The sequence below is a fragment of the Pogona vitticeps genome, chromosome 5, assembly GCF_051106095.1.
Source record: "Pogona vitticeps strain Pit_001003342236 chromosome 5, PviZW2.1, whole genome shotgun sequence".
NCBI lineage: Eukaryota > Metazoa > Chordata > Lepidosauria > Squamata > Agamidae > Pogona > Pogona vitticeps.
In genome coordinates, this window is record NC_135787.1 from 145,286,653 (window position 1) to 145,566,939 (window position 280,287).

General features: G+C 40.0%; 2 protein-coding genes across 6 annotated transcripts; both read right to left on the reverse strand.

Annotated features, from left to right (window-relative positions):
• Positions 1 to 4,673: 4,673 nt before the first annotated feature.
• PTPRB (protein tyrosine phosphatase receptor type B) lies at positions 4,674 to 90,512 on the reverse strand. Of its 4 annotated transcripts, XM_020786007.3 has the most exons (34): positions 90,374 to 90,512; positions 87,883 to 88,281; positions 79,030 to 79,271; positions 65,532 to 65,808; positions 61,280 to 61,555; positions 60,010 to 60,267; positions 58,390 to 58,653; positions 56,686 to 56,955; positions 52,556 to 52,816; positions 51,005 to 51,271; positions 49,179 to 49,442; positions 47,667 to 47,930; positions 46,458 to 46,721; positions 44,785 to 45,048; positions 43,356 to 43,625; positions 41,201 to 41,464; positions 38,674 to 38,937; positions 36,068 to 36,349; positions 33,075 to 33,353; positions 31,584 to 31,733; positions 29,581 to 29,824; positions 27,195 to 27,301; positions 22,347 to 22,446; positions 21,614 to 21,697; positions 21,504 to 21,521; positions 21,314 to 21,395; positions 20,199 to 20,289; positions 17,248 to 17,324; positions 14,754 to 14,888; positions 12,095 to 12,217; positions 11,359 to 11,522; positions 10,868 to 11,003; positions 8,097 to 8,217; positions 4,674 to 5,739 (listed from the first exon to the last, which is right to left on the reverse strand). In XM_020786007.3, exons 1-34 carry the CDS (start codon positions 90,447 to 90,449, stop codon positions 5,717 to 5,719), a joined length of 6,660 nt encoding a protein of 2,219 aa, XP_020641666.3. In that variant the 5' UTR covers positions 90,450 to 90,512; the 3' UTR covers positions 4,674 to 5,716. The 4 variants fall into 4 exon arrangements, with proteins under 4 accessions (XP_020641666.3, XP_072856480.2, XP_020641667.3 ...); XM_073000379.2 differs by lacking the exon at positions 21,504 to 21,521; XM_020786008.3 differs by lacking the exons at positions 79,030 to 79,271; positions 87,883 to 88,281; positions 90,374 to 90,512 and adding an exon at positions 66,627 to 67,133.
• Positions 90,513 to 92,927: 2,415 nt separating this feature from the next.
• PTPRR (protein tyrosine phosphatase receptor type R) lies at positions 92,928 to 223,191 on the reverse strand. Of its 2 annotated transcripts, XM_020786087.3 has the most exons (14): positions 223,033 to 223,191; positions 203,012 to 203,316; positions 136,816 to 136,929; positions 130,015 to 130,167; positions 126,819 to 126,929; positions 125,738 to 126,000; positions 112,169 to 112,355; positions 111,074 to 111,158; positions 108,877 to 108,956; positions 107,556 to 107,693; positions 102,204 to 102,314; positions 100,831 to 100,988; positions 98,216 to 98,329; positions 92,928 to 94,344 (listed from the first exon to the last, which is right to left on the reverse strand). In XM_020786087.3, the coding sequence occupies exons 1-14, from the start codon at positions 223,091 to 223,093 to the stop codon at positions 94,251 to 94,253; spliced, it is 1,974 nt and encodes a 657-aa protein (XP_020641746.2). In that variant the 5' UTR covers positions 223,094 to 223,191; the 3' UTR covers positions 92,928 to 94,250. The 2 variants fall into 2 exon arrangements, with proteins under 2 accessions (XP_020641746.2, XP_072856479.2); XM_073000378.2 differs by lacking the exons at positions 203,012 to 203,316; positions 223,033 to 223,191 and adding an exon at positions 179,880 to 179,966.
• Between the last annotated feature and the right edge of the window lie 57,096 nt (positions 223,192 to 280,287).

A 280,287-nucleotide genomic window follows, 5' to 3' on the forward strand; every position in this document is an offset into this window, starting at 1 on the left:
ATGTGATGACACCATCCAACCACCTCGTCCTCTGTTGTCCCCTTCTCCTCTTGCCTTCACACTTTCCCAACATCAAGGTCTTTTCCAGGGAGTCTTCTCTTCTCATCAGATGCCCAAAGTATTAGAGCTTCAGCTTCAGAATCTGTTCTTCCAGTAAGCACTCAGAGTTGATTTCCTTCAGAATTCATAGGTTTGTTCTCCTTGCAGTCCAGGGGACTCTCAAGAGTCTCCTCCAGCACCACAATTCAAAAGCATCAATTCTTTGGCAGTCTGGAAAACCCTGAAAACAGTCACGATACATCAGAAGTGACTTGACTGCACATGATTATTATTTATTATTTTTCCTATAAATTGAATACCTTTCAGTATTGCTTATCTCAAATATTCTGCATTGCATGGACCTAGTCAGTGGTTCTTAATCATATACCTATTTCTAGTTATTTTCAGAGAAGCAGCCATATGTTTATTTGTTTAACAATCCAATCCAATTGAAAACAAAACATAACAAATGGACTAAATAAAATAAATTGTTGAATTTTTTTTTATTCAGATCTATTTCTACATGTTGATGATGGGACATTTGCAGGTTCAGCATAGCTCATCAGAAATGTTGGATTGATAAGTAAAGAGCCTCAAATTAGCTGTCATTCACATATTTGTAGAGTCTGCTTAGTTGAGTGTCAAGTGTTTCCTTTTAGAAAAAAATCTGCTTTTTGAATAACACATTATCAGCATGATTAAGTGTTCGGCTTTGAATGCAGAGTGCTGTACTTGCATGGGGCAATTCTGTATTTGTTTTTCCTGTTTTGCAAATTGCTCTTGCAGAGGAGTAACTAGGAATCTTCAACTACCATTTGCAGAGCATTCATACATTTGCAGAAGAAATGAGGGTGGCTCCTTCCTGTGCTTTGTATCATCTACATCTGCCAGAGCTTCTTTGTAACATAACCATCACATTAGAGGTGCTCACTTGTGATAATTTTTTCATGATTTCTCCCCATACCATTTGTAATGGCATGTATTTGTCCTCAAATTCTACTGTATAATTGCAATTCTACAGTTATTCCAAAACTTATCATTACCTCCATTTATCTCTATTCTATGAACATACACATCTGTTTAGAAGATCTAGGGTTCATTCACTAGCCAGCTAGATGTATTCCTACACTATGATGGGGCTATTTATTATCTGATTATTATCTGATACCTTGTATATTATTACAATAGAAAGGAATAAGTTTATGAAGCAATTACAAGTGTCATGCTGTGCTGGCTGAAATAGCTCTTGGTAGCCATGGAACAATGCAGTCTTATTTGTCCACAGGATAAAATGTGAAGAGAGAGAAGACAAGTGGTAGTAATGAGAAAAGAAGTGTCATCTGTATTCTTTGGAGAATGATGAAGTATCATGCTGATAAGATGAATAATCCAAAATGCTTGCTCTCGTACAATATATTACTGAATTGGATCCATTTCTGCAGCAGAAAGATGACACCGTAATAGATAGAAGGGATAATTTATATACTCCACCTGATATTTCTTCACAGTTGCTTACCACACTGTAATTGTATTATTGGTAAGAAATCTCATTTGTTGTGCTGCCAGGAAAACAGGATTGCTGATGAACACCAAAATCTATTCTTCAAAAAGAGACCTGAGACTTTGTTTATTAAAATTAGCATTTCCTTCATTGTCTTGCTAGGCAAACATGGAAGCAGTTACTGATTAAAAATTGTAATCCTCCCAAACGTGGACTTTTCTACTCTCCCTTATATAACAAATCGTAGCTTTTTAAAGATGGGATGGGCAGGTGGGTTAAATCTGGGTTCAGACATGTGGGCAACTGGGCTAAAGAGAATTTCTCTGCTCAGTCCTTCCCATAGAAACCCCTATGAGAGGAGACCCTACTGAATGGGATAAACAGTAGTGTGTATGTTATGGGGGCTGTCCTGCCCATCAGGTGGTGTGACAGTCCATGCATGGAGTCTTTCCAACCCAAGACTTCTTTTTATCTTTTAACAACATAATTGTATGATCCCTGAGATAGTATCCCAGGGGACATTGGAGAGGTGAGACCCCTCTCCCCCAAGTCAGAGACAGATGCCCAGTCTTTGATTACCCATTCTATGTCCTTAGCTCTTCACCATTCTCAAGTGAAAAGGGGAGGATTGGGATGTGGGAGTAGGTGGGCGAGCAGGCCATTTTGTTGGCAGACTCTCTTTGACTATGAGCCCAACACAATTCGGAAACATTTAGATTAACCCTGAATCAGGGGCTCAGTGTTTTTCCTACCACTGCAATGAGAGGACTGTAATAAAATTATAATAGTGAATCATGAGGAAGAGTAAAGCACTCCTACCTCATTTCTATCCCGTTGGAAGAAAACAGACAGGGTTTTAGATTCAATGGAGATTCAAAATTGTAATTGGTGGCTCCCGAAATATCCCTGCTAGCATGGCAGTCTCCATGGAGGTTCTGAAGTTGGCACTTTCTGCAGTTAAGAATAAGATTAATCTGCTGGTGGTCCAGCAATCATAGCTGCAGGTTTCCTCCACGAGACTGAATTTAAATCACGTTTGATTCTGACTCATGGTGACTCTTTTCAGGGTTTTCTAGGTAGAGAGTACTAAGAAGTGGTTTTACTATTCCCTTCTTCTGGGGGTGTCCTGGGACTGTTCAGCTTACCCATGGCTGCACAGGGTGGCTCTTTTCCCTGGAGACATAGCGGGGAATTGAACTCCCAACCTCTGTCTCTGCAGCCAGGTATCTAACCCACTGAGTTAAAACTACTGAAAATTTTTTTTTTAAACATGATGGCGTACTAACTGAAAGCTTCCTACTGGGATTGTCTGATACATAAATTAACTTCCCATACAAAGTGTCGTAGTGCTAAACTGCAACAAACTCTGGAACAAAGTAAAGCTTGCTTTCAGGAGATACAAAATGGCTGGTAAGGTGCAGAGAGAAACCATATCTTGTTTTGCATTAAGCCAAGCAACCTAAGGATAGTGGGAAAACTCTGAAACCAACAATGCAGCTGCTGGTACTTTTACAGGAATTTTTGCTCATCTAGAAGAGCTCTTAGGAAGTTCATTCAGGGAATACCAATAACCTATATTCTCCAGTCTTGATATAGATTACATTTGACACGAGTGCTGTGAGAATTTTCTCCTTAGCATGCATCTTGTTGTAGCAAAACACCTGGCCCACAAAGTGCTAAAAACAACGGGGCACCTGCTTCATATGTCTCCTTGGTGACAAGACTGTTGAACAGGCTCCCAATTTCTACCCTCTAGGATAGAAAAACATTTTGCTGTTTCTACTTACAACTTGCAGCATCCATCAGCAACCATGGAAGGAATGGATATAATGGGAAGCTGGGGCACTCAAGGGAACATTCTGTGCTTCCATTCAACAACCCCATGCTTTGGGAGAATTCATTTGAGGCTTGAAATGTGGGAATGGTTATGCTGAGTTTTTAATTGTTATTGGATGCTAAACAGAAGTAACTGCTCATTTTGTGACATACAATTTATTAAGGGATGTAAGTCCTCCTCTGTGGTGACCTTCTTCTTAGGGAAGTATCCTTACAGTAGCCAACAGGTTCCCTTTTTAAAGGTTGTAAACCTGCCTGTTTTCCTCCAGCAGGACTTAATTTTGATCACATATGTAGAAAATTGCACTGGGAGGTTTTTAAACTAATATCTTTGCTAGTTTTTTTTTCCTGCTCTTGTTTTTATGCTACTTTTGGTGTTTAAATCAGATTTTACTGGTGATGATTTTTTAAAAGCATAAATCTTACGTGTTGCTTTGCACATCGCTTTTGGTATTTTGTTGGAAAGAAGACATACAAATGGAGTAAAAAGCACCAGAGCTTCCTAATGTAAATAGTGTTCAGAAGCAACACTGAATAAATTAATGAACCTGCCCTTTCTTATTTTGGAAAGAGAAAGCAATCTGCCAAAAACAGGAGTTCTAAAAAGATTTTAAGAGATTGTGAAGAAATTACTGAATTTATTTTTATTTTTATTTTTTTGCCTGCAGATCCCTGGCCCTATCAAAACTTTTACATAGGATATTCTGGATTTTGCCTCTAGATAGAATGCCAGTGTCTCTAGGCTTGTGTTCAGTTAAGTGCTTATTCATTGCATGCCCTTTTGAAATCAGTCTGCCTGTTTGTTTTATAGTCAGAATGTGAGTTTAGTGCCACCACTGAAAAAAACTCAGTCTTATCTTATAGCCCCATTAAACAAGAATGTTTCACTTCAAAGAATTCTTTAACATCTTGCATCTGTTCCTGTTGACCCAACTTATTGCAGCATCTTTAGAAAAATGGCTTACAAAAGCATCTGGCTATTCTTAAAGTTGAGCAACTTTCCTACTTTTAGACAAAGTTGCTGCGTTAGTCTGTGCTAGTATGTCAGGCAAAACCAAAACTAAAAATAACAAATTAAAGAAGACCAAAACGTTTTGGTGCCTTGAAGACTAACTGCTATATGTTAAGGTGAGATTTTGTGGACAAGTCCACTTCCGACACCTCTTTCTTCCTCTTGCAGTGGTATACTGGAGATGATTTTTTTATGCTGAAAGATGAGCACAGAACTCTAGATAAATAGCATGTCAACCCTGATGCCAGAAATCCTATTTTTCTGCATAAAACTGGACACTGTAGATGTTTGCAATTTTGCTTTAAGGTTCGAGTTCCGTAGCAAAGGAAACAAAGTAGACAGCCACCATCACCTTTCTTCACATTTCCTTGACACAAGTAAAACTGATCTGATGGGCATGTTTTAATCATCCCCTCCAAATTTAAATACAGTATAACAAACATTGAGCACGCTTAATTATTATGGTTATTATTATTTTGCTTTTTTTTCCTCTTGACTTTATGAAGTCACCAGCCTGGATGACCCACAGACTGAGCAGGGAAGAGCTTTACCCTTGATTTTCAGGGGAAAGCCCCTGCCCCTATCATGAGTTGCCTATGAATACCATTATTATATTTCTTCAGTAGTGAGAAACTAGTTTATGTTTTTATTTACTTTTCTTTTCAAACCACACATTCAAGTATTTTCAGAAGTTGAAAGAACTTGATATAGGCATTATAGAAGCTGGGAACTTGAAATGTGGATATTATATGTCTCTCTCTCACTCACACATACACAAGGAGTGGCCAAACAGAAGTGTGAAAGTTGCCTAACTATGCTTTAGGCCACTGGTTCTTAACCTTGGGTTACTCAGGAGTTTTGGACTGCAACTCCCAGAAGCCTTCACCACCAGCTGTCCTGACTGGGGTTTCTGGGAGTTGCAGTTCAAAAGCATCCGAGTAACAAAGGTTAAGAACCACTGCTTTAGGCTTAAAACAGTTTTGGAGTGTACTGTAATTTTTTCTTTCACATTTAGAAGTCTTCCTACTGTTCCAGCATAAGATAGTTTATAGAAAAGTCTTCATTAAAATAACTTTAGCATGGAAAAATAATATTATCTGAAGCTGAATATAAACATTATAGATAAAATACATATTTACATAGTATCAAAATACAGTTTTATACAACAATATCTATTATATTTAAATTATATACTTTAACATGTCACCAGATCAATAAATTATACACCACTTCAAAGGCATCTGGCACTTTTATAGTGCATACAGTATTTTAAAAATTAATTAAACAACAACAGATATGGCTGCAAAAAGCAGGAATCTGTTAGAGCCTTAGTGCCTTGAATACACAGCATCTGAAAGAAAAAGAAAGCATCAGTTAGAAAAGACACACAGACTGGCTTTGTCTTTGTCATGGAACCACAACACTGATAGAGACAGGATATTGTGTGCAAAAGTGCAGGCAAATGTGTCTTAGAAAAAGGCACAGGATGTTGAAAAAATTCCTAACAAGACGTTTGTGTCTTTAATCGCTACATGGAAAACAGAAAAGTCAGTGAGGGGAACCGCTTGCAGCATGCAAATATTTTGATAAGCAAAAGTTTGCATACTGATATGGTGCTGCTGAAGGCATAGGAGCCCTGTGAGAAAAAAAAAAAAACCTGTGGTCACATATTCAATCAATCAATCATATTAATGATGGACATAGGGTTCTCTGTGCTACAGACATACAGTGCAACCCCAAAATGACTGTACCAAAATTAAGACCCACTGAGTTTAGTAGGATTCATTCCCACCTAAATGTATATACAAGATTGTTTTAAATTGGTCTAAGAGTGTTTCCTTCATTGACGGGAACCCTGGGAAGTGTACTACTGTGAGAGAGGCTAGGTTTCATTCTTTCCTTTCCCCCTTTACAGCTTCCATTTGTGCTGTGACCCGCCTTAGACTCCAGCATTTGAAACATATAGAAAATGATTTCTAATGCAGAATTCTCAGCATTACAGAATTGCAAGAACCCCACTTTCCCTATCCCTGATCTAAATGGAACCTCGTTTTCTGAATGTTTCCAGCACCCCTCTCTCAGCAAGCCTTAAAAAAAAAACAACAGGTATACTGGCTATATTGCAGCAGGATAGTAAAATTCATTGCAAATTCGCCACGTCCAGCAAAGAGAGCTGGAAAGCTGGGTCAGTTTATTCCTGCGAGGATTATCCATTTGGTGTAGTAAATGCGTCCAGTATTTTATTAGCACAATATATTCTTCCTCCTTCAGAAAGTTCACAACTTCAAAAGGTCACAAGGCATGGGAGATTATTGCATAAGAACTTTAAAAGCCATGACTGAGCTCAAGTGCAAAATCAATATTCTTAGAAAAAAATTGCCTGATTTTTCTCCCCTTAGAGACTGTTTAAACAATAGAGATGTTACTGGGTGAGTCTGAAGAAATGAAGAATAAACATCCATGAGAACTCATTCAAAACAATCAGACTGAAATTTTAGCCCGTTTTAGTGGGACAATACCTGGAGATTGCACCACAGGAAGTGTAAGGCACATTTGCTGCAGAACAGGTGAACCTTACTTTTCTGTGATTATAGCTGCCAGGATCTTCCTGCTAGTTTTTGTTAATGCAGGGCTGGTAAAGCAAACCATTTCCCAATTTTGGACGAAGGAGACTGCATGTACAACACCCTCAATCCCCTTGTTTGTGGGGCTTGTCTTCCCTTTCAGCCAATAACGGCTCCCCACACACAGCCGCTGGGTCTGGTCTACATTCCATTTAGCAGAACCTACCGTCAGCAATGGTCATGCTGACCGGAGGGATCCAATCATCAAGGCGGGGCTTTGCCAACTTACCTGGATTAACATGCGACTTTGGGTGGCCGAATGCAAGGATGGCCAAGGGGCGTGGGCAAGTCAGAGGGCATTTAAAGGCGGTTCTCCCTTTGTCCTCCAGCAGCCATTGCTGAACGGGCAACCCACCTGCCCGCCCTATTTTCTAGTGTGAGATTAGCTGGTCGCTCTATTGGGGGCTGGATAGGAATTTTTGGCCCGCCACCCAATTGGCCAACGGAGGCGGGGATTTTTCGCCTATCCCACACTGGACTAGGAGCATTGGCTTAGCGAAGGTGGTAGCATTCGGTCACACGGGGCGGGTAGTGCGGATTCCATTTAACAGAACCCACCGTCAGCAATGCCTCCCTCCAAACAAAACCGCAGGTTTAGCTGCACTTAATGAAATCTGGTTTGCTATACACGGGGAGATGCTAGAGGCTTGAGGAAAGGTGGAGCAATGGCTACAACCATCAGCTCTCATATTCAGGCCCGAAGCTGAAATATGTATGTGGCAAATTACTGTAAAAGAATGGAAATGTTCAGAGAAGAAGGCACAAGGGGGAAAGGGTATGTGTGTGTGGAGGAATCAAAACAGAGATTATCTAAGAAGTAACATGATCCAAAACAAAATGTTACCAGTAGTCACACTACTTATTTAGTAATCATAAATCTTACTAATCTGGAAAATTTCTTTTAAGATGAGTGAATGGAACCTGGATGTTCTTGGACAGCAACTCCCAGAAACCCTGGCTGGCATAACTGGTGGTGAAGGCTTCTGGGAGTTACAGCCAAAGAACACCAGGGTTACCCAAGAGAACCACTGCTCTAATATATGGTTACTACTGCTTTCTTAAAGATTGTTCAGTTCAAGCTTACCTCTGTGATACTCTGGATTCACATTTTCATAGATTGGGAATAAGGGGTTTTCCTGTTCACTCCGTAGCTTTCTTGCCCTTAAAACATCTCTGACACACTGATGTAAATATACGTACTGACACTGCAAGGAATAAAGAGCATGTATCAAAACAAGGAAGTTCTCTGCAAAAGTATGGCATATCCTTCTAGACATGCAAATAACACCTTAAGCCATTAGAGGCCTGCCTCCTTCACAGATCTTATTGGAGTGATTAATTGGGATGTGTGGAGAAATTCCTCCAGTTCCTTTCTCCAGCCCCACTTCTCTCTTTCCTCACCTTTTAAAGCTGTGAATGGGATAAAATTCCTATTAAGGGAAGTTCACAAGGGAAGAAAATCAGGATGTCACCAGGCTCTTCTTTAAACATGGAAATGAGAGTTTAACATCCATTTCCTGCAACACTAGCAACATCCTGTAATTGCACCCTGGCAATTATGTTCCTCACAGCTGGTATACAGAGCTGTTTTTATGCACTTTGCACTAGAGTGCATCATGTGCAATGGTGCAACCAATTGCAAGGACAGCATGCAGAGCAACTACAGGTGTCCTCATCAGTGCTATCACAGAATGTAAAGGACTGCGAATGTGTGAAAGCCCCAAGCATTGTAGGTCAGTATAGGTTAGGCTTCAGCTGTGATGCCTGTTTAGACAGTTCAGAAATGTACGAACTGATTTTCGATTTCGATTTCGATACCTTTATTGGCATATGAACAGACAGGAGCAAAACGTAGATACAAACCAAACAATAATCAAGAGAAAAGTAAAGCGAGAAATACACTCAAAACAGCAAGTAATATCATAGGTTATGGGTTAAAATAGAAATTTCCAATAGATATCCTGCAACGGCAGATGTAATCAAAGGACAGGACAACTACAGGTGTCCTCATCAGTGCTATCACGGAATGTAAAGGACTGCGATTGTGTGAAAGCCCCAAGCATTGTAGGTCAGTATAGGTTAGGCTTCAGCTGTGATGCCTGTTTAGACAGTTCAGAAATGTACGAACTGATTTTCAACCTCTCCTGTGGTTGAACTGATTATGCACCATTATGAGATTCACATCTCTGCCCATTTTAAAAAAAATAAACATCTGCCCACTTAATTTTATTATCCATATTGAAAAAAAAGGATTGAGCTCTTTTTTCCAAACATCATGATAATGAATTATAGGAAGATTTACTTGGTAAGTAAACAGAGTACACAAAAATGTTATTTCTCTGACCTTGCAGCTTCTAAATAGTAAGCTCACAGATAAGTGTCTATATATCCTCAGCTGTGCATCCTTCTTTATCTCTGCCTATTTGTCTGATGGATTTTAAAGCATACCCAGAGCTCCTAAGTACTGTATGTCTTATCTTTTGAACCACAATCTCTTTTACTAAGCCTAATGTTCTGAAACATCAATGCTGTTTCACCCATGGGTGAATATATATATATATATTCCTGTATATATATTCCAGAGTGTCTGTAAATTATATTCCACTCTGGGATATATATATTCAGAGTGGAATATATATATATTCCAGAGTGGAATATATATATATATTCCAGAGTGTCTGTAAATTACTGTCCATATAAATGGATGGTGAAATAAGCACTTTGCTGTAGCTGGTGAAAATTGTGTTAGTGTTTTTCCATTGTACAATGTTGCATTTGTTGTGAGGTTTGTATTACACACAAGCTGCCTAAGAGTTGTTCAGCAAGTAGATTTTCCTCATTTTTGAAAAGTTAAATAACTAAGCATTTCTTTCTGCAACATTTAATGTGTACGCCTCCCCAAACAGAGTAAAGAAGTGGGAACAGAATAATTCTCAGGTCAAAGTGATGGGAGATGAAAGCCACAGTGCTATACAAGCAGCCCTTTGTCATGGCAAGGCTGATTGGAAATTCACAGCTGTTATACAATGGCTCAGCACTTTTCAGAGGTGATGCATGAGGTGCAAGAAGACATAGAAGGATGAGTTTAGGACTTGGAAGCTGAGTAGTGGAGGGGGAAGCGAAGAAAGTGGAAACCCAGAGTCAGGTTGATTACAGGAAGGAGGGAACAGGCTGAGAAATGGAAATTCTGGGCTTGCTAATGATTTTCTGCTCTTCTCCAGAGAATGAGGCATACAGGTCTGCCTCCAGTTGCTGTCTTTAAGCCAAAGCACACATTATCTTAAATGTGCAGTGTAGTAATGTATGCTTAATATTTCTACTTTACATAATGGTTTAATCTGATCCTGGCTGGAGCTGTGTATGATGAATACAATAACAAGAAAATGAAGCATGCGAGGCCAGCCTGGAATTTAAAATAATGTGTACTTTGCCCTGGTGTATTGGTTTTATGTGGCACTTCTTATTTGTTTCACAAGGAGGGCATGAAACAGTGGAAGGTGTTGGCCTATGGGGCTTTAAAACGAACAAACCAACCAACAAATGTATTCTTGAAGGCTCGAACCAACAAACCTTCACTGCTTTTCAGAGCTGAAACCCTAGTTATGTTGCCCCTTTCCCAGTCTCTTGAGTTGGGATGGTGAGGGGAGTACAGTTTGCAAGAGGATGTGCACATTCTCATGTTTGTTTTGTTTACATGCCCTCTGCATCTAGTGTTTAATCTGGTTCCAAGGAAGGCCTGAAGAACAATTCCCACCCGTTGCCCTAGTATATTTGAATGAAAACACTTTTAATGTGGGTTAGAGGTCTCTAGTTATTTTGATATTATAATAAGAACATTCTGCATCTGGCACTTACCTCTGTCTGAACCATGTGGACCCTGTGAAGCCTTAGGTCATACACTGCGCCGTAAATATCTACAGAATCCTTTGAGTCCAACTGCTGAAGAATTCGATCCAATGCGATAAATGTCCCTGTTCTACCAACTCCAGCACTGGGGGCAGGTGAGGGGAGGAGAGGGAGAGAAAATGGAAACACATCAACCTTTTTGCTTCTTTTTGCTATTGTTACATGCAGGCAACTGGGCAACTTTAAGTTCTGCAATTTCACACTAGCTTTGCAGTTTCATCCTATTATAGATTTTGTGTTTTACTAGGAGAGAAGACCACAAATTTACAAATGGCCTCCATTGGGCACTTGGAAAAAGTGGTCTCATGCTGGCAGCTGTTGTGGATAAAACCCAGCTATCAAAAGTCTTACCTTCTCAGTGATCCTTGAAAACAAATTAAGAGCTAATACTGTATGAAGTTCTTCCTATTCTTCATGGAGAACTGCTGTTCTGTTCCTACCTGCAGTGTACTACAGTTGGCCCAGCTTGGGGTGTTCGGTTGATATAATCCCGTACAGTTCTCACAAACTGGATGAGAGACTGGGTGGTTTCTGGTACTCCATGGTCTGGCCACACAGTGTAATGAAACTGTCGGACCAATCTAGAGGAATCAAGCTGCTCTTCCTGCAAGATGAATGAAATTCAGAGGGGAAAATTAGACACAGAGAGCAGACATTTTACAACTTTACAATTCTATGGTATTGTATTGTCCTGCTTTTTTTGGTGATTATTGTAGGAATACGGGTAAGGACTGCTTTCTTTTTTCATTTGTTTGTTCAAATGTGCAAATATCTCTCTTTTGGATGAACAAACATAAATTGATTGAGAACGATCTGGCAGATGGGAAGCTATATTGAAATTTATGGCACCACATTACTTAGCCACACAGCACCACACACTAGTATATATTTGGCAGGAAATGCTTACCTGCTATTATTTAAAGTGAAATATCTGCAAGCTTTTTCAATACAGATATGTCATCTCGGTAGGTTGACTTAGAATGTGGAAAAGAGCTTCCACACAGCAAGCTAAACATGTGTATACAGAAGTAAATTCTATTGGATTTTACTGCTCAGTAAAGAGGTACAGGACTGCAGCCTCCATCTACCACAAGGAACAAAATCACAATGCACTGAAATGCACCACTATGATATGACTTTTTTTAGAAAGCTTGCTAAATAGTTAGATATACTTACACTGCAAACTTTAAACTCTCGTATTGTCCATTCTGGTAGCACTGATTCAGATAACATCTGGACAATTAAATCTCCATAATATAAGGAATCCTGGTCAAAGGGCCAGTAATGGTCACATTTTACCTATAGACAAATTGAAGAATTTACTTAATACAAGAGCATGGTTACTTTTGTATCTATGTTGCTTTTGTTGCTCAGTAAGCAAAAATAACATCAACAGAACAGAAATAAACCTGGACCCTTTGCATTTAACTTCACAAGGCTACTGTGAAGCTCAGCACACTCTTGATAAGTGTATACTTGGATGACTAAATTTGTGATGATACATACACTTTACAAAATATAGTATAGCATCAAAACACAAATTACAGTTGTAAAATGAGCCAGCTGGTGCAGCTGAGTATATATATTGGGCAATTATGCATAACAGAGAGCATGATTACATGCAGAAAAACCCTGCATTTAAATCAGGTTTAGCATGTTTCAAATTTATTTTTAAAAAGATGACTACGTAATGCACATGGAAGCATATATACATATATATTTGCTTAGGATGTGTGTTTTTGTTGGAAAGCAAGGTATTTTACTCATATGCAAGAGTGTAGTTTATTTTAAATTGCTTGTGAAATTGATTTGTAACCATTTTGGCATATGTGAATGCCTCTATCAGTATAAATTGTGTCTGTGGGGTTTGCAACCCACTGATGTGCCTTTCATGCTCCCTCTCCTTCTTCACCTCCTATGTGTGCGTGTGCATGTGTGCGTGCATGTATGTCTCTGTCTCTCTGTATATGTGTTAAGGAGCAGGGAAACCTCTGTTTTATTTTTTTCTTTCTTTCTGACATTCTGTCCTAGCAATATGCCAGACTGCAAAAAATAAGAAATAAATAAAAATTATTAATAATAACACCACAGCAGCAATGGCTAGTGGCTCTGAGAGGCAGCCAGTGCAAGGGCAGGCAGGAGCATGACAAAGCCTCAAAGGCAACAGTTCTAATAACCGGTGTAACTCTCTTGACAGATATATAATGCAGTTTAAATACAGATCAAAAGCTTTCCCAAGAGGACAGACAGGCTGACCCAAAAAGCAAGTGACAACTATGAATTCAAACCCCCCCCCCATTTATTTCAGTCGTGTAAATGTGCCCAAACCCCTACTGCAGGCATAAATCTGTCAAAAGTGAAGCAAGGTGGAGTATGGCAAGCCTGAGCAGAATTTAGCTTCATGTGGTATTGCAGATCAATCCTACAAGCACCTTGCCAGGGCCTGAATTCAGGAAAGATACTGTCAGTACTCCCTGTCAACATGCTATTTGGTTGTGTTGATACTAGAAGGAGAAGAAACCATGTTTTAAAATTATGTCTTTCTGTATTTTCCTCTGTCAATGAATTTACAAACACCAGGCACCAAAAAAGCCTAACAGTGAAGACACTAGAAACATTCACACCTAGCCAATAGTATTTATGGCCTACCTCAAATAACAAAGTAACTCTCTTTTCTGCCCAAACTGCCCATTTGAAGTAACAGATGACCAAGCATTAGAATGCAGGAAGGAGGACAACAACGATTGTTGTAACATTCACCATCTTGAAGGCCATATATCCAGGGCCCAGGAAGAACATACATAAACATATCAATAGATAAGAGAAATAGATACTCTTGCCCCCAGACTTTTAGGCGCATCTTGGATATAGGTCAAGGAAACATGAGGGCAGAAAATGTATATTTTCTAAATGACCAATGGATTAGCTTAGTTGGCATCTCTAACCCAATGAGACACTGGGTCCAAAGTTGAGATATAAATGACCAATAGAATTGTAGTAATTTTATGACTCTTTGTTTGTATCATTATAAAACATGTGTACACTGTATTTTCTGGGCCTTCTCTGCTTTTAAGAGAAGTCCCAGCTGACCTTTTCTTTGCTGCTATTCAAATAAAATTGGACCTTTGGGTCAGTTGTGTCTATGCCTGATTCCTTGACAGAAAACTTTAGAACCCAGATTTGGCCAGTAACAGTGTGAACTGATAACCAATGTCTCAGTTTTCCTTGCCTGTGGTCTAACCTATACAGAAGAAAGAAAAGCTGACATGCAAACATCTGGAGAATCTTTAAGCAGTTACATCTGGTGAAGTGCTAGAAATGAGTGTGTACGTGCAAAGGGCTACTTGCACTGATTTCATTTTTCCTCTGTAGACGCTGGCAACACTCATGCTGTTCCTTAAGATCTTCCAGCTCTCCAGAGCAGTTTCAAGGGGTGCAGAGGAGAGAGAGAATAAGTGAGAAATTGTTCCATGACTGTGACTGGCACTTCCCTCACACAGACTTTGGATTCACACAAGTACACTTGTTGTGTGGATGCAGTGCCTTGAGGAAGTGGCTCATCTGAATATTGAATTCCATTAAGAAATAAGACTGAAAGTAGTAAACATACTTAATGAACCAAATCCTCCTTTCTGCACTTAACACGATCTAGTTAAGAAAGTCTGACTTTCCACATTGCATAGCCTCTCCAAGTCAAAAGGCTTGTTGGATAGGCCTTTTCTTGCATAGATGACAAAACTCCTCCTAAATGTAGAATGCAACAGTTCCTGATTGTTTTGGGGTTATCTTAGTGCCCCCGTCAGAGGAATTAACAACAGAAAAACTATTTACTCACCCGGCCCTTCTCCACACACTGGGTTACCATGACAACATTGTGAACATTCTGTTCCCAAGCCATTTTCCAGAAATCATCCTTTGTGCCAGGCAAAGGTCCTTGAGTTGCAATGTATTCCCTACGAAAATTATTGCCCTGCCAATTCAGAAGACTATGATTAGTTGAGATAGTGCCATAGTAACCAGACACTGCTTTCCTGGGTACCTGTCTCTTAAAAAAAATGTTTTAAGAGTCCTTCAGTGCTGAAGAGAAAAATAGCAGAACTAAAAAGATGGAATGTGTCTCCTATAGGGGCACATAATCTATCTATCTATCTATCTATCTATCTATCTATCTATCTATCTATCTATCTATCTATCTATCTATCTATCTATCTATCTATCTATCTATCTATCTATCTATCTATCTATCTATCTATCTATCTATCTATCTATCTATCTAGACAGACAGACAGACAGACAGACACACACACACACACACACACACACACAGAGAGAGAGAGAGAGAGAGAGAGAGAGAGAGAGAGAGAGATACACAGGCCCTTGCAGATCTATCCATCCAAGTCAAAACACATAATGACACAAGAGGTATTTAAAAAATATTGAAGAACAAATAACTCTGGGCAAGTATATGACTTCATGAAGTAAGTAAATAAATGGTCATTAGTTTTTAATTTTCTTTTGCTGAAATAAGTTAACATTTTGGCCCAGATCATGAGCAAACACCATCCATTAGTTCTTCCCTAGAAAATTATTAGTGTTGGTAGGTCAATTTTACTCAGCACCATGAACTCCTGAAATGCTGGTTAGCTTATTTTGTCTGCGCATAATCTGAATAATCTGAAAGAATGAGGAGCAGTGGCAATCCTCAAACACTCCAGGTACATCAGTCTCTTGCTCTCATTCACTTTTTCTTTTTCTTTTTGTAGTAGTTGCACACTCCCAGGATGGACCCTCTAGCTTTATGTCTTTGTTCACTTTTGCATGGGGCTGCCTGCTGTCATCTGGACTATTGAAAGAGGCTTTGGTAGATGAGGATTCACCTCTTTCCAATCCAGGGACCAAGCAAGCCTGTCAGAAGATGCCTGCCTGGGAATGACTTGATAAATTCCTTCTTGAATGAGGCATTTCTTGGAATACGTTGAGGAACATAGAGAAGAAGAAACCCTCAAAAGCTTCCTGGCAGGTCCAAGGACAGGTATTTTGATATACGTGCCTGGCTGTAATGTGCTTTCTATTTGAAGACAGTGAAAATCATTGATCTAGATGATAAGTTCAAATTCTCCCTCAGGCATGAGACTTTGGTGGGTGATGTTGGGCCATGTCACTCTATTTCTCTCCCTCAGATTCCATTGCTTTTTGAGGACTAAATGTGAGAGGAAGAATCCAAGACCTTTCTGGATCAAAATATGATTAGGATAATAATCTAGGAAGGGCAGAATTGTTTATATGGTGTGGTGTGGGATGGGATATCCTGAGCCAGAATATGGTGACAACAAAGCCATCTAGCTACCAATACAGGAAAACCATTTGAATGATCAGGGTACACAGTGTGGTGTAGTGCAGTGGTCTCCAACCTTGGGCCTCCAGATGTTCTTGGACTACAACTCCCAGAAGCCTTCACCACCACCTCTGCTGGCCAGGATTTCTGGGAGTTGAAGTCCAATAACTTCTGGAGGCCCAAGGTTAGGGACCACTGGTGTAGTGAATACAGTGACAGACTAGGATTTAGGAGACTAGGCTTCGAATCTCCACTCAGCCATGGAAACTCACTGAAGGGTGGCAGTGGTAAAACCACTCCTTAAATATCTCAAGAATCTTGAAAGCTCTGTTAATGACTGCTATAAGTCAGTTCAAACTTGACAACACATACAGTAACACATACTTGAATGATCACAAACATTCTGTATTTCTGACAGCATTGAACATCTTGAAATCAAATGCTCGTCATCCAGCAGATCAGGTATGAAAACAGTCTGGAGAGAAAAATTGTATATGGCTAAGAATCCAAATGATTTGTTTGGTCAGGTAGGGAGTGCATTGTAGATGACATTCATTCGGTGATCTATAGATTTGGAAGGATCCTGCTATTCTTTATAGGAAATGTCGCAATGAAATCTTCGCCAATTTTGCTTTAGTGCAAGGTGCAATAATGCTTTCAGGATGAAATATGTTTTTAGATGCTGTGTGCCAATTGTACTAAATAGTGGTATCTTTTTTCCTTTCTTTTTTTTACAAGTTCCACAAAGAAAGCAATATCTGGAAACTTATCCTTGGATGATTCTGGTGTTGGTGGGTGGGAAAATACCAGGAAGCCCAAGAAGTGCCCTTAAGTAGTAATTGGATTTCAGGTACAGTTTTCAGAAGTTAGTTTGCAAATATGGGTGAATTCAAAGTGGAGACATTAAATTAGAGAAGTCAGAGCTCACTTTTCAATTACTATGCCATGTCCCTATTTAAAAAGGGATATAAATAGAAATAGTGGAATCACTTACTGGGATGTAGCTTGCATTAATATAGTCGGAACATGGGTCATCATCTACATTTGAAAGTTTTACTCTTGTTGTGTCATCTGTAGAAAAGAGTCATCATAAAAATATTATCAGGAGATCTCTATTATGGATTTCTTTTATTTTAAGCAATGCACAGAAATGGAAAAGTGCTGACAGTTCTGTCAAGGTATGAATCAGCATATCTGGTTTTATGTCATACTAAATAGCTCATGTTTATACAGGGCCTTTCATCTAGTCATGTTAACAATCATGTTGACATTCCAAATATTAACAGAGACAAAATATAATCCCCCCCCCACACACACACCTCAGTAGTAACTAGCATTTGGGCAAGCAATGAAAAATATAAAACTCAATACAGTACAGAGGGAAAAGCCTCTTTGTTTTTACTTTTGACACAGCACAACATTTTTGCCCCATCATTAGATCTTTAAATGAAGACTGGAGCAAGCTGGAGCTTAGGAACATAAGAGTGGTCATACTACTTTAGTTTAAAGGCCTATTTAGCCTATCGTTGTATTCCTGCTTAGATGCCCATGAGAAGCTTAAAAACAGCAGCAGAAAAGCAGCCCGCTATTTGTGTTCCTGGCATCTGGCACTGAGGAGCATACTACCTTGATAATGGAAGGGGTATACACCCAAAATCATAATTAGGAGGATGCGCATGGTGAAAAATTTCATTTTTTTTTTTGTTTCAGTTTTTTTCAGAGGGTGCATCTCCACTGATCTTTTCATTTAGCACAAAAGGGACCATTTTGGGTAATTATGTTTCATTTCCTCCCTCATGTTAGTCTAAAAAAAAAACCACACACACAAAAAAAGCCAAAAAACAACAACAACCTTAAACTCTCCTGCAAATGGTCCCCAAAACCAGAGGCAAGGCAAGGAATACCCAATCTATTCCAAAAGGTGGCAACAGTACAACCAACTGCCATCATGGCCAGCAAACAAAACCCTTAAAAACCCTACCAAAATATGCATCTTTAACAGAATAGTATTTAAAAAAAATCAAAAGGGAGCCCCCCAAGAAAAGATAGTAAAATAAACTATACATATAAAGCATACGTATATTTCCCAAAACCAAGAAAAGCGAGATGTACCCCCAAACAAAAAGAACTAGAATATGAGATTTTTGCCCCCCCTTCTCACTTGCTTTCTCCTTTTTGAACCCTACGCAGGCAACAAAATTAAATTAATCCAAGAAAAGAAAGTACGAAAGAACCAAAACAAATCTACAAAAAAAAAAAAAAAAAAAATTAGGGGGGGAAAACACCCAAAAATAATCCCAAAGTGGCCTGTTGGTTTAGGCAGGCTACATGGTAGCAGCAACAAAAATGAACCAAAGAAATGGGAGGAAATCTCCTCAAAAATCAATGGAAAAAAGCAAAAGATCCAAGACAGAGAGGAACAGACAGAGAGGCAAGTAGCACAAGTTGGAAGGACTTTGCATACTGCATGGAATGAATGAAATAAAGAAAAACTTCCACTGGGTTCCAATAAATCTGACTTGTGTATACCTTCAGAATTCCCACTCCTCCTAGATGTTCTGATTGGCTACTGACAGCAGCCCCCACAACATTATTGGATGAAACATTTCCCAGATAATTTGAAAGACAAGGGGTGAAAGAAAAGGAAAATGAAACAGAAAAGCTTAAAAAACCCCAACCTTTGAAGCATTTATGTACCTCCCTCTTCTTAACACAAATCATTAATGTTTAAGAGGCTCAGTTTTGAAAATCAGTGAAAGAACATGGAAACAAAGAAAGAGAGACTCTCTTTGTTTTTTGTTAAAGCTTTAGAAGAGGTGGTTGCTGCCTGTGATAGCAAACTATGGAAAGGAGAGGGGTGCACCTCTGGGATGTACTCTTTAAAATAATAAATTTATCAACTATTTTGGATTGATGTGGTCTTCTTTCAGTGTTGATGGCACCATCTGCAACTCCCTATGAGGAATGGACACCACCTGGACTGTGCCGCATGTCTTCTATGGACCATCATTACATATGACTTCTATGAACCATAACAGCAGATCTGTAAATCTTAGGAAGGTCGATCAAAATTAGAAATAGCAGTTTTACTGCATTACATTCCAATTCAAAAGGAATGTAATGAGAGGCTGAGTATTTACAACAGGGTGCTTTGACACTCCAGACTTTTCAGTTTTCAATTCCCATTATCCCCAGCTATTGGTCATGCTGGGTGGAACCAATGGAAGTTGTCTGAAACATTTGAAGGTGAAGATTCACCACTTCTGGTGCAGAATGGAATTTCTTCTGGTGCATGTTTTTATTTGATTCTCCATATTGTTCCTTTCTATCCTTTCTATCTTGGGGCTCTGCTCATCATGAATACACAACTGCAGATGAAATACACAAACTTTTTGAAACTACAAGCCAATTTCATTTGTTCTGTGAAAGTCATGAGTTTAGCCTTTTCAATAAATTTTAAATTGATTTTGATAAATGAAGAACCTATTGCTTTCCATACAGAAATGTTGGATAAGTGATTTACAAACCTATTTGGTATAAGGTTTTGTTTTTTTGTTTTTGAGACACTGCTAAATAAGGAACTATGCTGTTTATCTTCTGGTGCTGATCATATAAAATCACCCATGCATTCAAAGGTTGCTATTTTATGGTTACATCTGCCAGCCATCAGAAATGACAATTCAGCAAAACTGCTCCAGTGGCTGAAGACTTTCATAACCAGTATGAACACCATCAGTCACTGCACTTTCGCTAATAAAGTGAGTTCTTTTATTGGGAAGGGCGCACTATATACTGAAGAATAACACTTTTTGATGGAAGTGATGTTTTGTTGCCAAGAAAAGGTACTGGAATGAAAAATATAGCACATTTCCTGTCCTTCCAGTACTTGCTGAATAGATTCAGTAAGAGGAAAAGAAAAGCCTGCAGCTCAACATTACTACTTACAGGGCAATATATTATTGTATCGATTTTTCCCTCTGTTTTCTGGTAGAAGTGCTATATCACATGATTGGTTTCGACCCACATCTTTTAGATCCTGTAGAAGGCCAAAAGAAAGAAATCAGGAGGTTAAAATACTTAAATTATAGTAATACATGCCCTCTATGTATCAGCCATCTATCCACTATCCAAGACTAAGGAGTGGATATAGATGCATATGTGTTTGTTCAGCCTTCACACATCACCTCGTTTAGGGCACTTCTAAGGTTAACCTTATAATAGAAAACAGAGCCAACAGCCCTCTCTCATGTGATGCCAAATAACACTGTTGCTTAGAAACGTGAGACTTGTTTAAATATTTGTGAATAGTAAAGGTTGTTTGGAGGCTGACTACATAGGCTACATTCACAAAAAATAACAAGTCAGAAATCTAATGAATTTTAGCAAATTCTGACTTGTTTGGAACAACACAGAATGAAGCTGCTTGCTGATGGAGCTTGTAGATCGTGCCTGCTGCACAGAGGAGCAGCTGAATAAACCACAGACCTTCTCTCCATTACTGTGATATCTAAGTCCAACAATCTGACATAATCCAGAACCCCTTTCATTGGTGTGCTGTGGACTGATCTGCTTGCATGTGGGTACATGGTTGGGTCGATGGGCTGCAGTGCTCAGTACTCCACTGAATGCTAAGCAAGATGGAAGACTGTCCTATACATGCACAGCTGGGTACTGCTGAGTGGAAGCAGCAGAAAGGGAGCAAGCTAGGAAGTACAGACAATGCTATGGTGTTCTTGTTCAGTACTAGCTACCAAGGCAAGTCAAAATACTAACATAAAATGTCAGTATTTTGCTGAGAATAATTGTGTGAGGGCACCTAAAAAAATCCAGACCTGCTCCACTGTTATTTTCTCTTGGAACTTGAAGTTTATCTCCATCCTGCTTTCCTTCCCTCCATGGTGTGTTTACAGAATACAGCTTCCCCTTCCTGTTCTACCCATCATGAAGCTAGTTGCCTTTAATTTGAATGACCTTGGATAAATGTACTGAGGATAACGGCTATGACCCAACAAATCCATTTACAGGGATGGGGAAACTGCTTTCACTCCATCTGCCCTTACCTCATATTCCTTGGACAGGAGGTAGTTGGAATCTGCTTGAAGTTTGGTGAAGTGCATTTCAAACTGATTTACTTTTATTGGGCTAAAATGTTAAGAGAAAGGAGAGGGAGAAGCACCATATATTAAAACAGAAAAGACAAGGCATCAGCAGAAATGATGTTGGCTGCAGTGACTTGGCATTAGTACTTACCTGGATGTTTTCCGACTCCTTTAAATTATTGGAGAAAAAAGGGGAAAAAATGGGTCAGTTGGTAATAAGCAGAATGCCTCATTGTATAATGCCAAACACTTTGACCTTACCCTTTTTGTCCCAAGTTGAGGTGAACTGACAGTGGCCTGTCCCTGCGAATGCTCATCCTTGCTGTTGGTCGTTCATGGCCACTACTGAAATACAAAAGTTGACATAGCATCATATCAGGTGGATTAAAAGGGGACAATGTTCTGTCTCACCAGCAACAGAACCTTTCTGTTGCCATAAACCAACTGTATCTGATGCAAGAGCAGTTTTAGGGTCACTGCAACATTTTTGCTGTCCCACTCCTGCTTTCCATGCTACACATCTCATCTTGAAAACATACTATAGGCATTGAGGACCTAACTAGGGATTGGATTTCTGGATTTTCTGGACCGCAAATAGCATAATTCTCCATACCTACCTTTCAGACAAATTCCTGAATGAGATGCCCTGGGGGGAAAGCCTAAATTGGAAGGCTGTGAGGGTTACCTAGGTCCAGCTCTGCCCAAGCTTCCTGCTCAGAAAGAAAGATCCCAGTGAGCACCAAGGCAGGAACAGATAGCTTGGGTGGAGCTAAGCCTAGCTAAGCCTCAGAGCCAACATTCATATGAATATAAATACACATAAAGCTTACAACTTATTATGCAACCATTTTAGAAAAGATCAACCACAAAGATGGTTTCCATTTTTAAAGCATATCTCTATTGTATCTTTAAATGGAAATTTACGTCTCACTATATATAAATGTCCGTATAGCCTAACCATAGTACAAAGAAAGAAACATCAATTTCTACTCACTTTACTTTTCGTCTGCAGACAAGAAATGCCGTGACGGCTACCAGTGTAATTATTAAGAATAAACTTGCGCTCACTCCTTCAATGATTCCAAATGAGGGCTCTGAAACAATTGTGCATAAAAGACAGACACAATGTACTCAGATTTTTCAGGCTTAAAAAAACACATCTTTATATGATACTTTGCTCTGACCTGCTGGCTGTTTTCTAAGAGAACTAGCAGCAGGGTTATTCTCTTCTACATTCTTTGGAATATTACTTAATAATGAACAAGGTCCTCTGTTCGTTATGCCAGTTTCTACACATTCTGATTTTTTCATATGAAGACAATTGATAAAATGTATACATATATTCCATCAAACACTCATTTGACATTAAACTCTCATTAGACACAATTTTCTTCAGTCCTTTGTGTTAAAAGGTATAATTCTTACATGTTCTGAACAAATCAGATAATTTCTACTTAAGAAAATTAATGAGCACAATTTTGACATCAGAAATAGGAAAATACAAAAGCCAGTTTTGGAATACTTCATTATCCTGGAGTGTTCTGCTACTGATCTGAAACTGACAGTTGTAGAAAATAAAATTAAAAAGGGAGGTTTTGGAAGAAGACAGGTGATACAGGATATATCCACAAATTCTAGTGTGTGTCTGAAGGCTTAAATATAGACCAAGACTCTCTCTCTCTCTCTCTCTCTCTCTCTCTCTCTCTCTCTCTCTCTCTCTCTCTCTCTCTCTCTATCTATCTATCTATCTATCTATCTATCTATCTATCTATCTATCTATCTATCTATCTATCTATCTATCTACAGTGGTGCCTCGCTTAGCGACATTAATCCGTTCCGGAAAAAAGTCGCTAAGCGATTTCATCGCTAAGCAATTTTTAAAAGCGCATAGAAACACATTAAAACTCCTTTAATGCGTTCCTGTGGGCTTAAAAACTTACCTTTCAGCAAAAATCCTCCATAGCACTGCCATTTTCGCTGCCTCTTAAGCGAGGCAAAACAGCGGGTGGCCATTTTGTTTTTCTGGCAGCCATTTTGAAACCACTGATCAACTGTTAAAAAAGGATCACTTTGCCATGATCGCTTTTCTGTGATCATCGCAAAGCGAATTTTCCCTGTAGGGACCATCGCTAAGCGATCGCTTTTGCGATGGCAAAAAGTCTATCGCTAAGTGATTTCATCGCTCAACGGAGCAATCGCTAAGCGAGGCACCACTGTATCTATCTATCTATCACCCAATTAGTGCCAAAGCACTATTATAGGTGGTTTACAAACAGTTAAAACCAACTCCACAAAATGAAACACTAAATTACAAACAATTATAAAGTGTAGCTTAAAATCTTCAATAACTGATGGCACTGAACCAATTCTCAAACTGAAGCAGAACAGGAGGTGAGGCATTCAACTGGGGTCAATGTGAAAGGTGTCCCTGAAAAGTAGTGCTTTTGACTGCCTCCTAATTGAGTACAGGGAGGGAGCCAGGCCTAACTCCTCTGGGAGCTGAATCCATAATTTTGATGCCACTGCTGAGAAGGTCCTACCTCTAGTACATTACTTTCATGCCTCTCTTGGGTTGGCTAGATGGAGGAGCCTGACCTGAGAAGGTCTGGGGAGTCAGGCAGATGACATTGGGGAACATTGCTCCAATAAGTAATGTGGTCCTAAACCATCAAGGGTTTGATACATGAGCATCAGAACCTGGAACCTGATCTGGGACACAATGGGTAACCAGTAGAGGCCATCCAGAACTAGAGTGATATGATTAAATTTGCTCACACCAGCCACCAGTCTGGCCACTATGTTTTAATAATAATATATTATTAAGCCATTTTCATTACAATGTTGTATATAGTTGAGTTATTTACTGTGCCCTCAGAATCAGGCGGGCCTGGCGTGCTCTGGTCCATGGGGTCACGAAGAGTCGGACACGACTTAACGACTAAACAACAACAACAGAACCAGAAGGAAATTCAGAAAACTACAAGCCTCTTCCTGAACCAACATCTTTGCATTTCAGAGGCAACTGCATATTGAACTGGTAGGCAACCTGGCTATGGCGAAGATGTTTTTATAAATCGACTGTCTTAAAGTTCATTGCTTGTGTTAAATACTGTAATGTTACTGTCACTTTGAAACTTCACTTCTGTGAAAAATACTTGGCTCTCCCTCCAAAAGCTATATAGGCATAAAAACCCATGCATTTAAATAAATATAGTAGTCTCACCACCCCCACAGTTGCCTTTGGTGGGGATACATGAGCGGGCCTTCTCCCAGATGCTGGAACTCTTTCCCACAGGAGGGCCAAGCTAGCCCCCTCTTTACTCTCCTTCCACAAGCAGGCAAAGACCTTTCTCCTGAGGCAGACTTTTCTTTAATGACTAGCAGTCTAAAAGGTTTATTTTTTAAAATGGATTGTTGTGCTCTGTTGTTTTTAAATGTGCTTTCATTATCGAATGTATTTACTATTTTAGTATAATGCTTGTTGAATTATTTTAAAATATGTGTATACGTACTGTTTGTAGCTTTTAAATGTTGTATTTTTAATTATGTAAGCCACTGTGTGTCCTTTCAAGGAGAAAGGCAGGGTAAAAATATTTTAAATAAATAAATGCATAATAAATAAATAAATAAGGTGCCGCCCTATTCCTGTTTTCATTTATATTTCCTCTGCAACCTGAAACAGATCAACATGGCTACCTACCTCATGGAACACTGCTTCTAAATGCAAGCTGAACATCTCATCTGTTTTGATCCTCATCCTACCTAGGACTGCCTCCAAAAAGTGCACAGTAACTTAAGAGGGTGCAAGATGTGGTGTCTACAGTTGTTTCTGGAGCTCACTCTGCTGATCATATTATCTCAGTTCTGGTTCTTGTGAACTGGTTTCCAGTTTGTTTCCAGGTGCAATTGATTTCATATGGATGGATGGATGGATTTCTGCCCTTAAAATCCTAAGTGGTTTAGCGATCAGGAAGACATATGTAGGGTTCCCTCCTCCCGTACGATCTTGTCTGCATTCAGCATTAGAGGTTCTGCTCTCTGTTCCATATTTCCCTCAGAAGTATGATTGGTAGGAAGCAAGAGGAACCTTTTTTTAAAAAACCTGGAAAAACACTTCTGAGCACTTTATATCCAGAAACTCCCCCCAAAAGGGCTGCCGTAAGTCAGAATCGGCTTGATGGCACACAATTATTATTACCCAGGATATATAACACCATTCCTAGGGAGGAATCACTACCTCCCTCTCTTTTAAGCTTTAGCAGAATGACAAAAGCCTTTTTATTTCACCAAAGTTTTCATTTGGATTAATGTTCTTTTTATACTCTCTTTTTATATTGAATAGTTCTATCCTGATTTTGGTTTTTAATGTCTGGAATTAATTAAGCTAGGTTGAATTTGTTGTCGCAAACTGAACTGTTTTATTTGTGTATTTGTATATTGCAGTGCCTAGAGAGTGGCAACACTAACAAGGCAGTATATAAAAAACAAACAAGCAAACAAACAAATGCAGACTCTTGAATATACCACCAAAGAGAGAGAGAGAGAGATAAAAAATGAGTTCAATATAGATAAATTAAGCCTCATCAATATATTTCTGTTTACAAAACTAATCAAAACATAATTATAAGAAATAAGAGTTGCTATCTTAAAAAGTAGACTCATTTTCAATTATTATGACAAATGAGTCAACATTACAGCAGAGAGAGAAGTTCCAAATGGTTCTCTTTGTCTTCAAAATTATTATTCCAGAAACATGCATATAAACAAAGACTGTTTTCAAATAAATATATTAATGTGATTTCTATAACAGTTTCTTTTATTTCTACAAAGATAATTTCATTAACAATGCAATACTACACTTTTAAAAAAGCATTTGAAACTCACCAGAATTTGTGATGTTTTGTAATAGGCTGCACTGTACATAGACTCATGCAGCAGCTGTTATATTAAATAAGAATTCTAAACCCAGTGTTTCTATTGTTTTGTTCTGTTCAAAAGGGTCTTTCTGAGTTAAGCTGAAGTACTATATTCCCTTAATGTTCTAGATTTTACTTAAGATTTCTCTCTAGAATGTCCATATACATGAACATGGCTCAAAATGTAAAAATCTGTTGGACAGAGCAATCCTATGGAGGATGGGAAGAGGGAACCTATAGTAATTGTTTTCCTGTTTCCAAAGCCCTGTTGGCTTGCTGTACAGAACTGTTCTCTCCCACTGCAGCTACAGGATCTGTTTGGAGGACGCTTAAGGGACCTATGGATTCATGAAAGTTCTTGACATCCTTCCCAAACAGCCCATTTCTGGTTCCTAGCCTCCAAATGATGAAGGTCTGAGGCATATTAGCAAAATGCATGTTAACACACAACTTTCTGTTTAGTAGCAACTTCTGGAGACCAATTTTTAATCTTTGGAACCTGTTTCAAGCTACAACTCCAATGAAAATATTTTTTCAAAATTTCTCTTCCAGAAGTTGCTGGAGGCTCACTTCCAGTTTTGAAAACTGTCCTCCTACCACAAAAGATCTGAACACTGGTATAAGGTCCTGTGCCCTGCTTTAGAACCTAATTGCTATTCCTGCTGACTGCTAGGACCAGCCATTCTCTTTTAAAGAACAAAACATGTTTTGTTTGTTTGTTTTTTGCAAGGGGTGAACCGGGGTTGCAAACATGAGATAGAATCTCTATGTGGTCCATGGTCCTTATGTTGTCCATCCCTAACCTAGATGGATTTGATGAAAGCCACCAAGCTATTGTTGCAGTTCTACAAATCCCCCCTTGTCCTCCTTCATCTCCAGCCAAAGAACATTTTTCAGATATTCCCAAATGCCTAATGGAAACTAACCTGATTCGGTAGTGATTGGCAAAGAGAAATAGGTATCAGAGAACAGGGGTTCAGGAAGTTCCTTCAAGTCTTCTCTGAAGAGTTGTGTGAAAGCCCGGATGCTGATTCTGAGTGAAATAAAAAAGGAGGGGGAAAACAGATTTTATATATCTTGAGAGGTATCATTTAACATCAGTGCCCTTCAAGAGTGGAGCAGCCATGCTATTATCAAAATACTTATAAGCTATGTAATTTGTTGACACACCTTACATGACCGCCAAGCAGCAACAGACTCTTCAGTAGCCTGATACTAACAGGGAGGCCCTGGTTAGCGGTCCCATGTTTGGCACCCATAATCAGAAAACCAAGCAAGAAAAATATTGCATTTATGTATATGTATTAAATATATAATCCAAAATAAGAGCAAACCTATATTGCATGATGTCACAAAAAATTAGTTCCCTAGCCAGAGCATTGAAGAGAAAAAGGAAATAATATAGGACAGTGCTTCAGAAAAGGATAATAAGCACTCAAATTCTAAAGGAGAATTCTGTGCTTGTCTTCAGACTATTGACTCCTAACGTCCAGTTAGCACAAAATGCTAATCAGACAAGCATAAGCACTTTCACATAGAAAAATGGTAGAGTTGGACCCATTGGTCAAGGAAATAATATGACAGCATCCATGTACAGAATACCTTTAGCTTCTTATTACCATTTCTTTATAGTGGTGAGGTGGGTGGAGAAACTGACAAAGATGGGAATGGAGAAATAAATGACTCATTAAAAAAAACTATTTTGCTTTTGCAATTATGCTTACCCCAATAGAATAAGTTTAATGTAAGGGCAGACAGACATCAGGCTTGATGAAGTCTACTTTTTCTTACTAGAACCTCAAGCTCTACCAACAAGGGCTAGATGCAGGATGATGGTATGGGTGAGGGGCTTCTGTATACTTCTGATTAAACACCAGTATGTTGTTGGAGATGTGCTCTGCAAAATAATGTCATCTCAGGCATAGGCTCATATTGGATAGGGCCTATAAGGCCATTGAATCTAACCCCCTGCTCAATGCAGGAATCCAAATCAAAGCATGTTTGATAGATGGTTGTCCAATTTTCTCTTGAATGCCTCTGGTGTTCCTTCACATGCAAATTCAATCTTGATCAATTTGACAGTTTGAAAATAAAGCATGACATTTCCAAACACAGAGATTATCCAGGAGTGGATTTGTGTTAGATATAACATCATATTTACAATTTGTTCCTTTTTGCAATAAAGAGAGTAAAACAATGTCACATCACAATTGTAACATAACACAGGATAAGCTAATCATTTGGGGGGAGGAGGTTAATGGTAGCAGGTTTTGCTTTGCTTACTAACAGGTAGTAAGAAAGAACTAGCACCATATTTGAAGTGTTTCAGAGCACCTTCTGTTCTTCTGGTGGTATTGAGGCAAATGAGTGATAAACAACAGCACAGAGAGGCCAGAAAACAATGAGGGCAAAGGAATGGCCAGAGTCTAAGAGAGGTAGAATTTAGAGAAGATCAGAGAATGGGGGCAGGGAAGGAAATATGGAGATGTCAAGCATTGAGCAGCTGCATAATAGGTAAGGAGACACATAGCCAGGAGCCCTCAAGGGAAATAACTGGGAAGGATAAACAGAAAGAATCATGTTTGGGGCACAAATCCTAGATATTTTGGAGGATGGGAAAAAGGCAGCTCTGACTACTACAGAAATTTTCTTTGTTTTAGTATTTTTTTAGCCTGTCCTGTGCATGTATTTATTTATTTTTGAACAGCAAGCGAATGCAATTTTTGGTGGTTTGTAGTGAGCAGCAAAATTAATGTCTTTGTTTTTTAAAAGTAACTTTCCAAGCTCTGGTTCAACCTAGGCTGTTTGTTCCTGCAACCTGATTTATGTAAATCATGGGGAATCAGATATTCTTGGCAATGTACAGATCCCTGTAACCAGATCAATCCTGATCAAACCTTTACTCATGCCTAGTCTAGTGCATTTGTCTTTAATATTAGATTTATCCATCATAACTAAATACAGGTATTTAGCTGTTCAGGGTCCTCTGACACGGTGGATGGGAATCAGGAATCCAGCATTTTTCACTCAGGGATTAGCAAATTCATTCTGTCAAGTGAAAGTGACAGAGACTTGCTTACTTCACAGGGTTCAGCACATCATGAGCTGCAGCATTCATAGATATGGATAAACAAACTGTATAGGCATGAACTTTGAGGGAGGGGGATGGAAAGCTATTATAAATGGCAAAACACACAGGTAACGTCACGCAACAGCAGCTATTAATCTATGATCGTTCGGATGCTTCTATAGAGCACTGCTGCAGGCAGCCTGCCACATTTCTTGAGGCATTATCACCACAGTAAATCTGACCTATAGTCAGTCCTGGGTTTTAGTGGTCCATCGCAATACTTCTGATGATTTGGATTGCACTTTCCTCCCAGATTTTCCATCTCTGCTCCAAGCTTAATATCAAAGCTTTTTGAAATGCTGTCAGGGCTTTCAGTGCATTTACTTGCGAAATAATTTGTTTGATAGGTTCGGATGGAATTGTTGTGTTTGTATTCCAAGTAAGATGGCAAAGGATGATGCTGTTCTGGCTTCAGTCCTTCACTGCCTAGAATGAGGTGATTAGAAAGGTTTTTAAAACGTAGAAGTTACATACTGTGTTATTATGATAATAAGCAGAACTTGGAAAGTTACTTTTTAAATTAATAAATTAATAATTAAATTAATACAATTAATACATTCCAAGCCTTTAAAAATGTAGCTACCATTACAGTTGCACTTTTAAAAAGAAGTTGCTTACTTCCCCCTTTTCAAAAAATAAAAATAGTAAAGAAAAAAATATTTACTTTTTCATTACTTCTTTTTAAAAAGAAGTTTATTTTTTCCTACAACTGTTGGACTGTGACACAAAATACATGTAAGCAGCTTATGAAAAGGTAAAGGTTCCCCTTGACATTTAGTCAAGTTGTGTCTGACTCTAGGGCGCGGTGCTCATCCTTGTCTCCAAGCCGTAGAGCCAGTGTTTTGTCTGTAGACAGTTTCCGTGGTCACGTGGCCAGTGTGACTAGATACGGAACGCTGTTACCTTCCCACCGTGGTGGTACCTATTTATCTACTCGCATTTTTACATGCTTTTGAACTGCTAGGTTGGCAGGAGCTGGGACAAGCGACGGGAGCTCACTCCGTCACATGGATTTGATTTTACGACTGCTAGTCTTCTGACCTCGCAGAACAGAGGCTCCTGCAGTTTAACCCGCAGTGCCACCATGTCCCTGTAAGCAGCTTAAGACAGTATTAAAAATAAAGTGTCACAGGAGAGAGGGAAAATATATATCCATACAAAGAATAAGAGAATGACATTTTGTCCCCCCACAAGAGACACCTAAGAAGTATGCCATAAAATTATATTTCAAATGCAGTGCTTAAAAATGCAGCCATTTCCACCTCAGAAGAACAAGTTGATCAAAGAGCAGGAGTTCCCTTCTAAAAGAAGGATCATTTTGTTTAGTTTCTTTTCTGGAAGCTAGCCGTTTTGAAAAGAAGGGCAACAGCAAAAAACAGCGGATCTTTCATTAATCTTCTAGCAATGAAGGCACCAATCATACACACATTTACATGGGAGCATTTCCCATGGATCTCAGTGGGCTCACTTGGTATGACTAATGCTCCAAGTAACAACAAAAAATGATCAAATACTTTTTAGGCCAACTGAAAAGGTAGAAAAATTTCTGGGCACATTTAAGAATAAAAATGTCATGAGGCAGATTTCAAAAAACCTGTTAGACCAGCACAAGCTGCATGCTGTCTTTCAGTGAAAAGAGAGAAAGAAATTGATCATTAATCAATTTGTAGTTACTTTTCACCACAAAAAGAATGACACTATTCCTTATCATGTTAAAATGATTGGAGAAAGAATTAATTACAAATAATTCATTGGCCCAAATCTTGTTCTTTAGTAAATTGCACTAGAGTACCCCCAAGAGTTACACATTACTCCTTTGTAAGTTTCATTGATTCAAATGCATCTACTCTAACTATTACTGTGTGAAACATTACAGTTGCCCATATGAATCAATGGAACCTATAGAGGAGTTGACTCAATTCCCATTGTTTCAAGGACCTACTCTAATTCAATTTACTGCACTAGGCAACAGAACTTCGACCATTGTTTGTAATAAGTTATTTCCAAGCCATGAGAATAAGGCTAATGAGGCCCAAATTTCAGATCTGTGGACTGATGCTGTTCACTTTAATTTACTTTATTTGCAGTTACTTTGCAGGAATACACAGTCATAATGAAATTTTGCAATGACTAATCACTTGAAGAAGACAATGACAGTGTTAATGTAGGCCTTGTGAAAGCTTACCATCAGCTTCTCTCACAACTACAGTAAAGTATTTCACAGCTCCATTGGTATCACTGAACCAACTGCAATTGAAAGTGAAGTGGATAGAAGATTTAGTAATAATTGCATCTTTTTTGCTCACTCGAATATGGTCTGGTGGAGGAGGAGGACCTAAGGGAGAGCAAAAGCAGTATCATCATATATATTGTCAATGTATAACAGAAAAATCTACTGGATATGTTCATTTGTAAGTCTTTTCCACTCTGTTTCCTCATTAGTCTGTGAATTTAAAAAGATGTTAAGCAAGAATTTCAAAGCATTTCTAAAATGAATGTTCTCTCAAAAATGATCTACAATACATATTTCTGAAACATTTTTGAGCCAAGAACTATGCTGTAAAATTAAAAGAAGTGAAAACCTTCAAAGGATGTATGTGGCACAATCTGTACACTGATCTGGGAGGTACAGATCAAGTCACTGTGCTCTGAGATGCAGATCAAAAGAGATTCTTGAGCATTCTTAGCTTAAAAGAATTTCTGTCTCTTGCTGATCTAATGCATGAAGATGAGCACACACAATCTAGAGGACCATAGAATGTAATTAACTCCATTTTTTTAAAAAAAATCCATCTGTAACTTCCAAGTGATGTTCTCAGGTTGAGTTCAGGGCTACCTGTTGGCCATTGTTGCCATTGTGAAACATTTCCTTTCAATCCCACCATAGCCAAATGACAGACAATAAGCAGTACAAAAGAGACCAAAAAGAAGGAGGAGGAGAAGAAGGTTCTAAATAAACAAATAATGAAAACTGTGTGTGAAAGAATTTGTTTTTGATTAGAATTTGTGACCTCCAAAGTGACCTGTTCTCAAAAGCCTTGTTTAGCTTTTGTAAACTCAGGCCTGTGGGTTCTTTAAAGGAGCCAATCCATTTCATACTTTGTCTTCTTTTCCTGATGTCTTCAACTTTTCCGAGCATTATTATCTTTTTCAGATAATCTTGCCTTCTCATGGTGGATTTTTGTTGTTGTTTTGACATATATACCACCTCATAGTGTTAAACTAAAATAGTGTTAGACTCCCTGAGCAGTTTACGATACAATCATGCAAAGAACACTTTGCCCCCCCAGCAAGCTGTGTACTGATTTATTCAGAAGGATAGAAGGCTGAGTCAGCCTTGAGCCGGCTACCTGAATCTGTTGGGATCAAACTCAGGTTCTGAGCAGAGGCTTGACTGCAGTACTGCAGTTTAACCATTGTGCCACAGGGCTCTTCTTGATGATGTGCCTGAAGCATGAGAATTTCAGTTTTGCCATTTTTGTCTTGACAGTTCAGGCTTGATTTGCTAGAAGCTATCATATAAAATATACTCAGTGCAACAAAACAGAGGTTCTGTATTCTGGCTACATGTCATTCAATTCAAATCTTGCATCATAAACTGGAAGCTTTCCTACATTCACCCACATCTGCATGTTGTTATCTATTGCCATGCAACTGAACATATAAAAAGACTTACGATCTATCATAGTGATGGTGTTGCCTTCCACCACTTCACTCGTCATGTCAGCTGACTGCACTTTGATGGACACCAAGTATCTTGTGTGGGGCACCAGCATCATGATGTTATACACAGTTCTTTCCCTGTCTATTCTTCTGGAAAATTCAATCTCTTCAGTGTCCATTTTCTTGCACTCAATGCTATATCCATCAAAATCAGAGTTGGGAGGGAGCCAAGAACATGCAATGGCAGTAGAGTTCTGTGGCCGGCAATGTAAATTTTGTATCTTGTCTGGCTCTTCAAAGAGAAAGAGAAGCAGAATAAAGAGTGTGCATTATGTGTCTGCTCACAAAAGCACACAGATGAATATCAAGAATATGAAATCAACATTAAATTAGGAAGGGCATTAAATTTTGGACTGAAATGTATCAATGCTAGATGTGCAAATTTTGTTCACAGCTAATAAAATGCTGATTATTTCTGCTCCTTTGACATTTGCCTTCTGTACTACACTATGTTCATGTCTTACTTCTGCTGCAGGCTGCATCTCACTTACACTACAACTTCCAGGATGCTTTTTCTATTGGCCTTCACAACAGGTCTTTAGGGAAAGTAGGTAGTTAATCTATGGATGATGAGGCTGGAGAGATATGCCATTGCCTCAAGCCACATAATTATTTTATATACAATGGTAGTATCATCTTGGGTCCCATCCACAGTGAGCATCTGTTGAACTTTCCTTGCAACCATGATACTAGTCTTGTATATATCTTGTTCACACGATGCAAGGTTGAAATTAAGGTCAACTGAGTTAAAACAGGGCAAAACAAAACAACCCTTCTTTCTTTCTGTGTTTTGTACATCACCACAGTGTGGTGTATTTTTGTTCCGACTTGCTCTAGGGCACAATCTCCTCATGTAGACCCCAATCTGATCAGATACGTGCTGATCCATGCAAGTTGTGTGTGTGCATCCTTTGATTATGTTTCCTTATAGGCATGTTTCTGCTGGTCAGCCTCCAATCCAGCCCCCATGTCTCACTGCTGCTCTTGTTTAGTTTTTTTGAGTGTGTGTGTCAGCTGTCAATGTGTTCTGCTTTTCAGTTTTCCTCCTTAATGTTTCACTTTTATATCATAGCACCCCCTCCAAAAAACCCACTGAAATAAAATTATAGAGCACTTCAGATAAGACAAGGAGTAAAGGGAAGAAGACAATGAAATAAGTGACAAGAGGGTAGGAAGGATATTAGCCATTCTTGCCTTTCGCTTTTTTAAAAAAATACCCTCCCTCTTTCACCATAAGTTGGTCAAAAGGTGAAGGATTGTGAATGGGAATAGGGACAAGAAGAAAGAGTGAAATAGATCGGGAGAGGACAGTGAAACTATCAGCTGTTGCTGCATTTTGCTTTTAAATGTTTAAAATGTTATTAGTTTTGCATCCTAGCACAAGATGTAAAAACTAATAATTAAAAAGAATTAAAAATTGAAAGCTTTAGGGTAGAAACTTGAAGGTTTGAGAGCAGTGGGCAGGTAAAACAAGGAGCAAAGGGGAGAGAGAGTGAAGGGAGAGAGAGTAGAAAAGATAGGCAAAAGGATAGCTTGCATTGGGAGAGAGACCTCAAAGAGCAATTCCAGAGGTGTGCAGACAGGCAGTATCCCAGTGCATCCCAGTACAAATACCCTTCCTGGGTGTGGCTGCAAGTAACAGGATGGTCTATTCAAATTTGCAACAAAAATACCAAACCCACCTGAAGCATCCTCAGAATGACTAGGAACAGTGGTACAGTGTGGACGAGCCCCAACTCTTTCTATAAGGTCTGCACTTACCTCTCCTGAGGTCCTACTTATTATATCTTCACAACAGACCTGTGAAGTAGGTACAAGGACATGTTCTAAAGGCACAAAGGTATAGCAGCCTTGCTGAAGTGAAGCAGTTCTTCACTCACTGCCCAGAATTCAGGCAACCCCTTTGAATTGCGGCGTGGCTGGTAAGTGGTGTGGCTGCCAGGGAACATATCAAGCCAATTCTGTACAAGTTACATTGGCTACCAGTTGCTGCCCGGGCCCAATTCAAAGTGCTTGTTTTGACATATAAAGCCCTAAACGGCTTGGGCCCTGGATACCTGAAGGACCGCCTCCTTCCATATGAGCCTACCCGGCAGTTAAGATCTAGCCAGGGGGCCCTTTTGAAAGAGCCATCCCTCAAGGAGGTAAGAGGGGTGGCTTGCAGACAAAGGGCCTTTTCGGCAGCTGCCCCCAGACTATGGAATGCCCTCCCGACTGAGATTCGTCTGGCGCCGACACTGATGACATTTCGGCGCCAGGTCAAAACCTTCCTGTTCCAGAAGGCTTTTAACTGAAATAATATTAACTGTGGGTCTGATGGCAATTTTATATATATTTTAATTGTATTTTAATTGTACATATCTTTATTGTATTTTAAATGCTGTAAGCCGCCCAGAGACCTTTGGGTAGTGTGGGCGGCATATAAATTAAATAATTAAATAAATAAATAAATAAAAATAAAAATAAAAATAAAAATAATAATAATAATAATAATAATAATAATAATAATAATAATAATAATAATAATAATAATAATAATAATAATAATAATAATAATAATAATAATAATAATAATAATAATAATAATAATAATATAGATGTAAGAAACACGGCTGTCACCTGGTTCGAAAGATCTTGCTCAAGCTTAGAACATGATCCCATGCATTTTTGCACAGCAATAACATTCTGCTCAAGTGAGTGTTAACCTCAAATGCCATAGCGCTAATAGCAATCTGAATGTATCAACAAGTGAATAGTTTAGCTAATTCTGTTGCTGTCCATGAATGATGTTTCACTGAGCTCACTGATCAAAGAGACCTCTGACCTTTTCTTGAAATGAAGAGAATGTGTACCATTTATGAACCCCCAATATAAATGAAGCTTTAAATAAAATAAGCTGAGCTTTTTACAGCAGTGTCCTTGTCTTATGATTTTATGGGGACTTACTTGTCCTCACAGTTCCAGAAAGCAATTTGCTGTATGTTCTCCGGATGATGCCACTAACACTTCTGATGCTGAAGTGATATAGCCTCCCTGGATGCAGTCCAGACACAATCCGTCCTTTCGACTTGCTGCTACTGTAAGGATTAAAGACATTGAGGCTATCTCTTGGGGTCCACTGCAGCTCAAAGTCGTCATAATCTGTCCAGTCAGGAGGGCCCAGCCATGTGATGGACAAAGAGATGTTTGTGACATCAGCAAATGAAACAGTATTTGGAGGAAAGGGCACTGGACAGAAGGTGGAGAATGGGACATAAGAAGTCTCATTAGTCTTCATTGACAAATAATATACTTAAGGCAGTAACATCCAAAACTTTAAGGAAGCTCACTCACAGAACTCCAGCTTGTTCAAGACTCACATGTTTGTTTAATTCTTCCTATGGCTCTGGACTCCCTTCATATTCTTAAAATCATCTACTGATAACAGAATGACCACTGTGCCACTGTTTATGATATCTAGCTGAACACCTTGTAATGGCACCAGGAACAAAGCTGATTTCAATGGCTTGACAGGGTGAAACAGTGAAAATAGCATAAAAGAAAAGTCAATGAAATATTTATTGATGGATTTGGATGGGCCTCAATTTCAAAAATGTTATGAAGCACTCCCCTTCACTTTAAGCCCTATGCAGGGACAATCAAGTTGTTCTTCAAAACACAAGGGCAAATATGCTATTGGGAAAAGCCAATGTGATATAGTGATGGACTAGGACTCAGAAAAACTGGTTTCAAAACCCCACAGAGCCACAGAAACTTCATTGGGGGTGCCACTGATAAAACCACTGTTTCAATATCTCACATACCTTAAAATACCTACTAGGATTGCAGTAAGTCAGATGTGACTTGACGGAACATAACACATACACACAGAAGAGCAATTATAGAAACATTTCTGTATTTTGTCAGCAGTCTGCTATGTGCGCTGCTATTCACAAGAGTGTATGAATCAGTTTTGCAACTTGTACATGTCTGTGCATGCAACAGATAGCAGGCAAGATTGTTCACACTGCTTGTAAAATTCCTTTTTAATACTATGCAATCCCAGCAGAATTTTGGCCAAAATCTTCAGATTCTCATCACAGTGAATTCTGTAGCAGTTCTTGTGCTTTGCTGCTTGTTTGATAACTTGCAGAATTACACGTAACCCTGATAATATCTGTGAAGATTCTCAGTCATCCAGGTGAGGTTATCTGGAAGTTGAGTCATGGCAACTGGACTTCTTCCTTATTAGGCTGAAACATTTCACTACTTGGAAATGTAGTGAACTACATTTACATTTACCAATTATCATACCTAATAAGAAAGAAGTCCATCTAGCCCTGATCACATGGGCCAAAACCTTATTCAGGAGTTTGAAAAGGGTTTAAGCTGAACACATGAGCATGAACAGAGTCCAGCCTTCTGCTGTCTTCATGGGGAAAGAGAGAGACAGTCTGAAGTACAGTTGTGCATATGTAGCCTTTGGAGATTCTCTGTCCTGTTTGCGGGAAGAGGAACTGAGGGGGCCATTTCAGTAAATTTCTCAAAGAGAAGGTGACCTTTTCAAACAGTTTCTCAGAGACGAGGCTCACCATGAGCACTGGTCAAAGGTTAGCTTGGTTCCTTTTTCCTCTTCTTTCCCCTTGGCAGTACTTTTGTGCTGGCAACCCAGCCATTGTTTTGTTCTTCCCCAGAATGCCCTACACCTAACATCATTTGAGGGCAGTGTCACATTGGTGGTGGTTTGGCAGTCACTCACAAAAGGATAGTGACATTTTGGAAATAATTTTGCAAAGTTGCCTTCTATTCTGAAGGAACTAAGAAAAAAATAAATAAAGATCTTATAAGAAATTTTGGTTCAGTACTACCTGCCGTTCTCCAGGGTTCAGCACCACCCCAAGGCCTTCTAAATGTTACATTTTTAAGGAAACACTGTACATAACATTTTATGTCTACTATAGATGCTTATGATACAGTTCCTTCACCGTATGTTCTACACTGGGTGTGGATTGACTGAATAAAGGAAGCCATTTTCTTTGGTTTGTAAGACCCAGGCAGGGATGTTAATGATAAGACCTTTAATAATAATCATATGCCCATCAAGTCACTTCTGGTATGAGGACCCTTTTCAGGGTTTTCTAGGCAGAGAACACTCAGAAGTGATTTACCATTCTCTTTATCTGGGGGTGCCCTGGGACTGTGCAGCTTTCCCAAGGCTTCATAGACTGGCTTTTCTGGGATACACAGCAATGAATTGAACTCTTGATCTATTGCTCCATAGCCAGATACACAGCTCACTCAGCTTCATAGAGATTCACAGAGTCACTGCATGTCAGAAGTGACTTGATAGCATATAACAACAACTGCTCTGTGCCATAACTTGTCCCTCAATTTCCAGGAACTTTCAGTTCTCCATGAAAGATGCTACACTTGGAAGACACTGCCATTTAATATATTGGGACTGCATTATATATGGTTAGGACTGCATTATATACCACTCATCAATCACAGTCCAGCATGCTAACTGCAGGCTATAGAAGCAATAATCTACACAAAAGAGAGTTGCTTTTTACCTGTTCTTCCCTCAGTGTTTGCTGTATTGGTCATATCACCACTGTATGTAATTACAACAAGGGTATATTTTCTGCCAGGGACTAAGCCCTGGAAATACCATTCTGTCAGGTCCTTTCCATGCTGTACCTCCTTCTGTGTGCCATTTGGGTGATAAAGATTCAGTTCATAATAGTCAACATCTCCTGCTGCTGGGCTCCAGGTGAACCACAGAGACTCTGTCATATTTTTATTGGATCCTTTGAGATTAGTAACTGGTGCTGGAACTAGAAAAAAGACAGAAGATAGTTATTAAGTTTGTCTGAGATATGGCTCTCTCAATACACCTATATTAGGTCCATCTTATTTACCGGTAATCAAGAGGCAGCTTCTTGCATTAAAATGCCAGTAGTAGTGGTCACTGAAGAGAGACCAAGGGTTGTAAAGGGAACTGAACTGTATATTTGATCATTCAGATTGATGCCTCTTTCTGTCAGCTCTGTAGATTTCCCATACAGTGGCTACAAAGTTTCAACCTCTAGTTTTCAGCCATAAGAACTAAATATTTATGTTCTTGGCAAAGCGTGATTTTTTTTTTTAAAAAAACCTTCTAGTTATGCAGTAGAAAGTGCAGAGACCTACACAGCAGAATAAGCTTCAAGTCTCCTCAGAGACTTTGTTTTCTCATCAGCTGGCACTTACAGTCTTACTAACTCAGTCAGACATCAGTAAGAGAAAGAATAAAAGTTCCATTTTACTGATAGTTCTAAACAGATCAAAATACAGCATATTATAGGGGGAAAAATACATGAACAGGCCCTAACTGACTCATAGCTGCATACTGATTGCACACTAACTATATCATAGCTAATATAAACTGAACACTGACTGGAAAAGAGTAGGAAAAAGACTCTTAAGCAGAGAGGTTTGGCTCTCTTCAATATCAGAGGCAGGGAAGGTTATTTCTGGATTGATTGACAGTCACTCCAGCTCAGAAAGGTCCATCCCAGCTAAACCTCTCCAAGGCAGCATATAAAGGCTGCCAAAACTCCAACATTTTCAATCTCTAGTTTTTAGTCATAAGAACTAAAAATGATGTTCTAAAAATTAAAAGTTGCATTTCTCAGTAGAGGCACATTGATCTGTATTGTTTGCCTGCTGCTCCCAGAATGCTGCCTGGGGAATTCCTGGATTGTAGTCCACGAATCTTCGTCTTTCTGTTTCTCAGTATACCTGATTACTGGCATCACTGTGTGCTACAGAGCTCTCATACACCAAATTCGGGATTCTGTCCAGTCCATTTGTGTGAATACACACAAATACTTCATGTCTTAAAAACTTGTTAGAATAATTGATATTTTTGATAACACTATTGGGCACAGCCAACTCATGTTCCAGCAAAGGGTATACCCTCGCAATATCTTTTGCAATGAAACAACCAGGGCTCCCTTATCAGGAGAAATTAAGTTAATAAGTAAACAAACCTGACCCTTCTTGACCCACTAGATGCTTTCCCCAATACTTCATATTGCCCAGTGTCCATCATATCTTATTTCAGGCCTTAAATTTATGAAATTGACCACGAACTCTTTTTAGGGTTAACCGCACTTCCTGGTCCATATAAGGTGGCAAGCTCTTGTAAATCAATCTTCGAAACCTCTTATTTTATACACATAAAAGGAGAAGGGCAAGCCTAATGTGCCCTCATTGGAGAAGTCCTCAACTGATGAGGATCCACAGCTCCTAGAAAGTAGATCCCATGGGACTTATTGGACATCAGGATTCAGAAGGAGCTGAGATTCTCAAAGCAAGAGATGGAGATCCTCCTCTTTCAACAAAAGGGTTTTTGTTGTCTTTTGTTTTGCAACATAATCTAAAACAGAGCTGCCCTGAAGCTTCCAGGAGGAGCAACATTTACAGAAAGACAGGACTGAATGGTCCTGCTAATAAGAACTGCATGGTGAAGCAGTCCTTGGGGACAGGCAGTTCTGGGTGTAGAATCTCTTTTGTTAGCAACTTCTGACTTGTTTCTGCTATGTGTGTGTAGTAAATTCCAAAAGCTGTTGGAAACAGTGTCTCACTTTGGCTATCTCCCTGGTAAAACTTTAGGTCCCCTGGCATCAGACTCATTACTGGACCTCAACTCTGTTTCTCCCTGTTCATAGGCTTCTTTTTTGTGACTCTGGCATGGCTTTTCACAGACTCCATTGTTTGCTCCTTATCAGTCTTATTTACAGTGTTACCTTGACCTTGGTTTGGTGTCCTAGATTTAGCTTCTGTCTGCTTATAAATCTTTATGAGGTTTGTCAGCTTAACCTGGGCTGGCTTACAATCTGGTCAATACTTGCTGCCAGGAACCAAGGCAGGTAGGATTGCTCGTTTTCATTCAATCCGTCTTTTGGCAATACAGTATCTGAATATGGTCACTGTTAGGTGACACATGGAAAACAAATCTGGGATGTAATTAACTACAAATTGTATGAATGTGAACAGCATTTACAATAGATCATTGAGGTATATCTGATGGATTAGTCTATAAGGCACTCTTACCTGTTCTCCCAAATATAGATGATTCATTAGTAAGTTTGCCACTCTGGGAAACAATCACCATTTTGTACAACCTGCCTTGCACCAAGTTCTGGAAAGAATACTGCTGCAGATTCCGGTTCCCTGAAATTCTGTCCTGCAGAGAGCCATCTGGATTATACAGAAAGATATCATACTTGTCCAGCTCTCCTTGAGAAGCAGTCCAGGTAAATGATAGACGTCCAGTAGTGCTTTCTGTGACTTTGAGATTTGTGACTGCTGCTGGAACTGAAATTAGAAATATGATTGCAACCCTTTAGCAAGCAGTAAGAAGTGGGTAGCAGAATTATCCTCTCATCCTGGGAAATGATGCTTAAATATGCCCACAATCTTTTCTTCTGAATTTACTGATTACTGTGGAAAGAATGCTACTCAAGTACCTAGCTGTGTAGCCACAGAGTGGGATTTCAATTCCCTATTGTGGCTTTTGGGAGAAGAGACAGCATGTGTAAACTTGGCAAGATGCGCAATCCCAGTATACCCCCAGGAAAAGGGAATCACAAATCAAGATGATTACTAAACACTAAAAGAACATAGTGGCTAAAACCCAGTAGTAAGTTGCAACTAGAGTAGTCCCAGGGAATCAATGGTTATTTGAAGATTTAATATCTACATAAGTTCCATGATTCAATTGTCCTACTCTAGTTGCAACTTACTATTGGATTCAGCCATCATTTTTACCATATGCTATTTGCACACTTTAAGAGAAGTTTTGTTTTTCCCATTCCAACATTTATTTGTTCAAACTAGCCTTAGTTCAGGCATGGTTTAATACAGAACACAAAGAATTTTCTGGCAGAAGACAAGAAAAAAGAAAAACACTGTAGCTCTTTAAAGACTAACGGATTTCTAATGATGTGAGCTTTTGTGGATCAAAATCTATGCACTTCTTCAGACACAGGGCATATACAGGTGTGTACGAAGAAGTGAATTTTGATCCATGAAAGCCACAATATTTTGCCTTTCCTTTTCCCTTTTACTAGCATGCTGAGGCAAACACAGCTAGTTCTTTAAAAAGAATGTCTCTAACCAGAGGAGGAAGAGAGTCCCTCCTCCGCACCTGAATATCATATTTTAGACAATGGCAGAATTCAATCATGCTATTTTTGCTGGACTCTGCTGCTTCCGCCAGAATCAGTAACTCCACTCCCTCCCACAGCTCTCTGCATGTCTTCAAAACCTGCTTCAGAGGGCTGAGAAACACTCTGGAGAAGCTTCCTGCTGCAATTAAAAGCTGCAGCAGGAGACAGAAATGAAAGAAATCTTGATTCTGCTGGCATGTGATACAGAAGTAATCCATGGGATCTTTGCCAATGTGTGTTTTACATGTGGGAAATGCTAATTTAAGCATCACCTCTGGTAATGGCTCATATCTGTTACTCCAGATGAATTAATATAGACTCTGGAAGCAACTCCCTCCTGCTATCCAGCTGGCCCTTTGGCTGGTGCCTTTAAGAAGCTTTTAAAAACCTGTTCTGAGAGGCTTTGCATTCCGACCCATCAATGGAACCCAGTGAAATTATTAGTTATTAAGATCATAATGCTGTTATTTTACATGTTTAAATGTGTATCTATTTTATTATGTGGTATTGGTTTGTATACTAATGCTGATGTTGTAGTTTACTCTATAGGGTTAGAAGTTTTGCTTATTGTTTACTGTTTCACATTATGAACTGCCTCTGGTTAAATGGGAGGTATATAAGTCAAATCAATCAATCAATCAATCAATCAATCAATCAATCTTGTTCTCTCAATCACTTGTCTCCATCTTCCACTTATGTGCACATTAATTTCAACTGAAACTTTTGACTCAATGCGAACATGTTTTATAAATCTGCAGTACCATAGGCCACTTTTCTATGCCAAACTAAAGCTAACAGGAGGAAATATTTAAAAGTTAATATATTGGCCTATCTGGTGGACTGATTTTGAAATATTATTCTGCCTTAGCTTAGCTAAAAATCACTTTAAAATAATAGTTTTCATTCTTCCATAAAATTAGAATACAAATATTCATGACACATTTATAAACTGATCAAAAATCAAGCATGTTTTTCTGGTATAGCCACTGTTTACTGCCATAGCTATTTGTTATACCCTAATAACAATATGGAATTACCTGTTTGACCTTCTGTTTCTGCTCTGCTGCTGAAGAAGCCACCACTGACTGTCAGCATCTGTATTTTATACTTCTTGCCTGGTGTTAAATCTTCAAATTTGTGCTGTTTAGCAGTAGCTGGTTCGGATTTGTTGATCAAAAGGTTGCCTTGCTCAGTCAGGAGCAGGATGTCATATCGTTCAGCCACACCAGCTGCACTATGCCAGGATACCACCAGGGAATTACTGCTATATGCGTGGTCTGCATGCAATTCCTGAACAGGAGCAGGAACTGGAAACAATTGTTTAAAATGAGAGTCTCATGTCTTAATATTTCAATCTACTAGATCATTTGACCATGTTAGTTTATTTTATATCCCTGACTCATCATGAAATCAAAACTTTGACTAATTTATCTAATTACGTAATTAGAACCAGAAAGTTCTAACTGGTGCACATGCTGGTTGGGAATTTTGGGATTTGTTGTCCAAAGCTCTGCATAGGATTATTGAAAAGGGGTATAATTTTTTCATTTTTTGGTGTTTCTCTCGGGGGGGGGGGTCAATCTTCTTTCTGTTTCCTATTATGATGATGATCTTTAGTGGAGAATGGGTAAGTTACATACACTACCCATTCTGGTTTTCCCAGAATGTTGTTCACTATTCTCCACATCTCAGTTCTGCTAGATCAAGGTGGCCAACTGAGTCCTCTAGATCTTGCTGGATAGTAACCTAGCAGCCCTAGTCTTTTATAGCCAGTGGAGACATATATAGTCTGATAATATCCATATGGCCATGGTTAACCTCCTATAAACCAGAGAGATGTAATGTGAAAATAAATATTTTTGTTTCCTTTCAAAAGTTGGAACTGCTTATTAAATGGTTTAATTTAATAAGCAGCTATTAAGTTAAGCAAATCAGTGCAAATACATTTACTTTCTGGAAAATGGAGGTGCATTTTCTATTTGAGTTTGGGTAAATATTAGTTTTGGAATCAGACACTACTTATTGCCTGAGAAAGTGATGTTGCCAACATTCATCTGGTTCTCAGAAAATGGATTTGTCCACCTCATAATTCTTGGGAGATTTTTGAAAGATTTTACCTATGCAGAGACAGCATACCTCTGAGTGGGTGCTCAATACTTGCTTCTTCATTGGTACATGTTCAAAAGATCTTTATCTGATTGCTATGAACATAGTATATAATTCCAATTATATTTGATTGCTATGAAATGATGAATCCAGATTTTTTTAGAAAAATATAAACTCTTATTTGTGATGACATTCTAATTGATCATTATGAACTGAAGCCTGAACCTAGAACTTGGAAAGTAACATGCAAAAAATTATAACACAACTAATTCCTTCCATTTTACACATTTCTTAATGCTCCATCAATGGGAAAATCCGAGGGACCTCATCAGCATCTCTTTGTTTTGATGAGAAACTTACTTGTTCGTCCAACTGCTGATGCATTGTTGTGCAAGGTCCCACTCTTTGTCTGTACAACAACAGTGTACTGTTCTCCTGGTTCCAGTTTGTTAAAGATGTGCTCATATACATGTTTGGAAACTGTCTGGGTATCAAGCAGATGGCTCTGATGGAATATTGTAACAGTGTAAGAGTCAACATCTCCTCCTCCAGGGGTCCAATTCACTTTCAAGCTGTTGGTCATTCCACTGGGGGAAATATGGATGTTCTTAACAGCGCTTGGAACTAAATGGGAGGGGGGGAAGGAGGTCAAACAAGAATGGTCAAGGAAGTCAGCAACATTTTGTCTGTAAAGGTGTAGCAAACAAAACTTTGAAAGCCACTTATTGATTTGACTAAAAGATATAGGAGGAGTCAGTTTTTGGTTTAATACACAAATACTGAGATGTTGCCACAGGTGTGAATGGTATGAACAGTTTGGAGGAAGACTGCAGGCACCTGGTCCTGGATCTACAGAAGGAAAATGGAAAATGGACTGAATGCATGGACCTTTGATTTACTCTGAATATGCAAAACCATCTCCGTTTATGGTTGCACTGGATACTAAGATATGGAGGAAAGGCTGAAATAAGCTGATCTAAAACCCTACAACATGATTCAGGTACAACCTGAATGCTGTGATGATATTAGGCAGTTTATATTCTGGGTACTGCAAATGCCCCCTGAGGAAAAGAGACTGTCAAGAAATTGGCAATGGTGCGGCTGAAAAATATTGTAAATAAATAAATAAATAAATAAAGTGAAACAGTCAAGTTTCAGATAGAGAATGAAAATAAATAACTCTATATTATTCCAAAAAGAGCCATATTACTCATAATGCAGGTAGACTTGAGACTTTAAGACACACCTGCTCCAGTCATGACATAGACAGAAAAATGATAGTTCCCTCCATCTGTATCTGACTAGACCAGTTGCTAAATCTTACTTCAACATGGGCAAGAAGTACAGCATCCTTTACCTGAGAAGATAGCAGGGCAGATCCAGTGGGGCACTCTGTTTTAATTGATCACCACTGCTTAGCAGCTATTACCTAGAGAAGCTGCCTTATTCTGCATTGATGATGCTGAACCTGACTGCAACTTAAAGTGAAAAAAAAAGGCAAAGGAGATGCTGAACTTTTTCCCATTTATCCTGCTTCCCAGCAACTACTTTACTCAGATTTGTTTGTTTTTTTTCCACAGAGCCTTACTTCCAGCATGAGAGGATGGCTGGAAGAACAATGAGCTGGGATGGGGTGGGGGTGAGCAAGGTGACATAAGGCAAATGGGCCAGGCCCCATTCTTTGCACCTTATGTTACACCCCCATCTCACACTACGTGGAACTAAGGCAGGCCTCACATAAAGAAATGGGTCTGCCTGTTGTGCGACTCTGGGTTCATCAGCACAGGGCTAGGAATGAAACCCATATCCCTTGATCAGACCTATCTCCTCAACGGCACAGTAGCCTCTGAAACCTGTCAAAAATTACAGTGCAAGCAGCTGTACTTGTTATCAGAACTAGGAAACTTACTGTTTTGAACAATAACTCACACAATTTCCCTGCCATTATAGTCCAGAAATATGATTCCTCCAAGTTCTGCATGTTATATCTATCTTCACAGACAACATCATTGCACAGTATTTTTTTTCCTAACCTGTCAGTCCTTCTATGAAAGTTGCACGGTGTGCTTTCCCACTTATGGTCACAACAAGAATTTTGTAAAGGCGTCCCGGAGTGAGTGAGGTGAACCGAAAATTTTCAACAGTGTTTTCAAGATGATTGGGTGGAAAAACCTTCATATCATTGAAGAGAAGCTGTATTTCATACTGATCAAAATCACCATCAGCTTTGGACCAAGTAACATGCAGCTCTTCAGTGCTTCTTCCACTAAGAGTCAACTTCTTCACGGATTCTGGGACTAAGAGAAAGCAGACAGAACAATGACAGATAAAATTAACAGCCATTGCTGAAAATTGATAGATTGGTCCATCCCTTCCTACTATTAGGTGAAGGGACAGGGGACATCTTACAGGAAATGCACTGTATGGAGATAGAGGCTTATCTCTTCCCTTCTGTAGTGCAACTGTAGCCAAATCTAATTGCCTTGTCACCCCTTCATACCCATGGGAATTGCCCCCTAAGCATTATAGCCATGTAGTGGGGGAGTTTGCTCTGACTGGACTGTGGAGAAATGAGATAAATCTCTTTCTGTCCTGCTACATTTCTTGTAAGGGACCCTTCTCCCAAACTGTAATTAGATAAGGGGAAAAAACAACACATGATATGGAGCCACGTGTTACATTTCAATTATCTTTATGTTTTGAACAAAGCTGAACTCACTTCTAAGTGAATCTGCTTATATTTGTGCAGTAAAAAAAACACATAAGAACTCTCCAGAAGGAGGGGATGATATTTTACAAGTCAAAAAAATGATTCCCTGTGTGATAGCAAAACTCTTTGGTCAGTAGTGTTGCAATTTTATTACTGCTATATGCATGGTCTGTATGCAGTTCCTATTTTAGAGCTGAGAAGAGGTTGGATACTTGGGCATAAAAGAGGATTGCCGCACCATTCACATGGGCTCACTGGATAATGTTAAGATTCAGGTTGGATTCACCTAAATTTTAGCACTTGTGTTGGCTTATTAATACCTTGCTCCCAGCATTAAGCTACAATGGAAATAAATATAGCATTCTGCTGTATGATGACTGAAGAAATGCTTTACACAGAGGTCTTTGTGTCATAATACAGTCACTTGTTTAATTTCAAAAGATTAAAACCTGAATTTAACAAAAACCTATAAACATTTAAGTGGAACTTTAAATCTACAAAAGTAATAGCTGACTCTGGACCATTTACTTACCTGTCCTTTCACTAGCTGTTTCATATGTTCTGTATTTCCCACTCCATGTGTTAACAGTGACACTGTAAAGCCTCCCTGGAACCAGGTTAGTGAATACACATTCGTTTTCATCCTTAGAGACATTTTTTGTTTGGATGAACTCTTTGTTATGCTTGATGATCACTTCATAATTATCATAGTCTCCTGTGGCGTGTAGCCAGGACACCTTTAAATAGTCACTTCTTGCAGAATTGCTCACTGTAAGTCCCTGGACTTTTGAAGGCACTGAAAAGATAGAACATAAATTCAGTGCGTCCTGATTTCAGAAATAATAAAAGTGCAGTACAGGCTGAGACTAATTTGAGAAAGAAAATTGAAGTGTGGAGGAAGGGGAGCCGATGAATGCCTGTGAATAGCTATCTTGATCCAGCAGTACTGTATTTTTCCCTGTATAAGACTCCTCCATGTATAACACTCCTTTTTAAACCCAAAATTAAGAAATCCCCCTCCACTTTCTTGTCAAGGGGCTTAGGAAAAAAAGAGGAAAGCAGTGATCAAAGCAATCCTTCAAGCACTTTGCTCTCTTTCCCCCCTCCTTACTTCCATGTATAAGGCATGTCTAATGATTTAAGACAAAAGTATCATCTCATATATGGAAAAATATGGTAGTTCTCAATAAATGCATTTGACAAGGTGGGCCTGAAAAGTGAACATCTGGGATTTTAATAATCTAAGAATTCCAAAGGTGGAAGGAATCCTGTGGATCAGGAGTGCTAAGTAACAGATCTAGTTCCAGGTTCTATGTACGTAAGTTTAGGGAAGGCAGATCCCACTTGCTCCTCTACTGTCGACAGATAAATGTCTTGGGCCAGGCCTGCGTATGCCAGCATGTGGATATGCTCAAGCACCATCTGAATACATATTTGGTAAGGTATAAATTTATATCCTGATAAGCATCTGACTTTTTGCCAGTGTTTCTTGAGCCAGCACATGATAGCTAGGTCAGTCTCCTGATTTGGATGAGGACTTGTGAATCCTGAGCAGACATTTTACTTCTGCTATAGATCCACTATCTGTCTCAAGTGGTTGTTTATAGAAAAAAAGATATAAATTGCCTTTTGGTGACAAATGTGAATGACCCAAGAAGTGTGACACAGTTTGTGCCATTGCTGGCTTGGGCCTTTTGCTGAGGCGAAGGATGTTCCTTGATCATCCAACCAAATATGCATTCTACCAGAGCCAGTTGAGTTACCTGTCAGACCAGAGGCAGAAAATTGCAAAAGTGGCTGTCCACCTTTCCAAAGTAGAGAACCAACAATGTCTGACTATATCATGACACTGGTAGTTGACTACCTGACACCACTCAAGATGTCTGGAATTGGCTTTTTTCATCAAATGGTAGGTCCAACCTTGGTTTTTCATTGCTGTCACTGGTGCTGAGCCCATTCTAAGAATATTATTTAGCTTACCCAAGAGCCATGAAATATACGTGACGGACTGAGTAGATTTTATATTTTCTTCTGCCATTTTTACCTGTTCTTTCCTGACTGAAGGATCGGTTCTCATATTTTCCACTCTTTGTGGTTACTATCACATCATAGAGTCGCCCAGGGATGAGGGTGTTGAAGGAACATTCACTGGCAGATTTTGCAATGGTGAGAATATGAACAGTTTGCCCTCCATGAGAGAGTGTAACCAAATAGCTATCTACATCTCCAACAGCTGGCAGCCAGGAAACACTTAGGTAATCGCTCCGCCCCGAATTGTTCACTGTTATGCCACTTACACTGGCAGGAACTGTACAATAAAGCAATAAACAAAACAGCATATTTAATAGAAAAAATCATTTTCTATTATACATACTTACCATGTGCTCTCATGTATAGAGGACCAAAATGCAAGAAATATGATCCCTGAAGAGCAAGGCTAGAGGCCAATATTTTGTCCACTTCTTTTAGACAAAAATTTAGTTCACACTTTCAGTGCCAGGGTGAGGGTAACATACAGAACCAGAGAATTCTCATAGTTGGTCACTGAATACAAAACAATCTAACCGAGTCCTAGAAATCTGGACTCATGGTTTGGGATGTGCTAGTTTCCCTGTAAGTTAAGCAGTAAAACATCCAACCACAAAAAAGTAACACGACTCACTACTTTCACAAAAAATTACTGTACATTGAATCCTCATACATGCATCGTCACAAGAGATGGATTCTGTATGGAAATATTTAGTGTTTCCTGCCCTCTAGTGGAAAGAGTTCTAAAAAGAAAAACCTCATTGGTGAGACAAAATTCTTAGCTATCTCTATTACAGTTGGAAATTATGGTTTCTGTACCACCACCATCATCACCACCACCACCACCACCACCACCACCAGAGGAGACACTAGAAGAATCAGCTCTGCATTTAGAAGTGGTGCTCCCTCTCAGTGCTGTATTTGCAAATACCTTTGCCTTGGTGATTGGTCATTGAGAGGCAAACACCAGCTTCATTTGCGTACACCTGAGGAAATACTGTCACTGTAGAAGAGTTTTCAGATTATCTTGCAATGGATCAAGTAATGTGATACAGTCTCAACCAGTGAATTAACATCACTCCTTTAGAATGTTCAAGTACTTCAATTCTGCCATTGCTAGCCCTTGAGTTAAACATTCTAGCTGTCACTTTAAGGATTTTCTAAGATTTTATCAAGTGGGCTTAAAAGACAACCTTACTCAAGTCATTGTTATGGAATGATCAATATTTTCACATGGAAATGGGTGGGATATGAAGGCATACAGAATGAAAATTACTGAATCCATGATGTGATGTAACTATGAAAGTAGCCATTTATATAAAACATGTTGAAGAATTAGTTGATGTGAAGATTTGACAACAATGAAAAATTGTAACACTCCATCCAGTTCTTTAAATAAGCACCCAAATAATGTCAAGGGGGTATGAACTCAACCAATTGATGTAGCATCAGTGAGAATGAAGGGAATGGGACTCAACCCCTAATTTAGGTTCCCACTCTAGCTGAAAGCCTTACTTGTGATCACATCTGCCTTGTGGATTGCTCTGTCAACAGAGACATTTCAGGCTCTATTATAGTACTGTTTTAAGCAATGTGTGAAGATATGCCTCTTTAAGAAAGCACTTGATTAAATGTTTTAAAGATTCTTATGGTTTAACTCTTATGGCTAAAATCCTGTTCTTACAAATTATTACTGTCATTTTTAAACTGGGCTTTGAAGATATGTGTAAGGAATGAAAATTTACTGTTTTCTATATTGCTTGTTCCTTTGCTGCAATGTTTTCTCTCTCAGAGAAATGGGTGGGACACCTCTTTATTAAAAAAAAAGAAACAAATAAATACCTGTTCTTCCTTCAGCAATTGCTTGTCTGGAAGATATCCCTCCACTAATAGTAGTGACAACAACTGAATAGAGTCCTCCAGGTTTTAGAGACTGGAAGTGGTATCCATTTGTGTTACTGGAAACAGTCTCATTTTTTATGACAACGTTATCATGAATGAGCAACACTTGATAAGAATCTACATTTCCACGTGCCTTTGTCCAGGTGGTAAACAAGCTGTTGGTTGTTTCTTGGTTTGTCACATTTAAGCTGGTCACTTGTGCTGGAACTACAGTTCAAGAGCAGAATTTAGATTAACAAACAGATACAGTTGTTTACTGTAAATAAGCCTGAAAACTACAACGGCAAAATTAAGGAGGAAGTATTTACACATTTCTATTAAAGGCCCAACAAGATGGTATCAAAGGGCTAATAATAATAATAATAATAATAATAATAATAATAATAATAATAATAATAATAATAATAATAATAATAATAATAATAATAATAATAATAATAATAAAGAGATTGAGAAACAGACCATAACTATAAATACATTCTATGCAAAATTAAAAAAAACACCTCTAAAATGATAACCATTGCATGACTTCAATTTAAACAGCACGTATCTTGCATTCAGAAAGGGAATTCCTGAAGTGCTGGACTACTTCTCACTGTCACAGCAGGAGTTTTTCACACTTCCTATAGTTTGGAAATTATTTTGCTTAGTTTTGTCATTGATCACAGGGAAGAAAATATGCTCACTTGCAAGTATGATTGCTCAGACACATAGACACCCCCCCCCCGAACTACTTCTTTGAAACACCAAAATGATTTCTGCTCCTAATGACATGTTGACCTCTGGTATTTGCAAAATCCTTTGCTGGAATGCATTTTGACCAAATGGTCTTCATCAGGAATTCTATAAAAAATGACTTGATTCAGGCATTCAAAAAAGAGTTAATTTGAAAGCATAATAAAGAAGAGAGTTGTAGCCCTGCCCACTGCCTGTCGTAAGCAGACTTACGGATATACTTTGATCCTCCCCACATAGTGGTGGTGGGTGGTGGCTTTTCAGGATTCTTCATAATGTAGAGAGACTCCCCCTACAGCAGAAGCTTCCCTCTTTAGATAGTCCCTTTCTTCATGGAGACAATGACATGAAGAGGATGAGGCTAGAACTTTCTTCCTAATCCTGCCTACAAATTAACCCTTACTAGTGCTGGAGGTATAATTATGACAAATTTCCACAGGACTGGTAGTACACAGCTGCAATGTTTTGTTGCAAGCCTCAAAATTCAGAACCAGATGGCAGAGGTCAACAGGCAAACTCAGAAGCCTAGTGCAAAAGAAAAAAAAAAGAAAAGAAAAAAAGCGCCAAGTTTTAGATGTTTTAAGTAGGAGTCATAACCTCCACTAAATCATCTGCTTTGTTCTGTTCTTATGTTCTTCAATTTTTATTTTTTTAAAAATACGTGCTCAAAAGTTGTGTTTGATTCCAAGCAAGCAGTGCATTGTCAACTGATGTTTGAGGATACTTGGAGTTCATAATATGTTAATAGTACACTACCTGTGTGTCCTACAACTGAAGTCCAGTTGTTCAAATCCCCACTGATGGTGGTGACAGTAGCAGTATACTTTCGCCCAGGTAAGAGGTCAGTGTAGGTGAATTCTTTGGCTTCTTTGGCAAGAGCCTTGTTTTGGATAGTAAGCGCTCTGTCTCCCAGTGAAACCACATATCCGTCCCACTCAGACAGAGGGGTCACCCACATAATAGTGAGAGAGGATTCATTAGCATGCTTTACACGAAGCTGAAGAACCGGGTGTGGAGCTGTATAAAAAAGAAAGGAGTGTGTGTGTGAGAGAGCAGTGTAATACTTTTAAAAGCCTTATAAAGAAATACACAAAAAGGTTATTTTGCAATTTCAAAAACCTTTGGGCTCCTGTAGTAAGTTGAAGAGTTAGATTTGCTGAAATATTAATTGCTGTACACATTATGCTGTCATTCTTATTCTGATAACTGAAATTGTAAACAATGGCTTGAACTGTAGGAGTTATTGACTTATTATTTCTTCCACTGACATAATTTACTATGCTGGAAGCTAAATATAATGAACTAAGCAGATGAATTTAATGAGTATAAGTAAAGCAGACATAATTCTATCTACATTCTACTCAGATTGCTTCATTCTCTCTACAGCTTTGCAGGACAGCTGCTTATAGTATTACTGCCATGTAAACTCCATTTTACACAGTTTCTGTACGGTGGATGTTCTACACACTGAGTTGTTGTATACAAATGTGATGTGGCTTAACCCCAGCAGTGAGCTGTAGAAAATCTGCACAGATGGATCTGATCCACATGCCATATCAGCACATACAAACAGTCCTCAATGTGCTGAATAGCTACCCCAAAGAAGCAAAACACAACCTCCACTCCATCCCAGCTATGTGATGAACATACTCTGACTGTTTTCTTCAGACTGATTGTTAGTCTAAAGTCTTGGCAGGCCTTGCTAAAACGATTCATGAGTTGTTGGAGGTCTTCAGCAGAGTGGGCAACAATGGGTGCATCATCAGCGAAAAGGAAGTCCCACATGCATTTCAGCTGGACTTTTGTCTTTGCTGTCAATCTAGAGAGATTAAAGAGCTTTCCATCTGATCTAGTCCGGAGATAGACACCTTCTGTTGCAGTTCCAAAGGCATGCTTCAGCATGACAGCAAAAAAGATCCCAAACAGGGTCGGCATGAGGACACAGCCCTGTTTCACTCTGCTTTGGATGTCAAAGGGATCTGATGTTGAGCCATCAAAAACTAGAGTGCCCTTCATTTTCTCATAAAAGGACCTGATGATGTTGAGAAGTTAGTTTGTAAAACCTGCATTCTCTTTATCAACCTGAGGGATTCCTGACAGCGAAACAAATAGTGAACCGTTGTACTTCTATTTGTGAGTCTTGTTAGAAAAGAAGTGTAAAGGCCAGTGATACTGTAGTGCCATCTCACTGGACTGGGGCAGCAGTGGGAGGCCGTCCTGCAGGCAGAAACAGTATGCAATGCACAGCTTCTCCCACTATCTTGCTGGAAGTGCATGATTCATCTTGCCTCATGGGTGGGCCAGTCCCAGACAGAGGCTTCCTGTATTAGCCTCTTGATCTGATTTCTGACAATACTAAGAACTGAATTTGGGACCTGAATGCAGATCATGTACTCCTACCACTGAGCTATTGCTCCCTTTCCTCCAAAACAATTGGTTCTTTCTTAACTAAGCTTGGGATTGCATCCCTCAAAATGAGAAAATCTATGGTTTTACGCTGCAGATTAGCAAACTGTTATTTCTTTCTGCTATATCTGCAGGTTATGCCATTGCTTTGAAAGGAGGAGTGTTCCAAGTGTTAAAGATGACAACCATACCCCCTGCGGCATACCTAAGGTCTGACAGTATGACTCCTAATTATGCAAGACTTTAAATTTAGTAGAATGCATATGGGAAAAACATTTGGTCAGGTGAAGTTATTAAATAAATTGAATGTTTTCTAATTAAAATGCAGTACTTCTTTGCTGTCAAGATTATGAACTCAATTTCCTACTGCTTCTATTCCAAAGTTAGATCAGTGACAGAGATGCAATCCAGAAATCCACAGAAGTCTTCGCATATGCACTGAATGTGTACAAGATGTCAATTTCTACATGTGCATCAAATTATATTAATTTTCTTAAAATGACACAGAAGTTTTTCAACAGAGACATGAAACTTCTTTTAACCTCATAGTCTAAACATCTTGTTCCCCTCTTATGTGGAAAAGACAAAATAGGCACATTCCAGTGTAAACACTGCTTCTAGATTGGAGCATCATTCTGGCCCAGTAACAATTTCATAGGTCACAAATAACTAAAAATAGAAAATTTCTGTAACCTACAGTAATCTGACGTTCTGTGGTTATGAAAAAATATTACATCAAAGAATCAAAATGTGCACAGAGTCTAAAGAATCAAAAGAGAGGGTGTAGCAGGAAAAACAATCAACACGAAGTGTAAGATAACACAAGGTTTCCCACCCTGATCTTCTTATACACCCTCCTATCTATTGTTTTTCAGGCTACACCCTTCCTTTTTGCAACTTTGAAATACTTAGTTTGCTACACATAGCTATAATTTATTTCAGGAGTAGATAACTTTCATTTGTGAAACGCATACATCAAATTGGTCTTTAGGACTATTTTATGCTATGTGTAGCTTCTTGCTAAAATGAGAAGAAATGTAGGTTTTTTTTGTTTATTAATTAATTAATTAATTAAGTTAATTTCAAGACCTCATACTGAAATAAGTATTAATATGTGATGGGAGTCATTTGCTATGTGTTTTACTGTGCACAAATATTATCTTCAGGTTAATTACTGAATTACAGATGTTTTAATTAATACAATGATAATACGCTAGTATTTTGCTACAGTACTATTACCACCACCACTACTACTGCAGTATCACTACTGCTGGCATTTTGCTTTTATCTAGTACCAATATTTACTAGGTCTTGTATAGAATGAAAATCCTAAGTCCAACACAGTACTCTATGTAAGCTGTTTTTAGTTTGTAGGATACAAAGAACAAAAACAGACTACTGTACCATGGATACTTTAGGGAGAATTATGTTTCCAGAATTCACAGAATCATACATTTCGATACGTGCTTGAGAAATCACCTTGAACATCCTTATGCAGTAATTTTACAGATGCCTGCTTTGTTTCTTACAAACTTTCAGAGAACATTGCACAGCTTTCCTGGGTAACATATGTTATCCCCCACCCTTGCCTCCAGTTAGGAATATTTTGATATTTAGTCTTAGCCTCATTTTGAACCCACTGATTGCTGTGTATTCTTTCCTCAATGCTCATGGTAAACAATTTTAACCCCTTTCATTTGTCAGTTTTATATATAGATCTGTCTAGTGAACAACCACTAATACTGTCTAGATCTAGAAAGCATTAGTGGTTGTTCACTCTCGTTGTGATGCCATCCTATGCCATTTATCTAAGAGTAAGCACCACTGAGCTCAATGAAACTTACTCCTTTGTAGACATGTACAGGATTATGTTGTTCAGTCACTTTTCATGAACATGATGTGATATACAGTATCAACCTCTATCTCTATCTATCTCTATCTCTATTATCTCTATCAAGATCTCCATCTTGATAGGTGATGGCTCAGTGGTTGAGCCAAAGCTTGGGGAAATTATTCCTTGGGCTATAATTCCCAGAATCTTTAGCGAATCCTGACAGTTTTAGTCTTAAAAGTAACTCTTCTAAATTTGGAAGATCCTGACTTAAATGCCACTTTTCTCCAATCAAGGACAGAAGTCTGAGTTGCTGGAAAATTGTTGCCAATGTGAATAAGTGATTGTGATAAATAAATTAATAGTCTGACATGGACTAAAGTAGCTCCTTGACATCATATCCACAAGATAATGACAAGTACCCTCATAAGAGACTGCAAAGATTTAAACTTCCTATTCCTGACTGATCTCTCTGTAATGATGTTTGGTTCTCTTCATATTAGCACATCGAGATTTAGAGTATCTCCTTCTCTACTTCACACAAAGCATTTTATTAAAACAGATGTGTCATGTGACCATATGATTTAATCATTGCAAAACAGTGTCTGTGTTGATTTTCCAACTTTCCTGCCATAGAAAGTGTGCTTACCTATTCTTCCTTTGCAGCGTGCTGTGTTTTGTAAACCTCCACTTTCTACAGTAACAGCCACTTCATACTGTCTTCCTGGAATGAGCCCTAAGTCCTTGATAATGTATTCCTGTTTGTCTTTTGGCATTGTAGTATTTAGCAGCACTTGAGTGTGGTCGAAGAGGGTGATAAAATATTTGTCCCAGTCTCCTGTAGGGGGCAGCCAGCTTACTTTCAGAGATTTCAATCCATCCATGCTGTCCACTTTCAACTCTGAAACCTTCTGGGGAACTGAAATATAGAATTTAAAGCATTTAAGGTGAAACACCATACCACTTTTACCAGGTAATAAGTAATTGGTTCACTAATGTGTAATTCAACTAATGCCTCTCTACTTGGTAACTTTTGACTGTTCTCAGTTCATTGACTTACAATGTTTTTTAATAAACAAAGAAGAAGAAGCAGGATGGCTCAGACTCCCCTTTCCTTTGTAATGCAAGCACTAAGAGGAATGTGGAAGGGAGTCTCAGCACATGGGAAGATATAATCAACACTCTCCGACTTCATTGCTCCTCCTGTTTAAATGCCCCCTGGCAGTTTTACATCCTTTTTTTCTAGATAGGACTGAAACAAGACATGAACTTGGCTAGGGAAGGAATGGTTGGAATGGTGTCATTTACAGCGAGAATTTGGGGTTCTGTAAGGATTTCAGCCTTGGTTCCATCAACCGTGCTTTCCTGCAAGTGGTTCCTCCAAAATTCATATCATAACTCTTTGTTTGCTGAGATAACATCACAGTGTGCCCACAACTTTTCTAAGGAATGAGGCAGTTGTTTGTGCCCAAAAGACTTCTGTGGGCAAGACTGGCCAAGAGGGAGCTACTACAGCAGCGCACAATGCTGTTAAGCCATGGCTGCAGGTTTAAGGTAGCCATCCATGACTAAGGACTGAAAATCAATGTACAGAGATCAGTTGTCTCAATAAATGCAGCTTGTCTGCATGTCTCAAGATCTCTTACAAGGATAGATGCAACTCAGTTCAAGAAATCTGCACATTTGCAAGTCTCACGGAAGCTCTAAATGCAATAAAACGGGCATGAAGCCATGGGCTTGTTAAAAAAATGGGAACAGGTAAAAATGTGTGCCGTTTTGAAAAATAGGCACAAATGTTCTTTCATTAATAGGGAAATGTGTAAATTGGTAAAATGTGTAAACAAATATGGACATTAGAAAAAAAGGGGTTTAAATTTCTATAAAAAAATTCTTGAGAGAAAAGCAACAATAAGCCTGGAAAGTCTTGTGATTATAAAAAGGTGACCAGAAAATGCAAGTGGAATTTAGGGAAATATAGAAAGATTTGATATAGATATTTTAACCTCCCTTGTTATGTTATGTACTGCCAGGAACAAACCGACTTATAGCAATCCTAATAGCTTTTCAAGGTAAGTGATTAATGAATGGATTTACCAGTTCTATACCCTCAGTGAGCTTCCACAGCTAAGTGGGGATTCAAACTCAAGCCTCCTGAGTCATAGTCCATTGCTCTATCGATGACACCCCATTGGTATTCCTTTTGACCTCCCTAGACACAACTAGTTTTAGTACCACTAATTTCAAGGGGTGTGCTGTAAGTATGACTAATTTCTGGATCCTATCCATGTTTTATCCTCAGAAGGCAGTCAACAGAAAAGATCAAAACATAGGATTATCAAGGCTGGAGCCATACCTGTCCTTCCATATGCTGTCATTTCACTGAACAGTTCACCACTGACTGTTCTGACATCAATCTGATAAAGGCATCCTGAAATTAGCTTGTCAAAATATGTCTCTGTGACTTGTGGCTGTAAAGTGTTCCGTCCTTTAATAAATCCATGATGAAACAAGGTGACGTTGAAGAAGTCCAAGTTCCCTGAAGGCCTTTTCCATGATACTTTTAATGAATTCAGGCTGCCATCGTTAGTTACCATTAAATCTAAGACTTTGGCTGGGTCTGTTTAAAACAAAAAGACTAAGATGTGAGCCTCCTCAACAAACAAAACGTGTAACTCAGAACTACAGTAGATTTAATATTCTTCACATCAGGTGCAATTTCGTTATCAGTGTTTACAGAAATAATACTAAGTAGGTTTGAACACAAAGGTGTATGTAAGATTGAAAGAATCTGCCTTCTTAATTATTAGAATTACGTAATTATTAGAATTCTTAATTATTAGAATTACTAACTCTTAAAAGAGCTGCAAAAATATTCACTTCGTGATTCTTGACTGCTTAGGATTGTTTATATGAACTTGTAGGAAGCAGTACCTTTACTGTGTGGATTTAAATTCCCATTAGTGACACCATCAAATAACCAAATCCAATGGCTAAAAAGCATCGCGACAGCATGCATCCATTTTGTGATCTCTGACTGGTCAGGATCAAATTTGGAAAGATTCAAGGTTTTCACTGATACTTCAGTGATGGGTAAAAACAGTGGCTGCCAGCCAACACAAACCAATATTCTTTAAACAGTGGGTCTGATTTGGAATTAAGCCGTAATTTTTTTAAATTACAATAAATTATGAAAATAAGCATCAGTGAGCCCCAGAGCCATGCTCTTTTCTCCTCCTCCAGCAAACCCAACCAACTGTGGTGAATCTTAATTTTAGCTAATTAAACCAAGCCACCTTCAACTTTGGTGTATGAAAACTGCTTAGCCACAGCTAAGATTAACTATAATTTTAAGATTCAGATGATGCACTAAATTACAGTTAACCTCAAATAGAAATCTCGTTCTCACAGTTGTATCATTCACAAAACTATTTCTGATAACAAAGATGCCCTATCAATAATTCAACCAAATTAATCACTCACCTAGTTCAAGTTTATTTGTACTTTTAGGAATAATTATGTGAAATGCTTCTATCACAAATGTGATGTTCACTATCAGCACTGTCCATGGATTATCTACAGTCCCATCCCCACCCATGTGTACAATTGATTATGCACGCACGCACGCACGCACGCGCGCACACACACACACACACACACACACACTATCTGAAATAATGGAGAACACTTAGTATATTTGATAAAGGCAGCTATAACATATGGAAGTCCATACTGTAATAAAACTTATTTCTCTTAACCTGGAAAATAGTTGCAAATTTTAGTGCCATATACTTTCATGTTGTTTCCATTTATGATGACTTATATTTTTGAGGTATATGAGGTACTCAATAAGTGTTTTTTAAATTGCAACCCTCTTGCATCAGGCTTGCCTAGCCATTCAGGGGTTTGAACCCAAGTCTCCTGAGTTCTAATCTGAGACTCTATCAATAATGTGTCTCATATTGTAAAATCTTACCGGTCCTAATTAATCGAGAAATGGGGTTTTCCAGACTTTCAGCCTTGGCAATGATAGTGAGGTTATACAAACATCCTGGTGTTAATCCTGAAAAGCTGTATGACAAATAGTGTTTCTCTAGATTTGTTTGTTGAACAAGAACATCTTTATCCATCAAAACTAGGCTGTATTGATCCACATCTCCAGCCCCTTTTGACCAAGAAACATGGATTGAGTCAATTTTGACTGAGATGTCAATATTTTCCACTGGAGATGGTACTATTCAGAAAAGAAAAGAAAAAGATGCAGACATAAAATGGCAAAGTAGTTAAAAATATCCAGGATCTGCAACCACACCTGCACTGACCCATACTCATGCACCATTACCATTAATCCATCAAAAAGAAGCCTCAAATATTACTTATAAAAAACAGATTTATTTTAATATGCTACACATGCCTAGAAGAGAAATGTAACCTACTAGCCTCCCAAAGTAAGGTTGCCTAATTCCTGATATAGGATCAGGATGCAATCAAGAATCACACACAATGTATTCCTGATGCAATCAGAAACCACACACAATATATTTTTGGTTGTAAATTATGAATTTTTAACTATCATCATCTTCTGTATGATGCTTTCAGTAGCTATGTATACCTTTCAGTGATGTATACCTTTCAGCAGCTATCTATACCATTATTTGAGAAAGGAGAACTATTCAAGACGTTGTTCAGATAATTCTGGTCAATTATTCAGGATCAGTGCATGTGCCCATTTTCTGGTAATAACATTCCTTACCAATATACGTTTAGTCAAGTTTGTGAAAGCACAAGGAGACCTTGGTCTTTTTAAGCTGACCCATAACAGATTTCTTGTTCCATACAATCACCCAGGATTAAGACACATTTCTCTGAGAAATAATACAAGAATCTCTCCAATCAGTGGGGGAGAGGAGAAGAGGGTGGTGTTCTCCCTGCCACAAATCCTACAATTTTAAATGACTTTAATATACACAGATGCAGTAACCCACAAGTGCATACACATTATAGGCTAATACATTACTGTGAAGCTGTGTCCCCAACATGGGAAAAAATTCAGTGGACACTTTCCCCTCCTATTACTACTAAGGAAGACTTGATTTAGTGACTAGAATGGATGGCTGGTTTTTCACTCATAAATCTTGTGGCAGATATTTGTGCTCATTCCCACATGGTTTTCCCCATACCTTTTCAGGGAGCATTAGAAAATTGTAAGAGAATCTCTCTTGAAGGATTAAACAGAGAAATCTTACCAGTAGAACCACTGATATCAGTTGAAGGACTCCTTTTGTCTCCAGCAACTGCAGTGATTGAGATGGTGTATTTGGTGCCAGGAGTAAGATTTTCAAACATCCATTCATTTCTTGAATTACCTCCAGGAACATGGATCTCCTCAACTTTTTTGATACTATTCAGCAACACTAGCTCATATTGGTCAACCTTTCCTAGTGATGGGCTCCACCAGACTGACAAAGTTGTGGTTGCAATTTTCTCCTTCTTAATTTCAAATCTTGCAGGTGGCAAAGGATCTGTGCTCCAGAGACAAGCAGAATGGGGTGGGGGCATAAATCACATCAGTTCACTTGAAAACAATTAAAAAACAAAATCCTTATTTTTTTTTCTCACAGGAGACACTGGAAAGATGAGCAGACGTCAATCACACATCCAACAATGAGCAGAAGGCAGTTGGATTGGCATACAAGAGGTTTCTGGGAAACAGGAGAGAAGTGGACAGTTCTGTATAAAAAAATACAATATGCAAAGGCTAAGGCTGTGCTCCCTTATGCACCTATCTGGAAGTCAGTACCACTGCATCTAACAGTGCCTACTTTTGTGTAGGATTGCATAGTAAGGCAAGTCCCATGTAACAGGAATCTTGGCCAACACAGCTGGTGGTGAAGGCTTCTGGGAACTGCAGTCCAAGAACACCTGGGTTACCCAAGACAGGGAACCACTGTAATAGGAGATAGTGTAAATGGGAGTTGCATAGTGGATGATACAAATGTTTGGCAGGAAGTCTCTATCTTCCTAATGAGGTGGCTGAGGAGTGAATGGGTGAATATCTCCTGTCCTTAACAGTACAATCATCTCTGTGATAGTCAGCATCCTCCCCAGCACCCCACACTTCAATTAAGGCCCGGAGCATAAAGATTTTCTCTGTTTAGGTAGAGGCACTGGAAGTTAAATTGTGGCATAGTGTTAGGTTCATCTTTTTCCTAGAGCTGGACCAATACTATCCTTTCTCTTGCCTGCTATGGGGATTAAAAGGAATCACCTGTATTATAAGTCTGTTTAGTAGAGATAAAACATATCTACAAAGGCAATTTGAAAATGGAATATTTTAAAGACCTAAAGAAGCTGCTGAACTTTCATGAATAACAAGTGCCGAATCAAAATTTCTCAGAACACATTTTTTTTCTAAGAAACATTCTGATATTTTCCTTAGAATGCAAGCTCACTCAACAGAATTATTTCCAGACTTCACCTGCCTCACCCCTACCACCACCACTATGGCCCAGATTGGTAGGAGGCAATATGGTAGCAAGACTGCCAACACAGTTGCTGTTGTTGCCACTTGCTGTGGCAATGCAAAAAACAAACCTCTCCTCCAACCTCCCCCCCAAAAAAAAATCCTTTAGGAAAGAAAGAACGAAACCATTGGTCCTCATCTCTGAAAAAATGATTGGGTAATTCCTCCTTCCTTTGGGAAAAAATGGTGATGTTGCTACCTTCTGTATCTTTCCTTACAAAAAAAAGGTGGTGAATATCAAAAGGCTGTTTGTGCACAGCTATAAAACCAAAGCTAGGGAATGTCTGTAGCTCTTTGAACATTGTTTCACTGTAATTCCCATCAGCCCTCACCAGTGGCTGTGCTGGCTAGGGCATATGGGAGTTGCAGTCTCACCACATCTGAAGGGACACATGTTTTCCACACCCTAGAGATAAATAAATGAAGAATGAATTGGGAGAGGGATACCCCTCCTAAAGCAAATTAAAAGATTGCGTGCCTAGAAGGTGAACTTCAGAAATTCAGACTTTATCTAATCTATCTAGCCCAGAACACAAAACACCCAGTCCTCTGTACATCCGCTAGAACAAAGGAACAATGAGCTTGGGAAGTGCCTGGCCTGAAAAGCCCAGGCTGGAAACAAACACTTAAAAATCATTTACATTGTTACAAAAGTCTTGACTGGCAGCTGTCCAATACTGATATACCATAAAAATAAGATATTTCTATATAAAGATTTTTTTTACAGCACTCTAATTGTATATTGGCTACAGAATTTGATGTTTAAATAAGAAACCTAGTGTGGCTGAAACTTTAAAAAACTTGCATTTTTTTGAAGATATGAGGGGAGAAAAGGCTAGTATGCTTCCATGATCAGTCCTTCTTCTTCCTACTTCAGTTTATATGTTGCTTCCTGGCATATTCAAACATATTTGAAGTGGATTCAGTGCAAGGTTAGTCCTTTATGTTCAGTTTATCCACATAATTAATTGATTGTAGCCAAATCAAAAAAAAGTTACTGCTTTCCCATGACATTGGACTGTCCCTTAAAATGTCTGTATATAGACTATACGAGTTGTCAGTTCCAATTAAAATGTTTTGTTTTGGGATCATATACTAATCTACTCAAATGTAAGCCTTATTCATTTAACTAACACTCCGCTCTTGTGCAAACTAACTCAGAATTAAGTTTTATTGAGTTCAGTCAGATTTATTTCCATGTAAGTGCATAAGATTGCAGCCTTACTCCCAGGGAATAGTGTGTAGGATCAAATCCATACTTTTACAGTACTTTTATCATACAATATCCTCAACTCTGGGTGGGGAAAAAAAAACTCATGCAGGTAAAGAAACAGCCTTTGTCAACATGGGTTCATCCAAATACCACAACATCATCCACAGACAATGTAGCCACTGGGGATGATGTTCTAGTCCAATTATTTGGAGGCAACCATGTTGAGAAGGTTGGAAGGAATGTCCCAATACAGACTCAAATACGTCACAAGACTGCAAGTTCTTTTAATTAATACACAATATTTGTGAATTAAGTTTCAGTCAAAAATGGTTTATTTGCAGCAAATGTTAAGAATCTGATGCAAATGACAGGCATCAACAGAATAACTATGTATTTTTTATTTCAGCTATTATTTTGAAAATAATTTTCTTACTAACTTCACTACACTATAGTACAGTGCAAAAATATTTAATATAAGGATGTCTGGGTAATCAAATCAGTAAAAGCAAAGCATTTTCCATTGACTACAAGCATTTTCCATTGACTCAAAATGGAGCTAGATGGTGGGGAAGGGGCAATAAAACAGTACTATTAATGAATCTTAATTAATATATGGTTACATGGGAGGAAAAAGTTATTTTCATGATAATTTACACAATATCTTTACAAAATGTAAACTAGTCTTGGGGCAGTCCAACAGAAGTAGAATTTTTATTAATGAATGCCCTGAAAATAAGCTAACTTAATTTGAAAATCTATGCAACGCTGATAACATGAAAACTCATCTATTACTGCAGTTTAAACTCTTTGCAACAGATTTGTTCTAACAAAGCAAAGATCAGGGAACTTCATGCATGTTCATATAGAACAAAATGAAACTGATGAGCCTGGGAATGTTCTTGTAGAACAGAAGACTATGCAAAAGCTTTCTGTCAATATCAGAATGCATTTATAAGAGCTTTGGTAAGTCGTTAAAATGCCTTTAAGGTCAATTATGTTTTCCAACAACTTGACAATAATAATTACCCACTCTTCACAAACTAATGACTTTCTGTGAGTCATGGCCATTTACGTCAATCCAGGAAGTACAGTCCATATATTTTCATTGTTATTTTAACTTCAATAAGTGAAGTTATTAACTTATTTACTTACAGACAGGTACAAGAAAGAATCAATAATTATGTTCAGTTATTCAGATATATTCCCTTTACTTCTATGGACCGTGCTTCCAGGTAAGTGTCTCTATGACTGCAGCCCAAAAAAATTTGTATCCAGACACTGAAGTATAAGTGCAGTAAAGATGTCTAATTTACAGTTTATCTTCCTAAATGCGAAGTGAATTCTGATTACTAAAACTAGAACAGAAAACTCTAAAACTGAGTTCATTCACAAAATAAATACTGAAAATTTACAAAATAATAATTATCACATTTGCATTTCAAATATTATTAGAAATTACAACTCATGTCCTTTAATAAGATCCAAATTATTGCTGACCTGGGCATTGAAACTAATTACTAAGCTCTAAGTAGGGAGATTCCTCTTATGAGCCAAAATTAACTACAAGAGGAAGATCAATTCTTCTGTCATTGGTCAGTGTATAGAATAAATTAAAACATGTTTAGAACGAACACTACCATTGCCAATTTTCAAAATGATAAGTTCAGAGTGAATATGACAGAGACAGCATGACCAGCACAGAACCTTCCTCTGCCTACACTTCCCTTCAAATGGTAATCACGTTTCCATCTGTCATTCATACCTGTTCGCAATGTGATGTTGCTGGTTTCTCCATCAGACAGAGAGACAATCCTAAGATAGTACAAAGTCCCTGCTTCCAAGCCATTGTAGTCACATTCATATAAACCACTGGCTTTCTGGATGGGCTGACAAATCCTGTATAAGGCATTGTGAGAGTTGCAGGTTACACTGAAGTTACAAGGATTCCCCAGACTGCTCCACCTGAGATAGACAGATCGGCTGGAGACCTTCAGTTCTGTCTGGTTGACGGTGCATTTTACTGGCGCTCCTAGACCACTCTGGAAAAGGGACCAGAAACAGCAAATAAAATCTACAAGCAGATGGTTTATTTTCACTTACCTATGACAAAATTAATTCAAAGTTTAGATCCTTGTGCCTAAGCACAGTGACATAGAGTACTTCCATCAATGTTGATGGAAATTATGTCTTTTAAGACTTGTGCCTATATTAACATGTCATAAGCATGACTTGTATTAATTAATCTCACCAGAGCACCTGTCAATTGCAGAAAAAACGGAAAATCACTGGAAACCCCACTTTATCCACAGGTATACACTCGAACTAAAAGTATGTATACATGTATGTATAGCTCGGGGCAGGGAGGAGATATGATCCATTCTTTCAATGCATGTTTTGAATAAATTAGGCTAAGGGATGAAAGACAGCAGTTAATTAACCTGTATGGAATTATGTTGATTGAATACTGAGGACTGCACCTGAAGTCGCTAACAGTTCACTTGAGAAGTGGGATTGGTGGCAAAAAGGTCTTCCCAGTGCTCAAGAAAGTAACTTATGTCCGACTACATTGTTTCAATCCATGAGCATCTCTTGCCCTCTGGGCTGGGGGGATTCTAGGAGCCGCGTCCTGTCAAACCAGCTCTTGTAAGCTCTGCTTCTTCCATCCTTGGTTGGTGCCCAGAGCAAGGTTGAGGCAGGTAAAGAGTGATGTGATCAGCAGTGACAGGAGGAGGAGATCAAAGCAGGGAGCAAGAAGCGGTGTAAGGTTTAGCGTGAGAGAAATTTGGGGAATCCCCCCTTCCCCACCCCCACCCCCGGCGAAGCCCCTTCTCTTGTGTTGCGAGTGGCTGTCACCCACCTTGAGAAGGGCCAGCGCGAGAAGCCACAAGGAGACTCCCGCTCCACATCTCAGCCTTGCCATCCGCTTGGATCTGCAAGGCAGGCAGCGGGTGGGGGCGAGGAAGCGCCTTTTGCCCCGCCAGCGGCGGCGGTGGCGGCGGCGGCGGCGGGCTTCCTCGGTTCCCCCCGCCCGAGGGTGGCAGCCCCCGTAGCCCTCTGCTGGCCAGCTCGACCGCTGCAGGCGCTCAGGAGGCTTCCTGGAGTTGCCTTCGGGCAGGGCGTGCCCGCGGGCTCCTGGGGCCGCGGACAAGTGGCGAGCGGCTCGGCAACCAGAAGACCCGGCAGGAGAGGGAAGCCCGCCGCTCTTCCCACGCTGCCATGCTGTCCCGGCCCTTGTCAGGAGCTTCGGCACGCCGCGGCCGAGGCTCTTCCAAGGAGGCTCTCCGCGCCTCCCGCTTTGCCCGAGGCCCGAAGAAGCGAGCGAGGAAAACCTCCGCTTCAGACGGCCGCGCTCTGCCTCCCGGTCTCAAGGCTCTCCCTTCCCCCCCCCCCGCGCGCTTTTTAGTGGTCTTCTCCTCACAGCGCCTGGCGCGCCTTCTCTCCGTCTCTCACCCCATCACTCCGTCTCTCTCTCTCTCTCTCTCTCTGCCTCCACCTCACCCCACCCTTCTTCCTTCCTCCTTCCCTCCCTCGTCTGGACTTTCTTTCCCAGGGCTATTTTTGACACCAGATGGACGAGGAGATGATTTCCTCGAGGCGTTTCTCCTTCCCTTGGAATGTCCTCTATGTAAACCTCCTCCTTTCACACTTGCCTCAGCCCTCACTTGGGTTCATTCGCCCTCTCCGAGGGCTCCCCTCGGCGGGATGGGTGGGGGGCCTAAGTGCTTCGAACAAGAACAGCAAGGGACAAAACGACGTGCTTGCAGGCCGTCGGCGGTTTGGGCAGGCAGCGGGCTCTGAGGAGAAGTGGAAGTAAATTGGAGGCGAGGAAATGAGCCCTGGCAGCCTTTCCTCGCCTCTGTTTCCTTTCGTTAGAGGGGAATGACCACTGGCAGGGGACCTGAGTTGAGCTCTGGCCACTCATAGGGAACCGCCAGGGCTGCTCCTGCCTGGGCTTTGCAACAGAAGGGAAGGTGGATAACCCCAAAACCACAACCTCAGCAATTGTTCTGAACTCTTGGCTGCTCAAGCAAGACCTCAAGTGCCCCTTAAGAGTTGAGATAGGCTCCTTCCCCCCCTCCCCCCCTTAGGCAAACTCTTAAGTCTCTTTGACAGGAACTGCAAACTTCCTCTCTGATATCTTAGCAAGAGTAAATCACTAATCAGCAGACTCTGAGCCATTATTTTTCTCACACACATTTCAGCCAAGGTAAGCTCTCCGTGCTCACTGCAGAATACACACCAACCAGAACCTTATGTTCCATGATATTTCAATTCTACGGATGGAGGAGGAGAACATTTACATGATGAACAACCAATTGACTTCATGTTGTTTTCCCTGCTTTTCTTGCAACAGCATCCCCCTTTGAAGCAACCTCTGCTCAGCAAACGATTTATCACTCAGAAACAGATATAACATGGAAACAGGGGACTTTTTGCAACCATAGATAAATAATAATCATGCGCTATCAAGTCAGTTCTGACGTGTGGTGACCCTTGTCAGTGTTTTCCAGGTAGAGAATACTCAGAAGTGGTTTACCCTTTCCTTCTGGGGGCATCCTTGGACAGTGCAGCTTGCCCAAGGCCGCACAGGCTGGTTCTACTTGCAGGAGGCACAGTGAGGAATTGAACTCCCAACTTCTTGCTCCACAGACAGATACCTAAACCACTGAACTATCCAGCCAGCTCAAAGTCATAGGGAACAACGTAAATTCTGAACACTTTCCAATGATAGCTCCATCTTGCAGTAATCCCTTTCAGTTGATTTACGTTGTTCCATAGTTATAGGGCACAATGTAAATAAATGGTGGGGGGGAGAGTTAATACAAATTTAGGGAAAAAAATCAGTCAAATTCTGTTGCTCAGGTTTAGGCAGTGGTCAGGAATACATTGCATAGTTTATAGCTAGTGTGCAAAGCTATGCCTGTTCCTGACACAGTCTGAGCTGCCCGTGGTGACACCTGGCTCAGTACATCATGTTTGGATTAGTGCAACACTCTATGTGGGGCTGCCTTTGGAAAGTTTTCAGAACCTTCACTAGGTCCAAAATGGCACATCCAGTTGTTGGCTAGAGTGAGATTTATGGAAAATATAAATTATTTGTTACAACAGCTTCACTGGCTACTGGTCCACTTCAGGGCACAATCCAAAGTGCTGCTCCCGATCTCCGAATATATAGTCCGCCTGCGTCTTAAGATCTTTAGGTCTTTGTTTCTGCCCTGCCACTCTCACAAGTATGACTTCAGAAAAGCCCACTCAGTGGCCACTCCTATGCTGTGGAAATCCCTTTGGAGGGAGGCTAGGTTGGCCCTTTTCCATGCTGTCTTTTGCTGAATGGTGAAGACGCCTTTATTTAAACAGATCTTTGGACCACTGATCAGGTTCTTTTAAGAGCAAGTGTTCTCCTTTTGGTTGTTTGGCTTCTCAATAGCTTTGAACTGTATTGACTTAGTTTTTTTTTAAATTTAATGATCTATTTCATACTGTTTTAATATTGTAATTTATAGTAATACTGTAATTATAAGATTTAATATTGCAATTTTTTAAATTGAAGCTGTTATTAAAATGTATGTTGTAAGTTGCCTTGGATCCTGCAAGGAAGAAAGGCAAACTATTAAATCAATATATCAATAAATCAATAAATAAGCTATGTAATTTACTCTCATTTTTAATTTATAGTTTGCCAATAATAATTGCTACCAATATTTTTAGCTGGAATTATTTGTCAATAGAGAAACAAACTGGAAACCAATAGGAATTTTTTCCCCAGAATTGAAACAGTGCTGAGGGACGATGAGACAATATTTCATCCATGCAGAAGTATTTTATGCTGCTCTAAACTTTGATTACTTTAGATTCAGTGTTACTGCAGCTGTAGGCTAATGCAGTTTCCAAGTGCCAGAATAAGTCTCAAAAGTCTGTCGTACATGCAACAGAGTAAGTCTGACTGAACCCAAAGGTTGCTCACCAATAGCTTCTCTTCATCCTGGAGAGAGGTACGTAACTAGTGGGATTCCTCAGGGTTCTCTTCTGCCCTGTGCTAGTCAACATCTTTATCAATGACTTGGATGAAGGAATAGAGAGTATGCTGATTAAATTTGCAGATGACACCAAATTGGCAGGGGTTGCTAATTCCCTAGAGGACAGGATTCAAAATGACCTTGACAGATTAGAGTCCTGGGCCAAAACTAATAAAATGAATTTCAACAGGAAGAAATGTAAGGTCCTACACCTAGTCAGAAAAAATGAACTGCACAGATATAGAATGGAAGACACCTGGCTAGACTGCAGTACCTGTGAGAGGGATCTAGGAGTCTTGGTAGACCACAAGCTGAACATGAGTCAGCAGCGTGATGATGCTGCCAAGAAAGCCAATGCAATTCTTGGCTGCATCAATAGGAGTATGGTGTCTAGATCAAGGGAAGTGATAGTACCACTCTATTCTGCTTTGGTCAGACCTCACCTGGAGTACTGTGTCCAGTTCTGGGGATCTCAATTCAAGAAGGATGTTGACAACCAGTAATGTGTCCAGAGAAGGGCGACCAAAATGGTCAAAGGTCTGGACGCCATGTGAGGAGTGGCTTAGGGAGCTGGGAATGTTTAGCTTTACCAAAAGAAGGTTAAGAGGGGACATGATAGCTATGTTTAAATATCTGAAGGGCTGTCATGTCAAGGAAGGGACAGGTTTGTTTTCCATGGCTCCAGACACTAGGACAAGAAGCAATGATTTCAAACTACAGGAAAAGAGATTCCACCTGAATCTTAGGAAGAACTTCCTGACAGTCAGAGCTGGTCGGCAGTGGGATATGCTGCCTTGGAGTGTGGTGGAGTCTCCTTTGGATGTTTTTAAGTAGAGGCTGGATGGCCATCTGTCGGGACTGCTTTGATGGAGTTCCTGCATGGCAGGAGGTTGGACTCGATGGCCTCTGTGGTCTCTTCCACTTCTGTGATTCTATGATTCTATGATTTTAAGTCACCTTCTGGTGCTAATCAGATATTTGGAATTTCCTCACCATCAGCAACAGCATGGTTTATGTTCAGGAATGGTGGGAGGTGCAGCCTGAAATACTGGAAGGGACAAGACAGGGGAAAGTTGCAATAGATTTTCACCCTGCTCAGAATTTTACATCAGTTATGCTGGCTCCCTGCCAATATTAGGCAGATGCCGAAAATTTATTTTGGGTGCCTGTTTTAAGACATATTTTTTTAATGCCGAAAATTTATTTTGGGTGCCTGTTTTAAGACATATTTTTTTAAAGCTTTTTCTGAGGTTCAGCTACATGAATTACTTTTGTTGATAATACGATATTTAAGATCATTTTTCCTTACTGTCACTTGGATGATTTTATACTGTGGCATGTTTAATTTTCAGTGATATTTGCATCTATTGAATATCATAAAGTGAACAAACTGGTAAACAAGCAAGCAAGAAAGCCAGTGGCCCTTGCTATAGTTTACAGCAGTACATTCCATACATTAATTATGCTTTGTGCGAAAAAGTACACACTCACTCAGTACAGACATTGTGTCTGAGAGTTCTACTATTGCAATAGAAGGAGAAAATTTTTGCCAAACCTTTAACCCTTATGTAGAGGAAAGGTGTTTCTTTTGCCCAACCTCTTTAGGTATCTGATTCTATTGCATGTCCAATATTGTTTTAGAGACATGGCAACCAGCACTATACACTGCATTTCAAAAGTGATTGTCTTTAAGAAGAATGCCCACAAACTGGAGCAACTTCAGAGGAGGGCAACAAGGATGATCAAGGGACTGGAAACTAAGCCCTGTGAGGAAAGAAACTAAAAGAACTGGGCATGTTTAGATTTGAGAAAAGAAGACTAAGGGGAGATATGATAGCAGTTTTCAAATGCTTGAAATGTACAGAGGAGGGGCAGGATCTGTTCTTGATCATCCCAGAGTTCAGGACACGTAATAATGGGATCAAGGAAGCCAGATTTAGGATGAACATTGGGAAAAGTTCTTAACAGTTAGAGCAGTATGACAATGGAACCAATTACCTTGGGAGGTGGTGAGTGCTTCAGCAGTGGAGCATTCAAGAGAAAATTGGACAACCACTTCTCTGATCTGCTTTGACTTGGAGTCCTACACTGAGCAGGGGGCTGGCCTCAATGGCCTCATAGGCCTCTTCCAACTCAATTATTCTATGATTATTCTAACTGGAAGGAGGTAAAAAGTGGGGTACCCCAAGGTGCAGTCCTGGGCCCGGTGCTCTTCAATACAGTGGTGCCTCGCTTAACGAGTGCACCGTATAACGAAGAATCCGTATAGCGATCCCTTTTTGGGGATCGCTATACGGAGCTGCCCCAATCGCCGCACTCGCTTTGCGACAATTGGGGCATCCGGCGGCCATTTTGGAGCCGCTGAACAGCTGTTCGGCGGCTCCAAAATGGCCGCCGGACCAGCAAAAACATCGCTGGAGGGGTAAGTTTTGGCGCCTATTGGAACGCATTAAACTAAGTTTAATGCGTTCCAATAGGCTTTTCCTGCCCCGTACAGCGATGTTTTCGCACAGCGAAGGTTAATCCGGAACAGATTAACCTCGCTATGCGGGGCACCACTGTATTTTTATTAATGACTTGGATGAGGGAGTGCAGGGAATACTTGTCAAATTTGCAGATGATACCAATTTGGGTGGAATAGCTAATACCATAGAAGACAGAAACAAAATTCAAAATAATGTTGATAGGATGGAGCACTGGGCTGAAAGCAACAGAATGAAATTCAGCAGGGATAAGTGCAAAATACTGCACCTCTCAGGGAAAAACCAATTGCACAGTTAAAAGATGGGGGATACCTGGCTCAGCAGAACAATGAGGGAGAAGGATCTTGAAATTGTCATAAATCACAAGCTGAATATGAGCCAACAGTGTAATGTAGCTACAAAAAAAAGGCAAATGCTATTTTAGGCTTAATTAACAGAAGTATAGCCTCCAAATCCCATGAGGTGCTACTCCCCCTCTATTCAGCACTGGTTAGGTCTCACCTTGAGTATTGTGTCCAGTTCTGGACACCACACTTCAGGAAGGGTGTTAACAAATTGGAGCAAGTTCAGAGGAGGGCGACAAGGAAGATCAGGGGGCTGGAAACCAAGCCTTATGAGGAAAGGCTGAAAGAAATGGGCATGTTTAGCCTTGAGAAAAACATTTTTTCAAATATTTCAAAGGCTGTCATACAGAGGAGAGGCAAGATCTGTTCTCAATCATCCCAGAGTGCAGGACAGGCAACAATGGGCTCAAGCTAAAGGAAGCCAGATTTCTGTTGAGTATCAGGAAAAACTTCCTAACTGTTAGAGCAGTACAATAGTGGAACCAGTTACCTTGGGATTTGGTGAGTGCTCCAACACTGGAGGCATTCAAGAAAAACTTAGATAATCACCTGGAAGATATACTTGTATTCCTACATTGAGTGGGGTTTGAACTTGATGGCCTTGTAGGCCTCTTCCAACATCAATTTTCTATGATTTCTATGATTCTATAATTATTTGCACAAGTTAAGTAGGACAGATGTGAGGTTAATAAACCTCGTGGGTCCTTGTCCCCTCCCCATACCTGCTAAGTAAGAAAGTTAATTTTACTCATCAGTTATTTCAATTAGTTAGAAGTGATTGTTTTTTTAAAAAATCCTCCTTTTGGCTGAAACTGTGTGGTCCCACTCTCTCTGCTCATAGATTCATACTCAAGACCTCTGCTTTACTAATATAGGTACCTTGATGCTCCATCATTGGGGCTCCAAGGTGACACCAGAGAATGGATTATACCTGGGGATATCCCAGGAAAGCTTTGAAATAATACATGAAATGAAATGAAATAATACAGAGTCATTTTTCAATATGAGGTCTGAAATGACACTGTAAAGATCATGTTGAACTAGATTTTCAGTAAACACAGTACATAGATGCTTATGTACCACATAAATACTGAATAAGAAGCAGCATAGTACCTTGAAATTGATCTTTTAATGGAATGTGGTGCCTCGCATAGCGATCGCTCCGTTTAGCGATGAAATCGCTTTGCGACGCATTTTTGGGATAGCAAAAGCGATCATTTTGTGATGTTCTCTATGGGGGAATTTCCCTTTGCGATGCTCGGTTCCCTGCTTTGGGAAGCGAGCATCGCAAAGCGACGATTTTAAAACATCTGATCGGTGGTTTCAAAATGGCCACCAGGTAAACAAAATGGCCACCCGCTGTGTTTAGGGACAGATTCCTTGCTTAAGAGGCAGCGAAAATGGCTGCGCTATGGAGGATGAGTTTTAAGCCCATAGGAACACATTGAAGGGGTTTCAATGCGTTTCTATGGGCTTTTTAATATCACATAGCATTGTTTTCGCTCTGCAGCGATTTTTGTGGAATGAATTAACGTCGCAATGCGAGGCACCACTGTACTGATGAAGCTGTGAGTAGGGACAATATATATGCAAGTTTTCAACAAATTCTGCCTGTTTCTGCTGAGCCAGTTTTTTAAAAAAAAAAAAAAAAGATAGGAAAAATCTGGAAGTATATTTGGTGAGTGTGTGGACATATCACTATAAGCAGACTTCAGCTTATTTCAGAACTTTTCCCAAGGTTTCCTGCTTTTAACAGCCCCACCCCCATCTTTCTTTTTTATCAGGAGGAAATGTGTTTTGCATAGCTTTCCTCACAGATTTGAAAGTATGAGCTGCAGATTCACTTGCAAACCAAGGCTGTTGAATGTAAACACTAAAAAAAGGGAGGAAAGACAAAATCACAACCTTATTGTTTCTTGAAAATGGGTTGACATTATCTGTTGCATTAGCATGCTCTCAGAAACTGGAAGAGTGGTGGTGATATCCACTTAAATATGTCCCCTGGTGGGCCTGTTTTAGTTCAAGAAACAGCATTTAAAACATCTTGAAAGGACCCTCTCATCACTTCATGTTTCAGAATCACACCAGATCACACCTTTCTAGCCTAAATCACCTCCCCCCCCCCGGGGAAAACACCTGTAAAAGGCTTCCAAGGCGTAAATCTCTCTTGGGTTGTGCTTTTTCTCTCTCTCTCCAGAAGATAGAAGATGTGGCCTTCCAAAGTCTGCCAGGGTAAAGCTGGCCTTTAGATCACCAGGAGTCTAGAATCAGCAACCCCATATCCCTATCTGTCCCCCAAGCCCTTGCCAATCATGCGATTCTGTCAACAGAACACACAGATTTACTTCGACTTTCTTCTTGGATCTTCCTTGCTCTAGATTTTGTTTTACACGTTTTGTGTCATTGAAGCCAGTGTTCTACAGTATTGCTAGTCTCAGGAGAGCATTTCAGCTAGCGTAGAGAATCAGTTGCTGAATGGCAAGCTAAAATGTATCAAAGTCTGCAGGTTAAGAAGTCTATTCATATTGGGAACAGTGGAATATTGAGACAGCCCGTGTATTTTGTCCTCCTCTACTTAGCTATGCTGAGATAAGTTATTCACGCTTCATAAAAATGCTTAGCATGCTGACCCTTTTATTTCTTTGAAAGGGAAAGAGCAATCAAGAACATGCCTCTGCTGTAGATGAGAGCTTGCACTAGTTTCCCCTTCTGGGTGTGATTTGCATTTTGTAATTAAACCCCCCCCCCACACACACACCTTTATAATGCTGTTTGCAATAACCAGCACCTTCGGGGAGCAACCAGGTTGAGAGATTTTCCACTTAGCTTTCTGGCAGTGTAGCTGCCTCTGGGTTAGCTACCTTGTGTCCTAGGACCATTCTGCTCTCTTCCACCTACTATTTAGTGAGATTTTAGCCCCAAACTGATGCATCCCCATTCCACACAAAAGCTGGAGTGTTGGCTCTTCTTTTGCTGCTAAACACTCTGTTTAATTTCTAATGGTGAACAGAATTACTCAGTTCTGCAGACTCAGAAATGCACTCAGGAAAAAGAATCATTACATTTTTTTAGAACTTAGAAAATAACATCTGTGGGCGTTCACCCTTATTATGTTAAATAGTCATGCATTATTCATGTTGTAGACTAATGTTGTTGAGAGGCGGAGCCAAGAGAGAGAGATAACAAGGTGGTGCCTGAAAGTGAACAGCAGAGTGAGTGAGAGTCAGAGTCCAGGAGAGTGGAGTGAGAGATAGAGAGATATTTGGGAGATCTGGGGTGTGATTAGTCAGAAGAGTGTATAGTAACTGTAAGATCAAATAGAAGATTGTTATTGTTGATTTAGAAGCCAGAAGAAGATACGTATGAATTATTACCAAAACATCTGTAATAATAAACCTGTTTTATTTAAAAGACAGTGATGAATGGACCTTGATCTTTCTTTAGAAAAGTATGTTGATTTAGTAACCAACTGGTGGCAGCGTGTGAAGAGGAGTTTGCTTTGTCTTCAAGTGCTCTGTGGTAGGAAGATAACTAGGGGTAACTAGGGGCAAACGCCACGACATCATACATTCAGAGTTCATTGATATTATCAGAAGTGGTGGGCCTCAAAATTCCCTTGCCATTAGACCATCTATCTCTCCTCTCATCTTTGTTTCTCTCATTCTTCAAGAGTCTTCCTTCTCTGCTGCTTTGCCAGAGGTAGCAGAGGAAAGGTAAAAAGTCTGTCTCCTTCTCCTGCTTTCCTGCTCTTTGATGCCTAACATGCTAACATAGTAGAAGAAGACAGAAGATCAGAAAGAAAATTTGTGGAGAAGGAAGGCAGAAACAGAGACTGTGCAAACTTTTGGGCCTATTACTCTAAGGCAAACATTTAGTGATGTGCTTCTCAAATGCATATTTCTAAACCAGGCAATATGAATTCTAGCTGCATTACTATCTAGCACTGCAGCTTAGAGAAACAGGACAGACACTGCTATACAAGCAGAAGGAGAGCTTTGCAGGTACAGTCATGGCCAAAAATATTGGCACCCTTGCAATTCTGTCAGAAAATGCAACCCTTCTCTCAGAAAATTGTTGCAGTTGCAAATGTTTCGGTACATGTTCATTTCTTTGGTTTGCCTTGGAACAACACAAAAAAACAGAGAAGAAAAGTCAAATCTGGTACAATCCCACACAGAAACCCAAAAATGCACTGGCCAAAATTATTGGCACCCTTCACTTAATATTTGGTAGCACCCTCTTTGGAAAAAATAACTGAAAGCAGTCACTTCCTGTAACCATGAATGAGTTTTTTACACCTCTCTACTGGAATTTTGCAAATTGCTCCAGGGGCTTCAGATCTGAAGGATGCCTTCTCCCAACTGCTGTTTTGAGATCTCTCCCCAAGTGTTCTATGGGATTCTGGTCTGGACTCATTGCTGGCCATTTCAGAACTCTCCACAACTTTGTTACCATTTCTGATTGCTTTTTCAAGTGTGTTTTAGGACATTGTCCTGTTGCAAGACCCATGACCTCTGGTGGAGATGCAGCTTTCTGACAGTGGCCACTAGGTTGTGCCCCCAAATTCTTTGGTAATCATCAGATTTCATGATAACATTCCCACAGTCAAGGCATCCAGTGCCAGAAGCAGCAAAGCAACCCCAAAACATATTTGAACCTCGACCATGTGGCTGTCCCTTTGACTGTAGGGACCATGTTCTTTTCTTTGAATGCCTCATTTCTTTTTCTATAAATAGTGCCATTATATCCTTTACCAAAAAAGCTCTACTTTTGTTGCATCTGTCCACAGTACGTTCTCCCAGAAGGACTGTAGTTTTGTCACATAAGTTTTGGCATACTCCAGTCTTGCTTTTTTATGTCTTTGTGTTGGCAGTGGTGTCCTCCTGGATCTCCGACCATAGCGTCCCCTTTCATTCAGATGGCGACAGATAGTGCGACTGACACTCTTGTACCTTGTGTCTGCAGATCAGCTTGAATTTGTCGGGAAGTTCATCTGGGTTTTGTATCCACCATTCGAACAACCCTTCGTTGTAATTTTTCAGTAATTTTATTCTTCCATCCATGTCCAGGGAGGTTAGCTACAGTGCCATGTGCTGTAAACCTCTTGATGATATTGTGCACAGTGGACACAGGAACATTAAGATCTTTGGAGATGGACTTGTAGCCTTGAGATTGTCAATGTTTTTCCCCCTTTTTTCTTCTCAAATCCACAGACAACCTTTTACACTTCATTCTTTTCTCCATACTCAGTGTCACACACAACACAAAGGTTGACTCAACTTTTCTCCATCTTAGCAATATAGTAATATAGTGTGATTACTATATTGCCCACACCTCTTACTTGTGACAGGTGTGTCTAAACACAAATTGAAGGAGCATTAAATGCTTGAAAAGAAATTATTTCTTACATTTTAGACAGGGTGCCAATAATTTTGGCCAGTGCATTTTTGGGTTTCTGTGTGGGATTGTATCACATTTGACTTTTCCTCTCTGTTTTTTGTGTTGTTCCAACATAAACCAAAGAAATGAACACGTGAGTACCAAAACATTTGCAACTGCAACAATTTTCTGAGAGAAGGGTTGCATTTTCTGACAGAATTACAAGGGTGCTAATATTTGTGGCCATGACTGTAGAAGAGAAAGTGCCTAAAGCCTGCCTTAAGAACATAATATTCCCTTTCCTTCACAGTTCTGCAAATTGCAAATTCCAAATTTTTGTTGGTGACTTATTTTCAAAATTCCATTTGCTTGGTGATTTTGCAAACATAGCAGTTGTGAAGATTGCAGTCTGTGTAATTTTACCACCTCCTAATTCCTCCTGATTATGATGTTGCTCATCTTGTCAGTTTTGCTTCTGTTACAAGTGCAATATAACATAGATGTTATCCTACTTGTCAGATTCATTGTCAGTAGCGAAGCCCAGGGTAGAATCATTTTACGATTGAGAAATGTTATTTTCTTAAGAGATTTTTGGGCAAATTTAAGGCATATAGTAGGGTTCTGTGTCCCTGCATCTTTCCATTTTCTTGTGATCTACCTGTACTACCTTATTATGCAGCTTTTGGTAAATCTTAGTTTCACTTTTAATGGAGCAGTTCCAAAAGAGGTCATCATCATCCTGCCTCATTTACTGAATTTTATAGGGGCTTCAGATGACACCTTCTTCCACCCCTCTTTTGCTTTTCCATTACTTTGTCATTTTTGTTTATTTGTTTTATTACAATGGAAAATCCATTCATGAGAACATGGGTTACCTTACAACACTTTCCATTTGCTGCTAGTAGGAGGAACCCATGTTTAGAAACACTGCTACATTCTATACGACACAATTTATGAACCTCTGGTCATACAAGACCACCGTCCTCAAAGTAGCTGGAAATGAACTGTAATATGTCCCAGTTAAAAATGCATCTTACCTGTTCTGTGATGCTAGAGGAATGATGGGTAGTTGTGGGAATCCAGGGTTTTTCTGTCACTTCAAATAAATTCTGGTTAAGATTGAGTTTGTCCATGTTTTTACTGTCGTGCTCTGTAACATTTCTGATGATAATCATTGTACTGCTACTGCCAAGAGAATGCTGTGGACTATGCGTTATAGAATTAAAGGGAGGGAATGTATTTCTAGTGCTCCGAACAAATGTTTCAGCATCTTGGAAATCTAATGAACAAAGAACAGGACATAAAATGAATGCTCGACATACACAGAAACAATGACATACAATGACATCTTTATAATGAATATGGACATTGTCACACTCTTAGCAATTTGAGGTTAATAATTGATCACAAAGTCTTTTAATTAAAAAAAAGGGGCTTTAAATCTTTCCATTATATTTTCACTTGGAATTGTTAAAATGGTACCTACTTTCTCATGTCACTTTTTTTTCCAGGTTGCTCCTGTGATGGGCATGTCCTTCCCCTTTTATGGGTAGTAAAGATTTGCTTGCTAATTATGTCTGCGAATTGTCAACTGAGCAGGAACACTTTCAAAATCCAAAACAAACTTTCCATGTTTCTAATTTAGACATGCAAAAAAAAAATCTATTTCCCAATCTAGCTGTAGGGTGCAAAGAACCTCTAAACAGTGTACTTGCCTGGAACTTGTAATGAATACTTCTGTGTTATCAGAGTACTAGCTCTTCTACTAATTTTTTGGGGGAAAGCTTTTATGTTCAAAGAAGCAACTGTATGAAATTTGCACTTAGTTCTTTGCGTGTGAAGATTTGCACACACATATAATTTGTCAAGTTCCTCACTCGTGAATGTATTGTGAAATATACACATGATCATGACAGTGTATTATCAACATGTGAATAGAGAGCCCATATAGAAGTGCATTCTTTGAAGGAAGTTTGACATATTTAGAGGTGCCCTAAAATGGAGTTCTCTTTGAAACTATGAGAGCTCTTTAGATCCAGCGCACACAAAAAAATCTTGGCAAGTTAAGGTATAAGAGATTTTAACAAATCAATGAATTTTAAATAGTGCTAGTAAGTAAGTAGTAGAAAATTATTTTCTGTAACATACCGAATTTGCATCCTTCTTTTACAAGAATAAGCAATTCTACGAGCATCATGACTAGAGACGGGCACGAACCACCAGTTCAGCAATTGGTGCCAGTTTGTCTGTTGATCCAACAAGTGTTCTGTGGTTCTGATCCATGCTTTCTCTGGTGTGTGGCCACTCAGAAGCATCACCCTGGCTTCCCTGCCCTGCTTTCTTCGGGCACTGCCTTTGAGTGAGCACCTGCTGGAGGAGGCAGGGGTTGGAATCACAGGTCACCTGTTGGATCAATGAATGAACTGGCATGAATTGCCATACCATTGGTCCATGCCCTTCTCTAATCATGATACTTGCTATTTATTTATTTATTTATTTATTTATTTATTTATTCATTCATTCATTCATTCATTCATTCATTCATTCATTCATTCATTCATTTATATCCCACCCATTTAGACCACATCTACTCTGGGTGTCATACAATAAAAATATCATAAAAACAATTAACACAGCAAATTAAATCAATAATATTAGTATCATTCTCTTTAAAATTTCAGACCATTCTTTTCCAGTTCAACCCTATCTCAAGATGCCAGGAAAATATGTGCTTTATCAATGTGTTATGTCAGAGAGGTGAGAGAGGTAGATAGATGCTAATGTCCTGTGCTTTTCTCTCTCTCTGTTTTTCACAACCTTTATTTGTTCTGTCAGATCTATTGCTGATAAATTCAAGAAGCATGCTTTTCATAAGATTTCATATACAGTAGAAAACCATTTTATTCTGTAAGTGGGAGCAATTTATAACAGATGTTATAGATTGGAGCTGAACGCATGTTAGTATTGTAGTATTGGAGAGATGTGATTTAGTGCAGTCTTTCATATTTAAAAAATTAGGCTTCAAAGGAATCCAGCACTTTAGTTCTGAAGAGCAATGATACAAGAAAACAGGTTAATTTGGCAAATTATGTGCCAGATCAGTTTGGCAAAAACTCAAGCTGTGCATGAAGATGATTTCAGCAGCTAGAGAATTTACTCTTCTGATGTCAGATTATCTTTGTTTCTGTTCTTATGTGTTTAATAGGAGACAAATTTCAATGTGAACGACTTTGCAAAATGTTTATTAGAAGTCAGCTTCTGCACAAAATCAATTTTTAACTGTATGATCATTCCTACCTGTAAATACAAAGTGTCAATGTATTGTAGGTGTAGATAATACATGTAGCTGAGTCATAACAAAGGTGCAGACTCATTATCAAATTCAATGTAAACGTCTTCATCAAATTTCATAGGCATTGTTTTGTCCACCAGGGCATGTTCCTGTCTCTCTTTGTCTCTTTTTTTCACTGCCCATCAAGGGAACAAGGGTAATCCTTTGTATGTTGAGAATCTAGTCATGGGGACCTCATCCTTCATGCATTCTCCAGCTTTCTATGCGCTTTGCCCCATTATCCCTTTGTACAAGCCATATAGGAATAATGTGAGGTAACCAACCTTTGCAATAAAAGAAAGTTTGATCTCCTGTAGGTTGGCCTCATCTCCCACTTTTAAATCACTGAAAGTTTTCGATGTGCATAGAGTGTGAGGAACCATATCATCTGCCTCTGTTTTTCAATTCTCTTACAAGCATGAAAAACATAAAACGTTTGCTCATTTCTTTGTGGGCTGCCACATGTAAATTTTCATACTAACTCTGCTCAGGAAATAGCCTTCCGGTGGCATTGCCCACAAAATGTCTGATAGTGGGTTATGATCATGCAAGCTTTTTTAGTCACCTATCTTTTAGGGGATTCCAGAATAGCAATTAGACTACAAAAAGACACATTTACAACCCCCCCCCCTTCCATGGTCCTTTTCCCGGACAGGCCAATTTCATACCCCACTAATAGTGCCTGGAAGTTAAAGCTCACTGTGGCATCTTATGGCCACTGATTTGAGGGGTCTGGTCCTCTGCAACTTGAACATGCTCCTCTCATAGAAATGTCACTATTTTCTGTAGCACAATCAGAATGTATGTGTGTGTGGGATTTCAAAAGGTAGCTTCATCCATGGCAAAGCCTTCTTTATGTTGCCACAACACTAGGCTGGGTGCCACGTACAACAATTTTAGTTCATAGAGCCTCTGAAAAGTTATAATTAGTAGGTTAGAAGTAGCAGATGTTTCCAAATATGATCACTCAGCATGTAATTATGAAGGCTGAGACTGTCAACCTATGATTTCTTCTTTTCCAAAAGGAACAGTTTGTGAACGTTCATCCTGGAATGAACAACGTCTTGCAAAAACACTGGTGTGTGTTTAATGATACCAGTAAAATGAAATTATCTCCAGTTTACTTCCACAAGATGTGTGCGCAGAGGGGGAGAAGAAGAACATGAGGCCCAGGGCCCAGCACACAGGGACTGTGACAGCCCATGTAGAACAAAATGCTGCAAAATGCTGTGGATTATCCTCCACCATGAGAGAACTGCTGCTCTGTATTATTATAGAGTAACATAGCTTGTGTGACGCTGAGATTGTTTCCAAAGTTGTCTTCAAGTGTTTTCTTTAAAAGACAGTGCAAGACACTTTTTTTTTAAAAAAAATCCTGTGACAAGTAAACTCAAACCTTACACTAGAAAATCTGAGTCCTATATTCCATGTAGGTTATAAAAATAGTAAAACAAAATAAAAAACAAAGCATACCTCCACCCACCACTTCCTTGGTATGCATACATGTTCTGCAATTTATTTGTCATGATGAGTGGCAAAAAGACATGCAGGGTATCATAGTTATCTTCCTGGATCACTAGAAATCTGGTTTCCTGTCTATCTTACTGGACTCTGAGCTCTCAACATACATACATTGTTGATTATCTTTCAAGTCTTAAGGTCTAGAAACGTTCTTTTAATTTGAAGATCATAAATGCAAGAATCTCAGGACACTACATTTGCTGTTCTGGCTTAAAGTCTTTTATCCTGTTAGTCAATTAATATGCTTTTGAGAGATATTTGAGGCTAAAAATTCATGAAACTTAAATTGCTTCTCACCAACCAAAGCATCAAAGTTTGCATGGAACATTTTGCTCAGAAACATATATTATTTAAATGTCCTTTATTTTAGCATACTTATTGTTTTTTCACAATTGCAGGTTTTTTACAAGTTATTTTTATGATCAGACTTCTAAACAAAGAGAGGTCTACATTTCCTTACTTAAAGCCCATATGTTGTGATAAGAACACTGTTATTATTGGTTATTAAAATATTTAAAATCAGACCTAAGAAGAGGAACAATAAGTGTGCAGGGGCTTTAAAACAAAATATAGGTCCACAATAAACTGAATTTTGTGAACAATTGTAATATCTTTTTATTCTATGCTGAAATTCAGCTACTGTTTGGAAGGAGAGAGAAAGGGTGTCACACAAGCTATGTTACTTAACTAAGCTGCTTTGATAGCTGATATGCACTGGAAAATACCAGTACTAATGAATAGTCAAAAAGAAGTTAAACCGTCTTATACACACATAAATTCTTATTTATAATGGGATTAATGGACATCATTTTCTCAATAGAGCTCATTGAATATTGGCTCTTAAACTTGAGTATTCCAGAGGCTCTTTGTATTATTTCAAATGCCATCCTAACTCATATTAGTCATTTCACTCATATGTGATATCCTTTTTGCTTTATCCTGTTTTGTCTACCTAAGATTGTAGACAAAACAAGAAAAGGATATTACGATACGTAGAGTAGAATGGCTCATGTCAAACTTGGTGACCACAAATCCTTCTCAATTTGAACTGACAATTGGAGGGGGGAGATGGGGTTGCAATGGCATAATTTAAAAAATAACATTGATAGTGCAATTTTGTTACTAGTACAAAGAGATGTGTTAAGATAAGAACATATTAACAGCTTTAAAACAAAAGGTACATATTAAAATTAGGTAAATATTATGCCTTGATGACAGTTTCTCTATAGCTCCATCATACTAGTTTGTAAATTATCTGTGTCGAGATCCCATTCTTTAATTATGAACTTCTTTGCAACATATTGCAAACTGTTAAAACGAGTGTTTCGCTTGAATGCGTAAAATTTGGTCAAGCCTGTATATTTGTATGATATTGATAAGGACTCAAATGAAGTCTTATACTTGTCTATTCAAAAATAAGTTCTATTACATTCTATGAATCCGCCTTTACAGTGACAATAAAGGACAATAAAATTCCTGGGACAGACTTCTGTACATGAATGTATAGAACTGTAATATAGTCCATAACTTTTCTAATGGACTTAGCTTCCTAATGGAATGATTAACCAAGAGTGTTGGATTGCAGTTTTTCCATATCATTGTTTGTATTGTTTTTATTACTCAATGCTGTATATTTACATATAATACTCCATTCCTAAAGTTCTGGGGAACTCATATAAATATTGACAGTGAATATCTACTCAGACGTATGCTAAGTATAATGACATGCAGATGGAGTCTGAGAACTGGTAGGATGATGCTGTGGTTCCCAGCACATCCTCCTGCCCTGCTCACGTATAGACAGTTTCTGCATGTCACCATGCTCATTCTGCTTAGAAATAGCTTTCCAGGCTCTACATGGAAGAGAGAGCCTGGAAAGTAACGTAACACATACCAGCAGTATAATACATGCTGTTCCTAGAAGAGGCAAGATACTAGTTCCACCCAGAAGGTTTTGATCTTTTTGTTAGTGGCCAGAGCTTGGAAGAGTTCCTTTTTGAATAACAGCTCCCAGAATCCCACAGCCAGTGACCAAGTTGGTGGTTGGTGCCAGATTGCTCTTCCCATAATTTCTGCATCCACAGATTTGTGAACAGTCACTTATCTCATTTGGAAGGATGGCATCTTTTGAACTGGGGATTTTACACTGGCTTTGATTTGATGCTCCACGAATCTCTTTGTGCCACTCCCTTTTATGAACTGGTATGTTAAAAGTATTCCTAGAAAAATCATGGGCAATTCATTGACACTGAAATGAATGGGGCAGCATGCACAGAATTCCATGTGTGCTTGAGCAGAATTGCTTACTAAAAATCATTACATGAAGCAAGCAGAGGAAAGCATGGGATAGATGCAAGGATGAGGAAATCTGTCATTTTCACTTTCTCTTAAATTCAGATGTTTTTATGTGGTGTATGTGATTTGATAATTTTAGTAAACCAAAGCGTGCTGCTTATATACCACCCCATAGTGCTTCAGGCACTCTCTGGGCGGTTTACAAGTTAATTATGCAGGCTACACATTGCCCCCCCGCCAGTGAGCTGGGTACTCATTTTACCGACCTCAGAAGGACAGAAGGCTGAGTCAACCTTGAGCCGGCTACCTGGGATTTGAACCCCAGGTCGTGAGCACAGTTTTGGCTTCAGTACAGTGGTTTAACCACTGTGCCACGAGGCTCAGTGTAAAGTATTCAAAAATGAATTAAAATGAATTCCACCATTTGTATTGGCCAAATAGATTCCCAGCATGGAAAGAGTGATGTTGTATCTCTCTGCCTTATATATTTTTGTATGAAGTAGTTGTTAGAGATACGTAGCTCCTTGGCTAAATAAAGGTATACACATTGTGTTCTTCTGGGCACATCTTGGCTTGGTCCTTGATGGAATTTGTGCATTTCCAGTTCTCTGTGAAAACCAATTTGTGTGCGTGGGGAAGCAGCAAGCCCAGGTCATAGATTATACAGCATAGGCTGTGCAGAAGTACCTTTGTTGATGACAATAGCAATTTCAGAATTGGATATTCTGTTTTATTTTTATATTTCCCCTTCTTTTGTACAGCCAACATGAGAAGAAAGATTTGAGTGTTTTCCTAAGGCAGTCACCATGAAGGGAGTGGGTGAAGAAATTTAAAAGGGCAATAGGCATGCACCTGACTGAAATGACACTGTGTCAGGAAAGGAGAGAAAGGTTCAACTCAAAGGTAAAGAGGTTATTCTCCTCCTTCTTCAGTAATTTTAATTTCTCTTTCCTCACTTTAATTGTGACATATGAATGCTAGATAACACAGAGGATCTAGAGAAGTGCCTCTGGGCTCTTTTTCCCATGGCTGCCACAGAAATGCATGAATGATTTGGTTTCTTTTTACACATTTGTCTGAAGACAGTGTACATCCTTAATAATTGTACCTAGTTTGAGGGGCCTGTGTATTCAATGGTATGCATACATTCAAAGTGTACTTTAAATTCTGAGCCATATGGTATCAGCCAATAATATATGAACAAACTATTTTTTCCTGAATTTTTGGAGTGCTAAATGAATTTACAATGAAGTCGGTATGTGCTCCATTTTTAAAATCCTGCGGTAGTTGCTATCGGTGTCAGTATTTAACACAGACTAAAAAACCTCTTGGAATCTGTAATCGCACCTATCACTCCTTCTGATAGCCAATTCACAGCTGGTGAGAGCTGACAGCATTGTACACAACACTAAGCCACTAAGAAACAAAAGAGAGATATCAACATGTTTGAGAAAAACCAATGTCTGGCTGAAATGTAAACAAACAAATAACAATGAAAAAATAATAATCCAACTGGACTCGCCAGGACTAGTCCAAGAATCTTTGGTGCTTCATACTCATCAACAAATAGTACCCTTGCCCTGTCCAAATCAAGGTGTATAGTGTCAAGCCTCAACCTTTTTTTTGTTCACTTTAGGCAGAAAACCCTACGAGCACCTCTCTCCAAAACTGGCAGTATAATTCAAAAGTAATGCATCAGGTAAGTGATAATCTTCCATTCCTTCATGATGCCCAACATCCACTACCTGAGATAGCCACCTCACTCTAATAGCAGGGTTGACCTTGGGACCAATCAGTTTCATACAGGACCTAGCATGTGCTATGACCACAGAGTGCTGTCAAATCTTACAGAACACTGAGTATCTAATGGTTGGGGTGTGCATTGAAAATGAAAACTGGGTTGGGAGGGAGAATGGGCTGGTGTACCCATGACTGTCTTACTGGTTGGCTGGGTGGAACACTGAACTGAAACACTCCATATTGCAAGATTTTGTCACAGGGCAGACTTTATTGAATATATTAGAGAGAGACAAGCTCTTTGTAGTAGACCAGCTTATTAATATGTTTGTATATATGTGTGTGTGTGTGTGTGTGTGTGTGTGTGTGTTTATGTTTGTAATGTGTTAATATGTAACTGAAAAAGCTGGCTTTTTCTACTGTCAGCCATACAGATGTTTATGATGGAACGCTGACTGTCATTCTTTCTAGTCTTCCTGATAATTCAAGTTCTGAAAAGACACATCACTTAAATCTAACCATTGTCAAGTTGTCAGTACCATCAACACCTTGGACCTTCACTACCTGTGTTTAAAATGCCATTGTTGGCACCTTGGAAGTTCATTACTCCACTTGGTCCAATCTCTGTACTCCCACCCCCATAATAGGTCCCACTACCATCTCCACACCATCAACAGTATACAGAAACCGGTGGCCCAGGTATTGTGATCCATGTGTCTGAAGAAGTGGATTGTAGTTTGTGGAAGCTTGTATCAAATAAATGTATTAGCCTTAAAGGTACCACAAGACTTTTTGTTTTGCACTTGATGTTTCTAAAATAAACTAATTTGGCAGCCATTTTGAAAATATAGAAAGGCATATCTCATTATTACCTTTAAAATGTAGTTTTTAAAAGTTACCCAGAGTGGCTGCCCATTTTTCCAAGTCACCCTATGCGGCAAAGAATCCAATAGATAATGGTCCTGTACACAGCTTCAAGCTCAAATATTATAAAGGAGCAGCTTACCATCTTGTGAACATAGGTTTCCATAGACAGGCTCTTCTTTCTCATTGACATCAATTTTTTTCCAGCTATGGGGATATTTTCTACCCATCTTCACAACAGCCTTAGAGCCTTGTTTCTTGAGGAACAGTGAGCTATTTTTCACCTCAAGAAGTCCCTCCATGCTGTGGCAGGTCCATTTAGGTGCCTCAGAGCAATTGGCAATGATTGCTCTACGGGAATGTGCAGCGTGGGACATGATGACGGCCAAGCATTGGCCAGATCTAACATGGAGAAGCTTTTCATCCTTCATCCATCTCCACTGGTGGTTTACACTGGTAAAGTTGCAAGTTCCCACGTGTGCTATGTTACTGCTTTCATAAATACATTGTTGTTTTTGTTCGTGGATAATAAGAAAACCACCTGAAAAAATGAAGAACCCATACAGATGGAACACATATTAATATCCATAGAATAACAATAGTCAAGGCGGATATGAACAGGTTAGAATCATCTCAGCCTTGCCTATCTTACTCCCTGAAACTCACATAGAAATAATTGAAACAAAACCATAGTTCAGCCAGAGTTTGAACTTCTAAAAACTATAATACCTAGACTTTCCAAGACAGCAAAATATCCAAAACATAAGTTGGAACAGTTGGGAGGGGAGTTGACTGAGAGGATTCTAGGAATTAACAGTAAACAATTGTCACTTTTGCAAGCTCTAGTTCATAATGGCATGAAATGATGCTTGGGACATTGTGTTGCTAACTTTCTGAATATTCTAGATATTCCCAGATTCGTTCTCACTTGGCTAGCTTTTCAACTAGGTAAAGGTAAAGGTTCCTCTTGACAATTAGTCCAGTCGTGTCCGACTCTAGGGCATGGTGCTCATCCCTGTTTCCAAGCCATAGAGCCAGCGTTTGTCCAAAGACAGTTTCCGTGGTCATGTGGCCAGCATGACTAGACACAGAACACTGTTACCTTCCCACCGAGGTGGTCCCTATTTATCTACTCACATTTTTACATGCTTTCAAACTGCTAGGTTGGCAGGAGCTGGGTCAAGCGACAGGGACTCACTCCATTGCATGGATTCAATCTTACGACTGCTGGTCCTCTGACCCTGCAGCACAGAGGCTTCTGTAGTTTAACCCACAGCGCCACCACATCCCCTAGCTTTTCAACTACTCTGGGATAAAAATGTCATCAAAGCAATATAAAATATCAAAATATGAAAGAGTAGACAGACCCAGAGAAGTTAACCCAAACTTAGTAATTCTTCAGAGAGGTTTTTTGAAACAAATGAATTAGGTTAATTGCCCTAATGATTTCAATGGGTCTCCTCTAGGTAAAGGTAAAGGTTCCCCTTGACAAATGTCCAGTTGTGTCCGACTCTAGGGGGCGGTGCTCATCCCCGTTTCCAGTGTTTGTCTGAAGACAGTTTCCGTGGTCACGTGGCCAGTGCGACTAGACACGGAACGTTGTTACCTTCCCACCGTGGTGGTACCTATTTATCTACTTGCAATTTTGAATTGCTAGGTTGGCAGGAGCTGGGACAAGTGAAGGGAGCTCACTCCGTCTCATGGATTCGATCTTACAACTGCTGGTCTTCAAACCTTCAATACAGAGGCATCTGCGATTTACCCCGCAGCACCACCACTTATTTTAAACCCTTTTATTAAACACAGAAGATTTGAGCAACCCTAACTTTGACTCCAAAATTTAAAAGCAGGTCAAACTTTTAATTAACTTTTTTTTTTCATAACAACTAATCCATTAACTGAAAAAAAGATTTTTCAAATGTGTCTTCTTCCTTACCACAGTTCAGAATTCTGAACAGGATTCTTCATATTTCATAGAAATATGAGGTATTTTGCCAATACAAACTCAGAGCATGGTATGTTGAATTGCATTTCTAGCCAATATTTTAGCAATAACGACTCAGACTGTCACCATGCTCACAATGGTTAGTTGGGCCCCCAAACCAACTGTTGCTGGCCCCCAGTGCAGATCATCTGAAGCAAACACAGCCTCAGCGTTAATTACAACAACCATTCAATGAGAAGTCCCATCAAAGCTAAAAGGTAGATCGCTAATGCATCTAAAGTAGCACATCTTGTTAGCCTTTTTCTCTTTTTTTCATTTCTCATGTTGTGGAACAAATTATTACACAAGTTACTATGCCTAAAACTTGTTTGTAAGCCTGTGGTTTTCCCATGGTCACAGTACATGAATAAACGGGATGTGTTCCTCTGAAATGATTTCAGCCCGAAGGGAGTATCCAGTGGAAGAATTTCTCAAAGAGTGAAGTAACTGTTAAAATGAAAGTTTATTTTCTTTCTGAATGAAACCTAAACAATCTGGGATTCGCTTGGCCCATCCCTCTATTCGTCTTGTATAAACCAAAGCTCTGAAATTATTCTCTTTCAACAACATTGTGGAAACTCCCAGGAACACTTGGAAATCACAGCCAGGATGAGGAAGAAATCTGAACATGTCAAAGAGTCTTACTTACCAGACATCTCAAAGGGCAGGCAGGTAAAAATCAGAACACGAAATAAAATCTCCATTTTCCCTCTAACAGCTCCCATTGCTTCTCTTTCTCTCTCTCTCCTTTTTTTTTTTTTAAAAAAAATGCACACTCCAGATAAGTGAAGCGAAGGCTAGGAAGGAAATGTGCCTTCATAGGAGGAAAAAGTCAGTGACGAACACTTCCTTCTATTCAATTGTTTTTGGGGAGATTTACGCCACTTTGCCCTTTCATATGAGTCTTTGGTCTGTTCTAACTATCTGTTGTAGTTTGGAAACCCAAGCAAAAAAGGGGTACATTTTGTGAAAGAAATATATTGCTTGAATTTCTTTGAAAACTCAGTTGAGAATAACGAACTGTAATTTTGTTTAATTGCCTGTCTGTGAACCATTATATGTCTGCAGGTGCTTTTGATTGGCCTATTTAAATACATACTAGATGATGCTTTAAATACCACCAGCATTTTGTAATGATATGTTATGTATCGGACGAGGAATATCACATGATTAGATACTGCAAGTGTTTCACCCTTTATGTTTAAACATCTGTGTAACAACAGAATGAAGGGCAGTATCACTAATGTGTAGGTGAACAATCTCCAGAGGTCTGGAGGGGGCACCTATATGCCTGGAAGTTGGAGGGCTTTAGCTACTCCTGGGACCCCTACGCCAAAGTTTGGAATAGCATAGCTTCTAAGGCATTGGTTCATAACCTTTGGTCCTCCATATGTTTTGGACCTCAACTTCCAGAAGCCCAAGCAACAAATCCATAATATCCAGAAGACCAACCACTGAAAAGCATTGCTCAAAAGTCTTCCTTACATTATTTAGATTATCTAGATTCTCCTGAATTCAATCAATTGGACATGTCTATTAATATTTTGCAAAGAAAATCCAGACATCACCGTCTTTTATTTGCAACATTTCTCTGTTTCCTTACTTCTTTTTCTTTTGTCATACTTGTTTCTCTTTCCCACTACACCATGGCCAGTCTAGTTATGGCATATGGGAACATCATTTAGAGGAGTTTGTGTGACTGTTTATATATACATACATACTGTGTGCTCATCTAACCCAATGGTTACTCTGGGCAAGTACACATTTCTTACCCATTATATAAGGAAACCACCATCAGACTGAAGGATGGCTCTTTCACATCCATCCTGTTCATGTCCAGTTGCATTAAAAATTGGTCTGCCCAATTTGCCCTTTTGGAGAGAGGACCTGTGAACCATAAAGCTCCTAGTTAGACTGTGCCACAGGCCTTCTTTACAAAATGTAAACATTTCTCACAGACTTGCATTCATGGATCTAGAATCTTAGGCCTGGTGATTCCTTGCCCAAGACTGCATAAGACATTTAGCTGATGTAGCTTTTCATCACTCTGTAGACATGATGTGAAAATACACAGTGGGATTTCCTGAGAGATTTTTGCCTCAGCAATAAGACTTGCAAATTAAGTCCATGTTTACCTTCCAATGATTAAATACAAAACAAAGCTTGCTGAAAGTACTGTACTTAGGAAAAAGAAACCAAACACACAGTTACAAGATGTAGGATACCTGGCTCAGCAATACTACAAGTGAAAAAGATCTCGGCATCATTGTAGATCACAAGCTGAATACGATCCAACAGTTTGATGAGGCTACTAAAAAAAGGCGAATGCAATTTAGGCTGAATTAACAGAAGTATAGCCTCCAAATCCCACGAGGTACTAGCTCCCCTCTATTCTGCACTGGTTAGGCCTCATCTTGAGTACTGTGTCTAGTTCCAGACACTGCACTTCAAGAAGGATGCTGACAAATTGGTAAAACAAGTTCAGAGGAAGGGAACAAGGATGATCACGGGGCTGGAAACCAAACCCTGTGAGGAAAGCCTGAAAGAACCGGGCATGTTTATCCTTGAGAAAAGAAGATGGAAGGGAAATATAACACTTTTCAAATATTTAAAAGGCTGTCATAAAGAGGAGAGGCAGAATCTGTTCTTGATCATCCCAGAGTGCAGGACAGGCAACGATGGGCTCAAGTTACAGGGAGCCAGAATTCTATTGACTATCAGGAAAAACTTCTTGTTAGAGCACAATGGCAACACAACCAATTACCTTGAGAGGTGGTGAGTTCTCCTGCATTGAAATTTAGAGAACTGCCTGGCAGATATCCTTTGATTTGTATTCCTGCATTGAGCAGGGAGTGGACTCGACGGCCTTATAGGCCCTTGACAACTTCAGTATTCTATAATTCTATGAAATACAAGATACAGAGCTGAGTGAAAGCATGTGATGACTAGAGATATAAAATTTCCAAAACTTTCCAATTTTCTAGAAAAACACATATATTTTCCCTGTTTTTGTTTGTTTGTTTTACACATCTAGCTATAACAGACATCTCTCACCATTTAGGAAAGAACCCGGTACCTTAATAAATGCATCACATTTGATCCTAAGAAGCAATTCTGAGTATTTTCTACCTCTCAATGTAGAAGATCAGCAATATTTGATGACAGCTAAAACAATAAACAGATAAAATACGAGCATCTTTAAATATTTTTTATCAAGTTTATTGGCTAAATGAAGCAAAGGTAACATCACTGCTTTAGAAACTCATTTTAAGATTCCATGTTGAAATCCCAGATGTTCTTGCTGAAAGGTGGCAATGCCCGTTTTAACTCTTTTTCTTAACAAACTGATCAGCACCAAGATTAAAAAAAGAAAATAAATATTAGAATCCTAGCATTCTGGTTTTGCATTCTCTCAAACAGACCTCCTTTCCATGAAAGAAATGGAAGGCTGACAACTTATTCAAAACAACAACCCCCACCCCTTTTAGTAAAAGACAGGCAAATATTTAAAATTATTACCATTTAATATATGTAGCAAAGTTTTTTTTCCAAAGTAAAATGACCCACAAGATTTACAAATACACTGGATTGTGTCCTGGAGCATAAAGCAGCTTCTAAGACAATAAATGGTATCGAATAAATATATATAAACACTGAAGAAGACAATAGACTCAACCTATTGGGAATGGCTTTCTGAAAGCCCCCCCCCCCTTGAAACGATCTGGAAGGTCACAAAAGTACAGCAAGCTCCAAGAGAATGCAGACCACTTTTACAACTTTCCTTTGTTTTAGTACTGTTGGCACAGGAAGGGTTATTTTTGTGCTGCAGCCATTGTGTTCTGCAATGTTTTACAGAATTTACTATACACATTAAATATAGAAGAGTACTTACTGGAGCTGTCATAGAAAATGCAAATGATTTTTTTTCATAGTTTCAGAAACAACCAATTTTAAATTCCTCTCTCTTTTTTGGTCATTTTTGTCTGAAACCATGATCACTTGCACCTTTTAGCACTTGTGACTTTCAGCCTCAAGAATCCCAAGTGCTCCAAATTATGTTTACCACAGAATAGGTAATAGCACTTCACAGGTACAGTTGAACACCTGACAGCCTATTTCACAAGACAGACTTGGCAAACGTTAAAGCATTTATACACATTTCTTCAGTGGAATTTCCCACCTCCAGCTGTTATAGAGCATACATATGTCACATACATTCTGTGTGGCAGATGCCATTAATACAGAGAAATAAATCTCCCATAAGATATATATGTGAAATCCAAGTGTAACATTGGTACATTAACCTTCATCAAAACTGTTTTAGGGAACTCACAATACATTCAAGGCAAGGGTCCATCAATCTTCCATGCTTTTTTGAAAGACAAAAACCATCAACAATCCTTTTACAAGTTGGCTGCAAGGCCTCTTCTGCCCCGGCTGTAAACTCCTTGAAGAAGTTGCTGGGAGGTAATGAAGCAGTTACCTCATGAGAGATTGACACCTTTTCAATTTCCTCCTTCTTGATTTCACTGGACAGCTTCAACAGAGAGCCTGCTTTCGTACAGGCTCAAAGCGTGATGCACAAATTCATACTGTTCACTTGTCTGGATCATTCCACCTCTGGGAGAAAAAAAGGAAGGGAAAAGGGTGATGAGTTTCTGTTATCTGGCTGGGAAGCCAGAGGTGGGGAGATAAATTCCCCACTGTGTCTCCAGGGAGAAGAGCCAGCCTCTGTGGCCTTGGGCAAGGTGCACAGGGAATGGGAAACCACTTCTGAGTATTCTCTACCTAGAAAACCCTGAAAAGGGTCACTGTAAGTAAGAATTGACTTGACAGTACATGATGATGATGATGATGATGATGATGATGATGATGATGATGATGATGATGATGATGATGATGATGATGATGATGATGATGATGATGATGATACTGGTTTCATAAAGTTTTGTATTATTTCAAAAGACTCCAAAACCTATCTGGCTGAGGTGACAGTGGGGGTGAAAGAAACATGACTGCTCCAAAAAAAGAAAAGAAAAGAAAAGATTGCTTTTTTCCATTTGGGATGCTTGAATGTGAGAAGTCACACTGATTACTTGGCACAGAACCAGATCTGTCATTCAACAGTAATTCTAACTACAACTTCATGTAGTCATTCTGTGTGGTTAGAAACACACAATATACTTCACTGATTGCTTCCCAAGGTAGAAGTCAGTTCACAGGTACAATTTATCATTTCTAAAATCAGATTATTCAGCTCTTATGAAGATAATGTTGTTATCTATTTGCTATTGTTCACACTGGGGATACCCAGTGTAGTGCAGTGGACAGAGTAATGGACTAGGACAAAGGAGGTCTGGGTTTGAATCGCTGTTCTGTTATGGAAGCTCACAGCGGGTGTGGAACTGGTAAAACCACTCCTTAAATATCTCACTTACTGTACCTTGGAACCTATTAGAGTTGGTAGAAATCAGTTCTGACTTATGACACATAACAAAAACATTATTCAATACATATCTTATCCCAGGATTCTTCTGAGGAACAAAGGAAAGAATGATCCATTATCAGTACTGTGACTGCTGATTTAGGCCACTTTGCATCCCTGTTCTAAGACCCAGGCAGGCTATACATTAATAATCTTAGACCTGCAGAATGGAAGGGATCCTGTGGATTGAGTTCAACCCCTGCCAAGGAGAGACAGTGGGGAATCAAACTCCCAACCTCTGGCTCCACAGCCAGAGACCTAAACTAACTGAGCTAGCCAGTTGGTTTGATGCTCAGACTCATATCTGAGCATCAAACCAACATGGTAAAGGAGATGCGTGAATGTAGTCTCTCTGTCTCTAATCTGATTATAATGGCATTCCCTTGAGGGCTTGCTAGAAGCTTGCACATCCTTCTCTTATAGTGCAAAATTTTAATATTTTGACTAATATTTAATCTGATTAATTTTAAATTTTATTAATTTAGATGCAGCTTTCCTGATTAGCATTGTAATTGCACTCAGGAAGGCATGGGAATACTGTACAGGATAACAGAAACAACCAGTTTTTAGAGATGTATGACTACCAAGAACCTGCTGTATTAGAAGCACAGTCATATATTCTGAGCAATGAAATCTGAAATCTGAAATTATTTGTTTGTTTGTCCTCCTCAGTCGTGTGCACAGTCCTCAGATGCTTGAACTAGTTGTGGATGTCATCTGGACAGAGCAACGTGCATCTTAAAACATAGAAGCAAATCAGAATCTGGCTGACAGCACAACGCACACTCATTTTTACACTAACTATGTGACCTGTCTTGCCCTTAGAGCACATGTACAAAGTGCAGCTCTTCCTGTCTTTTTTCCTAACGCCTACCAGGCTTCCTGTTTCACCAGCTGACACTGAAGAAATTCTGCAGCAGTGAATCATTTCATCTTTGGCAGCACAACTTTGTTTAATCTGACCATAAAAGTAAAGTGTGTTGATCAGACACATGTGCTAAAAGCTACAGAAAAAGTATGTGGTGCAGTTCCTGAACAGCTATGTTAATAGTTTAGAAGCTCTGGAAAATGGCTAGGGGTGAGGAAATTTGAAAAAGACAACTGTATCACATTTCCCCACTCTTCTGCAAAAAAAGGGCAGCCTTTTACAGTTGCTTTCTAATACAATTAATAAAAATAAATGAACCTATAAGATCTCCAAGACTCATATCGGAGCATCAAACCAACATGGTCAAGGAGATGTGTGAATGTAGTCTCTCTGTCACTAATCTGATTATAATGGTGAAAGATTGATCTAGACAAACTGTATAACTACATAGCAAGAAAAAATGTGAATGGATTCTCTGTGAAGTTGCACAGGGGAAGGCTGACACATAGTACTCAGCAGAAAGAGAGGAGGAAATTGGCACTCAGACTTGTTCGCAGTTTTTAAAGGTAGCTTTATTCTAGTTGCCCAGATTTGCAGGAAGCATGGTTACAGCAGAACTACCATAATAAGCTGGAAACATGTCTGAGTGATAATTTTCTCCTCTTTCTTTGCTGACTCCTCACTCTGTTTTCCCCCTTTGGTCAACTAGGTGTCCTAGTGCTAGGGTATTAAGTGGAGATGGGGGCATTCATATTCGTATACGAATACCTCCCCACAGGAGGACATAACGAGGGTCCAGCCCCATGGGACCGGATGGTCCACTCACCAATCTGCCACTGCTGCGGGCACCGTAGAGCTTTCCAATGGCGTTCAGCTCGCCACTCCTCGCAGGAGGTGGGATGACAAGCCTCCCTGCTAGGTTGAAAAGTGGCTTGTCAAATGGATCTCCGGAGTCATTACAAGGCTCTGTGGCACCTGTGGCAGTGGCAAATCAGTGAGTGGACCATCCGGCCCCATGGCACTGGACCCTCATTATGTCCACCTATGTGGAGGTATTCATATATGTTTATGAATATGAATATGAATACCCCCATCTCTAGTATTAAACCCTTCAAAGGGAGGAAGGGAGGAAGGGATGGAGGGAGGGAGGGAGGAGGAGGGAGGAGGGGGAAGGGGGAAGAGAGGGAGGGGAGGGAAAACAAGCAGACTCAGGCACTAGATTTGGGAGGAGAGGATTCAAATGATAGCCAGTTTCCCTACTGCCTTGTCTCTCTCTCACTGCTGCTGGATGGAATGGCTTCACATAGAATGGCTACAAGCCCCTCCACATCATCTCAAGTAATCACATTGCCTGAACCAATGCAAGTGCATTCACTTGCAAAAAAAAAAAAAAAAAAAAAAAAACCACCAGAGGTGGAGGAAAAAAATTGGACTAATGGATCGGGGAAAAATCTCTGGGCTGATCTACATTGACATGTAGATCATTTATTCAAATGAAAATGACATGAATCTTACTGTCCCAATCCTGACTTTTTCTCATACTGTATAATTTACCAATGTAATCACCCCCTAAGACTGCAACATGTGTGTTTAGACATGGGGCTATTCATATACGAATATTCCCGTGCAGCTGGAGCCTGAGCGCCATTCTCTTCCTGGTTGTCTAGCCATTCCTGGCAGAGGGAGGGAGGACCAGTCTCCCTGCAAGCCTACTGAGTGGCTAGTTGAGCAGTGCTCCAGAGCAACTGGAAGGAAGAGAGGGGATGTGTGAGTGGATGGTCTGGCCACAGCAGCCGGACCCTTGTTAACTCCAGCTGTGAAGGCATATTTGTATTCATATACAAATAACCCTATCTCTAGTGTTAACACACTCCCCCTAAAGAGGTCATGTCTTCTCTGTAGAAAAATATAAAAATTATCAGACTTCTTAACAGCAGAGACAGCAAATGCACTCTTATACTGTATCCCCATCATCATGTTTAGTTTGGTCCTGCATCTTTCAAGTTCCTTGATTCCTTTACTCTGTCATCAGTTCTTTTTTCGCTTTGTCCTGCATAAAATCAGAAGAGGGGTACCTGGGAGCTGAGATGTATTAGCAAGCAATTACAGACAGATTTTTCCAGTCTACACTATCTTACCTGTCTAGACGCAGCTGGCAGACAATGCTTAATGCATCAACAACTCCTTCTTCCTTCAGTTGGCGACAGCCGATAGCAGTAGCAATAAAACACCCAGTTCTTCCTATTCCAGCACTGAAAGTTTTAATAAAAAATAAACTAAATCTGAGTAGGAGTTAAATGATATTCCTTAACCTCTATCATCTGATAAGGATGCTGGAGTGTTCTCCATGGAAAAGAAGGGATGATAGACGATAGCCTAGACAGATATCCAACATGGGTGAAAGTTTCATAAAGCACGGAGGTGACTGGGGGACTATTTACAAATTGTAAACAGCTATGTGCTCTGAATCCCCCCAAAACATGAATATAAATGCTTGTGCCAAAAATTAAATCATCTGGTTTTTACTTACATTTCTAGGCATAGTTATATCTTTGTCTCTTCCTTAATCAACTGACCAATTCACAGTTCAAATGTGTAAATAGTTTCCTGGCACAGTGTGCAACCACACATGCCTCTGAAGGTGTGTCCCCCCCCCCCCCCCCAGTATAGCTGAGCGAGTTAGATCTATCTAACTGCGGAGTCAAAGGTTGGGCGTTCGATTCCACGGTGTGCTTCCCAAGAGAAGAGCCAGCCCATGTAGCCTTGAGCAAGCTGCAAAGTGCCAGGATGCCCCCAGAAAAAAGGGAATTAAACCACTTCTGATACCTAGAAAACCCTGGAAAGGATTGCCATAAGTCAGAATGGACTTGACAGGACACAGGTATATAGTATAGAAGGCATACTAAGATAGGAGAAAAGCAAAAGCGGATAATGCATCAATAGAAGAAGGTACTCCTACACAGGGATGAGAAGAGTGTGGGAAAAAGTATTTCCATTTTTTAAAAAAACTGTTGCGGTACATAAAGATGAAGAAGACACAATCTAAGCATCAAGAGTTTCTTGCAGTCCAGGAGAAATTCTATTAACTGCACTTGAATACAAATGGGGATCCTCCATAGAAACTGAATTGTGGATTTCTGCAATTGAAACTCAAAGATGCAATTCTAACAATAGGGGTTCAGATCAGCACAAGAAACTTATGGTGGCTGATTGCAGAGATTGACCAACAGAGCAATCAGTCACCAAACTACATTCTGTTGGCAGAAGTGGAAAATGGGTAAAATGAGAGAGAAGCCGATGTAGACTCATCTAAATGTCCTCCTGCCCAGGGAAACTGCCCTAATGATGACATGAAATCAGGCCAGGGTGAGAGTCATTCTAAATATTTTCTGGCATCCCTAGGCGGAGAAGAGGTGTGGGTTGAGCACAGCATCAGCCGATCTAGAGCCAGCACTTTGCCATCCTGACTTGAAATATTTTTTCCAGTCCTGTTTGTTCAAAAGTGAAGCTGGTCCTGAGACTTACCAAAAAGCTATATGGTTACTGGTTGGATGCATAATTTGTTTTAAGTGTGGATCATGCCACATTACGGAGGTGATGCAATGAAGAGAGGCAACTGATCTTTTGGAAGCAGCTTAACAATAGAGACCTTAGCTTGCATGCATCCTATTTCACTCCTCCCACTGTTGCAAGGCACTGAATACTTGCTTTCCATGAAAAAGATTCCAGCATCTGAGAAAGAATCCTATCTGAACCTGGAGATTTGCTTTCAATTTGCTTAATTCTGATTTGGCACAGGATTGTTTCCTGTGTTCTTGTTAGATAGTATCAGAGCCTGAAAAGTTACATTTAAGAAGGAATTTATTCCTGTTGCTCATTACAGTGGGTGAAAAACAATTTACTTTTGTTCCTGCCCTTATTTTTTAAAGTTTTCTGCTTTGTTATTACTTCATGTCACTTAAAAAACAAAAACAAAATAAATAAACAGCACTGTAAGGAACGGCAAAATCTGATAAGTTTTTGCCAAAATGCTAAAAACATATGGCACTCTGTCCATGAAAGCTTAGCTTAAAATATAATAGTCTTTAAGGTACAACATATTTTTCTTTTTGTTTTGTTTTGCTTTGTTTCTTTGGATTTCACCTGATGTGCTTGCATAGACTAACACGGCTACCTCTTCTAAAACTGTCAAAAAGGTTGTAAAACATCTAAAGAAGCTTTAGAAATAACATTTTCTAATAACTGGAAATCTCTTGTTACACAAATATGAAAGCATTGTTCCTACTTTTTGTATCACTTTAAAAATGTATACCCTAATTATTCATTAGGCCTTCATTACAAAAAAGCTATATTGCAAATAACTTGCATTTGTAACTTGTTGCTTCCATGCTGTGTCATGAATTTGTTACTAGTAGAAATCCCCATATACAAGTACCACTTTTCTGATTCCTTTTTTAAAAAGGTATCCCCTACAGAAAGTCTTTTTCTCATTGAATTAAGGAGCCTCGTGGCGCAGTGATTAAATCACTGTACTGCAACTAAAACTGTGCTCACGACCTGGGGTTCAAATCCCAGGTAGCCGGCTCAAGGTTGACTCAGCCTTCTATCCTTCCGAGGTCGGTAAAATGAGTAGCCAGCTCGCTGGGGGGGCAATGTGTAGCCTGCATAATTAAATTGTAAACCGCCCAGAGAGTGCTTGAAGCGCTATGGGGCGGTATATAAGCAGCACGCTTTGCTTTGCTTTTTTACTTACCTGCAATGCACAATTACAGGTCCTCTACCGACCGATGCCATCCTGTCTTCTTCTACATCCAGCATGAGCTGTAGAAGTGGTTGAGCACTATCTGGAGTTTTATGGTCTGGCCAGGATGTGTACCAATAATGTTTGACTTGACTTGACTGGCCGCCTTGCTGAAAATAATTATGCATATTTATGATGAATGATGGACAAGTTATCAATATCTACAGTCATGTGAAAAAGAATGTATACCCTCTTTGAATTCTATGGTTTTATGTATCAGGACATAATAAAAATCATCTGGTCCTTAGTAGGTCTGAAAATTAGGTTAATAACAACCTCAGATAAATGACAACACATGGCATATTACACCGTGCCATGATTTATTTAACAAAAATAAATCACATGACTGTACATCTAGATACGTACAGTGTTATACTGGCATGTTAAACAATAAAGCTGAACAGACTGATGCCTAGGACAAAGGGTGCTAACAGTTCTCCTCCCTCCATTATACTATACCCATTATTTATATAACTTTTCTGGAACCAAGTTGAGTGTTGGGGTCATTCTCTAGCAGTGGTGTAGTACGACGCCAGAGAGAGCTGAAGCATCAGCACTTTGGCTGCAGCCAGAACTCTCCAAGTGTCTCCTTATTGGCTCTGTCAGAATACAGACTGACTTGTGTCTCTTTGGACTGGACCCTTCTTCAAAACCAGCCCTGTTGCTTCCAACAAGCAAGTTATGTATTCATTCCCCCTAACTTCACCTCTTTCTCCTGTGGGTTTGGGAGGAATCTTGTTCTGCCTTGCACCCCTTCCAAGGCAGAGGGAAGTGGCTTATCTTCTCACTTGCCTGCCTGCTTGCCTGATTAGGGTGATACTTGGCTTTCTGTGCTCCAGCTTTTGTCAGTGTGCATGCACTAAACCCCAGAAAAGGAGCCATCCTACAACTCACTCGTTGGGCTGCTAAGAAATATTTCCTTCTCCCCCCCCCACCCGTGTTTTGCAGTGTCCTATTGCTGTGCTGAGGTAAAGAGGGAAGGGGGAAGATAGGAAAGCTGTATCAACTGCCACTGCTTCCACAGTTCATAAGCCATGCAAGAAGAAGATGTGTGTTGGGTTGTGTGTATCTCTGGATGATAGCTTCTCCATGCCTTCCCACCCCGGCTGTAGTTGCATCTAAGTCATAATTTGGAGCATGAGAATCTGTGTTCATGTACACTACAAGGGAAGGAAAACAGGGGAGGGAAAGGAGAAAAAGAATGTGTGTAAATCTCATGGAGAGAGCCAGTACTTGTGAGTCCCCGACTGTACGACTATCCTCCAGCACTCCAGAAACTAATAATTACATATAGACTTCAAACAACAATAACACCAATTAGTTACCTTCAATGTAAGATTGCGGACAGTATAGTTCTCACATTCTTGCACACTGTTAACAAGTACTTCCACTTTTCCATAGATCCCTCTCTTCTCTGGCCAATAAAGCACACATTTCTGGGTGGGGGGAAATTTTAAAAATGCTGGATTAAACAAAAATCTCCTTCAGATTTATTTTTGACTGAAAACCTGAACTGAGAAAAATATTCTACCCTATGATTAGATTAATGCCCTGTTCAAACTGCTGAGATAGCCAGTTATTGTACCCATTGGGCAAAATCCTGTTCACACAGGTGCAGTGTCAAGTTATGCCTCTGTAAATATGCCAGGTATTGTGTCTGGCAGCAAGGAATTGTGCCCTTCAGTTGTGTAAATCAGTCACACATCCCTGGCAAAGCCAATTTCCCATTGCGGTGGTGGAAGTGCTTCATAGATAGCACTTCTGTCTCAGTGCTTGATGGGTGCAACATCAAGTTGCACTTGTGTAATTAGGCAACAGGATCTTGCCCAATGATTTCCAAAATAAAACAGAATAAAATATACTTGTATTGGTTGTTAACCATGAGAACACATTTACAGGGTATAATGTGTATATATTTGAAATAAATAAATTGATCCTGCAGCAAAATGTTGCTATGTGGAGTGTTCCTCTTTCAGATGTGAACCAATCAAGTTATGCTTTTTTTTTATTTGCCCCCCCCCCCAGTTTTTCTGTTCCACCTGCAAAGTGTCACCTGGCATTCTGGTGTCCAATGAGTATGCCCAGCCCTCACTGATTGTTTTGGGGATTTCCTCTATACTTGCTCCACCCTTGGTTCTCACAGGCTTGCTTGATAGCTCTCCCTCTTTTGTACAGAAAATGCTGTTTTGGTTATATAAACGTCACCCCTGAACACAGGCTGCTGGTATGTGTATAGATATTATGAAAAATATATGCAGGGGAAAGTATAGGTTAAAGTTATAGCAGGAAGCAATGCACTTGTTGAAGGGTGAAATATCACATGATTCAATTAAGTCTTTCTGAGTAGGGATTGAAATTGTGATTTTGTTCATTATCTGCACCAGCCTGGTTTAAATCAAATCCACTTTCCCACATTAACCCAAAAGCAAGTCTCATTTAGTTCAGGGAGACCCACTCCCAGCAAAGGGTGTATGGGACTGCAGCCCACATAGAGTAGGATCAAAGTGTGACATTCTAAAGTTGATACTGCTAATTGTCAAGCTATAATTATTGATTATAATAAATTAGACAGCTGCTTGAATGACAAGCAAAGCAAAGCAAGGCTTTCTCCACCCCCTGGAGACAACCTCTGTGCCTCCAAGGCTTTCTCTTCCTCCAGTGGTACAAGAAACTCTGTCAAGATTGCATCTTCAAATGGCAAAAATAACAATAGGTCTTGTGGTAATTTAGGAATGAGAAACATATCTAATGAATCTCTGAAGATTCTCAGTCATCCAGGTGAGGTCATCTGGAAGTTGTGTCATGGCAACTGGACTTCCTTCTTATTAGGTTGAAACGTTTTGCTACTCATCTAAGTAGGTTTTTCAGTCTGAGGGGAGTTGGCAGGAGATCCCTGGGATGCTGCAACATGCCCTCAGTCTGAGTATTTGCGGCATACCAACCCATTTCCAGGCTATCACATAATTCAATCAGCACACTCCTTTTTGCCACAAGAGTCCAGTTGTCCAAAAATTGTCTTGTGATATTTCAGGTTTGAACTATCCTAACACCACAATTTAATTTGAAAAGCCCCCTTGTGCCCTCTAGTGACAAAGAAAATACAGAGGTTTGGGAATCAGAAGTGCTGAAAAGGCTCAAAATAACATTTCTTCCCATATCCCCCCACCAAGGGACTTTCTGAGTAAAGCTTTTTTTAAAAAAAATATTTTTTTGTGGGGGAGAGACTTGGGGATTTCAGATACTGACTCGTTTCACACTTCTGATACATCTCAAACAAATATCCCTTTCCTGTTAAGTTTCTTGTCAGCAAGTCCTTTCTTTCTTACATACACACTCACAAGTACACACACTTTCTCACACAAACACACACAGATACTCTAAAAGCTCACCAAGAAAGGATGAATCCTTAATGTAATCAAAGGTTAGCTTCATGAGTCATACCATTAGTTCCCCAGACCTATGTGCCATAGGGTCTCACCAAGGATCCCTTGCCCAAGAAAGGTTTGCAGAATATGAGCTACTAATTGATTACTGCTTGGAATATATAATATAATAAAATCATTCATTTGTTAACATTTATATCCTGCCTATCTTCCAATGAGCTGAAGGCAGTGCATGTGGCTCTGCTTCTTCATACTTTTAACTCTCAACTCTCGAGCCCCAGTTGGACAATCTAATTAATACACTACCTTGGGCCTTGTTATTCTCTTAATTTTTGCTTCAGCATTCTTCACATGGGCTTTGCAATATACAGATTCCCCAATAAGCTACTTGAAATGTGTTGTCCTCTCAGGAATCACAATATGACTTATTTGGATCTGGAACATACAAACCTCTGTGTTTGCAGTAGCAAATAAGATGGCACAGTTACTCTTTTATAATCCCAACAGCTCTTAATTCCTTTGCCAGTGTTGCTTTATAGAATGTCAGAAGATCATTTGTAAACACAATTTTTCTCCACATAGCCTGGGAACCACTTACGATGTCTCTCCTTCTTCTAAAGAGGAAATTGTCCTTGTCAACCCACAACAATGCAGATAAATTGCATTGTAAGGAGGTGGGGTGATTCAGGTAAACACAGGGCTTCTGGATATGTTGGTTGGCAAGGACTGGGTGTTTTTTTTCAAGTAATTCTTTTCAAACAGCCTTGGAAGTGTTTAGAAATGTGGCATTTCCTTTGGGAAAATATTTCTTCTGGAGATATGGGATCGCAGGGTAGGTTTTTAAGAAATATTTATATCAGATTAGATAAATAACCATTTATACAGTTGTCCTAAGATATTACACTATTGGAAGGCTATCATTGATTAGTGCTTCCTACCAAGCTCAGGGTGGGATCATATGGGGAAATAGATCACAATCTGGACCCCACTGGATCACTCCACAATCTGGAGTGATCCAGTGCAATTTTTCCCTTGGCGATCACACAATGCATAGAGAAACGTGCTCCTGCCCAACCGTGATCCGTCCCCAAGCTGGACCTTTCTGGTTCCAGCTGTAGGGCTTCTAATTTTGGGTGCCAGGCTGGAATGATTCTCTGGCAGATAGAAGGGTCTTTTCACGATACCCCAAATCTTCCATGTTAAATAGCTGCCTCACTGTGCCTAACTTTAGAGCCAATACTGTTAAGATAGCATGTTCCCTTAGAATGCAATATTTTAGATGTTAATACATATGTTTTGGATCTATTCACAATTATATAGATCCTCTGTAGCATTCACCCTAAGTTATGTAATAAGATATGTAGTATTCATGAGTTATATGCTAATGTGGCTGAGAGGTGGGGCCTCAAGAGATGTTAAAAGGTGGAGCTTGGGGGTGGAAAGTCAGAGGAGTCTGTGTTAGGAATCGGAGAGAAGGATAGTGTAGGGTCTGAGGAATGATTAGTAACCTGTGATATTTAATATAGAAGATTAACATTGATGCTTGGTGAAAGTGAAAGAATATGCTTATGAATTATCCTAGAAACCATCTGTAATCAATAAACCTGTTCTATTAAAACGTCAGTACTGAATGGACCTTCATCTTTTCTAAGTAAAATACATTGAAAAGGAGATCAACTGGTGGCAGCGTGTCAAGAGGTTTTTTTTTGCCTTTGTGAGCTCTGTGTTTGGGGAGACAAGCAGGGGCTACGAGGGTGAACGTCACAATCCTCCATGTGCAAATGCAGAAACTGCCCATCTGCTTGCAACAAACCCTTGCACTGACAAAAGGAATGAACAGGATTTTGCTCAATGAGACATATTTTCCCCCACATACAGATTGGACTGGACTAGTAAAGAACACATAATCACAGGCAGGACTGTGTTGCAAATCTGTTATTCATAGATATTGACATTATCAGAAGGTAGGATGGCTGATAGTATGCAGCAGGGTTTACTTGAAGTGGAAGTTAAGGTATATATAAAAAAAGTGCAGCCCATTGGCTGAAATCCTGTTGTAAGTAAGTTATAGTAGAGTAGACCCTAGTAAGTTGTACTAGAGTAGGCCCACTGAATCAGTGGAAATTTTATGAGTCAACTCCTCCATATGTTTAATTCATTCAAATGGGCCAATTCTAGTTGTGCCTTATTGATTCCAGTTAATTCCTGTCCTCTTTCCTTTTTTCTCTCTCTTTATTTGATTTATTTTGTATTTTTCCCATCTTACAGAATCATTTAATTAATTTGTTATAAATTTTTCTTGAACTTGTTATGCTTTATGTTTTAAGTTGCCTAGAGTGGTCGAAATGACTAGATAGGCGGGGTATAAATACAATAAATAAATAAATAAATAAATAAATAAATAAATAAATAAATAAATAAATAAATAAATAAATAAATAAATAAATAAATAAATAAAGTAAGCTCATGGAAGTGAATGCAGAGTCGTTCAATGAAAGAACAACTCTGCATTCACCAAATCTCCACTGATTCACTGGGCCTACTCTAGTACAACAACAGAGAACTGCAAGTGAGAGAACTTCAGCTCTATAGCAAAGAAACGTCTCTTTTCTCTGTCTCATCCATCTCCCATCTCTGTTCCCAAATTACTAAGGAAAAGCCTAGGTATGTCTAATAGTGCTCAGAGTTACCCTCTGTGCCTCTGCCTTTCCTTTCTCTCTCTTCCCATTTTCTATTTGTCTTTCCTGATTCCAACTGTAGGCTTCAAAGAAGGCCAAACCCTTTTAATGCAACCCTGCAAAACACCATATGCACAGATGGCATCATAACCATCACTACCACCACCAAACAAATGTTTGGATCCAAACATAGGCCAAAATCCTCTTGGAAATATGTGTGCACAAGATAATGAAGCTCACTATGGCTAACAGATGAGGTGCTGCATGTGCACCGAGTGTGCAGTCATGACATATGACAAATAACCAACACCTTGTCCAACACCTACAGCAACTTTCTCAATTCCCCTTGAGTGTATCCAGTAAGATTTTGGCCTTGGTCAAACTTAAGGAATGGCTAAGTATAAATTTGTCATCATTGGATCCAGACTTAGTAAAATACAGAGCAGACTTACTAAAACCAGTGGGATTTAAGTTACTCATGTTTAAGTCTCACTGACATGAAGTACCTCCTCCACCTAACATTGGCCATTTTGTTTTGGGATCATGGATCATAGTACTGGCTATCTGCACATTCAGAAAGTTAACATTCATGATTTAGTAAGCTGAGAAAGCATACCTCATTCTTCTCCTTCAGTTTTGTGATCATAACAATAACAGGACTGTTCTCTTGCCATACCATCAGCCAGAAATCATTCACTGTATTAATCATGGGCCCCTGGGTTGCAATGAAAGTCTTCTCCTGGCCACCATAACCCTGATTTAGACACAGATGCAAGAAAGTCACTTTAAAGGTTAGGATTCTCATGGGGATTGAAAGAGATGGACACCTCAACAAGGAAAGAACTACCACAAACTTTCCATTGATGGATCACTTGTTATAGGGTGTATGGTCCCTTGGTTCTTCATTTCATACACAAAGGAGTGAAGGGTAGCTGAACTGGCCATAAGAAAAGTTTCACCAAAACTAAAACAGAACCAACCAACCAACCAAGATCTCTATTAGCATAATATTTTTCTAGGCATACTCAGAGTTCTCAAAATATTATGCAAGCTTCTTAGTTCTTCAGAATTCTTTCCTAAGTTAGATAGTAAACCAAACAAAAGCTCTGTGTAATGAGGGAAGAAGCAGCTGATATTTAAGCCATTTTACCTGCATTTGAAAATTATAAATTGTCTGTTTATTTCCCTTTTTCATCAACTTCAGGAGCATTAGGTTAGATGGCATGAGTAGTATAACTCCTTGAACAGGGCTCATGTTGTAAACATCACTTACTTTTACATTATCACTTTATTTCTTTTTATTACCTAGTATGATGAGGTGATAAACATGATGAGGTGGATGTCCAGTGTGGTGTATTGGATGGAGTTAGGAATCCCCACTTAGTCGTGGAAACTCACTGGCGGTGTGGAATTGGTAAAGCCACTCTTTAAATAGCTCACTTGCCTTGAAAACCCTACTAAGGTTGCTGTAAGTTGGTTCTGTCTTCATGGCACACAGCACAATGTGTACTGAGGCATTCTAAAGAACATGAAAGCTTGCATGGTATTTTGTAACATTTAATATGGCCTAAATAACATATTATGCTATTGTGGATTTTAATGCATTTATATATGTGACTTCCATTGTGCACAACATTTTACCGATGCAGAAATCAGCAAAGAACCTATTTGCCTTTATGTCACAGGCTGTTGCTAGAGCATCATGGAAGGTATTATGGTTGAAAAAGGAATGATATATAACTCACTTGAATCAAATGTTGTTTATTGTTCCACAGCAAAATGAAATAAAATATGGTATATCAAATGACAACATGCATTCATTTAGAATCAAAGCATCATAGAATAATTGAGTTTGAAGGGGCCCAGAAAGCCATTGAGTCCCACCCCCGGCTCAGTACAGGAATCCAAATCAAAGTATGTCTGACAGATGTACTTACCCTGATGTAGTTAGCATTTATATAGGTGCTCAAGGCATCTCCTGGGTATTTTGGTTTCAAACAGACCCTGCTTACAGGATCTGGAAATACAATGACAATCTGTTGACTTTTAAAAACTGCAGAAGCTATTCATTCATTCATTCTACTTGTATACACTTCATAGTGTATTAAATATGGAAGTGCTACAAAGATAGTATTACAGCTGACTTGTGCACTAGCCAACGATCTTACCACTGCTGGTTTGCTTATGCTAACCAGCCCTGTCAAAGTTTATGGCCAGTGTTAATAGTGTGATAGACATTTCCTGTTGTCTGATCCTACAAGCATGATCACTTGCACATAAACAATACTACAGTGGTGCCCCGCAAGATGATGTTAATTTGTTCCACGAAAATCGCTGTTTTGTGAAAACATCATCTTGTGAAATGCGGTTCCCCGTTGGAATGCATTGAAATCCATTTAATGCGTTCCAGTGGGGAAAAATCGTCATCGTTTTGCAAAAATCTCCCATAGGAAAACCATTTTGTGAAGCACGGATGATCTGTCAGAACTGCTGTCTTGCGAAAAATGGTCCTGAAAACACCCGTTTTGTGAGTCGTGGAACTAGCTGTCAAAATCGTTGTCTTGCAAAAAATGGTCCCCCCAAAAAAACTGTCTTGTGAAGCACGGTCTGAGACATCGTCCAGCGAAAATCGCCCATAGGAAACACCATTTTGCGAAGCGCTATAGCGATCGCAAAAACTCATCGTCTAGTGAATAAACTGTTTTGCAAGGTAATTGTTTAGCGGGGCACCACTGTACATGTCAGGCATCTGATGAAGTGGACAGTAATCCACAAAAGGTTGTCCTGAAATAAATCTATTATTCTTAAAGATTCTTTCTTTTCCTAATAATTGTGTGAATGCTTATAAACATTTGGATTCAAAAACTTGAGGTATTATGACTGAAATCCTATTACAAGCATACATTGTAACTTCCATCAGTCCCAAATTGCCACCAGTTAAAAAGTCAGTGCTTTTCTGGTTGTGCACCAGGTCATGCCACTTTTGCTTGATAAAAAAAAAAACTAGAAATGACTTCTTAAATTGTGAAGTTGCTGTTGAAAGTTATGCATATTGTCATAACTAGCAGGATTCTGATTAGAGATGGGCAAAAACTTTGGTTTGTGCCAGCTTGTAAGCATGGCACCACAGATGCCATGTGTTCCCTTTCCCCACCTCCCTGGCCAATGACCTAGTCATCAGTCAGAGCGCACTCCTCTCCTCCTCCTCTTTGGCTGTCCGACTATTCCCCCGATAAGAACACAGGTTTGCCTGCCCTGCCTCTTTATCTGATTGGGCGATCAACCAAGGAGGTGGGGCAGGGAAGCCCATGCTCCTGTTGAGGACTGGTCAAACAGAGGAAGAAGAAGAGAAAAGGAATGTGTGCCGGCTGGTGAGTGGGGGAGGTAGGGAAGGAAACATGCAGCACCTGTGGTGCTGACCATGTGTACGAACCCGTATGAACCTCCGAACCAAGGTCTGTGCCAATCTCTAATTCTAATCATTGGTTTCATGTACTGAAAGCATGGATGATTCAGGACCACGGGAATCTCCTCCCTCAAATCGTAGGGTGAGTCGGTAACAGACCATGAACTGTACTTCTGCATCAGTTTTCATAAAATTTAACATGGTCATCAAAATGGCATAATGCTAGTTGACAAATTAGTTTTGAATTCTGAATTAGTTTTGAATTCTGAAGAAAGATGTCTTACTCACAACACTGAATAAGTTATAAATACCTTTGAGAAAGATAAGTGTTCCCCACATTGAAAGGATGCTAGACCATCAAATCATGACAATTTTGTCACTGAAGTACTAAGGATTATCTTGCATTATTTCTGATCAATTAAGACTAAAAAAAAAAAATCAGAATTCCTAAAAGCTGTCAGCTGTTTTAATACAAGGCACTAGCAAAATTCTAAGTGGTGGAGAGGACAGGGTAGAGTTATCAGCCTATGGTCCTTTCCAAGGAAAAAAGAGAGCTATCATTTCACACATCCCTTGTCAGTCATGAAAGGTGCCCTAGTTCAAGAGGCACACCCAGTGCTGGGAATGGAAAAGCTGACCTAAGCAGTGGACCAATAATAGGAAATGGCAGGACTGCCTTGCTGGATAAAATGCCAGACTGATAAATATCTCAGTTGAAACAGACTTACTTGGAAGAATGGTCTTATAGCGATTTTTAGTCCCATGACTTGGTATGTCAAGTTCTTTTGGATCCACAAAATTCATGGGGATTTCCTACAGAGGAAAGAACAGCATAGCACAACCAAGTAGCATTAGCATTTATAATGGGCCAAGAACCCCTTGCATAAATATACATAATGAAGCGTCAACAGAATGTAGCAGACAAATTGCATCCATTGGGGCTGTGGTGGATGGGTCAGAGGTTAGTAAGGCTAACAGATAGTCAGAGATGTTATGGTAGACTGAATCAGGAGTAAACCTGGCTATCCCCCCAGGCCAAAGAACCACATAATTCAGACACTGGTCCAGAGGAAGGGGGGAAAAATCATCCTAGGCCTATTTACTTGTTCATTCACAGACGTGTGCACCTAAGCCACACACCAGACTATATGCCACCCACTCTGTAGACCCCAAAGAATCAAACCAGCACTCCACTCTCTGATAAAGAACATCCCTGTATGGCCAGGTCTGTAGAAAGCCAACTTTATGGCAGCCAGTAGACTTAACTGTGTTTTTATCTCTTGCAGACACTTTTATGCTGCTATGCAATACTGGCAGAAAAACATATTTTTTTGTAAAAAAAAACCCATTCATATATGAAGAAAAAGGTTTAAAATGTGCTAATTGAGACTGTGTTCAGATCGGCATGCTGGTTGAGGATTGTACATCTGGATATTTCCCTGAACACCAAAACACCCATGAGTCAAGTTTGTATACTTATGCCTCCTAAGTGGGTAATATGAAGTCTCAAATCTGGCCGGATAGCTCAGTGAGTTGGTATCAGGCTATAGAGCCAGATGTTAGGAGTCTGATTTCCCATTGTACCTCCCAGGAGAAGAGCCAGCCACTTGGGCAAGGTGCACGGTTACAAGATACAGCCAGAATAAGGGATTGGTAAACCATTCCTCTGTGCCCTAAAAAAGCTTGGAAAGGGTTGTTGTTAAGTTGGAATTGACTTGATAGCAAGTACATATTATGATGAAACCTCAGGCTGAAGGAGTAGAGCAACTCAACTGTACATTCTAACGTTTGTTTGGTTTTGAACTAAAGAGCTATAGACTCACCATGAATTCTGTCTGTAGCAAATGGGAACTTGCAACAGTGTCTTTTAACTGCTGCTTTGTGAGAATCCGGCTGGCTGACTGGAGATATTCCATTGCTACTTTTTCTCTTGGTGTTGGCACAGCTACGAAAGGTTCCACACTTCCTAAGCTGCTCATGTCTAAGGTGAGTGAGACATTTGATCCACGCCTGTAGTGTGAGACAAATAATGCACAATTTGTCATTTATCTCTAATTATCAAGAGAGGGGATTCCAGCACATCTAAATGGTGATTCTTTCTCAATTTGCTTCCAAGCAGTGAATTGCTACCACAGAGATATTATAGGTCTCTGGCTTCCATTGGCACACTACAGAATCTCTTGTTGGTGATATTCAGTTCAATGAGTACCCAGCTTGCTGGGGGGGGGGGCAATGTGTAGCCTGTATAATTAAATTGTAAACTGCCCGGAGAGTGCTTGTAGCGCTATGGGGCGGTATATAAGTCCAATAAATAAATAAATAAATAAATAAATAAATAAATAAATAAATAAATAAATAAATAAATAAATAAATAAATAAATAAATTCCCTTTTTCATGAGCTTCTCCCTTTCAAAAGCATCCTGTTGTTACCTGGGTTTTGAGCTAATAAGCAAATACTGTATTAGACTAGAAATAATGTGCATTGTTATATCATGGCAACATTCTGTTTCTCTTCCTGTATGGGTGTGTGCATGTCCAGGCGAATCTTCCAATACATTCTGATTCCTTTTATTAAACCAAGCTCTCTGTTGCTCCTTTGCTTGAGGGGAAATAGAAATACTTTTAACTCTCACATAAGTTACTTGGAATGATTTATAATATTCATTGCAGTTCTGTTCACTTTATAATGAAAAGTGAGTTACAAATCTCTGGAACAAAGAAGAAACTGTGGAATTTGCTACCATAAAAGATCATGCCAGCTCTCAGTCTGAACAGTCTTACTGATCTATGGACAGGATAGATTTATCAAGCATAAAGTTATCAATGGCTACTAGCCACAGTGGCTCTGATTTACCTCTAGTATGCCCCATATATCAGTGGCCAAGGTCAGAAACAATCCTGCCGTTATGCAAAATAAGGCGGTCACTTCAAGTAGCCTTGTCATGAAAGGATAGTAAATGATTAGCTTTTCAATGTGTTGGTGTTGCATTTTTTTTATTGCAGAGATGGAGAAAGGCTTTGTGTGATTTCATGCCTCCTGTAAAAATAGGTATCATGTGCCTTGACTTAGGTAAACAGCGGAGGCCATTTTCTGCTCTGTTTCAGGCAGCAAAATGACTTGAGCTGGCCTTGGCTGGGAGCATGAGCAAAAGGATGCTATTGTACTCACATCCTGTTTGTGGGTTTTCCATGGGCATCAGATTGGCCTTTGGGTGAACAGAATGGCTTTGGGTGAACAGATTAGGTCAACCTTTGGTTTGATCCAGCACAGATCCAATCAACTAAGAAACAAACTGGTAAATGACACTATGCATGGTGTGACATGTATATTGGTGTTGAATCAATGCAAGAGGTATGTTGGGAGTATTTTCACATGCATATGGAAGCAGTCCCTATTTCAGTATTTTGTTTTTGTTCTTTCCACATCCTTTTGAGACAAGGGATGAAACTATTCAAATGTGGTCAGCTGTCAGAGGAAGGGAACGAAACACGCAGAGACAACCAGACCAATCCTCCTTTGTACCACATGCTCACCCAAATGGTCTGTGATTTTTCCTAGAGCAAATACATTCATATTGTTTTGTAACAAAGCACAATTGAAAGGTTAATATTTTCTTTGGCTTTCACATTGTTTTATCTGTCAGTCATGGCAAACAGGCCACTTCCTTTCTAACAAAAAAAGAAAAAAGAAATATGTTTAGATCTAATTATAACTTTGAATTTTGCCTTTTTCCAGATCAAAAGATTAGGGAATAAATTCGGTGTTCAAATGCAAACTAATTCTCCACCAAAAGATGCAAAGATACATACATTAGAAAAAAGGAACTAGAAATGGTTTAAGGACAGGCAATAAATATTTTTGACATCAATACTGGCCAATAATTAATACAAATGTTATTTAATGAGAGAGATAAAGTACAATGTTATTGATATCAATACTTTTAAAATATTTAAGTATATTACAGGGTTGCCAGCTCAACAACATCCCATTCATGAAGATCTCTAGTCCAAAGCCTGAGACCCTAGGTGGACCCTTATAATGGCATGAAAGGGGACAGGCTATGATGGTGAGAGTTTGGTCCCAGGCTCTGCACCCCTGCTGATAAAGTTGTGGACCAAAAGTTCATGAGTTGTGAAGCTAGTGTTTCATTCCCTACTTTGTTCCAAATGGCAAGATGGTCTCAATCTTAGTATGCTTGGGAGACTAGGGAGAGAACTGGCGGCTACATATATTTCCACTCACCATGTTGGAAGAAAGGGTCGGGGTGGAGGGACAGCACACAATATTGTGGTACCTTAAAGACAATTTGTGAGATTTTTGTGGATCAAAATCCGCTTCCTCAGACACATGGAGTGCTCATAGTATGCTGTCTATATCGACACATATCCTCATGGTGTTGGGAGTCGTGCAAAAATGAGGAGACCTTCTCTCGCCACCCTGTGGCATTGGTGTAAACCTGCTGCTTAAATAAAAACTGAACTGATTTCAAAGCAAGAGCAAACTTCAGAGAAGAATTTATGAATGAATTATCATCAATGTGAAGATACTCATCTTTATGCAATAATCATATTCTGAGATCAGGTTAAACACTCCCTTCCCCCTTTTTTGGCAGAGATCAGAATCATCTACACTACACCACAGCTCATGAGATTTTTTTGTAACCCTGCCCAAAGGAGTCAAATAGCAATTTTTCAGGAGTTGTTGACTGATGTGGCAGGAGGAGTGGCACTGAACTGGAAAATGATTACAGGAAACTCCACCTAGCTAGGCTGGTGAAAACTATAAATCATCAGAGGGGTAATTTCCTGCCTGCACCTTAAGCCAGAACCAGTCCCTTTTCCATACTTGGGAATTGTATTTCTTTGTGTGCTCTCCCCCAATTGTTTTTTTAAACTTTGGGATTTCTTTAAAAGTAGATCTGAGCTTGCTAAGGATTTTGCTCATTCTCTCTTTCAACAACCAAGGAATGCAATTTTTAACAGTCAGGGAATGTTAATATTGTTCAGAGCATGGAACTATTGCTTTTTGGACTCCAACTCTTAGAATCTTTCAGCCAGGATGAAGCCCAAAAAAGCAACTTTTCCAAGCTCTACTGATGCCCTTCCTGTCTGTGTGTCTGTCTGTCTGTTCATTTTGGAATTTCTGACAGTCTCTCTTCCCCCCTCCCATCCCCTTAGGATGCTCTTTGTCAGACTGTGCCAATTGTGTGCAGGTGGAAGGAAGCCATTAATCAGTTGGCAGGACTGTGGCATTCTGATTACAGAACAAATGGGCTTGGTTTGTGTTTTCAGTCTCTACCACTCTCCCGCCAACCTAGCGGTTTGAGAGCATGCAAATGCAAGTAGATAAATAGGGATCACCTCGGTGGGAAGGTAACAGCGTTCCGTGTCTAAGTCGCACTGGCCATGTGACCACAGAAGATTGTCTTCGGACAAAACGCTGGCTCTATGGCTTGGAAACGGGGATGAGCACCGCCCCCTAGAGTCGAACACGACTGGACAAAAAAAATGTCAAGGGGAACCTTTACCTTTACCTTACCACAGGAATACAAGCAGGATCCCCACTCTGAAGCCTTCTGAGGATGGCACTGAAAGGCCAATGGAAGGAGTGGCGACTAGAGATGTTCTGTGAAATACTTTTCTTGTTCCTTAAAAATGATTTATACAGTAGGACTGCAGTATCCGTGGAGGATTTGTTTCAAGTCAAAAAGTGCAGGTAGAATAACGCTATAGATAGCATAGCCTCTGGTCCCCTCTAGTGGCCAGTTCTGATAATATACCTTAGAAATACATGTTTCTTGGGTTTTTTATTTATATTTTCAGGCAGTGGGTAAGTGAAACCATGGGTACTGGTCCCATGTATATGGTAGTCCTACTGTATTACTAGTTTACCAGAAGTTGATTGCTTCATGTAGGCCAGTAAGGGAGCCAATCCTGCCTCTGTATGTCACCAAACTGCACCTCCTCACATAGCTCACTGCTGGCTATGCTGGTGAAGGTTGGTTGGAAGTGCCTCCTAAGAATATCTGGAATGACATACAGTTCTAGAGCCAAGATGGGCTGAAAGGATCATAAGAATAGAATCTTAGCAATGGATTCCCACTCCAGCAGCAATGAGGGATCTCAGGTAAGGCTGGATCCCCATTTCTGTATGTATAGTGGAGTTAAGTCACAATTAGATTTTTTTTCATTAAAAATTCCTCGTCATCCAGTAGCCACTTCGGTTTTTCAAGAAGCATGGTTATAAAGTGCTGCATTGTGCTCCTTCCTTCAGCACAAATCTGCAGGAGCTTCTTCACAACACTGTTAACTTAGCACTCCAGGCTTTGAATGTGAGCCATTTAGAAAGACGAGGAAGCATTTTCTGGAGTATTCTCATGATTACTGTAAAACAGAAGTGGCTGGAAAGTATGTAACAGAATTGTAGGTGATTTCTATGAATTTCTCCCATGCCACGAACATAGACCTGGAAGTGAGATAGCAGTGCCATCAGAGAAGTCACAAACATTTGCACTGGCAACCCCTGTGGACAATATTACCTTCACCACCACATACGCAGATTGCAATGTGAAAAGTGCCCATGAACCATTCTGCATCTTCAGTGCTCAAATCCACTCTCCTCCTCCACCCTCCTCAGTTGCTTCTGAGTGTTATTTAGACTTCATCATGTCAAAAGCGAATGAAGGAAATGGGTTTTCAAAAGTACTTCTAGACAAAGTTTTCAGCAATCAGTATTTGGTTGGGACAGGAATTGCTTAACATCCTGTGCAGGAAAAGAGCTGACACGATGAGAGCCATTTCAGCTTTCTCCCTTTTCTTTTAATCAGGCTTTCTAAAGTACTGCCAGTTCACTCCGGCACTTCCCTCGATAAGGTTATGCTGCCAAGCATCGGGAACTGACTGTTCAGAAAGCAAGTGGAGACGGCCTTCCATGTTTTTCTCTCCACTTGTTTAACCATCCAGTTGGACTTTTTCAAGCAAACTGTGCTTTCAGACAACATGGTGGAGGACCCACAAAAACAGTACATGTGCATGTGTATATAAACAGAAGCACACATCTCTACTTCCTGTCCTGGGGGGCTTACGTTACAAAAACAATTAGCTGCAATTATAGTTCCAAGCCCATAAATAATTACCATTGTGTTCTATTTGCTTAAAAAAGTAATTCTTTACATTTCTCTTTTCAAAAGCAGCCCAAACAGTTCCTTTGTTGTTCTTTTTTTTTAGAATGGAAAACTATAACCTGCTGCGCCTTCTTGCAAAAGGTACACTGTCCTTCCATCTACCTCAGTATTGCCTGCCTCAATCCCTCTGTCAGAGTATGAAGCCTATGCTTGAATCAAGTGATATTTCCCCTCCACCTTTTGTGAGGTCACCCCCCCCATTACAGCTAGATTGGTTCAGTTATCCCTTGTTAAGCAGCATCCTTTAAGTTATAATTATGATATATGAGACTTTTCTTATTAGAAGGATAAATGAACGACAGGTAACTTATGTGTAACTTATAATTTCCAAGCTCCCCCACTTCCTGATGTTCTGCCCTGATGTTCCATCACTTTCAAGAGCAATAAAGAAACAAAAGTCGGGATGAGTCTACATGGACAGACATTGACTTATGTTATCAAGCGCAACAGGCACAAAGCTAGGCTTTGATGTCAGGAATTCTGCAAGGGTGAGCGTGAACAGGGCCCTCCTGTACCAAACACAAAGACAGTTCAATTTGTCTCCTATTTGTTGCATATACTATAGATGCAATCTTTTGTCTTTCCATATACTTTAACTATCATCAGGTTGGATGTTTGGCTTTAATTTAAAAACTCATATTTTCCTTTTATTTCATTTCAGGGGATGTTCATCTAGAGCTATAACAATTTCTGAGACATGCTTTCTAACTACTGCTGGATAGCTCAGCGTTTTAGGCTGCAGAGGTTGGGAGTTCCCCACTGTAACTCCTTGGCCAGGGCTATGATCCACAGGGTCCCTTCCAGCTCTGTAGGTTTAAGATGATGATGATGATGATGTGAGGGCAGCGCATTTTGTTAAATTCCTGGGCCAGCCTCAAAACTGATGTGACTATGATCTATTTTTTCAATAGATGGACTGCTGATCCAGGATAGTTGGTGAGAGTTTCATCAACACAGACTTATTGTTAGCTTTTAATTTTGTTGTCATCTTCCTACACTTTAAATAGGTGAAAGTTCTTTATCTCAAAATGTCCTGAACAGTGTTGTAATAACTGAACTAAATAAAAAATAAACTAAAATGGATGGGGAGGAAATGTTACAGTAATGACACTTGTACACGTTTGGCAGATCTGGGGGAAGAAACACCCGAACATACTGATGATTTCAACACATGGGCACATGATCCTGCTTCCACATGTTTTACTGATGTTTTACTGATCCATGATATAACCCCTATAAACAAGGGGTTGGGAATATATGGTCTTTCAGATGTTATTCAATTGCCTCATCTGTGACTATAGTGGTTAGGGCAAACTGGAGGTGCAGATCAACAACATTAGGAGGTCCATGTGTTTGCTATTCCTGCTGTAAACCAATTATTTCACATTCTTAAAGGCACACAGCTATAGATCTTTTAAAAAAATCCTCCTCTAGAAATGATAGAGACTTGCAAATTCTAACTGGGGTGGGCAACTGTGACTCTCCTAATGTTTTTGGCCCTCAAATTTCATCAAACCAGCATAACATTGAGAACTTATGGGAGATGTGGTCCAAAACATTTGGAGAGCCACAGTTCCTCGCTTCCTTTTAAATCTGTTGACAAGGATTTGGACATGCTGCTACTTACCCTTTCTGTTACAGCTACTTATAATCTAACAAACCTTTAAGAGGTCACTGAGATAAATCACTGACAAACTACCAAAACTGTCTGCCAGATGTCCGCCACTGATTAATTTGTCTTAAGTTCAGCCAAAGGGAAGAAAATGCAATGGGTGGAGAAGCACAAGGGGTTGAAGAAGGTTTCGTGTCACCTTGGGAATGAAATTGATTGGCACCACCATTTCCTGTGTATAAACTCAAACCTATAGCAACCACAGTAACAAGAATCTACCCACAATAAGAGCTTGAGAAGGATTCTGGGACAATTTGTGTAAAAGGCATATATGTTATTATCTCTAACATACAAAATCGACCAAGGTCAGGATGTGAATTATCACAAGCAATAGCTGGTTTGCTTTCCTGAATCTATGAGTGTTATGGTGTATTAACTCTGTGACAGCTATGTCGTAGGATTGATGGAGGACATTCCTTAGCGATGTGTCACATGATGCAGCAAAAAAGGTTCAACATGCAGTCAAATGACCTTTCTATTTTTAATATCCAAGGCCATAAGTTATTTATGCTCCTTCCCCCTTTCATGTTTTTCTTGGTTTTAAAATGGCAAAATAACACAAACCATTATTCCAAGCCCACCCTACATGGTATAGATTTACCAGAGTGGTATAGATTTACCAGATGAGCGGGATATAAATCAAATAAATAAATAAATAAATAAATAAATAAATAATTGACACTGTACCATATAATTCAGCCACATGCTGAGATGCATATTTAAAAACATGCAAATCAAATACACAAGAGACAAAAGAATTGGATGGGAAGATAACAGCAGATGAGGGGACAGAATCAGAAAGATGATTTTTAGAATGCTGCTTTCAAAGGTGAGAATCCTATTGGTGTTTATATAAAGGCTGTGTAACTTGCAGTGCCCAACTGTAGCTAATTGATGAGGGGCCAAGGGGCATCTGGATTTGGTGCCCAATCACATACCTAACTGTGCAACCAAGATGTCCCATCACTGCCACACTTCATCAATCAACTGTAATTAGCTGTCACAAGCAAACAACAACAACGTCTTAACCATAAAATCATTATGGTTAAATCAAATGAAGCCACACACATCGTAAACAGCATTAAAACTAATTAAGTATACAAACACTTAAATCATCATAATATATTAAATAACATTACAAGGCAATTTTAAAAGACCTGTCATCATACCCTTTCTAAAAGCAGTGAGAGTAGAAGGGGGCACATCCCACCATCTGATACTATTGGTTGCTAAGGGGCAAGGATTTCAGAAAAGCATCCGCAATATATTGACAGGGTGAGGAGGCTATGGAATCACATCGACCTACAATGACCAGAATCCCTAAGCTACCACAGCAATCCTAGTTGGGCCCTTCGTAGCCCAAAAAGGTAAGTTTTCTGAAGTATGGTGCTGATGTACGCATATATTGTGTGAGTCAGACTCTTGGTCCAGATGGATCCCTCCACGTCTATGAGTCTTCTGCTTGCATAACAGTGGGCATGGCCACTTTCCATGGCCATCCAATGCACAATTGGTGGGAGCCATAGTCAATAAACCTGCCATCACCAGAAACAGAGCTACCTGTTATGCCTCCAGGACCTCTCATGTGTACTTCCAGTTTGGAAGGGGTTGTGTTAAATGCCTTCTGTTGTGTCAAGTCTTTTTGAAAAACTTTTTGCAAACAAAGTCTCTTTTTTTGGGGGGTCACTGTGCATCTCTACTTTGAACAACTCTTGTTGACATAGCATGGAAAGTAACACTGAAGGGTTATATTAAGCACATACACACAAACAAGCATATTCATCTCAACACAATAGAGTAAATTTATCCTCCAAATCTATGCAGAGCTGTATATTTCAGCCAGGAAATTCCAGATCTCTTCCTGTAAATATAGTAGGTTCTCATGCTTCTGTTGCTGTCCACAAACACTGGCTCAGTTTCATTATTTAGTTCACAGAAAGCTACACAATGCTTAATGTCAAGTTATTGCTCTTAACAGAATGCTGGAGTAAAAAGGCAGGAAATGTTTAATAATAATTCTATTATATATAGCACAAGTGGCAATACTCATGCCAGTGTTTCTGCTCAATTAATTAAATACTAGAAAGGAAGGAATTCTGGAAAGAACTGCTAAGTATCTAAAAGGTAGTAGAAGTATCTAAAAGATATTAAAATCCACTGAACACCTCATTTTACCCCACAGAAGAATTTGAAGAAGCTGCTTGCTCATCACATGTGAATGCTGGCCATTTCAGTCCTTCTCAGAGCTTGGAAATCTCGTGGTCATGGTGGCTGAAAGAATCTTGGAATTATAGTTTCAAAAATAACTATCCCAACCTCTGGTCCTGATATAAATTATAAAGAAGTCCCACATATGCTCTGTTCAAGTATTCAAGAACCATGTGGCCTAAATGTGTGCAGGGCCCACTCTTTCCGTCATTACTTCTGTCACCCTCTACACTTGATTGGCAATGGTATGTGGAGAAGAGTCTCCTCTACACCTGAAGACTCTCTGTGTGATTGAAAGGATTGATTTTCCTGCATTTTGAAAAATGCAGGAGGATGAGGATGGGATGGTGTGCCCCATCTTTATATGTTCTTATCTAGTTGCACACAGAAAGAATGCTAGAGAGCATCTAATTCATTTATGTTGCGTCAAACACTGCAACAGAATAAACCTACCTTACTTTCTTGGAAGAACAGTTTTGAACATGAATGGCTCTGCTTTGGGGTGGGTCCTTACAAATCATCCCAGCTTCATTTTTTCGTTTGAGTCAGACTGTTTTCATTGACATTAATTCAGTTTACTTCCGATGATAAAACAATTTTTCAATTTACTAATAGTATTACTGAAACCAAATTATCCATGGGAGACTGGAAGCTAGTTATTTTCAACAACTAAATGTCTTTTCACGAAGAAGGTGCATGTATTAGGAAACCATTTGCTCTGAGCTGAAATAGCTGTGCCAGAATGGATGCAGAAGAGGGAGACAAAGTTTCTCTGAAAGCCCCTTTTCTCTATTTTCCTTAATAACTTCAATGGCAATGTGATACAAATGTTTAATTTAAAATGGGTGAAGGGCACATGGGTGTTTACTTCTATTGGAGCAAGTAGACAAGATTTTTATGTTGTAGAATAGCTAGTCTCTCTCAGTTTCACAGGCTTGAAATATGTCAAGACTTGTCTTCAATGACCTCCTGCAATATAGCATTTAAATTGTAATATCTATATATCTATATAGCATTGAAAGCATTTGAAAATGAAAGTACACCATCTTTGGATTCTATGGTTTTATGTATCAGGATATCATAAAAATCATCTGGTCCTTAGGAGGTCTGAAAATTAGGTAAATAGATGAACAACAGCACACAAAGTATTACACTGTGTCATGATTTATTTAATATATCCTTCTGAAGAAGTTAGTGACAAGTGTACCACTGGGTTCAATGGTGAACAAACTTTGCAAATCCCACTGTTTATTTCAGAACTCATAGCCTATGTAGCAGATGAATACTGCTAATTCAGTGACTTAAATGTTTTGATTTTTTAAAAAAAATTAATACCAACAAATAATGTCCAAGCAGAATGTTCTGAACACTGAAAACAATATAGTCACTCAAGGTCACTATACTGATTCATCAAAAACCCTTATTGACCAGAAACACTGCCTACTGTTTTCAAACTCTCCTCTCACTCTTCCCTATCATTGCTCAAATTAGTTGGCAGTAGTAAAGAGCTCTGCTGGTGGGTGGGTGCAAAGCTCATTCTAGACTTGAACGTACGTATACCAGCCCGAAAGAGACGTGTAAATTTGCTCCCCAGATTTTTTTTTAGCTGAAAATCCCAGTAACTCTACTATTATAGCCAATTATGAAGGACTGTGGGTGCTCTCATCCAAAGGCTCCTGGACTTGAACAGGTGCCCACGTCTGCTCTTGCAACTATATCACACTGCCTCTTAGGGTGAGAGCCTGCAAAGTCTCAGCTGGAAATAGTGGCAACTTTCCATCCCTCACCCTGCCAACCGTAATGAAAATGGACATTTGACATTTAAAATTAAAGATATCAATGGCAAAACACAAAGAGGTAATCTTAACTATTCGTTTATGGTATTATTGTTAGGGAAATTACATTATTATTGTTGTCGTTGTCATCATTATCTACATTTCTATTGTGCCTTTTCACTACTGGGTGATCACAAAACATTATAAAAACAATAAATAACAACAAATTCAATAATAGAATCCTTTAAATGTCATAAAACATAAATATGACTAAAACCAATTAAAAACCAGTTAAGTTTGCAGATAGTTAAAATAATCGCAACGAATTACACAATATCATAGGCCAATTAAAAAAAACTATGCCTTCTTCACACCCTTCCTAAAAGTAGTGAGAGTGGAAATGAACACGTATGAAGGGTCCATTCTAGCTAATTCCAAGTCACCAAGCAGATGGTCTTATATTTATGACAAATGAGAATGGATTGCTGAATCCATTACTTAACCTATAATGGCTAACAACGTAGTTTCTGCCTCTCTTTGTGTGTGTGTGTCTCTTACACAATGAGTACTAGGCAGTCTTTCTTCCCAAACGAGCAACTAGTTGCAGTATTTTGTCCAAAATGGGAAATTCCACAGACAATACTTCCTTTCCCCTCTAGATGTCACTGTCCCTCACCAACATCTTCTAATGGATGCATTAGATACTGCAGAACAAGGTACCCATTATGACAGAAATCAGCTTAAATTCAATTCTACCAAGACTCTGCTGTGTGCCTTCCCTCTGAGAAACAAACATCTTGGAAATTTCAGGTTACCTGGAAGAGCATCCAGCCAGATCATTGTTGTCCCCTACCTCCAATATCAAGGTGTTACTTAGCATTATATGCTGACCTAGAAGAAAGACTGTTGCAAAAGGTCTCTGCAATGAACAATATTCGTGGAAAACTATTGGGAACAAGTGGGGGAACACAACTGCAAACACGGAGATTACAGCTTTAGCTTTATGCTCCTGTGGACGTGAATATATTAGCCTGGTATGGTATAGTTAAGCCTCTGCAAAACAGGCGGATGTCACACTCAGTAAAAGCCAATCCTTATTGATAAAAGCAATTACCTAGTAGGCATTGCACTCAGTGACATATGGAGAGGGGTAGCAGCTAACACAAAAAGACTCAAAGCTTCCACATCAACCGCACATCCACTCTTCTGCTTTGTTCATATCGTGTGTTGCATGTTCTGTGTTGTCAGGTCATAAGAACATAAGAACCTAAGAGGAGCCCTGCTGGATCAGGCCGAGGGCCCATCTAGTCCAGCTTCTGGTATCTCACAGTGGCCCCACCAGATGCCTCTGGAAGCACAGGAGACAACTAGATATCTGTCTCCTGATACCACTTTATCCATCCCTGTATAACTTTACACATCTCAATCATGTCTCCCCCTCAAGCGCCTTTCCTCTAGACTAAAGAGCCCCAAACACTGTAGTCTTTCCTCATAAGGGAAGTGCCCCAGCCCAGTCACCATTTTAGTCACTCGCTTTTGCACCTTTTCCAGTTCCACTATGTCTTTTTTGAGGTGTGGCGACCAGAACTGTACGCAATACTCCAACAGCATATAAGTCAGAACTGATGTCATAATGAGCCTAATAGGGCTTTCAAGGTAAGTGAGATATTGAAGGAGTAGTTTTGCCAGTTCCACTCCTCCAGTGAGTTTCCATGACCAAGTGGGGATTTGAACCCTGTTCTCTAGACTCCTAGTCCATCACTCTATGCACTACACCACACTGAGAATCATATTAAAATATTAAATATAGTCATATGAAAATATTAAAATCAAGGCAAAAGTGCCCCCTCCAGATCACTGGTGATCTTTGAAGGAACTAGGAAAAAATGCTGTGACTATAATGTGAAAAGAACTGTCTGCCTCTTAAAATGGACGGGACGGCTGGAAAATCCTGTTCCTGGTCACACAAAGAGCTGTGTTATTTGGAAGTCACTTCATAGGAGACGGACAAAAGTTGGCAGAACCAAGGTGAACCTAAGAAAATGGAGTTTTCACACCAACACCGTCCTTTGTGAGTGCAGAGAAGAACCTATGTCAGTGTAGTCTATGCCCCTCAACCTGTACTACAGAGGATTTCATGTAATTTTACTGGGCAAAAATTATCCGATTATTATTTTTTGTTCATAGTTTGATTCATGCCCATTTCTAATTCCAAACATTTTGAATGCACACAAAATTAATAGGAAAATATTTGAAGATGTCCTCAGCATTATTTCAGAACTTGACAGTTTAAGGGGAAGATGATAATTCTTCTTAAAAGAAGAATTCCTCAGCACATCCCATCCTAGAACATCATAACACAGGATTGGAGAACTGTATGGGTGAATTCTAATTTTCATTAGCTATAGCCAGCACAGCCAGTGGTGAGGTATCATGGCAGGCTAGTAATTAACATCTGGAGTGGGGGGGAAGGTTCTACAGTACATACCTGACTTAAGACATACAAATTATATCTTATATTACGTTATATAAATTATATCTTATCACCGTACCTTTCTTGAAGCCCAACTGGTTTCATTTTGAAAGGAGATGGACTGGTAGAAAGAGTGGGTTTGTTCTCTGGAGCACATTGTCCTTGAGGGTCAACCACAACATTGATAACTTTAGGTGCTTGTTCAGGTTGGACCATTCCATTTGTTGTCTTGAGCTCTGTCTGAGCTCTCTGCAGAGGAAGGGATGAAAGATGTATATCCTGTTTTTTGTTCTTATCTTGCCTCACAGAAAATTGTATTTTCTCTTTCAGGCGGTATAGAACCTGTTCAAAGCAGAGAAAAGAATTCATTTAATCTTGCAAACCAGATATTAAAGTGGACACAAAGAACTATTGACAGAAACAGAAAGCATCATAATAGTAAACGCAGTAAGATTCATCTCATTCAACAAGAGAAGACAATGACCAGGTAAACAGTGAGACTGATGCGTTTATTGACCAGGAATTGTCCATACTGGATGGAGAACATCAAGGCCTTTGCTGTCGTTTCCCACCAACCCACCACCCACCCCACCCCTGCGGTTCTTTACCTTTGAAACAGACTTGGACTGGATAGTCCTTCATGCTGAAGACACCTTCAACCAGAAGACTGTCTTCTGGAAGCCTTTGAAAATTGATCACTGGCTTCCATAAAAGAGGACATATACGAAATACACACACGACCATCACATGGAGACTTCTCCAAAGCTGAACACATACCAATTACAATTTAATAAGAGTATGGATTGAGTCCCTGGTGTTTACTCCTCCTGCTTGCCAAGCTGTGCAGTTATGGATTTCTGAAGAGGCCTCCACATGCTCAGCAATAATAGCTGCAACCACGTGTGACTGAATCAAGGTCAATGTATTTTACATTCCTTAAGAAAAGAAGTGTAAGGAGTACCTTTTTTCAAATCACTTGCACATAAGCCGTAATTGTTTCAGATGCACCCTTACACCTTAATGTCAAATCTGCCTTTACATAATTTTGTTGTACTTTTGTCAACACTTAAATATTGGACTATTTTCTTTACATGCCATTTGGCACAAGGAGACAGGCTTTGCTGTTAGATGAGCACAATCAAAGAAAAACATAAACTCACCATCAGGCATGTCACGATGATAACAAAGATGCTGAGAAAAATGATGACAGCATAAAACCCTTCTTTGCTCCAGAGTTTGCCCGACTCGTGCTTTCCTTGCAAAACATTTTTCTTTGACAAAAAGACAAAAGAAAAACAACATGTAATTACATATTTCAGGACATACACTTGAGAGTTTCTGTCAAGTAGATAAGATGTTTTGGTTTTGAGAGATTTTTCCAGATCATAAAATGATTGGAAGAATTGAAGCATGCTTGTGTGATTAAAATATGACTTTTTTTTTTTACTTCCTTAGTGTATTCTAAAAGTCTTCTCATTGGCATCTCAAACTGTGTCAAGTTGCATGGCCAAGACTCATTCTTTCTTGGAAACCATCTGATACAGCTGAAATTGCTTACACTTCCAGTCCATCCGTTATGAATCTCATCCCACATCTCCTCCAACAGGCTAGGTGAAGAAGCATGTACAAAATGAAACCTTGGAAGTTACTGTACAAGCAAACAAAGTCAATGTGTAGAAATAAAGAAATTAAATTATATTTCTACATTGAAACAAAAGCAACAAAGAATCTTGTGGCAACCTGAAGACTAATAGACTTAATTTGACATGAAGGCCCAAAGACTGTGGCTCGTTCTTCAGATGGAACTATTCCAGAAAGCTGTTTACTGAAGTGATAAATCTGAAGTCTACCAAAGCTTATGCCAGGCCAAACTTGCTAGTCAAGGACCTTTATCCTTTGACAGGCTAAAGATAGCGACTGGCAGTCTGTGAGGGTTTTCCCAAATTGGACAGTTGTGCTCTGTTGCTTTTAAATGTGTTTTTAGTATTGATTTTATTTCCCATTTTTAAAATGATACTTGTTTAATTATTTTTAAAATATTTGTATACTTAGTGTTTTTAGCTTTTAAACACTGTCCTTTTAATGATGTACATAAGCCACCTTGGGTTCTTTTAAGGAGAATGGAGGCGTAAAAACAACTATCTAACTCACTAACTGACTGACTGACAGATAGACAGACAAATAGATAGATAGATAGATAGACAGACAAATAGATAGATAGATAGATAGATAGATAGATAGATAGATAGATAGATAGATAGATAGATAGATAGATAGATAGATAGATAGATAGATAGATAGATAGATAGATAGATAGATAGATAGATAGATAGATAGATAGATAGATAGATAGATAGATAGATAGATAGATAGATAGTATTTTAGGGTGTGTCACATGTGTCTTTGGCTGTTTTTGCTTTAACAATCTGCAGACTAAACACTATATCCCTCTGGATATATTTCTTATGTCAGTGTTACAAAAGGAGGATATGGCTTTCAATTGGTGCTCATCATCATGATAACTATACATTGCCTCCAGTATCTGAGGCAGTATACTTCTGAATGCCAATAAGTGGAAAGGGTCTACGCTGATCTTCTAGCTGTGGACGTCTCAAAGACATGTGTTTGGCCACTGCAACAACAGAACGCTGGATGGGAGAGGCTTTTGGTGCAATCTCCTGCTATTCTTGGAACCCCCAAAGCCCCTGTACATTCTTACCGGAATGCACAGTGAAAGAACGGAGAATGGCCTCATGAAGGCTCCACTTTTGCTCTCTTTGTATTGAAACTCAAAGCACTATGTATCCTCTGTATTGGTGTTTGGCAACAGTCGGACTTTTTGCATTAGAACCTAGCTTTTTCTGTATTCCCTATCATGCAGGGCCCTCTTTATCTGATTTTACATGCAGAGCAGTAATGAAACTGCCTTGTGAGAGAGCAAGGTATTTCCTGTCAGTATTGATAAGAGTTGTCACTATTGCAAGAACTCACGTGTGCGTGCGTGCGTGCATGCGTGCGTGCGTGCAAATAGCATGAAATTACAATAGATCCTGGATTGCTGCACAAAGAATCTGAAGATCTGGTAGATTTTTCACATCCTTTCAATCAATCAGTCAGTCCTTCTGTGCTTGTGCGCTCTCTCTCTCTCTCTCTGGTTCCCTTCACAAAGGGAAAAGACTCTAATGTTTTGCAGAAACATATTGTGGAAATTGCAGAAACCTGAACAAAATCAAAAGTGATTCACGTGTCATTCTTGCACTGGAAGAGAGAGTTCTGGCAGTGGTTTGTAAACACCCTTCCTCTATGGGTCAGAATTTCCCAAATAATACACTACAGTATGTGAGTGTCTATGATGCTGTTGTAAGGGGAACAGGGCTGTTACGGTCAGCCATAGCATTACCTGTCCGTCACAGCTGCGAGGGAAAATCTCAGCCAATGAGAGGGCGGAGGGTGGTGCAGAGGCGGGAAGAGCTGTGCTATATAAGGTGTGTGTGAGGTGTGAGTGAGTCAGATAGATCAGAGATAGGAGATAGCAGATAGATGAGTGTCTGAGCTGCGAGTTAAAGTGATCTTAGTATCAGTGAGAAAGAGTCTGTGATAGCTAGTGCCTGAGAAACAGTGATTGATTTTTTATTCCTTTAACAAGTGATTTACCATTCCCTTCTTTTTGTATTCAATAAACCAAGTTTTTATTTCTACAAGTTATACTGGCCTGCTGTATGATTTATTTATTAAGGAATGGTTGGTGGCAGTAAAGAAGAGTGAAGGGTTTTAAGGTGATGTGATGACCTCCCTTTGTGAGTCTTGAGGGAGGCCGTCACAAGGGCAAAACAGGGAGATGCTGAAGGAGAGTGTGTTGGGCAGCATGCTGTGCCTCCTCTAAGCCATCTGGTGGCTGTGGCATCCCCTGACCCAAACTGAAGTGGGACAGACATCCATTACAAACAGAGGGAGAGATGTCCCCCCAACACTTGGACCTGCTACTGGGGATGCTGTAGTACTGAGGCCAGTTTTAAGTGCCAATTTGGTCAGCTTCTGGATATGCATGGAATGGCTTAAGGAGCTCCATCTCATTTTCTTCAGGCATTGACTTCTTGGGATGGCCTCATTGAAGGAACTGCAAAAACCTGTTTTAATGCTTTTAACCACCATCTCAGCATTCTCCCTTCCCCCCACCCCCTCAAAATACAGAACAAAATTTTTCATGAATTTTATTCTAGCATATTTTATTTATTGTGCACTGCAGTCCCATCGCTGTGTTATTCTAAAATGAAAATAACCTTGGAACATAGCACCAATGAGACACATACAGTATTCTTAGCTAGAAGGCAGCATATTATCCTGCTGGTTGTTTACCTCTGGGGACACTTCTGTAATTCCAAACTGCGATAAACTCTGCTGTAGAACATTGATATTAAGAGATCTCAGAACATCTTCTGATGGGAGTGTATCAGAAAGTCCTTTTCCATTTATGGGAGATACAAAGAGCTCAACACAGTTCTTCTGGACCTAGCAAAAAATCAAAGAGAATAAAACAATAGTATAGCACTTAGCATTAAAGAAACAACCTCACTGCTATCAAACCTAGATGCTTTGGTCTCAAAACTAGCTGTACTCATAAATAAGTGCTAAGGGGGCAAAGGTGGATGATCTCACCCACAGCTGATATTCTGAAAATAAAATATGACACTTCAGAAGTTCCTGGGCCACAGCTATCAGTCCACACTGCTTTCTGCCAGCAAGGTCTCATGGGAGTTGATGACTAACAACATCTCAAGGGCCATGAAATCCCCATGCCTCTCCTGGAGTTACCCAGAAGTTCAGCAAAGATCAGACAGACTGGCCTAGGAATCTCATGCCTGCTAAATCTATAAATACCAATGCCCTTTTTAGCCATTCTTTTACCAGATTCATAGAAATTCTGGAAGTCAACATCCACTCCAGTTGAGAGCAGGCTCGCACAATCTTCAAACCATAACATTATTCTAGGCTTGTAATTGCATATGAAGTCTGTGCCTCCCCATCTTAACTGACTTCTCAGAAGCCTCTCCAAAGGGGGCAGGTTTTCAGTTGAGGGAACAAGGAAAGGAGGGAAGGAGCCAATGATAACTCTCAAGGAATGGAGTTCCATTACCTGGGAGCAGTTGCAAAAAATAGATTCCAAGCAGTCACGAAAAAGAAAGGCCTCTCTCAAATCCTCACCAGATATGCTCGTGGAAGTCATGGGAATGAGAGAAGGCACTCCCCTGAGGGTCTTAATATTCATGGGGGCTCATAGAGAGAGGTGCAGTATTTCAGATAGCCTGGACCTGAACTGTAAGGGGCTTTAGAGGTCATATAATCAGTTTTAATCAGTTATGATGAGGCAAATGTTTGGGAATGAGGTATATTCCATTGCTGTAGGATAGGGGGACTCCAGGGGCGAAATACAGTGACTTCTAAATCCACAGATCATATTTGGTTCCTTACCTCTTTTAGTGATAGCAAGCAAGCAGAATCAATCAATCAATCAATCAATCAATCAATCAATCAATCAATCAATCAATCAATCAATCAATCAATCAATCAATCAATCAATCAATCAATTTATTTATTTATAGTTTTCCAGTGTGTCATGTTCCCCTTAAGCAAATGATCCAATCTCTGACTACAGTAAAGGTCCCGTGATGGGGAATAATTGGGCCTTCAGGCATTTGGACTACAGTTCCCACAATCCCTTAATATTCACCATTTCAATTACAGTTTCTGGAAAGTGAGGTCCAGAAACCATGGAGGCCCAAAGATTCCCATCCCTGACAAAGAGCTATGTTGCTGCTCTTCAGGCCACGCAGGAAATCTGCATTCTTAGTTAAGTATTCATATCGCAGCATTATGAAGAACACTGGTTCTTAACCTTGGGTTACTCAGGAGTTTTGGACTGCAACTCCCAGAAGCCTTCACCACCAACTGTGCTGGCTGGGGTTTCTGGGAGTTGCAGTTCAAAAACATCTGAGTAACAAAGGTTAAGAACCACTGATCAAGAACACACTTTAATTACTCTGGGATGCATCAGACTATGTACTGCTTGGAATCTATGGGACAAGTTTGTCCCATTGTTTTGCACTGGGATTAAGAATGATTCACCCATCAGTATCTATCCTTATGTACCATAGTAAGCAATACTATATTGCTTCTGACATGACTTTTTTGTGCAAAGCAATATAGAGGATGACATGTGAGGTGTGATATCACTTCTCTTGCTGCTAACACATTTCTTTATTGGTTGATTGCTTAAAACCATAGGTCATCGCAATATATCAATGACAGCATCAAACATACGTGGCACTGTCATATCACAATTACATTTAAAAAGAAAGATTTAGGATTTTGGATGCTTGGCACGAATCTTCTTTGCTGCCAGGTCAAATTTAGCTACTTGGTGGGTAGTAAATACATCCCTGTCCACAAGCAGCATGCAGAATTGAGCCAAGGGAGGGCTGTCACACAAAGTTCTAAGTATGCCTGCAAGGAATTTGCTCCTGGGGTGATCATATAAAGCAGTGGTCCCCAACCTTGGGCCTCCAGATGTTCTTGGACTTCAACTCCCAAAAATCCTGATCAGCAAAGGTGGTGGTGAAGGCTTCTGGGAGTTGTAGTCCAAGAACATCTGGAGGCCCAAGGTTGGGGACCACTGATATAAAGGACATCTTAACAAATAATGAGAAACATCTTCAACGTCTCTTGATCTACATGTACAAAGTCTTTGATCAAAAGGAACATTTTCATATCTTCCTACTAATATTGCAGTCAGCATACACTGAAAACGCAGAACTGTAAACACTTTTCTTAGAGGGACTGGGGTTAAATTACCGAAGAAGTCCTCCAAACAGAATAATGTTTCATACAAAGGGAACCAACAGTTATAGAACGTTTCTGAGATGGCACAGAGATCCTGCCACGTAAAGACATATTTTTTTCTTTAACCAATTGCTTAGCTCTATTTGAAACAAAGGTAGGAAGGGAGTCTGTGTCAATCCCATAGTTCTGCAAAATGGGTCTAACTAAATTCACCCAGGATTTTTGAGATGGATTCTGAAGCTGTTCTGTGTAGCACTTCTTAGGAAGGCAAGAATCATTCATATTGGTTAATTTCAGCCAGTACATGGCCAGCGCAATATGAGAGTGTATTTCAATTGGAATCAATCCTACTTCAGCCCTTAGATATGCAGAGGGTATGTTGTGAGGGACAGTTAGAAGAGATTGAATAAAATAATTTTGGATCACTTCTTCAGTGTGAGTCTTTATATACAGTATCCCCATATCTCTGCCGCATATGTTATGTGGGGTACTATTTTCTTGGCAAACACCTCAACTGCAGTGGCCACCAACTTCCCGCCATTGGTTGAGGTAAACCATGAAAGAGACTGATAGGATGTTTTCAGATTAATTGCTTTCAGCTGATATTTCCATGAAAGTTGGGCATTGAAACAAAGGCCAAGATATATAAAATTGCATAGCTGCTCAATGAGTTTGCCATCAAGCTTCCATGTATGGGATTTCCTCTTCTTTCCAAAAACTACAACTTTAGTTTTGGTGTAATTGATGGTCAGGTGTTCTCTTGCACAGAATTTGCACAAATTGGTCAAAAGTCTTTGCGTACCAACTAATGTTGTGGAGACCATTGCAATATCATCTGCATATAGAAGAACTGAGAGCCTGACATCCCTAATTGTGGGTGGGAAAAATTCGAAGTCACTCAATTCTTGGAGTATGTTGTTAATATAGAAATTGAAGAGGAAAGGAGCCAACAGGCATCCCTGACAGACTGCTCTTTTATTTATTTATTTATTTATCTAGTTATCTATTCATTCATTCATTCATTCATTCATTCATTCATTCATTCATTCATTCATTCATTCATTCATTCATTCATTCATTCATTCAACTTATATGCAACCCACTCTACCCAAAGGTCTCTGGGCGGCTCACAATTGAAAACAATTAAAATACAATTAAAGATAAAATGATTAAAACACAATTAAAACACAATCTAAAAATTGCCATCAGGACCCACAGTTGATGTTATTTCAATTAAAAGCCTCCTGGAACAGGAAGGTTTTGACCTGGCGCTGAAATGTCATCAGCATCGGTGCCAGACGAAGCTCAATCAGCAGAGCATTCCATAGTCTGGGGGCAGCTGCCGAAAAGGCCCTTTCTCTACAAGCCATCCCTCTTACCTCCTTAAGGGATGGCTCTTTCAAAAGGAAAGATCTTAACTGCCGGGTAGGCTCATATGGAAGGAGGCGGTCCTTCAGGTATTCATCTCTTTGTGTTGGAATTGACTCAGACAACAGTCCATTTGCCCCAAGCCTTACCCTGAAGGTGGTTTTAGAGTGAAGCATCTGAATTAAAAACAACAGGAGGATTGTTTATGTTGGTGGTAGAAAGTTTTTGCCACAGATGGGCTCTATCTACGAGGTCAAAGGCTGAACTGAAATCCACAAAAGGGACATACAGCTCCTTCTTACCTAATTGAGAGCATTTTTGCATTAGATGGTGCAGGTATGTGAAGGTAGCTGTTCTTCATATATGATGTCTAAGCCTAAAAGCTTATCATCAGTTATACAATTTTGTGCAGCATGAGCCTCAGTTTGAGATATAGCTGTGGCATTGTCTTAACTGTCCGCTGAGGATTTATGCTAATTTCCACTGTAACTTTTTGTGTTTTATTTTGAAAATAACCTATTTGAGTTATATTATTATCTTCTATAAAGGGGGCTTTAACCAAATCAGTTAAACATAATGATCTGGCTGGAGGCGGTGGTGCTTGGCAGATCCTTGGGTCTGTTAACAGCAGCCTCTGATAGAATTTGTATACAAGAGGCTTGTGTTGTGTTCAGAAGTCTGAAGATTTTGTTTGGATTATTGTGGGATTTTCGGGCTCTTTGACCGTGTTCTGAAGGTTGTTCTTCCTAACATTTCACCAGTCTCTGTGGCCAGCATCTTCAGAGGACAGCATTCTGTGCTCTGATGTAGTTTCCTTGGAAGTTGAGTATTTATAGCTGTGAGATAGGTTTTTGTCCTTTTCAGGAGATAGGTGATCAATGTGTCTTGTTGTGGGTGTATTGTTGTGATAAGGAGGAGAAATTATCTGTCACTGTGATTGATGGGTGTCATTAGCTGGTCCTTTGTGTGTAGTGATCCCCTTACATCACTAGGGTCTAAATGTATTAAATTATAAATTGGTAAAGATTTATACTGTTCTATAATTTGTCTATCCCTAGCAAACCAGTCCTTGATCAGTGGTTGTATTATGGTATTAACAAAGTGTTTCTTCACCTGAACCCCTAAACTAGTAAAAGCTTGCCTTTGTGTAAGTATAGGATACACAGAAGTCGGGTCTGTGAAAGTTGCTTTTATCCCATAGGTTGGGTTAATAAAGCAAAGATATTCAACATTCTCTATGCCTTTGATTGGCAGGTGGGACACTCCTGCCTCTTCAAGAATTTGTAAGAGATGACATTTCTTTCCTAGCTGAGTTAGTTTTCCATTAGGCTTAGGAAAGTTGAGAAACAATGATTTATTGAAAGCACCATTAGTATTTTTGGTGACTGAACAAGTTTACCTTCAGCAGGGGTCTTATCTGATTGTATATTAATGGCCAGAGATGAAGTGCTAGGTAAAAGTGCCGAACTGGATGATTTGAGAGACAACAAGTCCACAATTGCAGCCACTGGGTTTGGATCCTTGTGTATTGGAGGAAGTGAGGGTAGAGTTGACAACAGTGTTTGGTTGCTGATTTAGTTTGCCTTTGATGTGGGTCTCATCTACCTCCAGGCTTATGGCAGAAGAAGAGGAGTTGGATATAAGTTCCAAGTTAGGTAAATTGGAAGGCAGGAGATCCACAGTTACTGTATGTAGATTTAGGTCCTCAACTTCTGAGGGAAATAAAGGAGCAGATGGCACTTCAGTTGACTTGATTTGAGCCTTCGATAGCTTTCTTGTCTGATTTGGAGTGGTTTTTATCCTTCCATTTTCTTTATCCTGTACCTCCAGCAACTAGAACAGTCTCTCAAAACTGAAAACTGTTCTGGGAGGGTTTTGCAAGGTGGGTTTGGGCTTGGGGGGTTATGTTTCTGTGCTGTAATTGTTGTTTTGTTTTATTTTTAAGCCCCAGTGCCTTCGGGGCTTGCTCTGTTTATTTTTTATTTTTATTTTTGCAGCCCCAGGGCCTTCCGACGGGGCTTGCTCCGTTGCTTTTTTTTAAAGCCCCAGCACCTTCGGGGCTTGCTCCATTATTTATTTATTTATTTACTTATTTTTGCAGCCCCAGCACGTTCCTATGGGGCCTGCAGTGTTTTATTTTATTTTATTTTAATTTCTCTCTCTCTCTCTCTCTCTCTCTCTCTCTCTTCTGGAATGGATTAATCACATTCCAATGCATTTCAATGGGAAATGGTGCTTCGGCTTATAACCATTTTGAGTTACGTCCATCTTCTGGAATGGATTATGGTCATAAATCGAGGCACCATTTCCCATTGAAATGCATGTATGACACAATCTTTAGCTGTAAATTTTTGTGATGAAGTTCTGAGATCAAGGAAAATCTTGGAGAAATGAATGCTCTATTTTCATATTTCCAACCCAATACAACCTTGACTTAAGATCTGTATGTGAGAATATAAAAGGTGGAACTGTCAATAACAATGAAGTTTGGGATTCTCTTCAAGAGGACTGGGCAGTACATGAATCTCCAGAGTTGTTGGACTGCAACTCCCATCAATTTTGGTCCCCACAGCCAATAATGAGGCATGCTGGGAACTGCAGTCCAACAAAATTTGGAAGCCCACTCATGGGCCACCCTCATTTCACAATAAGGATTTCTGGGACCCTTACTAAGAAATAGCTGTGTCAAAACTCTTTGGTGGCCATGAATCAGAAAGTTGCCTTTCCCGCCTCTCTTTTGACTACAACTGCTAAATCCCCAACCTAGCTAGGGAATTCTGGGAACTGTTGGCCAGAAAGTAACTCTCCCAAGCTCTGATACTTTGTCACCTTTGTGCTCAGCAGTTGCAGGGAACCTCTTCAGTTTTCAGGTCTGGTAGGTTTTCCTGGCAATAAAATTCAGTGCAAAGCAGTGCAACAAGCAAACAGTTATACGAAATACTGGCCACTTACAATGAGTCTCTTGATATGCACTTGCTGCGGCAGCAGTCCTAAAGCTGCAGCTACTCCTTGGCGGAAAATCCGAAGCAATGTGATATTCAGCTTGTTGACATCCATCTGCAGAGTCTGCAAAACAAACCCCCAACAGAGAAATGCTAATCTTGCTTGGCACACAGAGTTCCCTGCTAATGAATGACCTCGTGAATTGTGCAAAGATTTCCCCCAACATGACAATGTGTAAAGTCAATTTGCATTTAAAAAAACCAAATATTTTTTAAGGTGGGGGTAGAGAGCTTCCAGGCTGTGTAGGTTTAAAGAGCATTGGCCGCCTCCAGTTCTTATCACCTTAAGGTCATGGTGCAATCAAGAGACATTATGGTAAATTCTTTAGCTGCAATCCTACAATCTTTAATAAATCTCGCAGGCATGAAGAGGAGTCCAAATTGCAGGAGGGCTGCTCTTGTGCTTACTTTGAGTAAAACAATCTTACCCAAATTAAACAAAGGTTTCCTTCTGGTTACTGTTTTTACATCCTAGAAATAAAGCAACAGCGTGGAGATAGGGCTTCAACTGCTCTTTTCTTAAGCTGTTGCCTACTTGACAAGTTCCTGAACTAAGCACACACAGGCTTTGCTTGTGGCTGCCCTTTCACACAAACAGAGCTTTCATAGCTGCTCGCTTATCAGTTTGGACTCTCCCAGGCAAATACTAGTATAAACTGGACCTATATATCCATGAAGAAGGGGACTTACTTACTTACTTACTTACTTATAAATAATATATATATATATATATATATATATATATATATATATATATATATATATATATATATATATATATATATATATATATATATATATATATATATATATATATATATATATATATATATATATATATATATATATATATATATATATATATATATATATATATATATATATATATATTATTTATAAGTAAGTAAGTAAGTAAGTAAGTCCCCTTCTTCATGGATTGCTGCCTTGTCGTGGTGAAGGGGCTTGAGTAACTCAGAGAAACTATGGGCTATGCCGTGCAGGGACACCCAAGACGGACAGGACATAGTGGAGAGTTCCGACTAAACGCAATCCACCTGGAGTAGGAAATGGCAAGCCACTCCAGTATCTTTGCCAAGAACGCCCCATGATCAGAAACAAAAGGCTAAAAGATATGACGCTGGAAGATGGGCCCCTCAGGTCGGAAGGCGTCCAACATGCTACTGAGGAAGAGCGGAGGACAAGTACAAGTAGCTCCAGAGCTAATGAAGTGGTTGGGCCAAAGCCGAAAGGACGCTCAGCTGTGGACGTGCCTGGAAGTGAAAGGAAAATCCAATGCTGCAAAGAAAAATACTGCATAGGAACCTGGAATGTAAGATCTATGAACATTGGGAAGCTGGAGGTGGTCAAACAGGAGATGGCAAGAATAAACATCGACATCCTGGGCATCAGTGAACTAAAATGGACAGGAATGGGCGAATTCAGCTCAGATGATTATCATATCTACTATTGTGGACAAGAATCCCATAGAAGGAATGGAGTAGCCCTCATAGTCAACAAAAGAGTGGGAAAAGCTGTAATGGGATACAATCTCAAAAATGATAGAATGATGTCAATACGAATCCAAGGCAGACCATTCAACATCACAATAATCCAAGTTTATGCACCAACCAGCATTGCTGAGGAGACTGAAATTGAACAATTCTATGAAGATTTACAACACCTTCTAGAACTGACACCAAAGAAAGATGTTCTTCTCATTCTAGGGGACTGGAATGCTAAAGTAGGGAGCCAAGAGATAAAAGGAACAACAGGGAAGTTTGGCCTTGGAGTTCAGAACGAAGCAGGACAAAGGCTAATAGAGTTTTGTCAAGAGAATAAGCTGGTCATCACAAACACTCTTTTCCAACAACACAAGAGGCGACTCTATACATGGAAATCACCAGATGGGCAATATCGAAATCAGATTGATTATATTCTCTGCAGCCAAAGATGGAGAAGCTCTATACAGTCAGCAAAAACAAGACCTGGAGCTGACTGCGGTTCTGATCATCAGCTTCTCATAGCAAAATTCAAGCTTAGACTGAAGAGATTAGGAAAAACCACTGGGCCACTCAGGTATAATCTAAACCAAATCCCTTATGAATACACAGTGGAAGTAAAGAACAGATTTAAGGAACTAGATTTGGTGGACAGAGTGCCTGAAGAACTTTGGATAGAGGCTCGTAACATTGTCCAGGAGGCAGCAACGAAAACCATCCCAAAGAAAAGGAAATGCAAGAAAGCAAAGTGGCTGTCCAACGAGGCCTTAGAAATAGCAGAGAGGAGAAGGGAAGCAAAATGCAAGGCAGATAGGGAAAGTTACAGAAACTTGAATTCAGACTTCCAAAGAATAGCAAGGAGAGACAAGAGGGCCTTCTTAAATGAACAATGCAAAGAAATAGAGGAAGATAACAGAAAAAGAAAGACCAGAGATCTGTTCAGGAAAATTGGACATATTAGAGGAACATTTTGCGCAAAGATGAACATGATAAAAGACAAAAATGGGAGGGACCTAACAGAAGCAGAAGACGTCAAGAAGAGGTGGCAAGAATACACAGAGGAATTATATCAGAAAGATGTGGATATCCCGGACAACCCAGACAATGTAGTTGCTGACCTTGAGCCAGACATCCTGGAAGTAAGTAAGTGGGCCTTAGAAAGCCTGGCTAACAACAAGGCCAGTGGAGGTGATGGCATTCCAGTTGAACTATTTAAAATCTTGAAAGATGATGCTGTTAAGGTGCTACATTCAATATGCCAGCAAGTTTGGAAAACTCAACAGTGGCCAGAGGATTGGAAAAGATCAGTCTACATCCCAATCCCAAAGAAAGGCAGTGCCAAAGAATGCTCCAACTACCGTACAATTGCACTCATTTCGCACGCTAGCAAGGTTATGCTCAAAATCCTACAAGGTAGGCTTCAGCAGTATGTGGACCGAGAACTCCCAGAAGTACAAGCTGGATTCCGAAGAGGCAGAGGAACTCGAGACCAAATTGCTAACTTGCGCTGGATTATGGAGAAAGCCAGAGAGTTCCAGAAAAATATCTACTTCTGCTTCATTGACTATGCGAAAGCCTTTGACTGTGTGGACCACAGCAAACTATGGCAAGTTCTTAAAGAAATGGGAGTGCCTGACCACTTTATCTGTCTCCTGAGAAACCTATATGTGGGACAGGAAGCAACAGTTAGAACTGGTCATGGAACAACTGAGTGGTTCAAAATTGGGAAAGGAGTACGGCAAGGCTGTATATTGTCCCCCAGCTTATTTAACTTATATGCAGAATACATCATGCGGAAGGCTGGACTGGAAGAAACCCAAGCCGGAATTAAGATTGCCGGAAGAAATATCAACAACCTCCGATATGCAGATGATACCACTCTGATGGCAGAAAGTGAGGAGGAATTAAAGAACCTTGTAATGAGAGTGAAAGAGGAGAGTGCAAAAAACGGTCTGAAACTCAACATCAAAAAAACTAAGATCATGGCCACTGGTCCCATCACCTCCTGGGAAATAGAAGGGGAAGATATGGAGGCAGTGTCAAATTTTATCTTCCTGGGCTCCATGATCACTGCAGATGGAGACAGCAGCCCTGAAATTAAAAGGCGCCTTCTTCTTGGGAGGAAAGCGATGACAAATCTGGACAGCATCTTGAAAAGCAGAGACATCACCTTGCCAACAAAAGTCCGAATAGTCAAAGCTATGGTTTTTCCTGTCGTGATGTATGGAAGTGAGAGCTGGACCATAAAGAAAGCAGACCGCCGAAGAATTGATGCCTTTGAATTGTGGTGCTGGAGGAGGCTCTTGAGAATCCCCTGGACTGCAAGGAGAACAAACCTATCAGTTCTAAAGGAAATCAACCCTGAGTGCTCACTGGAAGGACAGATCCTGAAGCTGAGGCTCCAGTACTTTGGCCATCTAATGAGAAGAAAAGACTCCCTGGAAAAGACTTTGATGTTGGGAAAGTGTGAAGGCAAGAGGAGAAGGGGACGACCGAGGATGAGATGGCTGGACAGTGTCTGCGAAGCAACCAACATGAACCTGACACAACTCTGGGAGGCAGTAGAAGACAGGAGGGCCTGGCGTGCTCTGGTCCATGGGGTCACGAAGAGTCGGACACGACTAAACGACTAAACACAAGTAAGTAAGTAAGTAGGTAGGTAGGTAGGTAGGTAGGTAGGTAGGTAGGTAGGTAGGTAGGTAGGTAGGTAGGTAGGTAGGTAGGTAGGTAGGTAGGTAGATAGATAGATAGATAGATAGATAGATAGATAGATAGATAGATAGATAGATAGATAGATAGATAGATAGATAGATAGATAGATAGATAGATAGATAGATAGATAGATAGATAGATAGATAGATAGATTCAAACCACCCAAAGTGGCCTTGGCAGCCAAATGGACGGTATAAAAGTCTAGCAAATAAACAAATAAAATAATTTACCTTATACTTTGAATTACAAAAAGGTACAGCCATGATGAAAAATCATCTGAGACTATCTACCATTTGAGGCATTGAAAGAATTGATCTCCAATGCATACCTCTCTATTTTACATTTTCTGGCATTCAGCTTTTGAAAACCTCAAGATCTTTGCAAAGACATTTGAGAGTTTTTAGCTAAGTGTTTTTTAAATGTTCTTGCAAAATACATGAATGAATTATTGAACCAAACAGACTTCTTAACCGTCTGCCCTGGCCACATCCAACACTGGGTGTGATCATGAGTACGTACAGTTTGCATTTGGGAAGCAATATGTATGTATTTTCATTTGTGGTGTAGTTCGATCCGAGCTGTTTCCTAGTGAACGTGTGACATAAGGGAAATAGCACTCGAGCTCGACCGTAAACATGGCAGAATGCTGAGGAATTCAAAGTTGGAGTTTTAAGTGCTCCTGGATCCTGGGCCTGGATGGACAAATTTGTTAGTTTTGTTTTCTCCCACATCTGAAATCTATAAATCTCACATTTTATGACATTAATTTTATGTAGAAATTCACAAATTTGGAACATTTTCATTTGGGGGAAAAATCAAATGCAAAATTGTTGTGTATTCTTAAACTCATGAAATTTTCTTAAATGAATTGATTACATACAAGCTTGAGATCTAAGCATAAATTATGCAAGATGTAAGTCAAATCTTGCAGTATCTGTCTCTGATTATTGCACTATAGCTCAGCGATGGAACATTTCATTTGCATGCCGAAGTCTCACCATTCAGTCCCCAGCACTTCTAGGTAGGAATGGAAAAAAACAGTTGGCTAAAACCCTGCAAAGGTGCTGCCATTCAGTGTTGACAGTATTGGGCTTGATGGATTAATAGTTTCATAAGGCTGCTTCCTACTTTTCTAATACTGTTGATATCTTGAATATGTGGCTCCATGGAAATAGTAGCAGATCATGACTACGCGAAAAGTTCTTCAAGTATTGCTGGCACATTAATTTCATAGAGGAAGTAAGCAACCATCCGAAGGCAGGTAAAACTAATTAATCATATTACTCTTTGCTGAACTGCAGTGTTTTATCATTTACGGTGCTTACTCCCCAAAGAGAATGCACTACTGAATGTGCTATACATGCCATTAGCCAGGACTTTGCAAACATAGAGGAGAGGAAGGTAAGTCACCCAAAGGGACCCAATTTCCCAGTGCAATTTATTTCTCTGCCTACTGCAACCATTGGCGACAGTTTCCAGGTTTCTGCACTTCAGGATATCAATATGATGGATTTCCAGTCACTAAGTGGCTGGAAAGATGAAGCTAAAATACAAAAAAACAAACGAATGAACGAATGAACGAACGAACAAACAAACAAACAAACAAACAAACAAACAAATAAATGCAAACTTAGAAACAGTATAGTAACACCAACAACTATCTGTAGAACTTTCTGTATGGCAACTCTGAGGAAGCTGTGCCTCTCCAAATGGTGTCAGACCTCAGTTCCCTTCAGCTCATCCCACCTTGGCCAACGGTGAGGGATGATGGAGACAGTAGTTCATTGCCAATCCAGCTTCCCATGACTACAGATCAGTTAGGCAATGCAATGACAGTGGAAAAGAGCCATTTAAGCAATGCATCTCTTCTGCATGGTACACATTAAGGTGAGCTGCCTTTGCCATATATGTGCATTTACTATGCTGTGCCCCATGTTTGAGCCAATGTAATTAACTGTTCAGAGCATGAGAGGAGCATTCAGCCTATTTTCTCCCTTGCTCTGTTTGAGCTAAAGATTGTTTCTAGTCAGGCACTAAAGCTTTAAGGTACTTCCATAAAGCTCTGGTAGTTCTCAGGCAAGCCCAAAGGGACTCACCCATAAGAGATGTGTGGTTTGGATGTGCATGGGTTGGAATCATGGTATCTTTCCCCCATAGATCTGGAGCCCTCACTTTAAGCTTCCTTGTTTGTTAGTCCATCTTGGGAAATTGACTAGCTTTGTTGATTTCATCTGTATCCCAGGGAGGCTTTCAGATCAAGACAAGAAAGTTGGGGAGGAAGGAGAAACCTTCAAGAAGTTGCTGAGAGGGACAAGAAGTCAGCTGTGCTGGGGAGAATACGTCCACAGCTGGTATCATGTTAGGGAAATTCTAACTGTACCTTCCCTTCATGGGGACTAGTGTCAGAGCATGACACTGTTTGTGTGCCATTGCCACAAAGAGCATGCTAGGTCCACATTTGTGACCTTACTGGTTTTGTGCACAGTCCTTCCCCTTCCTCTTCTCCCCTGGCTTTTGGCATGCTGATGTTGGACCACTGTGCCACTTGGAGAAAAGCAAGGAGTGAAGTACTAGCATTGCAACTCAGGAGCCTTCTTTTTGACCTGGTAGCATTAGCAAGAAGTCTGGGAAAAACTCCCAGTCCTTGAGTGCTCTGTGACATCACAAGGATCCACTCCTAGTTCCAGGTTATGGTCCTGAAATCTCAAGGAATTGGATGCTGCTCCCTTGGCAGCCCTATGTTCAACATCGGTTAGCTGGGAATGAGGGGACCAGAGCAGAAACATAATATTACCATATTTGTCTCATGTTTCCGTTTTGCCAAAAAGTTATGTGGGAGGGGAGGGGGAATAAAAATATACATGTTTGTTCTATGCACTCTTGAAAGATCCCATCATTCCAAGAACTGGGGGAGTTTCTCAGCCGTGTAAACAATATTTCACTGGTACAAATGTGTTGTTTATCAGCCTTCTTAACTCCCACACATGCCACATATGAAGAAACAAAGTCCTCAACACCTTTTATGTATCCATAGTATAAGCCTTTTCTTCTTCCATTTTATAGGCTAGTCGTTTTATATCATCCTTTACCATTATGCAGAGCATAGTGTGGAGTCAAGAGCCACAAACCCAGCGTCAAAGCACTGGGAAATTTATTTATTAAAAATATTTTTGCCCTGCCTTTCTCCTTGAAAAGGACCCAAGGCAAAAATAGGGTTATGATAAGCTGGTTAGATTGCTCAGTCGTTTAGTTATCTGGCTGCAGAGCCAGAGGTTGGGAGTTTGATTCCCCACAGTATATCCTGTAAGCACAGCCAGCCTCTGTAGCCATGGGCCAGTTCCACAGTCTCAAAGCATCCCCAGAAAAAAGGGAATTGTCAACCACTTTTGAGTACTCTCTGCCTAAAAAGCCCTGGAAAGAGTCACCATAAGTCAGAATTGACTTGATAGCAATCAATTATTCTTTAATTAGAGATTATGATATTCTTGGTCATCTTACATAGGCTTCTCTGTTCTCTTTGAGCTTTGCTGCAATTCTTACAATAATTGAGGAGAAGGAAATGGATATTCTAGCAAATATATATTGTTATTGCAACACAAAATGTTTTGAGGCAGCATGATCTTGAATGCCAATTAAGACCCATTAGTTTTGCAAAACAAAAACAAAATAAAAAGCAAACAAAACACCAACTGGGGGCTGCCATTGTGGTGTGGCCATGGGAACGAGAAGCATGAATGCCCGCAATTCAAGACTGAGAATCACTATATCTCTTATAAAATTAAAAACAAAACGGCAAAATATGGCTAGTGTTGAAACCACTGTATGTGCACTGACATTTCTTTTTGTTTCTTTCTTTTCTTGTCATAAAGGGACAAAGGTACCTGCAGGCTTTCAAATGCATCTGAGAGGCTAACTAAACATGGATTCACAATGTGGATTTTGTTTTTGAAAGAAAAAAAATGGATTAGATAAGGAGAAATAGCAGTCCCCCTTCCCCTTTCAGCAAAGGCTGGAAAAGAACAAAGGAGGAGGTCCTACCAGCCCAGCCAGGAGGCCCTGCTTTCCCACTCCCCTGTGGGCACTTCCTCTGAGTTTGCCTTTTGCAGGGGTGGGCAAGCAAGGATGCAAGCAAGGAAAGGCAGCAGCTGCTCTGGCCTCGTGTTTCCAGCTCACCTTCTCCGTCTGCCTCAGCAAGGAACCCTAATATCTAACAGTGCTTCCTAGAAACTGCAAACAAACATTTATGCCAGTTTGTTTGCCTGCCATTTCCACTGAGCCATGCAGCTTGGAGGAGGGCTGGTCAGAATAGAAGCAGTCACCTCATCTAAGTGGGCCACGTGGCCTCTTTTTTTGAGGGGAGTTCTTATTTGGAGAGGACTATTCTCCTTCCTAAAGTGTCTTCCATGGGAGAAATAAGCAATATGGAGGTTGCGCAGCAGCCTTGTGGCTATTTACTCACACTGTGCAGCACCCTATACAGCTGACTCATCAACAGCACAGGTCACCTGGGCACTGTGTTCCCTAATCAGTTAGGATACACTGTAATTGTATTTAAATTCTGAGAATCATTTCGTAATCTGCACATGCCCATATAAATTAGCAGATGCATTTTTATGCAGATCAGCAACCTCTTCTATCTTCTTCTCTGGGGACGTATAAGTGGCAACCCCAACTTTGTTATCTCACACAGCCACCTGCACTCTGAGTGGAGGAGACAGGTGAGAAGGGCTGAGTGCTTCCTGGTTCGCTCCCACTTAATGGAAATAGGAGCACAAACTCTGTCAAACTCCCTTAAGGTGAAAGACTGCGGCCCAACTGTAGAAGGTGGTCGATGGTTCTGCATGATTTTTAAGTTTAGGGCTTTGATGTCAGCGGCAATAAAAATCCACATTTTAATTTTGCAGCATGAGCCATGGAATCATCACCTTCTGCTTAGTGGAAACAGCAGAGCATCAGTGTCGTTCTGTATTTAAAACAGTTCCTTACAGAGAACAGATGGGATGTGTCTTCATGTGAAACACCAAAGGCTGTAAGTGGTGTCTGGACATGCCCTTCACTCATTGCAGCTACTGGCCCTGGTTGAGAGACTTTCTGTGTGGTAGGAGGGGTTATAGTCCATGCAATGAACTGTTTATGGGCATTTTTAGCAGCCATATAGAACACAGTGAACCAGAGCTTGGAAACAGGCCCATTACAAAGAATCACATGTTGCAAACAATTCCTTTTCCCAGTAGCTAAGGTATAATCATATTACATTATGACAGTAACTTTAAAAGGAACAATCTAACTCCTTTTGCAGTATAACTGCAAAGTTCTGGTTATTTTTATAGTCATGTGGTGTGTGACCAAATTAAGAGGTCACATTCTTAATTGATTTCAAGATATGGTAAAGATGATAAGCAGCAAGGTTTTTATGGCAGCCAACAATTTTTTGCTTGTTGCAACTATTAACTGTAATCAATTACTTTCTAAGAGTAGCTACCCAACCTCTGTGCAGAGATGGAAGATAAATGGTCATCTTGCCACCAGTATAACATATGAAGCAGGGAAATGGCAGCATTTGAATGTTTTAAAGCTCCTTGCACAAAACTGTTTCTCTCAGGTTGGACTACAAACTGTTTTCCTTTCCAGGTGTAGTTGGGAACAGACATGTAAACTGCTTGAGAGAGCAAGCCTTCTACATGGTTTTAACCTTCCATTTAACAGCCTGAACAGAAACTGCTAAATCTTCCCGTGTCTGTAACAAATAGCCTACTTCAAAAGCAAGGGTTCATGAAGTCTCAAAAGCTTCAGTGCAACACTGTGACCCTGAAGCACTTTTTAGTTGCTAGACTGCTTATAAACATCTTTATTTTTTTTAAATCAGATAATTTCTAGGAGGACTTGCATTATGGGGGCAGAAGGCTGAAGGCTAGCAATCCCAAAGCCAGCCTGATTGGCTGGAAGCCTCTGAAGGTAAAAGAGATCTTAGCCACCCATAACAGTGGAAAGTTTAATGTATTCACATTATCAGTTATGTACATAGAGAATATGTAAACAGTACAGCCGCTTTTGTAAATGTGAGTGAGGCTGCCTGCATGTATTCAATGAACAAACATAGGACAATGAGTCACAGTATTTCCAGTACATGCTTTGCAGTGCACATTGGCTCATATCTGTCATTGCAGAATTCATGATTAACTGAAGTCCTCTCCAGCTTATGATTTTAAGGTACTTGTGAGAATCAGTCAAGTTGCTCGGCTGGAAGTTATGCAAGAAAACAGAACATACTTCCTGCAAGGCTTGTATTCTATATCCTCTGGCATTATATATAAACACTTGCACACTTCTGTACACTTTTCTTTAGCACTTTTCCAAATGTGAAAATAAAATTACTCTCTGAAAGCTATATTTCATGCAACACTTCAACATTTTTCTAGTCAGTGGCTGTTGTGAAAATGTCTTTTAAGGTTGAGTGTTGTACATGGTCTTTAACTTTGGTTGTGTTTTTAAACAGTTTTAAACTGCTTACGTTCAGAGCTTGTCTTAACCTGGATTACTGCACTACTGGAAAGTGGGAGGGATGGATAGATAGATAGATAGATAGATAGATAGATAGATAGATAGATAGATAGATAGATAGATAGATAGATAGATAGATAGATAGATAGATAGATAGATAGATAGATAGATAGATAGATAGATAGATAGATAGATAGATAGATAGATAGATAGATAGATAAACAATACATTTAATTTGACATAAGACAGCCTTCCCAAGCATGATGTCCTCAGTTCTGTTAGATAACATCCCCCATCATCCCCAGCCAGTATAGTTAGGTTGCAGCTCCCATTATCCCCAGCCACCATTACCAATGGCTTACCCTAGTCCACAGAACATTTGGAAGGGTTCACTGGCAAGAGGTTTTGTAGACTGCAGCCTACTTCATCAAATTCATGATATGCTAATTCCCAGTTGCAGATATATACACAATGGTTGTAGGGAGAGGGTATCATAAACAGTGAGATCAGAATGTGTGTGTGTTCCACATTCAACAAGGACAATGAATCTTTACAGTAGCAACAATACTTTAAAGGGGGGGGGGAGAGTAAAAATGGTCTTCCTCTCCAAGTCCACTAAGACTCCTATTACCATTTTGTTTCATGAACCTGGCTCACTCAGTATAATAAATTATAGACCTGATTGAAGTATATAAAGGGCTTAGAAGGTGGAAGCCATATGAAAACATTAGCTAATAATTATGGTCCTGTTACAGTGGTTTGCCTTGCGCTATGTCCCTTTGAGGGCATTGTTCTATGAACTATGCAGATAAGAAAGCGAATGAAAAAGCTGGCCTTTCCTTTCAAGGCCTGCTTTTTCCAGATTGCTTCTGGACTTGCTGAATGCCTCTGCTTTTCTGGGTACATCTGAAATGTGGTCAAATTTTGGACGAGGGTGGGCACTTTCTCTATAATTATTGTCTTCAGGAACTGGATTCCAGTGATAGTGTTTTTTATTCCCTTGATTGTTTTTGCAGTGTCTGAAGGAGAACAAGTGGCTGAAAAGATGGCTCAGTGGCTTAGGTATCTGGCTGAGGAGCCAGGGGCTTGGACTTTGACTCCCTGCTGTGCTTCCCTGACAGGGGCTGGACCCAGTGATCCCTAGGGTCCCTTCCAGCTTTGCGGTCCTAAGATTATTATTATAAATCTATATGGTATTTGTGGATTTCCAGTGTGGTGTAGTGGACAGAGTGGCAGACTAAGACTCTGGAGAAAAGGGTTTGAATCCCCACTTGGCCACAGAAACTCACTTGGAGGGATGGAACTCGTAAAACCACTCCTTAACTATCTCCCTTACCTCGAAAGCCCTATTATGGTTGCTGTAACTCGGTTTCAACTTGACAGCACAAAACACACCCACCTACGGCAGGCAGGAGAGGCAGTCTACATCTTTGTGAGCAATTGGTATATCATTTTGTGCTTGTCTGTGTGCAAAGTGTCACAAAAATACATTACAATATATGAGAACATGGATTATGACAAAATGATTAAAGAATTGATAACTAATCTAATAATAGCAGCTAGATTGATTATTGCTAGACAGTGGAAATTAAAGACTGAATTACAAATTGAAGAATGATATAAAGAAATATGGAATATAGCATTAAATGATAAATTAACTTGTAATTTAAAGATGAAGAAAGGAGAGTTGAAAAAGAACAATTTTTATGTAATATGGGGCAAATTTTTGGAATATGTGTTAATAAGGGGAAAAGGGAGAGCTCCAAATCAAGAATCTATGCAGTTCTGGAGAGGAGGACAATAGAAGAAGAAGAATGAGAAGAAGAAGAAAAAGAAGAATATGGCAAGAGGTCCCGTATATGGTGGTGGGGAACACTGTTATTGTGTTGTAAGTGTATATGTTTTATGTATATGATTTGTTTTTGTTATAGTTATAAATAAATAAAAAAAAGCTGCAAAAAACAAAAATACATTATGGGCTTGTGTCCTCATGAGTCTTATCTCAAATAATATTGTGTTCTGTTTACCATTTTACAAATTCCTAGTTGATGTTTCTTTTATTTCCAGGGCCTTATCTATTTCTGTTCTCCACCATATAAACTCCAATAAGTTTACTCTTCTAGCTATATTTGATCAGATTCATCCCCGATCTTCCCTTTCTTCTCAATGTAGACATTTATCAGGCAAATTGCAGTCTTCATAGTAGCTAAAATCCAGCATTATCTATCATGGTTTTAAAAATACCTAATGGCTGCAGCCTTCATAAATCTGTTTTCTTGCAAGGAAATCCCTCAGAAACCGTTAGGATGTGCCAAAGCAAAGAAACTTACAAGACCAGGTGGCTATAAAGTTTCAACTGAGTGAGAAGGTTGGAAATGGGAAATTCCTTCATTTTTTCAATTGCTGTATCCTCCTTCTAACAAAAATGTAATCAGAAAATAATATTAATAACTCATGCAGATTATTTCTTAGTCTCGTGAACAAATGTAGTCGAGCTGCTTGATAATCTAACCTAAAAACATGGATTGCCATTGAAATATAAAATCATGCAGAGCATCAAATCATTGTCAAAGACATTGTTAAAAACACTAAGAATCAGGGATTTGTTTTTGTTTTTTTGCATGCATCATTTATTGTAACTTTACCGAACAGATGTTTGTTTCACCATTTTATTCAAAACTAAAATAGAAAGAAATACAACATTGTACCTTGGATAATTTCCTGGGTTCTCTACTACTTTTAGATGTAGCTGATGTTTCGATGTTCATGTGTGAGATACCTATTGTCTCATTTCCCTCATCTGGGTGTGAGTCAGTCTAAACACACACTGGTTTCTAAGCCAACCAAGAGATAGAGAGCAATTCCCATTTAGTTCCTGTAAAAGTCGCTGCCTGCATAACTGGTCCCAGAACTGCTGAAAGTGGCTCCTTTGGGATGCACCTCAGATGCTGGCTGATGTTGTAGTTTATCAGAACTAAAATGTACCAAGGGAAAAAAAGCTTTGCAGGACATGAGATATGTCTTGAGAAGACCCACTCTTCTTTAGATTGTTATTACTCAGCCATTTGTTTTATTTATGAAAGAATTTCTAATCTGCCTCTGTCCTCAGGGAGGAAAACAGTAGATCAAATCTGCTTAAAGCATTCTTAAACAACTTGAATATTTGAAAACTATTTGAAGTGTGCAGCTTATATATACTGCAGTATAGTGCTTAAAGCACTCTATGGGTAGTTTACAAGTTAATTATACAGGCTGCACATTGCCTACCTCCCCCACCCCTGTGAGCTCAATACTTAACTTATGGACCTCAGAAGGATGGTTGGCTGAGTCAACCTTGAATCTGAGCCTGTTGGGATAGAACTCAGGTTGTGAGCAGAGTCTTGACTGCAGTACATAGCTTTACTACTGTGTTATTCAAAACTCTTAGAAACTGTTTAACTGCTAATTGAGTTGGGAGAAAGGCAGGACAGAAATAAAGGAAGTAGATAGATAGATAGATAGATAGATAGATAGATAGATAGATAGATAGATAGATAGATAGATAGATAGATAGATAGATAGATAGATAGATAGATAGATAGATAGATAGATAGATAGATAGATAGGTAGATAGGTAGATAGGTAGATAGGTAGGGAGGTTGGTAGGTAGGGAGGGAGGTTGGTAGGTAGGTAGGTAGGTTGCTTGGTTGGTTGGTTGGTTGGTTGGTTGGTTGATTGATTGATTGATTGATTGATTGATTGATTGATTGATTGATTGATTGATTGATTGATTGATTGATTGATTGGCTGGAATCCTAGCTATGATCTAATGAGTAGGGATGGTTATGAACCACTGGTTGGGTGGTTTGTGCCGATTTGTCCTTCAGATTAACAGGTGTTCAGCACTCCCTAGTGCCCAAAGAAGCCAGGGCAAAGAAGCCAGGGCAAAACCTCAGAGTGAGCAAGAATCAAGCACAGAGAAGATACAAAATTGTGAGTTACTTTTTAAAATAAAAGGAAGCATAGAACCAGCTAACTAAAAATTATCAAGAACCTGAGAGTCTTCTGAAAATATTAAGAAGAGCCTACCAATGCATCTTGCCTGGACGACAATGGGAAATGGTCATCTGGGACTGTGTAGCATGGCATAAATGTTTCCTTGACTCTTTGCCAGCCACTTTCAGCAACAGGAAGTTTCTTTTACCAACAAAGGTATTTTTCTGGAGAGCAGGAACGCCTAGCGTGGACAATTCAAACAGATGACCTGACTTTTTCGAGGACATAAGGTAAGGTTGAATCATAGGTGTAGGGAAGTGAGAGGATCAGCTGCAATGTGCAGAAATGCAGATTTTGGGGTCTATCATGACTTGGGTATATTTGTGTATTTTTTCTCAGAAACACAAAAGGCTTGGTTCATCGTTACAATGCTTAAACTTCAGACGCTGACAGCGATGACTGGTTCTTGTTATTTGTCCTTTTTACTTCATATGTGCCTCATTAACATTCTAAAAAAAAGATAAACCTGTTTAGCAGCATTTTATTGCAAACACCCATTATCTGAATGTGGAAATCTCAAATTAAGTAAAATATTGGATGGAATATTTTACTTAACTTGAGCTTATTTCCACTTTGGAGAAAGAGATTGAATATAACCTAATTGCATGAGGAGGAAGTGGATGTTAATCTGCAATAGTGATGATGAACAGTTCACTGAGAATGAAGAAGAAGATGGGGAACAGAATATGATGGTGTTTCCTCCACTGAGAATTCTACATACACTGTGTTTGCTACATTCACATTAATTCATGCAAATGCAGAGGGGAATTCCACCCCTTGAATATTGTTGTTAAGATTTCCTTTGCCACCGTAAGCATTTGTGCTAGTGATGTGAAGTGTAAACCACATTATCTTATTAGACTAGAAAGTACAACATATTAATATTTAGGAGAAATGGCCTTTCAAACAAAAGTGCAAAAGGTGGACTCACAAAATCACCCATCTCTTTATTATGATTCAGTGCTTTAGGTCTCTGGCTGTGAAGCGAGAAGGTTAGGAATTGAATTTCCAACTGTGCCTCCTTGACTGGGCTGGACCCAGTGATCCATAGGATCCTTTCCAGCTCTGCAGTTCTACGATGATGGTGATATTCTTTGTCCTTGACATCACATGCTCTTATACAATTATGTTGTAAAAGATGGGTTCAGCCACACGTGGCAAGTAGTATTCTAGCTGCTTCTGGGTTGGTAAACACATAGTGACTTTACTACACCTCATGAGTTCACTGTAGACATGCAGAACTAGATGAGCAGCATACACAGAATGGAATTTACTGTAGGTTTTATTTAATTAGCACCATTTAAAGGACAAAATCTGACCAGGAAAGTTACCAACATCTGGACACTATTTTCTCATACTCATGTGTAATCTTGCCTAGATTTAGTCTCAGACTATGCCCTGAATAATACGCACAGGACTGGGAATCATGCAAAAGGCTACAATTTTATCTAGAACTACCAGGGAGTAAGTAGGTAATTCTGTGAACAACAGTGGGCCAAACACATGCCTCAAACACAAATGTTTTTCAGTACAGACAGGTCACAGGTTCAGCTATGAAATACGAAAGGTCTTAGGTGACCTTCCTGGGATGATGGCAGGGCATATTAGCCACAGATCCAAGTTTGAGGTGTTACTCTTGGCCCTGAACAACAAAGGGTCAGGTTCATGGAGAGGCTGCCTGCCACCATGTAGACAACTCTGCTCTCAGTGTTCTGTGGTCTAGTGAAGTCCGCTTGGTCATGATTCAGAAGAAAACCTTCTCTGTTGTGCTACATTGTGGGAAATGATGACCCCACTATAGGGTTTCTTCACTGCCAGATGAAGCCTTTTTTGTTTGCTCAGACCTTTTCTTTAGCACCAGCCTACTCTATTATCTGTACAAATGATAGGCATTTTCATGAAATACTTTACTGTTTTATTGTTTTATCTTGATTTTACTTAGGTTTGACACATCTCGGGTTCTGGCACTGAAGCCCAAGGTTTTAGCTGGAGCTCCTTTCTCTGGGTCTCAGACTTTGATTCTGAAATTTCATAGAATGGGATGCTTATGACCTTGTTTTGCTATTCTTTTGCTTGATCTAACTGTATTTTCTGGTTTTTAATGTACTCTAGGCTAACTAGAAATGTTGTCAACAATTAAAAGCAGTTTAAAAGCCTTACATAAATAAAACAAGCCAATCCAATAAAAATAAATTAGAAATGATCTATACATATGTGTGAATTGGCCTATAGTTATTGGGAAATCCAGAGGAACATATGTTATAAATCAGCTTCTATACTAGGGTAATGAAGACACAGGCTGTAGTATACAGGAACAGCATAAACATTGGTCAGACCCAGTATTCATAATCATGAGTGGAACTTTGTTTTAATGGAACTCCTGTTTTCCTCAGGAAGCTAGTCTTTTACTTTACCCTAAGTATTCATTTGTACTTCTGGATATCTGCCTGCTTCTACTGTCATATGATAGATGTTATATACCCTCTTGGTAGCTATGGATTACTCTTATACACCCCCTCACCATCTGTCACTATCCATCTGCTCATGAAATTCATCCAAACCATTTCACAAGCATAAAAGAAAAGTTAAAAATAGAACATTTTAATGGTACATGGAAGAAGAATATGCAGAAAAAAATGCTGTAGGAGGAAAAATGGTCATTCAAACAACCAGGGTTAAGCCACTTATTACTGAGATTAGATCTGCCACCATTTTAGAATTCATGAACCTGCAAACTTAATACTGTTTGGCTGACTAGTTAAAGCCACTAATAGACTTGTGAATGTCCGATAATGTGCCTAAAGGCAAAGTTCGGAAAGTTACTTGAAAAAAAATAGTTGATTATAGTTCCAAGCTCAATCACCAAAAGTTCTTCATTCCATTAGAGCAGTATTGTTAAAACTAATATGATCCTCATTTTTCTAAAGTTATCAGAATAGTTACTTTTAGTTACTTCAAAGAATGGCTGAATGCTACAAGTGGCTGGCCTGTGGTACAAAATACACACTCTTGTCATCCTTGTCACATTAACACTTACAACAGAGCAAAAGGCAAGATCATGAGGGACAACAGAAGCCAAAATTTAAAGCAATTTAGAGAGGCCACCCCCCATTACAAATGTAATAGAAAAATTACCGTTAACTGCAAAAGGAGTGAAGTTATCCATTATTAAGTTACCATCATAAAGTAATTTTTGTTATTAGAAAAAGGAATTATTTATATTAACAAACCATTTATAACCAGCTACTTCCAAGAGCACAATCAGATATAGACCAAGGTGTCTTAATTTATTGCCCTTGAATATTTATTTATGTATTTATTGCTCTATCATGCATTTAAAGTCGTTCTTCTCTCCACCATTTTCCATTTTAACACTCAGTAAAACCAGTCAACAAAGGGTGTTTCTGGCTCTGATGCTCCTGTCTCTTGACCACTTGGTGGATTCTTGGTGGATTCCTTCTTCACTTCTGATGCCAAAAAGTTGTTGCTGTTGCTACCAGACACAGAACCCCTAAATGCAGCAGGACCTATATCCCCCTGTGCTTCTCCTTACTTCCTGCAATTCAACTCTTTCTTTATTTTTCTACAGTGGCCCAAATCCTCTTGGGTAATGTTATATGCAAGCTGATGACTCCCCCTCTCCGCCCCCGTCCCAAGCTCTGGAAAGCTTTCCCAGGCCAAAGAGGGAACACAAGGGAGCATCAGAACCTGGGAGGGAGGAGGTAGACTAGAAAAGCTGTGTAAGAATTGAGGAACCAAAGTTTGTAAAAAGAGTCTAATCACCTCATTCAGCGGAGGAAGCAACAAGCTGACCAGTTTGATTTAATCCAGCTGTGGAATCAAAATGCTGAGGTAAAACGCTACAGAAGCTAATACCTGATAGGCCAGAGGGGGCAATAAGGTAGATAGCCTCTCAGCACTGTTTGTTGGGTTGAACGAAGAGGGACAGAAGGAGACACTCTGAATGACTGATTTACGCTGCTGAATATTGCTAAAGACTCTGGATATGTGCTATGGTAACGGCACTGAATTTGAATGCTTTATTGTGTATGACTACTGGAATGGACTAAGACAACTCTGTATGTATGACTCTAATACTACTGCAAACAATACAGTTTTTCTTTACCTTAACGGACTCTCATTCCTCTACTTGTCTGCATACTGGTACCTGAATTGGATAAAACTCTGCTAGGGCTAAGGAAAAGGCACTGCCTAAACCTAAAGTCCCTATCAAAACTTTTAATGACTGATAAAAGTCTGTGGCTGATAAGGTAGTCAGCTTGCACAAACATAACTTTACATAAGATTTTCAGCAGTATTTGATTCTCCTCCAGAGTCTTCCATGGTCTTTTCCCTGTTTTTTCCCATGTGATCCTAAGCAGGAGAGGATGTATATTGTGAACAGTTTTGTCATTAGATTTAGTCACATGCTGTTCCTCTGCTTCTAATATAATTTGGCTTGATTCCATTCAGTTGGCCTCCTCTGGCTGGGACTTGTAGCTGGATTTTGGCCTTTGTTCTCTTAACAGAACTATGGTTAGGGATGGGGCTTTCATTATTTTAACAAAAGGGGAAAAAATGAAAGAGGCTTTCATTTCATTTTCTTGTTCTTTTGTTGATTCCCAAAAGACAGTGTCTGAAATATGAATAGTTTTCTTTAAAGGGGCTGCATGAAAGTTTTGTGTTCTTTTGTGTTTCTCTCTTTCATTTAACCTTTCTTTCATTCTGCATCTGCCCCACTGCCTGCAAAACTTTCAATCCAATTGCAAGAACTGCTTCCTTCCACATGTGGGTAAGGGAAGAAAAATACTGACTTGTGATACCTCTAATCCCCCATCTCTCCACTATTCCCCCACTCATCTTCCTTCATCTACAGACATCCATGTCTCTCTTCCTTCCATCTCTCCAAGTGTGAAACACTTGAACTGGAAGATCAAACTATGTACCAATTCCTAAAGCACTTTTCAATGTTTCCACAATGAGCCTAGCCAATTCACCTCAAAACATCATGTTCAGGCATTAAGAACTCCTTGGGTGGGAAAGTTTCATGTTGGTGCTAATGAACAAACAAACATCCAGCAGAGAGCATCATAGAAGCTTTTTTTTAAAAGGGTGTCTCCTACATTTTTTTTCAAAGAGTTGGTTTCAAAAGCAGATGATTTACAAATGAGATACAAGAGCTTTCCCTATGAAAGGCTGAGACTGGAAGCTGTCAATGATAGCACTGATCTCTCTCCTGTTTAGCAAGTTATCCAACGCACAGATGTTCCTTCCAAAATAAGCAAAAATTGATAAGTGAAGAACAAGTCTTCATTTATGACCCTGGCCCACAAAAACCAAGACTCTGCAGAGTTTTGTACTATAAACAGACTTTACAGGCAGCCTGTGACTGGCAAATGAACATTCTTAACTAAAGCATTTGAATGTCACAGTATGTGCTTCTCTTACTTTTAGGGTTATGCAAATTGCCTTTTTTTCATTTGGGAATTAATTTTAGAACTGCAGAGTTGAAAGGGACCCTATGGATCATAGATTCCAGCCCCTGTCAAGGAGGCACGGTGGGAATCAAACTCCCAACCTCCACAGAGCTATCCATCAAGGAATTCTTGAAGTCTGATTTCACAAACACAGAAAGACTGCCTCAATCACCTCTTCACAGTCCTATCGTACTTCCAGCTTTAATTGCAGCCATTCTTCCATGCAAATGTAGCCACTGCTATGCTTCCATAAACCCATAATGATATTTTCATCTCCACTAATTTCTAAAGCTTTCTAATTTTTATCTTTCGAAGCTGCTGTCTATTGGGAAACATAAGGGTACTTAACTTTTAAGCAGGAGAGCAATCTATCTTGAATGAATAATATGTTCTCATATTGTGAAATAAACCAAAGCAAAGAAATACAAAAAGAAAACCTAAATGTGTTTTCAATTCACTAGTGCCCACAAATAAAATTGCAGTTATTCCTGCTTTATGGTACTGTATTTTGTTACCAGAAGAATGTAAGTCAGTTTATACCTCTGGCAACTGAGGAAACACAGTTTTTTAATGTAACTTAAGCACATTCAAAATTACATTTTATAAAATGAATTAAGTATGATAAAATGACATTCATGACAATAGAACTGCAGAACTGGAAGGGACTCAATTGATTATCAAGTCCAGTTTGTGTCAAGGAAGCACAATGGGGAAATGAACTCCCAACCTCTGGATTTCCGGCTAACGGACTAAGCCACTGAGCTATCCAACTGCTTTTGAAGTCTCATTAGAACAAAAAAACAATATTGGGGATTTTTTAAACAAACAATTTTTTAAAAAAAATGATAAAGTGCTCAGTATTTTTACCTATTGTAAAGACTTTATTTTCTCTTAGAAGGTGTGGACCAGTTATGAGGAAAAAAATTTAAAGGAATGTTAGCATCTGATATCTAGTTTTGTTGTACAAATTATATGATTAATCAGTGTATCTCCCCAACATAACTTATTTCCTCATTAAATTTTAGCACAGTGGAAATTGATGACGGTTTCATGGAATCATACTTGGCCCAGCAATCAAGAGCTTAAACCAAAAGATAATATTTTCCAAGCTCTATTAAATTCAAGGTTTGCCCTGTACTAGAGGAATATCAAAAGTTCCTTGCTGGATCAGGCTGAAGGATAAGCTAGTCCATCTCTCAGTTCACTCAGTGGCCCACCAGCAAAGGACAACTGTGCACTGTGACATTTGGTATAAGTTTTGCCTTTCATCACCCCATCACAAATCTTTTCATATTTTCCAGGCACACACGGTCCTTTTACCTTCTCAGCATTGCCAACTCAAAGCCAATTTGGATGAGAAGTTGGAGATCTCTGATTGGATTTCCTGTCTCTTGTAACTTATTTTTAAAGCAGCCACAGGAATTCCTGCCCCTGGAATTGGACTGAGACCACAGGACTAGACTACAGGCTGTTAACTCCCCTGTTTTCCAATCCAAGCCAGTTGCCAACAGCTAATCCTTGAGTTTATTAGGGGAAACACACTTGTATCAACGTGTTTTCCCTAACAGGGTTTCTTGAAGGATATTCTCAGGGCATTGAACTTTGTCAGGAGTGGATGTTAACAACAGAGACTTGCAAATTTGGTATGTTGTTAGAAGAGCTTGGAAATGTTACTTGTGGACTACAATTCCCAGAATGCCCCAGCAGAAATGTCCACAAGCTTTGATTGTCGTACAGAAGGAAGGAGGGAAGGAAAAAGACCAAACAAACACTAGTTAAACACAGTACATAAATGGGCTACATGGAAGCAATGCACTTAGCACTACTGGACATCATAACCAGGGGTTCAGCTAAATCATAATCAGAGAGGGAAGCCTTCAGGAAAATTAACAGCAAGACGAACCTATTGTAGTTAATATTTTAAAACTGTAACTGTACATAAAACAGTTATTCCTTTAAATGGAATCACCACAAGGAGTTTCTTTGACATAATAAATGTACTTTTTTGTAACATATTTCCAAAACGTTGCTGAACTAGAATTTATCAGAAAATTTGATTTGACTCAGATCAGAGTTAATCGAGAATGTACGCTTCCACTGTAGATGCCAATAAGTATAGTCCATCTAGAAAGACAGTATTATGTTGCTACTGATAGGTCATTCTGATCTTGCATACACTGGGGCTTTACTCAAGAAAATAACAAATCTATTGTACTTGTTAGATTTTATGGCTCACTCTCATCACTGCTCATATTACTTTCTAGGGACCAGTGTGTGTGCTTTTCAAGATCTGAACTGCACTGACAAATTTGGAGAAGTCTGGCATCTGAATGAAAAGTGTAGCATTATCTGCACATTATTTGGAGAAATAACATTTTCCAGTATATTGCAAAGTCCTGGTTATTCAACAAAATGTGAACATTCCAAAGTATTAGGTGGTATTTTCGCCACTGAATATCATACAGTAATGTTGTCTGGAAAGCCAATATTGGAAAAAACAATTTTCTTATACCCCATGTGATTTCTTGGGGTATCAGAACATTGGTATATATAATGTTTAAGTTCATGGGGCTAGAGAAAAATAGATCCAGTCAACCTTGGCATGCTATGCTGGTTGCACATATATGCTTTGTTTCTGTTTCTATGTCTTGAGGGGCAGGATAATATTACCCAGGCATTTGGGATGTTTTTATATCTTAAGTCAGATCAAACTGCTTGCAAATGACTACTTTGAACTTCAGGGATTTAATCAGAAATGCACACAGTTTTTGTCCCTGCATTATGAGCATATATTCACTTGTTTTGTTTTGCTTGCTGCAAATCATTTGTGGGCTTGTTTAAAATAAAATTACCTCTTAAGCAGGCAACATTTTATTGAATTGGAACCATATTATCATAGTGAGAGTAGTAAAAGTCCACTGAAATCAAGAGGATTCAATTTAAATTAGGGCTGTATGTGGTTCCTCTGATTTCATTTGTTGGCTACTCCCCATTCAGAATGTGGTGATCTGGAACCCTCTCAATTCAATTTGTGTCCCAAATCCAAATCAGAGCAACAGCTTTCCAACTGACCTGCACTGAAAAACAAAAGTGGCTACAGTTTTTTTCTCATCTTTTTGTACTAATGTCGATAAAATTTGGGGGCATAATAGACCCTTAAGTGGGGACTACATGTATGAGATTTTAGAGAGGTAGCTTCTGGGGGTTGTATACCAAATACCTTTAACATTTGCTCCCTTCTGGCCTCAGATTGTTACGCCTAGAGTAGTCCACCACGACTAGATAGGCGGGATATAAATTAAATAAATAATAATAAATAATAATAATATAGTTGGCATTGAGCAAAGCTTAGTTCCCTTCTCTCCCCCCTATACTCTTGCATATAAATCCCTCCCTGCTGTCTGCTCCCTCATGTTAGGTGTCTGTATCAGGGAGTTTAAGAGGGTGGGAGTCTGATTTCCCACTGTGCATCCTAATAGAAGAACCAGCTGGTGTAGCTTTGGGCAAGCTGCAGTGTCCTAGGACACCCCCCAGAAGAAGGGAAAGATAAATCTCTTGTGGGCACTCTATACCCGAAAACCCTGGAAAGGGTCAGCATAAGTTGGAATTGACTTGAGACCCTGCAATTATGGTGATGATCATTTGCCTTCAAATTGAACCTGCCCATTTTGCTTCACCTCAGACTTTGTACAAATTGTCCTGGATCAAATTGATTCAATTCAGGATTCTAGATTTAGCCAAAGTTGATACCAGGGTTGCAACCAGCTATTTTTAGCTACTTGGGGCAAGAGGCGTGGGTGTGATCCCCCGTGAAGAAAAAGCAAAAGAAGAAGGTGAAAAAGACAAAAACTATGCCTTCAAAAAAATGATTTAAAAAACCCTATGAAAGTGAATAGGGTCGGAAGATGTTGCATTCCTCCCCCCTCCCCGTCCCGTTGTTCAACTCTAGATTTTGGTGTTCTCTAAAATTATCTGCCTGAAAAGCCAGAGGCTGGGAGTACAATTCCCCATTGTGCCTCCTATGAGCAGAGTCAGCTTGTGTGGCCTTGGGCAAACTGCACAGTCCTAGGATGGCCTGAAAAAAGGTAAAACAACTTCTGAGTATTCTCTGCCTGGAAAACTGAAAACGGTCACTGTAGCGGACACCCTGCTTTCCCATATTACCCTGCACCAATGGGAGTTGTTGGGAGGCGGAGCCAGCTATATAGAAGGGGGGCTGTAGCAGAGTGTAAGGGGGGGGGAAAGGAAGTTAAGTACTGAATGGACCTCAGTCTTTCATAGGAAACATGGCTGGTAAAAAGATCAACTGGTGGCAACAAGGTAAAGGGCATGTTGGGATACTCCGTGAGCTCACGGTTTGGTGAAACAAGCAGGGGTCATGTGGGTAAATGTCACAGTCACCATAAGCCAGAACTGACTTAAAAGAACATGTTTATTTTTAAATTATGACAGCTTGGGGCAAAGCCACAGTTGCCGTGCTTTATTTCTAGCCCTGGCTAATGCACAACCCTATTTTATCCCTCTAATTTTACTCACTCTATGTGAAACAAGGGCTGGCTGGATAGCTCAGTGGTTTAGGTATCTGGTTGTGGAGCCAGAGGTTGGGAGTCTGATTCCTCACTATGCCTCCGGCAAGTAGAGCCAGCCTGTGTGGCCTTGAGTAAGCTGCACAAACCCAGAAGAAGGGAAAGGTAAAAGCAATTCTGAGCATTCTCTGCCTGGAAAACCCTAAAGAGGATCACAGTAAGTCAGAATTGACCTTACACTCTGCTACATGATGATGGTGATGATGATGACAACAACGTCAAAGATGACACCAACAACAACAACAAAATCTGGATTCTTCCCACTGGCTGGGGATGCATGGGGATGCATGTGCCCCTGAGAATCATGGTGGGACACTTTATATAAGAGTGAGAAACAGACCAAAACTTATGGATTTGCTTTTGTAATGCAAAAGGATTTCAGCCACTGTGCCTGGGTAAAGAAGGTATATAGATTTGGTTTTTGAGATGGCGCATCTTCAGAGAGCTATTCTGAGACTGGAGCTAAGACTTGAGCAGCATATCTGTCCAGCCGTGGCATAGGTGGCTCCCTCACATGCCTGCACCCCCTCTACAATCTAGATGTGTTCTGCTGAACTGGTTGGTGCATTTGGTCTTAGCTGTCCCACCCTCTGAGATTACTTTGTCCTCTGGGGCTAGGGGTTTACAGTGGACCCTTGACTTACAGACGGCTTGACTTACAGACTTTTTGAGTTACAGACTTCTCTGGCCGCAAAATTTAGGTTTGACTTGCAGCCTGAGATTTGACTTACAGACCAGAAAAAAACCAAAATGGAACAAAAACGGCCTGTTATGGGATTAATCGGTTTTCAATGCACTGTAGATCACTGGAGACTTGACTTACAGACTTTTTGACTTGAGAACTGCCTTCCAATACGGATTAAGTTCTCAAGTCAAGACCCCACTGTATTCTTCCTCAAAGGCTCCCTCCTTCTCTGAAAGGATTCAGATCTCTCCAGGAGAGCCAGGCTCTGCCTCCAGCATTTCTGAACAGGGGCTGCCAGCTGAGGCCTTAGGCTTTTCCTTCCAATTCTTCCTGGTTTTTGTCTCTCAGAAAGACACTTCCTGGTAAGACATGACAGGTCCCTAGATGTTGTTAAACTGTAGCACCTAGAAACCCCAGACATCAAGGATTCTGCAACCTGTAGTCTGACAATCACTAGGGACGTGTGTTTAGGAAACAGTGGCAGGAATCCCATTGGGGATTTATGCTGGTGCAAGTGTAATTGAGTAAATGGCAGTGATTAACTGACATTAATTAAGAAAATGCGATTCATACGCATGGTTGCATGCTAAGTTGTGCAACTGGCATGCAACCAGAAATGTGAGCTGCAGCTATTTAATTAGAGGCAATTCACTGCTGCAACATATGCAATTATACTTAGGCCAGCAAAAAACCCGATAGGATTCTGGCCAGCATGCTAAAGCAGGAACTCTCAAACCTGGGCCATCACTCATTCCTCAAATCCCTGAAGCTTTACCCAGTACAGGGCTTCTGGAAGTTATAGTCCAAGAACCTCTAGGGCCCCGAGTCTGAGAACCAGTACACTAAAGGAGCAGTATTCTTTCCATCATCTCCACTTCTTTAGATGTATCTCTCAGATGCCCATGCAAGCATTGTGTATTCATTTCCCCCAGCCAACCAGATAATCATGTATTTTCCCCATGATGGGCCGACAAAGGCACTCTGTGGCAATTAGCTTTTAAGACCGTTTAGGTAAGGAAATCAAACCTAATTGAAATGCACTGTGACAGTTCTGTTGCTGCAAGTCATGTCAACATTAAAGAGGATCAGATTTAACTGATCAGTTTTCCAAAGGGCAAGGCACATTATGGAGTGCACACATGCTTTAGAAGTAGAGTGGTGGTATTGATGCAGTAAGTGGATCCCTAATGCAAATATCAAAGCCAGTTCACAGACAACTGGAAAAGGGATGGTTTTTTCATCAGGTCTAGCATGGCATGCTTCCATTCAGAGAAAATAGCATCTAAATTCATGGTGGAGTTGTCAGGGAAGCCAGGGACAGTGGGTGTCTAGAAGACATCTTTCCCTACATGCTGATGTACAGTTTAAAAGATCTTTCAGCTATGTCATGAAACTTTATATTTGGCTTTGTAAGTACATGAAATTTGGCCAGCACTTAAGGCTTCCCCTTAGGCAGTTCATTCATCTTAGATTCTTGCAATTGCAATATTCTAGTGATCAGAAGCACTATCAGGATGGAATATCTGGAGCAACAGCACAGGACTCCACCTTCAGAAGAATGAACAAGAAGTGGGTCTGCCATGAGGCATTTTGTTGTCTGAAACACAGCATCAAATAGCATCCTGAAATCAAGCAGCATGGTATGCAAAATGGCCCAAATTATTTGGGAACCTGTGGCACGAAACTGTACATACAGTTTCATTCTCACAGTAAAAATTCAATAATATTTCACTTAAAAAAATAATGATTTGCTACTTTCCCATGATTCCCAAAGCAACCACTCCATTTTATCTAACAGGACATAGCAGAAGAACCTCAAAGGCAGCAGAGATAATTTAGCACGTCTGGAAGTAAATGAGGGAAATGATACTCAAATAATACATGAGATACGTAGCTGATGTATAATATTAAACCACTGGTTTGTGTACACACAATGTGTATGGTTGAGGAAGCGGGGACCAAATCAAAAGGAATATAGGCACTGGTAATGATCTCTCAAAGTGACAACAGCATTGACACAGGTCAACAAAGGTGCCCACCAATCCATGTTAGCCTTTAGCATTTCAGGGAGAATGGCATCTGTTCCCGGGGCCTTGCCTGATTTCATACTTCTATTAAGGGTTTTTGTTTCAGTCACTGTGACTGGCCTCCATGGAGGAGTGTCATTTAAATATATAGTTGTAGAGAAGTCTGTTGAGTTCTCTTTAATGTCCCCAAATAGAGAAGTGCTGTTCCCAGATGCAAGTGCACAGTCCCAGGGCACCCTAGAAGAAGGGAATGCTAAACCATTTCTGAGTGCTCTCTACCTAGAAGACCTTGAAATGGATCACCAAAAGTTGGAATGGACTTGATGGCACACAATTATTATTATTAATGAACCCTCAAAGTGTCTATTACATAATAGCAAGAGAGATTAATTAATTTAAATTGTCTAAAGACTAGCATAATGACTCTTCTTGGAGTGCTAATAATTTTACTTTCAGAAAGGAATTGTATCTGAGACCAGAGGCTTACCAAACAAATATCTTTTGTTCATATATACATTTGTTGGACAGACTATAGCCTGTAGATACACACTGTAATTTATGGATGCAATCCCCTTTATATACAGTGGTACCTTGCTAGACGATGACCCCGCTGTACAACGAATCCGCAGGATTGTGACTTTTTTGCGATCACTATAGCAATCGCAAAATGATGTTTCCTATGGGGGATTTTCGTTTGATGACAATTAGGTTCGTGCTTTGCGAACTGTTTGTTCACAAGACGACGATGTTTTCCAGCTCTGCAAAATGGCTGCCCTGTGTTTTCCAGACCCATACTTTGCAGGGCAGCCATTTTAACAGCCGATTGGCCCTCGGAAAATGGCTTCCCCTATGGGCGATCTTCACTGGACGACAAGGTAATTTCCCCATTGGAACGCATTAAATGGGTTTCAATGCATTCCAATGGAGAAACTGTTTTCACTGAATGATGTTTTCGCTTAACAGAGATTTCAGGGGAATGGATTATCGTTGTGGTGCAGGGCACCACTGCATATGGATGATATATACACTGTTGCTAAAAAGCCCTTCCTTGGAAGACCATTAACTCCAGAATCTAAAATTACCGAACTGCATTATTGTTAATGACCCAATATTTTCTGAGATTTAGCTTAATTTTACTTATTTATTTGTTATATTTATATCCCACCTTCCTCTGATGATTTCAAGGTGGCAAACAGCCCCCTTTATCAAACAAAATATAATGGGCACACATTTTCTTTCTCAAACCCTGAAACAACAATAGAAATCAAATGTGTTCATGTGAAGATGACTGATTTCTTCCACTCGTGTAGCTCTTGATGTTCTAGTCACCTATCCATTTCTATTCTTTCAATTATAAGAGCCACATCACATTTCAATTTCACAGCAGGGTGCTGTAGTGTCACTGGAAGACAATGACCTACATTCCTCAATGAATTTGAGTTTCTGCCAGCCATTCAGGCTTGCAGTGAGCAAAAGCTGAATTGATTCACCAACACAGAAAGCATTAGCATGTGTTGCTGCAGAATTCAAAAGCAGGCAGAAAGAGCATCGCTGACCTAGCCTCCTAAGAGCAGGTGGGGATCTTTTTCTGATGAAACATTGATACCCACTCACTTTCGATTGTTAGAGCGATGCCTAACTCAAACATTTTAAAGGAAGAAAAATCTCAGTTTGCTGTATCCTTATAAGAATCATGATTATTCAGTGCCCTGGTGTTTGGTAATTCTCCTGTGTTGTGTGTCAGACCACAAAGAGAAAATGAAGTTAAAGTTTCAAAAATTATTTATTTATTTATTTATGTAAAATATTTTTACTCCACCTTTACCCTTAAAAAGGACCCAAGGCGGCTTACACCATTAAAAGAGTATGATCACATTGCTTTCCTTAGAATAATGTGAGGCTTAGGAAATTATTTACAACCAAGTGTCTAAATTAAATAATGCTTGAACAATGCATTGTCTTACTTACATAAGTTAAATGAAAAGCTATTCCAGTTCCATGAAATGTATTGAATCCTTCTTGACAGGAAACCCAGGTTTCCTATCAAGAAGGATTCAATGTATTTTAGCATCCCCCAGTTAGTATAGCCAGCAGCCTTGCTAACTGTGGAATTCTGGGAACTCTAGAGCAAAACAAGTAATTTTTCCAAGCTCAGATGGAGACATGATCAGCCTCTGGAACTCCCTCTCACAGGGATATCAAATATTAGAGCTCTGTTCTTGTCAGTCATACAGAATTCTGTTTCATTCCTCTTCTCTCTCACGAATAATACTTCCTGAACACTTCAGGTGATTGGGAGAATTAAACAAACAGCCATAATGATTACGTATAATTTAATGGGAAATTGAGTAGGTGGAGGAGAAGGAACAGAAATATGTTGTAATGCTAACTAATATGTCTGAAAATGCTCTCATTTATCTACTGGTGAGCATGCTCTGATATCTAAATAAAGGAAATGTCATAGGATTGGGTCCAGCCTTAGGTCATGGTTGGAATAAGCCGTTAGCTAAGGGATCCAACCTAACATTTCAGGGGGCCATTCGATTTCTCCCCCTGCTTCTGAACCAGATAACACATTTCAGTATGTTCCTCAGATGCCAGCCATAAATGAACTTTTATGACTGGTATTTGAGGAATATTATTAGTCACAGAAATATATGCAGTGACCATTCTTCTGCAGTGGGAGTTTTCCATTTCATTTTGAACTTTGTTTTGTTTTGGTCTGGTCTGGTCTGGTTTAACCCTCTGGAGTAGTACTTACTACCCGGAGAAAACATATTTTTAAAAAGCCATAATTTTAGTGCACCCATGATTTGGAAACAGCACACCTGGCAAAAAGTAAGAAGCAGGGATGACAAGGAGCTTATGTTCTTCCTGTCAACCTCTTTCCACCCTTGCAGTTTGTAAACAGGCCAGGAGGAGCCATATGTGACCTGTGGGCTAGACATAGTCCCCAGCTGCTGAATTGCTACACAGAGAGCCTGGAAATCTGGCTAAATTGAGTGCTCCTTCAAACAGGCTGCTTCTGACTGATTTTCAGGGGGTTCCCTTCTCGTACACTATAGTTCAATTTGACAAGGTAGCCCAACCATTTAGTTTAACACTCTTTTGAGATGGATAGATAGATTAAATAGACTATGTTTCTTTGATAACTGTCATTTTCATCAGAATTAGAAATTCCCCACCCCCTATGTGCTACCATGTTTAGAATTATGATTAAGAAGTTAAATTAAGATGCAGAAGTTTGTCACAGCAGAGCAGTTTTACTAATGAGATATTTGTCAGAGTGATGAATATATAGCAAATAAAATCTGAGGCTGGCACAGAGTGGCTATGATCTATCACTTTGTGAACACTCCTTATTCACTGGCTGAGATGGATGTGATGTCACAGCGGCCTGGATATCAAATGAGCATGTGAGAGCCTTAAAGTGAGGGATAACTTTTCATTTAGAACACAGGTTTAGTGGAAATTTTTTTGAAGCCAACTATAATCAAAAAACCAAGATAAGAGATGTTTGGGGAACAGTGCTAGAAGGAAAACAGAAGCACTGAAAGCATACATAGAGGTCCATTTTAAACACCATCTTATCACAACACAATGCAACAGAGATAAAATGAATGTTAAGAAGAAAGGGTACATGGGAACTGATACAGAATCCTAGAGGCTTTTTGTGGTCAAAACTGTGAAAGCACAAGGGACAAATGAAGTATTCAGCAATTATTTCAAATGAGAAAATCGGTGAGTTGAAGGCTACAGTAATTGAGCTTTAAAAATGACTAGGATTTGACATAATGATAATGTGGCAATGGGGATAGACTGATGACAGCAATATGGATGAAACCAAACAGACACCATGAACACATTTGGATAAGATATCTTTATAATATGTTAGGGTGATTTCACTCAAAGGAAACAGAAAAGCAGAACAAACCTATCTGGTAAGTAAGCATTCTGATGAAAAAAATATTGAGGGGTAAGGAAGGTGAAACAGGCAGCCAAAAGTCTTCATTAGTGTGTGGCTTATTAATGGTGCCTCAGTTCTCATAGCAGTTGACTATGTTTGGAAACAACAACAAAATGTAAGGAGAGTCATGGGGGTGGGCGGAAGGGTGGGTGCTTCACTCCCCTGGAATCCTACTTTTATTTTTTATTTTAAGAAGCACACGCAAAACACTATGTTCTAGTGATGGATGTTGTACACCCAAACGATGCTTTACATACATCTATACAGATCTGCAATCCATCAGGAAAATTCCTGCAGATGCTCTTGGGCACAGATATCTTTGGGGATTATCTGTAAAGTGGTCCAGGGAGTTGCTTAATGGGAGAATGAATACAGAAGAAGTGGAATGGTGTGCTCACCCCCATTTGTATGACTGGATCCAATGTAAGTGGAACTTATCACAGCAAATCAAAGTTGTTGTTGAAGGAGATGATGGAGCTCAGCAGAGAGAGAATATCCAGCCACAGTCTGAGCAAAAACTGCTAAGGCTTTTCAGTTTTCTGTCTATTACAGCAGCTAAGTTAGCATTTCCCATGAGAAAAGTAGTTGACAGCTGAGGGAGATTATTCTCTCTTTGGATGCAGAGATACCGTTGCCATGCTATGGTGAAAATGCACCATACGTTTTTGCACTGGAATTTAGAATGGAAAAACAATAGAGGTAGGGAAATGGACAGAGGCGTGCACTTTCACAACATTTTTGAGCACTGCCAGTCTCAATGTAGCTTTGATCTCTTGCCTGTCTTCTCATGCAATTCATATAATTGATCACTATAAAGATGCTGAGGAACAGGGTGATGCTGTTCCGTATTTGTCTGTATGTCTGTGCCCCTTTTTTCCCCAGATGAGTCAGTCATTTAAAGTTTAGTCTCAGCAAAGAAGCCTTTTCCCTATGCACCTGAATTGGATGCTGTTGCCACCTGCTGGTGAAGGGAAGATGAGGCAACGGTGAGGTGCTATTTCTGCATACTCATTACCCCAGATGTGTGGACTCTTCAGTTCCAAAATGTACATGCCATCTATATATGATTAATATACATGGAAGAAAGTATACAGGAAAATATAAAAACTGCAGTTTGAAGCCAATTTGTAGTTGGTGTAGTATATAGTTGGCAAAAGACTGGAAAAATCTGCCTAGAGATGCTTCATTAAACATCTTGAATGTATTAACTTCTTATAATTTGCTTGGTGGAGAAAGGAGGTGGTTCAGTCTCTTGGTGAGTTGATGAGATCCAATATAGTGTTGGCTGCCCCCAAGAAGTTGTTCACCCCTGTTTTAAACAGTCATTTTCTTCAGTCGAGAAAGGGTGGATCTTGATAGGGTGTTGCTTAAGAAGAGTGGACTCATTTCAAAGACTCTTAAAGCCATAGTCCTTGTTGATCATTAAGAGCTTTCCATGGGTTGTCAACCACAGGTTGGCTTTGAAAACAGATCAAAGATCTTTCAATTCTATGCCCCTCCCTGTAATGGAATTCACTGAATTCTGCAGTGGATGAACTCCCATTGTATGTGAGAGATGCTTTGTGAGGAGTTACGAAGATGGGAGTGACTAAATCTAAAACCAGGTTGGTGGAAATAGATTTTTCGTTGGATCTTGTGGAGTCTGTCATTTTGCAGTAGACTGAGCATTCAAATACTACTAATTTTAGCTTAAACTGACTCTTAGAAGCCATATCTACTTAATGTACTTCACATTTCTAGAACAGTCCAGGCAGATGCTACCTTGTTTTTAGCAAAAATTGTGCATCATGTCAATTATCCTTTAGATTAATTGCTCTGCTCTTTAACAAAAAAAGCAGATGTTATGTTGACTATTTATCTGTGATTCCTTTTTATTGTGAAAATTTCAGGGAACAAATAATGACAGGAAGTAACAATCAGCTAAAGGAGCTACCAATGTTTCCAAGCAGTAATTGGTACACAGGACTGAATATTTGCCATCTGCAAAAACAAGCAACCTTTTGACAGGTGGTAGGAAAAGAAGAAACATTAATTATTCAATGTTGACATAATTAGTCAGATTTGAATTCAAGGTGTGAGTGCTGACAAGAAAGTGGAACTAAGTATGCTGCCTTAAGCTCTTTGGAAGAAAGATAAGATATTGTAACTGGACTCTTCAGAGAGCCCAGGGCTAACCCAAATCTGTTTGTTTTTCATTAATGATCCTTTAGAGCCGGAGTGTGGAGACTATAGCTTTCCAGATGTTGTTGGAGTGCAGTCTTCATCAGCCCTGCCCAGGATAGCCAACACAAGATCACAGGAGCTGCAGAATAATGACACTGGAGAACCACATATTCTAAATCCCTGATCAAGTTCAGTTATTGATTGATTCGTCTTATTTATGTACTACCCCATTAGTGCAAGCACTACTCTGGGTGGTTTACAAGTTAAAACGTAAATCTGCAAAAACCCATCTAAAAAATTGCATTCAAAAATATGTCAATTTAATAGTATAGGACTAAAATTCATATAAAAAGGGGGGGAATAAAATTAACATTAAAATTAATGGCATCCAGGATAATTGCTGTTAATAAGTTGTTAAAGGCAGCTTTGAATACTTCTGTATTTACCAATTTCCTACACATAAGGATGTAAAGAGCCTGGCATATTTCAACTGGTAATTTATTCTGGAGAATGGAGACCACCACCGAAAAGGCCGTTCCTTCTTGTCACCTTTTTAGCCTCCTTTGGTGTGCCTACTTTTTGTTTTGTTTTGCTTTTGTTTTTGCTTTGTTACTTTTAGCAACATGGATTGAGAGGTGTAGCTGAAATGGGTAGCTGATTTCTGAGAGAGATATTCCAACAAGTACAAATGAGGTGGTCTTTAGGTGCAACTTGAGAGGTCCTTTGAGTTTGCTCAAACAGGACTAGGAGAGAAAGGCTGCTTAAAGTCCCATCCCTGTTACTGAGTTTAGGAATCAGCTACAGCAGAGGCTGGAAGATGTTCAGGAAGTGGCTAGAGAGCGTAGAAGAAGCACAAAACAAACAGAAAGCTTACCACAATGCAAAAGGAAAGTGCTGTGATTTTATTGTGGAGGATCAAGTGTTAGTACTAAGTCCTGTCAAACACAGTAAGCTTCAGATCGTGTGGGAAGACCCTTTTGTTGTGAATCAAAAGGTTATTGCTATGAAAAACCTGGAACTGGGTTTAAGCCAAAAGTTTATCACCCAAATAGTTTAAAACCATATGAGACCAGAGATGAGATGACTTATACTTCTGTTATTTGAAAGGAACTAAGGAAAAAGAGTAAAGGATAGGAGGTAGGTAATGATCCCATTATAGCAGTGGTCTCCAACCTTGGGCCTCCAGATGTTCTTGGACTTCAGCTCCCAGAAATCCTGGCCAGCAGACGTGACAGTGAAGGCTTCTGGGAGTTGTAGTCCAAGAACATCTGGAGGCCCAAGGTTGGGGACCACTGCATTATAGAATTGCTGTGATGTGTGAATTACAATTTATTTTGTAGAATTTATGTTCAAATTTCTGATGTTCTATAGCCCCTTAGACTGTTCTTTCTTTAATTTCTGTATTAGTATCAGACGGTTGCACAATTTTAAATTATTGATGTATATGAAACATAGGTAAAATTTAAGACAAATTAAAGCATGTTTTGTTTTGATGTGTGATCAGTTTTTCTTGGATTCTTGTGTAAAAGCTTTCAGCTTTATCTTCAGTATTGGAAGTTGGAGCATACACTTGAATGATGGTTAGGTTGATAGGTTCTCTCAGAGGTCTGATGGATATTGTTCACTCAGGTTTTGCATTATAACCCCTAACGGCCTGTGCTATATCTTGTCTCAGTACTGGAACTACTCCATTTCTTCTGTTTCTCATTAGATCCCAGAAAATCTTCTACAAGAAATCGGGCCTTCTTGGTGGTGACACCAACTCTCTGGAGTCATCTCTGGGTGGAGCTACCCCTGGCTCCTTCCCTCCCAAATTTTAAGAGGCTTCTGAAGATTCATCTCTTCAGTGAAGCCTTTGAATTTACATGCCCAATACCTTTGCTCATGCTGTGCCAGCAAGCCTAATGCCGACTTATCTTTGCTAGTTGCTGCCTGGTTATAATTTTGCTTGATTGTGCCATTTTATTGTTTTATATCTACACAACCCAGGATAGTGCTAATCAATAAAAGGCCAGTATACATGTCAGAAATAAATAAATAAACTTCCAGAGTATAACACGTTGTAGTTGTCTGACTAAAAATACCCCATTCTAGTTCTTTAGTTTCACTGACACCAGGCACTAGAAATGTTTACACATTCCATTTCTTGCTTTATGGTTTTCCATTTACCTTGATTCGTACTTTTCACAACCCATGTTCCACAGCATCAGGCTTTCTTTTCACTTCTCTTCAAATCTGACACTCATTCCCTACTGCTCTATGCCAAAAATAACAAGTTTCCCTTTTCATGCCTCATCACAGCCTAAATGCAATTAGCATTTGGGCTATGGTTGTAGCAATACTGATGCTTCCCAAAGGATAGCTTCCAGCTGCTAACATGTTAAGTGTGCAAGTTTAACTAGGGATTTTTTAAACACTAGGTTCTTAAAAGTAGTGACCAGAGACTGATATTTACAAAGAGGCTGAAGAAAGGTGGGCGTGTGGCTGCTTCTAAATCAACAAAGGTATGGAAAAGTATTTCTGGGTCCTGAACAAAATTATCACATTTGTCAATTTTACTAGCTTAGTCTACTTTGCCAGAATTCAGTCTTTTTGCTCAATAGATCAAGTTACCCCTCCATAAATGATCCACAATTTTTTGTGTAGTTGCAGTTGTTGTTTGGCTGTCTACCTAGGTCTGCCTTCTTCCGTTCCTATTCACTCTATGTAATGGGAGTTTCAGGGGCGGGGGAAGAGTAAATGTAATTTAATATCTGTCCTTGAAAAGCCCTTGGACCTTCATTTCCCCACCATGTGTTTTGAAAGCATGGGAAAGAACCTTAATGGCCTTTGGGGACTATTCTGTCTCCTTGATGCTTGTGGCTTTTCCTCATTAAAGTGAGTGCATGCAGGAAAGACTACACTATTGCTTTTTGCACGAGAAAGCAATGCTGAAAAATAAGGAAAATGTATCTGTGCATTGGCAGAGAGAAGCTGGGGGTGTACGTCAAAATAAGCTCTAAATGCATTTCATATAAAATTGACACTGAGTTTTTAATCATTTCCTAGTGATGAATCTCATTTATTAAAATAAATGCAGTGCTTCTGTGCCTTGCAAATGATTCTTTGGAGAAAATATGAGTTCTTTTGTGTACAGCAGCCAAAATCCATATGAAAAGCAAAATAAGCTTACCAATGAATTAATTTCTGAATTTCATTATCTCTTTTTCTACATGCCTGTATCCACAAAAGTCAAATATTATGAACTCTAGAGACTAAACTCATTAGTCATTTATTATTTATCATTTTAATATGCTGGAATGATAGAGTATTCAGCAGCCGAAAAGATCAGCTATGGAAACCAGAGAACCCTTAATGTCACTAAACCTCAAAAGAAGCCAAGATTCATTTCTCTCTCTCACTCACTCAGATTCTCTCTCTCTCTGAGAACTTTTTCATTACATACAAGTTTACACAATGATACAGATTAAAGAGTGATATAAAGACACTGTTTCACAGTGGGACATTAGAATACAGCTTCCACAAATTTCACATGTATTGTTAAATATTGCAGATAACTGATTTTAAAACAGTCTAAAAGACTGGCTGCCAGCAGGATCATAATACTTGTCCTGTATTGAGGTAAGTATGACAACTCCATCAAGACTTATGCTTCCAAATTATGAGTGTGATTACACAGCAAGAGAAATTAATGAACTGCTGGTTTGCTCAGTGGTTTAAGTATCTGGCTGTGGAGTTGGGGCTGGGAGTTTGATTCCCTACTGTGCCTCCTTGACAGGGGCTGGACTCAATAATGCACAGGGCTCCTTCCAGCTCTGCAGTTCTAAGATGATGATGATGTCGCACCATGGAATTAAGGTATGTTTAACTTAAGTGGCCAGGCCACACTTAAATCCAACTGATGGCAGTTTTTTCTATAGCTCTACAGGTGGCGCTATTGAAAAATTGTGTTAATGGACAAGGAGACTGGCCTGTCAGCTTCCCATGCCAGGCTTTGGCTTGTTAGGCAGTTAAAACAAACTGTGGCTGACTCAATGATCCATAGGTCTCTTCAGCTCTGCAGCTCTAAGATTATTATACGAACTGCTGCTTAGTTCAATTGTTGATGTATCTAGCTATGGAGTTGGGGTTCAGAGTTTGATTGTCCACTGTACCTCCTTGACAGGGGCTGGACTCAGTGATCCATAGGGTCCCTTCCAACTCTGTACTTCTAATATGATGATGATTTAAATCATTATTGTCTGCTGTCAGTCAGTCACACTGGCTTTTTAGTGTAGAAACACCCCTAGGGCATTCATTTAGAATCCCACTGGCACTCATTTTGAAAGGCACACGAAGAGCATCTCAAGACGTAGGAATATATACGGTTCTGCACTCTCAGTGTCAATGAACTTTCTCTTTAAGCTCACTGTAATGCTTTCCTTTTCCTGTGTCTTAAGACATAACCCACATGAACTAAATATTAACACATATACAGAGCTTCCACAACACATGTTGTAGTTTGCTAGTATACCAACAGAAACCTACAGACCCTGGATGGGGGTGGTGTCTGTAAGATGCCTGTATCTCAAGCTCTGCACACATGTTTGCAGCCTAGAAGGAGATGTTTTCAGAGAAGTAGCAGTGATATTCCTATTTCATATTGTGTCACTGAAAACAAAGAACAACTGAAGTCTTGTCTCTCAAGAGCTTGGGCTACAGACAGCTTATAAAACCTCAAAAGCTCACACCGAAGTAAAATTGTTAGTCGTAAAGCTGATGCAATAGCTGTGTTTTTGTATTGCTTTTGTTCTTTTGAAAGCTTTCTATTATCTGAAAATAGTTCTTGGGGGAACCTTATATCCAGCAGGCAAGAAATATTTCTATTGACTTTTTACTTAATGACTACTTATATTTGGTTAATTGTCTTACCAATATACTATGTCTTTCCACATCTGACCTCCAGGGTCAGATGCTCAAAAAATAGGAGATACATCCCATCTGGTTAGTTTTTGTAGTTTATTTGCTTGTTGTTGTTTTTTTTAGCCAACCACTCTCATTCCTATCTAACAAAGAAAAACAATATAACAAAGGGGTGAGGAAATGTTGGCCGTCCAAATGTTAGTTGGCCATTATCTGAGTGGAAATTAAAATGTAACTTCCATGGCTCTTGGTCACCCTGCCTGAGGCTGCTGGGAGTTGGATTGCAAGCACCAGATCCCCCCACCCCACTCCACCTAACAAAAGCTAATCTAATTAAGCCTGCAAAACCACTCCTAAGACCCTCAATCAGCATATGCCCCAGGTTTCCTCACCAAATTCCTTTGCCCCATTTCTGTCATCCATTCATCCTGATTAAAAAGTTCTCAAGAACCCAAATCCTTGCTCAGTATTTTATGACATTTGGTCTGGCCCTGGTAAATCTGATAGCTACTGTGGAATCTAGATTTTCCCCTCTGAACTAATGTGGCTATTTGTCTTTAGTATTTAAATAGTTTCAGCAATTACACTTTCAATGTCTTCAGCTTCTGAAGCTCTGCATTTCCACTTAAGATATGTGATAAAGAGGGCATTCTTCTTTAAACATTTGCAGTAAGGTTGGAACAAATACTACTGTACTGAATTTGATCATAAAATCAGGACTCACCCTCTGTTTTACCCTCCCAAATGCCAGAGATTTGTATGCACACACTAACTTACCTGGGTACAACTGGGGGATTTTGAATTGCCCCATACGGTATCTGCTTCAGCAGTAGGACATGTATTCTTTTTGGTATGATTCAGTGCAAACCTAATTAGCTTGTTGTATAGCCTGTGTGGTCAATTAGCCTGAATCCAAATGGAACTGTGGGTGGTGCATCAGGTGAGTTGTGACATTAAAAGGGAGAGTGGAAGAATAAAATGGTCACCCACAGAGTTTTCGCGCCCTGCCCTCGCTTACCGGGCAGCGAAAATGGCGGCCGAATGGGGGGAATCTTCGCTTACCAGTGAGTTTTTCCCTATAGGAACGCATTAAACGGAGTCCAACTGAAATGCATGTGGGACTTCCTCTTTGCTGATGATGCAGCCATTGTTGCCCACTCTGTTGAAGACCTCCAACAACTCATGAATCGTTTTAGCAAGGCCTGCCAAGACTTTGGACTAACGATCAGCCTAAAGAAAACACAAGTCATGGGCCAGGGCATGGACTCGCCTCCCTCTATTGCCATCTACACACAAGAATTGGAGGTTGTTCATGACTTTGTGTACCTTGCCTCAACGATCTCTGACACTCTCTAGATGTTGAGCTGGATAAACACATTGGCAAAGCAGCTACCATGTTTTCTAGACTCACAAAGAGAGTATGGCTCAATAAGCAGCTGACAACATATACCAAGATCCAGGTTTATAGAGCCTGTGTCCTGAGCACACTCCTGTACTGCAGTGAGTCTTGGATCCTTTGTGCACGGCAGGAGAGGAAGCTGAACACGTTCCATATGCGTTGCCTCCGACGCATTTTTAGTATCATCTGGCAGGACAAAATTCCAAATAGAGTAGTCCTAGAACGAGCTGGAATTTTTAGAATACATACATTATTGAAACAGCGACATCTACGTTGGCTTGGGCATGTCGTGAGAATGGCTGATGGTCAGATTCCAAAGGATCTCCTGTACGGAGAATTAGTACAGGGAAATTGCTCCAGAGGAAGACCGCAGCTGTGATACAAGGACATCTGCAAGCGGGATCTGAGAGCCTTAGAAATGGACCTCAACAGATGGGAAACCCTGACATCTGAGCGTTCAGCCTAGAGGCAGGCGTTGCATCACGGCCTCTCCCAATTTGAAGAGACCCTTGTCCAGCAGGCTGAGGCAAAGAGGAAGTCACGAAAGCAGCAAAATCAGGGAGTTGTACAGGGGACAGATTGGATTTGTTTTCAATGTGGAAGGGATTGTCACTCTTGAATTGGCCTCCTCAGCCACACTAGATGCTGTTCCAAGTCCTCCATACAGAGCATGTTACCATAGTCTTTAGAGACTGAAGGATGCCTAATGTAATGCTAGGCTGATGTATTGCCATATCAATATACCACTTACTTTATTTAACAAAAGAGGGGGCAAGGAAAGCCACCCCAGCCCTCTGAATGAGGGTTGGGAGAAAAGGCAGGGGAGGGAGCTATGTGGACTAGATGGGGTCAACCAGCACAAGGCAGTGCAGCCCCAATAGAGCCAGAGCTGAGGAAAAAGCAGGAAAGGGGGGATTATCTCCCTTCTGTCTCTCCCACTTTCACTCCAAAGTTTTTCCCAGGTCTTGCAGCTGTCCTCACCTGCTGTTGCTGGTGCCTCCTTACTTGTGACTAAACCAGAAAAACCTTGGTCTGTGTGGACTTGTAGCATGGGAGAAGAGGACGTGCAACTCTATTTCCCACGTAGATGAAAGCATTATTGGAGGGAGAGTTTTAAAAGATCACACTTGAGCTAAGAACAAATTGCTCAGTGAGGATAGTCCCTATGACTCTTTGCGTGGGAGACAAGTTAACTTGGTCCCCAGGGCAGAAAACAAACCAACAAAAACCCTACAAGTGCCTCTTCCTTCCTGTGGCAGTAAAATGAAATAACAAAAAATTAAGCAATTCATCATCTGTCTCCTATTTATCATGCTGCCCTTTCATCCCTCCCCAGAAAGATCAGGACCACACCCACCAGAAAGACCACTGTTAATGACTGTTAATGACCTAGGACAATGGGTGGAGAAGGGCTGCAGAGGTGGAATTTTCACTCCCCCTCCCCCCAGTCCTTTGTCTTTCTAATGAGCCTATTCAGACCAGGGGGAAGTGAAAGGAAGGTGGGGGATATATCAGGGATCTCCTACCAACTCTCCTCAGACTGAAGAAGCTGCTTGAATGAGTAGGGAAACCTTTCAACCTAACAAGAAAGAAGTCCAGCTGCCATGGGTCAACTTCCAGATAACCTCACCTGGGTGACTTCGAATCTTCACAGATAAACTCACCATGATGTCTAAAAAGTGCCATCTGGGGTAGCTATTTTGCTCTGCCTAAGGACTGGCTGTACATGTCATGCAATGTGGCACTGCATATAAACTTGCCTTCTCTGAAGATAACTATTACATTTGGCAGATTTAAGTCCCAAATCAGTAATTCTAGCTATAGAGAATTTAGACACCAAGATTTTGAGTTTCGTATCAGAATCTGAGCTTTTGGTAGGTCCCCCCGAACCCCAATATTTTTATAAGTAAGCCATGCTTCTTTTCTAAACAGTGCTTCTTGCGAGGCCAACAGGTAAGAAGAGTCCTATCACTACTGAGGTTTGCTGACTGGTTTCTATAAATAAAGTGCCTACTAGAAAGTTTAAGTAAAAGTTTTCTTTTTATTTTGGGCTAGAGCCAGATTTCACCATTAGGCTTTGCTAATTCTTCTTCTCTTGTATTTCTGTTTTCTATTTTATTCCAGTAAAAAAGCGGGAAGTTGTGTGGCAATGAATGTAAGAAATTTAGTTACACAAAAAAGCCCAATTTTCCAGTTTTTTCAGTGAAATGGTTTGGAATGGTATAGATTTTTGGCAAGTTTTTGTTTTACATCCCAAAGCAGAATTTTCAATACAATCTTAAATTCTAAATCTGACAAGCTGCACTTCACTTCATCTTTTCCTTAAAGGCTAGAAAGCTTAGAGAAGAGGGGCCATTTAATATTTGGATGTTTGGAGATTGTCCAGTTATTAGCAGTAAACCTTATTGGTTCTTTCAAACAAAATTCTAGCTGTATTTTTTGAAAATCTGAGACAAGTTAAATAATATTCCATGGGTAGACTGCTGAATATGTTTCCTCCTTCTTATTACAATTCTCCACGTACTAGTTAAGGTGTCTCTGTCTTTTATTTTTTTAAAAATGGATATACTTTTAAACACATTTCAGACTCAACAATGAGAATTTCTCTATGACATGTCTTTGCCCTGTGTTAACTTCACTAATTTGACCAGTGCCCTTTTAGGCATAAACTTTTAAAAGAAATAATAATATTACAAATATTTCTAGCATGTGGGACACGTAATAAATGAACAAATGTCTAGACATATGTAGTAAGTCTGACATAAGTAGGTGACGGAGTAGCAATACATTTATGTACTATGTCTATTTAATCAATAGCAATGTCCAAATGCAAATTAAAAAGAAGCAGAATATAAAGTATTTTAATGATATAAATGATATATGTTGTAAATGATATAAACTGCAATAATAAAACAGTAATAATAAATTACAAATCATATTTTTTTCAAAATCTATCTATATATATACTTCTGATCATGACAGTATTTACTGTTAATATGAATAGCAAATTAAACCTGTTAATCAATTAAGCATATCAAACTTTCCCATCATCAGTACTTACATAATCACACTTCATTTTTGGACAGACTCATACCTGCTGCTCATTAGTATATTTGAAATGAGAAAGCAGTACATTAATTTCAGAGTCCTTAAACTTTCCTTTGAAATGCCTGCAGGCATTTACACATGACATACTATGGGATTACACCACCACAGATAATCCCGGAAAACACAAATAGGATGACAGGATTAAAATATATAGTTAGCTCACTGATTTGAAATCAGCGTCATTCACATCCTCTACACTACTCACTCTGAATGGCGCACATTCTCATGTGTACACTACTCATGTTGAATGTTATACAGCCAGAACTGTACCATCCATGCACCAAGAAGTCTACATTGGTGGGAATGGAGAATTCCAGAGGTGCAAAAGAAGGGGGGGAAATCAAAATGGTGGAACAGACAGAGTAGTCCAGGAAGAATGCTCAGAGGCCGTGGAACGCTGATGGTCTAGATCTGGAGCTGTGTGGAGAGATAGAATGGAGTAGCCCAGGGAAGATGGTGGCTGAATTACTATAACCCTGAGGAGGCCTACAGGGCAACATTGTGTTACAGACCCACTTGTTCGTGCCACAGTAGCATATTTACAGGAATGCACAGGAACATTTTAAGATTGCCACTAACAATTTGCTTTTTAAAGATTATAAACATTCATATTATGAATTTAATCAATTGCTCTAAAGATGTAGTCTGATAACTATTAAAATATTAACAGTTATCTATTAAAATACTCCATTTTAAAGGAGTTTTTAAAAAAAATATACCGTATTTTTCCGTGTTTAAAATGACACTTTTTTCTTAAATAATTTGAGAAAAAAATGAGGGCTGTTTTATACACGGAAGGCAGCTCTTTACCACTGCCTTTTGCGAAGGCACAGGGCTTTAGCAAAAAGGAAGGGGAACTAAACTCTGTAGCTTCTCAAAAGGCGAGGGAGCACTGGGCTTAGCAAAAAGGAAGGGAGCCCTCGCCTTTTGAAAAGGCACAGGGTATAGCAAAAAGGAAAGGGAGCAACGGCTCCTCTTTCTTTTTGCTAAGCTCAGCACGCCCTCGCCTTTTGAGAAGGCCACTTTGACAGCCTCTTTCCTTGCCTTTTGCCAAGGTACGGGGCTTAGCAAAAAGGGAGCACTATGATCCCTGCTTTTTCTAACTTGGGGGTAGAAAAGAGGGGGTTTGTCTTATACTTTGGGTCTTCTTATAAACGGAAAAATACAGTAACTACCGCTTTCATTTTCTATATTTTCTACAGAAAAATATCAGAATAAAGCAACATTTTGTTATTGTATGAATCAGAATACCTGAATAGGGGTGAGCTATCATACATTTCTGGGGGGGGGGGGGAAGCATTCACTGTATCTTCTGCCTCTGAGTGAAACATTTTAAAAAATACTCTCTTGGCATTCTTGTGCTCCCTTTACTCCAGTTGTCTCTTTGCAGGAAAAAGGTTAACTGTCCATGACTTCCAGGTAGGGACATATTATTGTCTCAGTGAACAATTCAGAGGACAGAAAGTTTGTAGGAAATGGTTAGCAGCCTAGTTAACAGAGAAGACTCCTTGGAAAAGACTTTGATGTTGGGAAAGTGTGAAGGCAAGAGGAGAAGGGGACGACCGAGGATGAGATGGGTGGACAGTGTCATCGAAGCAACCAACATGAATTTGACACAACGCCGGGAGGCGGTGGAAGATAGGAGGGCCTGGCGTGCTCTGGTCCATGGGGTCACGAAGAGTCGGACACGACTAAACGACTGAACACACACACACACTAGTTAACAGTTAGTGAACTCCAACTCTCATCCAGTTAAATTTAAGCTGCGGCAAACAAATGTTTTAATCATTCAGTTTTCAGAGCCTTATCAGGAAAAAGTAGGAAAATCCTATCCATTATTTTATTCCTGCTTTCTCCTCCCCATCTTGGTTGGGAGCTTTCGAGAGGAGGAAATAACTACATGATTTCTTGCAGACCCCATTTCTCACCCACCAAAACCCTTCTCTTGCTTCCCCCCCGCCCTTATAATCTCACCCCCCCCTCCTTCTGTTTTATAACTTATTGATTCCCATGTGGATCCCAGCAATAGCCTTTGGAAGTCTAAATTTAGTTTTCTGGGATACATAAAGAGCTTCTGTGTGGTATTTTGCGTGGAACACAGGAAGAACATCATCTTGATGAGAAAAAGAGCACCACCTACTTCTAAGCCATCCTTATTACCTGTTGGTTTAAAATATTCTGACTTTGTACTTTAAGGCTGATTAAATAACTAAAACACTGGGGATTGCATTCATACATTTAAGGATCTACACTCTACACTTCCCCCAGGAAAAGTATTTACAGTTGCTTCACAGTGCAAAACAATTCAGATTTATCTGAATAAATACCATCTCATCTTATTCCTGTAATATGGGCTTGTTTATTTATCCATTAAATGTATTGTCTATCTTTTCTCCAAATTATTTGCTGCTCATTAAAATACCTACATATTAACTGTTACTGCTGATCTCTGGAACAGATGGTAGATGTCAGGAACTGTACTAGAAAAGTCCCAGAAAAAGGTGACATGCTGAAAAATAGTATGACTCCACAAGCTGACCTCTTACACTTCTTGTGTAACTGGGCAAGTCATCATACACTTCTGTGTTGTAACCAGGCAAGGCATCATAAAGTATTATGTGCTTAAACACGCAACATCTTCAATCCATCTCACCTTAAGTGAATCAGCCCTACACTGTACACAAGAGTACAATCCAAAATCTCTTTCAACCCTAACACTCCTTGTCAGCTTTGCCAGACAGATGGTCACACAATTATGCTTAGATTTCTGATTGATAATGACAGTTAAGTGCTTTTGGGGCAGCTGCACTGTTGATCTCTTTCTTCATTGGTCTACCAGTCCAATTCAGAAAACTCTTCTGTCTTACTCACCTAGGCAGTAGGAGAACTTAATGAAGAAATGCACTTACCTACTTCTGTAAAAAATGTAAGCATCATGTGTAACAATGTAATTCCGTGCTTCTGATGCCCTTTCTGAACATCTTGAAAGCAGGTAGTTGAAATATAGTGGAGCTGCTGAGTCCAGATACTTGAAAACACAACATTATCCAGAGCTCTAAAATGTTCCTTTTTTGTATTATAATTCTAATAATTCATCAGTCATCATCATGGAAATATGGCCATGGAGCTGTGGAATTCTGAGATTTGGTAACCCACAGAAGTAACTTTTCTATGGCAATAGTGTATGAAAAGAGAAAATACAGTTTGGTTTAATTTTATTACAGTCCCTCCATTTGAAATATGGTGAGTGCAATGAGGGATCTTAAATCTTTTCATCATTTGGATGACTTTCCAATGGAGATCCACTTGGTAGGTGAAGATCTTTTTATTCCCTTGGGCATTCTAAATATTCCAGTTCTTCCCCCCATGTTGTTGTTTTTTTCCAAAAGAAAAACCACATGTAATTTGCTGTTAGTTATGTTTACTCTCTCAATTTAATATGTATTTGTTGGTAAGCCTCCCTTGTAACATGTTGAAGAGTAGAGCAAAAACATGTCTAAAATATGCAGACAGCTTCCCCTGTGTACGGTTTCCAAACAGCTTAGGGGCTCTGCTCGTGTTGACTCTGGTGCTCAGAAGCTCTGAGGAAAAGCCAAGTTGTGTTCTTGACTACCAGCCAATCTCATAAGAACATAAGAAGAGATGTGCTTGATCAGACCTAAGGCTTATCTTGTCCAGCTTTTTGAAAAGCCCACAGCAGGACACCCATACAACAGCACTGTGCTGCTGCTACTCAGATTTTCCATCCACTGGTGTATGGAGTCACATTGCCCTCATGAGCTGTGGCAACCACTGCTACACCTTATGCTAATGAACTGCATTGTTTAAACATGCACTGTGTGAATAAATACTTCCTTTTATTTAAAGGCTTCCACCACTCAGTTTCAATTGTTGCCTGTGGATTTCATTATTACATGTTGGACGGTGTCATCGAAGCAACCGACATGAATTTGACCCAACTCCGGGAGGCAGTGGAAGACAGGAGGGCCTGGCGTGCTCTGGTCCATGGGGTCACAAAGAGTCGGACACGACTAAACGACTAAACTAAGACGATATCCTTCAAAAGGTGCATATATATCTAGTGAATGGTTTAGAATGCCTGACTGGGTTTTTTTTGTATATGTGTGTGCTGGGGGAGGTGTCTTTTAAGGCTAACGCTTCTGTTAGTGACACTACGGAGTATTAGCTAGGTTTCAGGTGTTAAAAGATGCCAAGGAGATGCTGGCAATCACCTGAGAAGTTTCATAAGCTCGTTTGGAAATTAGTGGAAATGCCATTGCCTCCTTGAGAAATAAAAGTCACTGCACTCCCACTGCTCCCTCATCATACCTCACTGGAACAAATTTCATCTCAAATCCACAGGAACAAATGCTTGATGTGATTGTGTTTGTAACCGTGGTCATTTGAAAATCACAGCTCTTCTCTTGGAGGTATGGATTCTCCTGTACTGTATTAGAAAAGATAAGAGTTTGGGCTTGTTTGGACCTTAACTCCAAGAACTGCTCCAAACAACATGGCCAGTGGCCTCCTGCATTCTGGACGTTGCGCTTAAAAACTGTAATCTTTCTAAGCTCTGGCTGACCCTTATAATTGTTTCTGACTTTTCAACAAAAAGACCGTTGGGAAGGCACTGGAAGTTGTGCACATTTCCCATGGCCAGGTCTCACGAGGCCTTGATAAATCTAAGACAGCAAAGAAAAATCTTAGGGCAAGCAGCACTTCAGGAGATAGCTTAAACTCTGTGCATCTATCTCTAGGTCTCTCCAATGGGCAGTATGTGTCACTGGCGGAGTGTGAAGGCGCTTGTGTGTGTTGATGCAATTGACATGGAGTTCAGGGACCCATTGGCTCTATCCCCACCCCCCACTTGACATTCCGGGCTTTGTAATACACAATGTGTCATGCCACCCAAAGTAACACAGAAAGTGGAGCATCAGCACTGTGACTCAGGAGCTTTCTTATTGCACTACTCCTAGCAACAGCAGTGCAATCAACTACTAGAAAAATGCTCACAGCTTTCAACCCTTGCTTGTCCTGCCTTAGTGACATTACATGGGGCCATATCCCTTGTCTCAGGTTTTGGCCTTCAAATCTCATGGAATGGAATGCTGCTGATCTGTCAGCTCTACTACCAACAGGCACAAATTATAAAGTATTACCCAAGAATAGCTGGACAAAGGGAGGATCACCACCAAAATCTAATGCACAGCTTAGTGACTAAGATACCAGTGATGAATTTGAGCTCTCCCTCATACCAGAAAATGTAGGTCCCTTACTAGTTATGCTAGTTATGCAAATGAAGACTTGAAACAACAAAGAATGCAGAAAATGGCTAAAGCAGCACTAAAAAAACAAAAACAAAAAACGGAAGACTGTAAGGTTGGGCTTTGCCAGCTCAAGCCAACTTCAAATGACATTTCGAGGCAGTGGTCAGAAACTGAAACCCAAAAGGATACAAAATATTATTTATTATTTTTGTCACTGTGGGTTTAATATCACAGCTGAACCCAATTTCTCGTTTCCAAGTTTCACTGTAATTTTTTTCGTTGAGGGCTGCACTTGAAGAAGGGGGTCCTTCTCTCCTTTGGAAGTTCCTACAGCTCAGCCTGAAGAGAGACCATAAGACCACTCCCTCCCCTCCCCCAAATTATCTACTATCCCATGGTCTCAGGGTATCCCTGGAAATTCAGCAGAATCTCTTGGATGCTGTGGGTTTTAAGAACTGATGCTACAAGTTGAAAACACATCCCCATTGTTAAAGCCCTGGCTTATTTGTGCTAAAATTTGGTTGTTCAAATAATGACAGATATAATAGAAGACGAGTTTCAAACTGCTATGAACAGCAGAGGCGGTAAATTCCAAGCAATTTAAAAGTGTTAGATAGAGAGCCTACTAGATTCTTATGTAGCACAGTGGTTAAATTGCAGCACTGCTGCCAAGACTCTGCTCCTGACCTAATTTCAATGCCAGCGGGCTCAGGCAGTCAGCTCAAGGCTGACTCAGCCTTCCATCCTTCCAAGATTGGTAAATTGAATACCCAGCTTGCAATGTGTAGCCTGCATAACTTAATTATAAACCACCCAGAGAGTGCTTTGAGTATTTTGGGGAACTATATATGCAGCACATTTTGCTTTATAGTTACCATTTCACAGTTCCTTCCCAAAGATTAGCTGAGCTACCAAGATACAGATCTTAGTCCCAAACTAGATTTATATTCATTCTCCCCGGAATTTGTCTGTTTCGGAATCAGTATGTAAGTTCCCAGTGGGGTATCTGGAACTGTAAATTCAGTTATGAATGAAACTACTGAGCACAAGAAGATACAATAAATCTAAAGCAAAATGAAATATTAAAAATAATCATGGGTGGACTAAGCAAAAGTATGAGAGTGAAATGGCAATATATCTAGAACTTTGTGGAGTAATATTTGCTGTCTGGCCTATTCTTTTCAATGAGCAATATTCAGAGCAACTGTTAGCAAAATCAATATGATGATGAAAAAGTCAATTTGTTTAACAATGGAAACAAAGATTTACATAAATCATTGAACCTGTTTTAGAACTCTCCTTTGATATATATCACTGTATTTTTTTTTAATGCCCTGCTTGAAAACTCACCATTTCATTGCCTGGAAATATCTATTTGTACACAAAGCATTACACTCAATTGATCTGATGTTAGACTGTTGGACAAAGGATGGGTCTGTGAAAGTAATGCACACTGATGAAGTAAAGAAAGTGATTAAACTGAAGGTGTACAGAAAGCTGAGCACCGACCTGTAAGTATACTAAACATAATTAGACTCTAGATGGCTAAAATTAATTAATGCTTTAATGGAAGGTGTCTGGTGTGATGCTAATGAATGTGCTTCTTTTTTCTTTCTTTAATCTATGTGCTGCCCCTTAGTGCAAGCACTTATTTTGGGTGATTTACAGATTAAAACTAAAACAAGGCCCAATATTTAATACAGATTCAATATGGCAATTGACAATATGGGTTGAAAACTCATACAAAATAAGAACATATATATATATTAAAAAGTATTAGCAGCATCAAATGGATAGATTACTGAATATACTTTTGTATAATTCTGTTTTCACTAATTTCCTGAACGTATGGAGGGAAGGACCCTGGCATAGATCAGTTGGTAGCTTATTCCCATGATTGGGGGCTACCACCAAAAAGGCCTACCACCAAAAAGCGGAAAGGGAAGGGGAGGAGGATGAGAGGAAAAGAAAGTGAGGGGATGGGTTTAGGTGCCTGAGGGGAGGGCAAGGCAGTGGATAGGTGTTGGCTTTTTTGGCAAGCCTAGTGCTTTTTTGTTTTTTAAAATTCCTGCTATCCGGTAGCAGGATATTTTTTAAAAATGCAGATGGACCATTCATATACACAGAATTCATTCCAATGAATCGAATCCATACCAAAATAAACAGACCTCAGGCACAGGAGTGGAAAAACCCGCTTCCCTGGCACAGTGCTCTGTGGATGCATACTTTCTGTGTACACTAACATTTAAATCATGTTTTTAAAAAGGAGAACCCAATCCAACAGTGGTTTTTATTGTCAGTAGAACCCTTAGATTCAATTTGAGGGAATCTGTAGACTTATATTGGGCCCAACAGCTATGTGGGTGGCTCCACTGAATTCTAGTATTTCTGTCTCTCAATTCATTGTCTCTCCCCAGCTCCTACCTAGCCTTCATCAAAAAAGCTGTGATCCAGACAGCAATGCCCCCCCATGCTACTGCTTTTGGTGGCTTACTGAAACGACCTGGCAGGAGAAGTGGAAACAGGTCCCACAACACCATCTGTGATTCTCCTTCTTTCATCTGGCAACATACTTTAGAATACATTTAAATAAATATTGCATATTTACATGCTTGTGATCCAGACTGTTTATTTTAAACAAAATGTTTACTGGTTGTTGTGGGGTTTTTGGGCTCTTTGGCCGTGTTCTGAAGGTTGTTCTTCCTGACGTTTTGCCAGTCTCTGTGGCCGGCATCTTCAGAACACGGCCAAAGAGCCCGAAAAACCCACAACAACCATTAGATCCTGGCCGTGAAAGCCTTTGCAAATACAAAATGTTTACCTTTACAAAATACTCTCTGTTGCATCAGAGACACCTGCCAAGTACTTGGATAAGAATCCAGTATGACAGCTTCTAAAGATACATGTGTGCATTTCCCTTCCTGGACCACAACATTCTATTTCTCAGAATTTTGGCAAAGAAAGGTGTCTTTATAATGTACAACAGACTCTTGGACAACAACACATACTACTCATTGGTTTAATTTCTTTCCCCATACTTAATGTCAGGTATGTACTGTAGCTCTCCATTCTCTTTCTCTGACTACCGTATCTCTTAATTGCACAACTTACAGACACCATCTCCTACAGGTGCTAAAGAAATTCCCTGCAATAATGCTTGAAGTGGAGAGGGATAATCCAAGATTTTAAATGGCAACCATAGCTCTTCCTATGAAATAAGCTAGCCTGCTGCCCCAAGGGAAGCACCAAACAGGGATGGGGACAGGCATCAATTTATGGATGGTATTTTTCGAGGGTTGTTTTTTTTTCTGATACAGCTTTATTGTAATACCCCATTTAAGCTTAAACAGCAATTTAACATCAGCTTAAATGCAACATTTCCTTTCTCCTTCTCAAGCTTCAATGTTAGGTTTTTTGAGCTCACTAACTGTTAATCTGTTTCTACTAAATTTTCCATCTCTGTAAGAATGTGTATATGTCTAAAGGTATTCTGGTACTCATATGTACAACAAATTGGTGGGCATGGGTTGCAGGGCATTAGTCATTTGTCTCAGTCTGCCAGATACTTTGGGCTTGCTCTAGAGGCCTACCTGAATTCATCCAAGTATAGGTTTTGGAACCTAAGATAAGGAAACTCAGGGAAGAACATTTTGGTCCCTCTTTGAAGTCTTGCCAGTGGATCCTGCAGTGGTGCCTCCCATGCTTTGTTGAAAGGCCTCTCAGGGATCACTGGCAGCCACATTCTTTTTACAAACTTCTGTTAGCTTTTCTTATGATCCACATCTCCTGTTGCTTCTGTATTTGCAAAAATGTAAAGCTGTGAGCTTCCCCCCCCCCCATTTATCCAGCATGGAGCAGTTGTTCTTTTGGATTACACCTTCCAGAATCCCCCACTGGCAAAGGTAACTGGAAGCTTATAATCCAAACATGTAACTTTTCCATGCTGTGGTCTTTTCTCCAGGTAAGGTCTTGATGAGTTCCCAAGGAATGTTACATTTGAATCATTTCGGGAGCACAACTGCTACCCTTAGACGTTCCATGGCTTGAGCCATTTTGCTACTTGAGCCAAAATACAAGATGATGCCTCTCCCTGATGTACAGAAGCTGACTAGACTAGCAGCTGAATCTTACTTTGACACCAACAGTGGGACAACGCCTGCTGCAACACTTAAAGGTTGAAGGCTTGTCAAGGAGATGATAGGCCATGAGGTACACACAGCTCTGTATTCCAACATGTTATACTTCTGGCTCCTCAGTATCTTCTGTACTCCTGGCTCCTTAATATCATCTGTATAAGGCAACTGCCTCTTTCTGCCCAAAGGTGGATGAAGTTTATCCCTACAAATATTGTTGGATTACAACCTCCAGCATTCTTCACTACTGGCTATATTGGTTCAAGCTGGTGAAAGTCACCATTCAACACCATCTGGAGGCTTGCATTTTACCCATCCTTGGTCTTACAGTAGGGCTGGTCCCGTATATCTATTCCTAACATGAGGACTCCTAAATTCTGCCTTTCCCCTTGAACCCTTATTACTTCTCTCGTTAATTCCTGCATGTGTTTCCTTCTTCTGTTGGCATTTTTTCTGCCAGCACAAAGGACAACCTTTGCCATCTGCCAGAAATTACCTATAATGTGAGATTTACATTTCCTGTAATGATAGTGTAAAAAAAAAAAATCCAAATTAAGGTTTCTTCATCCTCTAATATGTATGTTTAAAGCCAATACTACATTAAAAATAATGTTGTGTTCTCTCTGTCCCTCACTCCAGCCTGATTTTGTGTTTTAGAAAGAGGATGGCAAAAATAAAGCAAATATGCCTTGGGGATGTTTTAGTGTACATTAGACTCTAACACAATCTTCCCTGCCATCTCCACAAAGACTGAGCGCAAACACAATGCCAATGTAATAGTTCATCTCGCAATTATCCTCGCTGAAATGCACTGAAGGAAGCAAGAATGAAATGAGGCCAACCAACGCACCCTCCCCAAACTTCTCTGTGCAAACAAAATATAGAATGACAGAATTGGATACAAGCTGGAGGCTACCAAAGGCTACTTGTGAGGCATGCAAACATGTGCTCTGCCTATTAGAATAATTCACACAAACACACAGAAAACATGGGAGGCACTAGGCATCTTTTCTTCAGAAAAGATTTTAGGATCTAAGAGCTGCATGCCTTGAAGGACTAAGACTGCAGTAAAACTGTGCCAAGTGATAAAAAGGAAAGTCAACAAATTCAAAGGAGGGCAGGGAATTATGGAACATGATGTTGAATTGTAAGAAACATGCATACATATTGTTCTACTTCCACAGTGTACACGGCTAAACAGTTTGCCTAGGTACAAATGTTCTATGTCTATTCTGATGGAGAAAATCAGAGTAAAACATATTTCTCACTTTAGCAAGATAGGGTAGTGCTGGATTAGCCTGAAAATGGACTGGACCCTTCCCATTTCCTATGAATATCCCTTCTCTTTTAGGAGAAAGAGCTTACAGGAGGAGATTAAGTGGTGGAAAGGTTGTGGTTTGTAAAATTTCTAAAATTGTCAGGTAGAAAAAAACAGTAGACCTATCTTATATTGTCTGAGAGCACAGAACCAAAAAGACAGACATTAAAGTCAAGCCAGTTTCACTAATAATGAGCAGGGGAAATGACCCAGTGACAAGAGCTGTCCTACAAAAATGGACTGCCTCGGAAGGTAGCAAACATTCCTCTCCTCAGTGTATCTGAGAAGAGGTTGGATGACCCTCTACCAGGGATGCCATGGTTGCCCAATGCATTTCAGACCCAGTATTCAGCAGGGAACCAGGTGAGATGAGCTGTTGAGGGGAACACAATACATGTGTATTGTATTTTTGTATTTTTGCTATGAACATGTAAGTTCCAGCAGAGCTTCAACAAAAAAGAAGAAAGTCTAAAACTCAACAAAGTCTGGCTCCCAGCACTGAAAAATACACCGTGCAAAATGTCAAGGAACTCTACCCAGCCACAAGGACCGGTGATCACTGCACACAAAAGACCAGCTAATGACACCCATCAATCACAGTGACAGATAATCTTTCCCCTTATCACAACAATACCCCACAACAAAAAACACGCTGATCACCATAATCACCCAATCTCCTGAAAAGGACAAAAGCTGATGTCACAGCTATAACTACTCCACTATCCCACAAACTGCACCAGAGCATAGACAGAGTTCTGACTCCTGTCCTCTGAAGATGCCAGACACAGAGACTGGTGAAACGTTAGGAACTAAAACCTTAAGAAGACAGCCAAACAGCCCGGAAAACCCACAACAACCATCAGATCCCAGCCGTGAAAGCCTTCAAGAATACATCTTCATACTGTGCCCTCTGAGCCCTGCTGTCACCTGGGAATGGCTGGAGATAGGTGCCCAGACTTTAAAGAAATCTGACATAAAAAGAAAACTTTATTCTCCTCTACTGGTGCTCACCCTGAGATCTGATTTATCTTCTGGACACCTGGCCAAGCACAGCCATTACTTGAGACTTCAGCTGGAGTTCTGAATCTTGGAAACACTAAACATTCATCAAACTATCATATCAGCACATAGGCTGTTCAGAATGGTAGAGGTATAGACAAAAGACTTACATGTTTGTACAGTACAAGAGACCCCCATTATGAAGTGTGCTATGTTGTCTGTTATGTGTCATTAGACTGGAACCAACTTACTGCTATCAGAATAAGGATCTCAAGATAAGTGAGATATTTAAGGAGCAGTTTTGTCAGTTCCACTTTCCCAGTGAGTATCCTAATCCATCACTCTTATCTACTACACCATTCTGGGTATCAATTATGAAGTGCACATATTATTTTATGAATAAGGTAGCATGAAAAGATAACATGGAAAAGACTGAGTTATAGTTCCTACTTAAAATATGTATTTTTTTTCTGTTGCTGTAATCTCCTATAGTAGGAGTGCCTCATGCAGCAAAGCAACCAACTACTTCTGACATTTGCAGTCATTCTGAATTTTCTCCAAACACCTCAGAATAAGATGCCCAAGGTAGGGAGCAAAACAAAATGCTGCTCTGTGGCAGCTCTGATTCTCTTTTGCTTAAAATAATTTTCTCATCCTTTAATGAAAATAAAACTGAATTCTGAGTTGGCTGAAACAGATGAGAAACTGTCTTTTTCAGTTCAGCGCAGCTAAACAAGAAGAGACAATATATTTGAAGGAAATGTACGTTCTGTACACCTCATGATGTTTTATATGACAGTCTGGAAGGTGAAATGAAGAAAAACAAGAGTGGTCATTTCCTGAGTCTTTCTCCTAGCAGGTAAATACCGTTTTTAGTCCAGCATGTTTTTTGCAGGTTGCTGTGGATCGTTCAAATCACTATTCAGCCGCTGTACATTTCCTCGGGACATGTTTTCAATGGGACTTCCAATTCTGTTTCAATATCTGATATTGTTTTATATTTTCATTGTATTTTTTAAATTTTGTTGTAAAGTGTCTTAATTCCTGTCTATGGAATAAATGTGAGATATTTTTGTTGTATCACATTTCTTTGCCATACTTTATTTTACAAAACAGAGTAGTTTATGCTAAAAACAAATACAATAAAACAAATAACTGCAATAATGGAACAATGAAATTATTGAAAATGTTTCATTAAAATAAGGGCAACTGCTAATGTTAACAAGCAGAATAATATTCAGAAAAATGCCTGGATAAACATATCCAGTGGCATCTCGCAAGACGGTTGCCTCGCCGGATAAAAAACTCGCTAGACAAATGGGTCCGGCAAGGTTTTTGGTGCCTCACAAGACGATTTTTCCTATGTTGGTTTTCCGCAAGACAAATGTTGCCGTTCAGAGGCTAGCCGAGCACCATTTTTGAAGATCCTGCCCCTTCCCCTTGCCTTCAGCAAGCCTCTGAATGGAAAAAGGAAAAGAAAAAAAAAGAAAGCCTTTTACATTCGGAGCCTTACTGAAGGGTATGATCTTCAAACATCGTGCTGGGCTAGCCTCTGCAAGAGCCTATCGCCACGTGGAGCGACCCCCGCGAGTCCTTAGATGGTGCAGGGAAAGCCTACAAAGGACTCTGAAGCCAGCGAGCCCTGGGGGACCCCCAAAGCCATTGATTGCTGCGAGGGGACCCCCCACCAGCCCTCCGATGGTGCTTCCTCAGCTCCCTACCTAGTAAGTGACTTTTTAATTTTCCCCCCATAGGAACTTGTTAAATTTCAATGCATTCCTATGGGAAAACACATTTTGCCAGAATTTTTTGCAAGATGGCATTGACTGTGGAACGAATTAAATTAGTCTTGCGAGGCACCACTGTAGGTCTTTAGTTGATGGTGAAACAGCCAACAATGGAAATCCACTTTACTGTATTTCACTGGAGAGACCATTTTATGTGGTTGGTCTGTAAACAAAGAAAGCTCTCCTCCACAGTGTAATAAAACAAGCCTTTCTAAGCCATGATACAGTAGGAAGAGCCTCCCCACACATATTGGGACACAAACAATGCACTCTATATTGGACTGAAATACAGCAAAGAAACAATCAAACTCCTGAAATAGAAGAATTTCTAACTGCAACTGCAACAGAGTTTCTGAAGTTCTGTAAAATCTGTTGGTATAAAAAAAAATGGCCAGATAGGCAACCTGATGACCTCCATGATATATGTGCTTATTGGTGATATATGTGCTTATTGGAACTACAGGGAGGTATTAAATGAGGGCTGGGAAACCTACAACTCCCAGAATCCTTTATTATCAGCCATGTTACCCGAGGGCTGCTAGGAGATGAAATCCAGAAATAACTGGAAGGCAAAGTTTTGCAATGCTGTAGTAAGGCTGTGTGGTAGATTTACTTCATGTTTTATAATACTGTGTATCTTATGGGTTTTCTTCTATGACTGCCCTACAGGGTCATATAGATATTGACCAGAATCCAATGGTATTTTAAAAAAGAGGTTTGTGTAACCGGATGTGGCTAATTGTGATTGACTGATGTGGTGTGTCACCTGTTCAGTCACACACCTGACTATGCAACAGGAGCATAATCGTAGCACTTTGTCAATTAGACACAGCAGTAGCAAGTTAGGCAGACCTTACACAAACACTGGCCATTTGATAGATGGATGGATTTCATTTGATTTATGTACTGTAGATAAATAAATAAGTCAGGATCAAGACTTGCGGAAATGAATAAAGAACTCTATAGACTCATAGTAATAACCTAGAAATATATAAAAGAAGGGCAGATGTGTTCTACTTGAGGACTTGATCAGTCAAGTACCAGATGTCAAAATTAGAAAGAAAAAACAATACGAAATTATGATACCTCATGAATTTCTGCCAAGTTCTTGGCAGAAGCAGGGAAATGACTTGTTGAAATGTAAGGAAAAGGCCTATTTACCATCCATCAAAACAGAGTGTATGGAAACTTGTAAAAGTGGCTTTCAACAGATGGCCTCCAGATCATATTCAGTTCAAAATAATGATGTGGGCTCAAACAGGAATAGAAAAGAGCAATGCAAAGCACTCAAAGTCTCAAACAGAAGGCAGAAGAAACAACTGAAGATTCAGATGTTTCTGTGTTACTTGCAGACAAGCAGAGGTGGGATGGCCCACAGGATAGATACAGCACTGAGGGGCATATCCATCCAATCTAGGATGCAGGCCTGTGTGATCTCTCTCTAGAGTGCCAGTTTTCCTCCACCTCCAATTAATATTTATTTATTTTAAAAGCTTTCTCTAAGAATAACTAAAGCCTTTTAAAGAAGCATAATTGCTGGGGGGTGCTATGAGGGTTCAGGTTCAGTCTCTTGTTTTTCTTCAAATAAATCATTAGACTTGTACGGTTTTGAAATAGGTATAACATTTATTGCTGTATTTAACAAGAAACCGGTGTCTGCAAAAGCATTCCAACATCTATCACCTTCCAACAACGGGTCAGCAAGGGGTTTCCAATCTTCACCTTTAAAGTGGTTCCCCCCTCCAGAGTTCCAAGGCCTGGGCCAGTCCATTGACAAGTTAGGGTTTAATACCTGTCTGGATTCCTCTTCCAATAAGGGGACCATGTCCTCATCCTGGTTGTCCAACCAGGTGGGGTCCCGGTTGGCGGTGAAGGTCTGCCACGGTCCTCCGGGTTTCCCCTCATCTGGATTTCAATCACTCTCCATTCTATCCTCTCACGCCAGTCTCTCTCGACCCTTTCCTTTTCTACCCTTAATTTCCTTCTCCACTCTTTTGCCTCAGTTTCATGCCAATAAGACGGTAATCAGCTTCTTCCTTTGGTATCCAGAGTTTTTCCCACTTGCCACTCCATGGATCCTGCATCCAGATCTACTCCCAACCTTCTGGCAAATCCCCTTCTTATATCGGCCACCCCTGCCTCCATCTTCACCCTCGGCTTCCGCTCTATTCCCGCCATTCCTTTCTGGGTTCCTCCTCTACTCTCCCCAGGTCTGTCTCCAGCGATCCTGCCTTTCTAGGAGGAGAATGGGCACAGTCTGAATTTCCTTCTCAGCGGTGAGAGGGAGGGACAGCACTCCAGCAAGAGTGGTGTTACTCTCGCCTCCGGTCTTACAGCAGCACACAACTCAAGAAGGAAGTGTTACATACTTATCCTTGGGTACTGTGATTCCCTCCATCACCCCATCTGCATGGCAACTAGCCTTTTAAACAGCATCTTTTGGCACCAATTGAAGCTTTTTGTAAAGAAATATGGTACAGGTGAAGTTCCTTGTGAGGGGCACAGTTCCAAGAGGTCATACTGGAACCAATCGAAATCTTTGTTCAAAGCTTGATTGTTGTGTTGGAGGCGGTGGAGGAAGAGAGATTGGGAGAGAAAGAAAATGTGGTAGAAAGAGATAAGTTTCAAATAATGCCATCCCATGCAATGTGTCAGAGGATATTGTCCTCCACTTGTAACCCTCCCTTGTTCTTCCATTGCTTCATATTTTTTATGAATAATGAAAGCATTTGTTTTTCGGTATAAGAATGTGAGGGAATGAGGTAGCATTTGCCCTGTCTATTTTTCCCCCAACTGCATCCATGCACCTACCATAGTATTTGCCTGACTAGATGTAGACACTGTGGAAGAAATTGTTCCTGATCCAAGAGCAGGAGTTCCAAGCACATGTGGCTCATAACTGGTGTCGGGGCAGTGCCCTACCCCAGAACCTCTTGCACTGTCCACGAGTTATCCCAAGTCAGAACAAGTAGAATGATTGGGGTTTAAAGCACATACAAAATATAAAAGGACAATTTGAATGCTGCGCAATATTAAACAACACTGAAAAGTAGAATGTAAAGAAAATCTCCTGGATATTGAGAATAATATTCCTTAGAAAATGGAAGTTGGGGGACTGCGAGATTGATGTTATGATAATAGCAAATATGAATGGTACGTAAATGGAGAACACCCAGCAGTTATCAGAACTGAGACCTTTGGCAGCAGCCATTTTCAGGATAGTATTTTCTGTTATTATAAAACTGGATTTTATTCTTCAGTTTCAGTTTAGTCCCTTCTGTAAACTCTCAATAGGAAACAAGTTAAGCTGCATTTTATGTTATTTTATGTCAGATGCTTCTTGTGCAAATGAAAAGATTCAGGTGACTCATTGTGAATATTTTCAACAGCCACGCTTTAAATATCAGCTCACAGTGTAACAAACAGTACATCTGAACCTATAAAATCTACCTATAGTATAATAATACCCTGCTTACAGCTTTTAGATATTTCATTCCTGTTCTTTCCAAGCATAAGAAGCTAGAAATGGCAGATAAGACCAGCATTATTACTCATATTACTTGTAACACAAAGTTCCTGAAGGTTACATAAAAATTCTCTGTGTGGAAATAGAGTTCCTCCACCTCATTTCCCATACAAATAAAATGCACAGCATTGCTCCAGGCTGAATTCAGAGATGATCCATTAACAGAAACTCATGATGGATAGATTCACAAAACCATTATTTTTTCAGCTACACCTACAGAATTCTTAGCATTTGCCAGGTGCTTCAAGGGTAGGGAACAGTTGTGTGTCAGAGAGAGAATGTTTTCCTCAAGGTTCCTTTTCTGATGCAAATTTATCACTCATAACAACAACTGCCACCCTCCACCTCTGCTTGTACTGTGTAAGAATGAATTTAGAACTCTCTTTTCTGCTGCAAACTCTGGCATCATTGAGAAGAAAAAAAAGAACAACAAGCTTCCTTCTTGGACTTCTCTACTGAAGGCATAATGTCCTGAAAGAAGTCAACTGGGCAACATTATGACAAGCAGCTGCTCTCTTGAACTGAAGAACCAGGAGTACAATTAAAAGCAGGAAAGCCCAGGGAAGCATTTCAGTAGAAGTGTTTTCTCCCAGTGCAAATTGTGGAAGTATTTTTGGTGTGGATTGAAAATATAATGTGGGGCTGGCCAACAGCCCCTTATCTCCCACATGAGAAACCTTATTCCCCCATAAAACAACCCCCCTTTATTTTTGAAGAATAAAAAAAGTGATGTACAGTACCTGCATGTTGTATGTTAAACATAATGCATAGTTTGATCATCAAAGAACATGTTTTCTGGGCAAGTCCTATTAAAGCAATGGAAGCTGCAAAAAATCATAACTAAAAAAGAGCAATGTGCCTGCATTTTCCATAAACTTTCACATATTGCAGTCCATAAAAGCATATGTCAAAAGCAGCTTGTTAATTTTCAGGGTGCCATTTTCTTTCTTGCTTGCTTTCTTTGCTGTAACTAGTTAACTGTTCTAGCCTGTAGAAGAGAATGCTATCATTAAGAATCTTAGATCTGCAAAGCTGGAAGGGACCCTCTGGATCATCGAATCCAGCCTGTCAAGGAGGTACAGTGGGGAGCTGAATTCCCAACATCTAGATGCCTAAACCACTGAGCTATTCTGCAGTTCAGCAACAACAACATATTACATTTATATTTAACTGATAGGTTTTTGGTTAAAACTTGTATCTAATAATCTAATCATATAATACCAGTCAGGGACGTGGTGGCGCTGTGGGCTAAACCGCAGAAGCCCGTGCTGCAGGGTCAGAAGACCAAGCAGTCATAAGATTGAATCCACGTGACGGAGTGAGCGCCCGTCGCTTGTCCCAGCTCCTGCCAACCTAGCGGTTCGAAAGCATGCAAATGCAAGTAGATAAATAGGGACCACCTCGGTGGGAAGGTAACAGCGTTCCGTGTCTAAGTCGCACTGGCCATGTGACCACGGAAGATTGTCTTCAGACAAACGCTGGCTCTATGGCTTGGAAACGGGGATGAGCACCACCCCCTAGAGTCAAACACGACTGGACAAAAAATTGTCAAGGGGAACCTTTACCTTTACCTTTATAATACCAGTCAAAGACTGTGTCTTGTATTTTTTAACAACAACAATTCTTTTAAATAAAACTGGATTGGGCTACCATATTTCTCAACAAGCTGGGGAAATCATTTTTTATACATGGATGACCTAAAACTATATGCAAAAAGTTCCACAGAGATAGAATCACTGGAAAACACAGTGCAAATATTTAGTGAAGATATCCAAATAAAATTTGGAATTGACAAATGTTTAGCTCTGTCTATACACTGTGGCAAGATCAGAAAACTAGAGGGAATAGAGTTAAAATGGCAATATTATAAAATCACTATCAAGTGAGGAAAATTATATATACCATGAAATACTAGAAGCAGACAACATTGTGCACAGGAAAGTTAAAGAACTGACAGAAAGAGAATATATAAAAAGACTGGAAAATCTTAAAATCAACATTAAATGGGGGAAATACAATCAAAACCATAAACATATGGGCAGTTCCAGTAATTAAATACCCAGCTGGGATAATAGATTGGACTCTATTTTGTTTTGGAAACAATATAAAAAAGGCTCAATATAGGAAACAACAATTTGAAATAGCTGGAAAAATAAACCACTATATGGATAACACCTGAGACATACTGATGGAAAGCATGATAATAATTCAACATGGGCATGGCTAAGACTGGGGACTCTTAAGAAAGAAACTGAAGGCTTGATATTTGCTGCACAAGAACAAGCACTCCAAACCAACATGATGAATGCTAAGATCCAAGGAGTTAGTGCTAACAGCAAGTGTCGACTCCGCCAAGAAAAAGATGAAACTGTATAACACCTCATCTGCAAATGTTCAAAGGTTGCACAAACAGATTACAAAATTAGACATGATAGAGTGATAAAACTAGTGCACTAGTCATTATGCAAAATAGCAACACCAACTTGCCAGCCTTCAAAAACTCATGTAAACATCAGATAGAGAAGGTACCAGAAAATGAGGAAGTCAAGATCTTGTGGGATTTCCAAATCCAAACTAATAGACACCTTGAACATAGCACACCAGACATAGTAGTAATAGAATGAAGAAATGTCTGGATCATTGGACATTGCAATTCCAGGGCATGGCAAAGGTGAAAATAAAGAATTAGAAAAACTAACAAGTACAGAGACATGGCAATTGAAACATCTTGCCTTTGGAAGAAACACATTTCAGTGGTCCCCATAGTCATCGGGGCTTTGGGAACAATATCAAGAAATTTCACACAGTACTATAAGCAGATGCAGATCTCAACAACAACAACTACAACAACAATAAAAGTAGTAGTAGTAGTATCATCTCATTAATATGAGCAACATGTGGTACTCTATCCCACTTTTTAATTTTTTATTTTAAAATTTTGTGAGCTAAATTTGGATTAATTCTGGCTCTCAACCATTATCTGAATTATTATTCTAATATTTTGAACTGGACCAGCCCTTTATTATGTAGAGTGATGCTACCACACCAGACAGCTGATGCTAAATCTATGGCAGCAATAGCAGATCCCTAATCATTTGTGCCCAGCCATTCCCCTCTGTTGGAAGGCTGAGCTGTGTGTACTACATGGCCTGTTCTCACATCCAAAACACTTTGCCCTGAGGCAGACCTGGGCAAAGTGCGCCCCGAGGGCCACATACGGCCCGCAAGCCGCTCCTGTCCAGCCCGCCAGTCATCGCTCCAGTCCGGTGTTCAAGCACTTGTTCAAGCCCAAGACAGACTGGATTTCTCTCACTGAACAAGTTGAGCATTAAAACCATTTATAGTTTTTTGTCTAAAGTTGATCAGTTGCTTATCTTTAGCATACTGCAAAAAACCTCTTTAGTATTTGGGAAGATTAACAAGTTTAAAATAAAAACAATCATAACATCACTGTTTCATTTTATTTTAAAGTAAAGTTGGTTCGGCCCCCGAACACAGTTCAGATTTTTCATGTGGCCCCCTATAGAAATTAATTGCCCACCCCTGCCCGAGGTATCACATTGCCATTGGCAATGCATGTTTTATCTACTAGACCAGTATGTGGAACAGATGGGTGATGTCCTGTCCATTGCTTCAGCTAGTGAATGATTTGGGCAGCCCTGTTTAGGAACTTTCTAATGAACATTTTTGAAAGCTGAAAGGTGGCTGAGGTTGTCTGGTCCTAAGTTTTGCTATTAGGCTGCAGGTTTTAGGTTATATTCTCTAGGTCTTCAAAACTGAAATCTCTGTCAACCTAGCAATCCTAGATTTGGGGTCTCATTCTCATGGCTTCAGAGCACACCACTCTGACAAAGGCACCTTTGTGTTTTTCATTACATTGTGCGCTCTAGAGCTCCTGCTCTTGCTGCTCCTTCTTGCTGATTTTACACCCCAGCATTTACATTCAATGAGTCTTGCCTCCTGTCTGTTTGTCTACCACACAGAAACCATTCTGCAGTGGTTGCTAAGGACCTGTCTCTAGGTCACAGGGTGTAGCCTGAAATCTCAGGGAACAGGAAGCTGCTTGCCTGGCAATCCTATGGACATGGTACATAAATTGTTAAATAAATAAGTAAAAATACTTTCAATGGGGGCCTCCTAGAGGGTAAACTTGTTTGTCAGCATCCTCCTTCACAATTTTCCCCAAGATAAAGTTAATCTTATCATAACACAGCCCCATCTCTTCCAAAATGACATGCCCAGTGGAGTTCCTCAGTGGCTGCTTCTTGAAAAGGTCAGGAGGCAGCAAATCACACAGTATTGTTACTCTGTTGCTCAAAGAACAAGCAAGAAGCAATACAGAAAGTACGCTGGAATAAAAACTGAAATAATTCTACAAAACGAGGAACAATCCCTCAAAAAGGGAAGAAAAGCTGAATTTTAAAACCAAACTGCTTATGGACTGAAATCTTCCCTGGAAGAAATAACACACAAACACACACAAGTCTCCTCTGAGGGAAAATGCTTTTCATACAAGTATTGTGTTTGGCAGATGACCTTCTGTCCCTTGCTGATTACTTTAAACACTTCTGACTTCCATTATGAAAAGGCAACATTACATAAAATAGGTCTTTCAATACACTGACAAAAAGTCTTGAACCCTCCACAGAGGCCAGCCAGGTGCCTAAATCACACTGTTTTGTCCAGCCATTACTGCCCATATGGCTGCTCCTCAAGCCGGCTTTCATCCCTGTAAGGAGCAGCTGCCTATGCTTTGCACAAATGCATTAAGAAGAGAAACTCCGGTCTCCTGCTAGGAAGTTAATGGAGATTTAATAGCACTGTTATGTAAGAATGACCAAGTGCAAATGTGCTTAATTCAGGCTCCAGGTAGTTAAAACCATACATAATGGGCTTTGGAAGCATTCAGGCTCTATGAAAAGAGAGAAGAAGAACTTCCTTGTTTCAATTTTGATCAATGTAGGTTGCCATATAATTCTTGCCAATGGTTATGCATGTCTCATGCTTATAACAGCTGAGGCTGTATTGATTGTAGCTACCTTAAATGCTCATGTTTCATGTGCAGGCCACAGCTTCACCTAATGCATTCATGCCTGCGAGAAGAAAAGTTTCTGTGTAGGAAGTCCAATAATTCACTTGGAAACCTTTTGAAACATGTACTAGGGCAGAAATAAGCAACCTGGAGACCTCTAGATATGGACTACAGTTCCTATCAACTTCAGACAACCTGGCCAGTGATCAGGGATTATGTGAGTTGGATTCCAACCCTGCATTAGAGGATTTCAATCTTGTTGCATTGACAAAGGTGCCGATTCATTAACGTGGCAGGCAGAAGTTATCAGCTGCTTTCATCACTACATCCTTTAAGGCAACATTCTGCAAACCAATAACGTTTACATGTGCTTCATCCTTCTCTCTTCCCTAAAAACAAGGAACATCACCACTCTGTGTCTGCAAAGCTTGCAAAATCAGTTCTCACCCAAGACCTGGCTTACTCTTGCTCCTTGTGGAAAATCAGTTGGAATCTAAACACTCACATTTTCTTAAGCATGTCAGCTTTTCACCTGCCCCTCAAACTTCTTCAATGCAACTCAAGATGGTTCAAACACTACAGACAAAACGGAATTACACAATTTCTATTTGCTGCACTTCTATGTCCATTTACGAAACAGGCTGTATGGGAAAATAGCATAGAATGGCAAGACCTGAAGGGAGATGGAGCACACCATAAACATGAGAGACAGGAAAATGTACATCAACCCTAGTGCTTGTGCTGGTCCTGCCTTCCCACTACTCTTCTGTCTGCTACTGTTTCCGTCTTTTCCTCCTTCTAACACTCAGTGTCCCAAACACCTCTAAGTGAAGGGGAACTTTGCTTAGAATGAGGCACTGTGTTGGTGGTAACCATGGAGACTCCCTATGCCACCACGGCACAGACAGTCTACTTGGTCACACTGCCCACAGAGGAACTGTAATTCCAGAAGAGTAGCTTGTCTAAGCTCTGCCTTGAGATGTATGTTACTAGGAAGGTGTAATGAACAGGAAGGAAACTTACCACAGTGATGACATTTGCTGCTGGGACAGGCAGATTTTCCACTTCCTGGTCCTCACCGGTCATAGCTAAGAGATTGAGGGATGAGTCATGTCCAGGCCGAGAGAATGCTGATTTAACGATCATGGCAGGGTGCAGTTTGCTTACTTTTGCATGGGAATGCAAGTGGGAATTGTGCCCATAATCCCTCTGATCACTTGTATCCAAGCTTTTCTCAATACTTTGCACATGATGATAAATGAATATGGGGTTCCTGGTTTTTCTCTGATGAACTGCCAAGATGTGGTCGGTGTCTCCTGAGAAGCATCCTGTTAAAAAAAGGAGGAAATAAAAGGATGAATTTAGAATTCAATGACTCTTTGAGCAGGTGGGTTTGGTATTATTTCTCCATTCAATTTAATTAAATAAACAGGAGACGTTTCTGTTGTTGTTCAGCCTCACTGAACATTTTGAGAGACTGACTAGCTTTAAGACAACATGGAAAAATATATTATAAAATTATACTTTTAGGCTTCCTATCTAATACATTGTATTCAAAAACTTGAAATGTATTTTCAAAGCATACTAGCATAATATTTATTAATGCTTCCATTTAATAGTAATTATTATAATGAGCTGTCAAGTCAGTTCTGAAGTAATCCTTTTCAAGGTTTTCCAGGAACAGAGTACTCAGAAGTGGTTTACCCTTCTGTTCTTCTGGGGCCATCCTGGGACTGTGCAGCTTGCCCAAGGCCACACAGGCTGGCTGTACTTGCAGGAGACACAGCGGAGAACTGAACTCCCAGCTTCTAGCTCTGCAGCCAGAGACCTAAACCACTGCACTATCCAGAGAGCTTTCCATTTAAATGTAACTTTATTTTTCAGTCTCATCAAAGCAACACAAAAAAAATTTATATGATCTTTGTGAAAACAACAAAACATACATTTTTTTTTATAAATTCTTCACCACATTTGTCATCATATAGAAAAATTTGTAACAGGGATGGGATTTTTAGATTTTCTAGATACCATAATTTTCCATTCTTGGAATCCTACCTACCTTACAGACACCTAATGTGATGCACCTGGGAGTAAGGCCTAAACTGGAAGTTTTAGATAGGGCTCTGAGTTCTTGGTACTGGCTTGGAGCTTCCCTTCTGAGCAGAGCTCAGCCTGTCTAAGCCTCAGAGCCTTCCAATTTAGGCCTTTCTCCTAGGTGCAACACTTTCAGCTATCTGTACAGCAGGCAGAACTTCCAGAATGGAGAAGTATGGTATTTGTAGAACAGAAAATCTGAAAATCCCATTCCTATTGAGAAATCCAAGTTGCAAAGTGTTGAATATGCTATCTATATTATACTAGGACCTCACGTCCCATGTTTTGACTGGAAAGTTCTCCTCCACTACTGAGGTACCTATTGCCTAAATGCAGAATGGATGAGCAATCACAGCAGCATCCCCCGCTGGCATTCGTAGGGCATTTTTCCCATTCTCATTCTGGTTGTGAGATTCATTGCCTACCGGGGGGGGGGGGAAGCTTATGCAGTTGCCCTTCTGCTCTACATTTAGGCAATAGGATACTGGATATGTATTTATCCCTTTTTTTAAAAAAAAATCTACTTTACATTTGTGCTGTTCTCTTCAAAATATATTCCAAATGGCTGCAGCTAAGGATGAAATTTGTTCCCGTTCTCTGATGTTATTAATGCATCTTGTACCTTGTCTGTCAATTAGAAGTCTGAAGGACAGTGTGGTTGCTCTTGATCAAAAACAGCCCCACTGTGTCTCCACATATCTGATTTTGAGCATATAATGATGCCAGGTGGTGAAAGAGGATCCAAGAACAAAGTCCTGTTTCCACACATCAGTGCTAGGCACAGAAGATAAAGAATATATTTGAATCTACTGGAAGATGTATGGCTCATCTTGAATGGAGAGAAATGGCAAAGCCAGTACATTGAGTATGATTTGTGTTAGAATTGGCTCATTGACCAGCTCTGCTTTATTGTGCATAACTGTCATGCAGAGGTCATAGTATCTTGAAATCAGCAAATCCCTAGTATACTAAAAGTATTGAGCATTTTAGTCCAAAGGCCCAAAGGAGGCCAGTGGTAGAGGATTTGGATAATTCAGATAATAGTAATGATAATGGCAATGATAATAATTCAGATTCAGATACTTTATTTGACTGTAACCAAAATCACTGTGTTATGATCATCGAAGTATGGTGGGTCAAGAGGACAGTGCTGCTAAGGAACAGAGCTCCTTTTCAAGGTTTTATCCATTTGAAGTGCTTCCCCACCCAAACCTGATTTAAAGATAAAGGGCTACAAGGAAGGAGATCAGGGGCTTTAAAGTTGCAAAGTGAGAACATGGACAGCAAACTCAAAAGACACACAATTCACCTAGGGAGTCTTCAGTGCCTAAGTGACATGCATTATAACTCTGTTTAAATTATACAAAAATCATTTTTGTTTTTCCTTTTGTATATATAAATTTGTCAATGGAAATCCAACTTTGTGAAAATCTGTGTCTTCTAATTCCTTTAGGGGATATATACTGTAAGTAGCCTGGCTCAAGATGGGTTGCAACACAAATATTTTTGCCATTCAAATATATGATAAAAATTTAACATGTTAGTTGCCAAATACATTTCTGAGCAAAAAGTAAATATCAAGTCTCAAAACACTGAAGATTACTGAAAATGAAAGCTTGAAGACTAGCCAAAGAGTGCAGTTGGGCAATAGGGAGCTCTCCAAATATTGTTGAGCTACTTGTTGAGTGTCTCCTAATCCCAAGAGTTTAGGCTGGCTAGTACACAAGAGAGAACTTCTTCAGTTACAGTGCCCTGATTGTGGAAGGCCCTCCAAAGCATGTAAGACAGGCTCCACTATTGCTGAGCTTTTGACAATCAGCCAAGAGTGTGCTTTTTGTTTTGCCTTTGCTTTTCAAAACTGTGAGTAGTCTGTTAGAAAACAATGCGGTGCTTCTGTTCTTATACTGAGATTTTATTGTACATCATTCAGGAGACTCTGGGAAGAAGAAAAACTATTCATAAATATTTTTGACAGTAAACTAATAATGTTGCCATCATCGTCTTCTACTGCTGACTAGAGGTGACAGGAATAGGGGTTCAAAAATACCTGGCTCTCCAGCCATGGTCTATAATCTAGGATTACTATTAACTTTGAAAAAGAACAGATCTCATCCGAGTCCTTGGATCCTAAGGCCTAATAATTACCTAGATCATAAGAAAAGCTGTACTGGATCAGACAAAAATCTTTCCAGTCCAAGAATCTGTTTACCACAATGGCTAACCAGATGCCTAAGGGAAGCCCGTAACCAGGGCAACAGCGAAATTGCCCTATTTTGCTTGTGTTCCCTGGCGACTGACATTCAGAGGCATACTGCTCATAATTCTGGGTCAACATATACCATCTACCAAAACTACTGCCCAGTATCCATGTTCATAAAGGTGTCTAATACCCTTTGAAAATTGTCCCAAGTTGGTAGCCATCACTTCATCAAATAGAATTGAATTCCATAGTTCCACTATTCATCTTTTAGCAATCCCGAATCTCCCACCGCTCAGCATCATCAGATGATTCTGGCATCAGGGATGATGCCCCTTTGCTGAGAGGAAAAGAAATTTAAAGAGGGAAGCACTCACCTTTCAAGAGTGCAGTAGGAGCATAGGAGTTCCTTTACACTGAATCAGAACATTGGTCCATTTAACAAGGTCCATTGTTCCTTATATTGATTCCAAAATTTCTCAAATATCACCTTCCTGCCTTCCAGATATGTTGAACTACAGGTCTCATGATGCTTAGCCAGCATATCCTTGAATGACAAGAAGCATAAACACATACACATGGAGACCATTAGACTGGGAAAGGCTGGCACTGGATTTTCTTATGTTCCTCTATTCCAGGCATTAAAGATAATAATCGTTTTCAACAACCGATGAAGGCCTCTGCTTTTGCTCTTAAGTCACCATAAGTGCAAAAAATTCATAGGAGTGACCTAATTGTGGACACACAAGCAGTGCAGCTTACGGCCCATTCGCTAATTCAAGGCAGTGCCAGGGCAAGCGTTCAACTGTTTTCAAGCTGTTCAGAAACAGCTACATTACCAGAGTTATTTTTATAGTCTTTGAAGTATGTCATTAAAATAAAATAACCAAACAAAATGTTTTCATAGCACTTTTAAAGTCAGAATCTGTTGTTTGTAGATAACAAGCAGTCCTGCTGATGCAAGCGGGCTTTAAGGGCTTGAATCAAAATCAAATAAATTCACTGGGAAAGTCTCTCTTTGATTTTTGTGGATCAAGTCACACCTGTGAGATCAGAATCTGGCCCCAGAACCACAACCCACACAACAATCTTCCAGCTCATGAATAACTGCCTAATATGCCAACAATTTTTTTAAAAAATATACAGCACAATTGTAATTGTCTGAACATGCAGAATACAGGGAAGTGCTTGAGATTTTCATCAACTGCATGAAAGCAAAGCAAATGGAGCAGAGCTTTGGAATGTCTAAGCCTGGATGTGCCACAGAAACATATTGTTGTGCAGTCTATTCAACACATCTTGAAGAGAAATAACATTAGAAAGATATGCTGTCAGTAATTCCATACAGGAAGCCATTCCCATAAAACTCTCAAAAGTTACTAGAGGATGGTAGTGATTCCAGGATACAGCAGGGTCCCTCTATTGTGCATGGCATTCGTAGAGTGGCATGCCAAAAGCCTTGTATACAGAACACGCCATTCCTTTTTTTGGACTTAGAAATTTAGAAACCTCTTTGAAAAGTGGACATTTACTGATCTTGAGGGCTTAGCAAATATTTGCTTTTTTAGCTCACTTGAGTCTGCCATGCCTGTCATAGCAGGAAGTTAGTTTTTGAAATTTTAGATTAGGCATCCTTCAGTCGCGAGAGACTATGGTAATGTGATCTATGTGGAGCACTTGGAACAGTGTCTAATGTGGCTGAGAAGGCCAATTTGAGAGTGACAATCCCTTCCACTCTGAAGTCAAATACAATCTGTCCCCTGTCCAGCTCCCTGATTTTGCTGCTTTCGTGACTTCCTCTTTGCCTCGGCCTGCTGGACAAGGGTCTCTTCAAATTGGGAGAGGCTGTGATGCAATGCCTGCCTCCAGGCTGAACACTCAGATGTCAAAGTTTCCCATCTGTTAAGGTCCATTCCTAAGGCCTTCAGATCCCGCTTGCAGATGTCCTTGTATCGCAGCTGTGGTCTCCGTCTGGAGCGATTTCCCTGCACTAATTCTCCATGCAGGAGATCTTTTTGGAATCTGACCATCAGCCATTCTCACAACATGCCCAAGCCAACGTAGACATCGCTATTTCAGAAATATATATGTGCTAAAAATTCCAGCTCGATCTAGGACTACTCTATTTGGAACTTTGTCCTGCCAGGTGATACCAAAAATGCGTCGGAGGCAACGCATATGGAAGGTGTTCAGCTTCCTCTCTCTGTAGTCTAAAACAATAGCTTTTCCAAGCTTTGGTCCTGGTGATGGGAAATGTTCCCACTTCTTATTTACATTGCAGAAAAATACAGATTCGTAATGGGGGGCACTTCTCATTATCAACATCAAGCAAAAACATTGGCCATTTTATTCCTTCTAAAATCTTCAGATTTGTATGTGAGTTGGACCTGGATTAAGACCTCAACTGGATCTAAGAGCCAATGTATAATTTGCTGTAGTTGCCTATTGTCAAATAAACAGCTAATAACCAGCATGTAGGTGACTTCCATTGGGACCATGGGCTGGAAAGAAGGCACATTCTGGTACTCCTCACTTCTTGGCTTTTTGGCTAAGCTCAAGTGGAGTTTTCCTCTTCAACAGTCCCCATAAATTAATTCTGTCTTGACCAAGTCTTAGCAATTGTGCCCCTTCAAATATGGTCAGACTGTAAGTCCCATTAACCATAGGCAGCACTGTCCATAATGAGGGATGGTGGGAATTGCAATTAACATCTAGAGGACCATAATTTCCCATTCCTGATCTAAACAAAACAAGGTATTTCTATATGAGATCACATTTTATACTAAAATATGAGACTTGAAGATGAGAAGATGAAAATAAGAAACAAACATATTTCTGCTTCCATCCAAATCCTGTAAAGAGATACTGTATTACGCAATTCCAGTGAACCCATTAAAAAAAACCCAAGCCAACACACACATGCACGTGAAAAGACAAAGCCAGACAGGTAGACCTTATAATGGAAAGGTACACACACATGAACACACACTTCAGAAGTAAAGATCTGAGGCCAGTACACTGGTACAGAAATGTAGAGGGCTATACTAATGGGGCTACTTAATGAGTATCTGACTCTACATATATTTTTTTTAAAAAATTGTGGTCTGCCACTTTCTGTTAGGAAGTTATGGTCATATCTCAAGATTACATAGTTCAGTAACAGAAGATTTATAGGCAACCACTATTCATCCTATAACACAGTCCTTCAAGACGGTTCATTGACCCTCTGTGTAACATTTTCATTTTCATTGCTAGAGGAGCTACCATGAGGAGAAAGGACAGCCTTCTGGAATCTGAAAATCTCTTTGATCACAAACAGGAAAAATATAAGAGCAGGAGTTGTTAGCCTTGAGTTAGAAGTGCCATGCTTTAATATTGCCCATATGCCTTATACAATATGGGACTAGGCATTTAAACAAGTGGATATTGTTTAATAACTTCTGGATCCAATCTAATATGATGGGATGTTCCTGTAGCTGCAAAAACTCAAAAGGTCGGTCTTGAAAATTGCTGTAATATTTTCATGTAGGGGGCAATCATGCAAATAAGTGCTTTTCATATTCAAGTAATGGTTATCTCTGTTAATGTGACATGGACCAAAGAAAGAAAGAAAGAAAGAAAGAAAGAAAGAAAGAAAGAAAGAAAGAAAGAAAGAAAGAAAGAAAGAAAGAAAGAAAGAAAGAAAGAAAGAAAGAAAGAAAGAAAGAAAGAAAGAAAGAAAGAAAGAAAGAAAGAGGCTTCTATACTTATGGAAGATGAAATCCAAATCAACCTGAGACTGATTGTCAATTACATGTATTTCATGAGCCATTGTAGAATGCATTCATGCTTGTCATATAAGCTCCAAATGCACAGGTGTTCACATCAAAGAAATCATAGCTGACACATGTCAGGTTCATTAGACGTAATCATAACAATGCATCGGCACTACCTTTGAAGTAGTGCTGACTTCTGGAAACAGACCATTTCAGCTATCTAAAATCTGATGCCAATTCTGGAGCAGCTAAAAAAGGCCATAAATTAATCTCTATAATTTGCTCCCCGTGGAACCTGGTCATCCAAAATTGGAATTATTTCTTTCAAGTACTTAAGGAGCTCTCCATTAGCAGCAGAATGAGAGGTTTCTATTTTTATATTAATAATAATTTCAAGTCAGTAGGACAAAAGAAATGTAGAGTCAAGTAACACCTTTACCTTCCTACATGGGAACAATTATGTAATCTTAATGTGAAGTTCAGTGTTCAAGTTTAATTTTCTCTCAAAATGGAAACATCTTGATAGTTCTGTTTCTGCCCTTTTGTCATCATAAAGCAATAAACATGTTCACACACATCACTACCTCCTCCGTTGTAACGTGATGGTGATATGGACTTTTGTATTACACTTTTGGAGAAAGGATCAATGTGACTATGATATCAGGCACAACTGAATGAACATCTTGTTTCTCATCCAACTTGCTACTTTCACCAGCTTTCCTGAATTGTGGGTTGACACGAGGGTTGTAAGCATACTAGCACAATCACACAAAGCCTTCAATGCAGGCATCAGTCAAATTACTCCTGTGACCTTTCTGTTTGGGGAAAAATAATGCTGAACAAATTGCTACGGATTTTACAACAGGATATTTCAATTGCATCTTCTAGTCCCATTTCATTTCACAGACAAAATGCTTAACAAATACTTAACTTTCATACTGATAGTTCCCAATGTTCTGCATACAATTTTACAGTTAAAGAACCACCACACATAAAAGATATTGGTCAAGATTCTTTTTTTTTTACACCTACCAGCACAATGCCATTGGGGTAACTTTCAGCAGCCAATTGTTGTAAGTTAAGAAGTCAGCATAAGCATTTCCTATCACACATCAATTGCCAGCTGGAATGCAATTGGAAATGCCAACGTTGACTTCTAAACTTGTGCCAATTTGTTGGTCAAAGTTATACTGGAGTCATTACACTGGCAAGTGTAATGAATAGAATTTTGGGCACTGCTATGGTTGGAGTGATTCACAGATCAATACAGTATGTACAGCATAAAGATTAATCCAAATATCTCTGACGGTTTTTGTATAGGTGACAAGAGAGTAAGAGTAGGCATACAGTATAAGAATCAATGAATTTGTCAGTTTTGCTTTCTCCCACCTCTTTGCCTCACATTTTCGGAAACTTGAGATTTTTGTTCTTACCAAAACCAAGTCAAACTTTTAACCACTTAGTTGGCCATGTTCCACAGAAATGACTATTTTCAACATAGGGCCATTTTGTACCTGCCTGCTGCATAGTTGTTAAAAATGAGAAGCTCAGACAGTTAACAATTACATTTCAAAGCTCTCTGCCTGGAAAGTTTCATTTGCTCTCACATTCATTCCCATCCCAACCCCAGTTTCACTTTCACTTTCACTCTCATTCATTTAATTTTTTAAAATATTCTTCTTTTAGAATTTAGAAAAAGTGAAATGGATTGACTTTAAAACCTGAGAAATGGAAGTATACTATATATGTTCTTTCTATCACATTTGAGCAATTTGAAAATTTTGGGAAACATGTTAGCAAGTATGAACCTATAGAAATTCTTTCCCATCCTCAGTACTGGATTCTTTGCTGATAGGTTGTATAATCCCACACAAGATGATGTGTGTGTTCTGCATGCTGTACAGGATGGTATGAGTGTATCCATATCTATCGAAAATGTATATAATTAGTCATTCAAGGTTTGTTCTAAGGTAAATTAGATTTCCTTATTTTACTATGTTACAGAATATTATTTGTCACAACTCCTGCAAGATTGTCTGTAAATCCTGCTGCCTCTTTTCCAGATCTTTCTCAAACCAGGAGAGCTGTCTTATCATTTAGACATCTTAGAAAACTTCCTCTGAAATAACATCTGCTCTCTAAGACAACAAGAAGGGATGCCAATGAAATGCTACTGGTTACTCTGGACAGACTTCCTGAGTTCTGTAAGACTTACAAAACAATTGACCCTGCAACTCGCTCTACATCTCTGTGTCGCAGATGATATTTCCTGATAACAGAACGGACTGGCTTTTCTATCCTTCTATTTGATTTACTGAATATTTGGCATTACTAATAAATCAAGACTTCAGATCAATTAAAAAAACTCAGTAAGCTCTGAGGGTTAAGTATATCTGGTGAGAATCAATGATATGTGGACTCATTGTTTCTACTTATTGTTAGGATCTTTTTGTGCTAGTGTGTGTGGCTGAAAAAAAACATTACAAATTATATTTTATTGTGACATGTGTGATAACTGATAAATGAAACTGCAAATTTCCCATCATTTAATTCAGTATATTGTTTAAAAGAACCTATACTAAATGGTTAATTTATCTGATAAATCTGTTAAAAAATTTAATTCTTAAACTTAAAAAAGCATCCTGTAATAAATTAGTAGGCAACGATCCAGCATTTACATTTGAAAATTTTGTTTTACCTGTAGATGTTGGATTTTTTTTCCTAGTAGTGAAAATATAACTAGTAATGCAATGCTGGGATACCCAATATGGTATAGCGGATAGCGTGACAGACTTGGACTCAGGAGGCCTGGGTTCAAATCTCATCTCTTCTACAAAAACTCATTGACCGAGTGGAACTGTTAAAGTAAACGTAAAGGTAAAGGTTCCCCTTGACAATTTTTTTTGTCCAGTTGTGTTCGACTCTAGGGGGCGGTGCTCATCCCCATTTCCAAGCCATAGAGCCAGCATTTTGTCCGAAGACAATCTTCCATGGTCACATGGCCAGTGCGACTTAGACACGGAACGCTGTTACCTTCCCACCGAGGTGGTCCCTATTTATCTACTTGCATTTGCATGCTTTCGAACCGCTAGGTTGGCGGAGCTGGGACAAGCGACGGGCACTGGTAAAACCACTCCTTAAATAACTCACTTGCCTTAAATTAGAGGGTTGCCATGAATTAGTTCTAACTTGATAGCATGTAACATCAACAATGCAGTTCTAGGCATCTCTTTTCAACAGTCTTACTGAGTCCTGTGGGATTTATAATGCTGGGGGAGGGATCTGCATTCCCAGAGTGCTATGTTTATTAAAATGTGTGCCTTCTGTTTCAGAAATAATTCCTAAATCTGAGGCAATCTACAGATGTTTGGGATCATCATTTATTTTGTTTATCTCTGGACTCCTGTTGGTGTTTGATGCTTCCCCCCACCCCGTGATAAAGGCTTTGGGCTTTTCCATTGTTTTAGATTTCAAGTAATCAGTGCCCATGTCTCTTTCAAAATTAAACAACAAGTGCTTGAAGAAAGATAGCAATAGAAATCCAATAAATAATCAAATAAGTTTACTATTTATTTTTCTACATGTAAGTGCATTATGTCTTGAGTACCAGTTTCAACACATGACTATGGTTTGTCAACAGGTTTTTGTTAACGGGCCAAACGTGTGTTTACACAGTATTTTTGTTCTTATGGACCTTATACATCTATGGAAAGACTTCGTTAATTTGTAGCGAATGATTTTTTAAAAAAACACACACACACACATTGGGCAAGTTTTAATAAACATAGCCGTTATGAAAATACAGATCACCTCCTGGCTTTTTTCTTGATCTGTTTCTAGGGCTATCCAACTTTTCTTTCCTTTGGTGGGTCTTCCATCTGGAGTGTGGAGAGGACTGCCGCCAACTTGGTACCAGATGAGTCACTCTGGGGAGAGCTACTTGAAATTGCTTCTATTCCCATTACTTTATCTATAAATTAAGCCAGAGGATGTAATACTAGAAAATGTACTGAGCTCATGTGAAACCTCATGACCTAATTAACACAAATACATTCATGGATAGCCCTACTAAAAGCTGTTCAGAAGAAGAGACTGTGCACTCTCTTACTTTAGATACACTTCTATTCCCAAATAAAAACGCCAAAATATAGAATATATCTAAATGATGCTAAACATTCAACTGAACATAGAAGCATCTGGCACTGTCCTTTGCATTTGTAATATCTGCTTAACAAATCCATTGCAAATGGCTGGAAGGTCAGATGGCACGAACAGCCTGACTGACTATATCCCTCTTCTTTTAGATTCATTCCACCCACAACAAAGCTCTTATTTGATTTTGTATATCAAACATGCATTTAAAATATACATGCTGAGAACTAGAAAGTAATCAATGTGGTAAAGGCAAAAAAAAAAAAAAAAAAAAAAACCACAAAAGCCCAACACACACACATACAAATCCCACAGCCATGATAGATATAACTGGAATAAATCATGAACAATACATTAGAACTCAGAAGAAAAGGGGGGCTTAGCTTAGCTCCCCACTTCTAACAACGCAGATGCATTTCATCCTCAACGTTAAAGTGAAGTGGAAATCTAATATTGCAGGCAATTGGATTTCTCTGGGTATACTCATGTGAATTAAGAGTTGATGGATTGGTCTCTAATGTATTCACTCTTCTGACTCACTCATACACAGAATATTGATTAATTAATGTTATGTAAAACTTGGACATACTCCAGAAGGTGCCAAACCAATACTACACTAAATGGTTCTGCCTTTTTGCACTAGCTTTGGGAATACAGGGAACATAACAGAGACAATCTTGCATTCCAAGGAATGTGGATTAGAATAAGGGTATCATGTTAAGAAGAATATATATTTCTTCACAAACGCATGCGTCAGCAATCAAACATGCAAATTAAGCCTATGTAAACCTTTCAAATACCAATCACACACAAAAACCCATGTTATCTACAACTTAAATAATTGAGGAAAAACTAATACTTTGCACACAGTTGAGAGGCTCCTTATTTAAAAAATGTGCTAAATGCATTGTCTAGTTTGTCTCTAAGGTTGTACTTAGATGAACAAAGCCATCTTGTTTTAGAGACTCCAAAACACCTGCCTTACTTCTTTACTGATGACACTTGTTTTGTTCTTCACACTTGAGTTCATTTCCCATCTGTTCTTTACAAAGGAAGTGGTCTTCATTCCACATGAAAGTATCATAAGGACCACCTTCTCCCATACAGGCTGTCCCATTCATGCAGATCAACTTCAGAGACCCTACTTAAAATGTGATGTGTTGTGTATAACTATGTGGAATAGGACTTTGAGGTAATGCATCGTAAATTTGCCAGTTCTCTTCTGATGTAAGTTACCTTGGCAAGGACTAACTTTAACATTATTTAGGGAAAGACAGCACAGCAGAAGTTGGGTGTCATGAAAGGGCACCAAATAGCTACTTAATTTGTGTTTTTTTGTATTTTTACTACAGATAATGTAGGAGAGAGGGGCTAGTGGAATATTCTGTATCAGGTACACAAAATAATCTGGACTGGTAGGTGGTTTCATCTGCTGCTAGGTGATTTCATCTGAGGGTTTTTTTTGCTGCTTCACCTCACTGGCAAAGCATCTTGAGCTGGCCCTACTCCTGGCCTCCTTACATCAGTGTTCTGATGACATGTCTGCAATGCTATACACCCCTGACTAGGAGTGGGTCCAGTGAACTTAATGGGGTTGTTTCAGAATATACTCACACAAAATAAACTCTGTTGCTACTTTAGAAGGCTTGTGGAGGTGAGATAACCAATCATTAATTAGTGTTCTGTTATGGTTGTTGTGGGTTTTTTGGGCTTCTTGGCCGTGTTCTGAAGGTGGTTTTTTCTAACGTTTCGCCAGTCTCTGTGGCCGGCATCTTCAGAGGACAGCAAACTGTGCTCTCTGAAGATGCCGGCCACAGAGACTGGTGAAACGTTAGGAAAAACCACCTTCAGAACACGGCCAAGAAGCCCGAAAAACCCACAACAACCATTAGATCCCGGCCGTGAAAGCCTTCGCGAATACAGTGTTCTGTTAGTTTATTGTCTCCAGTGAAGTCTGATGGCTGCATAGTGTAAGGCTCATGTCTGTACCAATATTTTAATGTACATTTTACCAGTTTGTTTTATAGCACTCGCTGGCTTGATGAATACTGAGGTGTAAACTATTTGAAAATAATTATCTCCTGTGTCGTGCCATCACAGAAGGTTACTGTATATTGAAGAGGTATCGTGTTATGTATACATTTCCCGCAATGCCCAAGTCTGCTTGTATCTGTAAGCTTCCATCTTTGCCTAGACTTTTATGGCCATTCTTTTAGGGTTTCTTTTAGTCTGAATCTTGTTTACAGCTCTCCTTTTCTTCTGTTCACCTCTACTTTGAACTGACAATTGACAGTCTGGGAAAGGCATTTGTTTATTGTAAAGGCATGTGGAAAAGGCAAATGTGTATCACAGTTCTGCTAGCCAAAGCCAGCAATGCTGTTGTTGAAGATACTTGTATTATCATTTTGTCAATTGGTCGGGTATTTTATTATTATACTGAGTAAGATATTCTTCTATCAAATTGCCAATTAAGAAACAAAATTTAGTCAGGATGCAAGTTTTAACTGCCTTAAAGATATGAAGTCTTTGTTTGATGAGCCCCAGTGACAATCATTGCCAGCTGGTACTCCCATGTCATTCAGAATGGCCAACTGCTGCTTTCCAGGGCTCCCAAGAGGTAGAAAGGAATCAGGTCATATCTTTGCTTTGCTTTGCTCTGTCCTTTTGCATTAAAGCCAGTCTTTAGGGTGTTCTTTTTTTATACTTTATTACTGCTGCTATTTTATACTCATTCTGCAATGATTTTCCCTTTCTCTTTCCTTCTAATAAAGTTTTGCAAGCTCATTTATCTGTTTACTATCTCTTGAATCCAAAAAAACTTATTGCCCATGATAAGATGCCCAAATTATGTACTTTGCTGGAGAACCAGCAACTATGATAGACAGATGTGAATAGGTATTTTATGGTCATACCTATGTGTGCCTTAGTAAAGGGAAGCACAGCCTGAAAAGTTCCTTTTAAGAAGAAAGGAACAAGTATCAGCCTATGATTATGCAGTTATAAATGGCTTCAGTATGTTTGCATATTAATTCTTCTTAAAAGGAACTTTCCAGTTTCAAATATCCAGACTGACACTGATGATAAACGTAACAAAATTCAAACAAAAAAGAGGAGAAAGGATGACATTTTAATATTTTAGCTATATTCCTCCAGGAGTGCTTTAGGAAAAATCATACAAGAACATTAGCCCAACCTGGTCTTCCAGTATGGTATTATTTTCACTTCTATCCAGAAGTATGATATTGAGAAAGCTCCAACTTCTTTGACAACGTGCCTCCTCTTGGAAGAAAAGGAATCTTGTTTTCATACTTGGAAGAAACTGAGCTTCCAAAGTATGCAACCTCACTAGAATGTTGTGTTTCTTTTAGAACCCACAGAAAATAACAGTTTTGAGAACAACTATAGTCCTGTTTCCATCCATTCTGCACTAATAGATCACCTACCAACTCCAGTCATTTACAGATGAAACTCTTTTTCTGGTTCCCTAAATATCTGTTGCTTCTGTATCACTCCTATTAGGTAGAGAAGACAGTATCACTTATTGAAACATCTTATATTGATTGATCATGCAGGGTCTTCATTTTTTCACATGTCCTTCATCAGGTAGAAGTCAATTCTGGATGGATGTAATCTCACAGAAAGACAGGAATGACTACAGTTGTAAGAAAAGACACAATTGTTCTTATTTTGCCTTGCTCCTGGCCCGAATTAAATGAGTTAAAATGTGCACCAGTGTTGTTTCTACAATCACATAATTTTCTTAAGTGATCCCATCATCTAAATTAGAAGGAAAGTACACACTAGAATATATTTTTTTTCCATGTGACCATCACCAACTTTGCCTGTGGGTAGCACTCTATAATGACCAATTGAACAAAAGCAAATTCAGCTAACCTAGTAACTCAAATTCCAAGCCTCTGCACATTACCTAGGCAGTAAGTCTCAGTGATATCAACGAGAGTAACTTCTCAGTAAACATGCACAGAATTATGCTGCATAAGACTGAGCTCTGAGTTATGATGTCTCAGATTGAATGTATGATGAACTCATGATGGGGACTTTTGCTTAGCATCAGCCCATAGCCACAGTATGGGATCATCATTATACCCATCCTGGCTAGGTTGTTTTAAAGACTGCAAGAAGGCAATATAGATGGAGTGCAAACTACTAACTACTTATTATTGATTGCATGGGATCACTTCCTTAGCAGTATGTTTAAAACAGTTTCAGCCATGATAAATGTTGGGATGGGGAGCCCTTGGGCCATCAAATGCTTTGGACTTACTTGAACTTTCAAAAATCTTACCATGCTTAGTCAATGGTAAGATTATTGCCAAATATCTAAAGGTCTTCCCCAACCCTGAACTGTGGGTACTATTGCCACAGTTTGTCAGTGGTGACAAAAGAGCCTCTATACTGTTTACAGAGGTGAGCAGTGGCTGTCTCACCAAGGCATCTCCAAGGAAGTATTTCCCTGCCATACAAGTATATGTCATGGATTAAACCTGGAACTATTGGCACGCAAAATATTATTTCATCACTTAACCTGCCCCTAATATTATGAATGTGCTGTCCAACGCTACACAGCAACTCTGCTAAGATTCACTGTTCTCTTCTGTTTCCATAGTCCCCTTTAATAAATTGAATATGTGTATATTCTTTTACTATCTTGAAAACAGGGGAGATTATGGCTGCATATTAACATCTTTTAACAGAAGTAAAAGCATACACTCCTGATCTTCTGGATCTGTTTGTCAATATTCTTCTTTTGTAAAAACTGATTTTCTTGAAAACATATGAAGTTATCAAAAGGAAAGATGGGTTACTTGGAAGTCACTGAATAGGCTATGGACTGGAATTGGCAGAACCAAAGTGATTAAATAAATAACCTTAGAACTGCAGAACTAGAAGGGACCCATTGGATCATTGACTCCAGTCTGTTTCAAGGAGGCACAATGGGGAATGGAACTCCTAATCTCTAGCTCCATAGCCAGATGCCTAAACTTCTAAGCCTATGAGTACAGAGAAGAACAGACAACTTCCCATCTATGTCAGTATACTCTACACCCTTCAACATGTGCCATGGAAGATATAATGTTAGCTGCTTCAAATGCTCTTGAAATTACCATTAGTGGGCGAAAAATAAAAATTACTTTGTAATATGTCTACTGAGATTTCATAGAGGAAGGGAAAAAGTATATGATCTATATTCTCCTAGCAGAATTATATGAATTTTCAGCAGGGAATCTTCTGCAGCAGAACAAATTCAAGGGATAATGGCTGGAAAGTATTTCAGTTAATAAATGCTGCGAAGCAGAATTCTAAGCTCATTTCAAAGCTGTCTTGGCACACTCATTCTAGAGACTATTTTCCTATGCACAGTTGACTTACATCATACATAGCAACACGACTTCATCCCCCCATGAAAATAATTTTACAATGGGAAATTACTTCACTTCTCAATATACTTGCATCATACTGAGCTGTCCACCTCCATACTGACTAGTTCCTCTTTGAAGACAATATACTTTCTTCTTCTCTGTTTCATTTAAGACCAAGTTTCTGGAGTATTGGGACTTGGGCAAATATGGGCTGCATGTCCGTTTTTCATGGCTCCTCATGTGCTTCTCACAGCATACAGGACCCTCAATCACAAAGGTCATTATTTGAAATGCCAATGCTCATTATTGAAGGCAACCGAAGATTATTTAGAAGCAGGGGTTGTGGGACTTGGTCCATCTGAGGATTCAGATTTCACTGCCTTGAAGCTCTCATCAGCATGGCCAGTGCTAAAGGATTATGTGAGTTGTAGTTCAAATATCTGTTTTAGGCATGTTCTTAAGTCTTCTTAAGTGATCATCTGTAAGGTCTGACACCATGTGAATACTAAACAGAAGTGTTTTGACCATTCAGGATGCCACATGTATACTGAAGCACTTTAAGATCAGGCTTTTAAAAATGGATTTGGGATATAAATGGACATTAAAGCTGAAACTACATTAGTGTTGGAGAGATACGACTGAAGTTGACTCTTGTGTTTGAGAAGCCCTGAATACCAGTCACAAAGCAAATAAAGCTAATCTACAAACTTTAGGGATGAGAGAATATTGTGCTGTAATATCCGTACACAATCAACTTGCAAAGATTTTCCTTTTTTTAAATGAAGAGTTGTCCATAATGTCTGTTTCTGCCTATAAAGAGAAATCAGTAGATACACTCTAGGGATTTGATTCATTGGCTGCTCTTTAGTACAAAGTTAGGCTCCTTGTGACCTTTTATTTCAATGGGTTAGGTGAACCTGATTCGGCTAGATTGTGGGCATATTATTTCAATCAATCATTCCATGTAAATTGATACTACTTGAATGTAATAATCTATTTCAGCATGGCACTTGATTTATTTCTGAAATACTATTTTGATTTTGATTTAAGACATTGTCAGTGCTATGCCTTTCACTGCCAAAGGAAACTGTCTACACCTCATTGCTATCAGAAATATGTTTAAGATTACAGTTGAACACTTATATCCCAAACACACCCACTTTATTTTGACGCACTTCCTATGACTGCTGTTGTAATATCTCAGACAGTCCAATTCTTCAATCTGCCCCATACAAGAGAAGAATGAAATTGTGAAAATTATTTAAGAGAATCTGCAAACCTCTTTCTCCCCATGCACTAACTTAGCCAGTAGCATAGATTTTATCAATCTGTACCATATATAATTATACCACATTGAAAATGATACCCTGTACTATGAGCATTGTCTTCAATAGATTAGTTGTTTCAACTGAAGCACATAGACCCGCAGCAGCGTTAAGTGCAACATATTTTATGGTTATGGATGGGAATGCATTATCATCTATTATTCATAACTATGAAGACCATACTTAGATGAACTTCACAGTATCCTTGGCCAGAAGACTGATTCCTCTTTCATTGTATAAAAGAAATCCAGGAATTTAACTGTGGTGTTTAATTCAATAGCAGCATTAGGAAGAGCCTCAAAGTTAAGTGTGTACTCTGCATACAAGTCATGAGCCTGGTTCTCATTCATGTAGCAGATATGTATGTGGGTGCTCTTGTGATTAAATGTGACTCTAATAAGAAGATTTCCTCACTTAGAAAATATAACTGATATGTTAAAGGAAAGGCTAGTTGTGGTTCTTCTAAGCAAACCCAAGAGGTAGTATGTTTGCTGTGTTTCCATGCAGATTGAAGAGAAGGGGAGCAACCCCAGTCCCAGTCCCCACTGCCATTCCTCCAATGCCTGTGCCTTTAGCAGACCCTCAGCTGACAGGTATATATATATATATAGGTATTGATTACTTGTTCAGAGTGAAATATTAAATGTATTTTGTCTTCACAAAAAGAAATTGGGAGTGACTCTCTCAGCATCTAAAAAAGTTAAACTTCGGTCATTCAGAGATCATGCATTTTCATTTGCAAGAGCAACTTAAAAGGGCACAATTGTTTCCTAAAACACCAGTTCTATTAATGGGAAAGTGTCTTTGAGTACAGGCTCAGCAAACTGTTTCAAAGAAGAAGACAGCACTTAGCAGCCTGTCTGATGGGATCGCTGGAGAAAGAAGGCTGTGATCTTGTTTGAACCAAAGCATTTTCTTGAGTGCAGAAATACAGGTAAATAATACTTGAGGTGAAACCGACGACGGACTGAAAAGGTCTCTTCACCGGCAGACTGCAGGATGGGGGTGGGGTGGGAGATGAAGTGCTATTTATTTCCATCGTTTTCTGAAGGCTGAAGAGGTTTTGCTAGGTAAGCAGAGAGGGGATTTGTTACCCCAGCTACACGGCTATTGCTCTAGAGACAGCCGTCGCAGCAAGATTTCACCTTTCTGAAATGCTATTTCCACACTTGAACACACATTAAGCATGTATCTTCCATGGCGCTTACACCACTGACTGCTGCGATTTCTTTTCCACTCGGAAACGCGCAGGGAAAAGAAACGTCGCTGGAAAAGGATCATTAATGTTACCTGACTGGTCAAAAACGGAGCGTCTGCATGCTGTGTTCGTTTGAATTACCGTATTTCTTTTTGAACGCGGTAATCAGGACGGCGGGGTCCGCGTTACAGACGCCGCGAGAGGGTTTTCTCCCTCAGCTCTACAGAGCTGCGAGCGCCGGCTGCTTCGCCTTTCTAGGTATTTCGGCTGGCGCTGACCCTGGTGCTGAAACCTGAAAACATGTACACAGATGGACTGGCAAACGCCCGCTCGCCCGTTCTCACGGCCCCTCGCCAACGGGGGTATGAGAAGAAGGCACTTCATCCAATAAAAGGAGGATCTCTAACCTTCCAGAAGCAAAATCAGTCCCGTGCTTCTCGGGAGAGCTAGAATTATGGGAGCAAAACCAAGTCAAGGCAGTTGCAGCGCCAGGCCTTTCCAGAGCTAAGAAGCGAGCTACAGATACACACTGGCGACTCTGAAACGGGGCACTTCTTTCCACCCCTCTAGGGCTGTCATTATTCCGATCGCTAAACAGCAAACACTAAAAAGGGGCCAAGAAGGGGATGGGCTTAGACACCATCGATCTGCCTGCTGGCAGCAAAACAAACCTCGCGCAAGGTACAAGTCCAACACCCTCGCGATGGTGCCCCCCTCAGCACACATACAGAGCACCCGCGGAAGCTCGCAGTTAGCCCCCAACAGGTGCTTTCCCCGAGCCTATTGACTTGGCGCTACAGTGGGGCAAAGCTCTTCCGGGGGCGCCCAGGCAGCCCCCCCTGCGCCCCTCCATCCATCGGGCGCCCCTTCCCCGTCAGGCGGCTCCGCCGCTCCTCTTGGCCCCGCCACCCCGCGGCCAAGCCCGGCCTGGTTTCTGCTCACCTGCCACCTGCAGCTGAAGCCATAGGTACCCGAGGGGCAGGCAGGCGGCTCCCGTCCACATGGTGCGCGCCTGCAGCCGGCAAAGAGGACCAGCGAGCGTTGCTCGGGCTCCCTCGCTCGCCCGGTCAGGTTTGGCTTCCCATCAGCTTTTGCCTCCTTCCTGGTTAATGAGCATGCTTGAGCCCCAAAGCACGCATGTGCAAACGGCGCGAGCGAAGAAGCCGCCGCTGCCCTCTCCTGCCCGCGGAGTTTGCCAGCGGCGGAAGGGCTGCCCGTTCAGGCAGGCAGGCAGGCAGGCACTGGGAAGGCGGGCAAATGAACGGGAGGAGAAAAGGCGGGAGGCGAGAGCGGGAAAGGGCTTGCGCTGGCAAGCAGGGGAGGGAAACCCTGAGGCGCAGAGCAGGTCTTGGTGGAAAGAGGCGGAGGTCGTGAGCAGCGACTGGAGGGACAGCAGCAAAGGCGTTTGCCTCCCAGCTCGCCCATTGAGAGGCCACAACGCCTCTCAAAGGCTGCTTCCATTCTTTTCCTTTCAGCACTTGGCTTCTGCTTTTGGTTATAGAAGGAGGTGGGCTTTCAGGCAATGTGAAGATACGGCCTTAAATTAAATAGTTTTATTTCTTTATTACACAATTGAAAGGGTCCTGTCTCTTGTAACCATCCACCTATAGTCAATTGAAGGTGCACCTTCAGGAGGGCCTCAAATGAGGAATGTTAGTGTCTAAGTAAATAAGTATAAGAGCCTTGTGGCGCAGTGGTTAAACTATAGCATTGCAACCAAAATTCTGCTCATGATCAGTGTTGGATACCAATGGATTTGACAGCAGGCTCAAGGTCCCTTCTGAGTAAAAATATTCTGCTGGCTAGTAAAAATATTCTGCTGGGAACAACTGCAAAGAGAAATTAGTCTCAGTCTAGCTGATTTACTGGTCCTCATTTTCTCATCTCTCCCTCCTCCTGATACTTGGTAGAATCTGCCATACCTAGATGGTGAAGGACACACCATGGGGAACTGAACTCCCAACCTCTGGCTCTGCAGCCAGAAGACCAAACCATTTAGCTATTCAGCTGCGGGTGAGTCTTGTTAATCACTACCAAAACACCCTCACACCAACTAAACCAAAACCAAACAACCAATCACCACACCTTCCACCTGCCCCCGAATGGATTGGATACCCCCCTCTCTTATAGGACCCATGAAGTGTATCTGCACTGCATAGTTGTAGTACCTTAATATCATACTGATTGCCAGGTGTCTTTTATACAGTTTGAATGCTGCAGTTTAAGGAAATGCACTACCAAAGAAAGAAAGGAAGGAAGGAAGGAAGGAAGGAAGGAAGGAAAGAAAGAAAAGAAAAGAAAAGAAAAGAAAAGAAAAGAAAAGAAAAGAAAAAAGTACTTCACCAAACCCCAGATCTCAGGATTTCATAGGATGGAGTCACTGTAGTAAAAGTTGGATCAAACTACTATGCTCATGTAGTGTAGATATATTACTACAGGAATATCCAAAATTCCAGGAAATGGTAAGATCTTGAGGTGTAGATTTTTTTTTTCCTCACCAGTGAAGACAGGGGTATGTTGAATGAACTCAACAAGGAAGTCTTATCTGCATTAGATTAACTTTAAACATCTGATAACACTAGTATCTTCAACAAAATATCCATGATATTAGTTTTGAGCAGGAAGTAGCTAATTTTTTAAGATTGCTAACCTGTCAGGTCTTCGTAACTCAATTGCTCTTCCACTCCATTATTTAAAAACAGTTCTCTACCTAGAGTAATTCTTGTGGTGGAGTTGTTAGGTCAGATGCACAGAGACACGTAAGATAATTTCAAGCTGCAAATTGCAAACTGTTGTCTGATAAATCCTTAGCAGTGGTCTGTGGGAAGCTGCCTAGTTAAGCAGTGCCAACTCAGTTGTTCTCTCTCCTCATTTAAGTAACATCTAAAGCTGCCTGATTCATTAGGACTTTCCCATAGGGTCAATTATTGTGGTTCACCATGGATTTAATATCCATACAATGTTTTCAGAGTTAGGCAGTATGGTCTAATCAGTAACAGTGTTGGGCCAGAAATTAGGAGAGCCGGATTCAGATCTCCATTGAATGATTGAACCATATTGCACCTACCTCACAGGCTTGTGGTGAAGATAAAATGGGAAAGAGAAGGGCCTGGCATGTCACTGTGAACTCATTAAAGGAAGCGAGGGATTAAAATGCACCAACTAAATAAACTTTCAATAATGATTTTTAAAATGAGATGCACTCTCATTGAGTTTTAGACAAGTAGTAAAATCCACATGTCCTGAGGTTTGATTATTTTAATATTATTCTAGATTGTTCTGAGCATTTTGTTCTTGTTTTTCTTCTTTTTGCAAAATATTTTTTCTTCCCACTTTCATGGAGAGACACTCTAGTGAAGTGCATGGAGTGACTCTGAAGATGTCTGTCTCAAAACAACTCTGTAAGCATTGCTAAAAGTTGGCAGCAAAGCTTGGCTACATGTAACATCAACCTGCTTTTGTTCCACTCTGATTTTATTGCATTTTTGTTTGAAACTGAAATGTTTTAAAAACCTAGTTGGGCAGAAAAGTGATTTATAAAGGCATTTAATAAATCAAAAGTGTTTTTTGTCCGCTGATTTTAACTGGAGAGTGAAAGACTCCTTTCTCTCTTTGTTTTCATTATAGCCCATCAAACCCCACCCCCAAAAGAGATCACACAATTGCAGAATAGGGAAGAATGTGAGGAAATGGATAGATTGTAGAGTAGAAAATGAGGGCAAAGGCACTTTCTATTTGTGATTGCCCTTTTCTCTGTTTCATGGCCTACTCTCTTTAGCAGGGTCTTCTACCATTCATTTAGCATTCCTGGAGAGAAGAGGGGTTGCTGAGGGAGGGAAGACTCTTTCTGCTTGACTATCTACGTGTACTTAAATTTGACTGAACTCAATAAATATCATTAAGATTCTAAAATGTGTTCAGAAAAAAAGAAAACTGACTTTAGTCATTCCTTCCTCTCTATGGAACCTTGGGAAGTTTAGTTCTGTGAGGGCATGCAATTGCACCGTAGTACAGTTCCCAAGAGGCTTTGCAACAAGACCTTGTATATATAATAAGACTGCCTTACCGCTTGAAGAATTAGGTGTCCACAGAAGAAGGGGTACCACAGAGGTCATCAGTCTCTTGGGGTTTAATTGAAAGATGTAAAAAGAAGTGCTTAGTGTTACCCTCTTTCTTGGAAGATGCTATTTCCTTTCAAAGACCCAAAGTTTTTCTTGCCCTGCTTATTGTGGTATTTTATGACTTAGAAAAGCCTGCCCTTTGGTTAGGCGTTTGATTTCAAGTCACCTATAGCCCTCCATGTTAAAGCTGGGAAAAAATCAGGTTGTTGTTCCCCCACATAGTTCAATTCTTTACCTGATGTGTCTGGTTTCCTTGGCAACCAGGCAACCAAGCATATTAAAACTGTCTCACTCAGATTCACTTCAGTCTCCCATTTTACTTCAGCAGCCTCTCTTCCTCCTGATAAGTTAGAGTTGATCTTTGCTGGTGTAGAGATGTATACAAAGCTGTCCCAAGACATTTTGCAAATTGAGTACAAGTGTTATTTTTCAATTACAAAGCAAAGCAAAAATATTTTAAGATGACATGTATTGAAAAGAATATTCCTACATATCCTTAGAAACCACTTACAGAAAGCAGATCTGAGAGGGAGCAAGAAAGTAAGCCAAATGCAGACAGCACCCATAAACTCACACAAAGAGAGAGGGAGAGATTGAAAATCTTGGTTTCTGAGACCATGAATGGGTGGGCAACAGCTTGCAAGAAGCTTCCTAATGATTATACCTTTAAATGTGTGGTGTGTGCTTTTTGATTTATTTTTAATAATTATAGTTATATGGAATCTCCACCCTCAAGGTAATATGCCTCTGGACCACCTACATGCTGGAGACAAACAATTGGTGAGACCTATTATCTTCATGCCATCCCTATAGGCTTCCAGGAAGGATCGTGGCTGGCCACTTCTGTGTAACTTCTGCTATAGTTTAGGGGAGTGCACCAGGGCTCTCTAAAGAAAAGACTGAAGTACCTCACCAAACTAAAAATCCAAGGATTTTGTAAGATGGTACCATGACAGTTAAGCTGCTAGTGAACTACTGTGTCGTGCAACTACACTTCTGGAAACAGAATTCTGGATTAAATGCTGCTTTCATCCAAATAAATTCAGAAGGGCTCTTCTTCATAGAAAGAAATAAGTAAGCATGAATCTTCAAGTACCATAGTTAACTTCAATTAATTATTTTGAGGTGTAACAGTTACATTTTAAAAGCAATGTAACAAATAGGAAAATAGTTACTTTATTGGTCTAATGTTGAATGATTTCTAGTTAGTTTCAAACCGTACTTTTAAAGAGAAATTTAAAATGCTTTGAGACATTTTGACAGGAATTTTCCTTCTCTTATCAATCTTTTTTCAACAAAACCATTGAAAAATAACAGGCCGCAAGACAATACACTGAGCTATTTAACATTGCAGTAAATGACAATGAGTCATTTTTGGAACACTCTAATAAATAATGGGGATTATTTATTTTTTAAAAACAAATATCCATGATCTGGTTTAAGGTTCTATAGAAAGTTTCATCAGTTCTTGGTACAGATATCTTGAAGCTGAATTCTTAATACTCTCTTGGAAAAGGAAGAAACTGTTTCTCAAAAGTGATTTGTATGGAGATTTATTGGTTGCAGTGAGGCCTTTATCCAGCAAGTGGCAGTAAAAGATTCATGGGAGAAAAATACAGTATATCCATTATGAAATTGAAAAAGGTGAAGGAAAAGCAGAAGCATGGTATCAATATGGATAGGCAAATTTATCCTTCAAACTTTCTCTCACATTCATTCTTTTCATGTGAGATTTGTAAATTATGGTAAGCTCTTATCAATGTGCCTCTCAACCAGCCGTACTGTCTAAATTCAAGAAGTATAACAATTACTCTAAGTATGGAATTGATCTTTTCATAGCTACCTGCCATAGAACTGTTAAAGATTAAGAGATGTTTGGCGAAGAAGTAGTCATTAAGTACCATAAACATGATTCAATAAAAAAGAGTCAGAACTTTTAAAGTAAAGCACTCCAAACTATCTGTGAGTTTCACGTCCATTGTTTAAAAATAATATTTTCCTATGTAATTTGCTAAGAAATCTGTACATTTTGGGAAGTTCTTCTCAAAACAAGAAACAACAAGAACAATTCTTCTTGCTCCTATCCCTAGCATGGAGAGAGTGAGGAACAGGCCAAATGCCAGTGTGAATAACTGATAACTCTGCTAAAACATATGAATCTAATTGAAAATGGTGTGAGGAAATAATCAGCTGTCTTCTAATTTGACCTCAGATACATAACACATTTAACAGATAGACAGGAAACGGATTATCCTTTCATATCTACTATTGTCCCATGAAATATGTCCAAGCCAGCTCATAACATGCATATAAAGTATGTACAAATAAAAACACAATACCTGGAATCCTACTACTCATGCACACTGATTGAAGTCAATGGTATAAATCTCAGCAATGAATTGTTGCTAGTTAAAGAATTGATATTTGTATTCCTTGTCATACATCAGTCATTTGACTTGGCACATGATGAGGAATACAAATCATGGATTTGTTAATTAGTGGTGATAGCTATTGAGATCTATGCCATTTGACATAAGCAGGTATGCATAAGTAATAAGTTTCTGGTCACTAGGTTATACTAGTAAAACACTATTAAACAAATTATAATATTAAACACATAAGTGAATTAAAGGCAGGTGTAAAGAACATAATTAAAAATAACCATTAGAAAGTACAGAATAGATCTGTCCCCTTGTTGAATTTGCAACAACATTTCCAATTATGCACTCAAGTTTCCACAATGCTATTTCAAACACAGTAGACATTTGGGAATAGTGGTTCTACAATCAAGTATCACCATGTCATGTTCTGCTACTATGATTAGCAGAAGAAAAGGCTGTCCAGTCCTATATGCTTTATAATACTGTAATGTTGAGGAATAAAGAGACGTCATGTTGGATATAAGGTGATAATTCTAGCTGACAGTGTTCCTGGTTCCTTGCAAATGTTTACAAAATGTGTTCCTAGAGAAGAGGGGAGAAAGGTGGAAGCACCAAATATAATACAGAGACACCAGAATAATTGAACAGACTGAATGTTTATTATTTCAGAAGAGCTCTCTATCATTTTATGGCCATTCTGAGGCTTGCCCTTTCCCCAAAAAACACATATCTTGCTTACAAATCTGTTTTTCACAACAATGGAAGATTCATACATACAGAATAGAAAACCAAACTTACTGGTGCTAATTTATATTTGTGTGATATGCCAACAAAAAGTGTTTCTCAAAATTCCCATAAACATGTGCGCGCAAACACCACCACCAACAACAACAACACATTTTTAAAGGTAAAGGTAAAGGTTCCCCTTGACAATTTTTGTCCAGTCGTGTTTGACTCTAGGGGGCAGTGCTCATCCCCGTTTCCAAGCCATAGAGCCAGTGTTTGTCCATAGACAATCTTCCGTGGTCACATGGCCAGTGCGACTTAGACATGGAACGCTGTTACCTTCCCACCGAGGTGGTCCCTATTAATCTACTCACATTTGCATGTTTTCGAACCGCTAGGTTGGGGGGAGCTGGGACAAGCGACGGGCGCTCACTCCATCACGTGGATTCGATCTTACAGCTGAAGATCTACAGACCTTGCAGCACAGAGGCTTCTGCAGTTTAACCCACAGTGCCACCATGTCCCTTCACATTTTTAAAGAGGTGGAGTCAAAACCCATTTCACCTACAGTTTGTGCCTAAAATTTGGCAGGTGAGAACTTTTAGAAGCAGCTGCTATTTCTGTGATTTTATTCAGTTCTAACATGGAGAAAGGGACAGTCAATGGGTGGTACAATGATTTTGATTCTGAAATCAACATTCAAAGTGAGACCCTAATCAAATCAGATAGACACTGAACAGGTCAGAGCTCAATTGGGCTATTTTTCTAATCTCCAAATTAGGAACAAACCCAAACATTGTGCTGATGCATGTCACTAATATTTATTATAAAATTAAACTGCATGTTGCAACTAAATTATCAGGCTAAGGTGCAGAGTTAGCCATGCTTAGAGTTAGGGCTATTAAAATAATAAAGAATTGAGAGAGTCATGACTCATGTCATTGTTGATTTCAATTGATCTATTCTAATTATGGCTGCATTTGGATCCGATCCACTTAGGTTTTACCAAGATATGGCCTTAAGTGCTCCATTCATTGATTTCTTTCTCTCTCCCCCCCCCCCAAAAACCACTCCTTCATTCTAAACAAGTTTGCAAGAGTACTGCAGATGATATATTCTTGGAAAGTACGGATTTGGGTTATAGTGAGAATGATTTAGGATGACAGCTTAGCAGACATATAAAGCAATGTGTCATCTTTAATGCTATTATGGAATTCCAGAGATAGATCCTGACATTTCATTAAATGGCTTAAAATCCTGGAATTCTGAATTGCACAAGATCATTATGCATAGGAATAATATATGCATTATTGGATTGGAAAAATGGTTGCTTCCACACTGCTAGTATTTAATCTTTCTAGTTTCATTCTGAAATTGTTTCAAGGTCATGTGTGCAGTTAATCTAATTGCTCTTATCTACACGGTTTGATAACTTCTTGTATTTCCCATGAGTTCTATAAATTTTATTTAAAAGCATGGAAGGTGAATCAGTCTAATGGCCTTAAACCACTTTTCATTCCTGTTGAGATAAGGATTTCTTTCAAATGCCCATATTATTTTAGTGAAAATGTAATGGGATTCCAATCTCAATTTTTTTGTTTTTAGTAAATCTGGCTTCTTTGTGATCTTATACACTCATGCAACCCATTGAAACACATGGTGTTGTTTACCAACAGGAGCTGAAACTGAGCAAACATCTCTGAGAAGGCAATTTACTGACAGAATGACAAAATGTTTGAGATCATTCTTTTTCTAAACTATTAAAAAAACACCCAAAGGCCATAAAACTTTATGTTTCTGCAAATTTTCTCCACCATTTTTAGTTTTTTAAAATATGCATTTATTGCTGGTTGCTTGACCATAGCCATACTCTTAAATGGAACTAGACACAGTTTATGTATGTATGTATGTATGTATGTATGTATGTATGTATGTATGTATGTATGTATGTATGTATGTATGTATGTATGTATGTATGTATGTATGTATGTATGTATGTATGTATGTATGTATGTATGTATGTAATCATCAATCTATCATCTATGATGCATGCATAATCTATCATCTATGATGCATGCATCATCTATGATGCATGCATCATCTATCTATCTATCTATCTATCTATCTATCTATCTATCTATCTATCTATCTATCTATCTATCTATCTATCTATCTATCTGTCTGTCTGTCTGTCTGTCTGTCTGTCTGTCTGTCTGTCTGTCTGTCTGTCTGTCTATCTATCTATCTATCTATCTATCTATCTATCTATCTATCTGTATGACTTTGAAACAAAGTCAAAAAGCATGCTCCTAAAACAGAAGGGAAATTAGTCATTTTCACCAGCGTGGCTGCCAAAACTGATTTTAAATACCAGAAAATATTGATTTAATTTCAAGCAAAGTGAATATGGCTACTGACTTGAACCTGATGTAAAAAAATCAGAACAAGAATTGATTCAAATTTCCAGTAGAACTGCAACCTAAATTGTGGAGAACAGGGGTGGAAGATTATTGTCTTCTTACTTTTCTTGTGGATTCCTCAGAATTATCTTCCTGTTCAGTGGCCACAGACATAAAAAGACAGATAACCCTGTGGTCTGAACACACACAGATTATGGTCTCTACAGCTCCAATTTGCAAACGAGTGAATAAAATAAAATAAATTATAAGTGCTGTACTTTTTGTTTGGAAGTGGAGACATATGCCCACATTTTTATTCTTGGCACAAACATGCTGACATTTTCTGGCAGGTGCAAAGACTGCAGCATTCAAGGAAACAAATCTATGTCTTTCAAATGACAGTCTCCATCCTCTCTCGTTAGCAAAAAGCTGACAGTTGGCGGATATATTTGTAACATGCCAAGCCTCAACCAGATCCCTTGTGGAACATATCATCTGAAAAAAATGTCAGATCGTGGCCTTGTGCATTTCCCAGATTACTGGAGTAAACACTGTCCAGATTGTGGTGCAGCTGCCTTTCTCTTCTTAATGAAAGCCATTAAAAGCCATGAAGGGATTAATGATAAACAATAGGAAGTCCTGATCTCCAGATCAATTCAGGCTAACTAGGAAACCCTTCTCAATGACCTGTGTGTCAAAACCAAAAGGAACAGTTCCTTTGAATTGAACAAGGAGGAATAGAAACTATATGCAGTTAATGTCATTTAAATCACAGGTTTTAGCAATATTTGCATAATAGTTCCAGATTAACAGTTTGTCTTTCACTGTTGTCTGGAAAATAATTTTCTCCAATGCATCAGCAAATGCTGATGCACACTTTAATATGAAGTTGTGTGTTCTTAACAAACTCATTAGTCAAATCAGGAGTTGGCTGTTTCTTAATCATTTGACTCTTCTAGTTGTGTTTATTATGGATTGTTTCAGGAGATCTAGTGCAAAAAGAAGAAGTATGGATTGTGGCTGGAGGTACTGGAGTCAGTACTGCCTCTGTGCCATCAGAAATGTTGATACTCTGATTGTACCCATCTGTGTTGCAGATGCATATTTGGTGCAGTAAACACAGATCATATTATTCAACTGTAAAACCCCAGAAAGGCTCACTATAAGTTGGACTTGAATTGATAGCATGTAATTATTAAACTTGTGGAATACTGCTGGGTAAATCATCCACCAAGGTTTTTCAGTTTCCTATTTGATAGTTTTTCAGGGAAAGCTTGAACAGGCACCTCTTAAGAATGTCTTAGTTAGAGAAAGTCCTGTCCATGGATAGTGCTTTTGAATAGATGAGCCATTCAACCCATTTCGGCTACATTATTTTAATGAAGACATAATCCAAGAGTCAATCTATACCTGTAAAAAATCACATATTTCCAGTCTAGGAAGGCTTCACTATGAAGTGGTTTCTATACAGAGAAAAATTGTATACATGGGAGAAGATTTGGAGGAGATGTACAGCGTGGCAGTAGGTCTTGTATAGTAGCTAAGCTAGTAAGACAGTTAGTCTCAAAGTATCTATAAGCCTCATTGTAAGGGGGTGCAGGCACCCATCCCTAGCAAGCCACTTGGCCTCAAGATACAAGTATCAGGCAGCCAGGAGGAGGGCAGTTTTCCTCAGTATCAAGCCAGCAGGAGGGAGTCCAAGCAACTGGTGAGACTGATGAGAAACATCTGGAAGAGGGGCGAAGGAGAACAAAAGGGGAGGAATGGGAGAGCAGGGGTCATCATTTACTTCTGATGAAGAGGATGTCTAGGAAAACACCAAGGAAGAGAACGCAACACTGCTGTGGCCCTAGAGAGGCAAGTAACAACAGGTGTGGGGGAGGGGAGGGGAAGAGACAACTCACAGAGCCTGGATTCCTTCACTCATCTCTAGAAACAGCATCTATTCTTCAGGGGAGAGCAATTTTTTTCTATCAGACCTACTACTGAAAATTGCTACCATAGAATTTTTATGGGAAGCTATTTAAGATTATGTAACTGATTTTTTTTTTTTTTTTAGCTTATAAGGCAGGGTGGGAAACATGTGGACCTCAAGGGCTTCCGGCATCACTGAGTCTCCTGGATATAAAATGTGTGTCCTGTTGTGCCCTCCAGAAATGTGGGAGCAATTTTGCCATGTTTTTAAAAGTCTCCAGTAACTCTGGGGTTCTGAACATCCTGAAGTTTTAAATAAACATGGTGGGTCACTAGAGGGTGCAAGAGGGTTAAAACAACACCATTTTGAGAGAAATTTTTGGGGTGGTGGTGGTATGGCTCAATGGAACAAGGGAGAAAAAACCCTTTTACTCATCCACTTTCTCCACACCATGCATAATATTATTTGGCACACTTCTATTATGTCTATTTTCTGTGGCTTCTGTAGATGTCCTCTACAAGAACCCACCCTTTCTTTCTCTTGGTCTCAAGATCAACTGAACATTAGAGATAAGCTGTAATTAGAGTTTAGATTATGCTGGTGGTCCATGAACATGCCTGAGGCAGACTTTCATGTCTGAAAATTTTATTTGTAAAGGAGGAAATGCTTATGTCCTGAAGACTAACAACAAGACAAGATAATTTTCAAATTACAAGAAATAAATCTTCTACTGTGACTGACAATCACATACAACCAGCACTTTAAGAATTCCCTCTTCTAATGACATTCTATTTGTAAGATGTAGCCTTAGCTTCAGAATGTGACAGGGGTGTGTGGCATTAAGTGGATGTAAGGAGAATTCTTCTGCATCAGGTCTCAGGAGATTTGAAGCTGTCATTGCAAACAACTTAAAGAAAATGGAAAAAGTATTTATAATCCACAATTTAAAAAAAGTAATGGACACTATTTAAAGCAGAGCATCACCAGCTTTCCCCAAAACATGTCATACACACACAATTGTGACTTAGTTTATGCTAGAGAGCAAATGTTTTTACTGATTTGTTTATTGAGTGCAAAGGCTTTTACATTAGCTTGGCCCTCTAGAACTGGATGGACATTAAAACCCATTGCTTTTGAGTCTATACTTACATATTCTTTGTTACTCAAAATAAATAATAAGCTTCATCTTGCTGCCATTTTAGAAGAAATCAGATAAATCTAAGGAATGAATTAATTTAGAATGCCACAGAAGTAGTTGTGTTCCTGTTCTGAGAATACCACACAAACAATTATAGGCTCAAGTAACCCAGGCAAGCCTGATCTAATAGGATGAGCCTGTCTGGCGCCAGTAGTAGTTTAGGCAAAATGCCAGCAAGCAGTCCAACATTCTATTCTTGAACACCAAGTTGAAATGGTCAGAGATAAGCTGTAAAAGATTTGTTTTGGAATACACTCCAGTTGCAAACAAGCTGAGCACACACACACACACACACACACACACACGTAACATTTTCCATACTATCGTTCTGGATTGTCAGTAGAAACCTTATCATAAGTAAGAATCTTGAAGTATGTGCTTGAGGTGTGCTGTGGAGGTTTTTTAATAAATTATGTTTCAAGAGTGAAATCTCTATACAAAGTACCAAATTTTTTTGTATTTTTATGCTTTGCATAAATTCTTTGCTTCTAGATATTTCCATCTTCTTGCTTGGTCCTAATGTGTTGCCCTACGGCGAGTTTTCAACTCTAGCCCTCCTTCCAGCTTATCCCCTTTGGAAAACCTTCGGAAGACATGTGGGCACAATCCATTCAAAGTTTAAGAATATTCAACTTCATTGGATTTCACTGGGAGATAAAATAAAATCTGACTATCAGGCCCAAGTACAGCACACTTGAATCAATCGGATTTACATAAGTATTGACTTAACAATTCCTATCCATTCCATGGGGATACTCTAGCTATGGCTAACAAGAGGACTTAGGCTTAACTTTTAATTCAGATCAATGGACTTTGCAAAGTGCTTCCATTTGAGTGGTTTGTTTCTCCAGTGACCAGCCTTATGTGGCTTTCTGCAAACAATGGAGACAGCCCAGGATGTGCCCTTATGACAGAAGTTTTGTCCTCTTAGAACCCAGGACATAATGACAATAAATCTGTCTGAAAAGTTGTGGGATGTCATTCCTTGCTATCACAGTGCTTAAAAGAGGATTAATGAAAATAAACTGTTTGTTGAGTAATACTTAACAATATCACACACTACACCAGAACACAGACAGACTTCTAGCTCCTGTCCTCTGAAGATGCCGGCTACAGAGACTGGCAAAACATTATGAAGAAAAACCTCCAGAACGTGGCCAAACAGCCTGAAAAACCTACAATAACAATTGGATCCCGGCTGTGAAAGTCTTCGAGAACACAAACGGTTTGTTTGTTTGTTTGCTTGCTTGCTTGCTTTTTTGATTGAAATATTTTAACTCCACCTTTACTCTCATTAAAAAGTACACAAGGCTGCTTCCAACATTAGACAATATTTGAAGCTAAAAACGTTAAGTATACAAATACTAAAAAGGATCAAACAAATACTACTCCAGGTCTTTGCCTGATTGCGAAAAGGCAGCAATGATAGGGCCTCCCTGTGGGAGGGAGTTCCAAAGTCTGGGAGCAGCAACAGAGGAGGCTCTGCTGTTTACCAACCAAACACACCTGTGAAGGTGATGGGACCAGGAGAAGGGCCTCTTCTGATTATCTTAATACACAAACAGAATCAAAAACATAGATGTGGTCCTTCAGACAGCTTGAACATGGAAACAGAGCAGCAGCCAGTGGAGCTACTGTAATGGGATATGAGGAGCCTCTTGGTGCAGTGGTCAAACAGCTGTACTGCAGCCAAAACTGCGCTCACAAGCCAGGGATCAATCCCAGGTAGCCAGGTCAAGGTAGACTCAGCCGTCCATCCTTCCAAGGTCAGTAAAATGAGTACCCAGCTTGCTAGGGGGCAATATGTAGCCTGCATAAATAACTTGTAAACCTCCCAGAGAGGAGGTTTATAGGGCAGTGTAGAAGCAGAACACTTTATATGTGATCCCTGCGACCAGCACCAGTTAGCAATCTTGCTACCTCATTTTGGACCTACTGAAGTGAATGTGGCTTAGATATAAAACAAGCCAGAGCGGGATTGGCTAGAGAGAAGTGGCCAGAATGAACTTGTGGGGCTTGGTCAGAGAGGTCTAACCTCTGTATTCTCTTTTGGCTGAGGAAAGGTCCTAAAAGGGGCTAGAGGTTGTTTGCAAAGTGTCACTAGAAGCCGATAGAAGTTATTCTATGAAGCTTTTTAGCGAGCAGTTCATTGGTAAAATCCTGTTTGGTGTTCATGCTTATACACTGAATCCTTATATATGTTCTGAAATAAGTATTCTGCCTTTAAACTGGGTAACTTTAAGTTCCACCCCTCATTGAATCTTCAGTAATACATTGCTGTTTCTGCTCTAGAATTTGCTAGGGCAGGAGATAAGTGGTTTGACAAGCAGGGTGGGCAGGCCTCAAAGGTCCCCAGGATGCTCACATCCACCTGAATGGCTGCACCTACTGCCAAGACCTCTAACTCCCTTCCCCAAATAGGAGAGTTTTTTATCCCCACACTGTACCAGCGTCCAGCAGACCACCAGTGTTTTGCTAACCAAGATTTTGCTGCCACTATTTCTCCTTCAAAGTGCCCTAAATAAGGCATCTATGCAAGGCATAGTCCACTTCTTTGAACCTCTGTTGTGCTTTGCCTTGTGTCTCAGGTCCTGACTACTATCCTGAGGATGAAAATAAACACTACATGTCCATTGATTTTAATGTTGTTTGGCTTCCAGTTCTGTTACATATTCTTTAAAGTGTCAGGAGTAGCTAGGCATCTCTCTTTGTAAAACTGACCACCCCTTAGTTGTACAGCTCCTCAAAGGCAGTTCCAGGTTTCAGGTCTGTACCCCAGTGGCTGAGACAGACATTTTGTTAACGAGAAGCATGTCTTTTGGCTTACACATTAGTACTGTGGTTTTTTTATGCTTTTAGTTCCACAAACACAGCTACATTTGCACACAGAACTCTGGCAACAGTGTTTACTATCCTGGATTTCAGACCCAGGTTCCAGTTTTAGACCCAAACTCTCAATTTTAAATGTACATAAAGAGAGAGAGTTGGACAGCATGAGAGAAGTGTTCAAACTGTCATTCTGCCACCAGAGACCGGCCATTTTGGGTCTGTCTGTCTGTCTCTCTCTTTCTCATGTGCGTGCGTGCGTGCGTGCGTGCGTGCGTGCGTGCGTGCGTGTGTAAAGAACATTATATTTCCTTCCCCAGTTCTATAATGAAGGTCTATGGAGATAGAATCTAATAATTCTGGAAAACAAGACATTAAGTTAGTCTTTTTTTGTCTCAGAAGCATATTAACGTCATTCCACTCCCACTTCAAACCCAATTCTCTCACCTTTCAAGACTTTTCTCCATGGGAGTTGAAAGAGCCTTTTTTCACCCCTGTGGGTGGAATATGTCTCAAAATGACACTCTCCCCATTGAGTCCCCCTTCAGACTCAGCTGTGGGTGTTTGTCAGAAGAGAAGTAACAGCAGAAAATAAAGCAGAAAGTATTGCAAGAAGGGGGAATCTAAGTAACTGGGAAACACAAATGGGTTGAGGAGAGTAATAGTATGGGACTCCCTCTCTTTTTCTTTTGTTTTACATAGGAAGTGACGATTATATGGTTGCCTCAAGTTTTCTAATCACTTTTAATAACACCACTTGCTTTAATTGTGATGAATTCTGTGTCTTCGGTATTTTGTTTTTCTGACATACATTTAATTCTATTCTGTTTTAATAGACATTTTGAACATCTCTTCAAGCATTCAAAGGATGGATGGATAATTTATGAATAATAAGCAATTACCTGCCATCAAATTGATTTTTGATCAGGCCTTTTCTAGGCTTTTCTAGGTAGAAAGAACTCAGAAGTACATCCCCATTCCCTTCATCTGAGGACACCCTAGAATTGTGCAGCTAGCCAAAGGCTTGGCAAGCTGGCTGGCTCTTCTCCTGGAAGGCACAGCAGGAAATCAAACTCCCAGTCTTTGGCTTCACAGTCAGATATATAATGGTACCAAATAAAATGTGGTTTTTTTACAAGCTACCTGGATCTACTTTAAGGAAACATTGATCCTCATGATTGCTTAGCTAGAGATGGATGCGAACTACTGGTTTGGTGGTTTGTGCTTGTTTGTTTTTTAGTCATACTTGTGTTTGACACTTCCCAGCCCCTCCTCCACTGGTGGGCGACCACTCCGAGGCAGCACCCCAAGGAGGCAGAGCAGGGAGACCAAGGCACTGCCTCTGAGTGGGTGCCCGCCAAAGGAAGAACTGAGCATCTGTTCAGCCAAAAAATAAACCGGCACAAACTGCCAAACTGGCAGTTCATCCCCATCTCAACTTAGCACAGATTAGGTGCATATGTATACGATCAGTGGTGGTTAGAGAATAGGGGGTCAACTTACTGATGCCTATCCCTTTTCAGAGCATTCTTAACAGGTGGGGCGGAGTTTGACTCTGTTGCTAATCAGCTCTCTCAATAAATGCGTTTTAGTTAATTAAAAGAGTACATAGACACGATCTCTTTAATGGAAAAGAAGCAGTTGTCTATAAGGTGAAACTGTTCAGTAGTGTTTATGGTCAGTGTAATTAAATGCTTATTGATTTGTTTTCAGGAGGGCAAACTGTATCCTTCTTTTATTTTTTTATTTGTCTCCGGTTGCCTACTCTTCAGCCTCACTAGATAACCTTGGATTCTAGTGTAATTAGAGAAGGAATTTTTTCCCCTCTTATCCAGTTTGCCCTTGCCATGCACAATTGTACAAACCTTTCTCGTGTTCCCTTCTTTTGCTTGCTTTCCCCCCGATCTATAAAGTTTCAACCAAAGTTCTAACTGTTGCTGAAACAGCTGCTTTAATCCCCAGATCATTTTGTACTTAAACCAAGCACAGAGTATATTTTGGGCAGACCCACATGTGTATCAAGCCATCTATCATCACCTATTGATTCAACAAGCAGGCCACATGTTTGTGTTGCCTGGAGCAGACAGATGGACATAGCTGATTCCTCTGAAGGACACTATCCAGATAATGACCTATTGAATCCTTAATAGGAGAGGCATCAGTAACACACTAAATAACAACACAGTCTGCCCCATTAGTGTGCACAGAAGACTTACATGTTGGGAAATGGAATGTATAACAGAGCCTCAACTCCTCACACTGAATAAAAGAAGTGGAAACAGCAAAATCTGGAGTTTGATGGTAATGAGTGGTTTGCCTATGCTGTCTGATGCATGTAAGTCATTATTTTATTTTCATGATATGGATATATGGCATTAAAAGCATGGGAATATTATGAGGTGCCTGTGATAAGGCCACTGTTCACTTACACATCAGCTCATTGTGGGACTTCCCAAGAACCCAGGCATTGATGAGAATCATTTGGATATAATTATTTGAAAGCCAGGGTGATAACATGGTTAAAATATTGGATTGGGATTCAGGAGGTTAACTTTGTTTTCTCAAAGATTTGCAAGACCTGCTGGGGGGGTCTTTGGATCAGTTTCTTTCTGACAGACCGATCTGTCTCAGAGGATTATTAGTATAAAAGAGGGGGTAAGAGCTATGTATACTACCGTAACTCACTGGAGGAAAGGCAAGATGTAACTGCAGCTAACTAATACTTGTAATTAATGTTTGCTAATTTAAACAAAATTGATTAGACACTACTTGGTAGTTTCTTTGTTTTTGCTGTTCATATGGGGACATTGAGAACCTTCCAGCCAGTTATACTGGTATGCCTTTCTCCTCAGAGTCTATACTGAAGTGATAGCAAGATGCCCGTAAATAATAGTTCTGCAGAAGGATCTTGGTTTATTGTGATGTTTCCTCCGGATTCGTGGACCTAGCCTTGGCCACTTACAACATACTCTTTTCAACTGATAAAATGTACCTGATTTGGGAGAGGGGTCCAACTTCAAAGCCAGTTCATTCAATGTTCATTGAAAGCCACCTTGAGTCCTTTTAAGGAGAAAGGTCGGCTAAAAATATTTAAAATAAAGAAATAATGTCACCTCTAGAAGGTGAGGCTAACAATAGCAGTAATAATAACAATAATAAAATTTGCACTTGCCACACTTGCTTTATCAATCTGTTGCTGTGAAAGCTACATAAAGAAAAGGTTATTGACAGTTAAAGATTCTTAAATGTTGGCTTTCTTGTGTCCTTTGTTATCTTACATACACAAAGATGGTTGAGCCATTCGGCAAATTTTACCAAACACAAATTAGAGTAACTGTCTTTTTGCTCACCTTTTAAAATCTAGAAAAGAGGTTGCCGATCAAAGCACAAGCAGTCTACTCTTGCACAATCTTTGCTGTTGACTTTAGCTGTATATTTACTACACATAAATTGCCATTTGTAAGCCAGATGTCTGATATAGGCTCCTCTCATAAATGTTAATGACAGGAAGTCATTTGCTTCTCCATTAAACAACCCTGCTATTGTTTTTAAATCATTCTGTATCTGATTGTGATCTATGACATATTTACCTCTACAGGCACTGAGACTTCGGTTAACAGCAAATATTCAAGCCCATGACTTCTGGTTGGCTGTTTTTATCAGTAGGAGAGCTAAATATCTGAAGAACAAAAGCTGCATTGAAGTCAAGTTGAAACAGTGCGGTTGAAAGGGTTGAAAAACCCTCAACAGATTTTGCTCTGAGAAGCGCTCATCCATTTCATAAATGATGCATGGTATTTTGCTACAGAATAAGAGGTCCTAGTAGACATTCTGCATTATAAGGAATCCATTAGCAAGTCTTGGCTGTTCACCAAGCCATCTTGGTTTGTGTATTTATTTTACTTATGACTCCCAACATTCAATTGTGCTCATTTTCCCTTTAAAAAATGTAAACAGAAGATGCAATTTGTATATCATTATTACAATGCACCTATTAAATTATAAACAGTGTATTGTAATATAGAGGAGTTCTCATTCCACAGCAGATGCCACTGGGAATGACTCTGAATTACATTCACAAACTTACTAACAATCCAAGGTCGCTAGACAATGTTCTGTTTTTTTTAAAAAAAACAGCACAACTTTGGCCCACATCCTTTGACTAATATTGAGTGTCTTCACCACACCAATATTTAAAGCACTCCAGTGCTTTCTTTAGAGTGCTGGCCCTGCGTGAGCTTGCCAACCCTCACAGATTTTGAGTCACCACCATGTGAAGCTATAATTCCTTTTGTTCAACATGTGGTTTCCTCATACATATGGAACTGATATTTCACACTGCACTTCATACCCCTTGTTAAACCCCTGTTTCACCACAGATTATGCTTCTTGCTCAGTTTTGTCTACTCTTATAAAACCCATTTTGACCCTGTTAGTGCATACCAGAAACTGCCACAAAACATTCCTCTTCCGTGGTGCAGCCAGCATGCAGTGGGATTTTTCTGCCTAGGTTGACACATTGTCTACAGCATGGCAAACAAAAGACTCACTGTGCTAAGTGGTTTTAACTGGGTGTCACTACTAGATATGCTACTGGAATGATGGAGACATTTTAGTGATACAAGAAGTACAACTTTAAAAACAGGTACGTCTTTGACTAGGTTTTGAAGTAACATCTGGCTTCTATATTGAAACAGTATAGAAGCAAACTGGAAAGACATTTCAGATTACAATTCCCGGAATTCCCCAGCCAGTAGAAGTCTGAGAGTTATGGCCAAAAAAATAACGTTTCCAAGACGTTGGCAATTCATGATATGGGAATCTACAGGAACCATTGTCCCCCAATCCATGAATAAAGAGATGTGATTCAGAAGTGACAGGATTTAATTAGGGTCACAGCTTTATTAATTATTTAACTTCCCTGCCACAGTGGAACCAAACATAATGCAGACCCTAGAGCAAGAGCTGGGGCCCTTCCTGAGCTTCTCGCCTGTCCTATAAGGGTGAGCTTAGGGCCCCCGTAGCAGGTTGCATCCCTGCAGCCAGACGCTGGCCATCACAAACGGCAAGACCTTTCCAAGCCCATTTCTTCTACAAGCATCCAGACTTGAAGTGGGTGTTATCCAGTTAGGTCCCAAAGGGTGGTCCCCATACCATGTCCCTGTAGCCAAAAATGTGAGGAACTGACATTCTGGGTTCCCTTTCACCCATGATGCTGCCTAGAGCTATCCATTAATCTCCCAAATTTCCACCCTGCCCATGCAGCTGTGACTGCCTATTTAACTTAACCAGTCCTCCAGGTGGCCCATCATGCACAGGACAGGTAAACATTTCCTGACCAACTTTTATCAATATGCCAATCAGGTGGACCAGGCCAAAAAAATCCTGTCTTGTCCCTGAAGCAATCAGCATGTTTGCACTGGACCAACAGTGTGGGTGGGTCCTGTGAAGGTCAAAAGAGGTCTGGCCTTTGGGCAGGGAGGGATATAACACCCCCCCACTCACCAACCACACACCAGCTAGTACCATAACACCTTCAGCATCCTCAGTACCATCCCATCCACTCATGGGAAGCAGGCAACGATCCATCAGGAACGTGGCAAAAGGCAGCCACAAGATGCAACATACTACTGTACTTTGAAAATATAACCCTGCTTGAAGCCAAAGTCCATTTATCTGAGATCTTTGCTGTGGATACCTGACTAATTCAGAGTCACCCAGCTTGCCTGAGGAGCTTTTACAACACTGCTGTCCTAATTTTAGGAGGCAAATGACCAGCATGGGATGCACCCTAGAGGAAATCCAAGTGTATTCAAAAGGGGAAATCTATATAATACTGAAACAATTCCAGTTGTTTGATATCTAATGTTGTCTTTTTATATGGGGATAATCTCTGAATGTAAAGACAAAAAGATAGATATTATCCTGTGTGAAGAATGGCATGAATGTTTTTGCTGCTATGTAGACTTATTGCTAAGGCAAGTACTGCACGTCTTCGGGCTATTCCCTTTCCAAAAGCCTCAGTTTTCACTTCTGATTTTGTGACTGCATCCATATTCTCCAAAGCCTGCAAGTGCAACATCAAGCGATCGTGTATATTCATTTCGGGCACTTTGCATTTCTGAGTCCAAGTGCAGACATAATTCTTTCCAGATTGTAGATCCCTTGTATATTAACAAGATCTTCAAGGTGTGTGTGTGTGTGTGTGGGAACATGATGCCTAAATAGAGAATAAGATTAACAAAGAAAAACAATGTGCCAGCAGAGTCTGTGGGCTTTTTCACTTGTACAAGCAGTGCACTTGTGGCCTCTAATGACATGTCGCCACTTGTGGCCATGCAAAGCATTCTGCCTATAGCTTTGCAACTAGGAAGTGTATTAGTTTCCCCTTATGCACAATACAGAATAGAGATCTAGAACGTATACAAAAAAGTCCTTGTTCTTGCCAACACCAAGACTCCTTGCAAAGATTTCTCCTTGGCAGCAGTACGGTTTCCTAGCTCCCTGCAAAAACTAGACTGGCTAGTCTCATTTTCCCCCTTTATTTCTATTTTTCTAGTTTTCATCTGCTTTTCTCCCCACAAGAGACAGCTCAATGTCCTTTCTATAGAATCTTGAAGAGGAAAGATGCCATTTTGCACAAGAACTGTAATAATTCGGCACAGATTGGTGTTTCCTCTTGGAAAAAAAAGACCATGAAACATCCCATCACTAATACATCTTGTGAGGAGAAAAGAGGGTTTCTGTCACAGCTTCCCAGTTTCTTACCAAACCTTCAAGATACACACCCCCTCGTCCAAAATGAAGTGTGTGACAAACACAATGTCATTTACATGAGCAATATGATACCACTGGATCCTCTTTTTAGCATCTGCTAAAAAAAAGGCATGCATTTTATGTATCAGTGCTTCATTAGGCAATGAAGCAATTAACTTTGACAGCTGGTTTTGCATGCCATTAAGTCAGTGGACCCCAACCTTGGGTCCCCAGACATACTTCTGGACTGTAGCACCCAGAAGCCCCTTGCCAGCACAGCTAGTGGTGCAGACCTCTGGGAAATGCAATGTCTGGGGGCCCAAAGCTGCGTAGTATTGCATTAAAATATAATTTAATTTACCACTGTTGTTGTTTGACTGCCTTGAAGTGAGATGTTTTCTATGAGATCTGCTACCTTAGTTGCCAAAATTATATGACCATTCTTGGGCACTAGAAACCAAGATTGTCAGATGGATATCATTTGCTGCTTCACCTCAGCCAACTTCATGCCTTGGACCAAACCCGCCCTGATGGGTACATAAATGCCTGTTTTAAAATGAAAATCAGCCTGAAGAAAGAAGGAAGGGGACTCAAGGAAACATAATTCTGCTGGTTTGTAAAGTGACAGAGCAAAACAAACAAAATAACAATGGGCAATATAGTTCTTATTAAACTTGTTACATGCTGTGATGCTACTTCTGATTCATGGTAATGCAAACAGCGTTTCTACTATGGATGGAGGCTTGTAACATTGTACAGGAGGCAGCAACAAAAAACCATCCCAAAGAAAAGGAACTGCAAGAAAGCAAAGTGGCTGTCCAATGAGGACTTACAAATAGCAGAGAAGAGATGCAAGGGAGATAGGGAAAGTTACAGAAAATTGAATGCAGACTTCCAAAGAATAGCAAAGAGAGACAAAAGGGCCTTCTTAAATGAACAGTGCAAAGATATAGAGGAAAATAACAGAAAGGGAAAAAGCAGAGATCTGTTCAAGAAAATTAGATATATTAAAGGAACATTTTGTGCAAAGATGGACATGATAAAGGACAAAAATGGGAGGGACCTAACAGAAGCAGAAGACATCAAGAAAAGGTAGCAAGAATACACAGAGGAATTATACCAGAAAGATCTGGATGTCCAGGATAACCCAGATAGTGTGGTTGCTGACCTTGAGCTAGACATCTTGGAGAGTGAAGTCAAGTAGGCCTCAGAAAGCATGGCTAACAACAAGGCCAGTGGAGGTGATGGTATTCCAGTTGAATTATTTAAAATCTTAAAAGATGAGGCTGTTAAGGTGCTACACTCAATATGCCAGCAAGTTTGGAAAACTCAGCAGTGGCCAGAGAATTGGAAAAGATCAGTCTACATCTCAATCCCAAAGAAGGGCAGTGCCAAAGAATGCTCCAACTACCGTACAATTGCACTCATTTCACATGCTAGCAAGGTTATGCTCAAAATCCTCCAAGATAGGCTTCAGCAGTATGAGGACCAAGAGCTCCCAGAAATAGAAGCTGGATTTCAAAGGGACAGAGTAACTAGAGACCAAATTGCTAACATGCGCTGGATTAGGGAGAAAGCCGGAGAGTTCCAGAAAAACATCTACTTCTGCTTCATTGACTACGCAAAAGCCTACACAAGGCTGTATACTGTTTCCCTGCTTATTTAACTTATAGGCAGAATACATCATGTAAGAGGAAAGTGCAAAAAATGGTCTGAAGCTCAACATAAAAAAAAACTAAGATCATGGCCACTGACCCCATTACCTCCTGGGAAATAGAAGGGGAAGATATGGAGGCAGTGACAGATTTTACTTTCTTGGGCTCCATGATCACTGCAGATGGTGACAACAGCCATGAAATTAAAAGACTCCTGCTTCTTGGGAGGAAAGTATCTTTAAAAAGCAGAGACATCAACTTGCCAACAAAGGTCTGCATAGTAAAAACTATGTTTTTTCCAGTAACAATGCATGGAAGTGAGAGCTGGACCATAAAGAAGACCGACCGCTGAAGAATTGATGCTTTTGAATTGTGGTGCTGGAGGAGACTTTTGAGAGTCCCCTGGATTTCAAGGAGAACAAACCTATCCATTCTGAATGAAATCAACCCTGAATGCTCACTGGAAGGATAGATCCTGAAGCTGAGGCTCCAATACTTTGGCCATCTGATGAGACGAGAAGACTGCCTGGAAAAGATCCTGATGTTGGAAAAGTGTGAAGGCAAGAGGAGAAGGGGACGACAGAGGATGAGATGGTTGGACAGTGTCATCGAAGCTACCAACATGAATTTGACCTAACTCTGGGAGGCAGTGGAAGACAGGAGGGCCTGGCGTGCTCTAGTCCATGGGGTCACGAAGAGTCGGAGAGAACTTAACGACTAAACAACAACAACAAACAGTGTTAGCGAGATATATGAGATATGTACCAATGCCCTGCCCCTCCCCATGAGCTTCCATGATTGAGTAGGCTTCTTGAGTCCTAATCTGACACTATCTACACTACATCAATACCCATATTAGGGTCAGCCAAAATGCAAGAGAAAAGTGCAAAGTTTTGATTACTCAAGAACATTATCAGATAGGTAGTATAAAAAAAAATAAAGGTATGGAGGAAGGAAAAGTCCAAAAACTACTGTAAAGTCTGCAATTAAACTTCCAAGACAGGGTTTGCAGGCTGAGTCATGGGTAGGTGTGCGGGCATCCAGTGATTCTTAGCAATGCAAATTGGAACAGAGAAGCAATGGTCAAATCTGTTTCTCAAAACACAAGCCTGGCTGCAAATCAGAGGTCTGTTTGTTGCCTTGGTGGAACATAGTGATTGCTGAGCCAACATGCATAAGCACAGAGATGGTGTGTTAGATAAAAAGGTAATTTGAGGCTAAATTGATAGTCCCACTGCATCTATTTACTTTCTCCCATTCTTTAAAACAGGCATTTATGTGTGGAATCTTGATCAAAAACAGAGGAACATTTCACTGGCTTACAAAACTCCTGCTTAAGGACTATATGCATAAACAGGTTTGGTATTAAAATATATACAAAGAGGAAAAAGCCAACATCTTTTCTGTTCATCTCATTACTGTTGGGAACTTGGAGCACCTTAATCTCTGACAAGATTAGCTTGCATTAAGACAGACAGCTGAATAACTGAGTTTGAACAATTAGGCATTTAACAAGGTAGAAAGACAGAAGATGGTATACAGCAAGGTGATTGGCTATATGAGTCTGTCTTAATACACATGACATAGATCTCCTGATCTGAGCTGATGCCAGCATTTATGCAGTGCTCTGGATCAGGACCTGATTTGCCTGGTGTGACCCCAGTCCCCTTCAATCTGTCAGGCATTCTTTGAATGGGAAGTCAGCAGTGTGTGTGTGTGTGTGTGTGTGTGTGTGTGTTTGTGTTCTGTTCATGCAGCAGTACCAAAAAGACCCCAACTCAGACACAGCAAGTGATAAATGGAAAAAGATCCCTCCCCCCCACTCGTGCCCAATTCACACTAGAAAAAAAAGCAGGTGGAAGAAAGACAGATGCAACCATATAATCCTTATTACTAAAAAACCAAGACAAGAAAGCAATTATTCAGCATAGTCACACAGTCCCAAATCAAAGTGAAGATAAACAAGTAAGTGCAGCACCTGGCCTTAGCTAGCTAGCAGCCCCTAAGCAAACTGAGGAGAAAATCAGCATGCAAGACAATATTGGGGTGTGTGTGTGTGTGTGTGTGTGTGTGTGTGTGTGTGTGTGTGTGTGTGTGTGTGTGTGTGTGTGTGTGTGTGTGTGTGTGTGTGTGTGTGTGTGTGTGTGTGTGTGTGTGTGTGTGTGTGTGTGTGTGTGTGTGTGTGTGTGAAGCTATCAGTTAGCAAAGCCCACCTGCTTCATCTTTTTGCCATCTCCGCATCTGTCTCATGTGGCATTCTATTTACTTTCCAGGATTTTAAAAGAAATAAGTGATGTCCCTGAATGCCAGTTTTTCCTGGCGCAATCCAGGTTGGTTTCAGTACACATTGGACCTGTGTTGGGACTGTTTTCTTTGATCCGGGTTGCAGACAGATCAACCTAAAAACTCCCAGTTCAACCCAGAATTCAGTATTCTACCAAAGCAGGTGTGTAGCCCTACTTGATACACCCAGTGCCTTTGATAGCGTCTCTGGGGTTCCTCACCTGGTTTACCTACACTAGCCTGAATCTAATTGATATTCCGAAGTAACATATGTCTATTAAATCAGTGGGATTTATGTATGTGTTGTGTCACCAGTCAATTCAATGAGTATAATGTAGTTGAGACAAGCTATTGAACTGGGGCCACTGACAGAAGGATTCTTTCAGTCTGTTTCCCTAGATCATTATTGACAACACAGTGGCCAAATTCTGTTGCTTGGCATTGTAAATTAGAATGAGCCCATCTTGGTGAGTCAACTTGTCCGTAAGATCCACTGATTCAGATGGGCCTGCTTTAACAGTGACTTATTGTGCTAAAGTAAGTCACATGGTGTATTTGACTCCATTGCTGCAGTGGGCCCACTCTAACGCAGTTTACTACACTAAGCAACAGGATTTTGGTTAGTACATTTGAGAAACTTCTTTTTTTTTTTTTACTTGAGATATTTTGCTTTTCATTTTGCCTACTGTCATTACATGTCTTAAATTTCATCTTTTTCAAAGTCAGGCTCAAGGCATCTCACTAGCAGCCTTTGCAAAAGCTCCAATACATTGTCGGAATAATCAACTGGCATGATATTTAAGCACAGGCTGGTCACCACCACCCCCACTGGTGTAAGACCAGTAATTAAACATGTGGAACCACAAGTCTCCAAATAGGAGGAAAACGTTGGGGCCAGGTGGGTCTCACCCGAGACAGCCCTGCGCACGTGTTCCATCGGTAGTGCATTTTCAATGGCTTGTTCCAGAGATAGCAGCATGAGCCCAAATTATCGCACAGAACTTGTACGTGCTACAGCTACACTTTGTAGACGTGTATGGCAATGCAGGTCAGCATTTCTGGATGCACATTTTAACCAGCTAAAATGGAAGGATGGAAGTGGAGCTTAGAAAAGCCACTTTTTTCAATACAAGTCCCATCATCCCACAGCCTGTTAGTTCATAGGCTATAGCCATACTAGCTAGGGATTCTGACAGCACAGTTCCCCCTCCCTCAGAAATGCATGCTCACAAAACTGCTGGATAGATCAGTGGTTTAGGTCTCTGGCTACAGAGTCAGATGTTGGGAGTTTGACTCCCCATTGTCCCTCCTTGACATGGGCTGGAATCTATGATCCCTTCCAGCTCTCAGTTCTAAGATTATTATAATCCACAGATCTTGGCCAGTTTGTTCCTGTTGCACCAAGTTGGATGTCACTCCCTGGTTTCATTGCAAGCTGAAGGCACCATGCATTCTGCTGGACAGATTTTGCTTTCTGGAGAGGGGAGAAAAATCTTTCCTTCGGTATTCCAGTTAAATTAAGTGTTTCTAAAGCTCGCACACAGTGAGTAGAAAGACAAGTATCTGCACATTTAGGGTGGTATTTTGCAGGCAAACTACCTTGTAGTTCATCTCTATTCATGGGGTGCTGTTGCTTCCTGGCCTTTTCTGTTCTGGATCTTTGGTTTTTCCATGTTGCAATCAACCGTGAAAACCTACTGACCCATTTATTTGTCCCTCCGCTGAAATGTAGCCAATTTGACAAAAGAACTAGACTGAGTGATTTCCATTATGTGCTTTCATTCCATAAAGTTAAATATCTCCCTCATATCCTTCCAATGAAACATCTGTACATGCTTATCTATATCACATTTGTCAATTTAGATCACACCCATTTTCCTCTGATTTCAAAGCTTCTTGTTGAACACAAAAAAATGTTACCTTGATATGAATAACAAAACTGAAAGATGAGATATTAGTTCTGCCTGAGAAGTTATTCAGTAGGTGAATATGATGAACAGTTTGGAAGTAACTGTCTATAAGGATGTCACTGGCAATTAATTCCTTTTCTCATCAGTTAAGGACATAGCTACATTACACCATGGTGCAACTTATTGTGCAATGACTCCTCACCTTTTGCAGAATAACTATAACTTTAAACTTCCAGAGAGTAGCTGTGTTAGTCTGTTGCAGCCTGAACATGGAGCACCCCGAGCATAACAAATGTTATTATGACATAAGCTTTTATGAATAAATGTATCCGCGAAGGCTTTCAGGGCCGGGATCTAATGGTTGTTGTGGGTTTTTCGTGCTCTTTGGCCGTGTTCTGAAGGTTGTTCTTCCTAACGTTTCGCCAGTCTCTGTGGCCGGCATCTTCAGCTGTCCTCTGAAAATGCCAGCCAGAGACTGGCGAAACATTAGGAAGAACAACCTTCAGAACACGGCCAAGAAGCCCGAAAAACCCACAACAACCATTTTGTGAATTACATCATACTTTGACAAACCGTGGAGGACTACCTGAACAGGGCCTACTCAAAGCTCCAGTAACTATTTTATTTAATTTTTAGAAATGGCAAAGATTTACTTTTTAGATTTGTAACTAGAATGGTATCAAACTATTTTTGGAGTCCAGGAACCATAGTAATCAAATATCTTTGAGATGTAATTTTCCAGGTTCAGACTGTAAGACCTAGAGGGGCACCAAAAGGGCAAACATAAGTTTTTCTAAAAGCAAATTCTGCATGAAACAAAACACTATTTGTTACACTGTTTTGAGCTATAATTTCATTACCCCCATCATCACACACCAAAATAACTTGTAACAGGTAACCACATTACTTCCAGCCCCTGTTTATGCCTCTCCTGTGCTTCTGGACCAGTCCTATCATGAATCAAAAGGAGCCTCTTTGATTTGATTTGGGTGACAGCCAAGGAAATTTACTTCCCCAACCACCTGCAAGCTGGGGCCTCTGTTTCATGCAAGAAATAAGGGGGGATGCTCATGCTGACTCCTGCATAGCCCCACTTGCTGCTTTTTCCTTAGGAGCTCGCTCACCCTGGCTGCCTTGCTCCTCTCTCTTGCTCAGTGAAGTGCAAGTAACTGGACATTTTGTATTAGCAGGTACAATGGCATGATCTTTCCCCTCTTCCCTATGTTCTCTGAATTTAGCTGCAATACTTCAAGAAGCACCTAAAATATATAGTTGTAAGATATTCTTTTGATAATTTCAAGTGTTTGGTCTTGAAGGAATCCACCGAGACTTATTAGGTTTGCAAAACATATGCTCAAGTGGTGGCAAAGCCTATGGAAATTTAGAGATCAAAACATTACATTATCAGAACTCATTTCTCATTAATTCTCAGAAGCCTGACTGCTACTGTTGTCACTGTTGCTCCATTTGTACAAGTAATTAGATCTGTTGCACATTGTTAACACATTGAAGGGCCACTACCAGCAGGTTTTGAATACCCTCTGGTTCCCTCTTGTGGCCAATTCTCCTATTGCAGCCTGGAAATGTCTTTTTAATTTTTTTTAAAGATACACCCCCTCCCAAAATACTTCCTTTACACTGGCAGTGGTCCCCAACCGTTTTTGAACTGTGGACCAGTTGGGGGGGCAGGGTCTGTGCACGCGTGTGCACGTGCGTGGGGCACCCGTGTGTGCAGGGGGCATGCTTGTGGGGGGGGCGTATGTGCAAAGGGGGCAAAGATCTGCCTCTGTGGCCCGGTCCTGGGCCATAGACTGGGGGTTGGGGACTCAGGCTTTACAGTATTGATAAGAGAATGGTGTAGAACCAGAAAAAGTTCTCTTACACTGCCTTCACAATGCCTTTATATGTCCTTTAAGGATAATATACGAAAGTTATTAGGTACTACTCATTAACCTAAATAACTTATTAATCTAAGTAACTTAGGTGTTTATAACTGCTTATTACATTAGGCAAAAATAATTAGTTGAATGTAACTAGTAATTTCCAAGCATCGCTTGAAATTATATATTAATATACAACAACACAGCTGCCTGGACATGGGTACCATTATAATCATTCCCGGACTTCAGAATACACTATTATACCAGCTTTGACTAGGCAGGTGTGAAAGGAGGGTGGGCAGGCTGGCTACTAGGCAAGGCAGGTTCAGGCTGGTTGTTGCCTGCCCGGCACTGCCCCTGCTCTGCTTTCTATGAGAACTGGGTGTGGCTTTCTTGGCTCTTGCAGCTGGCACTAAGGATCACTGCTGCTTCGAGCATGCAGGATTTGTATGGGAGACAGGAAGATGGAGACCATCAGGTACAGGGTTGGCAAGTCAGCGTCATCCCATTCTCTGAGACTTCAGGGCCAAAATCTGGAACCAGAGGCTAAGATGCTTGTCATCAGGCATCTCATTCTATGCCATTCACCAGATCAATAGTCCTCCAAAGCAAGTACATTTCCCTTGGTAAATAAAAATCCCAAGAGCCACCCATGGCTGAAATAATGTAAAGAAACAGCCAAATTAAGAGAACAATGTATTTCAGAATCTGACTCCTTGTTGCATTATACAGTCCTGTAACTGGGCCAAGCTCCGTGGTAAGGCAATAAAATAATCAAGGAACAAAGATATAAGAGGAATCCAGAAAGAACATTTATCACTGTTTATAAGAGGGATTCATTTGTCGATCTTGAAAGGATTATTTATTCATTACAGCTTCCACAAATGAAAAACTGAAGTCATGACAAACTAAATATATTATCTAGCAATAATGTTTATTTACCACTATGGAACTAAAAGCACATTGGAAGAAGAAATTTCAAGACACTTCTGATTTTATACAAATCAGCATACATCTAGAAGCATGAACACTTGGATGAGCGTTCAGTAAGCCAAACACGGGACCATCATGACCATGGTCCTTAAAGTTCAGGGCCAAAATCCTGTTGACATTTTCTTTGTGCCTAAGGGCAGTCCTGCGGCATTTTCCTGGCTCCTGCAGGCACCCACCATGCCACTGGGCACAGGTCTTACTGGATGCACAAAGACAACCTGTGAGAATTGGGGAGGCCCATACATTTACACTTCATTCTGTCAATGAATAGGACTTGGGCTTGAATATTTTTCTCACCCACTACACAAATACAGCTTGATTCTGTGCATGCTGTATCTTTTCTGGAGTAAGCCTAAGGAGCAACAGCTTCGTAGACCACAAATCATGGCTCAGTTTTCTATAACAGGTTTCTGGCCTTTAAATGGCCTTTTAATCTTTGATTTACTGCTGAGGAGTAACAGCAGGAGAAAAGCTTGCAGCCTGGATAGAAAACTTTGTTTTCCTGTGGCTGCATTAACCTGTTCCTTATGGCACTTTTCAGCAAGTGATGATGCATCCATACGGATTGAGTGAGCTTAACCACATATTCCCTAGCATCTAAACCACCAACAATGATCAGCCCCATTTCAGAGTAAGCTTGGCCAGAAAAAGGACAAGTCCCATGGTCACCTCCAGTCCCCATCAATTTATTTTATCCTAAGATTACTAGTTTCTTCTGCTCAGCCATTAGATGGATGGTATAAAGAAGGAAAAGGAATGGGGAAGGAAGAATAATTTCTGCTAGTAGCACACAGTTTCCTGAAACTAGGTAAAGCAAAGCGTGCTGCTTATATACCGCCCCATAGTGCTTCAAGCACTCTCTGGGCGGTTTGCAAGTTAATTATGCAGGCTACACATTGCCCCCCCCCCAGCGAACTGGTTACTCATTTTACTGACCTCGGAAGGATAGAAGGCTGAGTCAACCTTGAGCCGGCTACCTGGGATTGAACCCCAGGTCGTGAGCACAGTTTCGCCTGCAATACAGCAGTTTAACCACTGCACCACGAGGCTTCTATGAAGGCATTAATTGTTTAACTGCTTTATACAATCCCTATTTTTCAGTTGGGAGTAACATTAATTTCCATTTGTTGTAAGCATTCGTCGCTAAAGAGACTGGATCTTCTCAGGTCTCCCCAGAGGAGCTTAAAAACTGAGGCAGCTCATATGGGGTGATACATATGATACTTTAGACTGCCTGGATCAGGGTTTCCAAACACTCTTCAAAGGCAGTGTGACGGCTGCGATGACGTCACCTGCCTATCATGGTTATGCTGGAACCCATCTGCCTATAGCAGAGCAGGAGGTGGGACTCCAGGAGGTGGAGCTGTGTATATAAGGGGGGGGAGTGAATGATGTCAGTCAGTCAGGGAGTTGAGAGTTAGAGTTGAGAGTTATGAAGAGTTAAGGTCTGAGTGATAGTGTGTATGAGGGGATACTTTATTATTACTGATTGCCTTTTTATTTTAGTTGATAAAGTGATTTACCATTCCTTTTGTTGTTATCAATAAACTACAAGTTTTATTTTTAAAATCATACAATTGTCTGAAGAGTCCTATGAAGGAGTGGTTGGTGGCAGTGTAAATAAAGTGTGAATGAGAGAGAGTGTCTTGACCGTTGTGACGTGAAAGAGGGACGTCACAGGCAGTCTCACATAAAACAAATTGCAGTCATCTAAATGTATGATCTGGCTATGTATCACCATAGCCAGATCAGACATCTCAAGAAATGGGTACAGTTGGCCCATCAGCTTTAACTGTGTAAATGCATTCCTAGCCATCAGTGAGACCTGTGTATCCAGACTCAAAGTTGAATCCAGGAGCACATCCAAACTGCAGGCTCGACTTTTGCAATGAGACTATAACCCCCCATACAGTAGAGTAGCCAGCTCAAGGTTGACTCAGCCTTCCATCCATCTGAGATCAGTAAAATGAGTATCCATCTCACTGGAGGGCAAAGTGCATAATTAAGTTGTAAACTATGCAGAGAGTCCTCTAGCACTATGGAATGGTATATTAGTTAAAACTGTAGGACTTTCTACAACCTCACATGCTGCCTGGACAAGGTGTGACTGGGAGGGACCTTTCTGAGCTGGGCTGACTATCCAGCACTAATCAATTGTTCCCTCCTGCCTCTGAATTTAAAGAGAGCCCCACATCTCTACTTTGCTGCTATTTTTCTGCTCTTAAGACTGTTGAAGTCTGTTGCTGAAAGCCATCATGCTTATCAGTTTGCTGTTTGATCTACTCAATTGTAAGTAATGAAACCTTTTATTCTTTCTCCTAGTAATGTCTCCAAGTGAGTTATTGAGACCATAAGTGCTACTTAATGAGAGAAAAAAAGGTGTACCATCATTTTAAAATTAAAATAGGAAGGGATACAGTTCTACTAACAGCATTTAAGTGCCATTAAATATCATCTTGTTTATTTTCAGGATGGATTACATGTAAAAGAGGTGTCAATAATTAATTGTGTGTCCTCAACTCAATTCCAATTTATAACAACCCTTCTCAAGGATTTCTAGGTATACAATACTCACAAGTAGTTAACCACTCCCACCCCCTTCTGGCATCAGTGAGATATTTAACACCTGCAGTGGAGTACTTAAGCAAACTAATAAACAAAGATACATTTGACAACCTGGCACCTTCCAGATATGTTGGACTACAACTTTCACAAACCCAGTGTAGCCATTGCACTGTGGATTATGCTACAGTCTAACACATATGGGAGGTGCCAGGTTGAAGGTGGCTGGCATGGCATGGCATAAACGTGCTCCATTCAAGAATGTCAGGAGGTGAACACAGAATCATTTCTGAAATTGCTTTCTACAGTTTGATAATGTTGATGCTGAGAAAAAGCATCTGTTACTAATAGCAACCACTGCTTGCTAAACGGATCCTTTAGAAAATTCAATCCAGAAACTCCTCAGCCTTCTGGTATGACCTACTGGCTTCAATCTCAGTGCAAGTTAAAACTCTTTGTAGTGCAATTTTATAGGGCAGCCACATTTTACTGCCTTGACCGGCTTGTAAATCACAGAGGACATTTACTGGTTCTGGAACATTCACTTTGCCGCCCATACAGGCTAATAAAGGAGTTAATGAAAATGTGGGGGTTTTGCCAGTGAGCCAGCAGGAGCAGCAGTGGCAGGTACTGTCACATAGCCAGCAAACAGTGAGGAAAAAAAATACACCATGAGGTGCTCACTTCTTCCTCAATAACAACTTCAAGAACACAACAGATGGGCAAAAGGTAGCAATTCTAGGCACCACTCGTCAGGGGAGAGTTAAGTCATATCAGAAGGAAGGAAACTGGCTGTCCATTCATCATCAAAAGGCATGCCCTTTCACCAACAGAATTATGCCATAAAAATCTTCATCTCCATGAAACTCCAACAAAGGCTCCTGTGGCATTTTAAAGAGAAACAGAATGGTGCAACATTTTATGGAGTAGGGGCCAGTTCATCAAGCATTATTCTCAGTTGCAGGTTTATATGCCCATGGGCAGGAGGGTATTGTAAACTGAGGGGTCGGAAGGTACAAAAAAAAGTCTAAAGTCTTCAGAGAATGATAACTCAATTCAAAATTGTAGTAGTAGCAATGACAGGTGGTAATACAACCTGTTTAGCAGTACTAACCAACATCTGCAGGGGGTACAGGGATCTACTACCTCAACACAAACCCATTGGCTTTATGGGTGAATTGTAATTTAGCACAATCATTTGGGAGCCTCCCTTTGAAATGGCTTTGTTCAAGGATGGCTACCTTAAGATACCTCTAGATCAGTGGTTCCCAGCCTTGGGTCCACAGATGTTCTTGGACTACAACTCCCAGAAATACTGGCCAGCACAGCTAGTGGTGAAGGCTTCTTGGAGTTTTAGTCCAAGTACATCTGGGGAGCCACTGCTGTAGATGCTCTAAGTCAGTGGTCCCCAACCTTGGGCTTCCAGATGTTCTTGGACTACAGCTCCCAGAAGCCTTCACCACCACCTCTGCTGGCCAGGATTTCTGGGAGTTGAAGTCCAAGAACATCTGGAGGCCCAAGGTTGGGGACCACTGCTCTAAGTAATCCTTATTACAGCAGTCCTTGGCTCATCATAATTAGTTGCCACTTTGTATATATTTAAGACATTATACAAAATTTGAAATATCTTTCCTGTTTGAGATGTATAGGATTGTAGCTCAATTGAAGACCCCATCTTTTGCATGCAAAAGGTTCAGTCTTTGCATCTCTAAGTACTAAATGCTGATGTTTAGCATTGACTGAAAGATGTCATACATGTTTTTGCCAATAATTCCTGTATGATCCAGTCAACATACAGCTTATTGGACTACCATCCCAAATATTTAGGGGATACCAGACTTCCTAGTCAGGTGTCAGCCAGCTTTCCCAAACCTAGTTAGATATAGCATTGTGAGAAATTTTCAACCCCCTAATCTGCCTGTTTTAAACCTATATGTTTGTCTGACTGAGGGTTTTTGTAGCAACACAGGGTGCAGCAGTGTCACTTATTAAAATTTAGTCATGTTATGAATTGTCACTAGGGGGACTCAAAACCTATTCTCATCCAAATCTCTTTCATTTGTTAAGGTAGTGCTGTAGAAACAGCTGGCAGAGAAGGTGGTGGCTTGATGATGTGATAATGGTTGTTAAAGATTCTGCTCTGTTTTAAATATTCTGCCCAGCTAAACATTATATTAGAACATTGATGCTGTTTTATCTCAGATGTAGTGGCAACGTAACTTGTATCATTCTTCAGGGTTGAAGATTTTGTATTTTCATTTTGGTCTTGCAACCCCAGTGGACTATATGGTTCAGCCCAGTCAGTGGGAAAATCTTAGGAAGATGCTGTGAATCTAAATTCCAGGGGAGAGAGAGAGAGAGAGAGAGAGAGAGAGGACAGGAACTGCCATTCCCCTTGATCTAGGCCCCTATCACCTTGGATAATGGGATTTCAATATGTTTGAGCAGGAAGGGCACTGGAGAGGCAAATCCATGTATGAGACTATATATTTATATCTGAATTGGCATTTTATTCTTGGACCTTAAAGGCAGTACTCCTGGAGCTGTTTTCTTTTGCATTGTGGATGCTTGGCAATAAAAAAAAATCTGGAATTTTGTTCTGACCCATTTTTCTTTAAAGACACTTTTGCATTACTTCATTGTTTTTTTTTCCTACAAGCATCTCCTGCTCTGGCATGGTGTTGGTTAATAGACCACAAGGGCTGTATATTTTGCAGCATCCAGTTTGGGCTGAATATACTGTGTTATTGTCATTGAGATACTCATGTGAAGAAAACAGCCCCAGAGAACTCTCATTCCATTTGGTTCTGTTTTTACAGCTCACCATTATCTCTGAGTTATTGGCTTTCAGATACATCTGTTATAATCTATACTAAGCCACTTTTTTTCTGGAGAAAAAGAGACAGGATATCTATTAATTAATAAATAGTAAAAGGATGGTTAGTAGTCCAGAAAGGGAGGTTGGAAGAGGTATTAAATCATTTATAAATATAAATAGAAGAGAATAAAGTCAAGTCTGAACAAGAACAACCACCTCTCTTCTCCTGATTGAGAATGTTATTCGCATCAGTGCTTAGTAAAAGCCAGAATGGAAATGACTATATACAACAGCATTAAAATGAAATTTTGTAATTCTCACAAATCATGCTCATGTGCATTGCTGTATGTTATTTTCTTATACCAAGCAAACCGAATATAGCAATTGTGAGGATATGGGTTTTGTAGTACTTATTTCCCAGGACTTGCAGGTGTTTCATTGTGCCTGTTTGTTCCTGTGAAGATGAGCCAAGGCTGTTTCTCAGGACTGATACCAAAATATTCCTTGCTAATGGCGTACCAGTGTACCGGCCTGGGATGAGAGTTGGGCATGGAGTTGCGGACATTTTCTGTGCTGATTAGATACCATCATGAGACAGAGACTGATTTAAGTTATGGAAGAAGGAGAGGTTACGCAAGTCGTTGGTATGTAAGAGTAAGTTGGAGAGGAGAAGATGGAGGGCAGGTTTACTGCCTTCGATGATAGATTGGAGACTTAGCTATTGTTCCAAAGCCACTACAACCATCATTTTTTTCATTTTGTCAGTTACATTGCAAAAATAATGCAATGAGGAGAAACAATGTTACTTTATCTTTTTTTAAGATTAATGCTTTCAAGTTCCATTACTTTTAAAGAACAATTTAAGGAATTTTAGAGTCATTTTAAACAGTATTTTATGCCATTCTCTTATCAATCTCTTATTATTTTTCTTCCAAAAAACCCCACAAAACAATGAAAAGGGAGAACTAACAAACAGCAGAACAAATAAAGTAATGTGTTACTTTTTCAACATGATAACGAGTTATTCTTCAGACACTCCAATGAGTAATGTGAATAAATTACTTTTAAGAAGCAGTTTTCCAAACTCAAGGCTTGATAAAAATATACTTTCCATCAACGGGAATTGAAGTCCTGCAGCATCTATATTGTGGCCACTTGCTCTAACACAAGACATTAAAATCACACTAGAGTCTGAAATATAACTGCCATGTTACTCTTGTAGGTACTGGTTCTCAGTTTTTCATTGCTGTTAATGTAAACCTTATGGCTTTACATTTTTCTAGGGCAGAGGTATTTGCAGTCCTTGTGGACCACTCTTACCACTTGTGTCCTAGGCTCTTTTGTATGAGAAAATGTGTAAATATATAAGAGCAGAGTGAAAAGCTGGAGAAAGGGGAGGGAAAAGAGAAGCAGGGAATCTTAGAGGCACAGATGAAGAGAGAAGAGAAGAAAAACAAGACAAGATGCATGAAGAAAGGCAGACTGGAGATAAGGAATGTCAAAAAAAAATTTTTTAAGGGTAAAACCCCCATAATCACAGGTGGATGGATTACTGGAGGAAGCGGGGGATCAGCAGGGAGAGAAGGCTGGATGCACAGATGGACAGAGAGCTGGAAAGAAAGGAGGAAACATCAAGTGACCAACAGGATGTGCACTGGTACAGAGAAAAATGGAAAGGCTACAGAAATAAAGATTCAGAGAAAAGAAGAAGGGAAAGAAAAGAAAAAAGACTCATGAGAACAAAGGCAGAAGGAGAAGAGAACAGAGTTGAAGGGGGCTGTAGAAAAGCTGTAGGAGGCAGAGAAGGACAGAGTGACTGGCCACTTGAAAGGCTCTCCTGAAGATATTCACAGTTATAGGCTTCTTAAATTACTTCACCACGGCTGACAAACATACCCAGCTCTGGCTGGAGTTTGGACAAGGGAATTGCAATTATTCCACATGGTCTAAAAAATACCCACATGAGTTTGTAGCAAGTTTGCTTTAATATCTCCCTCAGTGAGCTCTGCTTAGCAAGAGCCAGTGCTGGTTTTCTCACATGTCCTTGTTCCTTTTTGCCCAGCAAATTTCAGGCTAGGGGAGCTGCATGGACTGGGGTTTCTATGAACATTTACCTCAGTTAGTGGCCTTCCTGATGCCGTTCTGCCTCTTCTGTTCTGTGGATTAAGGCAGTTGTCACTCTTCACCTCAACATGGGATCGGCCCTGTCCAGAGCAGCAATTTGGCCAGGCATGTGAGAGGCTTCACCTCTTGTGCGAAGAAGACACTTTGTTCAGGCAGAAGACTCTTCTGCCGTCTCCACAGCCTCTCTGACTCCACCTACCGGATAATTAGCTTAATTGCAACTTCAAGAGCCAGCAGCTTTCAAAAACTGTTCAGAGAGCCCCTCAAGTCCAAAACCTACAGTACTTCTCTCTGGCCCAATTGTGCTAATCAGCTACTATTACATTCAACCTCGTTTTAAAAGAGGTGTGTGTGTGTGTGTGTGTGTGTGTGTGTGTGTGTGTGTGTGTGTGTGCACGCGCGCATGTGAAACTTTGACAAAAGGAGTAAAAATGCCCCAGCTCACAATCCTGCCTTCAGAACTACGCATACACTTGACTTTTAAAATGAGAAACATTTGTTTCTGAAGCTTCAGGTTTCAGTATGTAGAAAACCAAGCAAAGGAACAGAAATGAATTGAAAGGATTTGTGGAAATAATGAATTCTGGCTTGGATCCAGTCAAATTAACCAGCCAGTATGGTACAGTGGTTAGAGCACTACATGACATTGTGGGAGACCTGTGTTCTAATCCTCACTTGGCAGTGAATTTTACTAGCTGAATGACCTTGGGGCCTGTCACATTCTCTCACGTGCAGTACAGCTAAAAAGGTGGTTTGAGGTTAAAGTTGGCACATGAAATTTTCCAACCTCACATTTCTTCTAGAGGGGGTAAGACAATGAAGATAAAGAGTGCTAAATATATGGAAATATGCATTATTTAGCTAGCAATCAAACTATTTTTTAAGTCCTTACTTGATTCTTGGTAACAGAAGCTCAGATTCTGCACAGGTTCTTAAACTTTCCTGAAGAAAATCTCTGAGGAATATCTCAGAGTTTCTGCAGCACCTGCCCCATGGAGCCTCCATTAGGCAAGGAAGGGGTGATCTCCTCAAGCAGAAGGAACTAGGCCTTGGCAGAGACTGGCAGAGAGATGGTAGAGAAAAGCCCTTCTTTATGCCTACAGTGTCCTATAGAGCAGGACACTGCCTTGTCTTCATTGTGAACAATTCAACTGCCAGTCTGGTGGGCTACTGTATTTGAAGGATGGATACTATCTTGCCCTTTGCCTCAGGGCAAGATATATACCCCTTATATTTAATGAAATACTATGTGCTTTGTCAATGTGCTAGAAATACATACTGATTATCATAAAAAAAATTAAAGATATAATAAAACCCACATGAATTATTTTCTCCTGTGATATATAAATAAGAAACAAGACATTCCAATTAAGTATATCTTCACTGAAGAGCAAGAGTAACTGATCATCAGCAAGTGTGACCACCTCTATAAAAGCCCACATTTTAGCTGTTTGCTAGTCTGAAGCATTCAGGTGTGTGTTAGCAATGCCAAGGAGAAAACACATCAGCAATGATTACAGAGAAGCAATTGTTGCTGCCTATCAATCTGGGAAGAGTTACAAGGCAATTTCCAAACAATTTAAAGTCTATCATTCTACAGTGAGGAAGGGTTATTCATGTCTAAAACATTCCAGACAGTTGCCAATCTTCCCAGGAGTGGATGTCCAAGCAAATTCATCCCAAGGTCTGACCATGCAATTGTCAGAGAAATTGCAAAACAAACAAACAAACAAAAAACAAGAATTACATATCAGGCTCTACAGGCCTCAGTTATCATGTGAAATGTTAAAGTTCATGACAGTACAATTAGAAAAATACTGGACAAGTATGGTTTGTTTGAAAAGGTTGCCACAAGAAAGCCTCTTCTCTCTAAGAAGAACATGGTAGCATGGCCTAGATTTGCAAAATTGCATCTGGACAAACTACAAGACTCTTGGGACAATGTCCTTTGGACAGGTGAGGCCGAAGTAGAGATGTTTGGCCATAATGCACAGTGCCATGTTTGGTGAAAACCAAACACAGCATATCAGCACAAACACCTCATACCAACTATCAAGCATGGTGGTGGAGGGTTGATGATTTGGTCTTATTTTGCAGCCCTAGGACCTGGGCACCTAGTAGGCACTGAGTCAACCATGAACTCCTCTGTATACCAAGGTAGTCGAGAGTCAAATCTGAGATCATCTGTCCGACAGCTAAAACTTGGCTGAAATTGGTTCATGCAAAAGGACAAGGATCCCAAGCACACTAGCAAATCTAAAACAGAATGGATGAAAAAGAAGATGATCAAGATATTGCAATGGCCCAATCAAAGTTCAGACCTCAACCCAATTGAAATGCTGTGGTGGGATCTTAAGAGAGTTGTGCATAAACAAATGTCTGCAAATATCAATGAACTGAAGCAACATGGTGAAGAAGAGTGGGCCAAAATTCCTTCACAATGATTTGAGAGACTGATAAAGTCATACAAAAATGATTGCTTCCAGTTATTGCTGCTAACAGTGGTTCTACAAGCTATTGAATCATAAAGCATACTCCTTTTTTCACACATGGCTTCTCCATTTTGGCTTTATTTTTGTTAAATAAATCATTACATGGTGTAATATGTCATGCATTGTTGTTCAACTGAGGTTGCATTTACCTAACTTCTGATCTTTTAAAGACCAGATGATTTTTATTATCTCCTGATACGTAAAACCATAGCATTCAAAGGTGATGTGCTTTCTTTTCCACATGACTGTATATTTCGGTAAACCTTTACATTAATTTTCTCTCCTTAATCATAAAATCAGAGCTTGATCTTGTCACATCTCTATTCTCAACAGGGGCCATATGGCCCATGGGGCACGGGTACATTTGAGGGGGCCACAGACTAGAAACTATTCTTTACACACTACCTTATAAGGTTTGTTATGTGACTTATAAAATCCTGATTCAGCCTATATTTCTTTCATACTTGTTTATGGCCACAGACAGAAAAAAAAAAGTTTGAGAATGGCTGTGTCTAAACTACAGTTCCCAGTAACTCCCCACTAACCATTACCAGGCTAGTTGTGGATTCTGGGAGCTATAGTCCAAAAGGAAAAAAATAGAGGAATGTCTCAAGTTCTGCAAGAGCCAGAGTAATAATGAAAAACATATATGCTAGAATAGCCAGCAATTTAATAGATATAATCTGCAAGAAAATAAAATGCCACCCAAACAATAAGGTTTGAATTTGCAGAGAAAAAAGCAACTTGGGTCTGTGGCCAATACCATCCAAAGCATAATGTGAATTGTTTTCCCTTGCCTCTAATATTCACAAAATCTAACACCTAGAGTGGCCTTTTTAAAAAACTGAACCTGATAAAGAAAATGTAATTTGTGCATCTGCAAAAAAAACATATTGACATATGATATACAGTTATTAATTTCAACATCATGGACACTAACCAATGTGTGCCAGTGATTATAGGAATCTTAAGTGTAGCACATTTTGAACAAACATTCCAGAAATGATTTTTTTAAAAATTAATAAAAATAAAGCACTTTCACAGACTTCCAAAAAAGTTGTCTTTGGGTCAAGTATGAAAATCTCATTATACTTAAATGCCACAGGCAGTTGGAGGTAAAATTCCAGAACATGACTAGCACTAAAACAAATATGAATTGTGAACTGTAACACAGTTTTTGCTCCTAATCTTGCTTTTCACCCAACCCTCAACCCCATATATAAATTTTTTCTGATCTTTTGCACATGGTGATTAAGACAATGTCTCTGCTGTCGTAAATGCAGTTGATCAAAAGCCTAAGAATGGCCTGGCTAGTTCAAATCAAATGTAAAACATTTTAAAAAAATTCATTCCAAAGAAGAATTAAGCTACTTAGAAATTGACTCACATGCCAAAAAGCAATGGTATAAATTCAACCCCTAGTCCCATGGTTTGAGTAGGAAATGATATCTTCCCCTTGTCATTTCAGGTAAAGTAACCTCCCTGTTCAGACCAAAGGCTATTTCTGGGCATGACTGGCTTGCTGGAACACTAAACAAGAATATTCCATGTGGCAACATTTTCAGAGTGTACGCTTTCTTCTGAGACAGGCTCAATCTTTTAAATGTAAGGATAAGTAAGCTGATTTACTATGCCCCCTTTTTTTCAGCTCTTGAATGATTGATGAGAAATGTGTATCTATTATCCTTTAAGAAGATTGTGAAGAACTCAGGAGTTTTGGTGTGTCCAGACATGCTTACATTTCATTTCCATCCAGTCCATGCTGATGTTACCTGTCTGTCATGGGTTTGGAGGGAAAGTTCCATCCTATGGGGAGTGGAAGGCGGGACATCAGGAGGAGGGGCTGTACTGTATATATATGTGAAGCCTGTGTGGAGAAGTTTAGAAGAAGAGCTGAGAAGAAGCAGCAGCTGGGAAGAAGAAGCTGGAGTGGGAGTCTGTGTGTCAGACAGGGTACTACTGTGTGTCAGTCAGTACCAACCTGATAGGTTCAGGTGTCTGTAGGGTTAGCCAGAACTGATAGGTTCAGGGTCTGTGCTTTAGTTAAATGCGTTCTGTGTGAACCAAACTAGTGTATGTATGATTGAGACTAAGCCACGTTACTGTATCTTATTCATTTGATCATTTTATTTTCCCTGTGTGTTATGTAAATAAACCTTGTTCTTTTATTTGTTAAAAATCCATCCCTGGTCTGTGTGACTCCTTACAGGGAATGGTTGGTGGCAGCTTAGTGAAACTGTGGCACATCCCAGTAGGTCTGGGGTTGTCACATTGATTGGTGTCCAGCGTGTGGGATACGACTGGTCCAGGTGTCCAGTGATCCAGCAAAGCCTTGGCAAGTGTGCCCAGAGCAAGGGGGGTCTAGTCAGGGACAATCTGAGGGCGCGTAGGTAATCTTCTAGGCGTACCTCACGGGGAGGTGCGCTAGTGGAAGAACGTGCCAACTGGGGAGACTAGATTAGGGAGCTCTGAGGCAACCTGTTTTGGCGGGAAAAAAGCTGAGGCAAAACTGTGTGAAGTAGAAGTGATCTAGCCTGTCTGCTGAGAGGCCTAGCAGAGGGGGGTAGACTCCGGCTGGCAACAGTTGCAAGTTAGTGCTGAAGAACAGCAGCAATCTATAGAAGGCTGGTTCTGAGGCAAAACAAAAAGAGAAAAAAAGTGGTCGCTTTATTTTGAGGCTTGACTTTTGAAAGCAGCCTGTTCTGGGGGGGGATTATGCCCTTGACTCGAAGCCAAATGGCAGAAATGGGTGAAGCGAAAGACCCCCAGGTAGACCAAGGTTCTGAGGATGAATTTGGCTCAGTGCAGGGTGACAGCACAGGAGAACAGAACCCAGAAATCAGGAAAATGCTCATAGCCCAACAGCATGAACTGAGGATGAGGCAATTTGAAATGGAGGAAAGATTAGAGAGAGAAAGAATGCAGGAAAGGGAGAAACAAAGACAATTTGAATTGGACTTGGAGAGAGAGAAAATGGCGTTTGAGTTAAGAAAATTGGAACTGATGAATCAGAACAATAATAACAATAGGGATTCTGAGGGAGGCCAATTGTCTAAAACTGACCTGAAGAAATTCCCTGTATACCACAAGGGAGATTGCCCTGAGGTGTTCTTTTCCCTAGTGGAAAGAGCGTTTGTGGACTTCTCAGTGAGGGAAACTGAGAAGATGACCATTATGCGATCTTTAATCAGTGGCAGCCTGGCAGAAGTCTATGCAGAGATGCCAGAGGAGCTGCTAAAAGACTTCTCTGAGTTTAAAAAACTGGTGTTTGCCAGACATGGGATAAATGCGGAACAGCTGAGGCAAAGATTCAGGTCACTCACCAAGAAACCAGAGCAGACTTTTACCCAGGTGGGGGCCCAACTGGTGAGGCTGCTAGAGAAATGGCTATCTCAGGAGGGAACAGAGACCTTCCAGCAGCTCAAAGACCTGATAGCGCTGGAACAGTTTTACTCCGTCCTGCATGGGGAACTGAAGTTCCAGGTGAGGGAAAGGAAACCGAAATCTGTGGCCGAAGCGGCCGAAATCGCAGATTTTATTTCCCAAATAAGAAAGCCCTTAGGTGAGGGAAAATCGATGGGTAAACCTAAAGAGACCTACAGCAAGTACTCTCAGGGACCAGGAAGAAACCAGCAAGGGGGAGGGGCCCATGGTGAAGGGAAGCCCTCAGACATGAAACCAAGACCTCAGATTTTGGAGGGAAAACCAAAACAAGATGAGAAAGACTCAAAATACACCAGAAAATGTTATTTCTGTCAAGGAAAGGGCCATCTAATCTCAGAGTGTGAGAAATTAAAGCAGTTAAAAGGAAATGTGCCTCATGATTCGAGTGGAACCAAGCCAAAAGCTGTGTTCTGTGTCCAGAAAGAGCAAAGCTCCTTGTCACTGAGGGAGCCTGTTGCCATGGCTACTCAATCTGGAACAGTTACATCTGCTGATCAGGCTGAGGAAAATGGTCCTCTTGTGGAGGTCAGGCGCTGCTTACTTGTGAGAACAGATTCACAGTTGTTTGAAACAGCAGGGGTGGACGTAGGAATACTTGACCATCAGTATCGGGGGTTAAGGGATACTTGTTCCCAGATGACCCTGTGCCATCCAGATATTATTCCTAGGGAGTATGTAATCCCAAATGAGAGCATAAAGGTGGCAGGGATTGAGGGACAGGTGATCTCGCTGCCAGTAGCTGAGGTACCTGTGAACTTTCAAGGCTGGAGGGGAGTTTGGCGGCTAGCGATTTCATCGACTCTGCCAGCAGCCGTGCTCGTGGGAAATGACCTGGCTGAACATGTGAAACGGGTGCTAGTGATTACATGCTCACAAGCTACCACGGGGACAGTTCAGGGGGGTACTGATGAGCCCGAGACGGAAGCAGAGGGGAGTTCCGAAGCTGTGGTGGAAACCTTAACCACAGACAGCAAATTTGGCCAAGAGCAAAAGGCAGACGCCACTCTCCAAAAGTGTTTTGAACAGGTGACAGACGCCCAGCTAACACCTGAAACCCCAGTGAGATTTCGAGAGAAAAAGGGAATTTTATATAGAAAGACCCTGAGGAATATCTCAAAAGGGGGAGATGGGATCAGAAGTCAGCTAGTGGTACCTGAAAAGTATCGCCCCATGATCTTACAAAGGGGGCACTCTGACATGTTTGCTGCGCACTTAGGGGTGAACAAAACCCAGCAGAGAATCACACAAAATTTTTACTGGCCTGACATAGGGAAACAGATCAAGGAGTTCTGTAAACAATGTGATGTGTGTCAGAGGCAGGGGAATAACCGTGACAGGACCAAAGCAAAGTTGTGCCCTTTGCCTGTGATTGACACTCCGTTCAAATGCATAGGGGTGGATATTGTGGGACCTTTGCCCAAGGCCACAAAGAGGGGGAACAGGTTCATTCTCACCATTGTGGACCATGCCACGAGGTACCCTGAAGCCATACCCTTGACTAACATTGAAACTAACACAGTGGCAGATGCCCTGGTGGGGTATATGTCCAGGATGGGATTTGCCTCAGAAATAATCACAGATTTGGGCGCATCATTTACATCTAAACTCATGAAACGGTTATGGCAAATCTGTGGAATTAAACACAAGGAAACCACTGCTTATCACCCTGAAAGTAATGGGTTAACGGACAAGTTCAATGGGACTCTGATGCGCATGATTAGGGCTTACTTGGCAGAGAATCCAAACAATTGGGACCAGAAGCTGCAATCCCTTTTGTTTGCTTATCGATCAGTGCCACAAGCCAGTACCGGGTTCAGTCCGTTTGAACTTTTGTTTGGGAGAAGGGTGAAAGGGCCCCTTGATTTGATCAAACAAAATTGGGAGCAGATCACCCAGGATGACCCACAAGACGTTGTGACATATATAGACTCTTTAAGGAATGACCTAAAGAGAAACCTAGAGCTAGCAGCAGAGACCCTGCAAGCTCAAAAGGTCAGAAAGAAAGCTTGGGATGACCAGCAAGCCAGGGAGAGGCACTTTAACCCAGGGGAGGAAGTGCTTTGGCCTAGGCTCTGCAAAGAGAACAAACTGCAGCTGGGTAGCCCAGAAATAAAATACTTGGGTCATATGGTAGGGGGAGGAGTGATAAAACCCCTAGAGGCCAAGATAGAAGCAGTTCGTGATTGGCCCAGACCCAACACCAAGAAAAAAGTCAAATCATTTCTTGGGTTGGTGGGCTACTACAGAAAGTTCATCCCGAGGTTTAGCGAGATTGCGGCTCCGCTGACCGATCTGACGAGGAAGAAGACTGATGACCGCATCCCGTGGACCAGCGACTGTGAGGAGGCATTCCAGAGGTTGAAGGAGGCCCTCATCAACTATCCAGTGCTGCGTGCTCCAGACTTCGACCGGGGGTTCATCATCTACACCGATGCGTCTAACAGCGGGGTAGGAGCAGTTCTTTGCCAGGAGGATGAGAATGGTGACCAGCATCCAGTGTCCTACCTGAGTAGGAAACTCCAGAAAGGTGAGAGACATTTGGCAACCGTGGAAAAGGAGTGCCTGGCCATAGTCTACGCGATCCAGAAGGCCAAGCCTTACATCTGGGGAAGACATTTTATTCTGTGCACTGACCATTCACCACTGCAATGGTTAAAGACAATGAAAACCCACAAGAGTAAACTTATGAGGTGGGCTTTAAACCTGCAAGACTATGACTTTGAAGTGAAGGTGGTCAGAGGGTCAGTGAACTGTGTTGCTGATGCCTTGTCAAGAAGACCCGAAGAATGAAGACGGCGAAGGAACATGGACTATGTATATATTTTGGTGACCAAAGGTTAAATGTATCTGTTTATTAAACATACCTGGTTTGTATGAATAAAGGTAACTTGATGTATTGTAAATGGTAAATGTTTAAATGCCTAATAGATATGTTTCACTTAGAGTGTAAGTATAAGTAAGTATGGTATTGTATGTTAATGTATAAATGTTTTTGGATGTTTTGGAACCAGGTTGTTTTTTGGAGAAAAGCACTTTAGCTTTCCCCCTACAAAACAACTTATAAAGAGGGGAGGTGTTACATACAGCACTGATGTTACCTGTCTGTCATGGGTTTGGAGGGAAAGTTCCATCCTATGGGGAGTGGAAGGCGGGACATCAGGAGGAGGGGCTGTACTGTATATATATGTGAAGCCTGTGTGGAGAAGTTTAGAAGAAGAGCTGAGAAGAAGCAGCAGCTGGGAAGAAGAAGCTGGAGTGGGAGTCTGTGTGTCAGACAGGGTACTACTGTGTGTCAGTCAGTACCAACCTGATAGGTTCAGGTGTCTGTAGGGTTAGCCAGAACTGATAGGTTCAGGGTCTGTGCTTTAGTTAAATGCGTTCTGTGTGAACCAAACTAGTGTATGTATGATTGAGACTAAGCCACGTTACTGTATCTTATTCATTTGATCATTTTATTTTCCCTGTGTGTTATGTAAATAAACCTTGTTCTTTTATTTGTTAAAAATCCATCCCTGGTCTGTGTGACTCCTTACAGGGAATGGTTGGTGGCAGCTTAGTGAAACTGTGGCACATCCCAGTAGGTCTGGGGTTGTCACACTCAGGAGTTTTGGTGTGTCCAGACATGCTTACATTTCATTTCCATCCAGTCCATGCTTTCCCATTTCAGTGGTTGAGCCAATTCATGAAAGGTAATTAAAATGAGTAGAAGATTTATCAGCGATTCTTGGGCTCAAACTAGACAATACACAAAACATGTACTTAGAAGAAGCGCTCCCTCAACCAGTGACTGATATCTGTTTGTCATAGTGGGTTATTTTTTTCACATCTACATCTCTCATTCCAGAATGCTTTGTTTCATGATAGGTAATTGGAAGATAAACATAAGCTTAATTTGCAAGGCAGATCACTGAGGTATCTCTTAGGAAATCTCATCACTGGAAGGGAAATATTCCCATGCACTCCCTTTAATGTCTAGTCTTATCATTTGGAAAAGGGAACAAACTAAGGGTGAGAATAGAATAGAAGACAGCAGTGTATATATTTGAAGAAATGTACATGGAAGTTCATGAACCCTAGTGTATATTTGTAAAAAAAATTGCCAGCTGGCATGGAAATGGGACAAAATTTAATACTGAAAAATAGGAAATATGAGTATCCAAAATTTGTGTAACTTCAAATTCAGACATACTTAGAAAATAGGATTTTGGCAGCTTCCAGAATTCCTCAAAGCACTTTCTTCTACAAAGATCAGCTCACCTTACTCTTCAAGTGCAAGGCACTGGGATGCCTTGCAAATTACAAATGAACCAGGAAACTTAGACTAAACTGTGTCCAAGCTTTCCATTCAAAAGCGCTTGCCAGCATATCAATATTTATTTTGCATGTGCATAAAATATGTGATGGCAAAAGGACCTGTTGATAATTTCCAACACAATCTACATTGGAAGAAACATTGTGCATTTAATACAATAACTAGGCATAAGGCAGATTTTTACAATTCACTAAAAATAAATGAGCATGAATGGTGGAGCATAAGTGGTATCAATTGCCCTCCATGAATTTATGATTCACTCATGTGTCGCATAACAAAAGAAAGTCATTATTCATGAGTGCTGGGAGAAAACAGTTGGGCTGACTCTATAATTAAGGCAGGACTAGTCTGCCCTGAAAGATAAGAGTGCCCCAAGATCATTGGTCCTAAGAGGTCACACTAGTCTACATAGTTTTGCCTTCTGTTGAGATGTTAGGAGCTTTGCCAACAGTATGGATGGAATTTAATGTCAGAAATTGAGCTTTTCAAGCAAAAACAAGAAATAGTACTCAACATATTGATGTAATGTTTTAATTTTCTTTTAAATTAAAGTTAAGGGACTGCAGTGTCGGATAAAACAACAGAGAAAACAAATTGGTACCATGGTGTACCATAACGATTCAAACTGAAGAAAATGAATCAGTAATGTTAAAACACATTGGGACATTCATCCAGGTTTATTTACCACATGACCACGATGCATTACAACAGAGGTGCAGAAAGTATCATTTGAAGTGGGGAACATTTCCCTGCTCTGACCTGAGATTGATCAAATATTTCTACTTTGCCTAGAGATTTTGGTACAATACAATAAAGATAGCTCTTGGATGTTGGTTATGGCTGCATTGGGAAGCAAAAAGAGAAGTTGGTAGGGGAGTGGAACGCCAACAGCTGGTAAGCGGCTACTTATGGTGAAGAATTACAAATACCTAAGAATCTTTTAATACAAATTCCAATGTTTGAATCAGACAGCAACACATTTAATAGAGCTGGTAAAACCAATACCATCATCATCATAATAAGCTTTGGCAGTACATCCAGAAACTACAAAATAGCCTTGAGGGAATTGTAATATAGTTAACTATGCCAATAGCCAAGTTTTTTAAAAAAATGTGTAGCATTTTTTCGGAGATGGACATGCTTATCCTGGCGATGTAGATATTTCAACCACTGTTGCAAGCAGTTTTTTAAATGATAGGTAGGCAATTTCAGTTTGGGAACTTTGCTTTTCAGAAGATTATTTTTTCCCCAAGGTGATGCTGCTGGTGGTAATTAAGGTAATGCACTTTTTAAAAATGTAATGCTTTAAGCAAAGTATGTTGCTAATATACTGCCTCATAGCGCATAAAGCATTTTCTGGGTAGTTTAATTACACAAGATACACATTGCCCCCTCCCCTGTGAGCTAGGTAATCATTTTATCAAAAGACATGGAAGAGGAAGGGAAGAAGAAAACAAGCAGATTCTGGCACCAGGTTTGGGGAGGAGAGGATTCAAAGGGCAGCCAGTTTCCATTGCCACTATTCTCTCACTGCTACTGTAGCCAGTAGTATTGTTGTGTTTTACCAAAATCTCTAGGCAAAACAGTCTTAATTACTGGAATGATGGAGGTCAGCCTTGAATCAGCTACCTGAACCCACTGGGATCAAACTCAAGTTGTGAGTAGAGGCTTGGTTGCAGGGCTGCCATTTAACCACTGTGCCACGGGGCCTTTCTCAAGGTCCTCTAACTTTATTTTCTCCAGACCCTGCAAAAATTTCTTCTTTGGATTACAACTCCCCGACCGTCTAGTTCTCAGCCTTCTGGCTGCATTGACTGTGCAATTTGGGGAGTTACACTGCAAAATAAAACATTTTCAAATTCTGAATTGGTCCCCGCAGATGCTATCTTTCCACTGTGCAAGAGAAGGTTGGTAGCCTACCTGGGTGAGGTCCCTCCCACTATGACCACAAGCCCTTCCTGTTGGTGGAGTCCTTTTGCCTGGCCACCTCAACATGCCCACTCAGTTCCTTCTTTCTGCACTTGGCAAAAGGGCTAAGTCATCCTATGAAATTCCTTAAACCAATGATAAGTTTTACACCAGCTTAAAAGAACATTTTTTTAAAAAAAATCTGGCACTAACATTTTGTGGACTACAGCCACCTTCATCAGATGCATGGACTTGAGTGCAGTTTCACCAGATGCCATGCTGAAGCTGGAGAGGCTCACAGACAGAAGGAATTAAGGGGGAAAATTAATTCAAAAACAAGGATCCAGAATTTGTTCTGAATGTGTCCTCCTATTGTTGGAATGACCGTGTCTAAATGCAGACAACTGCCCTAGTTGTGCAAATGGAGACTGTGCACAATCCAGGATTCCAAGGACATTATATTTTATGGAAATATGACAGAAGATGCTCAGGTATCAACATTTATATTTATATGTATTTAATTATCCATTATAATTAACAATTCAAACTTCCCTAACCTGTTGTAATCCTGGTGCTGGACTTTTTGCTGCCAAGTGGAGTAGTTCTCCCCATTTAGCTTTTTTATACTCAGTCCTGACATCATTATTTCACTGGTCATTTTCACAGACTGTAGATAAAGCTGTTTTACTCACTTCTGCTGCTTGTACTCATCTTGGCTCACTTCTTCTGGATTCTCTCAGGTCAGCAATCACCTTGGCTGTTTCCTGGGTGTATACCTAGGCCCATAACCATTGACAGAGTTGCAGGATTGCCAGGAGGCACTAGGTAGCACTAACCAGTAGAATTTCCCAGAAAGATGAAGACACCAGGCAATAAGACAGGGTTGATAGCAGAAAAGTTGTATTAACTCAATTTGTTTGTAGAATATATACATACACATACAGCTTTGTCCTTGTTTCCAGTCCCGTAGTCATACACAGCAGTTCCAACAGAGTTCAGGCATAAATCAGGTCAAAGTCCTTGTAAATCAATTCAGCAGTCATACACCATATAATTCAGTCCAGCACTCAGAGTCCTTCTCCAGTATTCTCCACGATGGCACAGCACCTTCCACAACCACTCCACCACAGAGTGCGTGTGTTGGGGCTGCTTGCTTTATCCTAGGGCTAGCCAATCCTAGGTTTTATCTTTCAGCTGTTACAATTCTTGCATTAACCCAGCTGCATAAATTCTTACTTTACTGATTTTCTTAGCATTGATCCTTACAGTTACTTATAGTCTTTGACTGCTTTATACAAAACTGGATTAACAATTTCTCCAGGTTTATCTCAAACCTGTCAGTACATATACCGTATTTTTCCATGTATAAGATGATACTTTTGTCTAAAATCTTTAGACTAAAAATTGAGGGTCATCTTATACATGGAAGTAAGCTGAGGAGAGAACAAAAACAAGTGGAGGGGGAAAGGGATCAAAGAGATTGTGCATTTGCGGGATTGCTTTGATCCCTTTCCCCCTCCTTTTGCAAAGGCCGTGGGGCTTAGCAAGTGGAGGGGAACACAGGGATCAAAGCGAACCTGCAGCACATTTATCCCTTTCTCCCCCCACTTGCTAAGCCCCACTTAGATTTCTTAGTTTTCAGTTAGAAAAATGGGGGAGGAGTGTTATACACGGGGGGGTCCTATACACGGAAAAATACAGTACATTGATATCAGGCTCCTTCCTTCCTTGGAAACAAATTCTATAATTTCATTCAGCCTGGTGAACTACATTTAGCAATAATGCCCACTTCATGTTTAGCATTCCCACAAACACATATCATCTCTAGGTGAGAAAAACTGCCTCTGCAGAGAAACCTCAAATATACTTTTGTGTCTAGCTACAATACTTTTGTTCCAATTTTTCTAGGACAAAGATAAGTAATAATTCCCCACCAACTAGCACTCACACTTAATTTCAGATAATTCCTTCAATTAACCCAGCTGCAATTAAACCAACTTTTAGTATGTAATTCAGTTTATTTATTTCATTAGGCACAATGGTGTCCTGCTCTTATAGTGGCTGGGCCATCAAGCAGAGTATAAGGTAAACCAGGAGTGGGATATTCAGAGCCAGAGTCCAGAACAGTCTGAATCAAGCCATTGAAGAGTTGCTCCACCAATCAAGGAGAGTCCCAAAATCACATACAGAAAAGAGTCAGCAGCAAAGGTCAGGAACCAGAAGAAACATTGTCTCCCATGAAAATACATGAATGGAAGATTTAAATAGCTGAGCTTCCAAGGCCTCACCCTGAGCTTAGCTGTAGGCATATAACCAGTCTGTAGAAGAGCTCAGCTGCAGGATTTGATCTTGCTGGTCCCCCAGGGAAGAAGAGTTTTAGCCCAAGGAGCCCGCCCTCCAAAAAGATTTACCCCACAGCTAAGAACTTTTGTCTTGTCATCTCTTCACATGCTATTGTCTTTAATCGTCGGTGTTCACATCAGCTGGGAGAGGATCCAGGCCATTATAGATGAAAAGTGAAGCTTACACATAAAGGCACTGTAGATATAGTGTCAGTTCCTCTTTTCAATCTTCCTTTTGTTGTTGTTTTGTCGTTAAGTTGTGTTCGACTTTTCGTGACCCTATGGACCAAAGCACGCCAGGCCTTCCTGTCTTCCACTGCCTCCCAGAGTTTGGTCAAATTCATGTTGGTAGCTTTGATGACACTGTCCATCCATTCTCGTCCTCTGTCGTCCCTTCTCTTCTTGCCTTCACACTTTCCCAACACCAGGGTCTTTTCCAGGGAGTACTAGAGCCTCAGCTTCACTCAGGGTTGATTTTCTTCAGAATGGATAGGTTTGTTCTCCTTGCAGTCCAGAGGACTCTCAAGAGCATCCTCCACACCACAATTCAAAAGCACCAGTTCTTTGGTGGTCAGCCTTCCTTATGATCCAACTCTCACTTCCATACATCACTACTGGAAAAACCATAGCTTTGAGTATGCGGACCTTTGTTGGCAAGGTGAGGTCTCTGCTTTTTAAGATGCTGTCTAGGTTTGTCATCACTTTCCTCCCAAGAAGCAGGCATCTTTTGATTTTGTGGTTGCTGTCACCATCTGCAGTGATCAGGGAGCCCAAGAAAGTAAAATCTGTCACTGCCTCCATATCTTCCCCTTCTATTTGCCAGGAATTGATGGGATCAGTGGTCATTATCATAGTTGTTTGTTTTTTGATGTTGAGCTTCAGACCATTTTTTGTGCTCTCCTCTTTCACCCTCATTAAGAGGTTCTTTAGTTCCTCCTCACTTTCTGCCATCAGAGTGGTATCATCTGCATATCAGAGGTTGTTGATATTTCTTCCGGCAATCTTAATTCTGGCTTGGGATTCATCCAGTCCTGCTTTTCATATGATGTATTTTGCATATAAGTTAAATAAACAGGGAGACAATATACAGCCTTGTTCTAATCCTTTCCCAATTTTGAACCAGTTATTCCATATCCAGTTCTAACTGTTGCTTTCTGCCCCACATATAGATTTCTCAGGAGATAGAGAAGGTGGTCAAGTACTCCCATTTCTTTAAGAACTTGCTATCGTTTGCAGTGGTCCATACAGTCAAAGGCTTTTGCGTAGTCAATGAAGCAGAAGTAGATGTTTTTCTGGAACTCTCTGGCTTTCCCCATAATCCAGCGCATGTTAGCAATTTCTGTCCCTTTGAAATCCAGTTTGTACTTCTGGGAGTTGTCGGTCCACATACTGCTGAAACCTACCTTGTATGATTTTGAGCATAAGTTTGCTAGCGTGTGAAATGAGTGCAATTGTATGGTAGTTGGAGCATTCTTTGGCACTGCCCTTCTTTGGGATTGGGATGTAGACTGATCTTTTCCAATCCCCAGGCCACTGCTGAGTTTTCCAAACTTGCTGGCATATTAAGTGTAGCACCTTAACAGCGTCCTCTGAAATAGTTCAACTGGAATGCCATCACCTCCACTGTCCTTGTTGTTAGCCATGGTTTCTAAGTTCCACTTGACTTCACTCTTCATGATGTCTGGCTCAAGGTAAGCAACCATACTATTTGGGTTGTCCGGCACATCCAGATCTTTCTGGTATAGTTCCTCTGTGTATTCTTGCCACCTCTTCTTGATGTGTCCTGCTTCTGTTAGGTCCCTACCATTTTTATCTTTTATCATGTCCATCTTTGCACAAAATGTTCCTTGAATATATCCAATTTTCTTGAACAGACCTCTGATTTTTCCCTTTCTATTATTTTCTTCTATATCTTTGCACTGTTCATTTAAGAAGGCCTTCTTGTCTTTCCTTGCTATTCTTTGGAAGTCTGCATTCAATTTTCTGTAACTTTCCCTATCTCCCTTGCATTTTGTTTCCCTTCTCTTCTCTGCTATTTGTAAGGCCTCGTTGGACAGGCACTTTGCTTTCTTGCATTTCCTTTTCTTTGGGATGGTTTTGGTTGCTACCTCCTGTACAATGTTATTAGCCTCCATCCATAGTTCTTCAGGCACTCTGTCCACCAAATCTAATTCCTTAAATCTGTTCTTCACTTCCACTGTGTATTCATAAGGGATTGGGTTTAGATTATACCTGACTAGCCCTGTGGTTTTTCCTACTTTCTTCAGTTTAACCTTGAGTTTTGCTATAAGAAACTGATGATCAAAGACACAATCAGCTCCAGGTCTTGTTTTTGCTGACTGTATAGAGAATTTCCATCTTGGGCTACAGAGAATATAATCAATCTGATTTCGGTATTGCCCATCTGGTGATGTCCATGTGTAGAGATGCCTCTTTTGTTGTTCGAAAACAGTGTTTGTGATGACCAGCTTGTTCTCTTGACAAAACTCTATTAGCCTTTGCCCCGCTTCATTTTGAAATCCAAGGCCAAACTTACCTGTTGTTCCATTTATCTCTTGGCTCCCTACTTTAGCATTCCTGTCCCCTATAATGACAAGAACACTTTTCTTTGGTGTCAGTTCTAGAAGGTGTTGTAAGTCTTCATAGAACTGGTCAATTTCAGACTCTTCAGCATTGGTGGTTGGGGCATAAACTTGGATTAATGTGATGTTGAAAGGTCTGCCTTGGATTCGCATTGAAATCATTCTATCATTTTAAAGTTTATATCCCAGTACAGCTTTTCCCACTCTTTTGTTGACTATGAGGGCTACTCCATTTCTTCTACGGGATTCTTCCCCACAATAGTAGATATGATAATCGTCTGAATTGAATTCGCCCATTCCCGTCTATTTTAGTTCACTGACGCCCAGGATGTCAATGTTTATTTTTGCCATCTCATGTTTGACCACATCTAGCTTACCAAGGTTCATAGAGCTTACATTCCAGGTTCCTATGCAGTATTTTTCTTTGCAGCATCAGACTTTCATTTCATTTCCAGGCGCATCTGCAGCTGAGCATCCTTTCGGTTTTGGCCCAACCACTTCATTAGCTCTAGAGCTAATTGTCCTTGTCCTCCGCTCTTCCTCAGTAGCATATTGGACGCCTTCCAACCTGAGGGCCTCATCTTCCAGCATCATGTAGTTTAGCCTTTTGTTTCTGTCCATGGAGTTTTCTTTGCAAAGTTACTGGAGTGGCTTGCCAGTTCCTGCTCCAGTTGGATTGTATTTAATCAGAACTCTCTACTATGACCTGTCCGTCTTGGGTGTCCCTGCACAACATAGCCCATAGCTTCTCTGAATTACTCAATCCCCTTCACCACAACAAGTCAGCAATCAGTCCTACCAAAAGACATTTTACATGTCTGGTTAGAAAAACTGAATTTAAGGGATCCTAAAATAAGATGAAAAGGGACGTGGTGGCGCTATGGGCTAAACCGCAGAAGCCTGTGTGCTGCAGGGTCAGAAGACCAGCAGTCATAAGATCGAATCCACGTGACGGAGTGAGCTCCCATCGCTTGTCCCAGCTCCCGCCAATCTAGCGGTTCGAAAGCATGCAAATGCAAGTAGATAAATAGGGACCACCTCGGTGGGAAGGTAACAGCGTTCCGTGTCTAAGTCGCACTGGCCATGTGACCACAGAAGATTGTCTTCGGACAAAACGCTGGCTCTATGGCTTGGAAACGGGGATGAGCACCACCCCCTAGAGTCAAATACGACTGGACAAAAATTGTCAAGGGGAACCTTTACCTTTAAAATAAGATGAAACATGTGAACACAAACAGAAAATTTGAACAGCTGAAATTTTCTAGAAACATTAATATTTTCTAGTATATATCTAACATCTTCTCTAACCACCAGTACACTTTCATAAAATCCATCTGGAGCTCTTAGTATTCTTGTCTGGTGTCACATATGTATGCCAGCCCCATATGTATGCTGTGGGATATGTCTTGCTTGACTGTATGCATATGATGATGAAATTGTGTGCTTTGATATGACCCATCAATCATCATGTCACCTGTTAAATCATGATGATGCTTATATAGGATGTTCCATATGATGTGTATCACATTTTCACCCTCAAACATCTGCTCTAGCGTAGATGACAGCTGCTCACCTTCAAAGGACTGAAGCCAGCCACTCATCTTATGTGTTTTAAATGGATAAGGTCCCCATAAGAATGATTGATCATTTCCAATTTCCATCTGTATCTAGGTGTAATGTTCACAATTTCAAAAATTTGGCAGAATCAGATATGAAGTGAGTAGCCCACCTGGCTTCACTTACACCTTTTTAAAATTAAAGGCAAAGTAACTCAAAACCTCTATCTTTTGCTTTTTAACATTTCACACAAAGCCATTTGGGATATTTATGGTAGTTTTTAAAAGACCTGACTTTTTCATTTGGTATGTCACACTACAAACACATACAGTACCTGTTAACCAGATGGTTTGGGAATTCCTGGCCAAAAACATAAGGTACCAGACCACCTATTTAGTAGTTGTGGTATAGCATACATATTACATTCAGGTAATATTAATGGGGAAGAAAATCTGGAAAAATTACAAGGCATCATTCTGAGCTCAAATGGCATTCCCCCCCCCCCCGCCTTTTTTTTTTACAAGTACACTCAGCCTCTTTTGAACTTCCAGATCTGAGCATTTTGCAGCAGTTGCCTTATAGCAGTCATACAGCCATGATGACGACAACTTTGGAATGAATCCAGGTATTTTTAATCAGTGAAACTGTATGGCAGTGTATGAAACAGATGGGTCACGTTTGCTTTTTACGTGGTCAACTTTAAAAAAAAAAAAACTTAATAGAAAATCAGGACAAACTGTGCACTGAGCTCCAAAAGGATTTACTACTTCCCGGCAGCATGTATGGTGCTGCAGTTGTGATGGCAACAGCTAATAGAATCTTGTAATGTTTTTATAGAAAACAATTTACTTTTAGAGATTGTAAATGATACAATGAGTGTGTCAGTATTGGTGCAATCAAACTGGTTTACTATCATATCAGAATTAATTCTGTGGTCTCTTTTTTCCCCCAGGCTGATGTGGAATCAAAACAGATGTTCCCAATGAGTGGGTCAGTGTAATAAAGTGAAAGAA

Coding starts and splice junctions, on each gene's coding strand:
- PTPRR (XM_020786087.3), bottom strand. CDS start 223,093: ATGTGGACGGGAGCCGCCTGCCTGCCCCTCGGGTACCTATGGCTTCAG. Junction 126,930..130,014: donor TTACAGAAGTGTCCCCAGAG/GTAAACAACCAG, acceptor TTTTTGTCAAAG/AAAAATGTTTTGCAAGGAAA. Junction 126,001..126,818: donor TCATCGTGACATGCCTGATG/GTGAGTTTATGT, acceptor TGCTTTGAACAG/GTTCTATACCGCCTGAAAGA.
- PTPRB (XM_020786007.3), bottom strand. CDS start 90,449: ATGGGAGCTGTTAGAGGGAAAATGGAGATTTTATTTCGTGTTCTGATT. Junction 60,268..61,279: donor TGATATCAGTGGTTCTACTG/GTAAGATTTCTC, acceptor TTTTCTGAATAG/TACCATCTCCAGTGGAAAAT. Junction 47,931..49,178: donor CTTCAGTCAGGAAAGAACAG/GTAAAAATGGCA, acceptor CTATCTTTTCAG/TGCCTTCAAAAGTCCAGGGA.